The sequence below is a fragment of the Ceratotherium simum genome, chromosome 4, assembly GCF_057802395.1.
Source record: "Ceratotherium simum simum isolate JZ-2026a chromosome 4, ASM5780239v1, whole genome shotgun sequence".
In the NCBI taxonomy this organism is placed as follows: Eukaryota; Metazoa; Chordata; class Mammalia; order Perissodactyla; family Rhinocerotidae; genus Ceratotherium; species Ceratotherium simum.
This window is the reverse complement of record NC_141903.1, coordinates 28,347,890-28,605,075: the sequence shown is the minus strand read 5'-3', so window position 1 is coordinate 28,605,075 and position 257,186 is coordinate 28,347,890. Positions and strand designations below refer to the sequence as shown.

Sequence of the window (257,186 nt, the reverse complement as noted above, 5' to 3'; positions counted from 1 at the left end):
CTTGTTTTTATAATTCTGAGCTGCAAGATGTTCAACTCGCAGAACTCTATACAGCAGAACACTGGGAACAGCAGAACTTCCCCAAATATCGGGTCACCGGGAGATGGCCTTTCTCAAGGAGATAAACTGGCCTGATATGGCAGTGACATATGCAGTACTACAGGGTCAGGGTCAAGAGCAAAAAAAGCTTTAGAGCAACTCCTGTGTTTGAGGGATGGCTTTGCCACTTGCTAGCTGAGTGACCTCAACGAATTGCTTCAACTGAAGGTCTGTGGGAACATTTTATGAACTCTTTCTAAATAAAATATGTAATTATGGTCTTTATGAGGTGTAAGGGGCCTTAGAGATTATCTAGTCCAACCGCTTCATTTACAGGGGATTAATGGAAGCCCAGAGAGGGAAAACTCCTCACTCGTGGTCAAGAACTGATTAAGGCTAGGTGGGACAAGAGTCCAAGTGCCTGATTCCCACTGGGCTGCCTCTGTATTATCAGTGTCCTTAGAAATGCAAGAATGTCAGCCAGTTTTCCTAACACTAAAACAGTGTCAATGATAATCAGTGTCTGTCTTCAAAGTTCCCTCTTCCAAGACTTAAAATTCTTGCTATTACATGAGGAAGAATGTTAGGTACTGCATTCAGTCATCTCTTCATTACCTTGTTTTTAACTCAGCTAACCCCCCTTTTAACTAAAAGAGTGTGTCCTGCTCTCCAGGTTAAAACTGAGATCAGTAAAATGTAGGAAACAAGTTATAGAACATTTTAGATATTTCAAAATAATACCAAACCCCTAACCTCAGCTAAGACTCAAATCTAAACCTGGTTTTTCACTAACTGTACCAAATTATCTAAATAATGCTTAGATCAGCCACTGGAGGCCGCTGCTTTCTAACTTTTGTTTATCTGTCTCACTCACAAGAAACCTTCTGTTAGAAGAAGTAGAAGTACAGCAGGGAGCGCTAAAATCATTCTAAAGATGCCCAGACTGGAACAACTGAAAAACAAACAGAACTTGGAAGATGCCCACTGTAGTAGCATTTGGTGAATGTCCGTGGAATGAAGGGCTGAGCAGTGACTGCCCTTCGGCAGGGGTCATCACACTTTTTCTGTTTAGGGCCAGACAGGAAATATTTCAGGCTCAAGTGTGACAACTACTCAACTCTGCTGCTGGGGCGTGAAAGCTGCCATAGAGGATGCATCAGTGAATGGGCAGGGCCGTGTTACAATAAAACTTTATGGACACACATTTGAATTTCATGTGTCACAAAATATCTTTTATTTTCCAACCACTTAAAAAAGCAAAAACCATTCTTAGTTGACAGGCTGGAGGATTTGGCCCCCAGGCCGTAGTTTGCCCACACTTGCCGTAGAGAACTGAGTTGTCCTGTTTGTCCATTCAATTGTGTGTCCCGTTTGTGGCGCAGCGTCTGCACATTTTTTAAAGGCCTTAAGAAATGTTTCCTTGACGGATTACTGAATTAATGTCACTGTTAGCGAGAGAATCATGTCTCTCTCATAGTGCTGCCAGGTGTGTGAGTCCTAACAGTCTCTCTCAACAATAGCTGGCACCACAGTTCTTATGGGGACTTCACATTTGGAATCAGAAGCACTGGGTTCGGATTCTGACTCCCTCGAACGACTGCTGGGTGACCTGGAGATGGTCGCAACCCCTCCCCTGGAGCCTCAGTTTCTTCATCTATAAAATGGTAACAGTGAATAATATATCCCCCAACAGGGCAGTTGTGAAGGTCCAATGAAAGCCTTCAGTAAACGGGAAAATGCGATGCAAGTGGAGGTAGTATTGCTTCCACTATAATCCCCTTTATTATGAAAGAGATTTTTTGTTTGTTTACTAATCTTTCCATAACCTTTTGTTCCTTAGACCATATCCCAGGATGCTAGAAGCAGAAAGAACTGGTGAGGCCGTTAAGAGGAAATAATGATACTTTGAAAGCATTTTTAAAAGTGTTTAGCAAGTGCTTTCCATACAACCTCATACGGACACTTTAAATTATATCTGATCATTATGTCCCCTACTTTACTGTTGGGGAAATTAGGGTTTAGCAGGTTAAAGATCTTGCTCAAAAACACACATCTAGGTGGTGGTGGAAGCAGGATGCCATCAGTCTGCCTCCAAAGCCTATGCAGCTTGAGCAGAGTCTCAGTCCCTCAAAGGGAGGAAGGAAGCCAGGCGAGGCCCATGTAAGGTGGGTCCTCCCCACAGGGAAGCTGCCCGAGTCCAAGAGGCAGCTGCGGCTTAAACTTGAGACCACTCCAGCTGACCCTAATTGGTTAGCACAGTGCCAGAAGAACAGAGGCTGCTGATTTTCTGCTGCAGGCCTCAAATGCCCCGCTCAGACATGGGAGGCGGCTAGAACATAAAAGAAACAACACTACAAACGATACCACATCTATCAGATGAAACGCACACATGACAACTAAAAAGAATGAGGAAGAATCACATGTTGATGTGAAATGATGTTTAAGGGGTACCGTTGAAAATGGCAAGCTGCAGATTATTATATACAGCCTCATCTTATTTATATATAGGAACAAAACCAAACCATATGTTTTTAGATGTATATTTATGCATATGTAAATACACAGAACACATTCTTGAATTATATAAGCCAGGTGATAAAGGCAATTACTTCTAGGGAGGGGAGTGGGATTGAGTTGGAGTCAAGGATATTTTGCTGTATCTCTATTATCAGAACTTTTTATAACAGGACTGGATTGCATAAACACATTATTTGTATAACCCATTATTTACATATTCTAAAAGTATACAATTTGTATATTTAGAAATAAAATAAATTTAAAGAAGAGGAGGAAGGAAGCACTCTGTTAGAATGGAGAGAACTGAAGTGTCTTCACTCCTGACTTCTGCCCCATATAAGCTCTGCATACTTGGGCAAATCACTTCCCTGACAAAGTCTGTTTCCTTTTCTATAAAATGAACTCAATAATCCCTCCCCACAAGCTGCTGTGAGCGGCTCAGAGATCTTGTTGTGAAAGTGCAGAGAAACTGCAAAGTGCCTGCAGTGGTGAGCTGATGGGACCACCAGGAGCACATCCAAATAGTGTTCCAGGTTCCAACTAAAAAACATGGGGACCTTGAATTGCCTTTCATGGGGACCACTGCTGGTGTGAGCAGCCCCAGCAATGGTCCGAGATACAAAAGACCAATGCTGTCTTTTGGCTCACGCATCTGATGTTCAGGGTCCATTGCTGGTTATTCAGTAACCCCAGGCAGCTGAATGCTGGAAAGACTATGAAAGATCAGTGTAGAAGGGCCTTACCTCCTGATCAGTCCTTTACCCGCATCCCTCCATTGTCTAAAGATGGAAATGCAGGCTCAGCGAGCGGAAGGGAGCAGAAGAAAACAATAGAGCAAGTGAGTGGCAGAGTTTCACGCTGGAATAGGCATGTCCCAACTTCCTCTCCAGGTCCCAAGTGAACGTGGAAGGGCAAGTTTTAGGCGACATGCCCCTTGGCTTGTTCACTGCTCTCTCCTAGCCGAGGGTCCAACACTTGACTGTGAAATAGATTAATTCCGGATCATGAACAGTGCGGCACGTTTAGGACTGTGGGCTTTAGAATCAAGCTGCCTGCGTTTGCATTCCAAATCCCCGCTTCCCAGGTCTGTTACCTTGGGCCAGTCACCAGATCTCAGCTGAGGTTTTCTCATCTGCAAAGCAGCAGAAATTTTGGCACTTAAGGATTTTATGAGGATTACATGAGCTAATCCATGTAAAGCACTTACCACAGTGCCTAGCAGAAAGGAGCCCACTAAATGTTAACTTCTCTTATTACTGCTACATTATCATTATTACTATCTAAGATATGTTCTGAGATGAGCTGGAAAAAAAGGTAAAGGGAAAGGAGAAACCTAATATGAATTGAATAGAACAGTAGTTAAAAATATAAGCAGTTTCACTTCCCTTCTCTCTACATTTCCAAAAAGTGTGGAATGCAGCTTGTCATTAAATCACATTAACTTAGAAAGTTTGGAAGTTCATCTCTGGTAAATTCTCTTTCAACCCCTCCTAGCTTAAAGAGTCCCTTGTGGGAGGTGTGGTGCCCCTAACAGTCTCCAACACCCCCTCGTCTCCCTTTTAAACACAGAAGGATTGGGCAAGCTCTGAGCATTGACTTCCAGTCAGAAATTAATAACCTTGTTGTATTTTCATTTATTTATCTCTATGGCTGCTTTCTATTTATGGCAAGTAATACTGATTTTCTGTTTTGGATACTGATAAAATGTTTCTTTCTAAAATAAATTTATGCAATTGAAAACTTGAATTGACTGATATAAAAATATTAAGTAAATAACAGTAAAGGCAGAACACATACTTGGTAAAAATCCTAACGGTGGCCCTTGGATGATACATGTTGGAGCACTCACAACAATCCTACCAGCCCAGAGAGTCTTTCCATTTTGTAGATGAGATGAGAGAGGCAAGTGCTGGTTAAGGCCCAAAGCAACACAGTGTCCCAAACTTAGGCCTTCAAATCCATCCCTGGTTTGTTTAAATTCAAACCAAATATTCAGCCTTAGTTTTCTAGATTGGGTGGAAAAGAGGTCACAAATTACGGCTGGAAGAGATAAATACCTTAGTCTTTTTTTCCCCCTAGATTAGCTGTTACAGGAAGGACTTTGACCAGAGCAAAGCAAAGTAATAGAGAAAAAGAGCAAAGTAACATTGATCTCCCACCAAGGAGAGAAAAATGGGTAGACAGCACAGCACCAAGGAGACATTATTTTTGTTCTTACTTGAAGACAATATTAAAGGCGATTTAGTTATAGCCACTCCCTGGCCCCTCTCTGGATCCCCTCCCTCATCCATCCCCATGCCCACCCCCCATGCCCTTGCTAGACAGCAGTGTGCTTCAGGACAGAGCAAGCTAGCAGCAAGAAGTGGAAATGTCGGTGAGATGAGAAGGTGAATCTCAGAAAGAACGAGTTTTTCTACAAACACGTACTTGGGTGTCAGTTGAAGACGTTGGTTTTTATCTATTTTGCTTTCTAGCTGCTGATGGTGAGCTGGACAGGGAGTTTCAGGGCTTCCACCCAGACAGCCTGTGGGCTGGAGAGTCAAGTTGAGAAGAAGCACAGGTGAACTCCCTGATCCCAGGCATGGGGCAGTCTGGTTGCAGCATCTACCACCCCAGTGAAGGTCAAGGCTAATCTGGCAGATGTGGCTGGGAGCACATGCCCCTCCTCCTCAGGAGCATCTCTCCTTGACACTGCAGGCTTCCTGGAAGAGGGTGGCCTTCTCAGAGAAGAGGGCAAGACATAGGTCTCCTCCTTCCTTGGACAAGCTCTAAGGCTCCTCCTTCTGAGTCTTCCACACATCTGCTATATTACCTGGATTCCCAGAAGCCAGAGATTTAAGCAATGCCTGGCTAGCAGCTGTCCAGACAGAGCAAGTCTGGTCCTGTCCTGTGAAATTCCACCGTGGGCCTTTGGTGCATCACCCACATCATCCCAGCCCTGGTCCGAAGAGACAGCAAAGTTTGCTCGTGAGGCCCTCTCTGCAAAGGAGACCATCTTCTGGACAATGGCAAGGGTTCCTATTCCTACGATTGCTGTCCTTTCCCTGGTTGAGGTTGCTGGTGACCTCTACAGACACCAAACACAGGCTGGCCCACAGAAGCATGTCCAGAGAGTCCGGAAGATATGGACCCATGGTATGGAAAGTTCTCATTGTCCCACCTATGTTGTAATCTGCGGATCCCTGCTGAACCCAAGTTCCCATTTGATATGGGAGACATGCCACTGAGAAATAATATTTTATATAAGCAGATATGCTTGCTAAGCTCCTGGGCAGAGAAGCATTTCATAAGGAAGAAATTCTACCATATTTATGTGTAAGCATGTATATATTAAATAGTAGATCCTATCGCCTTTGGGGGCATTAAACCAAGTTTACCAGCTGCCTCAAAGCACTAAACATATTTCTCCTAGCTGTGATCTGGTTCTATGACCTCTGTCTTAGTCCTTCGCTAAGAAGTTCTTTGTGCTTCGAGGAGAACAGAGACCACATTCAGACAGCATGTGGAGAGCTCTGGACCCCTAAATTCACTCTTCTCTGCCTTTTCCATGAAAAAGTGAAAAAAAAAGAAATGCAACTCTGAGGAGGCTTATTAATCCTCAGCACAGGGAGGGTCCCATCATTTGGGTGACCAACCAGCCTAGTTCACCTGGGACTAAGAGGTTTCCTGGGTTGTGAGACTTCTGTGCTAAAACCAGGGTGGTTGGTCACCCTAGTCCTATGTGGAGTCTGATCATCTTTCATCATATCTGGGGACAGAGAGAAGAGGAGGCTAATGGGTTCTGGCCTCATAAATGAAATAGGTGATAAGGAGGCAATTGTGGCTTCTGAGATCACTTAGGAAGGAAAGCAAGGTCAACAGACCGAGTGGAAGGGCAAGGAGAACTGGTGAGGTTAGAAACTCCTGGCACATCTTTATCTTTAGTGTGTGTGACATATGCACCCCCCCCCACCACCCACATTGCTGTTCCTTAGGCTTCCTTATAAGGTCCAGCAATCAATCCTTTCAACAGGGTTTTTATCAGGAGCTAAAAGAGAGACAACTGAAAAAAAATTGTCCCCAGAGTCTTGTCCTGGAGGGATAATTCACCTCAAGATAAAATAATTTGTTAGTAGCTTTGCAATCAGGGAAGCATCTCATTAGGAGCTTGGAGGAAGTGAGATGCTGGAAAAGATGTAGAAAAGTGGTAGCTCCAGGAGCTTCTCGGGAGGGGGCCAATGAAGTTTCCCAGGAAAGTAAGTTGATCTGTGGTTATGTTTTTGCCCAAAGGAGCAGGCCACCCTGCCTGAGACAGGCGCTGCCTCAGCACAGGGCCCTAAAAGCCCCTAAGAGGGGTCTTATTGGAGCAACTCAGTTTCCCTCCCGAAATCTGAGTTGTAAGACCCTTCTCAATCAACACTCTCAGTAAAGGTGTAGGTCCTTTTCCCCTTATCATGGAGGGGGAGTGAATCAAGATTCATTCCAAACGACCTCAAAGCCAGTGAGCCAGTGAGAAAATGTCAGCTGTAAACACACATGCACACACATCAGATCAGCTGTAAACACACATGCACACACATCAGATCAGCTGTAAACACACATGCACACACATCAGATCAGCTGTAAACACACATGCACACACATCAGATCAGCTGTAAACACACATGCACACACATCAGATCAGCTGTAAACACACATGCACACACATCAGATCAGCTGTAAACACACATGCACACACATCAGATCAGCTGTAAACACACATGCACACACATCAGATCAGCTGTAAACACACATGCACACACATCAGATCAGCTGTAAAGCTGCTTTTTGGTAATGGATCCAAAACCAAAACCTAAGCAGAGTTTCCCAAGTCTATCCCCGAGAAAAAGGAACGGAAAAATGTTCATATCTATAAACCAAAGAATATTGATGCTTCACTTGTTGGTATGTCAATGCTTCTGGACAGACATCTTGGCATTGATATCAACCTAACTTTCATTAAGGGAGCCTTGATTAATTCAGCCACCAAAGCACGTCCGGAATATGATGGCCAGAAGGGAGCGGAAATTGGAGCTGTTTCGTTTAGAGAGAAGACTTAAAAGGTTGAGTGGGTGGCAGATCATTGTCTTCCAATATCTAAGGGGTCTCAAGGGCAAGAGGGGGCCAACTGCATGGCCCCAGATGGAAGCTGGAGCAGTGACAGATTTGTGTTCCAACAAAGGAAAGAACTTCCTTATAATTAAATCTTCCCCACAATAAAAGAAACTGCATTAGGAGGTAGTGAGCTCCTGTCCCTGGAGGTGTGCAAGCAGAGACTGACCAACTTCCAGGGATGCTATGGAGGATGCTACCCTTGCATCAGGTGGGAGGCTGGATCTGGCGATGTCTGAAGTCCCTTCTCAACTCTGAGATCCTCCATGCTCTGGCCTGGGGTCCTGTCCAACGCTGACCTCCATGTACCTTCCCTGGGCCCTCGGCCCCACTGCCTCATGCCTCACTGGTGGTGATGAGGGTCAGGAGAGATGCCAGGGTGTCCTGTTCATGCAGGCATGAATGGGAATGAATGGCTTAGTTGGGAGCCACGTCCTGAATCAGAAGCATGATTCCAGGGATTCTGGGTCATTATGTATGGGCAGTTTCTCGAGTTCCTGGTGATGTCCACTGTGCAGAACTGTGTACCTAGGGAGGAAGGAAAGAAAGCATGAGAACTCAACAGACATCCTTCAAATGTACCAAAGAGAGCACTCCCACCACTCGTGGCTTCCTTTCTACTGCATGCTTCTGAGAGCATGGCAAGGTGGGGCAGGGCAGGGGTGGTACTGCATCGAAGAGGGAAGTCCAAAGAACTACATCAGAATTGCTCATTTTATAGGTGAGGAACTGAAGGCCTGGAGGAAACAACTGGCCCAGGGTTACACAGGGAGTGAGTGGGAGAGCTGAGACTAGAACGCAGATTTCTTTCCTCCCAACGAAGCCTGGGGCTCTTGTGTCACTCATCAAAATGGACCCTATGTTCCACTGAAAGCTGAACCTGAATACACTAAATTCCCTCTACCAGGGACGGTTCTAGGTTCGGCAATACCAAAGTGCTTACTTTAGAGATTAGTAAACCACTCAGACCCTGAAAGACAACGTAGCTGTATTTGTTCCTTTAATTCCTTTTGGGGACATTTGGAACAGTAAATCAATTAGTTGAATCAAACAGCAAGTTGACTCTAAGCATCTCAGTGCAATATACTACTTGACAAATGTTTATTATTTTTCTGCAGTATCACACAGTTGCACTCAGTATGTTAATTTCGTTTAATCAATCTCAGTTGCAAGTGGGTCGTGTCATCAGTAACCCAGATTCCAACATCTGGCACTCATTCTTGTGAAATTCCTACAGAAGTTAGGAGCACTATCACCACTCGCTTCCCTGAGGCCGGTGTCAAGCCCAGTCAGTAAAACAATTCAACACACACCAGGCAGTTATTTGGCATCATATGTTGACAACTAGCTTGTTGGTGGTTTCTCATGAATTATATTAGTGCTTTGCTTTGAATTATAATAATTTATTGCTGACTTGCATTGATTGGTTGATGTGCTCCAGTACTGGACTAAGCCTTCTCCAAGCATTACCCTATTTAATCTTCACAACAGCCCTGTGAGATAGTATTATGTTCATTTTTCAGTTGAGCAAAATGACACATAGTCAGCTTCGGTGACTTGCCCAAGGGAACGCCGGAAATATGCAACGACACAGCAATTCAAACCCGGTGTGTCAGATGCCAACACCCATGTGCTTAACTGGTTCTCACACAGCCCATGACCAGGTATAAATTTTGAACCGCAGGTCTCAGCAGGGACAATTGGAGGCATTTTTGGTTGTCACGGCAGGGGCGGTACTATTGGCAGCTAGTGGGTAGAGACCAGGGATGCTGCTAACCGTTGTCCACTACACAGCAGTGCCCTGAGATGATCTGAATGCCCTCCTACAACAAAGAATTATCTGGCTCCAAATGTCCATTGTGCCAAGATTGAGAAACCCTCAGCTAGAATAAAAAGTCCTCCTAGCTGGCTAGAAGCAGGTGTTAGCTGAGGAACATGAAGTGAAGGGCACCAGTCTGAGCTCTCCCAGGACTGTCCGCTGCTGCTACTGCTGCTGAGGTAGAGGTGAGCCGAGGGGATTTGACTTGAAGAACCCCAGCACCTGCTAGATGAGTGTTGAGGAGAATTAAGTGGGAAAAGCTCTAGAAAGGGTCAGATCATACACTCTTCACGAGGCTGGTCAAGGAAGTCCCAGTGAGATATGTGAGTAGAGACCTTGGGGAAGTGAGTGTTCTAGCTACTGGATCATAAACTTGCAGCCTCAAAACCACCCTCTTGTGCTTGGCTCTGTGATGCTGCAAACCAAACGAGGGCTTTGTAGGCTGGCTCCTATCAGGATCCTCCAACAGGGGCGCTGGAGGGGGACTGGAAGCCCAGAAGAAGGAGATGGGCCTTGCTCCTCCTGTGAGCTTCCTATCTGCCTGTGGCTCCCGTGGGCCTCACCCCAGCAACGCTTCCTCAGCCCAGAGACCGCGCCTTCCTATCGCGGCAGCTGAGCCCAGTTTACAGTCTTTCCAGCTCTTGCATAATCAGCTTCATGGCAGCCCCTCAGCTCCATCTGGCCAGCGCCTCCCCCTCAAAGGCCTAAGTTTCTCCTCTGTGTGGTCCCTCCTCTACATTTCTAAGTTTTTGTGTTTGTTCCCCTTGGTCTCCCAGCCCTAAAGGGAGTAGTTGTGTCCTGCAGTTGCTACTTCCATGATACCTTAGAGTGTTCTTTTCTACCCTTTCAGTGGTTAACAATTATATGCCTAGTTAACAATTTTTTATGTGAAAATATTGTTTCAATAACTGGCGTGATTTCTGTCTCCTGACCGGATCCCATGATATGCAGTGAGGGGAGGAGGCATGTGCATATCTGGGAAGAAGAACATTCTAGATAGAGGGAACAGCAAATGCAAAGGCCCTGAGGCTAGATCCTGTCTGGAATGTCTGAGGAACAGCAAGGATGCTGGGGGCTGAGGCAGAAAGAGTGAGAGGAGGAGTGGAAGGAATTGAGAGTTGAGGTCAGTAAGGTAGCCAAAGCCAGAGTGGGGGGGTGGGCATGGCTTACAGACCCCCATAAGGCTTTGGCTTTACTACATGTGAAGGGGCCCATGGAGGGGTTTGAGCAGTGCCCCGACAGGATCTGAATGCCCTCCTAGCAGGCTCTCTCTGGTTGTGCTATGGCGAGTAGATGGAATGGAGGTGGGGGTTGGACAGGGAGACCAATTAGAAGGTTACAGCAATAATTGGGTGAGAGAGTAGTTTGCTGTTGTCTTAATTCCACCAGAAAGTTTAGCCTTCACAACTTTTCTCAGACTCTGTCGTGTGTGTCTGTGTTTCCCTTGCCTTGTCTCACCAACTAGAGGCTCTTATGCAGCATAGTGACCTCAAGTGTGACTTGCATCCACCTATCTACCAGCTCTGTGATATTTAGCAAGTTATTTAATCTCTCTATGCCTCACTTCCCTCCTCTGTAACTGAGAGTGATGATAGTACTGGTGTGTGGATTAAATAACATAACGTATGAAAAACATGAGCACGGGGTCTGGCACACACAGTAGAATCTCAATATATTGAAACTAAAATTATTCTATTTACTTCTTTCCCTCAATACCTCCTTTAGTTATGAGTACATAATAATGATGATAATAATATGTGTACAGCAGTTTACTGCTCAAAAATATCTCTATCTTTATTTGTTTGATAGGTAAAACCTAAAAGGACTCAAGATATAGAAGGCTCCCAGATCTTGCCTTTCTCCCTTTTCAGAATCACAAGCCCTCTGTTGGCAAGTATACATACTAAAGCAGTACCACTTGACTTCGTATCCACAGCTCCTTTCATAAGCAGCTCTGCAGGCCAGGCGATAAGACCAATATTATACAGAGAGGGGAAAAGAGAGGCTGGGAGCAGTTGAGTGAGGATCTGAGCATCATGGTAAGCGAATGGCCGGGACCACAGTCAGACTCCTGCCTGTTGCTCTTGTCTCTGAGCAGCACTGCTTAATAACTTAAATACAGGTCTTCAAGAAAGGACTCAGAACCAAACACTCCCGTGAAATGGGGCTGCACTCCAGTATGTGAGGCGCAGGGATATCCCTGAAGCGGATGCATGGGCAGGAGAAACATTCATGATAATAATAAGAAATTGTACACAACTCAATTTATTGAGGAATTAGGATGTGTGCTAGGCACCATTTTTAGTAACCACATACATTGTCTCATTTATACCATATACTTTTCACCACCCTAAGTGGTAGCTACTATACTTAGACCTACTTTACAAATGAGAAAACTGAGGCTCAGAGAAGTTAAGGAATTTATGTCAGGTCACAGTGTCCATGATGCTCGCACTCTTAACGTCAAGACACACTCCTGAGGGCCGGCCCCGTGGCTTAGCGGTTAAGTGCGTGCGCTCCGCTGCTGGCGGCCAGGGGTTCGCATCCCGGGCGGGCACCGACGCACGAACCCCGGGCCGGCACCGACGCACTGCTTCTCCGGCCATGCTGAGGCCGCGTGCCACATACAGCAACTAGAAGGATGTGCAGCTATGACATACAACTATCTACTGGGGCTTTGGGGGAAGAATAAATAAAAAAATCTTTAAAAAAAAATAAGAGACACTCCTGAATCTTTCCCCAGTTCATGGCCAATAAGTCACTTTCACTGGCAATCAATGGCGCCTTCTCCTACACCACGCTCACATGAAAAGGAGCCAAACTGAAGTTTCTGATCACGTAAGAAGATGTGCTGCTATGGAATGCGGGCATGCCTCTACAGCTGCCTTTTACACATCTCTCCTGAGCGTCTACTTCTCGTGTGCTGATGAGTGAGTTGTTCAGGAATAACTAGGAAAGGGGTGTGGAACTGGAGTGGATATTCCAGTGGAGGTTTCCTTATCCCGAGTGCAGCAGAAAGGCAGCAGCTCTCGTTAGAGATGGGGGTGGGCAGATGCGCACGTTTTCTAGTTACAACATTTGGATGGGTGCTCTCACCACGGTATGGTGGTGGTGCACACAGAAAGGAGGAACTAGTCTGGGATTTCCCTGGCAAGAGTCTAGCAGAGGGCGGTGCATCTCAGATGGAGTCTGGCCTGCAGAGGTATTCCCTGGGCTTGGGAATTCCCAAGTCTCTGTGAGATATGTATTTTTAATTAGCTATTTTCACATTCATAGTAAATAACAAGTCATTTGAGCAGATGTGAGATCATCTCACACTGCCTGGTGAATACGGGGCTCGCATTTGCATTCAGGTCTGTTCTGATGCTTCAGTGACAGTGGCTAACTTTACGCAGTGTTTCTCTGCCTAGGATGCATGAACTCCCACCAGTCTATGGGCATAGTCATGGGGATCTCCGCATCTTCAATTTGAGGAATACTGGGGAAAAGAAAGCACGTGATACTGAGAGCAAACAGAATGGCATTCACATCCCGACTCTACCATTTACTAGTTGTGTGACCTCGTCCAGTAGATTAGTCCCACCTACCCCACAGCTTTGCTGTGATGATAAAATTAACATCTCTACAGGGCTCAGCAAAGGGCTAGACAGAGTGGGTGCAGGAATCTTCACTGTTAAGAAAATCAAGGTTCAGAAAATGTGACTTTCCCAGCACCAGAGAAGTAGTTAGCGTAGAAAAAAGGTTAAGAATACAGGCTTTTGAGGCAGAATGCCTGGGTTAAATCCTGGCTCTGGTATTGACTAGCTCTGTGAATTATTCCAAATATTCTGGATTGTTGTGGGCATTAAATGAGATAATGCACATAAAATGCTTATTAGAATAGCGCCAGCCAAGGATTAAGCAACTCCATTAAGGTCAATTAGTACCGTTGCTATTTGATGATCAAGGTAACAGTTGAACCCAGTACTTAATTGCTGATTCAATGAAGAAATCCATTGCTTAGTAATTGATCAGATGTTTGTTCACTTAGCAATTGATCATAGGGCTGAAAGAAAGCTTCAATATGGCTTTACAGATAAAGAAACAGCCCCAGAGAGACAGTGTCATCTGACAGAGTGGCAAAAGTCTCCTGGCTCTGTTTGGTGTAAGATCTTGCAGTCTCACAGCTGCGCTGGAGGAAAGCAGACCCCAGATGTGTGGGTGTACCTGGGCGGTTCCAAGTCCAGAGGAAAAAACTCACGGCTGTTTCCCAAGCAACAGCAAGGCAGGAGGCAGCTCCCCTTGAGCTGGGTTGCTTCCCCCTTTGCCTTAATTTACTCAGACATGACGACAGGAGCCACATTAGCTTTGGTAATTACCTGTGTCTACAATTCATTCACTGAGCAATTAGCACTGCACTTAGAGCAGCCTGGATGCCGTAATTAGTCGCATTATGATAGCCCCTCTGCCTGCCCAGCCCAGCACTATAAGGAAATGATTAGACTTCATTACACATCATCCTGGCCCTCCCCTGCACGGCAGTGCTCACACGGGGTGTTTGCAAGAAGATGTTTTAATTATTAAAATATAAGGTACATGGGTTTGAAGAGAGTCAACCCTAAGGCAGAGTTTCAGGAAAGTTGGAGCCCCATAACCTGGAAGCAAAGATTTCACATTGGGCGTTTTCTCGATGTTCAGGGAGGAATGAGACTTTCAAATCCTAGGCATTTATTCATTCAGCCACTTATTTAAAACATATTTTAGTGCCTACGGCAGTCTAGGCACTGTGCCACGTCCAGGAGTTATCAGGGGGGTGAAGAAAATCTACACAGTCCCTGTGCTTGTGGAGCTCACAAGGCAGTGCGGGAGACCCACGGTTGGATGCAAAATTACAGTCAGGAAAAGTGTGAGGAAGGAGAGGTATGTGGTGGTGCTATGAGAGCATGTCATGGGGGACGTGACCGAGGTTAGTGTGTCAGCGTAGCATGACCGAGGAAGTGATGATGAGAAAGATGGGTAAGGAGTAACCAGGCAAAGGGGAGGAAGATGCCGGCAGAACGACCCGCAAGTGCAAAGGCCCACGGTTGTGGGGGCAGGGGCACTGCGAGAGGGGTACAGGGTGAGCGCCAGTCTACGACGAGGGTGAAGAGTGCTTGGGCTCACTGTGCTATGAACTGCTGTGCTCATCCTAAGAGCAGTGGGAAGCCGGCCAAGGTGGCAAGCAGAGCGGGCTCGTGAGGACTTCATGTTTTAGAAGAAGGTTCTAGCTGCGGTGTGTAGCGTGGACTAGTGTGAGGTTGGAGTGGGAGCCCAGAGGCAAATGAGAAGAGTGTCCAAGTGAGTCTGGGTCTAGCCCGGGCAGCTATGCAGATGCCAATGCCATTAACCATGGGGCCCCCAACCACCCTGAGCCTTCTCTTCTCCAGGAGAAACCCCTCTAGTTCTTCAGTATTCCTCATAGAACAGGGTTTCAATTCTCCCTCAGCTTCTTGGTTGTTCTACTCTGGACTAGCTTACTTTTGTCACTGGAAAACAGACAATCTGAGTGGTTAAGGGATCCTGGCCTCAGGTCCTCTCTTTGGTTATCAGGGGAGCCAGGATAAAAATTCACACCTTATGACCCATTTTTACACGGGCATTTACAACTATTCCAAAACAAGGAATGTTTCCTTCAAGTATGCTCCTTTCCTGGTCCCCCCACCCCATGGCCTCAGGGGCTCACAGTCTCCTAAGTGTGCTTCGTCACTGTGGGATGCATCTGTGGTGGTGTTCTCCAGTCCTGTCTCCCGTAATCTGGGGAGTGATCCCCACCCCTACATCAGGCTTGACCTCCTGGCCCTAGTCCAGCAGGAGACACCAGGCCCAGATTAGAGCACTCCAATTCTGTCTCCAGGGACTATGTGAATGGGTACTGGGGACACTGTCAGTGTCTTAGTGCTTGAACTGAGAACGGGTAGGGCTGCCTGGGGGAGTCAGGTTTGGCCCATGTGTTCATAGAAGCAGAGAAAGGTGGTCCAGAAAGAGAAAAGAGTGAAGTTGATAATGCAAAGCAGGCAAGAGATTATGGCCTCAGAGAGATGGAAAGAGGAATGCTAGTCCCCGAGAGCACCCCTATCCTATTTTAGCCCTAGCAAAGTCCAGTAAACTTGCTGCTCTGGGAATCCATGAGATATCTCTGTATCTTTCCAATAAATCTCCCTTTGTTTTTCTTTAGGAAGCATGAATGGACTTACAACTTGTGGTAAAAGCTGTAAGTTACATACTTGAAAGCATGCACCCACACTCTTCTTTATACTTTCTGGCAAAGCCTATCTCTTAGTAGAGGTGAAAATGTCAGATGCACTGCAGCTGGGGGCTTGGCCCATGATCCTCTCCTGGCCAATGGGACCTGAAGGTCTGCTAGGGAAGTGTGCTGGAAAATGTTTTCCTCCTGAATAAGACATAAGTACAAGAAGAGTCTATCTTGTGTTCTTGCATTTGGCTATAGTTATGTAAAGAGGATGCCACGTTTGGAGCTGTGGCAGCTATTTTGTGACTATGAGAGGATCATCCCAGAATGAAAACTTACTAGGCTGAGAATGGCAGAATGGAAAGATGAAAAGCATCTGGGTCCTCCACAATGTTGTTGAATCACTGAATTAACCAATCTTGAAACTACCAAACTCTGGACTTTCTATGTTGTAAATTGATAAACGACCTTATTGTTTAATTTTAGTACGGGATTATAATGGTGTAGGCCAAAGTGTCCTAAATGACATGCTAATCATGATCCCTGACTTCCATGTCTACAATGACTTCCCACACTCTGCCACATCCAAATCCTACCCAACCTTTAAGACTCAGCTCACTGCCCATCTCTTCCCGAAACCTTCTACAGCATCCATCAGCACTTATTGTCTGTAGGAAAACAAATCACCTGCTAATGTTAGATGTCTGGTTGGGCATACGTCCGGCCTCCTGAAACTCTTGGAAGGCAGAGTCCATATCCTGTTATGTTATAAGATGTAACAATCTTTCAGCCCTCTGTATCAGACTCTGCACTATGTGCTTTTCAATATTACTGCATTTAATGCCTACAATGAGTCTAAGCCGTCAGCACTATTATTTTATATATCACAGATTTCACAGATAAGAAAACTGAAATTAAGGGAGGTTAAAATTTGCCAGAGGTCACTCAGCAAGCAATTGGCAAAGCCAGGATTTGAACTGAGGCATACTAGAATCCAGAGCCCTTTTTGCTATTAGTACTTCCCAACCTTATTTTTTTTTTTAATACTTGCTATATAGCTCACAACACCTCACATAGAGTGTAGAATATCATAGAATCTATAGAAATATTTACTGAGTGGATTACAGAATGAGACAATCCTCCCCCACATTGCCTGGCATCGGTATTGACTACAAAGGATGTTGGCAACTGTTCTCTCATTGATCTTCACAGTAGCCCTGTGCGTTGCACCACTCAGATAATCTCTTCATTTGTGATGTCGCTTTCCATCTTTTATGTTCAATTGCATATTTTCTGGGGAACGAGGGCGAGGAGGCGAAATTCCCTCCACACACCCCTCTTTCGGAAACAGCCCTGCTGTGGGTATTTCTGGTTCTCAGTTCCTCCATGGCATAGAGACTGAGAAAGTCACCCTAGCACAAAAATCACATCATGGGCTGGGGTCATTCCCATGGAAACCCCTTGACAAAGAAGTTGTGAATCTGAGGACGAAAAAGGGATATTTTCCAGCTGGTACAGGATGGAAGGGTGTTAGGGACTGAATGTTTATGTCCCTCCCCAAATTCGTACGTTGAAGCCTTAACCCTCAATATGATGGTATTTGGAGGTGGGGCCTTTGAGGGGTAATTAGGTTTAGATGAGTCATGGGGGTGGGACCCTGATGATGAGATGAGTGTCCTTATAAGAAGAGGAAGAGAGACCAGGGCACTCACTCCCTATCTCTCCCTCCCCCGATTCCTCTCTCTCTCTGCCATGTGAGGACATAATGAGAATGTGTCTATCTGCAAGACAGGAAGAGGATTCTTACCAGGAATTGAATCTGATGGCACTTTGATCTTGGACTTTCCAGCCTCCAAATCTGTGAGAAATAAATGTCTGTCGTTTAAGCCACCCAGTCTGTGGTATTTTGTTATAGCAGCCCAAGCTGACTAACACAGGAGGTCTCAAGGAGTCAAAGAAAGAACGAGTGTGGAGGGAGAAGGAAACACCATTCAGGTTGTGGAGATATGACTTTTTCCCTTTAAGCCATTAATTTAGGAAAATCTGAGGCATCAAGAGAAAATGAACTCCCAGAGGGGCAGGTGTATGTATGTGTTTCTGTGAATCTTTCACTCACAAGACTTCATTTATCCAAGGCTCAGGCATCCAGTGACCTTAACTATCCAGAAACCTGAACTGAGGTTTTTTTTGGTTTGTTTGTCTGTTCTTTTTAAAGGCCTCCGAATCGTCAGAGTAGTTGTTACAAAGGTGTGGACTTTTCTTGTCGTCTTCCTTGGTTTTTCACTCAGAGAATATTTAAACTTAGTTTGCACACAACTCTAGAAGGCTTGGTTTTTTCACACACAGCAGAACAGAGACTGGAAACTGCAAGAGGAAGGGAGATGTGCAATGCTAGTGGTAGATGAAGCGATTATAGGAAGAAATGAGAGCTGACGTGTGCAGAGAGAAAAGAAACATAAGACAGTCAACAAACATCAACACAGAAAAACCAACCAACAAAAACCATTTAGTGCAGAGGAAAATATTTCAAACATCTCTCAAGGCCATTACTGTAGTGTAAGACAATTTAATAATGGAAATTCAAAAAAACGAATTTGAACAAAGTTACTCAAAGTCTGATTTGATACTGGAAGAATCCAAATAAATTCTGTAGTTCAGTTAATAGTATTGAACAAATGCTCATTTTCTGGCTTTGATAAATGTTCCATGGTTGCGTAAAATGTTAGCATCAGGGGAAGCTATGAGAAAGGTATACAGGAACGCTCTGGACTATCTCTGCATTATTCTTCTATAGAAAGAAACGTGTTTCAAAATAAAAGATTTTTAAAAAACTAAAAATAACCAAAAAACAAAAGCCACCCTGATTTAGTCGCAATAATTTGTTTAAGAAATATGAAGGAGTTCACCACTTATAGCCAAGGAGATACGATGAATCGGGGCCTGGGATGACCCAGATGAGAGACCCTCTGAGGATGGTGATCCCACTGGCTGAATTCAGCTCCGTCCAGTGCCCATCTCCCAGAGCACTTGGGAAGGCTGTGCTCCCAGAACAGGGAAGAAGCCCAAAACAACATTCACAAATTAATGAATGGAAAATACAATAAAGCTCCCACACCAAATGAATCTTTGGTCTTCAGATCAATAGCTATCAAGGTCCAGAATGAACCTTGGGTCTAGTGGGTCTCTGCCAACAACTGTGATGTTTCCATGTTATGCGATGTGTCCACCGGACTCAACCTGGTCCAGTGAGGACAGCAGAATAAGCAAAAACCAAGGACATTTTGTAGAAAGAAGTGAATGGGCAGACACAGACAGACTCATAACACAGACAAGGACAGACTTACAGAGCACGTTCAGAGTTAGACAGGAACTGGTCTATTGCAGAAGAGCAGGAGGAAGCTGGAGACAGAGGAACAGCCACTTTTAGGTGAAACAGAAAACAGCCACAGATGAGGGAGAGCCAAGCAGAAGTTGGGAAAGAAAAAAAGAAAGAAAACAGAGGTTAGTGGACAGGTGATCCTAGCCTAAATCAGCATTCTAGTAGCCTCAAAGTGCTTCATACACTGCTGGTGGGAGTGCACACTGGTGCAGTCACTATGGAAAACAGTATGGAAATTCCTCAAAAAATTAAGAATAGAACTACCATATTATCCAGCTATTCCACTGCTGGGTATTTATCCAAAAAACACAAAAACACTAATTTGAAAAGATTTACGCACCCCTACATTCGTTGCAACATTATTCACAATAGCCAAGACTTGGAAACAACTTAAATGCCCATCGACGGATGAATGGATAAAGAAGATGTGGTGTATATATATACAACAGAATACTACTCAGCCATAAAAAGGTGAAATCTTGCCATTTGTGACAACATGGATGGACCTTGAAGGTATTATGCTAAGTGAAATAAGTCAGATGGAGAAAGAGACATCGTATGATTTCACTCATATGTGGAAGATAAAAAAAACAAACACATAGATACAGAGAATAGACTGATGGTTACCAGAGGGGAAGGGAGTGGGGGGAGGGTAAAAGGAGTAAAGTGGCACATACATACGGTGACGGACGAAAAGTAGACTATTGGTGGTGAACACGATGCAGTCTATACAGAAGTCGAAATATAATGATGTACACCTGAAATTTATATAATGTTATAAACCAATGTGACCTCAATAACATTTTTTTTAAATGCCTTTATGGGAAGATAGGGAGGGGAGCATAATTATTGCACAACATGGTTATGCCACACTGTATGTCTAAAAAGCACTTTTACAGCTAGCATCTCATTTGAATCTCACAACAACCTGGGAGGTTCACAGTGCAGGTTCCTACCTTAATTTACCAAGTAAGGAAACAGACACAGAGAGGAAAGCTACCTGTCCAAGGGCACCCAGCTAGTTAGAAGCTAAGGCAGAATGAAAGCCAAGTGTTCTGAGTTTTCATGGTGTTGTGGCCAAGGTATATACGGAAAGACGCCCCCTCCCCTTCCTCTTCCTCATCAGTAGCTGCCATTTATTGAGTACTCAGTGTGTGCCAGGTCCCATCCTGCATTCCTCACATGAATTATCCCGTGTAATATTCATGGCTACCTTGTGAGCTAGGTAGTGTTAACCCCCCATTTTCTGATGAGGAACCTGAGGCTTAGATGCAATGTGACAAAGATAATCTAGTTAGTAAGAAGGAAAACCGTCACTCAACCCCAACGCCCTCTGACTCAGAAGCACACACCTTTACAATCTGAGCATCGTGATTCTCAGAGCCTTGCTTCTAAAAGTTTGAGCTTCCTGTGTCCCCAACCCAGTCAGATTCTGGGCCAGGCAAGCAAGGAGGCTCTTTTGTTCTGGAGTTCTGGGTCCCATTTCAAGAAGGAAGAACTATCCATGGCTCCCTCATGTTTCCTAGAGATACCCCAAACCTTCATATTAGGAAACCCCAAATATCCCCTCTGTGCCTTCAGGGCTCCAGGTTCTAAAAGGTTCTCCTAACTCTGTCTACTTCGTCTCTCATCAAAACACCAAGTTCCACTTCAGATGAGGCAAGAGGACAGGCAGAAAGCCAGGATCCTGGAACTGGAAATTTTAAGGGCAATCTGATTGAAATAATTCACTATAAGGTTAAAAAGCACAGGTCATACCCTCTTCAGCCCTCTTCTCTCCTCTTCAGCTTATCTCCTTTGATATGTCTATGTTGAGGAATCTTTGAAAATATAGTTGGGCATATACGGCCACTTCCTCCATACAGCCGTCTCTGACCATTTCAATATGATAGTCTCTTTCCCCCTTTTAAACAAACACAGCACTTTCTGCTTCTATAATTTATTTGAAAATATAAGCTGCCTGTGACAGTTCTTGATGTAGCTTGTTAAATGCAACTTGTATGTGCACTTAAATAGCATGTTTCCAGATAAATTACAAGTCCCTTGGGGGGAGGAATCATGACGTACTCATCCATCCCAGTTAGGTATTTTGCTGACCATCAGCTAGGCAATGGTGGTTGAGAGTCAAATGTCCGAATTCTCATCTCAGCTCCATTACTTAGTAGCTTTGCAACCTTGAACCTCCCTATGTCCCAATTTCCTCATCAATAACATAGAAACAACAACAGTGCCTCCCTGGGTGAGTTGTGGTATTAACTGAAGCAAATCATGCACATCATAATCTCATCGTGCCTGGCTTGGTGCTCATTGAATATCAGCTAGTACTACTCTAGGCAAACTTGAACTTAACTAAGCGATTAAATGGTGATTTGGACCCCAACTTTGTCTTCCTTCAACTGGTTCTCTCTAGTCCTTCATTAGTCCAATGATATGCCTTAATATACTTCACTAACAAAGCTCTCTAAGGGTTACCATCTGACCACCATGTATATTCTGTGAATATTTCCAATTTCAATAATTCATATGCTGGTGTAAAAATCTAAGAAAGAAACTCAGAAACCTTCAGTGGGCTATAAATAATCAGTTGCAGATTTAAATATCTCAGTATCTGTTTGCATGACAAACTTTCCTAGAAATCAGCCAATCGGGAGCCAGCTACTCTAACACTATCAGCCGTGTTGCATTTTAGGGCAAGAGGAGCTGAAGTCACTCCTTCGCGCTGGGTCTTCTACAGGTCAGCAGTTTCAAGTATTCGTGTGGGTCTGGAATTACACATGGGATAATATGATTATAAACTAATACAAATAACTAATACTTGGCATATATATATGTTGTCTTATTAGACTTTAATAATTATTTAATTAAATATTTAACTACTCTTACATATTTATTTATACATTTCCTTTTAAATGTAAATAACTAGATTGTTTTTCTTGGCTACAACCCTTAGTGAGTCTAATGAGTGAACTTTTGAGAGTACAACGTGTAAGTAAGGTAAAGACATGTCTGAAAGCAGTAAGTAAATTCTGGTACAAAAATCTTTCCTTTTGAAAATCTCAGAAGAGGATATAATTCTTACAAACACTTTTTTGCACTTAAAAATGAGAGATGTGATCAATGTTACACAATGAAGTAATATTAAGAAGAAATTTAAAATATTAATATAAAATAAAAATGTAGATTTTCAGAAATTCTATAATTTGTCTTAAAGACCTTATTGACTGTCCCCTGTCTATGCCAACCTTATTGAATTAAGAGTAGTTTTCCTGTGACCTCTGGCTGTTTGCATTTTCACTGGCTGGAGTGAATATGTAAAACCAATGCCCAGTTGAATCTACGTTTTTATAAACAGAGATTGTTCCTTACATTGGTATTGCAGATCTTCCTAAGCCCTTTGTCATCCATTATTTAATTTTGTACTCGGCACAAACCCATGGGGTTGGTATCATGAAGGTTTGAATGGAAAAGAAGTCACCCATCCCCTTCCCCTGCCCAGACAATGTAGAAGACTTTAAATGCTCACACTAGACCATGCTAACTGGTCAGTCTTACTTTTCCTAAGTTCAAACATGTTCAGTCCAGGCAGGGCCTTAGCCGGGTTGCTTGGTACAGAGCTGAGACACAAAAAGCATACTGTGGGGTGCCTTGGCTGTTGTTTGGATGGCAATGTGACAGGCCAGGGATTGGTTGGTGGTTAGCCAACTATCTGGCAGCAGGTGTTAGGAAAACTCGAAGACAAGGGTTGATGGTAGACAGAGGGCAGAGGCCAGGCAGAGAGCTGGGCTCCCAGAATAATGGCTCAGAGTGCTTCCAACAGCTAGATAGCTCCTGCAACCTGATTTGACATTCTAAGAACACTGGCTTCCCTGACTAACTCCACCCCCATTACTCTTGAAGGAACTCTTTGTTACTTAAAATGGTCTTATCCACAAATATTGAGTTAATATCTTTCATTTGCCATAGGCTCAGAAGAGAAGATATATCTGGCCCAACAAAGGGATCCACAAGAGTGTCTTCCCTGGGCATAGAGGTCATATCATCCTCTTCCTCAGACTGAGACCTCTATGTTCCTGGACAACAGTTAGGGAGCAAGTCGCAGAGCAGTGTGAAAGCAAAGCTTACTGCCATGATCACAGGCAGGTCATTAGCTTCTCCTGGTGTGGCAAATCCTTATTTACAAATGCACTTCCATTTATTCTGCCCTATACATCAGGAGCAATGCTGACGCGTCTTAAGGGTAATTTTCATTATTTTTGCAGCAACAACATCAGGAAACACAACCTTACATACTGCCCAACTCCAGAGTCTACTTGAATCTACTGACTTAAAAAAATGTCTGAGCTAAAGTTGGGTGGAAATGACAGGGACTGCTTTCATAGGGTAACTTTGAAATGTTACCTATTTTTATAGTCACCAGCCCACTCTAATGCCGTGCCACTATGATCTTAATAACTTGCTTTCAACATCACTCTGAGTGCACACTTTGCTCAAATGTGTTTTAGCCTTTGCCCAAAACCAAATAAAATACAGTTCTGATCTGATCACACCAGCTCTGCTGTCAAAAATGTTCTGGCTCCTCGCCTCACACTTCCCTACTCCAGGTACCTCTGCTTGTCCCTAAAGGCAGACTAAGCTCTGGCACATTCTGAAGCCTTCTCTGTCCTGGATAGGAACTCTTAGAAGGATGTTGGCTGCTGTTGATGAATTTCACTCTCTGCAGCATAAACAATGAGGTCCTGCAGGGGGGCTGTGTTTGTTTGGTCAGGGCTTTTTCCATTAGGCTTGGTCATCAGTAGTTGGCTAGTTACATATGCAGTCCTAAGACCGAATAGCTGGAATCCAATTATCCCAGCTTCCTGTCTGCAGAGCCCTGCCAGGGAAGAACACAGTCATGTTTGCCTGCCTTGTCAGGCTCCCAGTCCTCAAAGCATATCATTTGGAGAAAACTAACAAACAACAGATCCTCAAATGTTTTGATGGAGAGGCAACATGGTGGAAAGAGGATGCAATGGCCCAGAACACAAAATTTAGTGCTAATCCATATTCTGCCTCTTCCTGGCTCAGTGTCTATCCCATTACTTCTCTGAGCTTCAGTTTCTCATTTATTAGAGGGAGATCATAACACCAACCTCTGGACTGTTGGGAGCTTCTAATGAGATGATGTATATGGAAGAGCTTTGAAAACTACAATAATGATGGCGATGGTGGTGATGATAACAAGGTGAGCTGGCATTTATTGAGTGCCTACCATGAGAAGGGCACCATACTAGGTGTTCATGAGACACCATCTCATTTAATACTCACAAACATCTTTCGAAGAATTGGTGATGATGGTAATAATGATATTAATAACAATAGCTAACATTTCTTAAGTGTTTACCATATACCAGCCTCCAGTCTCAGCATTTTATATATATTAACATATATAACCCTTACATCATGTGAAATAAGTACTATCATCATCCCTATTTGACATATGAGGAAAATTAGACACAGAAGTGTAGTAATTTGCTCAAGATCATGCTGCTGGTAAGAGGCCACAAGGATGCAAACATAGGCATGCTGATTCTAGAACAGGAATCAGAAAACGTTTTCTATAAAGGCTTGATGTAAGTATTTCAGGATCTGGGGCCACATACAGTCTCTGCTGCAAATTCTTCTTTTTTGTTTTTTGTCAGTTTAGTTTTTTGCTATTGTTGAGTTTTGTTTGTTTTTACACACTTTACAAATGTAAAAACAATTTTTAGCTCAAAGGTCACGCCAAAACAGGTCGATGGCTGGACTTGGCCCACTGTGGTTGCTGACCCTTGCTCTAGAAATAATTTCAGTTTTACAGATAAGGAAACTAAACCTCAAGTGCTTAAGTAACTGAAACCAGGAGTTGAATCCAATTTTGTCTGCTTCCAGAAACTGTGCCAACCCACACTCTATTGCTTGCATGTATTCTGTTAAAATATAAGATGTTATCACTGAGTTAGGGATGCTGTATTTATTCCAGTCAATTTCCAAAGAGAATAGGCTTTTTGCTCTTGCCACAGACTTGGGGACAAGATAGCAGTCTGAGATTTAGTGGACCCAAGGCCTAGTACAGTGCCTGACACATAGTAGGCATGCCATAAATCTCTATTGAGTGAAATAATTCTTATTTCTGATTGGATTCAGTGATTCACCAAGGTCTCAGCCATTTGCTAAAACTCTCAGACTTTGTGTTTGAGTCTGTACATGAAGGCAATGACACATTCCTTTATCTAGGTCATAGGGAATCTGTAACTATGTATGAGATAATTTCCGTAGAGCTATGTGGAGGAAAGAAAGATGTTATGTGAAGAAATATGATCTTTACAACAAAATCATTCTGCTGACAACAATGGCACTTGGAGACTGTATTTATGACTTTGAGATAAATACATCACTAACCAGAGACAGGACAATAGGGATGACTCTGTGATTTATTCAAGTCAATATTGTTGTATCCACAATCTCACATTAAAGCAGGGATTTTTATTTTAACCTTGGGTTTTTACTGCTGGGAATAAATGAACTTCTTGGAAATGCACTAAAAATTCTGTGCATATGTCCAGATTTTTGGAAGAAAGGCCATAGATTTTATCAGACTCTCAAAGAGTTTTATTAATTCCTAAATGTTAGAACTACAATAAAATTGTTGCAGTGTAGTTTACACTTGATGAGGAAAAGAGAAAGATGAAACTTGCTGGTGTGTAGTGATCAGTATTGGGTTTCCAGATGCCCTAGTTGGTATGATGCTTTGTCACACCCTCAAGAGACTCATTTAGGGTCCTAGAGCAACTCACTGGTTTCCCACTGGCACAGGTGTCTGGATCTGCATGTCCGTCCAGAAGATTAACCACCAGTCCAGGCCGGCTGCAGTGACCAGCACTCAGAGGTAAAAGCAGCCACAGAATGCATGCAATAGAGTCTCTACCATTTTACCTTCGGCCCCAAGATCAGGCCCACAGAGACTGCCATAACAAATCCCAAGTTTTTTTTTTTTTTTTACACTATTAGCACCTAGCACAATGCCTGGCATACAGCGAATGTTGAATGAAAGTTTGTCTGAATGAAGATCAGAACAATGATGAAATTGATAACAATTATCCCTTACATTCCTAAGATGACTAATAAGGTTGTTTCATTTTTTTATCTCTTGAGATACCATCTCACGTATACTATTTATATGGACTCATAGGTCTTTGTCAATTGGAGGGTAATTTTACTTTGTACTGTTTGTTGGTAGTGGTGGTTTTATGCTGAGACAGCTAGTTGGGACGTGTCTCTTTTGTCTGTGGGCCTGAGAACATCCTTCCTTGCAGATTATGGTTGTTGCCCCAAGGCATTAGGTCCTGTGGACCTAGACCCAGGTGGGCTGGATTAGGCTTCACAGACAAGGTAGTCCATGAACTAGGCCTTGGCTTTAAGTGGCAAGTGGTGGGAGAAAAGCCGAGTGGGCTGCAGCAGAGCAGGGAGAAGTCACATACGGACCTGAGCGCTGGAAAAGGAAGTGGGACGGGGCCATTTGTCCTCGTTCTACTGAGCTGGGTATTGTGTTGTGGGCGTGGACGACATGTTGAGCAACCAGGAACCACTTTAAGCTTTTGAGTAGAGTTGTTGAATATTGAAAATTTTAGGGGGGTGTTACTTTACTTTTTCTTTTTGTTAGCTGTTGTGTGTATATGTGTGATTTAAAAAAATAGATTAACCTATACAGATATAAAGGGAAAAGAATTAGAAGATAGTGGTAGTTATCTAGTATGAGGTGATGGGGAATGAGCCCTAAGAGGTGGCAGTGAAACTGGAGAGAAAAGACGATACATAAATCTTTTCAAAAGGAGAGAATTTGGAGACTAAATGGAAGAGGCAGAGATAGTAAAGAAATCAGAGGTGACTTCCCACCTGGAGTACTGGACAAACAATAGTAATAATAATACTTTGCATTTGGTGCCCAGTGCTATACATTTTAGAACATTGTGTCTTAACCTCCCGGGCTTACCACTTTTTGCTTGGCTTTCTAGTTTTTGTAACTATGTCTTTTCCCACTTATTAACATGGAAGCCATCAAAGGCAAGTGAACAAAATTGATTTATTTCTCTCTCCTCTAGCAGGGCAAAAACCTTTGTCAAGTGAATAAATAAAATTTTGTGTCTGTGAGATAGGCAAGGGCATTTGTTTCATGAGAAATTTGAAACCCAGAGGGTAAGTGGCTTGCCAGAAGTCACCCAGCTGGTGAGGGCAGAATTCAAGGTGGAATCAGAATCCATGGTTGTTTCCATCATACCGGCTCCCTCAAGTGAAACCGTCAGCTGCAGTAGGAAGGTTTGAATAGCAAATAAATGCCAGGAAATTAGAAAATAAAGAGAGACTGCTCTCCACTGTGAGGGCTACTATTAGATGAGACAGAATTCTGGAATGACTTTGGCCTTTCACTTTTATAAGCTCAATGTTTCCGGAAGGCTCTGTGTTGAGGAAAAGAGACGCAGTAATAAGAGTGACCCTGATAAGACTACTCTTTCCTGGTTCCTTCCATTGACTCACATCCCCTCCACCAACTGCCCACTGTCTGGCCGGCTGGGACAAGAGGTCCCACCAGATATGGTGCCTTGGCTTAGCCAGCCGGGGGCTTTTCAGTTGAAATTATGAAACCCTGGCTCAACTTCCCTTTCACAGAGCCTTAGTAACGGATGACTCACGGTCTCCTCCATGGCAAGTTCCTAAGGATGATAAAGAGAGATTGCTATAAGGCTTTGGAGAAAGAATGTGGGGTGAAGGAGTGTGGTTTGTGTTCTGGCCAAGAATTTCATCATTAAACAGTGGCATATGGGCCCCCATTTGGACCCTGTTGACAGGAAGATCATATACTAATGTTACCATGCTAATTTGGGGACCAGGACTGGAATGAAATGACGTAACCCCCTAATGGCATTCAATACTGAGAAAGACTCAATTGAAATTAAATTATCTGATCTCAGCCAAGTTTTTTAAAAACAGAGATAATGTCTGACCTTTCATCCAAGGCTCCAGACCAATTTAAATGGCTATCCATCCAGGCTAGCAGGATACTCACACATATTACAAAATTTCTTCTAATATCAGAGGGAGTATCTCTTCAAAATTTGATGGCATTGCTTCTGTCTCTTACCTTCTACACAGGCAGAAAAATAGAGTATGGATTCTCAAGATGGGCAAATTATGTTTGTATCCTGGCTCTGCTCGTTATTACTTGCACGACCTTGGTTCAGAAACTCAGTCTTCTTAAGCCTCATTTGACTTATCCATAACATGGGCTTAGTATATAAAATAACAACGAAAATGATAATAAAAACTACCAGTTTTCTGCCTGGTGGTGTTCTAATTGCTACTATATACACAATTTTATTTAAATGATGCAACCTCATAAGTTAGGTAGCATTAACACCTCTATTTTACTCATGAAGAAACTGAGGCTCAGAGAAGTTAATTAACTTGCCCAAGAGCTGGCAAGTTGGGAAGCTAGGATTCAATCCAGCTAATACTTCTTTTAAGGGTTAAATGTTATAAGATAGGTAAAGTGTCAAGGTAGTACTTACATATCTTAGGTGCTCAATAAAGTTGTGTCTCTTTACCCTCTTAGAAGGTGAAATGTGACTATTGCATAGGACACTCATGAACTGGAGAAGGTAGAGAGGATTTTAGGCGTTCCATAACAAGATACTGAATGACAACTAAATGCCATTTCCTACCCATGCTCATCATGTATATCTCCTCTGACTCCGTAACCAAATCCCTTATCATCTCCATCTTCTGAATAGTGTTCATAACTGGTCCCTTTCAGGGTTAGACAGCTGACATGGGAACAGCCACCTTCACCACTTCCCCACCCCTGGTTCCTCAACACCCTTTCCATATGACTCTACATGCAGCTTCAGAATTACAAATGTCATGGAATTCAGAGTAATAATAGTAACAGCTACACTTCAGTGAGCGCTTACGGTACACCAGGGACTAGACTCCACTATTTATGAGCTTCAACCCACTGAAGCCTCACAACAACACTCTGGGGGATGTGCCCTCATTATTCCTGTGCAAAGAAGAAACTGATGCTCAGATAATCAGGAACTTGCCCAAAGTCATACACAATCAGTCATTGGTAGAGCCTGAATCTAAACTCATGTCTATCTAATGACAAAGCCCAGGCACTTATCCACAGAAAGCTTCTCAATTTATAGATGACAAAACTCTAGCCAGAAAGGGGCAGCGACATGTGCGGAGCCATACAGCAAGTTAGTTAGGATGCTAGGGAAAGAGGATACATTTTCTAACATCTCCTGAACATGCTCTCTCACACCCCAGCCTGAGTAACTCTCACTGTGTCCATTCCACATCCATGACCCAGTCCACCCATCATTCACTCCGTGCTCTGTGCTGTCTCAATAAATGCCATTATTGGTGAAATGGTAGCCAACATCCTCTCAGATTATACAATGTCAAGTAACTCACATAACTTCAGTCTGATTCACCGTGGCATTCTATAAATACAAAACGTTAAGCTTAAGTTCTTTTTCAGTAGACAGATAAGAACCAAAAAAGAAAAAAAACACTTGCCATAAATCAGGGAAATAATGGTATTTTAAAACTTTAATCCTTTTGCTACTTGCAAGAAATATGATAAAAATCTTGACTTTATTCAAAACTGTCGCAGAAAGATTTTCCTCTTATCAGAAGGCTGCAGCTTTGGCAGTGGGTGGAGTATTAAATGGCAGAGCAGCAGTGCGATTTGGGGGCTGAAAAAGCTAAGTGGATGGTGCAGTGCGGATGCTGTAAACAGTGAAAAGCTCCAAACTCTTCCAAACAAATAAATTCAACGAATTTATTGGGCAGCTCCAGTGCATAAAATCCTGTGTTGGGCACAAGAAACCAAAAAAAGATGATCTGTAAGAATTGACTACTGCCCTCAAGAAGCTCAGAATGGGCATAATTAATGAACCACACTGAGAAGCTTATTAAAATGTCAGCGGCCAAGAACAAATAGAGTGTTTTGGGGATTGGAATAGGTCAACCTCATGCTCCCCTGGAGGTTGGAAAGACTTCAAGGAGAAGGTGGCATCTGAGATGGACCACGTAAGAGATGTTGGAGATGTGTGCCCAGTGGAAGCAAGACCAACAGCCCGACGGTGAAACACAAAGAGAAAGTGAGTGGACCCAGAGCATACCATTTGCTTTGCAGGGATAAAGAGGCCAAACTGTAAACAGTAGGCTTAGAAAAACTCGGGAGAGCCCAGAATTTGGGAGGCAATGAGGAGTCCTTGAGGGCTTTTGGTCAGGGAAATGGCATGCTCAAAGCTGTACTTTAGAGCCTGATGCCCCAGTCCAGAGGAAGATAATATCAATCGTAGAAGGATGATGTCAGGAAGGATGGAGATAAGGAAATGCATGAGAAAAATCTACTGATTCTATAACCAGATTGAATTTCCTCTTATTTCTGATAAAATGAATAGTTTTAATAGGAAACTACTTTCTGGTCAAAAATTGGTTTTTACTTCCAATTCGATGCTATTTGGAATTAGTTTACTTAAAATTGATGCAGAACCCCTGTATAAGTGCATCTTTATTTGTTTACAGACAGCCAACACTCCATGGAGAAAGAAGGGAAGCAAAAGGGAAAAGATGTACAAGAAGAGAATTCATCTGTTTCAAGGATGGTTCTTGCTGCTAAAGAGAATAGGCCTCAGGTGGATCAAGTCCCCTCAGGAAGTGACATGAGAGAGAACGGCTAGACTTGGCAAGATCTGGGTTCCATTTCCAGCTCCAGGTAGCCTCTGCATCCTTGGGGCAATTCCAGGTTAACTTCTCTGACATGCAGCTCAGTTTCTTTATCAATGTAATGGGAAAATGATACTTACCTTGTAGGGTTTCATATAAAATGCTTTCCACCAAGCCTGGCCCATAGTAAGTAACTGACATATGGTATCTAAAGCTACTGAATTATTATCAACTTTTACTTACTTCTCTGATGCCATCTCCTACCACTTTCTCCACATTCACTGAGTGCCAGCCACACATGCCAAGCTCATTTCTGCCTCAGAGTCTTTGCATTTGCTGTTTCCTTTGCCCGACACATATTCCCCCAGATCAACACATGACTCACCCCTCTACAGCATTCTTGTCCCAGGTCACAGAGCTGAACTCCTCCTTGAAGCTTTCCCTGACTATCCCAAATAACATACACATCCCTACACCATCTCTATTTTTTATGTTCTTTATGGCACTTGTGAGTATCTAAACTTGTCTAATTCATGTATATATGTCTCCTTGCTTATTTTCTGGGTCCTGATGAGAGAGCCGGGCCTTGTCAGTATTATTTATTAATGGACCTCTGGCAACAGACCCCGGCACATAGTAGGTGTTCCAAAAATATCAATTTCTCTGAACATTGTAGTGCGGTTGACAGAATCAAACTATAGAACACAGAGACCACTAGTGGTGAGCACTACATCAATGTTAGTTCCTTTCCCTTGCATGTGTCTGGAGAATGGCTGCTCCAAAGTGAAGGAAGACAATTTAGAGGGAAAGTAAGAGAGGAGGCAGCCGTCCAAGGCTAAGACAGTCGGGTTTCAAAAGTCTAGTTCTCTGCCTGGACACAGCAGATGATTGAAGGCTCAGGCTGTCCTTCTAGGGTGGAAGTTTCAGGAGATGAGGCATTTTCTATATGGAGGAAGGGATTTTGTAAATAGGTGGACAGGGGTGATTCTGAGGAAAGTCATCTGGAGAATAGCTCACAGGAGGCTTACGAATGCCTTAGAAAAACTGAAGAGGGGGAAACCAAGCAGCATCACAGACTTAGAGAGAAGAGTGTCCAGTCCAACTGCTTAGGGTTGCAGGCGGCCAAGAAGGCTCCTTCCAGCGATGGATTATAATGAGCAAGATGGGGGATCCAGATCTACCTGTTCCCCATCCTACTTTGACCTATGTGCAATGGGGTTCCAGGTAAATTTGTACATGAAGAAAAGATTCTGACTTGAAAACCTAATTCTCGTCCACCCACTGCATTTTATATATGAGATGACGGAGGCCTCAAGGGTTAAACAAAAGAGCAGGGATGAGTACCCTGCCCTGACTGCCAATGGGGGTCTTTCCATCGCCCATACTCAGAAGAGTTGGGGCTTGGATTTCATTGACACATACTCTAGGCCTAACATCCCAGGGGCTCCAGGGCGAGGAGGCTGGACTACTGATGGTTCACAACACCAAAAAAAGTTTCAGCAAGGAGGCATATGCTTAATAACCTCAATCCAAAACCTCTGGATATACAGCTATCACACTGCCTTAAATGGCTCCTATGATATGTGCCTGAGATTGGCTGGGCTGGATCCTCCCCCATCCTCTGCTCTTGGGGTGACCAAGTCAGAGAGATCTGTCCTAGTGCTTGAGGCCCTGGTGAAGGTGGCAGATAGACAGACAGGTAGAATCACATTATCTAGGGGTCCTGGGCTTCTGGCTTTACCTTGAGGAGAACCTGATACTGGAGACAGAAAATCCTCAAGCTTTAAATGCCCAAAGCTTCTGAGGGATGGGCTACAGAGGTTACAGAGAAGCTCCACAGAACCGAGGCATGAGATCGACTTTGGTATTTTATTGTGTATTTAAAACTCAATTATTAGTTTTCAGATTTAAGATTTCCCTCAATATATTTTATATAAACATGTACAGAATGCACAAATATAAACAAGTATAATTTATCAATGTTTATCAATAAATAGAGAGAATTTATTAATTAAAAAAACAAGTCTGTGTAGGCTTCTGTTTTTCTCAGAACACATTCCTGGGAACTGCATCAAAAAGTAGATCATTGTAAAACCAAGGGTGCTTTCCAAAGAGACAAATTAGAATTGGGGATCCAGTACATTCAAAGCTTTAGCTTCAAATAAATCATAGGTATAACTAACAATCTCATAAAACCAAAGATACAACCATCATTAAAATTTGCAATCCTTTGAAATCATATGATTAAGTTTCATGTTCTATATAATGGGCACACATGTACTTTATATGTTGATTACACAAGCGGATTCAGCGCATTATAAATTGTAGGAGTGGCCCCACTTGTAATTCTACTTTATCAAAAATGTAAACAAAATTAAGGTGTTAGCTAAATAACATTAAACCATAATTAACAATTATTTACATAGACTATCAGATTAGGAAAAAATCTCAAAATTATCTGGTCCAGTATCTTAGTAGACTCTTTACATAACATTCTTGTCAGCTGATCATTCATAATCTGGTCCATGTTTGAAGTTTTCTTTTTTTTTTTCGTAGAATTTGTATATATATAGAATTTACAGGGGGGGATTAATTTCAGTGACTGAGGTCTTTTTTCTCGAAGTAAATGTTTTCATGGCAAAAAGGCATTTGAATTTATTCCTTGTGACTTTGAAGTTATATGGAAAGTTAGGCTCATTCTTACCAAAATTAGCCTGTAGTCCCCCTCTCTCTCCACCCCCTCCTTTATTTTGAGAACAACAAAATCCCTCCAAATGAGAGTGTTTGCGATGTACACATCTGCAATGTTGGTGTGTGTTGGGCAACTCGAAGTAACTAAATGAGGAGGAGAGGATTTGGAAGAATGGACCCAGAAAAGGTGCCCCCACGGTATTGTTTTTCAACATAGAAATCTCATTCTCTAAATTGGTTCACCTCTTGGTGAAGAAATTCTTAGTCCTTGAGATCTCAGGAGCATCTAAAGTAATCCAAAGTAATAATAAACATACAAAATGGCATTTTATGGTTTACAGAATGTTTTCACAATAATCATCTTATTTATCTCCACAGCAACTTTGTGAAGTAGGCAGCAGAGTTTTTCTCAGAGGACAGAGAGGTTCACACAGTACCTCACCCAGCAGGGTCACACAGGAAGTCAGCAATTGATTCAGTGCATGTACTGCTTCTCGACCACACCCATCTTTCTCCTGTGCTCACGGAGGCTGCGGGCAGCCTGTGCGGTGGCAGTCAGAACAGATAGTTTGGGTCTCATCACTAGGATCAGGGCCTTGGGAATCAGAACGTTGCTGTTCCCTCCTTTGTATTAGAAAAGGACCATCTTCCAAATGGTGGTTGCCTTCTAAGCCCCCATCTAGTAACAGCACAAGAACAGTGACTTGAAAAAACAAAGGGGATTGGTCCAGCCAGAGTCAAGGTGCAAATTAGGACTTAAACTTTCTTCATATTTGATAAGAATAGATCCCCAGTTGAATCTGCTCCACCGATCAGAGAGAGTCTTGGTCTACACACAGAGCATTTCAGCGTGTGGTACAATATTTCTCAACAGCATTCAGGAGTTCTAAGTAACATTCCCCTTTAGAGGCTTTTTCCCTTCCCTAAGGCATGACTTTCTCACCAGTAAAGTAAGCCTTCACAGGACAGAGAATTTCTTTTTGGCATTTTGGACGGTTCTGGGCAATCTTCTCTTCCTCATTCCAAAGTCTCTTTCCTGTCCGATTTGATTCCAGAACTAAAGTAAACATCAACGGAAACAATAACTGACACTTCTTAAGCTGCAAGAACAAAGAGAGTATGATAAAGTCCTGAGATGCGATCAAATCACAGCCAAGAACAGAGTTAAAAGCTCACACGGCTCTGGGATGAGGTGGCATTGACGTCCCTGGGACCTTCATTCTGGGGCAGTGTGCAAGAGCCATGGACTCAGCTTAGAATGAAAGACATCCAGGTTAATCCGAAGGGCAAAGCTGGCAAGGTCAAGGGTCTAGATGGCCCAAATGAGGTGGCTAGTTCCCTTGAAACAAAGTCAACAGTCAGGCAGGCCACGGCTTTTCGAGGTAGCTGACGGCTGTAGCAGCATCCTGTTGTCCTAGAAATGAAGAGGAACCTTAGAGGACCCCTAGGCCAAACTTCAGTTGACAGATGTAGAAAGTGAGGACCAGGGATGGAAGGGGCTGGCTCAAGATCTCACAGCATGTTAGGAGCAGAGCAGCGGGGGAGTTCGGCTCCCCTGACTTCAAATCAAGCACTGTTTTCCCACCCCCAGCCCTACTTGGTCCTGCCCCCTCCACCTGGGGACTACAGTGAGTGACAAGTCTTGGCAGTGTGAGCTTCCAACGGTTCTCTCCTTTGGGAGCAACAGAGCCAGATTCAAGGGTTATAAACTGATACCTTGGGCTTCGCCACAAGCTCACGGGAAAGATTCCAAAGTCTTTTAATAAACACAACGATGCCGCCAGCCCTGCCCAAGGCTTTTCAGAAGATGCTGTTCTAGTCCGAGAGGAAAGCGAGCATCTCAGAGCAGAAGGGCCTGAGGCCACGGCACTGGGGGGAAGCTGTCTGTCTTCGGCTTCCCTCCAAGGTTGCTGTGGAGACCGTTTTCCTCTGAAAGATCTTTGCCCCTGTTTCTTCCATGGTGAACAAATGGAGCATGTCCTGAAGAGAAGGACTGACAGTGGACATAAGGAAGAGCTGGTGCAAGCCTGTGACTGACACAGGGGCTGGCCAGGAGGAAGCACATTTGGACCCAGACACCGGAAGGGAAGTGTATTAGTGTCTGGCACAGAACAGGACGGAGACAAGACAGTGACTAGTTTGAAGATCGTTGTGACGGACGTGAACAAGCAAGGAAGTGTGCTTTTGGAACATGACTCTGACCAGGACAGGCAAAGGCAGGATGTGTTTTGATAATGTCTGTGCGCAGACACAGCAAAGAAGGCATATTTGGAAACATCTATGACTGAGATAGGACACAGTGAGTGATTGTGTTTGGAACATGCGTGAGACAAACCAGGCACAGTAAGGGAACATTGGAGACAATAGAGAGTGTGAGGCAAGGGTGAGATGTGAGGAAGAGGAAGTGCTGGGAAATGATCCCTTCAAGGGGATCTCTGGAGGGGATCTCCCAGTGAACAAGCAGGCAGTCCTCTCCCCTGACTCCCTCGAACGCCACCTGCTGGAATCCCAGAGCAAAAGCCTGGTGGGCACTGGACGCTTGCACCGATGAACGGAATGCTGGGGTGAAGAGGATATCAGGTGCAGTCACGCACAAGCAGCAGCTTAGGACCTAGCCCTCTCTTGGAGGGATGGCTGTCTTCTGAGTCACTGCCCCAGGGGCCTAAGTGTCACTCGGCTGAGCTGCCACCAAAGGAGAAGTTGCTGGGGGGTGGCACTGACTCTCCCATTGGCCACCACACTCCACTGCATCCCTGGAGAGAGGAGAAGATCACAGAACCTCAGAGTTGGAATGGAGGTCACAGACGATCGCGTGAAAGAGCCCACCCAACACTGGAAAGCCCCCTGCACCACGCAGACAGGGGGTTGGTTAGCCCCTACTTAGGAACCTCTAGTGAATGGCCAGGCCATATTATTTTTGAGCAACTTTATCAGAGAAAGCTCATTAATGTTCAGCCAAAATCTGCCCTCCTACAATTTCAACCCAGTGGAACTACTTTGCCCACTGGGCCCACTCAAAATTCTTCCCTCTAATAATTACATCCTCTAAGTTTTCTCTTCTCCAGGCTACACATTCCCATTTTCTGTAATAGTTCATTATATATTGTGGTTTCCAGATTATTGCCCACAATGGTCACTGTCCTCTGAACACAATCCTTCTTATGATTATCTCTCTTGAATTATGGTGCCAGGAAAGAGCACACATCTTCACAGTGAGCCTGACTTACATCATGTACTTTCATCCTCAATTTTGTTTACTTCTATGAATGTGGTTAACATTAAGTTCATTTCTGACAATGGTGATATGCTATTGGCTTCTATTGAGTTTGTTGCCAACTTATATCTTTTTGACACAAACAGCTGTCAGTTCCTGTGAGACTCTATTACATTGGTGCAGTTTAATTAATTATTTAATTAATTAATTAGAGCTGAAATATAGGACATTACATTTGTTTCAGTTAAATTTCATTTTATTGGTTTGGTATCATTTTAGTCAATTGAGATCATTCTAAACCACAACAATTTCAACATTCAAAATATGATTATTTAGCATCAACTCAAACTAGACTTTAAGGATCTTACAAGCACATAGGAAGATCAGATCATCTATTGCTACGTAGATCTTTCAGTTTAGTGTCATCTGCCTTTTAAGTCTTCAGGCAAGGTAAAATACTGTTGATCAGGACAGGGCTAAAACAGAATTGTGGGATACCACCACAGACCACCTTCCCTGCAGACAGGTAACATCCAGTGTGCCTGAGAATGGACCCACCCATGGGAGGCTTTGTCCCATGCCTTGCTGAAATGTCTCTGCCAAGCAGTAAATCTGTCCTAATAGATACTGAGATTAGTTGACATGAATTATTTTTTAATGAAACAACACTGACTCTTGCTCACAAATCATTTGTGTATTAACTGTCTTAGAATTTAGGTAGGGTCTATTTCAAGCTATGAGTCTATAGTTTCTGGAGTCTAGCTTTAGTCTTTCTTTAAGATCTGGGGCAATATTTGCTGGTGTCCAGGCTGCCAGTCCTCAAAAGAACACCAAACAGAGGTTTTATCAACCAGTTCCTTTAATCCCCTGAGCTATAATACATCTTGGCTCAGAGACAGTTAAATGTTTTCCATTAATCCTGGACACCAACTTTCTCCCTTTAATATTCTCTTCTTTCCAGTTGGAAGACTATCCTCATTGCAGCAGAATATGCAAGGTTTCTTCCCTATTGAGATCTAACTATTTCTGGGTTTGCTACTTGCTCTGAACATAGCTTTTGACTCATCCTTGGTTATACATTCCTTCTTCTAGATTTTCAACATGCCATTTTCAAGTATAAGCTCTCTAGATAACTCAAGATGTGGCCTCATGTCTTTACGTACCCCACCCTCCATATTTTTATCTGTCTTATTCATTGAACAGATCTATTAAAAGAAAAAAAGAACAAATAGAAAGGAAAGAGGGAAGGAAAGAAAGAAGGAAGGAAGGGAGGGAGGGAGGGAAGGAAGGAAGGAAGGAAGGGTTTCTCATTTCTCATTAGCCAAATTCCCTTGTATCACTATTATTATCATTATTAGCAATGATAAAAACAACCACCCATTAGGGCAGCACCTGTGTGCCAGGCACTGAGCTAAGTGTATTACATGCATTAATTCATGTATTTTATATTCACTTAACAGACAAGGAAACTGAGTTTCAGTGAGTTTAAATAATTTGCCTAAGTCTACTCAGTTAATAAATGGCAGGATCAGATTTCATGATTTAGGTCATTTTTGATACCAAACTCTGTAATCTTAATTGTTCTGATATATTGTCACTTGTCACTTGTCATCTTGAGAACTACCACTGCTAAGGCCAGTGTTCAGGAGCTGCTGTCTCTAGCATTTCCCTGTCCCACTATGATGAACTCCAGGGTAAAAGGAATATGTTCAGGGGTGAATATTATGTCTGTTCCACCTACGGGAAGCCTACGGTGTGATGCGGCTCCTCCTTTAACTGAAACACAGTGTAACTGGGACGTTAACACAGGACTCTCTCCCGCTGACCCCTCCTGCCCACCAAAGGAGAATCTCTTGTATATTTTCTGTGATGCAGAACTGGGGAGACTAGGTGGAAAAGGAAAAAAACAGCAAAGGCAGGAGGAAAGTAGGGAGGACACAGTCAGAGAAAGGGGCTAGGTGAAAAAACATAACAAAGAATGAGGAGAGAGGATGGAAGACAAGGCAGGCAGACCTGGGCTAAAGAGAGCCACAGAGCTGGGTGTGTGGAAGGCTCCAAAGCAGTTGGAGAGAATGGAGGAGGTTCTTTGAGAAATATTTCCAAAAGATTATATTGGCTCTCTCCTGTAATCCTTCTAGAGATTCAAATAAAGCTTGAGATTACTGCGGAATTGCTATTGGATGCTTGGTGCCATTCCTTTTCATTCAGGCCACATCAATATAGCCTTTGCCAGAGAGGAGCCCTGAGGAAAGGAAAATGGCCCCGCCTCTGACTCCATGGAGGACTCACAGCCAACTCCCTCTTGGCAGAACAAACCAGGACTTGAGAATAATGACACAGTGATCCTGGGTCCCAGCTGGCCTGTGTCAGTCTCAGGTTACACTATCTTACCAACTGTATTGTTAACAGTTAACCATTTAATGTCATCTGCCTTTTAGGTCTACATTCAAGATACAAAATTATGGTGCAATAGGCTGCACCGCAAGAGCAGTGCAATACATCACACTCATTGCACATAGTTTTACCATTTCACTTTCAACTACAAGGCCACCCTACTAACTCAGCAAAGGAAGCAACAGAGTGTAGCAATGTGAGCTGTAAACCAGAAGACAGGGACCCAGGTTCCAATGCCTTTGTAGCCTCCATCCACATGTGCCTCTGATGACTTAGTCCTTTTCCTGTGCCTCAGTTTCCCCACTCATTAAATGAGGAGGAGGATTACCTATAAGATCCTTTGCAGCTCTGACATTCTGATTCTATGAGTAGCAGAGATGGTGGGTGACAGATATAGACCTTCTGATTGGGCACCAGCTGTGTGTGGGACTGTTCTCCAAAGCTGTGGGTAATTGCTTCAAATTTGGCTTTTAATATTCTATTGTTAGTATCTGATACTTTATATTCTGTGTGGAGGGAAGAGGTTTTGCTGGAAACACAGGCAGGGTAATTTTTGGATTTGTATTAAAGAATCTGAAAGACCTCAATTTCTGAATTTGTGAAATTACATTGCAAAGCTGTTAAAAGTATCTGGGCAGGATAAGATAGGGAGGGGCTGAGACGCCACAACTTAAAATGCGGCGAGATCACAACTGTCTCTCCTCAAACATATGCTTGATCAGAAACATTGGCAGAGCCACTCAAAATCCCTGATGCAAAACATCATCAAAAAAGAATTTCCAATATTTTAACAGATGAGTTTTTTTAATGCAGTTTCCTGTTTTAATAGAGCAAAATCCTCTACAATTTATGAAGCATTTTTGTATCTTTTTCCACATTTAATCTTCAACAAAAATCTGTAAGGAAGGAGAGTACTGAGTATTATTTCAATTTTAGAAGAGGAAGAAGGTGCAATGTAGGGGCATGGGCTGATTGTTGGGTAATGGTGGATCCAGTGCTGTAAATCAGGCATTCTGCCTCCCAAGCCAAGAATTCTGTCCTTTGGGAAACATGGAAATCATTTATGTGGTGGGAAGAGTTTTGTAATGAAGTTTAACATTAACATTTGGGGAAAGAGGCTTACAATTCCCTGTGTTCTAGAAGAAGTAGAGGAGGAGGAGGAGGAGGAGGAGGAAGAGAGGGAGGAGAAGCGAAAGAGAAGAAGAATCACTAGCTAAGCCATCTTTTGCAAAGTGGTCCAGAGACTATGTGGATCAGAATTATCTTGAGTACCTATAACAAATACAGATTCCCAGGATCCACCCCTGACCTCCGACAGTGGAGGTGAGAGGGCAGGGATGGAGTGGGAGAGCAGAAATCTGCATTTTTAGAGTGCTATCAGGTGATGCACACGGAGTATGAGATTCCATGAGTAGGTGGATTTCCGGTTATTCTACTCACACCTGAGGCAGAGCTTAGAGCCAGAGACTTAGAGGGCAGCAAAGAGCAAGTTCAGGTGAGTGGGAAGGGCCAGAGCCAGAAGTATGAGGCATTCAGTGATGCTCCACAAAGGATCAGAATGGAAGCACCGAAGTGCCTGCAAACACTGATTTTAGCAAAGTGGACAAGAGGATATTTATTGGTTTTTATGACATTGATGATGAAGAAATGAGAAAAGACTTGGTTATGAATCATGAATACAAGAAGGCCAAAATTGTAAAGAGATGCACAAAGCAATATTTTTTTAGGTGTTCTTTACGTGATGAAAAAATTGAATACTTGGGTACAATTAGCTGATATAAACTAATTGAATTGTCTATAAACAGTGAGCACATAGACTTGTACTAAGCTATCAGTAAGTTGAATTACTCAAAAGGCAATGCCCCAGACCAATGTCTTCATTTGTCTTTAGACTCATTATCAACTAGAACATTGACTCCTGAAGACCCAGTATTTCCCAAACATGGGAGGTGTTCCACAGGTGATATGCCAAACAAGGGGCATAGCATTAAATAATGAGAATCACAGTAGGGGGATTTGATATTTCTTTCACTCATTCAGCTTATTTTAAAGAGAAAGACTCAGTTTGGCCCCATTCTGGCTTTAACAAGTCTAATACCTAACAGATAGAGAGCAGGCTTTAGGCTCAGAGCCTTTGGCAAGCAATGAGATCAAGTTAAATTTCAATAATAATAATTTATTTATTGCATTTATTTTTAAAATCATCTTCTCTATATGGTTTTGCATTTAAGATCATGATACAGAGTTTCCTTTACAAATAGATTTATTTAGATTAAAAATGTACTCGAAAAATAGTAAATAAATAAGAGCATGAATAGAATGCTGATATGGTAAAAATTGTGAAAGTAACAAGCAAGTGACAAAAAATTCTATCAGACAGTTGAGAAAATTGAATTGCAGTGTTTTGTCAAGGACGTAAAGCAACTCATCTGCAGGGCGGAAGCTCTGGGAGTTTGGGCCAGTGTCCTTCCTACGATTTTGTGCTGTTTGCAAAATGGACCCCAAATAGTTGAATTTACAGTCTGGAATACCTAATCTTGTGGCTTCCGGACAGAATGTATTCTCAGGCGCTCTTTAATTCTATCGTCCAGCCTCAGACATGTCCATGTGTCAACATGCCAAAGTGCAAGATCAAATCACTGGGCATGGTTTATTCTAATCCCATTGCACCTCGTTCCCTGCTTCTCAATATGCACATATAACTAAGGTCAAACCAGTCTCCTTGTGAGATTTTTTCCATCATCTACCACTGTTCCTAAATGACAAATAAAAGATTGGAATTTTGTGTCTTTGGGGGATCAGTCTGTCTGCCTGCTTTTTCTGCTGAGCTATTTCGAAATGACAGAACCTAAAATATCTAGAAGAAAATACCTTAAAAGTAGGGATCCATAATAAAAACAGTCAACATTTATTGAGTGTTTATTATGTGCCAATTACTGTGCTAGACAAATCACGGATTATCTCGTATAATTTTCACAACAATCCCATCACATAGGTTTTATTATTTGCAGGCACTAGTCGAGTGGAATGAGACCTAGTAACTTGCCCAAGTCAAACATCTAGGAAGAGGTAGAGCCGCGATCTGAACCAGGCAATCCAACTCAGAGTCTCATTGCACCAGCGTCACTAAATGTACACCTTCACTGAACAGGCACCCTTGACTCCTAGACACTACAAGTAGGAAGATGTCCTATTTTTGAGAAGCGGCACAGATGAGCGGAGAGTGTGTCAGGTGCATTATAGTGCTTAAGATCCCACGGGATGAGCTGAACTTCCAAGAGAAGGAGAAGCAGGTGGCAAGAGAGCCGGGAGGAGGAAGTAATTATGTATTACTTGGAGATTGAGGGGGCGGGGATTAGGGAAGTTTAGAGAGCTCATACTGGGACCGTGCCTTGAGGAATGAGTAGGCTTGTACCAGGCAGGAAAGTGAGAAGAGCATTTGAGGCAGCAGAAATAATCCAGAGGGGGCTGGCCCCGTGGTTTAGCGGTTAAGTGTGCGCGCTCCGATGCTGGTGGCCGGGGTTCGGATCCCGGGCGCGCATCGACACACGGCTTCTCCCGCCATGCTGAGGCCGCATCCCACATACAGCAACTAGAAGGTTGTGCAGCTGTGACATACAACTATCTACTGGGGCTTTGGGGGAAAAAAATAAATAAAAAAAATTATAAGAAAAAAAAATAACCCAGGGGCAGAAGAATTCATTATTTATTTGGGAAAACTGATCAATCTTGCATGCTTATTGCGTATTGTTAGGTTGGGGGAGAGTTGAGGGAAAGGAGCTTGAAAAACAGATTGGATCAGGCAAGAAAGACTTTATAAGCCCTTCACTGTCTGCCCACTGCAAGTCACACTATATTTCTCAAGGTTATTCTATTACAACTCAATCCAACTGGCATTTACAGTTTAAAATCCCACATGCCTGGATGGCCTTTTCATCCTCTTGAATGATACACGTGAAACAGCTTCTTTCTCCATGGTTATATTATACACATAGTGCCAAAGAAAACCAGAGGCAGAAAAAAATAATTTCCAGCACTGTCAAAGAAAGGACACCTAAAATCACCAAAATATGTGAATAGCCTTGAGTCCAATCCTAGAGCCCACCCTTTTGGAAAGCCAATGGACAAACTGGACTGAATGCAGAAGAAGTTGCCTAGGATGGTCTGATTGTGTGTGTGTATGTGTATGTGTGTGTGTGTGTTCCAAGGGCAGAACTCAAACCACCAAAAAAAGTGGGATGGTAAAATCTTGACTATGAGCTCCTTAATGGCAGGGTCTTATCTGTCTAGATCTCTGCTGTATGCCCACTGCCTAGAACAGTGCCTGGACCACATTAGGCACATAATAAAAAGGCAATGCATGAAGCAATAGGTGAGAATTTGGGCTAGGAGTTCTGTGGCTTGGGTTCTGGTCTTTTTTCTTCTTCTAATATAAGCAAACATCTTAAGTCTCTGAGTCTTTTCTTGTCTGTAAAATATTGGGTTCAGCAGTCTATTTCAAGTTATTCTTAATAAGACTTTAACAACCTCATGGAGCGGCCTTAGGAGACATAAGAGGGATGGGATCAATGGTCATGATTCTGTGCATACACACCCCCATATCAACATCTTTTTTGACCAAAGTAGTTCTCGCTCACACTTCCAAGTAAGATTCCATTTGAACAAAAGATTTCCACACCTGAAAGAAAAGTTTAAAAACCACTGGACTGCTTGAGCTCTGTCATCACTTCCAGCTATAAAACTCTAAGCTGTTATGATGTTAAGTACAGGGAAGTAAAATTTGACCAAACTTTGCAACAACTAGGGCTGTTCAAACAACAGAATGCCTTGCCTTTGGTAATAATGAGCTGCCCCTCATTGGAAGGAGAGATAGCCAACTACCTGCCAGATAAGTTGTAGAAAAGATCACTGCCTTGGTTGGCATATCTGACCAGATCATTTCTGAAGCCCTTCCCATGTTTAAGAATCAGAAGTTCTGCATTCTTTCAAGAGTTTTCAATTAACTAGTACAGAGCATAGCTTAGTGGTTAACAGCAAGGGCTCTGAAATCAGATGAACAAACATATGTTAGAATCCTGGCCCTACCGCTTACCAGCTATAGGACACTGGCCAAGTTATTTAATCTCTCTGAGTCTCAATTTCCCCCTTAGTAAAATGGGGATAATAATACCTGCTCCATGGAGAATATTAAAGGTTCAGTGAGATGACATAAGTAATGCACTTAGCTCAATGCCTGGCATATAAACCAGTGCTCAGCAAATGGATGACGCTAAGATGATGATGATGATGAAGATGAAGATGGTGATCTCTGGACCAGGAAACCAAATTATTCCTAAAGCAGCTAGTTATTATACATGACAATCATTCATATATATATATATATGTACACACACATATACACCCACATGTATGTGTACGTGTGTGTACATATGTATATATATGTGTATGTGTGCATGTATATAGATGTACACACACACACACACACTCCTTTCCCCAAAGTCAGAAACTCAAAGCGGGCAATGCCAATTCACAAACAGAGGAAAAAATTACATTATACCAGCTAGCAAAGGAAATAAAAGTCTGAAAAGAATAAAAGGAACATCATCAGGCACCCAATATATTTGTTCATCAGGTTTATCAAAATATAGATTTACCCATTTCTTAGAGAATAAAAAGCTCTCCAAGAACAATTCTAACTGTGAAATGTTTCCGAGACTCTTGTAAAAAGTAACCTCAAAAAGTCATGAAAATGAGAAAAGACAATTTAGAAACCATTTTGTGAAAAGTAGGTTCTTGGCTCCTTGGCTGAACATAACCCAGTGCACACTCAATTGTTTGTTTATGTAACCAGAAGACATTCATTGGGTTTCCTCACTCAAGGGTTGGAGATGACTCCTCAGCATTTCTAGCAGGACAGCAGCTAGAACTTTCTGCATTGCTCCCTTCCCCACACTTCCTCTGTCCTTGCGGTTGAGGTACTTCTCCTTCTGAACTTATTGCTCAGGAATTATCCTGTACCTTATCAGGAGGATATTATGGTGATTTTGACACCAAACCATTTCCCTTCAGACCTTGTTCTGACAATGAACTAGTGTTCCAGAAAGAGGAGCCTTGTCCTACTGACCTGTGTTCCTACCTTTTGGCCTAAAATATGATGACCACGATAATGACAACACAATTTATCAAGAACCTACTTGTTCCAGATTCTGTGTATACAGTATCTCATACGAGCCTCACAACAGTCTGATGAGGCAAGAACCAACTTTACTCCCATTTAGCACGGGAAGAAGCAGAGACACCAAGAGGTCAAGTAACTTGCCCAGGATCACACAGCTTCAAAGGGGCGGGACCTCAAGTCAAACTGAGGTCCATCAAATACCAAGTCCTAGACTTTTAGCCATAACACTAAACTGCTTCACTAGTACTCTGGTTTCTCCTGGATTGGAATCCTGCCTTGTTATTTCCAGAGGCTGAAGTCCTGGTCTTTGCTATCCCTGTATAAAAAAGGAAGAACCTGAAAACTAGACTGAGGAGATGTTTCTTCAATCGCAGCTTAGGGCTCCTTTCTCCCTACAATCTTTAAACAGCAATTCCTGGGCCGGCCCCGTGGCTTGGTGGTTAAGTGAGCGCGCTCCACTGCTGGCGACCCGGGTTCGGATCCCGGGCTCGCACCGACGCACTGCTTCTCCGGCCATGCTGAGGCCGCGTCCCACATACAGCAACTAGAAGGATGTGCAGCTATGACACACAACTATCTACTGGGGCTTTGGGGAAAAATAAATAAATAAAATCTTAAAAAAAAAAAAAAACAGCAATTCCTTTCATATTAAAGCCTCAAAAGAGAGAAATTTATTGTGATGGGTGGATAGGACAACATCTTCCTCAAATGGAACCTCAGGCATCAAATCAGCTGTGCACCACTGAGCATCTAAAAAGCCCAGGTATGGATTTCTGCCTTATGTACGGCTGAATTTCCGGCCACAGATTGCTAGAAGCATCATAAAGGAAAAGAGAATGGCCCCTGAAATTGACAATATCACCTCTGGCACATCTCTTCCCACTGGTAATCTTTCCAGAAGGTCTCCAGCCCCAATCAAACAAAATGGTATGCCAGCTGAAGTAGGTTTTGTTTTCTCTTGTGTTTAACTGCACTGTGGGAGGACTTTCCCGGTTCTGTAACTCACACAATCACGAAGGAAGAGTCTGAGAACATCTCCTTCGACCTCCCATCCCTTCCTCAGCTGACTAATGATCAGTCAATGCTTTCAGTGACTGATGGTCAGTCAACACTTCTAAGTGACTAGTGGTCATCCAATTCTCCTTCTACTTTATTTGGAACCCCGGTAAGGCAGTCCATTCCATTTTGTGCTGAAATACGCACTCTTAAAACTTCAATCCTGTATCCCTACCTCTCTCCCTTGGCACCTTGCAGAACAAGTTGGATCCCCTTTTCCCATAAGAGCTCTTAGATATATAAAAAACAGTGCTATGACCTGAATCTTCTTTAAGCTCTAAGCTCAGCATCCCCGGTTCCTTACATTGTTCTTCATACGTCATGAATTCTGAAAAGAAAATCATGGTGTTTACCCTTTCTGGATACACTCTAGTTTATTGACACCCAGAATAAGATGAAGCTTTACGCCTTCTATGGGCCATAGACCTGCATCATTACACTGTGGACTAAACACACATATACTTGGGGGTATGGTTTTCTGGTGGGTCTCTTAGCGTGCTTTGGAGGCGATTCCTTCCTGAACAGCTGCTCTGACTAAATTGGGAGGGCTGTGTCTCTGCCAAGTACACACTGTAAGAGAACAAGCGCATAGAGCCTGCCTTGTGGAAAGGGCTTATCTGCAAGGTTACTGCTGACATTCTAACCACAGAAATTCAGAGCCCTTCCTCCCAGAAGCAACACCAATTGCTTTCTACAGGGTTTTTTTCCCTAGTCTTGGCTTGGGGATGGATGTGGCTTAAGAGGAGCCAAATGGTGCAGGGGCTGCACTGAACTGAGCAGATAAAAGCACATATACCCCTGGTGTTATTAAAAGACCTCTCCTACTGTCCCCTGGCAGTGGTAAGAAGGTTCTGTGTTGCAAAGTCCAGAAGATTAGTTTAAAGCATAGTTTCTCAACTTCAGCAGTATTTTGAAATTTGGGGCCAGATAATTCTTTGTCGTAAGGGGAAAAGTGTCCCATGCACTGTTGGATGTTTAGTGGCATCCCTGGCCTCTATCCATTGGATGCCAGCAGCATCCACCAGTTGAGAAAACCAAAAATGCCTCCAGACATTGCCAAATGTCCCCTGGTAAACAAAACTGTCCCCAGTTGAGAACTAATAGTTTAAATCCATGCTATCTCAATTGTCTAAGACATGGAGCTAGGCCTAAACGTGAAGCATTCTCTACTTCAACTTCCTCATTTTATTGGTGCTGAGAGAGATGATGGCTGCTTGGTGATCAGTAAGGGATTAGAAGACAGGCCTCCTGCTCTTTCCACTACACCAATGGTTCTCAATCCTGCTGCACATTAAAGCTCCTAAAACATGCATTTCTAGTCCTCAACCAGACTAATCAAAATAGAATCTTTACAAATGGAATCCAGGCTCAGATATTAAGAGCTCCCAGGTGACTCTAGTGAGCAGCCACGGTCAAGGGTCAGAGCACCGCACCACACTGCCTCCATACTTGACCTCGGATAAACCACCTTGGGCATCTCTGGAGCTGGCTGTGGTTTGGGGCCTTGCCCTGCAGGGTTGCATGCACAGTCCATCTTGATTGTGGGCACCAATCTCAGAGGGCTGGTACACAGAATCCTAACACACTAGCAACAAGTGCACTTGCAGAGCAATAGGGGGAAAACAAAGACACACAGAATGTACCCAACTTGTTCGACATGGTTAGCCTTTTATGTTGGGTGAAAGAAATGCCTACAGGTAATTTAAAAGCCAGAAGCCATGTTCAAAATAACAGTCCCAACTGTTCAGCTCAGGGCATGATGTACCCAGGAAACATGTCTTGTCTCATGTTGCTTAAACAATTATTTATAAATCAAACAAGTGTGGTTAATTTAATTTAATTCATTTCTGGCTTTTGTTCTAGCAGAGGGAGCTCTGCTTCCTTGTTTAGAACATAGAGATTTCTATTGACTCATTTCTTCAGCAATGCTTATCAGGAAGCTGAGAAAATAAATGGAGAAGGTTGTTTAACCAAGAGATGAATGATGTTATATATACAATTATAATAACAATTATACCAGCTTCCATTCATTGAACGCTTTCTCTGTAACAGGAGCTGGGCTCAGCTCTGCATATATGTTATCATATTTAACCTTAACAATGGCCCTAGGAGATGAGTTCTAATATTATTCCCATTTTAAAGATGAGGAAACGGAGACCCAGAGATGTTTTGTCGCATGCTAAAGATTACACCAATAGTAAATGACAGATCTATGACAGGACTGAAACACAGGTGTGCCCGACTCCAGCACCTACAGCCACTATGCTACACTGGTGGCATGGCCCTTTGCTTACGTACCAATGTTCACCTTCCTCTAAGTCAGAGGCAGGAAGTTTTCCTTGACAATATGTATCAATGGAGGGGATACATTTAGATCTCAGCACTTAAGCCCAGAAGTGGGCATCCTGGAGGGTAGCTTAAGCCACTGGATCACCAAACTTTTGCAGGTACATTCTGCAAAAAGCACTAACTTTTCTAATCCTAAGTATTTGGTGAAGCAAGCGGAGCTCTTCGGATGTTGTTATTCTCATTGTTTTTCTGGAGTGATCTCAACAAGAACTATGTTTTCTGAGAGGCTGCTTCAGGTTGGGATTGGGGGAGCACTGGGGACAGGGTCAGCTTTATTGTTGTGTGACCAGTGCAGTCACACAGGAGCCCTGAGCTTGGTTTACTGCTCTGCTTGTCGCCATCTTGAAATGCTTAATAACTTTATCTTTGAACTTGTGAATTCTGAAGGGATAATGGAGCATGCACACAAGCAGAGGTGATACGTGCAATATATGAGTACACTGTAGTTCCTTGCTATTCCATTGCATTAGCGATGCCCCAGGAGCACAGAATTCTGGTAGACCCACCATGCATAAAGAGTTTAGCAAGACTCAAAGCAAATACAAGGGAAACACATTATATATATGAAGCATCTTCCTTTCTTCCATCATCTCTCTGTTGGCAGCTTCTATAACACGCTTATCTTGTAATTGCTTTGAGTCTTGCTGAATTCCCATAGATCATGGGTCCACTAGAGTTCTGTGCTCATGTTTCATACCAACACATCTATGACTGAGTAATTGGGAACACTGATGGCCCTGAGAGGCCACGTTTTCCATTTGAACCAGAACTTGCCAAAGGCAGAAAGAAGGTGGTGATGTTCTAAGAAACAAGGAATCCTATCATGTCTTTTCTCACGTGTGTTGCTTCCCTGTATTAGCCAACCACTGATGCTGAAAATGTTGACGTAGAAAGAAAGGAGAAGACAGGGCAAACCATGGCTCTTTTCCCTTTCAGTCCTTCTTTACTCATCAGTAAGCTGAAGAGAGAGTGTGCTAGTAGAATGTGTGTGTATCAAGAAGTGAAATAAAAACAGTTGCGTTAGTTTTGTGCATGTTTGTTAAAAACAGATACATAAGCACATCTTAATTGAAATGTAGGATTAGTGTAATTTTGGAGATTTCACATACAAGTTAAATGTTCTTACGTTTGCATTTAAAACTGGCATTGTACAATATAAAGACGAACAGTAAATTTCATGCTAATAATCTAAAATTATATTTTATTTTTCTACTAGAAAAAAGATAAATAGCAAATAAAATACACCATGACAAGTTGAGAGAAAAACTGTGGATGAAAGAAAAAGTCTTTACATTTTAATACTTTTAACGGCAATTTTTACTTGCCCTTTGAGAACAAGAGGCCCCGCATTTTCATTTAGCGTTGGGCCTACAAATTATGTAGCCAGCTCTGGAGGAGGTTGGGGGAGATAAGGCAAGGTCATCCTCATCCATCTTTGATTCACGCAGATTAAGTATGCTTTGGCTCAAAACAATGAGGTAAATGTTGAATCCAATTGTAACCTCCAAAGTTCAAGGTAAAGGCCATAAAATGGCTTTTAAATGTCAAACAACTTTCCAACCTTAGCAGAAACCTCTAAGGATCCAAAGTAAATCAAACCTAAATTATTTCCTCATCCATGGGTACTCTTCCAATCCACTGTGTGAAAACCTTTATTTTAAAAGGGAATTCTGATGTGTTGAAATTAAAAATTGGCATGTGGTTTCACAGTGAAAAAAGAACTATTCCAGTTAGGGAATTAATAAATATTTTTTAAAGCGGTGAAAACTTGTTTGAGTATACACCATCCAAGTGAACAGTAAGGTCTGATAAGAGCATTCGTTCATTCAACTAATACATATACTAACGGAGCAATGTGCTACACCCTGGGGGAAATTTTGGGAATAACACAGACATGTTACCTGCCCTCATATACTGCCAGTCTGGCTGGAGAGACAGAAAATAAACAAGTAATCAACAAGTAAATACAATCATAAATTCTGATAATTGTTATTTATAAAGGAAACAACAAAGTGCAAGAACCCAGACGAAGTTTTTTCTTCTACTGTCTTTTGTGGGAATCTTGTTCTCTTTGCTTCTTTCTCACTTTCAATTTTTCTCTATCCTCATATTTTCTTCCTCTATTGATTCCATATATAAATCTGAATATACTAATATTGCACATGAGAATGTCAGAGACTTATATAGCACATCCACTAGAATTGGTTTATTTATTAGTGAGCTTTGGTTGATAATAGTTAGTAAGTCTGAGGGAAAGCATGTATTTCCTCCTTCCAGAGAGAAGGATCATATAGCTCTAGAGCTGTTTTGTCCAATAGAACTTTTTACGATGGTGGAAATATTCTACATTTGCACTCTCTAATCCAGTAGCTACTCACAACATGTGGCTACTGAGCTCTTGGAACGTGATTAGTGGTTACCCTATTGGACAGCATAGCTCTAGAGATCTCTAAATCAATGGAAAATCTGTTTATCAGGGGGATTGAGAGTGGATAATGGAGGATGGTAGCCAATAGCCAAGTTAGATAGACAAGAAGTTCTTTGGAAAGTGCCTGCAGAAGTTCTCAGCCTTCTCGGGAAATGGGTGAGCGCCCTAGATTTGAGCAAGGTGTAAACTTGGAGAACGAGGGAAGATAGCTAAGCCTGGCATGCCAGCAGAGAAACTCTGCTAAACTTTGCCTGCAATCTCTGCCTGTCTTAACTAATTTATAAATAGTCTGTGCTTATAACATAATTATCTCTCCCATGAGGGCAGAGCTTTGCAGTTAGCAGCGCAATTTCACATCCATTATCTTCTTTGATTTTTCACAATGAGGGAGTGAGATAGGCAGGTCAGGGATTATTCACCCAGGAAGCCAAATTTGGAATCCTCAACAGATTTCATGTAGAAGAAGTCTCTTTTCTAAGGTTACCATCAGCACTCCAATTCCCTGATTCTGCCTTGGATCATCTGAGCTAATATTTGAGGAGACGGTTAAACAGAAGAGAAGTTAAGCCAGGGGAGAAGGGACAGAAGCACTCCTTCATCCCCTTGTCAAGTCTCACAATGTTCTAGACACTTTACTAGGCTCTGAAGATACAGCAGTGAACAAGACTAGAAAGATCCTTGGCATTTATCCAGTAGACAAAGAACTACAGAATCAAAACACTAAAGAACCACAAATCAAATCAATATGGCTTGTTCCTGTCACCTATCACCCATGTGACTATGTGTCATAGTCTATATTGGTCACACTATACTTCCCAAGTGGGAAGAATCACTTGGCTTGAAGAATGACTAAGCTAAGACAAGCTTCTAAAGGAATTTTCTCCCATTTTTTACTAGTTAAAGTCAGATAAAATTATTATCCTTTAAGAGACTCTAAAAGAACCTAAGAATTATAATATGTGCCATAACCCTGGAGCACAATCAATGCCAGTACACTTTGGACCATTCCAATCCATGAAAGTCTAGGACTGTGGTTCTCAAAGTTTAATACGCATAAGAGTCATCTTGGCAAAAATGTCATTTTCACTAACCTGCCCCAGTTCAGTGAATGGGGCCTAGGAATTAGTGTTTTGACTAAGCTCCCTAGTGATTCTAATGCAAGTAGTCTTCTGACCATACTTTGGAGGAAAAATGATCAAGAAAAATAAAAATAATAGCTGCAAATAAAGAGACATGATTATGTTCTCCAAACCTTCAACAATATTGCATGGACAGTAATGGAAGAAGTTGGGAAATTTAGATTGTAAAAGAAAATCCTCAAAGGGACATGTAACAAAAATATACTGAAAAGCAATATAAAAGATGTAGCCTGGTTTTCCCTTGCTCAAGACAGAACTAGGGCCAGTAGGTAGAAGTCCCTTTAGTTTTAAAGGAAACTTTTAAGTTTCCTTTAAAAGGAAAGTCATAGGGACTTCTACCTTTAAAAGGAAGACCTTGCAAACTCTAAAGCTGCCCAACCATTGAGTAGGCTCATCAAGTAGTAAGATTCTCTCATTGCAGGAATTCAAGTTAAGACTGGATGACCATCATCAGTGACAATGAGGAAAGACTGGAAAGTGATGACCATCATCAGTGATGATGAGGAAAGATTGGAACAGTGGTGACCATCATCAGTGATGACGAGGAAAGACTGGAAGAGTGATGACCAACATCAGTGACGATGAGGAAAGATTGGAACAGTGATGACCTTCATCAATGAAGACAAGGAAACTGAAGGTAGTAATCCTTCAGCTCCCATTAAATCTGTGCACAACTCCAGTGATGTCCACTGTACTGTGATTATTTGCTTATGTGTCTCTTTCCTCAGTTAGGCTGTGAGCTCAGAGAGTCACCAACTCTCGTTCACCTTTATATCTACCACCTCAAACACAGTGCCTGGCACATTAGGTGCTCAGCACACAGTTACTGTGATTCAAACCTCAGAACCTAATGAATCAAGATCCAGAATCTGCAAACCTGGACTTCTGAGGAGTCTCCTGTAACTTCACAAGAAAATTTTGGATTTGACAGCAATCTCTTCTGCTATCAACAGTGAACAAGCAGCAATATTCCTGCTTGTCTCCTTCAGGAAAGTTTTAAAGTTTCCTTCAATAAAGGTCTTACACTTTTATTTTATATTTTTTTAGTAACTTTAGTTATTGCTTCTGTGGATGGTAGTGTTTTTCTTTTTTTTTTTTTTTTAAAGATTTTATTTTTTCTCCCCAAAGCCCCAGTAGATAGTTGTGTGTCATAGCTGCACATCCTTCTAGTTGCTGTATGTGGGACGCGGCCTCAGCATGGCCGGAGAAGCAGCGCGTCGGTGCGAGCCCGGGATCCGAACCCGGGCCGCCAGCAGTGGAGCGCGCTCACTTAACCACCAAGCCACGGGGCCGGCCCGGTAGTGTTTTTCTTAATTCACATTCCAGTTGTTTATTTCTAGTACGTAGGAGTCACTGAATGTCAAGTGTTATCTAGTATCTGGACATCCTTGTGAAATATCTTAATTTTCATAGTGTATTTCATACAGTGGATTTTCCTCGTAGATGACCATATTGTTTATAAATAATGGCAGCTTGGCTCTTTTTTTCCCACTTTTTTACCTCATATTTCTTCCTTCTGTCGTTTGCATTTTGCTGTACAATGTTGAACAGTAGAGGTGACAAGGCATCCTCGTCCAACTCCTGACTTGAGTAGGAATACAGGTTATTTCTTCCCTTCTCTGCCATTATGTTTGATGTGAGTTTCCTGGAGTGGGAAAAGTGACTTCTATAAGACTAAGAGGGGTATTGGTGGATGGGAAAACATAGCTATAGAACCAGGTTAAGGATGCGACAAGGAGAGAGAAGCTGGCTCCAAATTCACTAAGAATCAGTTCACACACATGGTGAACCTCTTAGAACCCATTGTCCACACACTGGTGTTATACTTTTTTCTAATATATACGTGCATACAAATTAAAACTGCCCAAGAAAGCATTTATATGACAATAATTCATGTTTGGAAACTATTTTTTAAGAGGCTATGTAACCTATACATCTAGACAAACTATTTCATCAACCAACCAAATGGTATCTTCACTTCTGTTTTGATTATGGGCTGGATACTCCCAAAAAACATACTTATCCAACAGATAACAACCACACACAACTGCAGACGTCTCTGCTACTGTGTACTCTTGTTACTACAATCTGAGTGATCAAAGTTCTCTAAGAATGTCTTGCAAAAACATATTTTATTTTATTGGTTATCCATCTGCTTGTTCAATAATAAAATGTTATGTAAATCAAAGGGCCACAAGGCTGGGACGAAGATTGGAAGACCTACTATTCTAAACCGTTGAGGCCAGACTGGCCTGTTTTTAATTCAACTGGAAAAGTAAAATTCCATTTTCTCAAAAAGGCTTTAAGAGAAAAAGGCTCCACAATTTCAGAGTATTGTCATGACCTGCCTCTCCTCAATGTGATTCCTGGTTGCAGACTAAGTCTTAGGGAAGATTTAAAAAAAAACAGATAATTTTCAATCTTTAGTATTTTAATCTTTCATAAACCTGAAGACATTTCATTATTAAAAATTTATTATAGATCATTTGATCATCTGCTCTTTTGTAGACACTGTGTGAGGGACTGTATGGTACATAGAGAAGAGAAAGCCATAAGTTCTACCCTCAAGAAATATTTGATCTTACAGAATTTAAATAAAGAATTCTATAATCTAAAGCAACACAAATGCCATGAAAAATAGCACTGTAAGCAGGCCATTGCCACCTAGAGAAAGTAGAAAAGAACAAACGCCCCAGTTGAAAAAATGTAAAAAGGGTGTGTTCTGCAAACTATAGAGGGAAGAGTTCAATATCCATCCTGAGGTGGGCTTCTTTTAAATTGATTATTTCTTTGAGTAGTCATTGGGTACCCAGAGATAGGAGTCAACATGAGATTACTAAGAATAGGCCCATCTGACATAACCTTATTTTCTTTTTAGAAAAGAGACTGAAAAATGCCTGGATTCGAACAAGTTACTAGTCTTCCACAGTTTGGAGACAAGATAGAGAAACATGAGCAGGAAGACAGAGTTGATAGACTGATAAATGGCTCACTATATTTATCCACAGAGTCAAGATAAATGTGAGAAATGATAACCCTAACCCTGACTCTAAGTGGCCTGGACTAGACTGAGCTCTGGGGTCAGGAAGACTTTCGTCTGAAATCTAGCTCCAACATTTACTATTTGTATGACTTTGGATAAATTACTTTCTCTCTCTAAACCTTGGTTTCCTCATCTCTAAAATGACGATAATTATAATACCAATCTCTTTGGTTGTTGTAAAAATTAAATGCAATGATGTATTCAAAGTTCTTAAATACAATAACTGGCACATTCTCTTCTGGAATTATGTTAGGCATCATAATCATAATTATGATTAATAACATGGAAGGAGGTCTCTAGTGACCTATCCAGTACTTTGTCAATGGATGCTTTGGATGAGGAAAATGAAGGCACACTTATCAAATTCCAAATTTTACACATGCAGCTATAAATTCGCTCAGGCATCATCCTACATTTCTGTGATTTATATTTTGCCCCTATGGTTGGATTTTACATTTACTTCTATTTAACTCCATATTTTCAATACCAGCTAACTGGTTTTTCTTTTTTAAATCTTTACATCTGTCTTCTAACGTTAGTTCTTCCTCAGAGCCACAGAAAAGTGTCTAGATTTAGTAACATGGTAGATGACGGTTCCATTTATGGAGACAGGGAAGATTCAGGGAATTTGTGTTTAGGGGGCAGGATACAGAATGATTCTGTTTTAGATGCATTAAATTTGAGATTCCTAAGAGGCACCTATATGGGGTAGTCAAGGAAGAAAATTGGATCTTGTGGTCTGGAGTTCAGAGGACAGCTATGACCTGGAGATATTAATTAAAGAGAAGTCGACAGCATGAAAATAGGTATTTAAAGCTAGGGATAGTTAAATAACATAAAGTAAGAATGTAGTCTGAGAAGAGTATCAAGTACCAAGCCCTGAAGAACTCCAACATTTAGAGGCCAGATAGAGAAGGAAGAACCTGTAAAAAATACTAAGAAAGAGTTGCTGGTGAGTTAGGAGGAAAACCAGGCAAGTATCGTGTTTAGGAAAATTAATGTGGAAACTATTTCAAGAAGGAAGATGGGACAATTGTAAGAGGTCAAATAAGAATAGTGTTTTCAAAATTTGAAACTTCTTTATGACAAAAGTTAACCAAAGTTCAAAAGCAAGCAGAAGATGGGGAGATGTATTTGCAAATTATATGTAACAAAGGACTAATATTCAGAATATAATAAAGAACATCCAGAAATTAATAAGAAAAATACAACAAGGTTGTCACATAAAGCACCAAACATATGAAGATGTAGTTCACCTAAGGAGAAATGTATGTCAATAACTTTTAAATTAGTCAATAATTAATTTAGGGGCTGGCCCTGTGGCTTAGTGGTTAAGTACACACACTCTGCTACCAGCGGCCCGGGGTCAGATCCCCGGCGCACACCGATGCACCGCTTGTCCGGCCATGCTGAGGCGGCGTCCCACATACAGCAACTAGAAGGATGTGCAACTATGACATACAACTATCTACTGGGGCTTTGGGGAGAAAAAGGGAAAAAAAAAAGAAGGAGGAGGATTGGCATGGATGTTAGCTCAGGGCTCATCTTCCTCACACAAAAATAAATAAATAAAATAATTAATTTAAAAGAGGTTTAACCTTCTAAATCATCTGGAAAATGCAAATTAAATGAAAGCGTTTTTTAAATTAGCAAAATAGTAACAGATGTATAATATTCAGTGTTGGTGAGGGGAAGGAGTAGAGGCTACCCTCACACTCTGCTGATGAGAATGATCACTACAGTGTTCTAGGAGTTCGATTTTATGGTAAACATAACATTTTTAAACGCACATACATGTCAATAGAGCAATTTCACTTTAGGTAGCTATTTGAGAGAAATACTGGCATATGCACAAAGAAATGTGTTCAAGAGCATTAAAAACAGTACAGTTTGTCATAGCGAAAGATTGGAAACTCCTACACATCCACTAATGGGAAATAATTAAATACATTTTAATCCATATTTTTGGTATAGAAGATTATTTAGTACAGAACAGTTAAAAAGAATGAGTTAGATCTATATGTTCTGAGGTAGAATGATCTCTAAAATGCATTGTTAAGGGATAAAAAGCAAGGTGCAGAAAAGTACATAGACAATGGCCCCATTTATATAAAGTAAAGGGAGAAAAATCTATGAATCCATAAGTTTTTATGAATGTTTGTAAATGCATTGAAAAGATCACCAGACTAGTGTTAACTGTTGTCTCTGAGGCTAGGGGTAGGATTAGCAGGATAAAAGCTGATTTTACTTCTGATAGTTTGGGTTTTATATTTCTTGAATTCATCTGAATTTGTTGATGTCCTATTTGTGGGATTTTTGAGAAAAATACGAATTTTTTCTTAAGTTGTGTCAAGTTAAAACAATTGATCTGAAGAATTAATTGCATGATTTGTTCATTTATTCAACAAGAGTTTAAGTTCCTACTACACACTGGGCAACATATCGGGTATTCGGTATGTAGCAGTGAATAAAACACGTAGGATTCCTGCCCTTGCAAGGCTTACACCCTAGAGGATTCAGGTTTCAGAGTCCTCTCTCCTCTGTATACGCTGCCCCTACTCTTATGAGATTCCTCACCTCCACAGAAAAATATCTCAGACCAATTTCCTGCGTTTTTCATGACCTCATGAAGAAATGCAAAGAATAAAGTATGGAGAGTATATCCATAAGCCATCTCTAAACTACTATCTCTGCTTTACAATTCCACTGCAGATTTCCAAAAGCAGCAGGGATAAAACAGTACAGTATTAGTAAAACAGGACTTCTTGGGCTGCCCTAGAAACCCTCAAACTCTTTCTATGACTGTTTCTATGGGAAAAGGCCACCCAATTCTAAACAACTGACTTAGCAAATGCTCTGCTGGAGCATATTCTGTTTGTAAGATGTTGACAGCCTGTACTCAGGCAACTGCTAGCTTAAATAGCTAAAAACTCTCTGGCACCCACACAGAAGTTCTTGCACACACACTTTACTTTATGGGTGGGTCCTTTCTATGACACTTGCTAAGGCATAATAGTTAGGAGAGCATGTCAGCCTATAGGAGTATACTTTGAGGCCCTTCTGCCACCTAGAATCTCTACACCATACTGGGCTTTAGCTACAAGTCTGCCCACACGGGTAGCAGAAAACTGAATTCATGCTTCTGAGCAGCCTCTGAGGCAAAGCATTTATATTTCATAGCTATTCCCATTTTCTCTTCTTCTTTTCTTACACATGCAAATGAAAATTCCCCAGTTTTCAGCTGCCAGAACAGATGAATACTGTCATCATCAGAAAAATTAAATGCTTGTCTCAAAGAAGGAATTGCTCTTTAGAAATTCCTGTGTATCTCAGGGCAAAGAAAAAAAATGTTGACAATTCATCTTTGCTACAGGATGAGTGTACTTATGGCACACGGCTTTTCACAGCTGAGAACAATTCTAGCTCAGGGGAGCCAGAAAATTCTCAGGGTTTAGAGAGAGGTATCATGACTAGTCACTGAATATTCAACTCCAAAGTCACTCCTGCTTCCATCAACCTATGTAACCTTGGGTAAATCACTTGACCTGTCCAGGTTCTTTCCTATTCCATTCTGTTCTCTCTGCCTGGAATTCCTTCCTTGATATCTCCTCCAAGTCTCAAATTCTTATAAAATGCTGTTCTGTGAAGCCTTCCCTGATTCCCTGAAGCCAAATCAGCTTCTTTCCTGCTCACATCCCCACTCTATATTGCCCCATAACCGTTACATCACATATCACATGGCATTACTCTTGTACATTTATCATTCTCCTTATTTTAGTCTATCATGCTATTTTATGACCATCTTAGGGTATCAGGCAAGATGCTATTACTACTACTCCTACTAATATTAATAACAGCATTAGTAGTATTGTGAGTGCTTATGGGCCCTATATGGACACATTATCTCTAATTGTCACAAAAACTCTATGAGATGGATATTGTTACCATTATTGTTACCATTTTTTTACAGTTGAGGAAAATAAAACCAAGAGAGATTATACAAATGGTTAGTAGTGGCACTGAGAGTCAAAATAAAATTTATTTTACCTTAAAGCCCATGCTTGTAACCACTACCCTAAAATACTACCTTTAAATAATAGTAGATGATATTTACTAAGTGCTTACTAGGTGTCAGGCTCTGTACTACATGTGCTATGTACATTAACTAATTTGATCCTCACAAAAACCGTGGGATATAGATATAGTGATTATGATCTCAATTAAAAAAAATGAAATTAAGGTTCAGAATGGTTAAAGACTTGCCCAAGGCCATAGAACTATGGAGACTGGATTTCAACGTAGGTCAGTCTTCCCCCAGATCCTGAATCCTCACTCACGACTCTATTCCATGACCAGATGGTAGAATTTTCTTTAATCTTTGCAAACACTGCACAGGTTTTCAAGAATAACCCCTCTGGAAACAGAAAACTGGAGAGTTAACTCTTCTGAGCCATGCAAATGAACAAAATCTCTCAAGCCCCTAAGCACTCACCTTAGTACATGTGTGGATCCATTAATGGTTGTGGTTGAACAGGGGACAGTCTGGCCCAGAATGGAAGGTCTTCGGTAGCGTTCATCATCACAGCACAGGATGATGAGGAAGGCACGTCTAAAAGACTTATTCAAGAAGGCGTAGAGAAAGGGGTTCAACCCAGAATTGATGTAGCCAAGCCAGAGGAAAGCGGTCCACACCTGTCCGGGGACAGTGTAGTCTATGAATGGATCCACAACGTTGGTGACAAAAAATGGAGCCCAGCAGAGGCAGAAGCAACCCATGATGATGCACAGGGTCTTGGCTGCTTTGGTCTCTGTCCTCATGCGATGAGTGCTATGCTGGTCTGCCGGCAGGGGCCTGCCCTCCGAGGGGGCTCCTGCCCGTTGTAACATCTGGATCTGGTGGGCATGCTCCTTAGCTGTGACATATATGCGATAATAGGCCAGCACCATGAGGAGAAACGGGATGTAGAAGGCCACCACAGAGCAGGTGATGGCGTACGGCTTGTTGACCATGAAGATACAGTATGTAGAGTTAGAGTTCTGGTTGAACTTCCTTTTTTCTATCTGAGAGTTGGCGGGAGAGAGGAAGCGAGGAAGGGAGGGAGAAAGGGAAGGAAAAAGTGAAGAGGAAGAAGCAGGAAGGGAACGAGGAAAATTGTAACAAAAGAAAAAGGGATGAAAAAGAAGAAGAGAAAAGGAGGAATTGGAAAGTAGAAAGAAGGGGATGGGGACAGAGAAGGAAGAATAAGCGAAAAGGGGAAAGGAAAGAAAGAAGAAGGTTTATCAGCAAAGTTTTCATTTTCTTATCAGCCTACAGCACATAGAACCATGATGGTAGAAAAGGAATATAACCATATCCCAGGGCTCAGAGGGCTTGTCTGTCCACAAGGGGCTGAGGGCCCCAGCAAAGAGTAGAAATAAAATAGGGACAAAATCATTCTTCACTCTACCTACCCTACCAATAGTGGAGTTAACGTCTCCTCCCTTCCCAGTCTGCTTGCACACACTGTATCTGGTAGTTAAAGTCTTCAAACTGTGGCTCATCTCCTTTAAGACTATATAGGTCTTTAAGATATAGGCCTAGCCGGTTTTGGCTAGGCCTATATCTCAGCATTTCCTCTATAAAATTTAGAATTAGCTCATCAATTTCCATAAGCGTCTTCTAGGATTTTGATTGGAGTTAAAATAGAACAATTGAGGGAGATCCACATCTTTACAACGTTAAATCTTAAGTTCCCTTAAGTCTTTTAAAATTTATTTCAGTAATATTTTATAATTTTTCGTGTAAATGTCTAGCACATCTTTTGTTAGATTTATTCCTAAGTATTTGATTTTCATTCTACTGCAAATGGTATCATGTTAAATTCTTAATCCTGCTTGTTGCTAGTATGTAGAACTCGGTGAAAACTTTTTGTATTAAGAGCATAGACTCTGAAAGTCCAGTAAGCCTGGCCTTAGATATAGTCACTACCACTCCCTACCAATGTGATATCAGCTAATGACTTAACCTCTCTGATCCTCAATTTCCTGAGGACAATAACAGGATTTGCTTCATAGCATTGTTGTGAGGCCTGAGTGAGATAACAATGATTACATTAACCCGGGGCTCAGCACACAGTAAGTGTTCCACAATTGTGGCCATTATTGTTATTATTCTCTTGGTTGTTAGAAACTTGAATTTCATTTCCCCCAAGAATGATAAAACTGAAAGTTTGAAAGAAGAGGGGTAGGATTCAAGAAAACATCCATACAGTCTCCCTTGTCCGGACCCCCTTTTACTTCTCCACTCCTTTGTCCCCAGCATTTCTTTCAGAAGCCCAAGGAACTCTTGTTCTCACATACCACATGCCAATCCTGGCCCAGCCTTGGTTTGGATATCCTTTCCTGGACAAAGAACAAGGCAAGATTAGGGGCTTGGGAATGGGGTGGAGAGAGGAAGGGGCAGCTCCTGCTCTGACTGGTCCCGTTGGGCCAGAGCTCGCTCTCAGTCTCTCCTCTCCATTCCCCTTCTACCTCCACGTGGTCCTGAGATCAGTTTTAAAGTGCCTGCCTGACAGCTTCCTAGGGAACATATATCCCTGCTAACGAATCCAGACCACAGCTTTTGATCTTCCTTACAAGTCCGGTAATACAAACGCAGCATGTCAGAGCTGGACATGTCTGAAAGATCATCGGAAGAGGGGCTGGCAAATGCCTGCCATGTGTGCCACACGCTGTTCTCCTATACCACTGGAAGATACCACTGGAAGATGCTATTCTCCACTGAGGACCAAGGGATCTTCTCATCGCAGCCCTCCAGGAAGTGGGTCAGTGACAGAGCTAGGCTCAGTGCTCAGTTCTCTTGACTCCTGGCCCAGCGCTCCCTTCATTCTCTAGAAGCCTCCACCCACATGTTTTCTGTGGGTCATTGTAAGCCTCATAGACTCTCAGCATGGAATGGGATGAAGGCCTCTTGGGGCACATCACATACCTCAAACTCTGGAGTCTGACTGCTAAGCTGTGAACACCTGTTCTGCTATTCACTAGCTGTGTGACATTGGGCATGTTACTTTACCTTTTTTTAATTTTTTTTTTGTGAGGAGGATCAGCCCTGAGCTAACATCCAATGCCAATCTTCCTCTTTTTTGCTGAGGAAGACCGGCCCCGGGCTAACATCCGTGCCCATCTTCCTCTGCTTTACATGGGACGCTGCCATAGCATGGCTTAACAAGCGGTGCATCGGTGCACGCCCGGGATCCGAACCGGCGAACCCAGGGCCACCACAGTGGAGCGTGCGCACCCAACCGCTTGCGCCACCGGGCCGGCCCTCAACTTCACCTTTTTTGAGCCTGAGTTTTCTCATCTCTGAAATGGGAAAATTTAATTTTCTCAAAAGCACGTTGTCAGGATTATATGTATTTAGTGTACTTTCTGGCATACAGTAAGCTTTCAAAAATGTTAGCCTGCTTTTTTTGCTGTTACTGTTGTTACTCAGATCAGTACCAGAATCTTTCTTAGAATATCCACCCAACGTGATATTGTTTGTTTATGTAGAACCCCAAGCAAACCAAAGTTAATCAGACAGTAAACCAGTGGGGTCTGCGTGGGTACTTACCAAATCAATTATGCCAATGTTATTCCAGCCTTGCATTATAGGGAGAAAAGAGATAAACGTGGGGATGACCCAGCAGCCTCCCAGCATTAATGCGATGCGCAGAGGGGTCATCTTGTTCCTATAGACCAAAGGCTGGCAGCAGATGGCGTAATACCTGGAGACAGAACAGAGGGGTGGGTGCCATGGGAAAGGAGGAATGAGAGGGACGAGGGAGAAAGATGTGATGAGAGGAAGAGGGGAGAAGGAGAGGGATGGAGAAGGGAGAGAGAAGCAAGAAAAGAACAGAGGAAAGAAAAACCACAATTATACAATAAAATGTTATATTGGCCAATGAGTTTCTGCTAATATAAACAGAAACTTGAGATCACATCTGAGAATCACTGCCTGGAGTCAGCCCCACCTCCCTCTTCCTCTCCTAAGGAAGCTCGACACACACCTGAGGGTCTGCTCTTTCTCAGGCACAGTTCCAACACTACCCTCATGCCTGGGCATTTTAGGAGCTTCTGTCCAGCCCTCTGGGCCTCAGTGTCCAGACATCTGTCGCCCTCTTTGATAACAACTTGAGGTGACCCAGGCTTGGCCCTACATCTGAGCTCTGAGAACTGTATCTCAGATGTGTCCCTGTCCTCTTGATCACCTGCCTATACTGAAGAGATGCCCTAAGTCGCTGTGCCTTAAATTGTGGTCCAGGGACTCCACCTTGCTCCTCTGCATCAGACTCACCTGAGGAGGCCTATTTAAAATGCAGATTCCAAGGATCTCCTGAATCAGAGCTTGTTGGGGGGGGCCTGGAGTTTGCATTTTGACAAGTGGAAGTCATTACTGCTGTTTGCTAAGTATGTCCAGTTCCCCTTTCTGGGCACACGTACTTCCTGGCCTCCTTGTGGTTGAGTTAGGCCAAGTGACTGGTCTGGCTAATAAGTCGTGAGCAGAATTGACACGTGTTACTTCTGGGCTGGACCATTTAATTGTTTCTCTGATGCCAAGAATGTAAAATTTCAAACATTTCCTGTTCCATAATTTCCTACCTACTGGTAGAGACCACCTCACCCCGTTTATCATGGTCTGATCTTCCTCAGGGGACCACTGTTCATCCTTTTTTGAGTCCATGTTCTGCCTATTGTACTAGTTTTCTGCTTACCTCCAGATAGAGGTGCAACGTGCCAGACTCAATGATCTAGTCTCTAAGTCCCAGACTGCTCCTTGCATGTTACTCCAGCCTTGGAGATCACCACTTCCATGCCCAGGCAGTTCACGGAATTTGACAACAGGCAAAATATCACAGTAAGTCTCTCAGCTATTTGTCTTTGGAAGAGTCAAAGAATAAACTGCAAAAAGACAGCCTGAAGGCTAAGTCTATTCTTTAAGATTTTATACCATTTAATGACGAGCCACCCCCTTATACTCCTCATTTTATGCAGTTCTCTCTGTTAATTTTTCCCACCTCTTCTTTTCTTTTCTTAATCCAAAGCGTAACTAACATAACAATGGCTATATTCTTTGAAGAGGTGGTGGTAGGATGAATTGGGAGAAAGCGTGGAATGAGGAGAGCCCAGTATTGCAAGCATGAGAAGTGGGTGCCTCAGGGCTGGGAGGGGAGGATACACCCTTCCCTCCAAGGCATCAAGGAGCAGCTGACCACACTGTGCCAGGCAGCTTCCTGTGGCCAGAGAGGCAGTGGGTGTCCTGACCTGCACCAAAGTGCAAGGAACAACAGACCAAAGAATGGGAGAGAGGCTAACTTAGACACTCATTTTCTCTATCTATAAAACTGACATGGTAGCCAAATCTAACTAAAGAGAACTCAGTAATGGAAACAATCATGATTAGCTATAATTCCCTCCGTGTTCTTGACTTTATAAGAAAGGCAAATTCTATCAGAGTGGCAATTTTTTCTCAATGGCTATATTAATAAGCATCAGAAGTTTATTATTAACATAGAGTTAATGATGAATTTGGACTATATGAAAATATACTTTTTTTCATATTTTGCTTCCTTCCTCATTTCCTGCTAGAGGGCCTAGATTAGACATTTGGTTTTGTACATTTAGCATCCTTCCTCCATTCTCTTGGTAATAACATCTCAAATCCTTTGGGAATTATCTCTCCTTTGTTTCTGTAATGTTGTTGGGAAAGCAGATGATGAGACTCTGACTTTTCTGGCCGGGGAGTGACTCAGTCAGACTTTCTCCTGGAACTCTGCATGTCACGCAGAGTGATGCAAATATGGGAAAGTCAGCGGAGGTCCCACAGCAGCCTCCTGGCAGGGTTGAGAGTAGCTCCTGCTCCTTGGATCTTTGGGGCGGCCATGCTCTTACCCCTTCAGATCCTCATTCTTTAGCTCTTCCTTCAATTAAATAAGCCACCTCATATCTTTCCAATAACTTCCCTTTTTGCTTACGGTGGTGTTATAAGTTGGATTGTGTCCCCCCTCTCCCAAAAGATATGTTGAAATCCTAACCCTCAGTACCTTGGAATATGACCATATTTGGAAATAGGATCTTTACAGAGGTAATAAAATTAAAATGAGGCCCTTAGGGTGGGCCCTCATCCAATATGACTAATGTCCTTATAGAAAGGGAAATTTGGAAACACAGACAGATATGCTCAGAGAGAAGATGGCTATGTGAAGATGGATGATTGGAATGATGCATCTATAGGTCAACGAACACCAAGGATTGCCTGAAACTAGAAGAGGCAAGGAAGAATCGTTTTCCTGCAGGTTTCAGAGGGTGCATGACCCTGCTGACACCTTGATTTCAGACTTCCGACCTCTACAACCATGAGAGAATAAATTTCCTCTTGTTCCAAGCCACCCAGTTTGTGTTATAACTTTGTTATAACAGTTCTAGCAAACTAATCAAGTTGGCTAAAGGCCATCTTTGTTACTTGCAACCAAAGTATCCTGCCTCAGTAAAAATGGTTTTAATGCCAGACATGTTCTTCATAGACACTTTGTTCTGAGTAAGAATGTCTTTGTTTTATTCAATATACTTCCAGATCACAGCTCAAGTTACAGCATTCCTTCATCTACCTACAAGGGATAAGTGAAGAATAGATGTTGCCCTATCTTTGCTGTATAATTTATGATTTTTGAGGTTTGGAACAGGTGCCAAAATGTTGATTAAAGACAGGATTTCAGGAATTTTGGTTTGGGTCTCCAATGTCACATAAATCCAAAAGTTCACAAAAACATGGCCAAATTAAATATCTTGCAGGACAAAAGAAAGGTAAGTCTGAGGAACCAGGATGTCTGACCTGAGAAGATTCTTTCAATTTCCATGAGTGGATGTGGACGTTTAGTGAGTTATGTTGGGAAGACAATAAAATTTACAGAAGAGGACTTTAGAATATATGGTTATATTGGTGCTCAGAGCATTTTTATGAAAGCCTTTCTTTCTAAGTCTGGCTTGGCCAGGGTGGTTCCCTGCTTCCCACGGCATGATGAATATCCTGTGGACAATAAGATCTTCCCACGTTCTGCTGTCCAAACGTTCTACGCTTTAATTTGCATTACTCTAGGTTACTAGGAGCTACTGCTACAGGGAAGTAAATAGTGGTGACAGTTTCCTTTTGAAATTCAACTTCAAGGGGGATATTGTGGATGTAATACACATTTTACCAACCCCTTACACATTTTACGTACACAGTCAGCGCCCTGGACAATGAATGGTGGAAATAAAGTTGCTTGCACAGCTCACTCCAAAGGGGGCTAAGTTGGGACACACCCACGGTCTCTTGCACAGACAGGTGTAGAAAGTTACTCTTGCATGATGTGGGGTTGTTGGACAAGCCTGGGAAAAGTCCTTTATCCCCTACTTTAAAAATTGGCAATAACTAAAGGGGAAAAAAAGAATTTTATTTTATTTTAAATAGATTATCTGAATTGTGAGTGATAGATAAAGATGAAGAAGAGAAATACCAAATTGTGTCTAGGTATGTGTTTTACTTCAATCTTCTCTACATCTTCAATCTGGTGTTCTGTCCTACTATAAACATAATTTGATTTTTAAGTGGCATGGAGTAGAGAATATAAGGTTTTTATTTGGAGCTAAAATTATAGTACCCACTTGACTTGTATGGGTTCAAGATTCTTACCAAGGCCTCGGCACTCTTAAGGCAGCTGCCCTACCTAAGCCACCTCGTGTCTTTCTACCGTCTTTCCTTATAACTTTCTAATCTTTGCTTTCTAGCAAAGAATCTAGAAAAACAAACATCCTCTTGAAGGCTGCATACAAAAATCTAAATTAAGTAGGTGAAAATAAACATCACTGAATAAAATGATTAATAAAAATTGAGTTCTAGTGTTAACGGACTAAGGGAGCTTCCTTAAAATTCTAACCTTTGTCTAAAGATCAAGGACCAGATAGAAACGTGATAACTTTATTTTTATCTTTCATGGCTACTTTTTAATTCCTATATTTGGATTATATTACCCCTTCAAATAACAAAAATATTTATCCTATCATGAACTGCCCCCCAACACACGTCCAACACCACTAGACAGAAGTAGCTAGTTAAATTTGCAAGTTCTTTGGAGGTCAGGCAAAGCGCACTGGCTGAGTTAATAATAATAGCTACTATTCATTTACTTACCAAGAGCTCTATCAGTATTGTCTGACTTAGTCCTCACAACTACTTTCAAGACAGGAACTACAAATGCACCATTTTACAGATAAGGAAACGGACACACAGAAGTATCAGGATTTGTCCAGGGTCCCACGGGTGGTAAGAGCTGAGCTGGGATCTAGTCCAGGCAGCCTGACTCAAGGGCCAGGATGTTAACCTCATCGCTGTCCCTTCGCTCTGCTACCTCTCCTAAATCTCCAAGGGATTATTCTAATTCTTTAAAACCCACTTTAGAAACAAAAGGCTGAATCTCAGAACCTGAAGGATCCTCAGAATCCTGAAATTCCCAGATCCCCTCTAAAATGAAATGTACCCAAGCCTGCAAGAACGCACTAGGGACCAGGAATTCACCAAATTCTACTGCAGTACATGCTAAACTTAAGGCTATCCTGAAGTTAAGAAAGTTTCCTCCAAAATTGATTTTCTGTAACTTCTAGTTTTACCCTCTGGCTCAATTTAAAATTTCTATCTCTAATTTTTTTTCTGCATAGTGGTCTTACAGACATCTGAAGAGAGCTGTTACATTCCTCTGAAGTCTTACTTTTGTAAGTAAAAATATTCCCAGTTGTATTCAACCAGGGTTGATTCCGCTCACCAAGGGATATTTGGCAATGTCTGGAGACACTTTTTGTTGTCACATCTGGGAAGGGTGAGGCTATTGGTGTCCAGTGGGTAGAAGTCAGGGATGCTGCTAAATGTCTTACAATGTACAAGTCAGCGCCCCCCACAAGGAAGAATCATCTAATCTACAAGGTCAGCAGTGCTGGGGTTGAGAAACCCTGGTTTAGAGGAGGCAATTTTCACCAATGGCAGGGGCTCCATGTCCTCTGTATGTGCCATTGCCTCTCAAGAGTGGGTGCCACAAGGAGAGAACAACACTCTCGTGCACCCTATACAGACCAGAGAAGACTAGTACATCACCTTCTACCCTGCCCACCCTAACTTAGTATAGCCGGGGGGACACCCAGAAGTACAAGACACCTGCACCACCTCAAAGAGCTGTGACCTAGAACAGGAGGTGAGAAAAGTCTACTCTAACTGACTTATAAGTTTCAGAGACGTTTGCCTTGTTCACCACTGTATCCCGAATGCCTAGTACAATGCTAGATATAGAGTGGATGCTCACAAAATGGATTGAATAAATAATAAACTCTTAATCACCACCAATTAAAATAAATTCCACTAAAATGTGGGACCAAGTTTTTGGGATATGAAAGGTCATATCTAGTAGAGGAATAGGGAAAAGCTTTCTCCAATAAGTGTCTTTTAAGTTGGACTTGAGAGACTGGGTAAGGATGGTGAAGGAGAAAATGTAATCCAGATGCTATAAACAGCATGGACAGAGGCCAGGAGACAGGAATTTTATATACATGAAATACATATCCATAAATACATGTCTACATAGCCATATAAACATAAAAGAGTACAAGTTAGCTGGATCGTAGAGTGTTTGTAAGGAAGTAGAAGGAAATAAGCCTAAAAAGGCTGGCTGAGGGTCAGCAGTGGTTCTCAAACTGTGGCATGCAGCAGAATCACCTGGAGGGTTTGCTGAAACGCAGATGGCTGGTAGATCTGGAATAGGGCCTAAGAATTTGCATTTCTGACATTCTCCCAAGTGCTGCTGCTGCTGCTGCTGGTTTGGAGACCACACTTTAAGAACCACTGTCTTAGAGGTTTCTGAATGCTATGCTAGGAGTCACTAAAAGTTTTTTGAACTGGAAAATGTCCATCACAATTAACACTGTTGCATGCTCTGCCAAAGGAGCTGGATTACAACAAATTCAGGAGAAAGGGTTGTTGGTTCACAAGCTAGGTGGACAATATTCATCAGAAGAAGCAATTCTGTCTCATCTCAGGAATAGATTTACCTGCAAACTCTGTTCTGTAGACTTCCATTGGACAATTCCCATTCTTCTTTAACTAGAAAACTTTTACAAAGTAGTTAAATGAATGTTCAAATGACAAGCGAGATTCCAGATGGCCTGGATTAACTAAGATGTAGCAAGGGTATTTACAAAGCAATTTCTTATGCAAAACATTTCAAAGTATTGCTCATAAAACTCCATTAAAATCCCTCTGGTAGAGCAGCCACCAGCTTCCCTGACCACAGCCATGTGTAAATGTGTGATCAAATTGCTTTTAAATGTCTCTGGGGACACAATTTACTTTGACAACTCTTAGAAGACAGTCATCTATTTTAAGCTCCATGCTAATCTCCTCCTCGCTATTCCTGCAATTAAGGAAAATTCTTCCTCCCCTCCCAACCACAAGGAAGGCAGAGGAGCAAGGAGAACAACTTGGAACCCTAGGCTCTCAGAATTAGAGGAGATTTTAGCAGTCAATTTTATGTCCTCACATCTGGGTACCAACTCTCTCTGCCTTAACCATTTATTAGCTCTGTGGTCTTAGATCAGTTACTTAACCTCTCCAAGACCCAGTTTCCTCATCCATCAAGTGGGGATCATTATGTTCACCTCATTGATTGGCTGTGAGAATTGAAGAAATAATATGTTTAAAACTTAGGAAGTTCCTGGCACACAAAGATTGATAAATAGCAGTTATTATTTTTATTCCCATTCCCTCTGATCTTTTATATATATATATTTGTTTCATATTATTGTAATCATATTCAAATACATTTTGGAAGCAGGGGCTCTAAATTATTTAATAAACAAAATACAAGTCACTTGGTTTAACATCTCTCCCAGTAGCTGATTCTGAGAAAGAATAAGGTGAATGAGTTGGTCCCTAAAGGTGAATGGAAGCATTGAGACCTTATTGGCTTCCTGCAGTGAATTGATGATGTGTGGCAATCTCTCATGGACTTAATCCAGGCCCAGCCCATCTATGTGAGATGGCTGCAGATGGCATCCTGGATGATCACTGAGACCAAATCTCTAATCAAGATCAACTAAAAAAGACATGTCACAGGAGAGAAGAGATGAAGTAGCAGCTGGCTGCTAAGACCTGAGTATTGGCATGAAATTAGGAAAACAGAAACCTTTCAGCACAGATTTTTTCACGATTTCTAATTCACAAAGCACAAGCAAATGGTCTTCAAGACTTACGATGAAGGGGATAAAGAGCTCCACTGAATCAGTAAACTATGAGGTACAAGGGCCTTTTGCCTTTAGAGGAAAATCAGTAAGTTCTAGTCCCAGCTCTTTCACAGGTTTTCCTTGACTTTGGACAAATCGCTTGGTGTCTTTGTGTCTCCATTTTCTTCTGTGTAAAAGGGGGATTAATTACATCTGAGTTTTTGTAAGAGGTTGTAGTTGTGGTGGATTAAAGATGGCCACAAATTCTCTGACACTCCTCCCAGCCAGACGTGGGGAGTCTCCCTCTTCCCTTGGATCTGGGATGCCTTGGGACTGCTTCGACCATTGGAAGTGTTGTATGCCAGTGCCAGGACTAATTTTTAAGAGGGCTCTTGGTTTCTCAGAGCCATGAGCTGTCACATAAGAAATTCAACATGAGATCATGTATAGAAGACCTGGGACCACACGGACAGGGAGAGGGGCCCAGCTGAGCCCAGCCTTCCAGCTGACCCCACCAAGGAGCCCTGTGTGTGATGAACTGCCTTGGACCCTCCAGGAAAGTCCAATCTCCAGCTAAACACCATCAAGTGACTTCAGCCAAGCCCAATTTCCTGATGCACAGAATTGTGAGATCTGATAATAATACATTATTGTTTAAGCCACTAAGTTTGGGGGTAGATGTTATATGGTGACGCACAACCCCTATAAGGGTAAACAGGTAATATAAACTCTAGGGTAATCGTGGGTTCACTGGCTGGGTAGTAGTCTTCCCTCTGGGAGGTGATCCAGCCTAGATCTAGAGAAAGAGACTTATCTTCCTGCTGTTAGTAACTGGTTTTGTTTTAGTTTAGTTCCTCCGGTTCCCCTTTGAGGAGGTAGAGAAGAGAGAAAAGCAGCAGTAGCTGTAAGAAAACACTAAAGACCTTTCCTGCTGGTTCCCAAGGGGCTTGGCAAGCTGCCAGTCACTGGAGCATCAATGAGGAAGAGTCCAGCAGGGATATTCACCAGGATCCAGGGACAGAAAGGGGAGCTGAGAATATAGCCAAGAGCGGAGGTAGAACTCTGGGTTCCAGGAAGGAAAAACTGTAGGGGTGGGGGGACAGGGAGAGACTCTTTTCTGTCAGACACCTGGAGGACATCAAATGGAGCTTTGCAGGAATCATAATCCCATGTGCAATCCGCAGATGTAATGTTTATTGTGTTCCTCTTTGTTAAATATCCTTCTGTATCTTCATGATAAGAAGACTTGCAAGAATGGGGATGTCAGCTGTCTAGGAAAGTGTCTTCCTGAGTTGTTATAGACTAAAGGAAAAAGGATAACCTGCCCAAAATGTCATCTGAAAACATCTTGGCAGGGCTTACTCGGACACACACAAAGGTTACCAAGATATACTTTGCCGCATGTGTGAATGGAGCAGTCTTCCAGCAGACACTGGATGACTGTCCCACTGACCCTTCCAAACGCAGCTCAAGGATCACATCCTCTAGAAAGTTCTTTCTGGCCCCAAAAAACACAGAGAGAGACTCCTGTCTGTCAGAGATATGGATTTGTTCCCACCTCTGCCCTGGTTTTTTACCGTACCTTGTATATATCTGTGACACAGCATTTTTCTAATTGTATTATAATTGTCCACTTTCTTCTCTATTGCTACAACTACTATTCCTACTATACACACCACCCTTTTTTTTGAAGGCATACTATGTGTTAGGAAGTGTATTCTATGCTTTATTTAATTCCTATAGCAACTCTGCAATGCAGGTCTCATCATCCACATTTTAAATATGAGGAAACTGAGGTCCAGAGAATCTAATCCATTTCTCCAACATGATACAGCCAGGATATGGTAGCACTGGGACTTCAACCCACATCTACCAAATATACCCTGGTAATGCTGGTAAATGGGTGAGGCTAGACTAAAACAGCCCTATCTAGGAAGAGGAAGGAGAATAAGCAATGCCCTATAAGCTTTCTGAGCTAAGGACGCAGACAGACAAAAGACATATTTAAAGATGAACTTGACAGATTAGATAACATACAGGAATAATAGCTAAGAAGCTACTGCAGTAATCCAGAAATGGGATGGGGAAAAAGGAATAAAGAGGAGGAAGATGGATTTGAAAGATATTTATGAAAATGTAACTATGATGTGGCATCCCGCTGGTCATGGTAGATAAGTAAAAGATGACCTCAAAGAATTAACGTTTAAATGACTAAAAGATGACTAATAAATGCACCTTTGATGTACAAAGTGGAAGAAGATATTAATTTACAATGTAAATTTCCACTTTGAGCATAATGGGTTTGGGGAAACAGAAAGATACTTAAGGCAAGATATTGAACAGGCAGCTACCTGTTCAACAGAGCCCAGAGGACCCTGGAGCCTGGCATGGGACAAGACTGCAGAAGAGACAAGAGCACAGGTGCAGATGAAGCCACAGGAATGTGTGAGCTCTCCAAAGGAGAGAGGGGAGATACCCAGGGCTGGAAGGCTTGGGTCTAACCTTCAAGGACACTCAGCTATGCAATGGGAAGAAAAACAAAAACTGTCAGTGTCTGGGAAGGCACCACCAAAGCCACCAGGAATTTGCATTTGGAAAGGCAAATGATAATGGAATACTACTTGTGGGTAACATTTATTGTATGCTTACTAGGTGCCATGCACTGGTTTACCTTCTTTGCATGCTCTCAGTAATTTATGCTTCACAAACTCCAAATGGAATATACTGTTATTAACACAATTTTACTGATGAGAAGAGAAAGCCCAGAAAATTTAAGGAACTTCACCAAGATCACACAATTAATAACTAGTCAAGCTGGCATTGAATCCAGGCAGTCTAGCACCCCAGGCTGCATTCTTAACTACTTGCTATATCAAGAGTCCTAAAAGGGTAGAAAAACTAACACCAGAGTTATATCAAACAACTACAAGTCACATCTGCTCAGCTAAACATGCATGGAGCAGCTACTGTGGACCTGTAAGGAGAACACAAGAATAGATGAGATAAAGGATGACTCTCAAGGAGCTAAGAGTCTAGAGTGAGACAGACAAATAGACCAATTATTAAAATGGGTTATAGCTCTTTGCTTATATTTAACGTTCTATGGGAGTTCAGAGGAAGAAACAAGAAATCTTTGGAAATGAAGCCTGGCTGGTCAGTGAAGAAGCTCACAGATTGTATCTCAGTATTGAAGAAGGGTGGATGTTCATGAGGAAAAGAAAAGAAACTCAAGACACAGGCAGCAATATGGAGTTAGGAGGAAACACATCAGACTCAGGAAATGATAACAGATCAGTCATGGGTGGGAGATGAGATAGGAAAGACAGACTAGGACACGTTGGGAAAAGCACTGAAAAATAAGCTAAAAATTCAGCTTATAGTTGATAATGTGTCACTGAAAGACCTCTGGAGCTTTGCACATGCTGTTTTCTGGAACCTCACCCTCTTCCCCTTCACCTACTGGCATCCACATCATCCCCAGATCTCAGCTTCAGTATCACTTCTTCCGAGAGCTTTCCCTGCCCTGGAGGCCACGTGCTCCAACAGCTCCTTTGACTTCTCCTTATTCTATTCTAGTGACCACCAATTTTACTATAATTACCTATTTACTATCTGTATTCTCCACTAGACTAAAATCTCTGTGATTCAGAGCTTTTTTTGATTGTTCACCATGGCACTTCCAGTGTTCTGCTCAGCTTCTGGCAATTAGTAAGTGCTCAATAAATATTTGACAAAATGGATGCAAAAATAAGAGTTGATATCCTCTAGCATGCAATTCAACACAAGAAATATTACTATTATGTACAAAGCATGAACCTGTCCTCAAACAGTATGTGAGAAGGGGAAACTTATAATACACATTCCTTGCAGAAATGCATTTGAATCCTATTGGGGAGGGGCCGGCCCCGTGGCTTAGTGGTTAAGTGCACGCGCTCTGCTACTGGCGGCCCGGGTTCGGATCCCAGGCGCGCACCGACGCACCGCTTCTCCGGCCATGCTAAGGCCGTGTCCCACATACAGGAACTAGACAGATGTGCAACTATGACATACAACTGTCTACTGGGGCTTTGGGGGGAAAAAAAAGGAGAAGGATTGGCAATAGATGTTAGCTCAGACCCGGTCCTCCTCAGCAAAAAAAAGAGGAGGATTAGCACGGATGTTAGCTCAGGGCTGATCTTCCCTACAAAAAAAATTAAATTAAAAAAAAATAAAATCCTATTGGGGAAAGCAATGCAACTGTGTGACACAAGTTCAAAATAACAGATACTTTTCATTTATACATTACAAAATTGAGTTGTGCTCCAGGGAGATCATTAAGAAATGTAGACAGATTTATCTCCAGCACAGGATGAAATATGCAACCTTTGAGTCAGAATTGTATGTTTTACAAGTAAACCTGTTTTAAAAGAAAATCTGTGACTGAGAAACTATTGGAGGATTTTGTAGATAAAACACAAGTTCCATCAAGCTGCCAAGAGGAAGGGTGACAATTCAGTTAGACATATCAAAGAGAAAATCTTGCAATTGCTATAGAGAAGGATATCCTCAATGAGGTGAAATAGATTTTTTTTTAAAGGGAATTGCATTTGATGCCAAATATAGAACAAAGTACAACGTGATCAGAGAGAGGGGATCAGAATGGCTTAAAGTCTGAAAAGTATGGCATGTGAAGCCAGAGGAGGATCTAGCAATTGTTGGCCTAATATAAAGAAGACTTGGGGCTGAAACACCTCTGTCTTGTTGTGGAGGCTCCATAAAGATACCTGTAGGTCCCTTGGCCAGCCTAGGAGAAAGTGATGTCTGCTATTCTTGTCTGCTCAACACCCCTCTTTCCAGTGGGAACTGCCATTCTCCAGTGCCATATGCTTCCAGTAAAGCCGGCAATCATAGTGCCTACCTCTGCCCAGCAACCAGCTGCGTCATCCCCACACCACAATGACTGGGCAAGAGAAGAGTCTTTGACTCAAGCAAAGCCAACCAAAGTTCTTCCATGAGAAATAGCATTTACGTTTCTCTTCCTGTGGACTCATGAATTCAGGATGGTTTAAGACTCATGTTGCCTGTGGCTACTTTTCTGAAGCCAGCCTGAGAATGAATCCAACAGGAAAACAGCATCCCTGAGAGTAAAAGTCCAGTGACTCTAGTGGCCCGTAAGTTCTGTGCAATTGTCCCCCCAACCTCCTACCAGGATACTCTCCTTCCTTCTTGGATCTCATCTTCCCCTCAGATATAAAGATAGGAACAGACATAGAGAAATAGACACAGAGACAGAGAGGGAGACAGACAGAGAGAAAGAGAAGGAAAGACAGAGACAAAGAGGAGAGGGAGACAGAGATGGAGGGAGAGGGCTAGACTAGATGACATTGTTCAAACCCTGTAGAGAGCCATGGCTGAAACCAGATTTTTCAACTAATTGAACCAATCAATTTATTTTCTATCACATGCTGCTGAAAAAGACCTTACTGATATATCTTCTGATAAGCAAGTTGGTAAGAACACCACATTCAGGCAATTCATTAGAATATGTACAGGGAAAGCCTTCTTCAAAGGCTTATTTAAAACATAAATCCATTTGAGTAAACTAAAAATATATTCACTGAACAAGTCTGCTTATTGCATATGAAATGACTGGAATTCACAGGTGGCTACTATTTACAGTCGTTAACTCTAGAGTATACAGCTGTGGAGGCGGAGAAGGCAAATTCGGGACATTTTTATGTTTTACTTGTGAAATGATAGCGTTTTTTTTACAATGCTCAAGTATTGTTCTGATTTTTAAAAACTGTGATGATTAGAAAAGATCTTATTGAAATAGATCAAACAAAAGGTTGTGAACTGGGGTGGGGTCAACGAAGATGAACATGAGGGTCCGCGGGAGGAAGAATCCCCCCACAGGAGATGATGAGGGTTCCTTCAGGGAGAAGATCTAGGACATTTTGCAAGAAGTAGAGAGAACACACTGGGCAGAAAGATTTCCACGCTCCCTGCCGTGCTCCCAACTCAGAGGGAACTCCTAACACTAAAGTCAGAATGTTCTCAGTGAAGAGAGGAATGTGTTGTCCCAGGGGCGCTTTCAGCTAAAAGATTATTGTGGATACTCTTGCATTCGAGAAGTGTCCACTTCTATCAAAGAGAAAATTGAAGTTTAAAACATATATTTCAGAAATTAGTAAAAATGAAGGCTCCCAACCAAAATCCAACTGACCATCCAGTCTAGTCAGCACCACCCTTACTGCCCCCGGACCCCCGCCCCCTATATAACCATTGTTAGTGATTTGGTACAATTTCATCAATATTCTTTTTCTCTCTCTCTCACGCTCCCTCTCGTATACCCAGATACAAACATCTATATATTTATTTTACAAATGTGGAATTATTAAAACATTAAAGTCTGAAACTTGCTTTTTTTTTCACTTAATACACCAGTGATATCTTTCTAGGACAACACACACAGCTATTTCTCATGGTTTTAAATGGCTGCGTTATATTCCACTTTTAAAACCAGTACTCTCTTACAGATACTTGGTTGGTTTTCATTTATCTCAAAACCTTAGATTTAAAATAATCAACTGTACTGTAAAGCTTTAACACAGTTTTTGACCTCTCGTGACCCACACTATATGATGCATGTATTTTAATTATGTTTTGGAAATTATTTTTAAAGAAGCAATAAACTTTCATTAATAGGATTCAATTCTCAAAGCACCAGGAAGCACAGTGGATGGAGATGGAGAATGGCAGATATATTAATGGAGTCCGGCATATTGCTCTGATCCTAGGGGTCTGTCATCTAGATGGAATTAGGAATCACAGTGAGGCACTATGCTATATCAATCACCCCAAAGACTCATGACAGCTCTAGAGAGGAGAACAAGACATCTTGGCAGGAGTCACATGGCAAGCGATGACATCGCACCTCACCGAGACACTCACTCTCTACTTTGGGCCAGCCCAGCCCACCCCAACTGTCATGCTGGGAGAGACACAGCAAAAACAGAAGCTAGATGATAAATAAAATCAGACTCTTCCAGGCTAAAATGTTGCCCTGTAATGTCCAGAGTGGTCTTTCCAGCCCAATGAGAATGTCACTCTTGGGACAAGGAATGCTGGAGATACTTGGCAAGTTTCCCAGGGTCCCAGAGGAAAACAAAACCTTTTGGGTCCTTTTTACTTATGGTATTAGAGTTTTTGATGTCCACTCTCAGAGAAGGAAATGGAATTATTGGCAGCACTGCTCAAAAAGAGAATGTACTGAACACTCCATTTGTTCAGTAGTGTTTACCAAATACCTAAATTAGTATTTATGTAATTACTGGTTATTTGTCAATCTCCCAATTAAAAGGTAAGTTCCATGAGGGTGGGGACCTTGTCCTTATTCACATCCTTGCACTTTCTCCCATTGAGGGGATAGAGACATTTAAGAAAAAATTAAAAAAGAATAATTTTCATTTTAATCACAATTGCACTAGGTTCTCAAAGAAGAAGAATGGATTTGCTCAAGTCAATGAGGGCTTCTGCAAGGAAGAGAAGATTGAGCTAACATCTGAAAGATGGGCAAGAAAGGTGGGGGCAAAGGAGCTTTGCAAGCAGAGGGAGAAGCCAAGGCCCTGAGGTGGCTGAGCACAGAGCTCTGGAAAAAGAAAGAGAAGGCCAAGGCAGCTGCAGCCTAGAGATCGAGGCTGGCGAAGCGCATGAAGTGAGGCTGGGGACGTAGGAAATAGATGCCACAAAATCCTACAGGCCAAAGAGTTTGGTCTTGATCCTCAATGCAATGAATAGGCATTGAAGAGTTTTAAGCAAAAGAGCAACAAGATCAGAGTTGTCTTGTTAAAAGACGCCTACGTGATCTTGTAAGTGGAGAGTGGATTAGAGGGAGTAAAATAGATGCGGAGAGAACAATTAGGAGGTTGTTGCAGTGACTTATCCAATAGATGATATTAGTTTGGACTAGGATGATAGAGATGAGGAAAAACAGACTAGGATCTGTTTAGGAAAAAAATTCAATAGGATTTGTCATTATTTAAATGAAAGGGATAAGGAAAGACCACATTGAGAATAACTACCTGACTTCTGGATGCTGCTAGAGCAGCTATTCACTGAGAAGGAGGTCCAAGTTTGGTAAGAAAGACAACGAGCTGCATGGATAGTTACAAAAAGCTGAAATCAACATCCACTAACATTGAGTGTTGTGCCAAGCTGGGCCAATGCTGTGCCTTAAATGGATTATCTAACTTAAGCCTAACTGCAATCTTATAAAATAGGTACTATTGCCCCCATTTTTAGAAATGAGCAAACTGAGACTCAGAAAGGCTTTGTAACGCATCGCCATTCTTAGAGCTAAAAGTGGCAGAGCTGGAATTTGAACCCGAATCTCTTCAGTTCTAAAGTAGACGGTTCTTAATGACCAACTCATACTGCTTCGTGACAACTCAGGCCTACTCAGCGCAAATTTCATAATTTCAAAATAACTTGATAGTTAATCTGGAACTCTGAAGCTAAGTCTTCCTTGGAAACCTTCAGTACTTCTCTCAGGGCTGCCCAGAGTAAACTCTCCACATCATGAAGATGACTGTACACCTTCCCCCTTTCTTCACTCCCCACTCAGCTTATTTTCTTTCCCTTGCTTTTTGCCCAAACTTCAAGGTTATGTGCAGTTGCCCTGATCTCCTGAGTTTTGCCTTCTCCAAGTTCCTATAACAGTTTTAAGCTCACCACCCATTTTGGCAATGATCACATGCAAGCTACCCTGCAAGATTTCCACATATTTACTACTTCCTTACATTTATTTTCTCTAATGTGAACTTTCATACAGTACATACTATCTTAAAAAATTCTTCCTGTACTGAAGTCAGATTGTTGTAAACAAGCTAATAAACACAACTTTCAAACTCTGACATACTATGGGACTGGCTGCCAACCAAGAGTTCGGTTTTACCAACGTCATTATCTCTAGCTATAGAGTGCAGTCTCATTATACATGCATCTGACTTAAGCACATTCAACTACATGTTCTTGGCAGAGCAGGAGAGAGAGAGAACTGGCGCAATGTAAATACAGCAGGCCCTTACGCCTGCCATTCCGACCAGTAAGCACTCATCCATCCCATGGGACAGGAGATGAATCTGCTGTTCCCTCAGCTGGTTTCAGTCCCTAAGGACCTTTCCCAGTGTAATTCTCTGGGCAGACTCTGATTTCAGTGTTTAAAGGCACATATTTTAGGTATATCACAATCTCTAATTTTAGTCAACTACTTTCCTTTTCCTCAATTAAAGAAACAGTGACCTATCTCAAGACTAGAGGAAAATCTGGGTCTGCTGAACTGCTCAAGAGACAGTAAGACATTATCCCTGGTATCCTGTGATTTGCACACCACACTTTCTTTTGGGAACTACCCCTAAGATATGACCACAGTGATGGCAGCATATGTTCGTGTAATCAGCTGACTTCTCACTTGCATTCTGCCTTTATTATTGAACACGAATGAGCAGGAATTGGAAAAAGAAAAGTGCTGATACAACTAAAAAACATATATCTCCAACAAATGAGGCAAAGATGGAAATCATTAGGCTTCCTGAAGTCAAACAAGAAGAAAAAGAACAAAATTATGCAACAGGAATGAAATGCCATCCTTGGGTCCAAAAAAACAAACAATTATTGGGGATTTTATAATCATCTTTAACTTTCTGGAAGAGTCTCCACAGTCACATGCACATACCTAAATATATGTATACAATTATGATGCGGATACATTTTCAGAAGGTCATGTTCAAATACAGAACACTATCATTCTGAACCACCCCTGCTGCCTGCTGGGCAGATACATTAATTCTTGCCACTCAGCTCCCTCAGATTTTTGTTCATGCCACCAGTATAAAATTTAGAGCTCTACAGTAAACTTGATTGCTGGTACATGTCACTATCCAGATTGTAAACTCTTTGCAGGCAGGTTCTAGGCCTTACTAATCTCTGTCTGCAGGACCTTAGAGGGTACCTCACTACAAAGGCGCCCTCTGCAAAGACTGGAGAGTGAATGAATAAGTCGATAACCAGATTTACCTCTCTGAGGTTCATTTCTTCCAATGAATTAGAGAAGAAAGAAAGAGGGGCCCATAGCTGTCGGGTCGTTGTCTCCAGCATGGATCTCCACTATGCACATTTCTCTGCCCTTACCTATCCAGAGAAATGCAGCACAGGTGAAAAATCGATGCCGTTGTGAGCAGGACGTCTAGAGATGTCCGGACGAGGCAAAACATCTCCCCGTAAATCCAAATGTCTTGAACCAGCTCGATGGCACCAAAGGGCATCACCAGCGCCGAAACCAGCAGATCCGCAAAGGCAAGAGATACAATGAAATAATTGGTTTTTATTTTCCTGTGAGTGAAAGTATAAGGGAGGAGGCAGAGGGGGATGAAGGAAGGAGGTTAGAAAGAAGCAAGAGAGAAAAAAGGAGGAAAAGGAAATAAAGAAAGAAGGAAAGAAGGGAGAGAGAAGAAGGAAAGAAAAGTCAATGTGTAACGGATTCTGCGAGTATCCCCTCTGTATCAAGGCTGGAAAGACACTGCATGGTCCAGCCACTTCTGACTTCTCCAGACCCCCCTTGCACCAAAAGCCCTCTCTTCCTCTCCCCTCTGGCCACGCTGGCCTGATTTGAGCCACGCCCCCTACCCATGCCCTCTGAGGGCTTGGCACAGGGTGCTCTCTCTTCCTACTATTGGCCTAGCTGTGCCCCACTCGCCTTCCGGCCTCCATCTGCTCATTCTCAGGGAACTCTCCCAAGGTACCCCCTCACAAACGATGTCAATTCCACCCTTTTCCTCTCATAGACTGACAAGTGTGCCTCACATTCGTGACACCTGTCAGAACTGCACTTTTACGCTTTCTTTGCATCATCCCTGGATTAGTGCATGTCTTGCTTAGAGAGGAAGGCTGGCGATGAGGACAGACTGCATCTTTTGTCCCTTTTTATGGCCTGGTGGCTCTCAATCCAGGCTGCACGCTAGAATCATCTGGTGGATTTTTATAAATACTGATCAATTAGTTCAGGGATTTTGGGTGATGAACACACCTACCCACCCCCCAGGGTTGCCAGATAAAATACAGGACTGTCAGGTAAATTTGAATTTCAGATAAACAGTGAACAATTATTTACTATAAGTATGTCCCAAATATTGCATAAGACATATACCACACATTAGCAATTTTTCAAAGGTCTTCAGGTGATTCTAATTGCAACCAGGGTTGAGACGGATGAAGTGGAAAGAGCAGAAAACCCAGGTTTAAATTCTAGATCAGCCACTAGTCAGCCACCCCTTCTGTGAACCAACGATAAACTGGGGAGGTTAGATTAGATGTGATCTCAACAATTGTATCTGCAGTCACCACAACTATTAAAAACCAACAAAGCTGAATGTAGGAAAAAAAAGGGATGGAAATACACTTAATGTTTATCCTGGTTATGTTAGAGTTGTGGGATTAGGTGTGATCTTTTTTAACCTGCTCTATTTTCCAAACATTGTCCCCAGGTATTTTTTTCCTTTCATAATTACAAATTATAATGGAAATTATACGTTCAGACCCCAAATCTCCAGGGAGAGCCCAGAATTCCCCCCAGGTTTCCCCTGAGGTCCCCTCATGCCACCCACCTCAGCTGCCTGTCCCTGCACACAGCCACCATCACCAGCAGGTTCCCCAAGATGGCCATCAGGATAACTGCCGAGAGAAACGTGAGCAGCACGACCTTCTCCACTGACCCGAAACCCTCCTTGGAACTGGAAGACACACACACACACACACACACACACACAAACAAAGAAGTGAAGGAAACTCTGAGACATGGGAAAGAAAATTAATCTTTTCCTCATTCATCTTCAGGAAGGAAACTTCACCATCAGCAGCTATAACACACATTTATTGTACACCAATTGTGCCAATGTCTGCACGTGTTACTTTACATGTTATCCTAGTTAACACTCCTACATAATGAGCAGGAGAAGGCTCAGAGAGGTGAATTAACTACCCTGAGAATGCACACTTAATCTCTGTCAGAGAACTTGGAGCTTTCCTTCAGACCACTTCCTCAGCTTGTGCTCAGAAATGTATTTGGTTGATTTCTGTTTTCTGCACCTACCCAGTGAAGTTGTAAGCTCCATGAGGCAGGGACCTCATTAGTTTTATCCATTGATAAATTCAATTTCAATGTGTCAATCACATGTATCAGATGAAGGAAAGGTGGTGTTGGATGAATGAATGATGGTAACCTGAACCAGGGTCTGCGTGAACACAAAAGCCACCCTGTCTTCAGTACCCGATCCCAGCCCTTGAAGAAGCTGCTGTGTACAGGTGGGCTCTCCCGGGACAGCTCATGGCTTGAAGAGCGTTCTTCTATAGCTGACGTGGCCAAATTGGTCTCAGATTCCGTGAAGTCCATTGGAAAGACAGCAGCCAATCAATAAACTTAGGACCTCCTTTCACTGCCCTGAACCACATTTCTTTTGGTGCCCAACATAACAGTTCAAATTTGTGTTCTTTTCAATTTTAGCATCTGATACAATTCTATAAACCCTGCCCTCTTAGTGTAAATCATTTTGTTTTATTAACTTAGAAGCAAGTGTCCCCTGTCAATAAAAGCATATCTGCAGGTTATTCAGAAACTACAGGAAAAAGTTTTATTTTTTTATTAGAGCAATAAAGTGTTCTTTTTAAATGAAGTTTCAAAGGATCTTAAAATTCTCAGACCCAAACCCCACATTTCAATACAGGGAAACTGAGGCCCAGAGAGGAAACGGAGTTGTCAGAGTATATTAATGGCTGGTCTGGGAGAGGCTGCTTGTCCTGTAAGCCCACCCCTGGGAACGCAGGGTCCCAAGAATCAAGAAATATCTGACTTTACTAAGCTCCTCGGACTGAAAACCAAGATGGCTGTCGGCCCCAAATGACACCTGCCCGCCAAGCCCTGGCTCCGGCCTTGTCTGCTTCCATTATGCCTGGCATGAAAGACAAGGTGCCAATTGGAATAAGGAACCAGTATTACAATGGCTGTAAAATCAAAAAGTCCCTTCATTCTGCTGACCGGTATTTTTATTGACTGATTAATTGACTGAAATCTTTATGGCTAGGGATCAGATGAAAAGAAATTCAAGGTATGTGTATTTAAACCACCCTTCCACACCTAAATTCCAGCTATCAACAGTACAAATATAGGACAAGGAAGATTTAATTCAGTGAGGAAAAAGACCTTAATAGGGTAATGTGGCTACCCAAAACTAATTTGGTGTTAGGCCATGTTAATTGAGGTAAAGGGTCTAACAAAGAAGTGACAGTGGTTTTTTCCTTGTCCTTCTCAGAGGCTTCGACTTAAGAGCCCCTCTGAAACTTGTTCACCCCTTAAGCCGTCTGTACTTACTGTACCTTCTTCCTGGAATGCTTCTTCTCATCATTCAGGTCTCAGATTAAAGTCAACCCCTGTTTAATGCCAACAACCAGCCAACAAACAGTGTTCAGTTTCTTTATAGCATTTATTGTTACCAGAAATGACTTCTGTTATTGCTTCTTGTCTGTGCCCCAGCCCCACAGATTTACTTTGGTTATCTTTTTCACCACAGTTTCCAGTGCCATGCATTGTCTAGTCTACTGTATGTGAGTGTACAGGCATGTGTAGTATATAGGAAGTGCTCAATTATTTGCTGATTGAGTGAAAAAAAAGACATATTGTCTTCATAAGGGTGAGGTTTACACTTCCATGTCTTTGAGGACTGGTTGAAGGTACAGAGAAGATTTTACCTAGAGAAGAGAAGACTCTGTATGAGACATAAATGCTATTTTTAACCATCTGAAGGGTTGTCCTTTGAAATAAGAGTAAATTGACACATTCATTCATTCAGCAATAGTTTCTGAGCACCTACGCTGCATTGGGCATTGTTCTATGTCCCAGGAAGCAGAAATACACAAAAGAGAGAGCTGGCGATGAATAAACAAGAAAATATGTAAAGTGTCAGCTGGTAATTCACACTATGGTAAAAAATCTAAGAGGAAAGGGAGGACAGTGCTGCCAGTGGGGGCTGAAGGGCTGTCAGAGGAGGCTCAGTGATAGGGTTCTCACACTTTATGCCCTGCACGTTGCATAACTAGGTGGGACCAGTGAGCATGCTTTAAGCAGTGGTTCTCAACTTTGGCTGCATATTGAAATCACCTGAGGAGCCTTAGAAAATGCTGATGCTAGGACCCTGCTCTCAAAGATGCTGTTAGTCTGGATTGTAGCCTGAATTTTGGAGTTTTTTAAAGCTCCCAAGGGATTCTGATGTGCAACCAAGGAAGAGAATCACTGCTAGAGGGAGGCAAGATTTAGTAATGGATAATAAGAACTTTCTAACAACTAAGGATGATCCGTAATAGCTGCCTGGTATTGTTTTGAGCTCCCTGGCTCAGGACGTGTTTAAGAATACCTAGACATCAGTGAGATACGACTTCACACCCATTAGGATGGTTATTAGCAAGACAAAACAAAAACTAAAAATAACATGTGTTGGTGAGAATGTGGAGAAACTGGAACCTTTGTGCATTACTGGTGGAAATGTAAAACGGTGCAGCTGCTGCAGAAAACAGTTTGGTAGTTTCTCAAAAGGCTAAATATTGAATGACCATATGATCCAGCAATTCTAGTCCTAGGTATATACCCCAAAGAATTGAAATCAGGGACATGAATAGATACACATACACCAATGTTCATAGCAGCATTATTCACAATAGCCCAAAGGTGGAAACAACCCAAGTGTCCACCAACAGCTAAACAGATAAACAGGATGGGGCATATACCAACTGTGGAATTTTATTCAGTCATAAAAATGAATGAAGTTCTAATACTTGCTACAACATGGATAAACCTTGAAAACGTTATGCTACGTGAAATAAACTAGACACAAAAAGACAAATATTGTATGATTCCACTTACATGAGAAGCCTGTAATGGGCAAATTCATAGAGAAAGAAAGCAGAATAGTGGTTACCAGGGGTTGGGGAAGAGGGGAAGGGGAAATTAATTTCTATGAGTAAAGAGTTTCTGTTTGGGGTGACGAAAAATTTCTGGAAGTGGATAGTGGTGATGGTTGCACACCATTGTGAATATACTTATTGTCACTGAATTGTACATTTAAAATGGTTATTTTGTGTATTAACGGTAAATTTTATGTTATGTATATTTTATCACAATAAAAAAAGAACACATGGATGACCATATATCAGGATACTATATAGGGCTCCTGTATTGGAGGCAGGTAGGACTGGCTGATTTTAGGTCCCCTTCTTGTCTGTGGACAATGATCTGAACATATCCTTAGAATGCAGATTGTCCGCCAACCACACCCTCGCCATTAGAGCCGTCTCCCCTGCACTGCCTTTCCTCTCATGGGAGAAAAAAACGATTCACAGTCTGTGCTGAACGTCCCTGGCTCCAGAGAACGTATATTTCAAATCAAGTAGGAATGTCAGGTCAGAGAACCCCAAGTTCAATGTTATGGTTCATTTGTGCCATGCTCATTAGGAGGTAGAAATAGTTAAACTTTAAACCGTGAGTGACAAGCAAAATTTCACCATAGAAGGAGCTTTTTTAATTAGGCAGAATTGTCCACTGAACTAAATATTAAGTCCAGTAATGATAATTAAAGTAAATTAGGAACCACTTTTGCAAAATCCCTGTTAGTTAGATCCTTGGGTCACTTCTGACACTCTCCAAGAATACTGTCAACCACTATCAGACAGTTCGCATCTGGCCAAAGAGCTGTCCACTCCACTAAATCAGTTCTTTGACAGTTATTCTTACGAGAAATTTTACTTTCTCTTCTTTTTTGCTTTTACAATGATCTCTTGATCCATTAATAAAGAAACTCCGCAAACTTGCTGGCTCTGTTTACTATTTTCTCTGTTCTGAAAAGAAAACCTGTGACAATAATTCTGCACAAATTTCTACATAGATTAGTGTATGTGAAGGTGGATCATAAATTACAAAGTATAATATAAATAAGTAATCATTATTAATATGAGAAGCACATACGGAGACAATAGCTAAGGAAGTTTTAGGTTATACTTTGTTATGTCATCCAGAACAATTGGTTTCAAGGTCACACACACACACACACACAATACACTTTCTTAGGAGTCAAGAATACTTTTTTCTTTTTTTGCACTGACCTTGTCAATAACAACTGCGTAACCTCAAAAAAAGTCGCTTGCCTTCTCTGAGCTTAGTTTCTTCAGGGATCAATTGAGGAAGTTAGATTAAATCTCTCATTTATCAAATCTGTATTGATTGCCAACCATACGCCACGAGCTGTGCTCAGTAGTGGGATACAAGAGTCAAGAAGGTAGACACAGCCCCCACCTTCATGAAGTTCACACTGCTGACGGAAACAGACGATAAGCAAGTACACAACTAAAGAAATAAAGAAATACAGTTTGTGATCAGTGCTTCCAAGTCACAGTCTCAAACTTTAATATTCATATGAATCTACTGGGGATATTGTTACAATGCAGAATCTGCTTCTTTTGGTCTGAGGTGGGGTCTGGAGTTCTGCATTTCTCACCAGCCTGTAGGCTCAAGAAGAGCCTCAGTGATGCTCATGCTGCTGGTTCATGAGTCCACTCAAGATAGTAAGACTATCAAGGGCATCCACATGCTGGTGTGATAGAGAACCACTGGGTTAGAGGGAAGCTTTAGGTAATCAGGGAACACTGGAGGTGACATTTAGCTGAATTCTGATATATGTGGAGGATCCATGAGTTAGAGGAACCAGGAGAAGGGCAAGTGCAAAGCCCTGAGACGGGAAAGTCTCTTGCATTCACTATTGGAGGGGAATGAGCAAAGGATAAAGAATCTGAGATGAGCTTCAAAAAGCAGTCAGGTGCCAGATCCTGAGGGTTTTGTCTGCACTGGTGAGAAGTTGTTTTATTCGACAACAAACGATAATACAGTGAAGTGACTTAAGCAGAAAAGTGACATTGGGGATGTAAATGTGAGAGAAAGTAAGTAAACTCAACAGCGGCCCTTGTCAGAGTCCAGGTAAGAGAAGACAGTGGCTTAGAGTAGGGTGGTAGCCCTGGAGATAGAGAGAAGTGAGTGGAATAAAAGTATACTTGGGAAGTAAAGGGATAGGTAAGAAAGACAAATTCTATGGGTGGATAGGAAGAAGCGGAAATGAAAATTATTATTCTGATTTGCTTATCTGAGTAAATGTTGGTACAATTTAATGAGACTGAAAACATGTTAAGTGTGAGATATGGATAAAACATTCAAGTGGAGATGTCAAGCAGGCAATTAGATACTCATGTCTGGAGCTCAGAAAGGATGACTGGGCCAGAGCTACACACTTGGGATTTCCAGCATTTAGATTTAGAACCTTGGGGAGAGAGGCAATCACCCAAGAAGAGGGCCAGGGTCTTGATGAACTCCAATACTGAGATCTGCAGTAGAGACAGAGGAACCAGCAGAAGAGACTGAGAAAGAATGTCCAGGGATGTCTGAAGAACACCAGGTGAGACTGCTGTCGTGGAAGCCAAGAGCATAGAAAATGTCAAGTGAAAAAAAAAAATGTGTTCCTTGATAGTTCCCTGGAAATACCACAGGGCCACTTCTGGGAATGAAGGGAGGCAAGGAGACAGAGCAACTAGAGCAGTTCTTCTTTTTCTTTTTACGTACTGAACTTTGCAATGAAGTTTGCACAAGGTTTGACAAGAGGACTCCATCATTAGACCAATGATCTCTGCGGAACGTGTCTCCTTGCCCACCCATTGTGAGTGCCAACAACACGGCAAAGATCCTTCTTGCAAATACACACGGCATGTCCACAAAGGATCCCAGGCAGTTCAAAATATTCCCTATCCAAGTGCTTCCTTCACCCATCCTGCCCACCACTGCATAGTCCTTTGTAGAATAATTGCATGTAAATTAGAGAAAAAAGTGTTTATTTTCTTAGCAATCAACAGTCGGCACGAAGAATGCAAAGGCACTCTGACTTAAAAGAGAGAGCCTGCCTAAAATTGGATGGTTTTTTCCCAGTGTGAATTTTATTAGCCTCAAGTGTAAGGTCCCTTTTCTGTAACGATAAAAGATTGGACATGGACCAAGACAGCCTTAACTTTCCACTCTGCTTGACTAAACTTTAAACAGACTTCTTCCTGACTCTAGGCTCTGGCCTCCCTTTTCTTAAAGCATTTACTCTAGAAAACTAGTAACTGTAAATTCTTTCTTTGGCCCTTTGGGATGTACATCTTTTTAAAAGCCTCTTGCCAGTTTTACAAGCTAGGACTGTCTTCCTCTAGGACCTGGTAGCCATTCCTTTGAAACGTAATCATCGAGGAAGAAAAAGCCCCTATCTCCCAGTCTCTGTGGGAGGGTAGGAGCCTAATTTAAATATATGCACTTTTTTCTCTAGATTTCTTGAGAGATTAATATACATGGCCAGACCCTATATAACAATAAAACTCTGAGAATCTCTGCAGCAACCAGCCCAGAAAGGTCAGGACTTGTTCAGTGACTGCCAGCTTCCCCTCAGACCTGCTTCCAACTCAAGACCAACCACAGAAAACCAAATATGCCCCCCAAACCAGTTATATAAGATGCCCCACGTTGTATTAGTGCACTTTCTGCTTCTCTATGCCAACCACCACCAGTCAGAGCACAGCTGAAGCCTTGTTTTCTTCACTATAAGCTTTTCTACTCTCCCACCTGACCTTGAGTCTTTGCTAAATGCAAGTGATGAGGGCTGACCCCCTCGCTATAGCAAGCTCTGGATAAATAGCCTCTGTTCTCCTTCTCAAGCCTCTGGTCTTCATTTGTTTCCACATTCTAGATACATTCTAGATGCTACAGTTATCTGGAATCCTATATTTTCAAATTAGGTAGAAGTCTTTTCTGGGGGAGAGAATATTTCTTATTATTTGTCTTATTTACTTTGGCTTCTTGATGATAAGTTTTCAGGTCTCCCAGTTAACTTTTTTTTTTTTACAGTATGCTTTATTTCTTCCAAATGCCTTCTTTTTTTTTTTTTTACAGAAAGACTAAATAAGATAATTCATATGAAACTGTTCCCTAATAAGGGCATCAGAGCATTGGTGGTCCAGAATCTCCAGGGAGCATCATGATCCCCTGGAAGGCTTGGTTAAAACACAGACTTCTGGACCCACTCACACAGTTTCTAATTCAGTACATCTGGGGTGGCACCCAAAACGTGCGTTTCCAACAAGTTCCTAGCTGGTGCTGATGCTGCTGGTCTGGGAACCACACTATGAAGACCAGTTGACCTAAAGCATTGTGAAGGATGCTGTCTAGCCTAACCCTCATTTCTCCAATGCAGATTACTTTCTTTTGCTTCTAGGAACTTCCTCCACGGAAGTGGGAAGATTTTAACATTGATTTATTGAGCACCTACCACACGGCAAACAATGCACTAAGGAAGTTTTTGATGTTGGCTCGTTCCATCTTCACAATTACCGTGGAATCTAATATCCTGATGCCCTTTTTTCAGAAGAGACCAGTGCTCAGCATGGTTAGGAGACCTAAGATCCTATAGCTATAAGTGGTGGACCTCGGATTTGGAACTACATATTCTGATTGCAAGTCCAATGCTTTTCCCACTAAATTTTAAATGTGCTCATTTGAAATTAAATAAATTTCCTTTAAAAAAAAGACATGTAAAAGTTTTACTTTTTGTCTAGAAACTTAGTATCCAAAACGTTGATGATGACAGTTTAAATATGCCTTGTAAAAATATGCTGGCTATAGAAAATGGTAGGGAAAAAAAGAAATCCTTACAGGATGGAAATTATGCAAAATGGAGTTTCTATGCAATTCTAAAGAACTCTTTTTGATTGTTTTTGAAGACCCTATACAGGAGAGTGGGAGGGTAGGGGTGGTGGTTGGTGCACAGATGATGAAAGTTAAGTATTTTTCAAATGCAAATACGTGGAGAAAAATTCTCGTGGCAAGCTCTTAACAGACTTTTCGAAGGCCTCAAATATCACACATACTGGGCATGAGAAAAACTTCAAAGCCTGAAGAGGATCCGTCTGTATAGAGTACAACGGAGTTCAAAGCTGCAAGGAATACAAAGGGTATCAGGATCAAAGACACTGTTCTCTGAGGCCATGGCTGAACTTAAAGCCAAGCCAGAACCGATGCGACTGAATGAGATCTTCATTTAGGAAGATTCTCCCTGCTGCACCGTGTCTTAACTACCAGGGCTGCCATTCTTCTTGGAAATAAAATGCTAAATGATAATGCCAGTAAATTATACCTTAGAGGTAAGTCTCACTTTAAGAAAACCCATTCTTCCAAAATTGGAGCAAACAGTTCCAGAGATAAATTGTTTTTCTTTACAATGTATTTTTTCTTTACATACAGGTTCAGTGTAGGGTCTCTTGTTTGTTTTGCAAACATCTCTTTGCCCACAATTGTTCAGGATACAGAAATGCCCATCAGCTACAGAAACGTCTTCCTTTGGAATAAAACACGTGGCATCCTTTTACTATTTGGCTGGTCATTTCCTTGAAATTATACTTGTGGTTATGAGAAATCCAGCCCAGGGAAAAAATGTGGACTGCAGTCAATCATTTACCCCAAGGATAAGGGCTCAAGCAAAAGAGGCATTTCCCACACTCTGATAACAACCTGCTCCCCATCCCTTTGCTATAGTTGGCCTGTGTCACTGGGTCCAATTGCTAATAGATCCAGCTCTGCATATTTTGCCAGGGCCCAGGCTTGCTATTGCTAAGTATTATGATTTCTCTTCTCACCTTTGCTCTGACAGTGTAAAAATCTTATGCTCAGATGACAGAAGAAACTGTTTAGTGTTGCTCTACTGCAGAGGTAGCCAAACAACGACCAATAGGCCAAACCCAGCCCAGTGTCTGTTTTTATAAATAAAAGTTCACTGGAACACAGTCACACTCAATTGCTCATGTATTTTCTATGGCTGCTTTCCACTACAAAGGCAGAGTTGAGTAATTACGACAGACACTATATGGCCTGCAGAGGCTGAAACTATTTACTCCCACCTTTATGAAACCAGTTTGATGATCCCTGCTCTTCTGGAACCGGAAATAAGTTTGGCCTCAAGAAGAACATGGTATAGTGACACTAAGATCTATAAGAGCCGACTAAAAGGAACCTAGTTAAGTTAATGGGGAGCCCTTCATTCCTCGGGATTTTCTCACTAAGTGGAAAGCAGCATCATTCCAGTTGACCAAGCCAGAAACCAGGCATTTTACTCCATTTCCTCTTCTCCTTTACCTAAGCCATTATCTACTTTGAGTATCTCTTAAATCTCTTCACTTCTCTCCAGTCTGCTGTCAATACCCTAATGGAGGCCTTTCTGTTATCTTTACCTAGACTACTACAGCCACTCATACTCTACTGCCTACTCTGGCTTCAGTTATCAGTCTAGCAGACAGGTTAAATTTAACATGTCTAAAACTGAACTCTTGATTTCCCTCACTTCAACCCTGCTTCCCATCTCAGTAAGCACCAAACCTATTTTTCCAATTGCTCAGGCCAAAAATCTTGGAGTAATTTTTAATAAGCCTCTTTCTCTCATATGTCACATATATCAGCAAATCCTGTTCGCTCTGCCTAAGAAATCTCTCCTGATTCTGACCCTTTCCCTGCTCCTCCACCACTACTACCCTAGTTTAAACCATATCATGCCTCAACTGGCTGACGGCAAAGGCCTCCCAACTGGTGTTCCTGCTTCCACTGTTTTCTATAAACAGTCCACCCTTCACCCGCTTGATAGAATGAGCTTTGTAAAATGTTTAGGTTGGAACATGTCACTTCTCTACTTACCTCCTTGAGATGGTTTTGTCGTCGCACTCAGAGTGATACCCAGAACCTTATCATGGCCTAAGTGGCTCTAGGAAGCTGCTTCTATGATCTCAACTCTTACCACTTTCTCCTTTTCCCGTGCTGCTCCAGCTACGAATGCTTCCTCATCATTCCCAAAAGGAGCCAACCAGGCTCCCACCTCAGGGTCTCTCATTTGATCTCCATCTGGATCTCTCTATCCCAAGGGATCAAAACTACTCACTTCCTCACTTCATTCAAGTCTCTGCTCAGATTCACCTCTGAAGAGAGGGCTTTCCTGACCACCATATTTAAAACAGGACCTCTCCTCTCACTCTCCAGTCCCCATCTTGTATTATTGATTTTCACAGCTGTTACCTAGTATGCCCTCCTTCACACCAGAATGTCTTGAATGTAACCTCAATGAAAGCAGGGACTTGGTCTGTTATGTTTACTGATGTATTTCTGGCACCTAACACAGTGCCTGGCATATACAAGTACTTAAAAAGATGAATGAATTAATGAATGAATGAATGAGGGAGTCACCTCTTAATTGGTCATCTGCCTTGACTCTTCGTCTTCCCAACCATTATCAGCACTGAGTCAAAATGCTTTGTTTTTCTAGAAGGAATTAATTCATATACCCCTACCTGTCCAAAGTCCTGTAATGTCCTCTCATTGCAATTGCAACTTTGGTAAAATACCAAATTTGACCCGCTTTAACCTGGTCCCTACTTAGCAGTGCAGCTCCATTTCTGACACTGCTCCATAACCAACCCTACCACAGAGAAGTACCCAAATGCCCACTCAGGGAGGTGGGACGCACTTGTTAAACCGCACTCCTCCCTCCCCTTCTTTACCCGGCAAGCCTTGCATGTCCTTTATCCTCAGTTAAACATCTTATTCCCTGGGAAGCCATCCTATTCCTGGCTCCGAGAACTTCCTCTTCCTATATATTTTCATAGCACCCTGGAATTATATATCATAGCTTTTATCACACTATATTTTAATTACTCACTTAAATATATGTCACCCCAACCATAGTGTCTTATTCATTTTGGTATCCACAGTGCCTAGCACAACAAACATATATTTAACAAGTAAAAAATTATGTAAGTTAGCCCTTGCCTGAAAGAAGCTTAAGCCCTAGCAATCAACAGAAAGGTTTTTTATTTTCCTTTCTTCAACTCAATTGTTGTATTTAATCCTGTGCCTAAACCACTCTCTGAGTCAGCTATATTGGGGCCACCAGTCAATCTCTTTGAGTTACAACTTATAATTGTCGACATCACATGCAGACTACCAAATAGTTAGCTGGTTTCTCCGGAGAATATCAGAAACCTTTCCCACGTTGCCCTCTGAAGGCTAACAACACTTCTAAACCTATTTTCTAGTCACCTCCTGGATAGTGAAGTCATTGTGAGGACTAATTAAGGAAATATATAAAACACTTAGGATATTGCCTGACATACACAACGTGCTCACAAATGCTAACTATTATTATTCATCTTTTCTGTTCATTTCAAATGTACACAAATGGCATTCACATTTGTCCTGGTCCTCTAGCTCATCGTGTAGCAAGAAGTTCAGTCTGATCGATGACTGATCATTATGACAGCGTGTTGTAATTTGGCTGGAGGCTGCTGAAATAACAAGTAGAAACAGAGTCCACAGAAGAGACAGAGTGAGTAAGAATACACTGGAGTTTTTCCAGACATAACTAATAGATGCAAATGTGATAGAGCAGAGAAGGAAAAAAAAATGTGCTAAAAGTTCATAGGAGTGGAGATGGAGTTTAGAAGGTGGTATACAAATGTAAGGGGCAAGAACTGGGGGCATATCGAGCTGCCATGAGCATAAGGAAAGTGGAGAGTATCCAATATTTTGATGGGACATGAGGGTTTTGAACAGAAAGGCTCTGCATTGAAGTTCACCATCAACACTCACTAACACTACAGACCCTGTCATGCACGCAATCCATAAGAGCAGGCTGGGGAGTGATGGGAATGGAGGAAGGCAGGCAGAGAGTAACTGTGGTATCACCCAAGGTTAGCCAGATTGAAGTTCAGATTCTGTACCTGGATGGTATTAGGCATCCCTAGAGCCTGGGACAGGATCATATAAAGTAAGCTCATTAAAAATGACTGCTGAGGCATTCCAACCTGGTAAACCTAAGAACTGTATTACAGTTCATAAATGCATATCCACACAATGCTTATGACAAATGTAAAAAGAGCTTAAAGATATTCATGCTCCAATAATTCCACTTCTAAGAATTTAACCTAAAAAATAAATTATTAAAGTTGTTCATAAAGACTTATGCACATTTGACTCATAAGCATATTGCTTATAATTGGTAAAATTGGAAACAACCTAAATATTTAAATTTGGATACTGGTTATATAAACAATCTCATATTTATTTAACATTTATACAGCCATTAAAATCCAGGTTTGAAAAGAATATTTAATGAGGGGAAAGTTCTTATAAATATTTTCAAGGTGAAAAGCAGGTATGAAACAAGAAAGCACAAGCTCAATTTTCAACAAAAGTGTGTATTTACATATGGGTCCAGAAAAATAACTATTGAGAGATTAACTTGTGACTTTATTCTTAAAATCACAAAAAGACTAGAAAGAATGAGTGGTTCTCTTCCTCCTCTATCCCAAGAAGATAACTAAGATTTGTGTTTTGAGTTATCGGCCATGTTGGTTATGGGTTTTTCGAGTTGCATGGCTGAATGCAGAAGTTTCTGGCACCAGAACATAATCGCTTGACCTAAAGGTGGAAGCAGCCACCTAAGCAGGGAAGTTTGAAGAGCGATGACTTGGAGAAAGCAGAGGTTTGCAAATTCCAAGAACAGTGAGAAGGAACACCGCGCTCCTGCTCAGCCCCCGCAGAGACCAACCACTAGCATCAAAAACTCCAGTGTAAAGCTTGACCTGGAAGCAGCAGCGCTTCCTGCCTTCCAGGGACCAGGTAGAGGTGAACAACTAGCCTGGTGGTGGTGACCAGCAAGGACGGAAAAGCAAAAGGTTCAGCTTGACCCAGAAAGAGGAAGAGGTCCACAACATGTCTGAGATGAAATTTCCCCTCAATGAGACCCAGATTGAAGGGTTCATGAAAAAGTTAACTAAATGTAGAGATTAAAAGAAATGTGGCATTTCTCACACTTCAGCGTTGTAGAGTAAAATTCAAAGGCAAGTTTGGTATATATATGTGAAATATATACATATATATACATACTTAACATATGTACAGTTAAATGATCCATATTAGGTACCTAACATTTACACATATAATAATATATATTATATGTAACATATATATTAAAATTATATGTAGGCAACATAGCTACCTCTAGATGATGACATTCTAGAAAAACTTGAGTTACTTCTTTATATTTTTCTACTTTTTCTCAATTTTCCACATCAAATGTGTATTACATTCCAAATGCATGAAAGTTATTTTTTCAAAATGCATTGTCTATATTTAGCTTTGCTCATAAAATTGCCTTGATAAGTATATTAAAACTGCAAGTATTGTTTCTCCAAGCAATTATTAATCTTACCAATTGATGTGCTTGATTTAAAAAGAGTTTTTAATTGCAAATGTAGCTGTGAGCCATGGAGCTTAAAGGAATGGATTCTCTCTTAGTGCTTGCCCATCTACCTGAAGCTGCTGTAAAGAAAGAACAACTTGAATACTCTTTAAAATTCTAAATTCTAAAAACTGTAAAATTCTTCTCCCTTTCCATGGATGTTTTGGCATTTCCAACTTCATCTTGAATCTGATGACTTCTTGTCAGTGGCTCTACTAATACTAGTTCAAGCTATCATCATCTCTAAGTCTCTTGCAATAAACTCTTGTCTTCAATCCCCAGCCTTTATGGCCTGTTTTCTATACAAAAGCCAGAGTTACAGCTCTGAAACTTAAGGAAGGCAATGTGTGTTCCTTGCTCAAAATTCTTCAATGGCTTCCCAGCTTATGCAGAATATCTGAAGTTCCTAGCACGACCTCCAAGGGTGTAGGAAATCTGGCATCAGCTGCCCCTTTGACCTCAGTTCCTACCACTTCTTCTCTTTATTCTGCTCCAGTCACAACAGCCTCCTCGCTATTTCTCTAATATGTCAAGTGCACTCTGACCTTTGCACCTGTTGTGTTTTCTTCCCAGAAACTCACTCCCGGTTATCCACTGGCTTCCCTTCTTGCCTTCAATTAGGTCTCTGCTCGAAAGTAACCTCATCAAAGAGGGCTTTCCTGACCATCCTAACTAATGTAGCACATCCTGTCATTCTCAGATTCCTTCTGCTGTTTTATTTTTCTTCATGGTGTTTATCTAACACAACGTATGTTTCTTTATTTTTTGGCATCTATTGACTACCTCCCCTCCAACAGACTGTAAGCACCAAGAAAGCAGAGCCTTTGTCTGTTTTCTTGGCATATAGTAGGTACTCAAGAAATATTTGTTTAAATAAGTTAAGGAATAAATGATGCCATTATAGACTATCTTGGAAGTCATGGTTATGTCACCTGTTACATTAATGTCTTAGTCCACTCAGGCTGCTATAACAAAATACCATAGGCTGGGTGGCTTAAACAACAGAAATTTAGTCTCACAGTTCTGAAGGCTGGAAAATACAAGATCAAGATGCTAGCAGATTTGCTTCCTGGTGAAAGCTAGCTTCCAGGCTTGCAGAAGGTTTTGCCTTCTCTCCGTGTCCTTACACAGTGGAGACAGCAAGCAAGCTCTCTGGTATCTCTTCTTATGAGGGCACTAATCCCATCATGAGGGCCCCACTCTCATGACCTCATCTAAATCTAATTATAATTACCTCCCAAAGGTCTCATCTCCAAATACCATCATACTGGGGGTGGGGGAGTGGGGGGTTTAGGGCTTCAACATATGAATGGGGGAGGGGCAAAATTCAGTTCATAACAATTAATATGTAGTTATTTATCCATTTTAACCAAAGCACTGCTTTCAGATACTTTAATCATTTACTTACAAATTACTTTATCTTTCCCACAAGACTTGACATATTTTAGATCCAACAGAGACTACAATAAGGCCATCCTCTCCAGTCCCATTGCTTTTAAAAACACTCAGTTGAAATTTTTTTTCAAAGTTTAGGGTTCTTAACCACCCTTAGTCCCATTTTTTTCTTCTTCCATAAGTGTTGCAAGACTTATTTTTTTCACTGAATATTTCTACTCAGTGAATTTTTTAAGTATAAATGTGGGTCTGGTAATCAATTAATCAATAAATCAATCAACTAACCAACCAACCAATATTTGTTATGTATCTAATATGCTTGGCCTTGGGGCTAGAGTGGAGAATGAGACAGAAATGGTCCCTGTCCTCATGGAACATGTGGTATAAACTACATATTTTAAAGTCACTCTTTTTTACAAATGGTCTGTGAGCTTGCCTAAAGATGCATACATTACAAGCAGTTAGGAAAATGTAACTTAAAACAATGAGAGATCACTTTCACCCATCAGATTGGAAAAATACGAAATTGGCAATCTTTTGAGTTGATAAGGATGTGCTGAAAGGGGATTCACAGGACTAGCTGTGGGAAGATACATTGGCAAAGCTTTGTGGATATTAATGTGGCAGTATCTCTGAAAATTCTGAATGCACGTTTTCCACATATATACTCTAGGGAAATGCCTGAACACTTGCTTAGGTGTAGAAGGATGCATGTTGCTATATTGTTTGTAAAAATGAACACGTGGAGACAGTATAAATGTCCACCAATCTGGGACTGATAAATTAAATCATAGCACTTTGATATCCTTAAATATTATGCAGATGTTAAAAGGAATGAGAAAGGATCCACATACATGTAATAGAAAGTATAAAGGCATGCACTGGGTTGAAAAACAATGGAACCAGGGGAGTGACTGTGGGGTAGGGGCAGGAAGAGGTAGCTATTTTATCAGGGGACATTTTGACTATATTTGTAATATTTTATATTTTTATATATATATAAATAATAAAATCCTTTTATATATATAAACAATAAAATCATAAAATAATAATCCTAGACACAGGGTTAAATGAAAGCAATCATAGACCAATACACATAATATGATACCATAAGTGTTCGAAGGAAAATAAAAACAGGAAGAGCAGAGATGTGCATGCATATATGCACAGACACGTATGTAAATTCAGGGATGTATGTAAATTCAGGGGTTATGGCCGTTAGAATGCACAGCCAATTGTTAATCGTAAATATTTTGGGCAGGGGAGTGGAAGGTGATGGGAAACTCTTTCATTTGGGTTATTATCGGAATTTTAAACTACAAGAATATGTTTATGTATTACTTGTTCAACTGAAGAACAAGCAAGAACTACTCCCTCTCCTGTCAATTCCATCTTCTCTTGTACTTCTAGAGAATTCATAACCCTTCACACTTCACACTAGAAGGTGAAGGTATTGTTCTTGCCAAACAGGTCATACATGAGAGCATTAATTTCTCTAGGCAGGTGGGTGTGAGCTCTGTTCTAACCAGAAAACAAACTCACTCACTCAACGAGGCTTGGCCAAGGAATGTCAGCTTAGCTTTAGGCATGTTTGTTCACTAGCTCATTCAACCATCCCTTTGTCTACTCAGTCAGCTGTATATGAACTCGACAGAATATCTGAGGATCTACTCCATTTCAGTCACTGAGAAGAGCTAGAAGGCATGTTCCTTCCCTCGGGAGCTCAGAAGTTACCGGAGCAGACAGACATGAATCCAATAACTGCATACATGTGAAATTACAGCTGTTGTGAGGCTATGAGAAGAGGTACACGTGGTGGTGTTGACCCTGATGGGAGATCAGAAAACACATTCCTGAGGGAGTGATAATTGAGCTGTGACTTAAAGGAGGAATAGGAGTTGACTGACAAAAGGCAGGAAAAGTCAAGGGCCTGGGCTGGAAGCAGAGCGTGAGAATGACATGACTTACTCCAGCAGCTGAAAGATCAACATACTTGGAATGCCAGGAACCAGGAAAGGCACCATCAGATGAGGCCAACAAGGGTCAGATCAGGAGGGGATTGGAGTCTGGGTTAAGTATTTAGGTCTTCACCATGACTTCAATGGGGAGTCACAAATTGTTTTAGGAAGGTTGGCATTGGGGGGGTGACATGGTCAGATTTGCATTTTGACGTGTCCAAAGTGGAGAGGAACAACTATGGATTTTTTTTTTTTTGAGGATGGTCTTTGGCCTTAGTAATTTAAAAGCCTTTTCCTTGTTTGCACTGCAGTCAACCTATCTAGAACACAGTCTCAGTAGAAGTGGTACCACTCTCTAGAGACTGTTTGAGATATTTGTGGGGCATTGGGTTGTGGTCATGACTGGAGCACTACAGGCATTTAGCATGAGGATGGATAACAGTACAATATGAGAGACTATCTCATAAAAAGATATATATCATCCCACATTCTCCATGATTTTAGAATGTCCTACCAGCCATTCGCATAAGTGAAAATTTTGTTTATAATTACCTAATCTAGAACTTAACTCCTTTCACATACTAACACAAACAATTTTTTGCATGGTAATTTATATACATTAAATGAAGGGAAGATTATGTTCTCATTTTGTTCAGAACGAGTATTCTCTACATGTCACCAATGATAATGCCACTCACGGTATTGGAGTTGTCAACACAACAGGCCTGTGCTGGACTTTGTATGTAGTTGTCGCATACATGGTGGTTTAACGTACAAGCACACATATCTGACTGCTTTATTATGTTTTCTGCTATAGACGAGTCTGAGCACTTATATAATAAAATATATATTAAGTTAGTGTAAATCACTATTGTTTTATTGCCTTTTTGTATTCCAGTTAAGGCACTCTGTGGATAAATTTTAAATTTACTTAGATAGATTATATTACCCATGAATTTCATTTTAGTATAGTCAAGGGGTATTACAAAATATTTGTTTTAAAAAAGGGCAGAGTAGTGGTTGATCTGATATGATTGAGAATCACTGGTCTAGAAAAGTATAATCACTTTCAAGAGCTTGGCTGTTTTCTTTTCTTGAACTTAGGTATCTTGTCTGAAATGAATGCACTGAAGTGCTCCTGATTTATCAATCCTGGTCATATGCAGTTAAAGGAGATCAGTGAATGTCAAAGGTTGGAAATATTAGAGCAGAGGCAGAGGCAGCATATTACTTCTCTATCAAAAAAATTAGAAAGATCTGGTCTAGCTTCAAGCTTTTCTCATTCACAGCTCTGAAGGATTTTTAACAGCTACAATACACATCTTCCATAAAAAGCTGTATTTCATTATCTGATGAATATCTAATTTGACAATATTTGCAAATCAAATTTGTGGAATTCTGGGGTATGTCTCTGTGTGTATGTGTGTTATTCTTTCTCAGAATAATTTATGGGGTAGAAATGCTTCCATGTGCTAGAAACTGCTGAGATAGAAAAATTAATTTTGCGGTTTGAAAATAAATGCTAGGCTGCAATATGTAATGTAATGTGATTAGGGTATCCCCTTAGGGTTGATTGTAGCAGCTTTCCAATTCTTCAGGCCTCTTTGGCCACTCTGCTTTAGCAATATGGGATAAAGAAGAGTTATTATCATTATCTGAGTGCCACTACGTACCAGTAAGAATGCTGTTTTTCAAGCATTAATTCATTCTCTTGTCACAACAAGCCTTTGGAGATAGCTGTTACTACTGTATCCAATTTACAGATGAGGAAACTGAGGCTCAAAGATTTGAACTGATGTGCCCAAAGTCATGTAACTAGTAAGTAGTAAACTCAAGATTTGAACCTAGGTCTTCTAAACTCCAGAACCTATGATGTACTAGGATGAATGTTTCAAACTGTTACAGAAAATTTAATAATCAGTGGCATAACTTATGGAGATAATCTAAAAGTTAAAGTAGATAATCTGGAATACAGATGAATGCAAATGCTTACCTCTTGAAAAATGTTCTGATAACTCCTTTGAGAACTACAAGTTCCTGAACCTGCTCTCCTCCAAAGAGCTTGTGCACCACACTCCCTCAGTTACTCATGCCAATGTTCAAACCGTGACCTTGTCATCACCAATAGCTGCAACCCCCAACAATCTCAATTTCAAATACCTCACTCTTCAACTATCATTTCCTTTCTCTAGAGCTCATCCCTTTAGCACTCTGACTCCAGCAATTCTTTGACTGTCTGAGAATAGTCAATCCATTGATCCTAACATTTTTTCACTATCCCTCATCCTTTTCACATTAGAACACAACACACCCCAGGCAGATTATGGGATCTTAAAGATAAGAACGCTAAAGTTCCTAGAAGTCTAAGGATATCCTGGGAATTGTCCTGGATAATGATTATCCGGAGATACTCAAAAATATCTAGACAGCGTTAACTAGAATAAGAAGAGGCCTACGAATTATTCCCTGCATCGCAAATTGAACAGTTGAAGAAATGGGGATTTCAGCCTAGAGAACCAAAGGCTCAGGTGTGCTGCGGTAGTGAACTCCAATCTCTGAAACACTGTCATGTAGCTGTAAAGAATGTGACTGAGTCCAGCGAGAGAAAATACTGGAAGGTAGAATTCAACTCCAATGAAGAGAAAATGACAAATATTTTTCCTCTCATATTACAAGTTCAATCCACTTACATAGATGAAATGCTGCTATGTTGAGAAGGTTTCTGAGAATGGGTTCCCTATCATCATTGTATCAGTCAGAAGGAGCTATATTATACTCTGGTAACAAACAACCCCCCATCTTCAGTAGTTAAAAGAACAAAGGTTTGTTTTTCACTCATTTTACATGTCCATTGTGGGTGGTTCTGCTCATCATGTTTACTCAGGCACCCAGAGTGATGGAGTAGCCACCATCTTAAAAGTTGCCAGTTGTCACGCTAGAGGGAAAGAGAACTTGGGGCAGGGGGGTGGTGTGCATGCGTGTCACAAACTGGTAACGAAATGCTCCTGCCTGGAGGTGATTCACATCACTTCCACTCAACAACTCATTGGCCAGAACTAGTCACATGGCCCCACTTGCCATAAAGGAGGTAGGATATTCAGACCTGCCATGTGCCCAGAAGGAGAGAAGAAGAGTGAGTAGCATAATGAACACCACAAGTAGCAGAGTGAGCAGTAGTGTACCTCATGGGTCCAGTTAAGACCTTCTGGTATTTAAGTCTGGTACTTTTCATTCCTGCCCTAATCGTCAGAGCTGCCCTGCAAAGCATCACAATGTAGTGGGCTCCCCAGCACGGGAGGGGTGCGAGAAAAGGTTAGAGGACTCTAGGTCAATGACACCATAAAAGCTATTCCTTCATCTAATAGACTAGAGGAACAATACTCAGAAGCCCACAGTTCTAAGTATCTACGTGGGTCCCTTACCACACTGAAATGAACAGAATTGGGCACTGTGCAACCCTTCACCAAGTGCAGGCAGGTCTTTAGAGAGAAATAACTAGTTCTCAAACCAGCTAAATGGCAAAGCACCAAGGTGAATCTTACTCAACTAAAATGGACCAAAACACGGGCTGACCATTACTATTGTATCATTGCTTCTCTTCTCCACAAGACGGTCAATCACATTACCTCTCTCCCTAAGGAGAGATGATGATCAGAAAAATCAAACAAACCAAAGCAAAGGATTTCCTTTGGGAGAAAACCCTATAGCAAATTTGTAGTGTTACCAATATTTCTTTTAAGAACCAGAACCCAACTAGCAGCCTCCCTCTTCAGCTACAGACAGGACAGCCAACGGTTAGGTGAGAAAATGATCTGTTATTCACCCAAGCCCATTAGCAGCCAGTCAGACTAATCAGCGATGGATAAAACATCTGAGAAAAGGGCAAATACGCATTAAAGTGTGTCACACACACACACACACACACACACACACACACAGAGATGATGGATTTTTTAGGTTAACATCTGAATTCAGCCTTTAGTTGGTAAAAGCTTCCCTGGCTATTCCTGTTTAATCCACATAATTCAGAGAGATTAGGATTATTATTACAATTGATACTGTCAGATAAGGAAACTCTCAAAAAGATTAATTTCACTCATGCTTATCTAAATGAGTCTATACACGTGGTGCACCAGAAAGCACCTGAATGGGTGTGTGCCAAACACTGACTTCCTAATCTGTCCAAGTTGACGTAACGGAGGAAGAACCACCTCTTCACTCTGCCAGCGCTTCCCCATTGCCAGAGCGGGTGATGGAGTGTTAGGCTTGAGGGACCATGAGTCCTGTAATGTATGGCACTTCTTATGTTCACAGGGAAATTATTTATCTTTGACATTCTACATTAAGTCAAATTTCCACCCACCACAGAATTCATTTTCTTTTTCATAAATTGTCAAGTAACATAAAATAACTTCCTCTGGTTTCTGCTGTTAAATGTCCTCATAGTGGAACTGACTATGACATCCCAAGAGGAAGCAAGCACTGTAGGATAACAAGTGGGTATGTCCACTTGAGAGATAACACCAAGAACCCTAGAAAATAAGCCAAATCATCTGTAGATACAATGGCTGACTGGCTGATGGAACCGTGCTCACTGGTCCAGTCAAGAGAAGACCTTCTGGATGCATCTTCTCTCTGTCTTCCTGTCTCTACTTGTCTCTTCTCACCAACTTGGAGCCACTACAGGCTCCTCTCAACCTCCAATTCTGGGGATTGTATTGCCCTTAACAAAAGGAGAAGTAAGCAGCCCCCGGTCAACTACATAGAGGTCTGAACCTCAACTCAGTCTGCCTGTGACTCTATTGTGGCCCTATCCACACACCAAAGTTGCACACTAGTTCAGCAACTGGGTTCCTTTCTTTTCCTGTGCTTGATTTCTTTCTCCTCCTCTCCCTCCACTCTCCTCCCATATCCCCTCCTCTCTTTCTTTCTTTTTTAATTACTTGGGTAAAACACGAACACATTCTTAAGTTAACAAAATTGGATTAGCAATAATTAATATCTGACATGGCCATGTGTTGACAGAGATCTGGAACAATGGGGTTTCTTATGAACTGCAGGTAGGAGAACACCCACGTTGGAGAGGATTTTGGCACTACCTCGTAAAGTTAAGATGTAGACACGCCACATACCACTCCCAGGTACAGAAACTAGAGAAATTCACACAAATATCCAAGGTGACACGATTATTTATGGAATAATTTTCTGTAATTGCAAAACACAAGAAATTATCTAAATGTTCATCAACAGGAGAACCAAAAAATAAATTATAGTCATAAAGTAGCCTACTAAGCAGGAATGAAAAAAATAAACTAGATAAACATGTCAGTAGCGATACATTATGTACATATAATGCTGAATTTAAAAAAAGCAAGTTGTAGAATAATACATACAGTATATTATTTACATAAAGTTAAAAACATGAAACATATCAATATTTTAATGTATTAATATTATTTTGAAATACTTGCTTATGTAGGAAAAAGTATAAAGAAATGCATGGGAACAGTAGATTTCAAATTCTGGGGGCAATTACCTCTGTGGGGGGACATGAGGGGGTGCAAACATGGAGGGGTCAACTGTATTTGTCATGCCTTATTTCCTAAGCTGGATGATGGTACATGGGAATTTGTTCCATTATACTATGTACTATTTCGTTAGTTTGACCTATTTCATAATAAATTGAAAATACTTGTGGAAAAAAATTCAAATATTTCAGATAAACCTAAACCTCACTTTGACTCCTACCCAACACCTAATCCCAGGCACACTCCAGAAGTATCTACTGTTTTAATTATTAGTTCTTTTCTACTCAACATATACCATTGTTCGAACAAGTGTGTCTTTCCTTTTTATCTAAGTGATAATATACCATGTACACTTTCATTTAACTTTATGTCTTGGCCATATAAATGTACCTCCCTCATATCAAAAATACATTTTCCTGGGACTTTAGCATTTTTTCCAGGGAGAAGGGTATAGTAGTTAAGAAAATAGCCTTTGGAGACCTCCCAGTTAATGCTTAATATTTACCTAGGGCAAGTTATTCAAGTTTTCTGTGTTTCAGGCTTTTTGTCTTTAAAACAAAGATAATCAAAAGTACTAACCTCTTAAGATTAGAAGAGGAAATTCATATAAGGCACATATGTGCCATATGTCTGGCACATAATGAACCCTTGATAAATACTATTATTATTGTTATTTGTAGCTACAGTCTATGCCTTATGGGGAAGGGTCCTTATGATGGCATCCTTATGCCATGCTCAAGTCATGGCCACTCCAGAGAAGAATCATGCGGTTCCTTTGCCCGTCTCTGCTAATTGTGCTATCCACTGGAAATCAGTTGCCCTTTGAAACACCGTAGAACCTGTGGCAACGTCCAGTCTTCTGGTTGCTGCACACCAAGTTCTATTTGTTCAAATTCCAGGCATTCCTTTCTTACAGGAGAATTTCTTCAACTCACTCATAGCTGTTAGCTTCTGCCAAGTTAATTTGGCAACTAGAGAAATACACTTAAAGACTTACATTCTTTCTCTAAATTAAGCCTGGGGACATGGCCAACCTTCCAATTTCACATTCATTCTAATAATATTTTATGTTGAGTTACACATAGAATATGTAACTTCAGGCAATTTATTTCCCTCATAGTTCTCAGAGTTTACTCCAAATTCATCACATTATTTATGTGTATTTTATACTCGGACTTGGCAATTTAAAATATCTAAGCCTATTTCTTGCCTAATATAAAATTTGGAATTTGCATAATTCTCCAGTATAAGGGAGATTCAGAACACAAGCTTTGGAGTCAGCCAGGCCTGAGTTCTAATGCTAGCTCTGTGCCCCACGGTGAGTGTATTAGTTTTCTATAGCTAGATAATAAATTACCTCACACTTAATGGCTTAGAACAACAGCCATTCATTAGCTCACAGTTCTGTAGGTAAGAAGTCTGGGCCTGGTGTGACTGAGTTCTCTGCTCAGGATCTCACAGGCTGAAATCAAGCTGTAGGCAGAGCTCACTGCTTATCTCGTCAGGAGCTCAGGGTCCTCTTCTGAGCTCACAGGGCTGTTGGCAGTTGAAGGACTGAGGCCCCCATTCCTTGCTACTTCAGCTGGGGCCACTCTCAGCTCCTATAGAATGTCCACATTCCATGCCTCGTGGCCCTCTCCATCTTCAAAGCCAGCACGGGTTTTCCCTCAATCAAATCCCTCTCACATCTCAAATCTCCAATCTCTCTGCCTCTTACATCTAGACCTAGATTTAGAGGACTTGTGTGATTGGTCAGACCTACCTGGCTAATCTCCCTATTTCAAGGACAGCTGATTTGGGACCTTAGTTACATCTGCAGAATCCCTTCACAGCAGTACCTAAATTCAAGTTTTATAGAATAAGTATGAGAAGGAGTGTGTACTCTAGGGAACAGGAAATCTTGGGGAGTATCTTGGAGTTCTGTCACACACAGTAAGCCACTTTGGCTCCAAGAGCTTCAGACATACAATGGGAACAATGATGCTAACTACATAGAAAAAGTCAACTGGATACACAGAAACAAAGATAAAAGCTTCCAAGTACTGACTATGCTCTCTGTTTTCATTATTTCATTTCATCTTCTGAGCAGCCCTTTTGAAATGAGCCTAGTAAGGAAACTCCTTAGGTGATTAGTGCTGATTATGTTCCTAATAATTATTCATTATATGAAAGAATGAGGCAAAGACTACTATTACCACATTTTATAGATGAAGAAACTGAGGCTTGGAGATAATATCTGTAAGGCAGTTATCACAGGTCTGGCACATGCTGAGCACTGACAAATACTAGCTGCCACCACCACCACCACCACTACTTCCATCATCAACATCACTTTTATATCAGAAAGGAGAACCCTAAAGCCTACAGTAGCACCTACCACACACAGGTCGTGAAAAGACTATGGAGATGTTGAGCACTTTGCAAGGCATTTCTGAGGAGCTGCTGTTCCCTGGGAAGATGCTTGGTCATTTTTTTAGCTGCTTCTTTAGTACCCCAGGGAGAGTAGCTGTTGAACCTCCCGGAATGGAGCATACCAGAATCCAGAAGCTTCCAGTCCCTTAACACCAACTTGATGGTGGAATTTGCATTGCCTAGTGCAAAATGCATCCTTTTTAACATTTACATTTGATCTTTGTTTTCTAGCTAAACTTCCTTTATCTAATTTTACCTGTTATTTATTTTAAAGCTTTTGACCTCATCTTACCCAACTTTCAGTGGAGACAAGTAGTATTCGAAAGCTCTCTCAAATCTTACAATGGCACATAAAACATCTGTGCCTATTAAACTAACACCCTTCATTCTTTTCAAATGTCAATCCAGAATTGACATGAATAAGGTTAGCAAAGGGTGGTACTCAAAGAGGTTTTGGTTTCATCTGGTTCAGACTCTTCATTTTACTGATGGAAAAACCGAGGAGAGGATTTTCTTAAAGTCATGAGGTAGTGGCAGAACCATGACTGGATGGACAACAGGAGCCCACTCACCCCGAGCCACGCCCTTTCCAATTACATGACGACCCCTGGCATCTGGTTATAGTCCCCAAAGCTCTGCTTAGTGATTAGCTTCTTTCATTCTATATGTGTGTGTGTGTTTATATATAAAAACCCAAATAAAGAATTATAAAATGAAAATAGCTCGTCATAGCTTTAAAGTACTACTGAGCAAGCAGAGATTCTCTGTGATGATTCAGTGGCCAGGCTGTTCTACACAGGTACTGTAGACACTCACAACTACCTTCCCAATAGCCACTATCTCCTTCTTCCTGGGTGGCAGAACCTCAATTTTGTTTAGGGGCACCAGTGTGCTCAGCCCCATCAAGCTACTCTCTTTTCCAATCTCCCCTGCTGCCAGGGGTGACAAGATACAATTTTGGCCAATAAGTTGGCTAGCAGGTTGGGGAAGGCTTTTGCTGTCCTGAGCAAAAAGATAGACATTGCTGGCATCATCTTTTCCCTTCTCTTCACCTTGAACTTGAATTTGATGTCTGGAGCAATAGCAGCCATCCATAAGAGACAACAAATGGAAAGTTAGAAGGAGCATGGATCCTTGATATCACTGATCTCCTTCATCAGCCCTGAACTACTTGTATATTTTGTTCAGGACAAGAAACAACAATTCAGAAAGCACTATGTTATAGCGCTTGAAAGCACTGCCTGAGACAGACCTGAGTTTGAGTCCTGGATAACTGCCTGACATCGAGAAAGTTACCTAACTTCTCTGAGTGTCAGTTTTCCCAACTCAAAGGATTGTTTTAAGACTAAATAAAATAATGCATATAAAGTGCTTGTAAGGTGCCAAGCACATTGCAAGCCTCAATGGATGGCAGCCTGGTTAAATCCAGGAATCTCTCTCTGAAATTACTTTATTATTGTCCAACGTATAACCAGAGGATATATGCAGAGTCTACGTAACTGGTCAGCAAACAAATGTATCACACTCACAACTTTATATCTAGATTGGTTGTGGAAGGCACAAATTACCAAAACAAGACTGATGACGACTCATCAAAGATTGCCTCAGAATCCTAGAATGCTAAAGCTAGGAAGACTGCTCGATGTTTATCCAACAAATATTTACTGAGTGTCAGATATACGTTCAGCACCATCCTAGCCATTGTAGATACACCATCAAATAAGTGAAATGAGATCCCTGTTCTCAGAGCACTTGTATTCTGGTGGGGGCAGTCCACAAAGTGCATTTGCTATGACCATCTCATTTTACACAGGAGGAAACTGAAGCCCAGAGAGGTGAAGTGACTTGCAGACTTATCTAGATCACACAACAGTTAGTGGCAGATGTTGGAGTAGAACTCTAGCCTGCCGATTCCTATTGTGTTGATCTCTTGTTTGTATCCAGATGCTCCTGGATTTAAATTTTTGTATTGCATCAGAAGGCATGCCTTGCTGCCCACCATGAGGACTGAAACAAACTCTGTTCCCTGTGTTCCCTTCATTTCTTACCACTCTCGCTCATTCTCTCTATGCTTCATTAATTGTGGTCTTCGCTATATTTCCTCAAACTTGACAAACTTGTTCCTGTTTTAGGACTTCTACACTAACTACCCCCTCTGGTTGCTCATCTTCCCTAGTTTTATTTGGATGGCATTCTTTTCATTATTTAGGTCTCAACTTCAATGCCATTTTTTTGACCGCCCCCTAACAGGTATCATTCCCTACCCCACCATTTTATTTTTAGCACATATAACCAGTTGACATCATCTTAGTAATTTTTTTCTCACATGCGTGTTGCTGGTCTGCATAAGAATAGAAATCATGACTGCCTTGCTAACTGTTGCGTTCCAGGAGCCAGAACAATCCCAGAACCAGAATTGGCACCCATAAATATTTGTCAAATGAACACTGAATAATATTTTCAGCTCTAGAATTCTAGGCTCCTGAGGCAATCTTCATCTGGCAAATAATTGTGAGCTATGCTCGGCAATTTATGTTGAATGAATGAATGAATGAATCCTGAAGCCATTTCACGTTTAGCTTCATAGAATATAAGAAACAGAAGAGATCTTGTAACAAAGCTACTCCACCTCTTTCAGGAGGAAAGTGAAGTCCAGGACTCGCCTCAAGATCCGATTGACTGAATTTAGCTGACGTATATAGGGGGCAAGGTTGGGGGTGAAATCTATCACAGGCTACCTATCTAAAGAGTCAGATGAATGCTGGATGAAACAGCAAATGAAGATGGACTATAATACGCCCTTCACCTTTCCACTCCCTGCTGCCCCCAACCCTCTTAACCCTCCTGTGAGCGATGCTGAAATTCCAACATGGGTTTTCTTTCTCTTTTATCAGGGGCTGCAGACCAGTGGCTCTCGGCCCAAATCCAGCCTCAGAAGATTTTTGTTTGTTCAGCACAGTGTTTATGAAACATTTGCACGTGAATGCCTTTGGGTAAGCAGACACTCTCCAGTTCCCAACACCCATACTACTCCCTATTATCTCACACCTGCCTGCTTCAGAAATTTATGTTACCTCTCTGGTCCCTGAAGACATCTGAGTTTGCCATCTCTGTATTAAAGCTAAAATATAATTTCCCCAGCTGTTAGCAGTAGATCACACTTGACCATGAGCGAAGGATTCAGAGCTAATTTTGTGGCATGGAGAGTAATATGTTAAAGATATTTATAGTTTTAGAGGATATCAGAGGTAGAAGAAATTTAGAAATGGGCTGGTTCCACTTCTTTCATTTGAAAGAATGAAAAGCTTAGAAAAGCTAAGTGCCTTATTTAAGGTCACAGAGCAACACAGTGGCAGATCTGAGATGGGAACTCAAACTTGGTTGTATCACACCAAACTGGTCTGCTACAGGGCAGGGATGCTTTGGGTACTGGAGGTGGGAGGAAGTTGGGTTGTGGGTGGTGGGTTTTCAGAACATCATCAAGATTCTGCCTGGGCTGAGCCCACCTTTTTCAGGCTTTTCCTACAGACAGAACTCCAAAAGGTGGGATGCTGGCTCCTCCCACATAATGATACATTTGTGCCTTCATTCTCCTTCACTAATTTGTATCTGTATCTTCTCTGTCACTTTATATAACTAATTACTGTTTACTCTTTCCCCAAGCAGGTTGTGCGGGGATCCAAACTGTGCGAGAGAATGATGTTCCTTTAACGAAGCCTTTGAAGAAACAAGACAGTCGGGAGCAGAGGGAAACTCAGGCTGCAGAATTCTCTTCTCATTTCTTGCACATCCTCCCACCTGGGCTCCAGGGAAAGTCCTATCAAGAAGTGAGAGTCAGTAACTCAGACTCAGCATCTCTCAGCAGATATCAAAGCTGTGCCCGGAAGGCGTCCAGCTAGTTGCACCGGCAGCGTCTCACCCCTACGCCACTGCTGGCCACGCCTACCTCTGCAGGGGGACAACCACCCTCGGCTTTTCCTGCCTAGTTCCCTTCGCTATCAACCCCTCCCCACTACCCTTCTAACTGGATTTAGGGACTTTTGAAGTAATTTTAACCACATAGGGAAGCAGTGTGATCACGTGGAAGAAATTTAAAAACCAAGACTCATTTAAGACTCTGATCTAGACCTGTTTCTGCCACCAACCAGCTCTGGGTCTTCCCTGCTAAGCCATCAATCAGCTCCGTGATTATAGGACAAATAGACTTTTCTCAGCATCTGTCTGATTTAATTCACTGTACCACTTGCCATTGTTGATTAAGCTCTTCTTTAAAAAATTTGTAAATAATTTCCAATTCTGAAATATTTCAAACATTCCAAAAAGTAGAGAAAACAATACATTGAGCCAAAAAAAAAAAAAACTAGGGACAAGCTGTCAGGTCCAGGAGCAAGTGTGAAGGCAGGGTTCTAGCACAGGTGACTGAAGGTTAAACTCTAGGAGGGTCTTGGACTTGGACGAAGGGGAAAAACCAGGAATAGCGAAAGCCTCCATTCCTTCACCGTCACTCCCCAGGAGTTACTGACACACTAAAAGTGGGTGCATGTCATTCACAGGTATGTGTTAGTCCTTTTATTATATATGTGTATAGACAGAAACAAAATATACTATTTTCTATGTTTTTTTATGTTTTATGTATTTTTTTATGTTTATGTGAATAATGGTATCATGCTGATTGTATCCTTTTTTATTCAGTGTCATGCTTTGGAGACTTATCTGTAATATACATATAGACTGATTAATTAATCTTAATTGGTAGTCCACTATATGAATAAACCACAATCTATTTATCCGTTCTCCTATGAGGGACGGATAATTTATTTCCACCATTTTGCTATTATAAGCAAGCTGCTATAAACATCCTTGTGCACAAGTTCAAGAGTTTCCCCAGGGCAGAAACTTAGAAGGGGAATTGCTAAGTTATTGAGTGTGTGCGCCTTCATTCTACTGTTTTCCAAAAGAGTAATACCAAAATTTTGCAAAATATATGGACGAAAATTTTGCAAAATATATGGACGAAAATTTTGCAAAATGGCTTTTCAAAATAATTATACCATCTAATCCTCTCATGAATAAGAGTTTCTTTTTCTCTACATTCTACCAACTTGGTGTCTTTGATTTATTAATTTTTGCCAATATGATGAGTATCAAATGGTATCTCATTGTGTGATAGCATTTCTCTGCTTTCTTGTGAGATTATATAGCTTTCCATTTATTTATTGGTCATTCAGTTTGTTTCTTCTTTGCATTGCCTTGTGTCTCACTTTCTGGTAGCGTTGCTTATTTTTTCTCTTATTGTTTTGTAGGGACTCTACTTATATTCCGGGTACTAATACTTTGTTGGTTATATGGTTTACAAATAACTTCTCTAGTTTGGCTTTTTTTCCCCTTTGTTTTTGGTATATTTGCCAAACAGAAGCTTTAATTTTAATATAGTCAAACACAGCAATCTTTTATTGTTGGATTATGATTTTTGTGTTTCATTAAAGATTCTTTTCCTACTCTAATACCATACTAGGTCTTTCTAATACCTCTCCAATCTAAAATGCTATTTTCCCCAGGATTTTAGTTCCACCTTGTTTTTATTATCCCAAATCATTAGTATTATTTTTATTTTATTTTTATAGAACAGCAGAACAAATACTTGCTTAGCATTATCCATCTCTTCATCTAAGTCTTTGCTTAATATTGCTTTTTGCATCATATTTCTACTTTCTGGTTCAATTTTCTTCTTCCTAAATTCCAAATTTAATACTTAAGTGAGGGAATGCTATATAATTGCTCTCAGTCTTGTTTGAAAATGTGTTTGTTTCAAAATTGATATTGAAAGATTTTTGACTGGATATAGATGCCTAAATTAATAATTATTTCCTCTCAGCTCTTTGAAGATAATAATGCTGTGTCTTCTGGCCTTTATTGTTGCTGAGAGTTTGCTGTGGCTCTGTAGATAACTTATCCTTCCCTCTGATAGCTTTTAGTCTTCTATGTGTCTTTGATATTGTGCAGTTCCACTGAAATGTGTTTATAAATGGATTCACCTTCATTTATTCTGCTTAGGACTCATTTTGATTCCTATGCATTAATACTCATCTCCCTCATTGGTTCTAGAAAAATTTCAGCCATAATTTCTTTTAATATTCCCTTTCCCTCATTCATCCTGTTTGCTTTTTTGTGTCTCATACTAAATGTATATTAATTTTTCCTCTGCTCTCCATGTCTTTTAAATTTTCAGATATTCTCTACCTCTGTGCTGCAACTCTACTAATTTCCTCATTTCTGTATTTCAGTTCATTAATTTTCTCTTTGGCTGTAGTTTCTCTCACATTTAACCTTCCTTTGAGGATTTTTAATTTCAATTACTGTATTTTTCTTTCCAGAAGTTCTACTTGGTTATTTGGCTTATTCTTTACCATAGTGTCTCATGGTTGTCTTATGGTTTTGATTCCTTTTTTTAAAGCTTTATTGATTTTGAGCAATTATTTTGTAGTTTCTATCAAGATCTACTATCTGAAGTTCTCCAAGTTAAAATCCTGCTGATTTGGGGGTATGCTGACTCTCACTGAAAGCAATTTTTTCTCTCATATATTTTGCAATTTGGGACTGTGAGTTATTCTTTGATGGGACTTTATCTGTGAGAATTCTAGACAACCTAGGTTTAGTATGTGTCTTTCCAGAGGAGTTTTGTATTTTCTTCAGGCAGGAGACCTTCCAGGTCCAACTTTATGATATTTTCTTGGCTTGCCAGTTCCCAGACCACACAAATAGTAGAAATTTGAATCCCACATCTACATTACAAAATAGGACTTTTCATCATTTGTTCCCAAATCTACTCTTCCTTTGCTTATTCCAGTCAACTGACTAAGAAAGTTAACACAACATCACCCTTAATGCCTCATATTTCCTTACTCCCTCATCCAAATATGTGAATCCTATGGCTTCTCTGTTTACTTTTTCTGGAATATATCTACTTCTCCCACCTCTAATGCAACTAATTTAGTTCTTTAATATCATACCTGAAACTCCCTCTGCCATAAGACTCGACCTCCTCTGACTCATTATCTATACTGCAGCCAAACTGACTTTTCTAAAATCAAATCTAATCATGTCACTCTTCTGCTTAAAAATCTTTACTGCCCTTCCACTGCCTTCAAAACAAAATCCAAAATATAAGATGAAATTCAAGGCCATTGACAATTTAATCTCTGTTTTAGACTTTATCTCTTACCAAATTTCCCTCAATGCCTCCAAATGACCAATGCCACAACTATATTAAATTTTCAATCTACTTGAATTCCCCAGTGTATATTTTGAATATGCTAGAAAAATCAGTGAGCTGATCTATTCAGTGCAGGTGCAAGCTTCTCAGCATGAATTATTATCACATCTTTCCTGATGATGAAATTGTTATTCTTCATTATGCTTAGTAGTGAGAGCATATTAAATTGTAGTCAGCAACAGGAGTCTACCTTTTAAATACTGGTGGAATTACATTTATTTATTTATATTCCAGTCACAAAATAATACATATTCTTAATAATAATATATTTTATGTCCTATAAACATATTGTGAATGACAAATATAATAACAGAATCCTCATAAACAGATAAATGCTTGTCTGAAGGCAAGTGAGTCCTTAAAGGAGAACTAGCTTCTTAGATAATATGATTAGAAATTACAAGAGTAAAAAGTTGAGGTTATGGGGGCTGGCCCAGTGGTATAGCAGTTACGTTCTCATGCACTGCTTCTGCGGCCCAGGGTTTGTCAGTGTGGATCCTGGGCGCAGACCTATGCACCACTCATCAAGCCATGCTGAGGCTGGGTCCCACATAGAAGAACTAGGAGGATGTACAATTAAGATATACAACTATGCACTGGGGCTTTGGGGAGAAAAATAAAGGAAAAAAAAGTTGCGGTTAAAAAAGATCTTTCTCTGTTTAAAATTCTTTAATTCTATCTTTTATGTGTGTGTGCGTGTGTGTGTGTAAAGCTACCTAGTATTATAATAGGGGCAATTCAGTGGGAAAAGTAATGAAATCATAGTATACTAGGCCTGAAAGGGACCTTAGAGATAATTTAGTTCTGTGGTTTCTCAGAAACCTGTTACTAGCCAGGAAACTGTTTTTCAAAAAAAAAGGTTGAAATCCAATATGTGAGACAGATAACATGTGCATCTTCTCTGGTTTAATTTAAGGCATAGGACACTGCAGCCCTAGTCATATGTAATCCTTTTCTCCTTTGCCAGAAACACAGAGGCTACAGAGAGCCAAGCTTGAAAGTCACTGATCTACCCCAACCCAGTCACGGTGCAAATGAAAGAATGGAAGCCCAAAGAGGCAATGACGTACTCAAGGTCACACAATTATTCAGAGGCAAAGCTGGCACTGAACCTGATCTTCCAAATCAACATGAAGTGCTGTGGCCATGACTCTTATTTTTTACAATAATTTGAACCCAATCTCAGAAAGTCAATAGGATTTCTCATTTCTCATGTTCCACAAATGAATTAAGGCTACAAAGTAATAAGTTTTCCCATGTATTTACTTCCAGAAGCTTTGACATAAGAAATACTTCCTCATTGTAGAAAATTTCAAAAATAAAGAAAAGCAAACACATAAAAGATTGAAATCTCCAGAAATCCCACCTGGAAGAAACAACCACATTTTTTTTCTATGCAAACATAATTTCTTTTAACCAAATGGGCTCATACAAAGGGTATTAGTCAGCATTTTTAGTTGCAAAGAGAAAAATCCTCTTTAGCTAATTTAGACAGAGAAGACATTTATTAACAGACACTAGGAAGTTCCAGAATCTCTAGGAAGATCAAAGAATCAGGGTTGGAGTGAACCTAACCAGAAAAACATTCAAACAACAGTATGGGACTAGCCGAGAGAAAATTTCAGCACCACTACCACCATTGGGCACGGAAGCCACAGCTCACACACTGGATTCTGGGGTAGACATCAGAGCCAATACCACCTGTACTGTCCCCCAAAAGCCAGATCTTCTGTTGCCTTCCAAAGCCATAAAATGGATTTCTCATGGCATCTGCAACCTCACATTCCTTTCTTCCAAACATTTCACTGAGGCGGATCTGACTGACAGCATCCGGGACACAGGATACACCCTACCCAAAAGGAGCAAAAAATGTCCCAAACACAGGAGAGCTGTTTAAAGATCTTATAATGCAATGACATAACATTGGTAGCAGGAGAAATCTTCTTATATTTTTGTTGCTTGAATTTATACTGACATCAATATATTAATTATTGGCCTGATGAGACTGATACATCAACCATTCTATATGAATCACCCTGCTGAAAGCAATTAATATTGATTCCAAATGTAATGAATAATTCAATTTGTCCTTTCCTATTCCCTTATGTGAGAAATAATTTCTAGATTTCCTATGGCCCCTCCCCTCTCCACCCTCCGGCATTCTCAAAAAATTGTTTTAAAAATCTTTTCCAATTTAAATGATATAAATTCTAAAAATGATGCAACGCATTTATAGGGATGAAAATCCATAAAACTGTGGGCTGTATGAGGCGTTAGAGTAGTGACACACTTATTTACTGCTATGACTAATAATCATTGCAACATTGTGTTTTTATCTCTCTTAAGTTAGTTAAAAATATAGTACAGAAGATCAGTTGGTTCAGACACCAATCAGCAGCCCACACACCTACGATCAAAGTCTGTGGTTACAAATCAATCGCAGCATATCGCATTTATGCTTCTATTACAACCCAGAGCAGCAGCTGAGGACACCGTAATCAAGCAAATGCTAATAAGCAGTCTAACGATCCAAGAATATATGGATAGTAGCTATTTGACACCCATTTTAGTGACAAGCACAGCCTGTGTGAAAATCTGCTTGTAAAAGCCTTAGGATGTGATGATAATGGCCTACTACTAGTCTTTGAATATGTCACAGGAAACTCTTTTTTTTTTTTTTTATCGAAATGTACAATTACCACTAACTCATTAACAAGTAATCCTGACTCAATCTTTCTGAAGCAAACCTCAAATTCAGTCACTCCCCAACTTAAACCCTAGATTGGCTTTCATTGTGTATTGTTCAAAGTCCAGTTCTTACCCAGACATTCAAAGCTCTTGGTTAAAAGTTGTTAAAGGCAAAAGATGGTTCATCTGAGATTATTTAAATAGCCATCATGCTTGAGTAACAGTGAACTCTGGGGGAAAATTCCAAGATTAAGAGGAAACAGCAGGACCAGGAAAAGCATAGGTGGGATAGGAGAGTCAGAAGGAATGAGGAGAAAATGAGGGAAGGATAGATTGGGGCAAGGTGGGAGGGGGGATGAAGAAATGGAACAGGAAGGTGATGCTCAGAAGGCCAGGAGTTGAGATCAGAATAAGTGAAATCAGTGAAGGTTAGGGGTCAGTGAGACCTTCTAGCAAAGTAGCTTAGCATTTTTTAAAGTGCCTTGGCATATAGTAGGTACTAAAAAAACATTTGCTTAATTTGGTCAGAGTGACCAAATCCCCTTCTACTTAAAATAAACCTACTCTTTAGTAGTGTGGCTGACTTTCTTGGGATTGCCTGCCTCGTCTTCCTTCTGGTAACAAAATTCATGTCAAATGGTAGAAGGAATCACAGATAGAATCACTGGTGGGTGATCCAGACACTGCAGTTTTAAGACACAGACTTGGAATAACTGTAATTAATATGTTCAAGAAAATAGGTGACTAAATGGACAGAATTTCACAAGAAATTATTTAAATATTTAAAAAGCTCAAATGGAAATTCCAGAACATTAAAATACAGTTATTGAAATTAAGAATTTAATAGATGGATTTAATAGCAGATTAGATATGGATGAAGAGAGCATTAAAAAACAGGAAGATGGGTAAGTAGAAAACATGCTGACTGAATTGTAGAGGTAAAAATAGAATGGAAAATACAAAATAAAATAGCATGGTAGACAGATAGGACACATTACAAAGGTCTAACGCAAATGCAGTCAATATTCAAGAAAAGCAAAGAGAAGGAAGAAGCGAAGACAGAACTTGAAGAAATTTTTAAAACTGCTGAAACATATCAAATTCCAGATTCAAGAAATACTATGAACCCAACCAAGATAACTACAAAGTAAAAAGCACACATAGGCACACAATAAAAAATAAAAACTGCTTAAAATTCCAATACAAATAGAAAAATTTTAAAGCAGCCAGAAGAGAAAGCAGACACACTCCTTCAAAGGAGCAACAAGACTGACATCTGACTTCTCAACAGTAAGTGTGGAAGTCAAAAGACAATGAAATGATATTTTTGCAATGCTGAAACAAAAAACTGTCAACCTAGAAATTCTGTACCCAGTGAAAATACCCTTAAAGTGAAAGAAAAATAAAAACACTTCCAGGCAAATAAAATGAAGAGAATTTGTCATCATCAGAACTTCACTAAAGGTAATTGCAAGGAGAGTTCTCCTTATGATGGAAAATGACCCCAGAGGAAACATGGGAATGCAGATAGGAAGGAAGAACAATGGGAAGGGTAAATATATGAGTAAACCCAAGTTATTTTTTACTATATAAACAATACATAATGTCTTGTGGTGTTTAAAATATATGTGGACTTCATATGCAAAACATAAAAGAAGGAAATAATGGAGACAGAGTATTTAAGAACTTAGGGTTGTCTGAGACATAGTAAAAGCACAAATTTATATTAAACTCTAATAACACGTGAACGCATATTTTAATCTCTAGAGTAATGACTAAAATGATATATATCTAACAAGGTAATAAAGGAAAAAATATCATAATACAAAATAAATTATAGTCCCAAATAAGGCAGGAAAGCAAAGAAAATGATCATAAAATAGGTGGGACAACTAGAAAATAAAAATTAATATAGTAGACACAACCCAAATAGATTGGAATGTAGTTTAAATATAAAGACACAAGTAAAATATATATATATATACAATATGTATATAATGCAAACCTTAACTAAAAGAAAACTGGTGTAGTTATTGTACTATCAGACCAGATAAACTTAAGGCTAGAAGTATTTCAGAAGTAAAAAGGAATATTTCAAACTGGTAAAAGTTCATCAGGAAGATATATTTATTACAAATTTTATGTATTTAATAACATATCTCCAAAACACATAAAGAAAAAACAGACAAAACGAAAAGGCAAAATAGACATATCCACAAAGTGGGAGACATTAACAGAACTCTCTCATGAACTGACAGAAAAAACAGACCAAAAAAAGTTAATAAGGGTAGAGGATCTGCATTAACAGATGAGGCCTAATTGACACACAGAACACTGTGTCCAACAATGAGAGAATTTTCTTTTTTCAAGTGCACATGGAAATGTACCAAATTTGACCATATGCTGGCCAAAAGTATATCTCAAGAAATTTTTAAAAAATTAAATCATTCAGAGTAATTCACTGACCTCAGTGGAATTAAGCTGGAAATCAGTAACAAAATAACTAGGAAATTTTAAAATCCTTGGAAATTAAGCAGTATACCTCTAAATAAACCATGGGTCACAGAAGGAATCAAAATGGGAATTGAAAGTATTTTGAACTGAGTGATAATTAAAATATGATGTATTAATATTTGTGGGATACAAATAAAGCAGTACTTGAGGTAAATTTATAAACTTAAATGCATATATTGTGAAAAAACATTTATTGAGAATATAATAAAAAAACTTCTTAAATTATTAACATTTATTGAGAATATAATAAAAAAAACTTTTTAAATTATTTAAATATCCACTTAAGAGGTTAAAAGAACAAGAGCAATTTGATCCCAAAGGAAGTAGAATGAAGGAAATAGAAAGGGCTAAAGCAGAAACCCATTAAGTTAAAACAAACAATGCAGAAAACTAACAAACCAAAACTCCTTCTTTGAAAAGACTAATAAAATTGACCCAAGACAGACAGACATTAAAAATTTTTAAAGAGAGAGAGAAGGCACAAATTACCAGTATCAGGAATAACAAATGGAACATACCAGAGATTCTACAAACATTACAAAGGTAATAAAAGGATAATATGAACAACTTAAGGCTAATAAATTTAAAATTTAGATGAAATGGAAAAATTCCTGGAAAATTATAATTTACCAAATTGACTCCATAAGAAATTAAAAAAAAAAATCTGAACATTATCATGTCTATTAAAAAAAAATTGAATCTATAACTGAAAACCTTTCTACAAAACCTCCAGGCCCAGATAACTTCACTGGCGAATTCTTCCAAACATTGAAGAAATGAATAACACTAATCTTACACAAAAACTTTTAGAGAACAAAGGACGGAATCATGTTGGTACCAAAATCTGAAAGGACATTAGAAGAATGATAATTATAGGCCAATTTATCTCATAAATATAAATTCAAAAATCCTAAACAAAATACTAACAAATTGAATGCAAAAATATCCAAAACAACAAATGAGAGTTATTCTAGTAATATGAGGTTAATTTATCATTCAGAAATAAATCAATGTAATTTTCCACATTAATAAAATAAAGGAGAATATTCATATTATCACCTCAGAAAAAGCATTTGAGAAAATTTGACATCCATTCATGATTTTAAAAAAACTCTTAGCAAACTAGGGATAGAGTGAAATTTTCTTGATCTAAAATAATATAAAGATATTGAACACCAAATATCATACTTAATAGGGAAACAGTGACAGCTTTTCCATAACATAAAGGAGGCCAGGATGTCCACTTTCACCATTTCTATTTAACAGTGAGCTGGATGTTCTAGCCAGTGTAATAAGGCAGGAAAATAAAGTACAATGATTGGAATGAAAGAAACAAAACTGTCCTTATTTGCAAAGAAATCTGGTTATATATATATAAAGGAAATCCAAAATAATCTGAAAAGAAACTATTAGAATAAATCAAATAATTTAGCAAATTTGCTGGATATGAGGTCAATTTAAAAATAAAACTTATTTCTACATAACAGCAACAAAATAGTAAACAAAAGTTTTTTTTTTTTAAAGTTTAACCATTTTATTTTATTTTTTTGTGTGAGGAAGATCAGCCCTGAGCTAACATCTGTGCCAGTCCTCCTCTTTTTGCTGAGGAAGAACGGCCCTGAGCTAACATCTATTGCCAATCCTCCTCCTTTTTTCCCTTTTTCTCCCCAAAGCCCCAGTAGATACTTGTATGTCATAGCTGCACATCCTTCTAGTTGCTGTATGTGGGACGCCACCTCAGCATGGCCGGACAATCGGTTCGTTGGTGCGTGCCCAGGATCCGAACCCGGGCCGCCAGTAGCAGAGCACGCAAACTTAACCGCTAAGCCGGCCCCGTAAATAAAATTTTAAATGCTGCTATTTATAGAAGCATAATAATACATCAAATATCTTGAGCTACAGTAATTAAGACAGTGTGGTGTTGGCATAAGAATAGACTAACAAACCAAAAGAACAGAATGGGGTTCAGACACAGACCCCCATATAATCATCACTGACAGAGGATACTGAGTTCAATGGGAAAAAAATGGCTTTTTTAACGAACTGTGCTGGGTCAATTAGATATCTATATTGAAAAAAATTCACCTTAACCCTTACCACATACCATATAAAAACTCAGTCCCAAATGGATTATAAATCTAAATATGAACAATAAAGTAATAAAGTTTCTAGAAGAAAATTTAGGGATATATCTTCTTGAACTTGAGGTAACCAAAGAATTTTTAAATAGGATATTAAAAAATTACTAACCATAAAAGAAGCTATTGGTAAACTGAATTGTATTTTTAAGAACTTCTGTTTAGCAAAGGTCATCTTTGAGAGAGTTGCAGAAGATATTTACAATACATATATCAGCAAAAAAGGGATTTTAATCCAGAATATGGAAAGAGCTCCTAACAATCAACAAGAAAAAAGCATTCAATTCAACAGTAAAATGACAAAAGACTTGAATAAAAACTTTATTAGAAAAGGATATCAGGGGCTGACCCCATGGCATAATGGTTAAGTGCGCACGCTCCGCTGCTGGCAGCCGGGGTTTGGATCCCAGGTGGGCACCGACACACCACTTGTCAGGCCACGCTGTGGTGGTGTCCCACATAAAGTGGAGGAAGATCAGCATGGATGTTAGCTCAGGGCCAGTCTTCCTCAGCAAAAAGAGGAGGATTGGCATGGATGTTAGCTCAGGGCTGATCTTCCTCACAAAAACAAAAAAACAAAAGAAAAGGATATCAAATTTTCTAATACCAACATGGGCAAGGATGTGGAGCAATCAGAACTCTCACAAACTTTTGGTGGAAAACTGATAGCATCTTCTAAGGCTGAACATACTCATATCCTGTCACCTAAGCAATCTCATACTAACTCAATGCTCAATAGAAATGGTTACACATACACACACACACACACACACAATAAATCTGTAGAGCACTAATCATAATAGCCTAAAACTGGAAACAACTCAAAGGCCCAACAATAAAATAAATAAATCAATTATGGTATACTCACACAATGGAATACTTGACAGTCATCAGAATGGACTAACTGCTTCTACAAGCAACGAAATGGATAAATCTCAAAGATATAATGATGAGTGAAAGAGGCCAGACACAAATGTATGATTCCACTTATATGAAATTCAAAACAAATCTATGATGTCAGACATTGGGATAATGGTCACCTTTACTGGAGAAGGGCAGTGACTGGGCATTCTGGTGTTGGCAACATATTTCTTGATCTGGTGTTGGTTACATAAGTCTTCTCAGTTTGAGAAAATTTGTCAAGATGTATCCTTATCTGGGCACGTTTCTAGGTGTATTTTATACTTCAATAAAAAGTTTACTTAAAAATAATTAATTAACCACATTGGTTTTTCTCATCAGGCTCTTCCTCAATCTGTTTTTTCTTATGCAAGTCATTTCCTAGTCCTCCTGATGTCTTCCTTTGACTTTATAATCCAATTTTCATTTGAAGGGATTCTGAAAACACCTTTATCAAAACTGACATCTTAACAAGATAATAATGCCACTTACTGTACGACAGGAAGTTAGAAATACAGAATACTTTATCTTTCCTATTGCTGCAACTGATGTAAAAAGAGTGAAATCACAGGCACAGCTAGTCCAAGAATAACATTTCTTCTATCACTTCCCTGGGCCAGCTGGGTAGGAACACGGAGAAGATGACTGGCCATCTAGTGTATTAAATGAGATGATGGAAGGAAAGCATTTTGAAAACTGTAAACCATTATGTACTATAAGATATCTATTTTCTAGCTCAGGCAATATAGAAACTCACTGAAATATCTCACAGAACCGCAATAAAGGATGTTGGCTCAGCTGGCTTTCAAGGTCAACTAGATTCCCAACCCAGGCAATCTAATGTGGCCATGATATTTGCCTGTGTGTTCTCTTGGGTCTCTGCTTTTCTCCATATGTTTGATTCTTTCTCTGATACTGTAAATCAGATTTTCCTTCATGGGGGAAAACCAGCATCTGACAGCTCCTGATCCTCGTACTCCACGGTACCACTATGAAGAAGAGAGACATACATATTCAAGTCTGCATGTAATGATGGTTAAAAATCAGCTTCTGAGTTATTGTAAATTTTCTTTAAATTTGTGTATGTGATTCTATGCCTCAAATTCATGTAAAAATATTTGGTTATGGGAACCTATCTTTTTTATATATATAAAATAAGTCTATAACTCAGTTCCACCCCTCTGTCGATTGTCATACTGTGGCGGCTGCATGTTGCATGATACTGAAAGCTATGCCACTTGTATTTCAAATACTAGCAGGGTCACCCATGGTGGACAGGTTTCAGCGGAGCTTCCAGACTAAGAGAGACTAGGAAGAAGGACCTGGCCACCCCCTTCTGAAAAAATTGGCCATTAAAACTCTATGAATAGCAGCAGAGGATTGTTTCATATAGCACCAGAAGGTGAGAGGATGGGGCAAAAGGACCAGGCAGGGTTCATCTCTGCTGTACACAGGGTCGCTAGGAGTCGGAATCAGCTCGATGGCACCAACAACAAAAATAACTCAGTTGTCACTTCCATGAATTAGCCTCATATCAAAAATAACAGCATATCAGGAGGCTGCAACATTTGATTGAAGGACTTGGATACTTTGCTATGAAACAGCACTATTTCAAATCCCTGTAGATACAAAGCCTAACGTTTTGATGCCCCTCTAACTTAAGCAACGCTACAGTAAGCCACTTCTGAAGAATAAAGCCCCCCCTTTCCTCAGTTAAACCTTCTCACCGTGGAGTAAAAAGGTATTGTGGGAAAGCACTGGCTTTGGAGTCGGCTTGATCTGGATTAGAGTCTCAATTCTATTCCTTCCTCTTTGTCTTCAAAGAAGTTGCTTAATCTCTCAGGCAACCAATTCCTCGTTTATAAACTGAGATAAAAATACCTATGTTCTTAACACTGTGCCTCAGCACATGATATTTACTTCTTTTCCATGTTCTCAGACCACCACACAAGCACTGTGAAAAAACAGCAGTGGACACAGACTGGACCAGACGACACGAGAGACTTTTCAAGTTCCAACATTGACCTACTTGACCTGGCCTGTCCAATTCTCTGCCATGAGCGGCAATAATGAGTGCTGCACAGAGTCCATGAATTGACTGAAAATAGTTGAAGGAAATAAAATGAGCCATTTTTAGTGGGTCTTTGTTATTTTTATACCCCTTCTCCCCTGCATCCTTTCCCCATTCTTCTCCTAACAGGGCCCTAAATCATCTTTGACAGATCTCTCCCTCCCCACTCATAATCCAAGTGGCCTGGAGGCAGGGGCACCACTTGCTTCCAGAGATGAAGCATGTGACCCAGGCCTGGCCAATCAGAGAACTGAATTTCTCTGGCAACAGTGATTGGTTTATCACTGTGCACATGATCCAAGTTGGTCCAATCATAAGAACAAGGAGACCTGTGTAGGAGCCACCAGAAGAAGATTCTCTTTTCTCTCTTTCCTACTGGGTTGAATAGTTAGAATATGAAACATAATTTAAGTCCCAGGGATTAAGCTCATTTTATTCAATGATTAGAGTTTTTAGGTGAGTTAATGTGGTAATGGAGAAACCATGGAAGTTATTTAGACTTTCAAAGTTAACTTGGCAAAGTTTTATACTGCCAAGTCCCTGATCCCTAGTAGATTCCAGTTAGAATACTGAGGGTGACAGATAAGATTAGGAATGATCCAGAAGCCTAGACCCTTACTCTGGACTGTCTAACTACAACTGGAAACTTAGGTAGTCTGGACCATACCCCAAGATGTCTATCCAAAAATATAGTCTATTTGTCTGGATGAAGAGCTATCTTAACAAGAGGCGACTAAGGCTGTGTTAGAGCCTGAAGTATAAATTTGGCTTTCCTTTGCAATCAACTAATATTTATTGAGCATATACTGTGCTAAGAAATTGTGTAAAACAAGACAGCGTCTGCCTTCATATATCTTTTAAAGTCTTGTAGGGGAAATAAATAAACAGGCAATTATCATATAAAATCATAAGTGCTATAATGAAATATTATAGCGACATCTTGGAGGGGCATCTAATCCAGGCTTGGGTGGTCCACAGAAGCTTCTTGGAGAAAGTGACATCTAAGCTGAGACCTGGAGGATGTGACATAACTAAGCAGGTGAAGAGATGGGGAAGAATGCTCTCAGTAGCAAGAGAATGCAATATATGGAAAGATGGAAGCACTGCGCCAGGAATGAAATGCAAACAGTATAGTGGAGAGTGGTATGACATGACAGAGACAGACTAAGAGCTAAATCACAGAAATCCTTGATAGCCATGTTAAGAAGTTTGGATTTTAATCTGAGAACAATAGGAAACTGCTAAAGGCTTTTAAGCAGGAAAGTGACATAACAAGATTCACATTTTAGAAACATCACTCCAGATGTAGTATGCAGAATGGATTGTAGGGAGATGAGGGGAGAACATTTCCCTCAGTCCCTCAATGTGACCAGTGAGGAGGCTGTTGCAATAACCCAGGTGAGGGATGATAGTATTCCGAAACAAGACGCTGTCAGAGAGATAGAAAAGGATTTCAGAGGGATTAAGGAAGTAGAAGCAGTAGGACTTAATATTTTATTGGTTCTTGAGCTTGCCTGGTCTTCAACCATCAACTCCTAGGTGGCTAATCAAGATGGTATATTCTTTTTTTTTTTTTTTTCTGTGAGGAGATCAGCCCTGTAGTAACATCTGCCAATCCTCCTCTTTTTTTGCTGAGGAAGACTCGCCCTGGGCTAACATCCGTGCCCATCTTCCTCCACTTTATATGGGATGCCGCCACAGCATGGCCTGCCAAGTGGTGCGTTGGTGCGCGCCCGGGATCCAAACCAGCGAACCCCAGGCCGCCGCAGTGGAGTGCGCGCACTTAACCGCCTGCGCCACTGGGCTGGCCCCAAGATGATATATTCTATCAGGGATGTTAATACAGAAGGGATTCTTATGTCAGGTAGGGGACTGGTTCATATCACTCAGGATCCCTTTCAAGTCTGTGTACTTTGGTTCTCTGCTGAAGAGAGGGAATAAGAATGAGTCATTATCTATTCACTGATTCATAACTAATTGAATCAGCGATCCACTTGTTGCCTGAAAATTGGTAAGATATTAGACATAAAAATAAAACACTACTCATAATGGAGTTGTATTGTACACTCATTTTGCAGGCATTCAGCTCCCTGCTCCAATGAATGACCACACACCCCCAAATAGGCATGAGAAGGAAACTGGGCATCAGTTGTGCATTCAGTCAACTCAGCTCCCACTGTCGCCGACTGGGTACAAACCTTGCCTCTCTGCTTGTAATTCTGGTGATCAAAGATACGCGTTTTTGAATTTTCAAACAACATGCCTCTGCAAAATATAAGACAACTACTTTATACAGTTCTCAAGAGAAGTAACAGTGATCTGTTACAAAACTAGAAAAATGGTGATGTGGATTTACTAAAACGGGGCATACTAGTCTCCACTTTCGTAAACTGTACGTTATGCATACAGTTTAAGGAATTTTTTTTCTTTTTTCTTTCTTTATTTTACTTTATTTTTTTTCAAAGGAAGATCAGCCCTAAGCTAACATCCATGCCAATCCACCTCTTTTTTTTCTGAGGAAGACTGGCCCTGGGCTAACATCTGTGCCTATCTTCCTCTACTTTATATGGGACACCACCACAGCATGGCCTGACAAGCAGATCGTTGATGCGTGCCTGGGATCTGAACCTGGGCCGCCAGCAGCGAAGCGCGTGCACTTAACTGCTACACCAGGGGGCGGACCCCTTGCGGAATTTTTAAGGGTGATTTTTTTACCATGTGAAAATACACTTTAGGTACTGGCCTTAGAAACTCTTGAGTGAGATTTGACTCCAGGGAAAAGTAAATTAATGGAATTCACTATCCCAGAAGTTGTAGAAACTAAAAATACAACTTTTATAAGTTCTAGGAGGATTATAAGGGAAACTAGAGGGATTTCAGAGCAATCCTAATATGGTGTTGTCCTTCCAACAAAACATTGCTCATCACAACTATCCAAGAGAAAGAATTGAGTGGGGGCTTTCTTCAGCCCTCGTAGCCATGTACATGGAAGATTCCTGAAGGAATGATTAAGTTCCCAGGACCTCCTTTCTTGCAGACCGCTCAGGTAAAATGCTGACTCAGGACTTTCATTCGTCAATCAATTCCTCAGGTGGGACCAAAAATATTTTTGAAAAATGTTCACTTGCCTAAACTTACTCAGATGCTATGATTTAATTTGCAGCTGGAAGATATAGTCTGGGCATTTTCTTTTTCACTTGTTTTCCATAGTCTTTTTCTCCTTCTCCCCTCTCTATTTTTTGACATAAAATAAAGGACAAGACTTTACAGAGATTAAGAAGCACACATAGCAATTCCACTACTGTTGCTAGGCAACAAGGGCCATGTATGAGCTCAATGAATGGATTCTGAGCATCTGCATGAAGGAGAAATAGAAGTGAGTGAGGTGTCTGATAACCACAGGGGTTAGTACTTTTTGACACACGTGTTCCTGGATTTGCCAGAGAAGGGAAAAAGCACCATTATTTTAAAACTTCCTTGTGGTTTATTTTTCCAAAATGTGTTTAAAATTCTCCTCACTGGAAAGTTGATTTCCCTAGTTCAGGGCTGCATTACCTGTGGTTTGGGCTATTTCAACAGCCTCCAGTCTGGTCTTGGTGTGTTTTCTCCCCCTCCCCAACCAGTTCTTCTCAGCTAGCTGATTAATGACAAGGGCATTTTCTATCTCCTAGTCAGCAACTCCCATCCCCTGTGATCAGCATTTACCCTCTTCAGTTGCTTTGAAAAATATAACATTGTTGACTATAATTAAGTCTGTTTTATTTTGTTCTTATTACAAAGCAAGGCATGATTATTAACAAAAAAGCAGAAAAATACAGACACATAAACGAACATTAACATCCATTATGTTATGTAAGACAAGCAATGTAAACACCTTGGTGCATCTCATTCTAGATTATTTCCTGAGCATACATAAACAGACATTTTTTCCTACAGAATTGCACTACCTGTATACATGAAGTCATAACCTGCCTTATAAACTCAAGAATAGCCAACATAGTTTTTAATAGCTTCTATAATATACCATAATTATTTAACCATTTCCATGGACCTTGGGATAATTAACAGAATAAATGCCCAGTTACAAGATAATTTTATTAATCTTATTGCATCTTCCTGTTTAGTCCCTGAACCTAACCATAGCTAGCTCTATTAATTCCCCAGTCTTATACCATTATTTCCTTTCTATTTCTACTATTATTACTCTAGTTCAAGTCTCTTGCCTGGCCTCTTACAGTAATGCATTAATCAGGACTCTTTTGGTTTTAAATGTGAGAAACCCCAAGACAAAGTGGTTTAAGCAAAAGTGAATGTATGGCTGCATAGCTGAAAGTTTCAGTAGCAGGGACTAACTGAATGCACAGTGGGATCCACGGACTCAAATAAGGGCAGTGGGACTTGGTCTTACTCCCTCTATCTCCCAGCAATTCCATCTTCTGCAATGGCTTCATTCTTGGGCATGCTCTCCCCTAAAGGTGACCAGATGGCTGTCAGCATCTCTAGGCCTCCATGTTCTCAGGAACTCCAGGAGAAAGAGCATTCCTCTGGTTTGGTCCTGGGAGTCACTGATTGTGGGCCCACCAGAACCAATCATGGTGGCCAGGAGTCAGGCACTCCGAGTGGGGCCAGGCCTAGAGAACAGGCCCACCCAAAACAGAAGAACCCAAGAGTCAGGGAGGGGTCATTCCCTAAAGCAAAATCAGGGTGCTGTTACCAGGGAGAGGAGGAACAGATCTGGGCAGTCAGAAACACTAACTATTCGCTACCATTAGCCTGTGTGCTCCATTTGCTCCTTCAGATTCACTTGCCAACCTCCCTTGCCTGGTCTCTGTGCAGGGACCATATCAATCAGCTCCCTCTCCTTCTGGCTTCTGGTTGGGTTTAGTCAACAGGAAGCATCAGCAGGAAAGTGAGGTCAGAGAATTTTTCCATCTCCCCTCTTGCTGAGCTATGGGTGGCAGTAGCTGCGTTCCCATACTGAAGACCACAGCTCCCATTGGGTCAATTTCTACAACTAGCTACAGACCTCTTTGCGTTCCAGTAATACTCTCCCTCCTTGCCCCTTCAGGCACAGGGGTGGTAACAGCTCAGTGCTGTTGTGAGCTCCAGGGTACTCCACCAACCCTTGTTGCTTTAACCCTGCACACACCTTTATCCCATTTGTATGTACCCTCTCTTTCTTGTGGGGTCTTGACAGATGCAGCCTCTCACAGGGTGTTCAGCCTATCAGTCCTCCTTCATATCAACCACAAATCTGGTTAACCATCAAAGTCCTCATTCAAGAAATGGATGTGAACACTGGAAGTTCAAGGCTAAGGGCTACTGTCAATTTAATACAAATTAACAGTCACTATTGCTAGGCTTTAGTGACCACAGAAGTACACTGAAGATTGTAACACACACTAGTGAGTCCAACTGCTTTCATATTTGATTGATTTAGTACGATGTATCTGGAATATACCCTGTGAAAGTTATACTTCAATGCAGTTGATCCAGCTTCCCTAGTAGGAATTGAAAAGAGAAGGCAGGCAGGCAGGCGAGCGGGTAGGCGGGAGGGAGGGAAAGAAGGAAGGAAAGAAGGGAGGAAGGAAGGAAAACAGGGGAAAAAAAAAACATAGGGACAAAGAGTTCTGATCTTGAAGTCAGGAAATCTGGAACCTCAGTCCAACTTTGCCTACAACTCATTGTAGGTGGCCTTGGGACCACTGAGTAACATTGTCCTGATCTGTCAAACACTGGGATTAGACCAGATCATCTTCAAGGTCCCTTCCAGTTTTAACAATCTATTTGTTCTAACGAACTACAATTAATGATGCCTACAAAACAAATGCACTTACAAACACAGTTCAAAGAAAATAAAGGTATTTTACTACGTTGGATAAAAATGTCTCTCTTGACCAAGAAAGCAAACTCTTTTTGAAAACTAGGCAATCCGTTAAGTTAATAATGAAATGGAAACCTAAGGCACTGACCTCGATTCAAACTAAAATTGTCTTTGTTCAGATTCTTGCTGCAGACCAAATTTTATGTACAGAGAATGTGGGGTTATCAATGGGGATCTGCAGTGAAGCCCAAGAAAAGCACTAATGAAGTCAGCAGGAGCCCGCACAGCCTGGCCATGGGTGCAACGCAAGATTAGAAATACAGCTGCAAACCCGCAGAGGAGGGAGTCCCCACACTTCTTTGTGCAGTTTGCCTGGTCCAGCCAAGATCGTGGAAGCTGTAGGAGGAAGATCAAAAAAAGGACAAAGCAGGAAATGAGCTGTAACTTGACAGAGTCACAAAAGAAAACAGAAAAGCATGAGACATATCAGGTCCAAAGAAGGAGCTTGGAAAATGAGACTGTTTACTCAGAAATGAGGCAGTTGATAACATTTAAAAGGATAAAAAAAAAATTTTAAGCTCTGAGGTATCTCATGCTAAAAATATCCATTATAAATAGCCAGGTACAAGAACAGGCAATAGACAAACTAAGTGTGGGAAATTAACCTTTTGGGTATATTGGGGGAAAGAGGGAGAGACTTTGTTCCTGAGGGCCTGATGTTTACTCAGGGCCAGGTAAGGCAAGGACAGACCGCCTGCACCAGGACCCAGTGAGAGCTCGGCAACCTCAAATAAGAAGGTAGACGAATATGGAGGAACAGTCAGAGGCTGAACTACCTGCATTTGCAAAATGGTATTAAATCGCTTGCCAAGTAACTGATTATTTGGCAGCAGCTGCCTCAAACACAGTATTGAGGAGGATGGGGAAGTCACAGAACAAGGACATGGGAAGAAAGAGTGATAGCTTATCATTGTTTGCAATTGGAGTGGAGGATGGAGGTAAAAATGGGGAACGGTGGCCCATTCCAGTAATTTGCTGACTTTGGAACATGTGTTCTAGAACTACAATATCCATTATAGTAGTCACTAGCCACATGTAGTTATCGAACATTTGAATTGTAGATAGTCTGAATTCAGATGTGCTGTTTTGAAATCTAAGTACAAAAAAAAAAAGTAAATCAGGGTCCGGCCCAGTGGCGTAGTGGTTAAGTTCTCACGCTCTTCTTCAGCAGCCTGGGGTTTGCAGGTTTGGATCCTGGGCTTGGACCTATGCACTGCTTATCAAGCCATGCCGTGGCAGGCGTCCCACATATAAAGTAGAGGAAGATGGGCATGGATGTTAGCCCAGGGCCAATCTTCCTCAGCAAAAAGAGGAGGATTGGCAACAGATGGTAGTGCAGGGCTAATCCTCCTCACCAAAAAAAAAAAAAAAAAAGTAAATTATGTCATTAATAATTTTATATTGATTATATGCAGAAGTAATATTTTAGATATGTTGAGTTAAAATAAATTATTAAAATTAATTTCACTTGTCTCTTTTTGCTTATTTTTAGCAGTTCTTAGAAAATTTAAAATCACATATGTGGCTCACATTTGAGGTTTGCATTATATTTCTACTGGACAGAGCTGTTGCGTGAAATCCCTTCCTCTCTCCCCAGGCTTCCACGAGATTATAGTATCAGGGAAGTCTTGACTTAGCTCTCACTGCCTTTCCCATCTCAAGCAGAGCCTAGTTTCAGACTAAGTGAAAGAAAACCACATTGAGACTCAACAGCTGCTGTATCCACACAACTCACACCTACTTGAGAATATATGCTTACTTAGAAGAACAGTCACCACTGCCTCCTCACACGTACACTCACTTACCATATATGTACACAACCACATTTGTATGCATCAGAATAATATCTATAAATAGGGAAGAAATATTAGCAGAATCATTAGTTACAGTGAGATTTACATTTCTACTGTCAACTATAACCATTTGTTTGAACTAAGTAGAGTCATTAGTACTTGTTAATAAGAAGGGGTTCTTTGAAACTCAAAAGAGTGTTTGAACTTCATGTCTTCCATTTCCCAACAAGAAACCAGTTCATTGAGAGGTGATTCTAGCATAAGTTTTCCACCTATAATCAAGAGTTCCAGGGCTGCCATACATTACACAGAGTAAAAACCAAGCTTTTACCCTAGGATGAAAACCTCTAGCGTGATCTACCAACCAGCACCATTGGTTCCCATTCTCCTAGCTGTCTTCTCTGAACATTTGCTCTCTCCAAACCCTAAGAGCCACCCGATCCTTCTAGCTTTGTCAATCCCACTGGAACCTACCACCTGACACACCTGTCCCTCTCAGTACCTGCTAATTGCATAAAACTCCTGGTCCAAACTCTATTTGGTCAGCCCATAGTGACACAATAATTTTATATAATGATACAATTCAGATCTTACTTAAGTGAACAAAGGATTTCCTTTAGCTTCAAACAACTGAACTTCAAAGAACTCTGACTTTTGAGGTTAGATTCTTCTAGGTAAGCATTTCGGCCTTGTATTGGACATCTGCACTTTTAGGCTATCAAGCATTCATCATCCCTTCCTTTGGTAAAAGAACTCCATTTTCCTTGAAGGAACTGTCCCATCCCTACTCTAGTCCATGTGGTTTGGGTGGGGCTGAGCCTATTGTCCTCATCTCATCTCCAGGGACAGAACATAATCTAGGCCTGGCCGATTACCATATTTAATTCCCCTGGAAATTCCAATGGAAATATAATGTAAACCACAATGGTTCAGATATGTTCACACATCGATGCAAACTGGTCCAATGGACTTAATTCTGGGACTTTGTTGGAACTGCTGGGAATAGAGACCTTTGTTTTATCTGCAGTTGATGCTGATAGGATGTAAGCCTGGAACTTCAAGGCATTATTACATGGAAAGACTTTGTTTAAAGGATGGCAGAGTAGAAAGAGAGACCAATTCCAAGGAAATTGTTTGAGGCCCTGGTCCGGCAAGTTGCACTCCTGAACTTTTCAGTTGGGTGAGCTAATAAATTCTCATTTTTGCTTAAACTACTTTGAATTTGCTTGAAACTGGAAGAATCCAGACTAATAGCACTCTTCAAATATTTAGCCATTACAGGCATAATCTATATTTTTCCTATACTTCAAGGGGCAGCTTCTCATGAAGTCTCCCCTGTTGATGTAGGCTCACTCTGAATTTTCCTTTTATTTTGTCATTTTCAATAAATAGTCTGTAAGGCACATTATCATTATTAGAACTTGACTTGGAGACCTGGTCCAACTATTATGAAGAGAATTCAAAGGTCACTTCAATATTTCATGCTGAGTTACTGACAATACTCGACATCAAGTCATCTTTGCTGCCCATTTGGACTATATCCCAGCTCTGGACTCTTGGCTTCTGTATGGATCCTGAGATCCAGCTGCCAATTTGCATTCAAGCTTTGACTGGTATCCAAACACATCCCTAGGTTTCTGACTGCCTCCTGTAATAATTGCTCCAAGCCCCAGTCGCTTCAGCATTAGGGGTCTACCTGACCATTCTAGGTGGGGCCATTCTGACCCACTCTAGGAACTCCAGATGGGTCCCTAGTACATTTTGAGAAACTTCCCTATAGACAACAATTTATATGGTTTAAAATAGTCAACTTCCAGATTCCCTATTGCTGTTGTCTGAATATTATCATTTTCTGGATTGGCCTGATGCCAGCTGCTTGTTATAACATCACTTTAGGGGCTAATCTTTCCATCATGTACCTGTTATGTTTCCCCAAAACCAACCCTATCCTGACGAACTGGTCTTCAGATCTCCGCCACTTCTCACCAAACTTAGTTAACCTTTCCAAATATTTCACCTTAGGCCAAACACCATAAAACCAGCATGCCTCTCTACCTACATTTTAGCATGTTATGACATCACTGTTATCAAACTGATGCCCTTACGATATTCCTGTGTTCACTTACCGCCACATGTACAGTGAAAAAACACTGGACCCAGAATGGAAACATCTGGATTCTAATCTTACTTCCGTCATATACCAGCAGTGTGACTTCAAGCATAAAATATCTCTTTCATAACCTCTCAAATTTTCATTTCCTTTACCTATAAGCTAGTTTAATAATACTTGCCCTATTTTGCTGGATGCTGTGAAAATTAGATAACAACACATGTGAAAGCACATTGTAAACTTTGAAATATCATGTAAACACATTATTAATATGAGGTCTTATCACTAGCCAGAACTGTTATCTCATACTTCCTTTTAACCACAAACAGCCATACCTACTGTAGACAGTTGGTGAACACTTGTCAATTCACAAATACGTACACAAGTACTCCTGAAAATTCATCTGTAAAACAAAAGGGAAATGTTTGCCAATGGACTAAGCGAGAGGTTAAGGGAGATAAAGATGTTGAGAAAAAAGAAGAGGTAGAAAAACACAGGTTGTAAATGAGAGTAGAGTGTCAGGCAGAGTGGAAAGGCAAGAGAGAAGGAACCAGGGGAAGCAAGGCAAGTGGGATGCAGGGTGACATGCCAGTAACACAACGTTCGAGAGGAAGAGGACGAGAGGAAAAGACAGCAGGAACAGGAAAAGGTGACAGAGCAGAAAAGGCATCAGCCATTCTTAAACAAGAGTTGTCTGCTTGGGAAACATCCAGGGATTGAGAGAGAAATGAGCTGCTCCCCAGTGGCTTTCAGTCAGGTAGGAAAGCACTGGCCATTTGAAGTTGTCTTAAGGAAAGCCATCCAGGCCAGCGTGGAGTCAGCGGCTGAAGCTCCTCCCCAGAGGCAGACTCAGACAATGCCTACTCCGTGGGAAGAGACGGCGACAGCAACTGGACAAATGAAAAACTAGGATGCTGAACGACAGCACAGAAAATGAGAGAAAGAGTGAAGGGGCAGAGGGCGAACTTAACAGTCTATAAAATAAGACCTCTTGCCAGACCAGACTATTAAAACATTGCATAATTTGACACAATCTCGCCATGGTTGCTTTTCTTCACTGAAAAACCTAATAATCTGGATTGAATTGATTGTTAAGTCTGATTTAACCAATTACCTGGACATACTTAAAAAGAGGACTGGAATTTTCCAGCAGAAGCAGGTGGCTGCTTTCATGACACGGTATTGGGAATTCTGATACGTGGGAGAGGCTTTGACTCTCCTAAGGCCTCTTAAGGACCATTATTGTGCTAACATTCTAGGTCCCCAGCTGATCTCAGTCACCTCTGAGGATGGAAAAAGAGGACAGAGGTAATGCAGCTAAGAGATTTCTGATTAGAGATGAGGGAGAATTCCTGGAGAATGAGGCAGTCAAAGAGAAACAGAGAGTCTACTGAAAGGGGACTAAGCGCACAGGCTCCTCTCTCTGGGATGACACAGGCTTTCTTTCTCAGAGGGGACTGTCTGAATTGCTGCCTCAGTAATACAAGGCACTGTCGATAAAGCCCTTAGCATAGCATTTGGGATAAAGAAAGTATTAGGAACTCATAGTGTGGTAGTAGAGACAGTAGAAATAAATCATAGAATTAATAGTAATATTGCAGCAGTAGTAGAAGTTGTAGAAGCAAGATGAGTAATGGTGGTGTTAGGACTCAGTGCAATAATACCACAGTATCTGTAACATAGCACAGTGGTACAGGATACGCAGGAAGCTGCAGCATGGCGGTCAGGAGTCAGACCTCCTAGGTTTGGATCCTTGTCCACCATGTATTTGCTGTATGAATTTGGGCACGTTAATTAATCTTTCTGAGTCTCCATGTTACTACCTATAAAATGCAGATGATAAGAGCACCCCATTCATAGAATTGTTATATGGCGTGAATGAGAAAATACTTAGCACAACATCTGCACTACTGACTCTCAGTACCTGTTAGAACTAGCAGGAACGGTGGGGGGCAGGGGTGGCAGCACTGCACAGGAGTCCATCCCAGGAAGGGGATACAAAATAACGGGAGCGCCAACTATGTCACTAGACGTCCCATGCCATGAAATCTGTCAACAGTCCCGCAGGAGAGGCCTTCCCAACTTCACATTGAGAATTGGTGTTCCTTCCATCCTCCCATCTCTTCTCCAAATCCCATAGCCTCAGAATCCATAGCTGCAAGTGAAATTCAGTGTATGGGGGTGGAAGGTAGAGGTGGTGGCTGTTAATATCCATTGGGTGCAAACCTGTCTATGACAGGCCTTCAGTGATGATGAAACCTTGCCTAAAGAGTTGTCAAGTGAAACGTAAAGGCTTTCTCAATTTTATTTAAATTCCTCCAACACTATAATATGTCAGAAAGTATGCTAAATATGGGGCACATGAAGTCCAGCAGATAAAGTAGACATATGAAACAAATAATTACAAACAACTCAGACAAATAATCACAAACAACTCTGACAATTACAAATAATTGATAACAGCAATTTGTTCACAGAGCTCTGGGAGCATAGAGGGGAGGTAGGGAAGGCTTGGGGGTCTGTAGGAGATAATTGAGTTCGGATTTGAAGTATGAGTAGGTAGCTGACAAAAGACAGGGGATGGGCATGATCAGACTTAAGCTATAGAACGATGGCCAGTCTTCTGGCTGCTAAAAGAACTGGGGGTGGGAGAGCCATTGTCAAGGAAGGAGTTTGGCAATGAGTAATCGCTCAGAAAAGAGATGGTGAAGTCTCATGACAGCAGTGACAGGAAGGATACGAGAGAGTGGCAGAGTCAAGGTTACATAATTCTAAATGAAGCAGTGCTAAAATGAAGCTGGTGTAAAAAGGTTACTACTTATTTTTTTTTTCCACAGAGTAAAACCTCATCAGTTCAATATAATTGGATGGAAGCATGTCACAATTAACCAAATATGAATTACAGATTTTTTTAAAAATATGACTAACTGCTTAGGGTTTTTTGACTAGATGAGATATTTTAAACACCCTTCAACTTCCCTGCTCTTAATTAGCAGCATCAATGTTCTTGCAAACAACTTAAGTGAGGTTCTTAGAAGTAAAGTTTTTTTCTGAAATGGACTGAACCATTCTCTCCTCTGATTTTGTTCCCACAAATGTGCCTTCTGGATCCCAAAGCTGATCTCTACCCACAGCCAATTCTTCTTTTCCTAGTGTGAGAAGTCATAACCCTGACCTTGGGCTGACTGCCCAGAGAATTGGTCTGAGAGGCCCATAAAATCTCTCAACATAGAAGACTGGTTGGCTGGTACTTCTCCCTGTCAATTAGGGGAGTCAAACTGGGAGATGCTAGCCCATCGATAACACAACCATAGAAAAGAACGCGTTTGAAGTTACAAACAGAAATCAGCCACAATTTGCCTGATTCTCAGGATTCTTTGGGGTGACTCAATTTGTTTTTCAAAACTTCTGTCAGTGCTGCAATGATAAAATTCAGTTCAATCCCAGGACAAGCCATCAAAACATTCCCTTTTAGGGAGGGGATTTTATCTTATCCTCTACTACGTACTAAATTAATTGAAACCCTTAATTATCATAGCTTGTCTAAAACTCACACTAAATCAACGCACACTATTTATTTTCCAAAGACTTGTACATTTCTTACATCATAACCCTCACGGAGTCATAAAGAATTTATTTACTATGAAATCTATTGATTCTCACAATCTCACTGACAAGAAATGAAAGTACAAAGGAAATAATTCAGTACTTTCAGATTACCTAAAAATGTACAACAGATTGCTTTTTCCTATAAGCTTTCCGAGTTTAGGAGATCACAACGGTCATATTTCTAACTTTTACACACATCCTAATTGTTCAAAACTTCCTTAGTGCTTGCAAGTTAGAGAATGAAATGATACTCAAGAAGGAAGAAGCTTCATATACAGGCAGGCCTCCTTGATGTTAATACTTGGAGAGCTACATGCATCTTTCCCTTGTCTAGAAGATCATTAGAGCTTTTGAGGGTCAATTTCTATTCCATTCAATTCATCATGCAGCAGATGGAATCAGAATTTTCCCCATAACATTTCCCCACTGAGCTCCACACCAATTTATCCCATTTTCTATTAGATGTTTTTCACCACAATGTCTCACAGTTTTCTCCACCTCAACCAGCAACAAATTAAACTCTATTTCCTCATGCACACTACTCCTTCTCCATAGTCACCTTCAAAATGTCTTCCTCTTCTTTCTCATGGAATTGGTCACCTTCTACCATGAATCTACTTCCTAACTTCCTCTAGAATCTGTGTCCTCTTCCTCTATCCCCACTCTCTCAATCTTAGCTCTGGCCCTTATTCTCCTTCCCCTGGACAAGTGTAACAGTCTCCTCACTGAGTCCCTGAGCCCCTAACTCCTGTCATCCACTGTAACTCAGTCTGCACTCAGCCAGTTAACCTACCAAAATACCTGACATGACTTTTCCCTCTTCTATGCAGACTAATCACATTTCTGGACCTTTCATATCTAGTTTTCTTCATTTACTATTACCAACATTTTTCAAATGCTGAGAAGTTCTCTCTTTTTTCATATTTAAAAAACAACTTTCTAGTTTTATATATCTACACATATGCTTTTTCTGGAATTCAACTTTTGAGGGTTTGGATTGCAATAATTATAAATAATGAACAATGGTGACATTTGAGATAAGGTGGGGTAAAAAATGTCAGTTACACTGTTGATAGTGAGACCTTATAATAAATATGCATCTATATCTAATATGCATAAAGACATGATAGTATTGAACATTCAAAGATGAGTACTCTGTATAAAAGCTTTTGCAAGCACTGAAATTAATAAAGCCATTATAAGTTAAGGAGCAAGTGAGTGGGCAGAGGAGAAGGAAAAAAAAGATTATTCTTACAGTTCTTTAGAAATGCAAATAAGATCACTGCCCAAACATCTGATAAAATGGTAATCATTTAACAGGTATTTATTTAGAAATCTGTTCCAATTCGTTAACTGAGAAAAGTTCTTAAATTCAACACAATCCTATTTGTTAAGTGGTAATAAAACAAATTTCCAGGGAGAAAATAGCAACTTTTAAATGTCATAATAGGGTCTATAAAATTGGAGATAATTCTTACCACTGTTTTCACAATGTAAGTGATAAAATAAAAAGCCTTCAAGGGCCTGGCAGGCAGATGGAACTCCCTGACCAACTGGACGCTGTGGCCATGGAAGGCAACGTAATAGTTCAAAATGGCTTCTTTTCAGACAGTAGGAATCATTGTTACTCTAGTAAATTGGAGAGTGCCCAGCCTTCCTCATGGCATTTAAGTCAATTTTAAAAAACGTGGACAGGCCAAACAAATGCATCTACCAAGTCTTCAGCTTGGGAATCCAAGTCTAAAAATGTCTAACGACAGACCCTCTACAACATAGGAAACTTTGCACAAACAAACTGTGAAGCTGAAAGGAAAGACTCTGACATCAAGCAAACTTGGGTGAAACTACTGGCTTCACCTCTTACTAGAACTGTGACTTTGGACAAAAGAACAATCCCTCTCTGCCTCCATCACCTCGTGTGTAATAACAGGCACACTATCAGTAAGTGTCTTAGTCAGTTTGGGCTGCTATAACAAATTACCATAGACTGGTGGCTTTAACAACATTTATTTCTCACAGTTCTGGAGGTTGGGAAGTTCAAGATTAAGGTGCCAGCAGAACTGGCGTCTGATGAGAGCCCACCTCCTGGTGTGCAGACAGCCATTTTCTCACTGTGCCCTCACATGGTGGAGAGGAGCGAGCTCTCTAGGGCCTTTTTATAAGGGCACTAATCTCATTCACAAGGTCTCTGCCCCCTTGATCTAATTACCTCCCAAAGGCCCCATCTCCAAATACCATCACATTGAGGGTTAGGATTTCAACATATAAATTTCAGAAGGACACAAACATTCAGCCCATAACAGTAAGGAACTCACAGAGTTGTCAGGATTAAATGAGATCACATAGGCCATGTGCTTAGAGGAGCACCTGAACCATAGCAAACCATTCTTGTCAAATGCTCAAAGCAGCGAATAACAAGTGATTTAATATTTTCCTAGTATTGTCTAAATCCATTTTTCAGATTTTATGAATGTTTAATTAAGTAAGATTTTAATCTAAATTATATACTCTTTAGGAACTATTGGCTGCCTTTGATTAGTGGGAAAATAATATAAAAAAGCAATAATTTTGGAAGCAAAGACTTGGGTTTGAGTCTCAGATTAATCACTTGTTAGATGTGTGGGCTTAGGAGAAATCACTTAACCTCTCTGAAACCCTGTGTATTTCTTTTGTGTACTGTGCTTTGTGAGACGTCAAGAAGCTACAAGCCCTAGGCAAGGCTCCAGGTCATGGAAAAGAGTTTGGAAAGAATTTCAAATAATTCCCAGCATTGGTTATATGCTTCTTGAATCTCATAACGGCCCATTCTTATAAAGAGGGACAAAACGATCCAGCTTTTCTGGAATCCAGGTGATCCTTCAATACAGACCATGCTCTAAATCTATTAAGTACAGAGGAAATTCTAACTGGAATTAAGCTGGACTGGAGCTGAGAATCAAATAGATCTTGTAAAATTTTTTGTAAAATCAGGCAATACCTCAATCCTCGCCTAGCTAATTGCATCCACCGATTTACACAGGTCCCGAGAAACTATCTAGAAAAATCTTATTGAAATTTGAGATTTAAATAAAGATTGCTGATGACTGGCAGCACTCCAAAAGAACCAAGTGGCAGTGAGGAACGACAGGGTGTCTGTCATAAGGAAAGGAACCAGATACCCCAGGGTTGACGGGGCAAGAGACGCAAAATGACGCATGTGAGTGACACTTCTGAGAATGTGTAACAGTTGATACCAATATTCATCAGGACCCAATCCTTCTGTGCGCCCCTGGAAGAAGATTAGTTCTGAGCATTGGAAACACTGCATCGCTGGCTTCCGAAACACTTCTGTCTCGAGCAATTTCAATGTGGGACGCACTTCGATTAAGTATTACACAGAACGCATATTCTTCTCACTTTACATGTGCAATAATGTGGATTTTCAGTATCAAGAAGCTTCTGTTTTACCAGTCAAGGTGCAAACTTTGAGCCCTGGGAACTGGTCATTCAGCAGAATATGATTCAGATTAGCACCTCAGTGGAACAGTTAGAGCTAGAGGTTGCCAGAGTTCAGCTTGGGAAGTAGAACAAATTCAGGGACACTTACAAGCACCCACTTTCAGTAATAATCAAATGCCAAAAACACTTGGACAAGGTGAACTGGGCAAAAAACAGCTTCCTGCAGTCAAGCAGGTGGAGATTCAGAGACACTGAGATTCAGATGTTTATGTCAATGTGATCACATGTGAGCTCACAGGCTTGTGAAGCCCAATACATCAGGTTCCAGAGCTGTAAGTTCCAGAAGGAACCAAGGTTATAGGGAAGAGGCTGTCTCTGTTATCTGCCCCTCATTTCAGGCACTCATCTCAATAGGAGAGGGTAGAAGCCAGAAAACTACATCTTTCATACTTCCTTGCCCACAGGCTTCTGGTTATGTTTTCCAAATGGGAGGCTCAGGATGGGGAACTGGACTGGGAGAGGGAAAAAAGAAGTGTTTTTCTCCAGTATCTGGAGTATCAGCAGTGAGAGCAGAGGCAAATGGTTCCTTAAGCAGCAAATGCTATGGAGCAGCACTTTCAGCACATCCGTGGCAGGAGTGGGGCTCATGATGCTTCCTGACTTCTGGCTAAGAGCTTCTTCCTCCTACCCTTCCAGGAAGCTTTGTGACCAACTCCCTGCATTAAACCTCCCTTTGCTTGAAATATGTAGAAGAGTCTCCATTTTCCCAACTGGACATTTATAGAAATAGAAGCAGAAAGAAACAAATCAGAGGTGTTTTCCTCTCAACAGAGATCATCGATCAAGGGATGAATTGCATGTAAAGGAGAGCTGGCTGTAATGAATAGAGTACAAAACTAGGAGACAAAAAGACATGGGATTGAATCCTAGATCTTCCAATCCCCAAACAGGAATGTGACCAAATTCATGGAAGCTGCAGCGTAAAGAGAAAACAGTGCTGAATAGGGTGACGAAGAGCAATGGTCTCATCCCACTATGCCACTTATTAGCCCCAATATGGAGGGTCTTCTAGTACCTTTGGAAGCCTCAGTTTCCTCGCCAGAGAAGGGGCACAATCAGGGACACATAGTCAAAAAATTTAACAACTAATTAATAAGATCAGCCAATTAAATGGATACTGAATTTAAGCAAGCAAGAAACTTATAGAGTGCAGTAATTGACTAGCAGTCCTAGGGTTAATAAAAGCCTATATCTCATGATTGTTGTGATGACTAAAGACAAGATTTACTATTTGTTCAATGTGTACTACGTGTGAGTTACTATGTTACGAGTTTTACCTACGTCACTTATAATCCTCACAAAAATCCCATTTTCAGATGCCAAAACTCAGAGATTAAATAATTAATTCAAGGTCATACAGCTAGTAAGTGGGAAAGCCAAGACTTGAACCCACATCTTTCTGTTTCCCAAAACCCCAGTCTTCCACATTCCACAGTGCTGCTAGCTGAAATCATCGTGGTATATGTACTTTGGATGTTGGAGAGTGTGACATGCATGTGAAGGATTGCTAGCTTAGCTCCACAACCAGCAAATTTCACACACTGCAAGAAACCACTGCTTTACAAATGTAAATGTGTCATCATCCCTCTGGTAGTTCTCTAGGTGTCTAGCTAGGCACCCCGCGACCCCAAGAAGCCCAGGGGTTTCCATCACAAAGCGAGCTCCAGTTCATATTCACCATGCTCCCAATCTAATCACAAGACTAACTGAATAATCACCATTTTATCAGTCAAGCAATAAAGTTGAGTATTATTCTCATTTACATTTCTAAAGCAACATAAAAATAACCCCTTTTAAACGGTACCCACTCACTTTCTCCTTATATGCTAACTCGTGTCACAATTTCAAAGCCTGAAGAGAGATTTCCTGCAAAACATTTAGTTCGTGCCTTAAAGGTGCACACGTTCACAGTTCTGATTGCCAGGTTACAAACATGAACTAACTCTGGTTCCAAATCAATTACATATAGATAAGTCTTTAGGGCAGGCAACTGGTATACACTGATTTCAAACTCTATGGATTATTTCAAGGCTTTAGAATACTTAGCATTAAAAATTTCAACTTCATCTTCAGACTTTAGTGAAATATATATATATTGTCACCAGTATTAATAACCAAACCCAAAATCAACCCCCTTATTTAAAAAATTGTTCTTTTTCTCTTTGCTAAAATCGGGTCACTTCAATTAATTCTTATAGTCTCATTGACTTCCAATTAATTTAGTTTCTTGATTTGAAGTAATGAGCTGCAGCTTAGTGCCATGACAGTATTAAAGCAACCAGGTAATTAATTCAAAGCCAGCTACTCAACTTTGTTATGGTTTTTAGCAAATGTTGTCACATGTGTACAGCAGGTGACTGCATTTACATCAAGAGTTTGTATTTATATTTAAAGTATTCAACTTTAGGTATTGATTCAGATTTTCTGTGTTTTATACAAAAGCTTGCCATCTTGATCTTCTGTTCAAAAATGTTTAGTGGCTCCCCAGCACAACGCATCACACCCTAACAAAGGAAGAAGAAAGATTCTCCCTCTGGAAAAATGGTTCCCGCTTGGATTCCTTCCCCTCTTTCTTTCCTCTTTCTGTCCTTCCTTCCTTAAAGTGGCTTACAAAAATAAACAATATGAGATATTGTTAAGAATGCAAAGGAAACAACATGAAGCGACAAAAAGAGTTGGAAAAATAAAGTAAAGGCATGTTGGAACCATAGTAAGTGCCTGGAGATCTTCTATATTTGCTAGTGGTAATTATAAATTTGGCTCTGACTTTCCTAGAAACCCGAGCAAAGGGAAGAAAATGCTACCAGTTATGTGATTCATCATTCCTATAAGATGCTTTTTTGGTTCCTAATGAGAAATATTAACGAGAAAGCACAACAGTTATTCTGCAGAAGAGAAACAGAATCTTAACCCAGGGTGTTCTTGTGAAAGTCCGGCAGCGCAGCAGCAAAGCGTAGAAAGCCCAAAGGGCAAGGAGGTAAGCCAAGGGTAGGAGGAAGCCACCCACTAAAAAGAATCAAGGTGGAAAATAAACTTTTTCCCCACTTTTGAGTGGGGTCTGGGGTCATTATCCTGAGAAATCTTCAAGGAGCAAGTTTGTGTCTATTTGGACTTTCCTCCACTTGCTTACTCATTTATTGCCCAAACTCTGTACTTTCTGGGACTAGAAATTGATGGAAAATATTCTTAGAAAGCAGAAACCTTTTCTTTCTTTTTTTTTTTGCTGAGGAAGATTGGCCTTAAGCTAACATCTGTGCCCATAGTTCTCCTTTTTTTTGTATGTGAGACACCGCCACAGTATGGCTTGACGAGCCGTGCGTTCGTCTACACCCAGGATGGGAACCTGCAAACCCCAGGCTGCCAAAGCAGAGCGCCTTAACTTAACCATTACGCCACAGGGCCAGCCCCAAAGCAGAAGTTTTTTAACTGTAATAAACAGCAGGAAGAAAAGGACGGAGACCTGGATTGCCTTTAGGGATCACGCTTGAGCTGAGGAAACCCACATGTCGGTGGGAAGAATCTGGTAGTTAAAACAAACAAAACAGAATTCTCTGGAGTCAGGCAGTAAGGCCACATTAAGTAGCCTCCTGAGCTTCGGTCTAGCACTAGAATAAGACACCACCAGGCTCACTGCCCAAATGCAGGCCAACGAGGTTCTACAAAGAGTATCTGCTACAAAATCATCAAAGCCACTGTCTCCATTTTCCTTTCTTCAACTCTCCAAGAAGAATGAAGCTGTCTCCTCCAGAGCCCCAACAACAAGCAAACAGACCAAAAAATGACATCAGGTGGGTGTCAGATTGTCTGGAAAAATCTGCCTGCTGACTGCTAAGATTGTGAGGCACTATTTACCAAAGGAGAGGACTCATCAGGAACTTGCCTCTCCAACCAGGGCCTGATTCACTGCAGGCTCTTCATCATGAGTCAATCCATCCTACACCAACTGCTCTCTGCCGTGGATGCCCTTACCGGAAAAATGCTTGTAATGCTTCTTGTATTTCTAAAATCAAGACCTAGTGTTTCTTTTTTTTTAGTCCTAGCTTATAGTTCACAGAGAATATAGCTCATTATCAATCTCACTATTAGGGTTCTTTTGTCATTGTATGAAATTCTATTTGTGTGACTGTCTTCTAGCTAGACCATGAGATCCTTAAGAACAGGCACTTAGGTTACTCTATCTGGCACATAGTTTAGGTGCTTAATTAATGTGTATCAAACAAATGAAGGAATCCTCACATTTTTATTTACATTTGGACCAACATTATTTAAATACCAGATAAATCCAACTGCTATAAAACAAATGGAGTTGGACACTGGTCACATTTTGGCTACCTGACCTCCATTCTGCCTTGATAAAAAGCACCAATTTCTTTGGAGGACTTAACTTTCCTCCATTGCATGTCATCTTCCTGAGCAGTACCTGCCTCCCATTATGAAAGCTGGACAGGAAGTGGCCACATGACTTGGCTTGGCCAATCAGATGTCATCTCCCAGGACTCTGACTCTTGAGTGGCATATAGAAAGAGGAAATGATTGGACATTATCCGTGATGCAGAAATGTACTAACCACTTCTTGTGGCTGGCCACTGTTCCACTTCCTAGTTCTACTAGCACTCCCAAAGTTCTTATTTATTTGCAAGCCTGGTCTTCGAGCATTTTCATGTTAATTCTTTGAGCCTGTACATTGTAGCTTCCCAAAAACTACCTTTGAATATGTTAGCAAGTTAGTTTCTGATGTTGGCAGCCAAGAACACTGATTGATATAAAATAGCAAGGATCAAGCTGAATTAGCAAACTCAGTTAAATAAAACCAAACAAACAAAAAATGAAGTGGCCAGTATGGCCTGACAAAATACTTTAAATACTTAAATGTTATACCCTAAATGTCAACTAGGATCTCTCTGTCCCTTAACATCTGGGAAAAAATGGCTGGAGCCTCTCAATTCTATAGCCCATAGAAGTCGAAAACTTTCTCTCAGATTTCTGAAGTTTCCCCTGGCATTTAGACTCTTCTGCTATCCTGTGCCTTTTGAGTATCCATTCTCACACATGCATTCTCTCTTTCAAATCAAATTTACCCAGACAGGAACGTCAGCCATCACCAACACACACTCACACACGCATACACATGCACCTACACTGTAGAGGCATGTAGGAGGATAGTATAGTAGGAGGCAGTGTGGTTATATGAACCTAAGCAGGTTGCTTAGCTTCTTTCAGCCTTAGTTACGCTACATTGCAAAACAGGGATAATAATGACATGTGCCTCATGGAATTGTTTTAAAAGTTAAATGGGATAATACACGTTAAGTTTACAGCTCACACATAGTAAACATTTAACACTTTTAACGCTCAATTCCTAGCCAAGCTAGAAAGCTTTACTGAAGAACTGAGTCCTGGGAGAGGTCAACACACACACACATCATACACATTTAAAACAAACTAACACCTGAAATTTATACAATGTAAACCAATGTTACTGCAATAAACAAAAAATTAAAAAAAAAAAAAAAGAAATAATAAATAAATAAAGAAATAAAACTAACACATACAGATATGCAACCTAACTCCTCCCAAAGTCCCTGATTGCCACCATGCCACTGGATGTTTCCCCCTTTTCCAAGCGGAGCCCAGCCTCTCCTTCTTCTCTGAATCTTCTCTCTTCTACAACCTTCTGCCTCCTCTGTTCACTCATGTTCCTGTCTTCAGAGCAAGTTAAAAATTCCTCTCCTGTTCCAGGGACCTAGGCCCTTCTGCTCTCACTTCATATAGGCCCTTCACCGAGTGAGGACATTTCCTGACCAAAAAAAGAATTTCTGGTTCCTGTTCTCAAAATGATAAAATTTACTCTACCTAGTAATACCCAGAACATCAATTTCTAGACTCTAGTTGTTTGCATAGTACCCTTGTGATTTTTTTCACATTCAGTTATTAATGAATATTTTTAAATTACATAATACTTTTCTTTAAATAAACTTACTTTTAAATTTTAAATAAATGTCTTTTAAAATGAAATTTTATTTCACTACTGTAAGTGGGAAAACAGTATTACTCACCACAATAAGGTTACCTTAAAATAAATATTTATTTTAAAATAAAAAAGATGTTCATATACCACCCAAAATCGTTACGCATTACTAACGATCCATGCATCACAATTTGGTAATTGTGAGCCTAAAATATGTCCTTTATTTTGGATGCCCAGAGGCTGGACTGGGGGGTGAATGGGTGGCAAGTCTGCAGCATCTGCATGTTACTAATATTGTGGGTAGAGAGGGAGAGTGGGTGAGGATGAGCATATGTTGATGGGATGAGGTTAGAAATCTGACAGAGTGTATGGTCCAGAGACAAGATTCTGGGGAGTGATATCATCTTGTACCCTGCACGATTGTTCCACAGCACCCGAAAGAACGGCTAGTGTTCACTTAATTCAATTGTACTCTGCTGTTAGAATCCAGTGCAGCTATAAATAAATGTTGAAAAGCTAGAAATGTGAGGGATCATAATATCTGAATTATCCAAAAAGAAGTGTATTTTAACCAACTGATGCAGTTTGATACAGTATCTGAACCTTAAAACAATTTCATAACCTATCACCATTGATTTTGCTCACTTGGGCCTGTCAATTAACAAAAATAAAATTGATATTCTCTAGATTCCACTATGCTTTCTCTGTACAAATAATGTCACAAACTTTTAGAGGAAAATTAAACAAATGGCACCAGCCCAAAAATCTGTGTTAAAGTCCTAAGACTCTGCACCATGTCAGTCCGTTGGGCAAATAACAAAGTTCACAATGCTTCTAGTGAGAGTGTATAAAATGTTTTATTGCTAAATATACAGGGCCTCTTTGCATATCTAGGTGTTCCAGAACACAAAACTATTTGAAATATATGTAATAATATCAATGACTGGCTGATCAACAACTCTTTATTAAATACCCACCATATGCCAGGGATTATGTGCGAGATGCATTCTACCCTTAAGGAATTCCGGGTTTGGGGTGATAATACATCTTTGCAACTCGAGTCACATTCCACTAGAGTTTCTGTCAAGATATTTGACAGCTCCCTTTTGTCACAGCTTTCTACCACATCGGACACAGAGGCACAGTGCCCCAGATCTATACCTGAAACCTGCTTTTCTACAGGTCTCGAGTAAAAGAAAAACTGCTCCTGTGATTGCACCAGGAAGGTGTTTTTTTCCAGAATGTCTTCCAGCTGTTGACACCTGTGGCTAATCCTCAGCCTCAAGGGCCAATTCGTAACATTTAAACCTTATGGAATACTAATTTCTTTGTACTATTTGGTTGTGCCAAATAAAATGCAGCGAGCCTTTAAAGAAAAAACTTCCCTAGGAGCCATCCTATTATGTGATCTCCAAGGGTTGCAGGAAATCACAGGAAAACAAAACAAAACCATGTAGCCTTATATAACTATACTATGCAACCATCATGTCATGTAATCTAATGACCTCCTTGAAAAAAGAAATGAGCAAACTAGAACCTGTTATAATAAGCTACCTGAATGTATATCTAAAGTTTAGATATACAGATAGATATTCTTAAACTATTTTTTTACCCATTTAAATACATCTTCTTTTTTCCTATTATAGAGATAAATATCTATTTTCATGTAACAGCTTCTCCCATAATGCAGAATTTTAGTATAGGCATCTGGAAACATTTACAGCCATAGTATATTTATCATTTAAGCAGAAATGAAAAAACACTAATAACTGAACAGTACCACATTTATGATTATATATGAAATGTTGAAGAAAATCCACATCTATTAGCTTTGTAACTATACTACAACAGATTTTTCAGAGGTCTTGTAGTTTAAATGACCATAATTTACAGCACAATATAGACTGAAAGGTAACATACCTCACATTCGCATCAAGTTCGTCCATTACAGGAAATAGGCATGGGTGAGTTGGATTTCAGTGCCCACAGGGTCCTATAATGGGGGAATGAAAAAGAAGTAATGTAGGAAAATAAAAGTCCTAGTTAAAAGAAAACATGCCAAATAATCATTGCTTTCTATTTATTAAGACTTTTATTTTGTAGAGTACCAGAAAAGTATCTAATAAACAATACTACAGCAAAAAGCTATTGATATACTAAGGGATGGCATAGCTGAGTGTTACAAAAAGTTTCTTTACATTTTACTAATCTCCTGGAGCTTAAAACATACAGGTACTTCTTTTCACTTCACCCTAAACAGTTTATTTCTTATTTTTTTTCTCTTCCCAGAAACAAGCTTATTTAGATGATCTGCATTAGGACACTAGCTGGTAAAAATAGGTAACTGCATTGTTATGATTAAAATAGTACATTGCCTAAAATAGTCAGCCATCTTGTTTCCAAGAGGATTGTCAGGGTTTTTTTAAAACACTTTTTGAAAGTGGGTAATCATATATTCCTTTGAGAATCTAGTAAACTCTTGAGAACTCTCTGCCTAGAAAAAAACAGACATCCATGCAATACATACATACTTTCTGAGGAGCCCACCATTCCTTGAGGCCCATCCATGAAGCCCAGGCTAAGAACTCCCAATGGAGGGGAATTAAGTTTCAAACTACCAATGCTCCCCTAGTATAGATTCTCAGAAGACCTTACACCCTTTAATGGACTGGCACTCACTGATCTCCAACAAACTGGGTCTCTTAACTGACTGCACAGTTTCATTTTTCAGAAGAATGCCTACGTTTTTCATCACATTTGTTCTACAATATGGTGAATTAGAGAATGCAGTGCCAGAGCCTGGTCTGTTTCTTCTGGGGTGACCCTACGCATGTCCCTTTTTCCTTCTGAGCTTCATCACCCACTTCTCAATAAACAAGAGAGACTGGAAGAGATGATCTCTGGGTTTACTTTCAGCTCTGATATTCTATAATTCCATCTGCTGGTTTTCTAATCAAATCTTAACAAGAAGAAACCGTAAATATGTTTATCTACATAACAAAACCATGAAATTCAGCCCGGGCCCTTGGATGCTTTGGTCGAGGTGGACCAAACACATATGCCTGGCAGCGCACCAGAGCTGGAAAGGATGGGCATCTCTCTGTGCTTTTCAATGTCTGGTCTTTAGAGCCTCTAAGATTAACATGGGCTCCCATGGGCATTTCTGGGTGTGGGAAAGGCACAGCCTACAGTGCTCTGAACCTCCTATTCTGACCTCAAGAAAAGAAGCTCTGTCCACTTCTACTTCTTTTATGTTCTAAATTTGGAACGACGTCAGCAATGGACCGCATATATGACGGTGGTCCGACAAGATTAGTGCCATATAGCCTAGAGGTGTAGTGGGCTATACCATCCAGGTTTGTGTAAGTACACTCTATGTTGTTCACACAACAACAAAAATGCCTAACGACACATTTTTCAGAACATATCCCTGTCATTAAGTGAAACACGACTGTACTTGAAATATGTTAAGTACAAAGCCCTAACTACTGAAGTGACAGGGCTCCATCCTCTTTCCTCCTGTATCTGAAATCATTCCTGAAGTGATCACATCCATTCCCATGGCTTAAAATATAGCCTATTCACTGAAGATTCCCAAAGCTATAGCTGTAGCCTAGGCCTTTCCCAGACTCGTATCACCTACCTGACATCTCAACTTGAATGATTAAAAAGCATTTCAAATTGAACTCTTCATTTCCCACTCCCAGCACAAAAACCTGCTCCTCCCCTAGTGTTCTCCATCTCAGTAAATGGCTCCACCGTTTGCCTGGATACTTGGACCAAACATCTTCTTTTTCTCACACCCTACAACCAAACTATCAGCAAACTCATTCTCTCAACTTTGAAAATGATTCCTTAATCTGACTTTTTCTCATAACCTCCAAAACCAGCACCCTGGTCCAAGCCACCATCTCCTTTCCGCAGAATACCACCACACCCTCCTAACTGGTCTCCTGCTGGTTCCACTGTCATCTCTTCTCCCCACAGTGCCCAGAAGGATATTTTTAAAACGTAAGTCAGATCATTTTCTGCTTGCATAAAATTCTAGCGGCTTCCTGTCACACTTGGAATAAAATCCAAACTCTTTATCATGGCCAACCAGACCCTCCATCATCTTGCCCCAGCTCCTCTCCAATCTCAATGTTAGCCATGTCCTACCCCCTCACTGCCTTTGAGCTCACTGGTTTTGCTACCTCCCTTGACCATAGAGTGGGCTTCCTTTGGGCCTTTTCACCTACCGTTTCCTCTCCCTAGAATGCTACCATGTAGATCACTTCCTCACTTCCTTAGGGACACTGCTCAAATGTCACTTCCTCAAAGAAGTCTTCCTTGAGCACCTAAATAAAATTTCAGACCTCATTTTCAAAAAGTTTCTATTCCTTTCATCCAATCTATATTTTCTTCCTAGTACATACATTATATATACTCAATTATTTCTTTATTAATGATCTGTATCCCTCACTAGAATATGTTTCAAGAGAGTATAGCTATATCTTGATCACTACTATATCCTCAGTGCCTAGAAAAATGCCTCGCATATTATATTCCCTTCATACATATTTGTTGAGTCAACTAAGTAGTTAGTTTTGCAAATGAGGAAACTGAGGTTTGAGAGTTTGTGACTCTCTCACTGGGAGGTAATATATGGACCATCCCAGAGTACAATATTGTAGCTTTTAAAAGTAGAAAAGAACCATTTTATCTTATTTAGTTACCCTTTACTAAGTGTTAACAAGTGCCAAACATTGGCTTTTTCCTCCTCTTTCAACCTCTGCTTCTTTATCTCTATTGTTAGATGAAGAGACTAAGGTTCAAAGAAGTTAACTGACTCGCCAAGTCACACAGCTGGCACCTGACCAAACTGGGAATAGAAGCCAGGGCTGTGAATTCCAAAACTCAAGCTTTATCTTGCATAGTTTTTGTCATCATATCAGACTTCTTCCCACTAGAGCAAGTGAATCTCCTGATGAAAGTGGATATTTGCTGTAATTTTCTGCTGATCATCCATTCCCTCTTTTTCTGAAAACAGTGACTTGATATTCCTTTGTGGAACCACCCCTCTCCCACATCAATCCCTAGCCCTGATGAGCACATGACCAGGACCAGTGATGGAATTCAGGGCATACCGATTATTTTGAATTAAAGTTACTTAATTTACTTAAGAAACAGCCAGTGCAAGAAGGACACTCTGACTCTCCTTTGTCCCCCTCAAAGCAGGAAATAAATCTCCCACGTGAAATGTACTCTCCCTGCACCAGGAGGTAGAGAGACATCCTTATCATCAGAGATAGGAAATTCAGAGCCCAGAAGGCTGTATAAACAACTCTGCTTGTTTCTTCACTAATTAATATCCAAGCCTAGGTTTTTTTGTCTTGTCAATTCTTCACAAATTTATTGTTTCTTTGTCTAAAAGCTATAAAAAATACCTGCTTTGGTCACTTCTTTGGGCCTCATATTCTTATGGAGCCCCCATACATGTGAAATTAAATTTGATTTTCTCCTGTTAATCTGTCTCATGTCAATTTAACTCTTAGACCAGCCAGAAGAACCTAGAAGGGTAGAGGAAAATTTTTTCCTCCCCAACAGTTGGCACAGCCAGCAGGATTCACTTCACCGGCTGGACACTACTCACTCTGAGGCTGCTGCAGCTGGGAGATCCTGGGACCTCTGACAAAAAGCCAACAGAAGGTAAGAATTCTTACCACATCAGTCTCCTGGATCGGGTCCAATGGAAGCGAAAGTGATGAGAGTCCTTTTCTTTTCTAAATTTAGATTAGCAGGGGAAAATATTTGTGGAACTCATTCTTTGGACATAGCAACTCTGGCAAAGATTTGGTAATGAGTATTCTCAGTTTTTATTGATCCTTTTCCTTCCAGATGGTCACTGTTTTTATTTGTCTGTCTGCTGTGTTATTTGTCATAAGGAGAAACCAGAGGGCAGAATGCAGGTGTAGGCCCTATAAGCCTGCAGTTTGAGCCAGCCTTATAGACTGGTGAGTTCATGGTTCTCACCAGATCAGCATCTATTTAGATAAACTTTTTTATTTTATCATTAATTCTTTTTTTTTTATAATTTTATTTATTTATTTTTTTCCCCCAAAGCCCCAGTAGATAGTTGTATGTCATAGCTGCACATCCTTCTAGTTGCTGTATGTGGGATGCGGCCTCAGCATGGCCGGAGAAGTGGTGAGTCAGTGCATGCCCGGGATCCAAACCCGGGCCGCCAGCAGCGGAGCGCGCGCACTTAACCGCTAAGCCACGGGGCCAGCCCCATTTAGACAAACTTTGACATGACTCTCCTATGTAAAAACGGGATGAGGCTTTTCTTTTTATCTTGTTCTATGTCTTGAGACCCTGGCTTTGTGACCAGTGAGAATATTCTCTCTGGTCTCCACTATCCAAGGGGTGCACTTACCAGGCCAGGGTGCACTGTGGTGGCCAGTTGAATAGACTGGGGTTCTGAGACATGAAGTCACAAGCAGCACTCTCTTTGTCCAGCCATGCCAGCTCTCAGGGGAGTTTGTCATTATGGATCTCAGTCCATAAGGGGACTTTGTTGTCCCAATCTTTGTTGCTTTGTTAGTGATGGAAATATTCCATTTCAGTAGGGCCTACCCGGTATCATAGATTAGCAGGTTTGTGACTAGAGGCATCTCATGTTCCCATGAGAAACCAGAGACATTGTTTTCACTACACCATCCTTACCACCTGGGCAACAAAGGCCTTTACTTTCTTAGATTATATTTAGGAGTAAATTTTCTGGATCTTATGTGGGCTGCACATTTTACACTTTCTTGTGGGATGACTCTTGCATCCTTGGTTAAGCCATAAAAATGTTTATTGGTTTTGGTAGCTATTGAGATTGATATAAGATCTTACTCGTCAATGGCCAGATGATGAATCCTTTGAATTGGCTATATTTGAAAGAAAATAAAATTTTAGAGAGCTCTCATCCTAAACAATTATCTTATTGGTACCTACAAAAGGACCAAATTAAAAAGTAGATACAAAGAGATATAATGGCTAGCCTTCAAGACTCCTTTTAACAAGACAAAAGAACAGAAATTAGACTCAGAACAAAAATTAAAACTCCATATACAATGTAAATTCCTCCTTCTTAAAATCCAAAGAACCTTCTAGCACACTTCTTTATTTTATTTCTAATAATTGCAGCTCCAGAAGCTGTAGATATCTTAAAAAAAAAAAAAAAAAGGAAAGCAACTGTTCTTATCTTACAAATCTTGGCAAAACTAAAAAAAAATGCAGTTCTAGAATCCAAAGTCCACCTATTCCTTTTTGCTATTCCTAAAACCCCCGCCATTTATCTCAAAAGGCTTGTAAATTATTGGCCTTAGGAAACCAAAGTCCTTCTGGGAGGAACTTTCATTCTTTCTCTGTCCTTTAGGTTATAAATCTTATTATGTCTTTGAAATGTAAACACAACCCACAATAGCCCAAGATTGAAGGGGAAAAAAAAGGAAAAGAAGCCTTTTTGAATATATAAACTGCTCCACATCTTCCATAAGATTATTTGTCAAGGGCAAATACAAATCCTAAAAGTCTTCTTTATAAATAGTAGAAAGCTTTAGCCATCTGAGCAGGAAAACTTAACTTATTCCAACTGTTATTTATAAACTAGTCAGTTTTATATTGTTATTCCTGATTCATGGCTAAAATTTTAAAATGAAAGCTATAAGATCTCTGTTTGCGTGTATGTCTATGTATGTATGTTATAGATATGGTATTTTTCTACCTCTGGATGGTATTGCCAAAATTAATTTGTAAAAGAGCTTTAAGTAATTAGCTTAAAAATAAGCTCTTATTAATTAAGTATTTCTAAATCTTAGAAATATAATAGAAACTAACCTAAATATTTTTCAAGGTCATGTGATCTAGGATAGTTTTTGGTAAATAAAATCTAGTTTAAGTTTGTTGGTTTAATTAATACAGACATGTCTTTAGAGTTATCATATTAAATATAATACTTTTAGTCTACCTAGTTTACTAAAAGTCAAAGAAGCTCATGTTATATCTGTTACAAAATCTGTCAGATAAATAAGTAAATAAAAAAATAAATAAAAAAATAAATAAAATCTTGAGTTGAACACAAACTGCTTTAATGTCTCATGAAATTTTCATGAGTAAAGTAAGCATGATTGTTAAGAACAAATGAACTAAATAGATGTAAATGAGATAAGAGTTTTTAGATGAACTTTTTAGCAATGATTGTTTTATGCTATGTCTACTTAAATAGTTTCCCAAATCTCTTTGGCAACTTCCCCTCTAAGAATTTTGTTAAGTTAAATTAAATGATGGGAATTCATCATTTAATGGGAAATGATGTGATCATTTCCAAATAAGATAAAATACTGAAACATTAATTGCTGAACAAGTCTAAGTTACCTAGTTTTGTCTTCTTGTTACGGAGAAACTAAAGATTTTTTTGATCTGTTAGTAAATATGTCTTGTGCCACATTAAAAATTGTGCTATGAGGAAATGTATGCTTCTAGAAATTATGAAATATATTCATAAATTTTCCAGTTTGCTGAATGCTCGTGTAACAGACAATTCACAAATGCTTACTTCTTAGTTTTCACTAGAAATTAAAGTTTCTAAGGGTTAAGAATTCTCATTAACACATGTAATTCAAGATACTAGAAATAGCAAGGGAAACAATTTCGTACACAAGGAAAGTAGAATATATTTTTGGTTAGAAAAGGTATAAAGTATGGAGATACATTTTGTTGAGGAAAATTAAAATGATTTTGTCCTAAAGTAAAGCTAGTTATTTCAAAAGGGAAAAAGAACAAGGGACAAACTAAAATGGACAAAGCTGCAGAAAGTTTATGAAAAAGGAATCTTTGGAAAGGACTTTTTTTTTTTTTTTTTTTTTGCATGGTCAGGGCTGGCTAAGATTGGAGTGAATTTAATTAAGTAATATCAAAAAGTAAGCTGGGGGAGGGTCAGCCCCGTGGCATAGTGGTTAAGTTTGCGTGCTCCACTTTAGCCACCCAGGGTTCTCAGGTTTGGATCCCAGGCACGGACCTATGCACTGCTTGTCAAGTCATGCTATGGCAGGCCTCCCACATATAAAGTAGAGAAAAACGGGCAAGAAAGTTGGCTGAGGGCCAATCTTCCTCAGCAACGAGAGGAGGATTGGCAACAGATGTTAGCTCAGGGCTAATCTTCCTCGCCAAAGAAAACCACAAAAAACAAAAAAAGAGTAAGCTGGTGCAAAATTAAAATTTTGTTTTCTCTTTGTTAAAAGAACCAAGTTTTCTTGGACTATTGGTCTGCTGTTGATAGTAAGAGGTTGTCAAGGGTTTTTGTTTTTTTTGTTTTTTTTTCCTTTAAAGAAATCTGCCTTAAAATAAAAATACTGTTTTATCAAAATAATGTTCTGTGCTTCATGTTGTCTTAATCAAGCCTTTGATTACTTAAGAAAATTGAATTTTTTCAATTAAAAAAGCTAACTTTTGATCAAACTATGTAAACTTCTATATTTGCCTGTGAAGTCTTTAATTGTCACTTTGGTTAAGTAGATAATTAAGTACATTTCATAATGATCTGTGATCCTATTTAGTCAAGTGTCCAAACCTTTTGATATTTTTGACAAACTTCCCAAAATCAAATTCTAAATGAAGTCCTTTTGACCTCTAGCTAACTCTGGAATTTTTCAAGGGCCACTGAAATATCTCAATAGATTTGCTCTCTCTCTTTATTAAAAAAAAAAAAAGTTACACTAATTAGGCTTATTTGATATTTTAAATTACATGGGAAGCATTGGCAAATAAGAAGTAATACTAAGTCTTCTTTATGTTGTGTCTGTATAAGTATATGTTATAAGTGTTCCAGAAATTGTGTAAAATTCCTAGAAATCTGATATGTTCCGGTATAATGTTATCAGTCATAATTCCAGGTATCTTAAAATGTTGTACGTTTCAGAAATAACCAAATTTCTTTGTCAATTTCATTATAATGAACTCTCATCAGATCTTTAATAATGGGCATTTTTAAGTATTTTATTATTTACAAAAAGTTATTGTTTTACTCTGATGCCTTGCAAAAGTGTTCCTGCAAAAGTACTTCATCTTCAAGGAGATTCATGGAAAGGACTTTTGACAACTACAGGTGTTTGAGAACTTTAAGATCATAAAACTAAACTGGGTAAGAGTTTTCAGAACTAATGGAAAAACTGGATTTAAGTAGGACAAGAATTGATTTCATGGGACTCAGTAAACTCAGGAGGATGATTATAATTTTATGACTTTTTGTTTGAAATATTGCTGGTTCTTTTTTGTTTGTTTGTTTGTTTTCCAGATATGAGAAAATCTTTCCTCTTAAGCTAACTTAGAGCAATTTCAGTAAAATATACTTTTGTAAACAAAGATGAAACATTTATCTTTTTCTCCCTCCCTGATCCCTCCAGAATTTGGAAACTTAGTGAGTATTCTTATTGTCCTAGCAATATAGTTATTTGCATAAGTTCAATAAGAATCTGCTCTCCTTATAAAAGGACACAATTGGAAACATTGGTTGTACTGCCAAGGCTTTGGCTGGAATGTCATATTTGAAAATGAGCATAGACTCAGATACGACCAGACAGCTTTAAGGAACTAAGGTTGGCTTTATGGAGCCAGTAAAGCCCCTTATAAAAATCAGCCTGGTACCTTGCTTACAGAGTTCTTATCAGCCTTAACAGGTGAGTAAGGAAGGTCACTTCCTAGCAGGCTCAGGAACTTCAGAATATTTTGGGGACCTCAAAGAGAGGAATTCACCCAAATCTATAGGTATTGCAGGTAAAGTCTGATGGCAAGTATTTGACGTGGCTTCCTAGCTTGAGAGGCTGTTAAAAGTGCAATCTGAAAATTCCTTATGAAAAGTTCCAGCGAAGCAGATATTAAAGAGACTATATGATCAATTGCTATTCTTACTGCACTTATGTAAATAATCAAGCCAAGTTTATTAAAACTAGACTTAATTTACAAACAAATTAGTCTCACTATGGTTATCTTTGGTAGAAGTTGGGGTGATTATAGAGAGAAAAAAATTATGTTTCAGTACATACACACTTATGGATCTTAGATTCTAGTTCTGTTAGTTGTCTTTGAGGTTTGTTTTCTACCTGTAAACTGGACCAGATCCTGAATTCTTTTAATTTCCTCCAGTGTCTGGCTACAACTCTTCAAACTAACGTTTCCAATTTTTCTCTCACCCTTCTGACTTGGAATCATTGAGAACTAAAACTGCCCTTTTCCCTGACGCCTTGCAAACTGAATATGAATGACTTGATATAAACTTCAGAGAAATCACCACAATAATTCATGTTTATTCAATCTTCATACCTGTTACTATGTGGGCCACTCAGAAAATTTGCCTGAACACCTGAAGATATCATCAGAAACATTCAAACTGCAAAAGATGCTTCAACCCTGACATCTAGAAATCTTCTCAACTGGCTACCCTCGGAACTCAGAAACTGATTTATAATTTGTTCCAATCATTAACCATTGTTTTTCTTTTGTTTCCATAGAAATGCCTCATAAACTTACCTGACTGCTTGCACCACAGACCTAACTTTGGGAGCGTACCTGCAACACCACCTCCTGAGACACAACTCTTTAACTGAACTGATTTCTTTTCAAGACTAAAAGATCAATTCTGTGAAATAATGGAGCAATCTACCAGCTCAGCTTTTAATATATAAAACATCCAGGGAAGTTTCAGAGGAGGGAACTGATGAGGTTCAGGGCAGGTTGCCCCAAAATATGCCACTTTGGCATACTGATTATTTTGAATTAAAGTTACTTAAGAAATAGCCAGTGCCAAGAAGGACACTCTGGCTCTCCTTTGTCCGCCTGAAAGCAGGAAATAAATCTCCCATGTGAAAGGTACTCTCCCTGCACCAGGAGGCAGCAAGACATCCTTATCGCCAGAGATAGGGAATTCAGGGCCAAGAAGGCTGTGTAAACAAACTTTGCTTAGTTTATTCACTAATTAGTACCCAAGCCTAAGTATTTTTGCTGTGTCAGTTCTTCACAAATTTATTGTTTCTCCGTCTGAAAGGTATGAAAGCTATCTGCTTTAGTCACTTCGTTGGGCTTCATATTTTTATGGAGCCCCCATATGTATGAAATTAAATTTGATTTTCTCCTGTTAATCTGTCTCATGTCAATATAATTCTGAGACCAGTCAGAAGAACCTAGAAAGGTAGAGGAAAAAATTTTCCTCCCCAGTACTGACCGATCAGAACAGTCCATTCTCTGGCCACGATTCATTAGCTCACCAGCTAGACTAGTGAAAGGTAGCTCTGGGATTTTTGCTATTAAGAGTCTCTCTCTCCCCTGGTGTGGCTAACCCGACAGACTTTCAGTTTGAAGCTATTGGGGCCATCATCGCCACTGTGTGTGGAGAGCCTCTCTGAGAATGAAGCTAACCCAAAGGAAAGCAGAGTTGCAACATACAGAATGCCAGTGACCTGATGACATAATCTGAGGCTTAAAATCCAGCAGTCTTAGACAGTTTTACACTTGAACTTCCCAATTATATGAGCCAACAAATTCCTTTTTTCCTCCATAAGCCAGTTTGAGTTGGGTTGCAGCCATTATTTGCAACCAAAAGAATCCTGAGTAATATATAAGAAAATCAATATTGTATTTGTATATAGATTAGGAGGAAGAAAAACTGGAACTAAGAACCCAGTTAAAAGCTAGCTAAAGTTCATCTCACTGAAACTGCGTTTGAAAATGTTACAAGATTGGGAAAACATATATTTGTAAGCAATATATATTGTTATATTTTCCTCATTGAAACTCAATGAGCAAATTTAACATGATTGCCATTTAACAAGCCAGTGAGACAGCATGCATTCTGTCAGAGAGAAAGGAACAGTAACGAAATAGAAGTTGATGATTAGTACCTATCCTGTTTGGTTAATCAATCAGAGTCCCGTATTTTCTGCCGTGCTCACCAGGGATAACTAACCAGAGCCGTGATTACTAAGACACCTCTTTTTGGGAAGACTGCACAGAGTGAGAGGGGTGTGCAAGGAACCAGTGCTTTTACCTTGCATACTTATATTTCTGGCTCCTTAACAAAACACTACCTAGCTAATTAAAAAAAAATCAACTGTGGGGCCGGCCCAGTGACGCAAGCGGTTAAGTGCACGCGCTCCACTGCGGTGGCCCGGGGTTCGCCAGTTCGGATCCCGGGCGTGCATCGACGCACCGCTTGTCAGGCCGTGCTGTGGCGGCGTCCCATATAAAGTGGAGGAAGATGGGCACAGATGTTAGCCCAGGGCCAGTCTTCCTCAGCAAAAAGAGGAGGACTGGCAGATGTTAGCACAGGACTGATCTCCTCACAAAAAAAAAAAAAAAAAAAAATCAACTGAGAGTATCTCTTATGCTCAGGTATAAGCTATGTCACTCTAAAAGTTCTGCCAATTTGAAATTAAGTTAGACCTGTCTGCCTGTGTATATGTGTGTGTGTGTGTGTGTGTGTGTGTTTTAATGACACTCATGCTGTATCCTTGTCTAAGGGACAAGGAGAGATACCTTCCATGTTGGTCTTCTTCAGAGAAACAGTCTTAGACCATTATAACCAGAAAAAGAACACAGCAAGTGCTGGGAAAGTGGGGAGGAGGGAGTTAAACAAACCCTTCCACCATGTGAAGTACAAGCTAAGGTCTCAGTATTCTCTCAGGGTCAGGACAAGCTAAAGCCACTGGAATTATTCAAAACATTTTGTCACAAAAATAAAGCTACAGCAACATACAACTTGATCAGATTCCTTGGAGCTTCTTTTTCTCGTTGGATACATTGACCTGATCTTTCCTTAAAAAGGGAGGAGAAGGAAGAGGAAGAGAGCATCTGAGTTATGCCACCCACTGCTGATTCCAACCCTTAGTTTTCTGGTTTACAAATTTTAAATAACTAAAGAGCAAACCCAAAAGGTAAGTACACCCCATCTTTATCCTTGTTCTTTTATTCAGAATACTCTGAAAGATTGCCGGGGAACAGTTGTTAATGGTTAACAGAAGGTGTGTAGTTGCATCTCTATTATGAGAAGTGTGAGCACAGGGCTCACCTGTAAACAGTCTGCACCTATTGGAGTGAAATATCGACGTAGTTTGGTACAGGGCCAATATCTGCCAGCCTGGAGCTATGTCCTGACCTCAGCTTGCTTTACTGCACTTTAGGGTTTTCTTCTTTGCTTTTGGCTACATGGGTGGATATTCATGCATAACTGTGCCTGGATTGACCATGTTTCTTTATAGAGTAGGCCTACATGGGTTAAATTTCTATGTCAAAGGGCATATTCCAACACCTCTGTTTTGGAAGAGTGTCAGGAATAAGTAAAACATTATTTATTTTAATAGCCATATTGAGGGTGGGAGCTTGACATAATGGAAGGAGCACTGGACCAGGAGTCACTGGGCCTGGGTTCTCAGCCTGACCCTGCTCCTAACTCACTGTTCCTATTCTTATGCAAATCTATTCACCAGTCTGGGTCTCGATTTCCCCAACTGTAGAATGGAGTGGGCCAGAGGGTGTTGGCCAGGGTGAGCAAGGGAGAAAGTTTCAAGTAATTAGAGCGTCTCAGAAGTTAAAGGAATTTTGAAGAGGTGAGGTACTTGTCATTGGAGGCATTTAGGCAACATGTGAGTAACTGTTTAAGGGTGTCTAAATGAGAACTGTGAGTTTGGTGCCTGATAGGGTTTCTTCCAATGCTAAAATTGTAGGACCGTGATAGCCCATGTTAGTTCTGCCTCTCATTCCCCAGCCAAAGACCAAGCGTTTTGAATCATTTTCCAGTTTTAAAAAAGGATGCACACTCAATTCACATATACTGTCTCAAACAGGCTCCATTTGCTGAGCATGATCACAGACGTTTCTGAGCAGGTGGGACAAAAAGAAGGGCAATGTAATGTGTAATCAAATAAGGCCAGATACCTGATAAGAGTTAGCCGTCAAATGCTGGTTGTTGGCCTCATCACCTCACTGCCCTAACCCACTACCGGCCATATGTACCAAAACACGCAGCCTCACCGGGATCGAACAAATAAGCATTCCCCAATACAGTCTTCTGCATCTCATGGGGATCTGGGGATCATGATGTCCTAGCAAACTTTACAGGGAAAAAAATTCTTGGATCATCTGAAAAATTGCAACTGTGCAATTCTGACTAAATAGAAGAAAAAAATTCCTCTCCTCGGCTATTTACTTGGACTTTGTTTCCTGAAAAATATTTGGAATTTGTAGGATGCTGTCTCAGCAAATTTTTTTTTATCTCAAGCAGTTGATACACACTCTTCAAAAGAACTTCTCTTTGTAAATTAGTCCTGAAAAAAATCATATTAATTGTTTATTTAGACATCTAAATGGTAGTACACAAGTAAAAATGTGTATAAGCCATTAAAAAATAAAAATAGCCTGTGATCCCGGGGCTGGACCTTCATTTGCAAGTGCCTCCTTCTAGGGCTGGTAGTCAAAATGCCATTTGTGCTAAGTCATCTGAAAAGATTTAGTCTTAGATAAAAAGGTGCTAGGCATTTTATTTCCATAGCCGAAAATCCATACAGATGCCAATTCAGTCACACTTAAGGGACGATCATGCTGATATGTAGAATTAGGATGCAAAATGGCTTTTAACTTTTTTCAAAATAACTAAGAAAATATTCTTCCTTGGTAAATAAACATCTTTCAGCTAGGAACTTCAGCCCCTTCGTCAAAAAACTGATATTGAAAAAAGCCCTTAACCCATGAAAGAATATTTAAGGGGCATACTCAATCCACATTTTGGGGAAAAGAATGGATTATAGGAAAAGTAAAGGAAGAACATGAACTTCCACTTCCTGTAGCACAGAACAGAATACATCTAGAGCATTCCTAGAAATTAGACTTTTTAAAGCAAGAGATTTCCACTCCACCAAAGAATGTGACGAGGATAGTGAGGTTACAAGAAACCAGACCCAATTAAATAAAGATCTGGATATTTCATGATGAAAAAAAGATTCAGGGGGCATTTCTTTATATTTACTTTTCTGATCATTTGATTAATGTCTCACTACCAATTTGGCCACAGATTCTATGAGGAAAGAGATACAGTACACGATCAGTTAAGTATTTGTTGAATGAACAGCATGATCTGATATGAAAGTTCTACTTGATAATTAGAGAAGGAATTAGCCTTGTCCTTGTGTCTCCAAAGGAGAGATGGGTGGAAGTCTCAAGGGAAGTTTGAGACTCACTATGAGGTAGATTTTTCCAACATCAGAGCTGTCCAATTATTGACCTGTGTGCCTTGGCAAGCAACAAGGTCCATCTCAGTGGGAGGCTCAAACAGAAGGCAGAAAACCATCAGTCAGTCACGTTTTAGGGGAGGAAGCAAATCTTGGATGACTCTAAATTCTGATGAAATCCAGGAATGCAATGAGAGCGGAACTAAATAAGAGTCTGTTTATTGTAGAGCAGTGGTTCTCAAGTTTAAGCATGCATAAGAATCACCTGGAGGCTTGTTAAAACACAATGGGTGGGCCTCACCCCCAAGTTTCTGATTCAGTAGGTTTAGAGTGGATAATTTGCATTTCTAACAAGTTCCCAGGTATTGTTGATGCTGCTGGTCTGGGGACCACAATTTAAGGTAAAACATCCATTCCCCAAGTGTGGTTCTCATGTCACGGGAGAAAGCACACGATATTAGGCAGTAGGTGGACAGAGCATTTTTGGATGTACTTTTGGATCATATGGTGAAAAATATGTTCTCTTTTTATTTTCTATTTTAATCACTGTTATTTACGTTGACGAAAAGGACTCAAATAAGTGTTAGCTTTTCTTTGAAACCTTCCTGATATTTGGTAATCTCTCTTTTATAACAAAGAAGAACAAGTCCCAGGCTCATAGTCTTTTGCTAGAAACACTATTGTCTTACTAAGTTCCCCCCAGGAAGCAGATCTTAAGGTGAGGATTAAATAAATGCACATAGTAATTTGGCAGGTGCAGGTATACTGGCGGGGAGTGATGATCCAGGAAAGGGGATGAAAGGCAGCCAGTGAAGAATGTGTTATTAAGCCACTGAAGCTTCACAGGAAAGCTCCAAGAAATGGTGTAAAACATATGAAACATATGCCTCAGAATTATCCTGGACAAGTAGGGAGGGAACTGGGGTATTGATACTCCCACACTCACTATTTACTGGTTAAGGGCTGTCCACAGCCCATTTTGCTTTAGGCAGAGTCAATTCCAACTGAGGGCAGCCCTCCAAAAATGTGCAGGTTCATCCTTGGAAGTCAGGATGTCCTACACAGAAATGGTGAGGAGAGCTGCAGGAAAATGGGTGGAACAATGACAGTATTCGCTCCAACTATTTAGCTGAAATCTGATATACTGTTTTGTGTATTGCATTTGTTTTTACAGTCACTTTCTATTTCTTGCAATTGGTCCTGGTTTTCACTTACATTTGTGTTTCTTTGTAAAATAAATATATTTAAGGAAAACTAATTGATCTAAAGAAAAGTGCTACGCAGATAATCTTCCAGATGGCACGAGAAAGTGGCGAGACTCATAAAGGTAATATTCAAATGATTGAAGTTTGGAAAACACTGACATAGTGGTTTAAAGCAGAAGTTGACCCATTTTTTTCTGTAAAGGGCTATTTAGCAAATACTTAGGGTTTTTTGAGCATAAGATCATTATCACAACTGCTCAATTCTGTTGTTGTTGTATGAAAACAGCCATAGACAATACGTAAATGAATGAGCATGGCTGTTTTCCAATAAAATTTATTTATGGACACTGAATTTGAATTTCATATAATTTTCACTTGTCACAAAATAGCATTCTTCTTTTGATTTTTTTCCAAACAATTAAAAAATGTAAAAACCATTCTTAGCTCACAGGCCATAGAAAAACACGCAGCCAGTCAGACAGTTTGCCAGCCCCTGATTCCAAGCACAGCCCTAGAATCTGTCCTAGTTCTATCAATTACCAGTATTGTACCAGTAATTACCAGTACCAATTACTGGTATCAATTACCCTTGGACAAATTATTTACTTCTCTTAGCCTCAGTGGCCTCATCTGTATAACGGGGATAAGCATCATACCAAGCTCACAAGGTTGCTGCAAAAAATAAACGAAAATGAATACTTATAAGGCAGGTGCCCAGTGAGTTCACAATATAACGTTAGGCAGCTGTTGTAACAAGGTGGTCTCCAGCTTGGCAGTGCCCCAGTCATTGGAGGCTAGATGGTTCCTACTCTGCCTCTCCACAAAGGCACCTATGCACCTGGGGGCCGATCTCCTCAACTTTGGGATGTGCTTACAGAAGTTACTCCTCTTCTCTATAGGATAGGGCCCTGAAAGCTGAGCCTGAGGATGCCCAAAGGGTCTTATCACCACTGATATCAAAGCCCTGGAATTAGGAGCAAGTCAAGCCAAAATTTGCATTCCGTCTAAATTAAGTCTTCAAAATTAGTATTTTGGACCTTGCAGAATTATGCTGCTGACAGCAGTGGTTCTCAAACATTAAAATACCTAAAAATCACTTGCAAACTGCAGATTCAGGTGCCTCACTCAAAGCATTTCTGAATCAGGAGGTCCAGGAATTCCATTTTAACAGATTTCCTGGTGATTCTGGTGCAGGTGATTCATGGAGAGCAGTGTGGGAACCACTTCAAGGATGGATCACAATCCACCCGTGTGAGAACACCCCTCTGAAATCCTCATTAATAGTTTTCCCACATCTGTTTAAATGCCTCATGGGCTGAGAAACCAGGATTACAGTATTCGCTGTGTATGCCAAGAGAAAGGTCTCTGCCAGTATATTTACCTCTTCTGTCCTCACTCTTTTCTATTTTTTTGAACCTCCTGGAGTAGAAAAGAGTTTATACCAAACTCTCTACTTCAGATATCATGTGCTGATTATCATATACAATTAAGGATGCCGACACAATCTCAAAGGACATGGGCTATTTAGAGATTAGATGGAAATTCTTGAGCAGAATCTGCATACTTACTGGACCAATAAGATGTTACCTCCCAAAAGGCTGCTGCCCACAGCCTCCTTCCAGTAGTTTCTAAACAAACCCCTCAGGGAAAAGATAAAAGTAGACCCATAGATTTTAGAGGGGCCTGTTCAACAAAGAAGAGGAGACTCCTGGGGAGGAAGCAGGGTAGGAGTAATGACACATTTCTATAACTGATGTCTGTGGAACACACACCAGCTACCAAACCCTTCATATGTGTTGCCTCATTTCATCTCCACAACATGCTATGAAGGAGTACTGCAATTATCCCCATTTCACAGATGAAAAAATGAGGCACAGAAAGGAGATGTTGTCCAAGGCCACACCAGGCCGTGGTCTCAGAGCCCAGACTTTTAACCACTAAGTTATGCCATAAAGGATCCAGATCTCAATAGTCCCCCTTCTCAACTTATCCAGCTCAATTTTACTAACTAGAAATTTATGTAACTCCTCAAAGCCTACAGAATATCTCCTGACACTTAAAAGAGGATAACTTTTTTACCACGGCCCAACATTGCTCTTAGCACCATGTGACTCTTAGTTCCTTGTTTTACTTCTCTAAGCACCAGGTCTCCAGCTATTCAATGTGGTTAAGATATCCAGCCCACCTGTCTCGCAGATCTGTTAATACTGATGAAGTTTAAATAAGATAACATATGTGCAAGTCCTCTGAACATTGTAAAAAGTTATTGAAAATGGTAATTTCCTAGCCTCTCATTTCCACAAACTATTTTTTAAAATGTTGAGAAGGAAGAAAGAGTGTATTAGCCTTGTAAATCATCTGTGTCAAAATCAGATTCTCCAGAGATCTGGAGTAGGTTGTAAAGTACCAAATCTGCAGATTTTTGTGGAGCAGGAGAAACACTACTTCTACTTGGAAAGTAGACTATTTATCATGGCTCAATGTAAAGGAAATTTGAGAGCTTGAGAATCAGATGACTTGGGACCTGCCACTAACTGACCTTGAGTGAGTCTTTCCTTCTCCCCTTCCAGGAGATACAATGCTGCTTGATGGTTAATAACGTGGTTTTGGGAGTCAGACTGCCAATGTTAAATCCATCACCTCCTCATGAGTGACCTTGGCAAGTCACATCACTTGTCTTGATCTCAGTTTCCCAATTATAAAAATGAGAATAAGCAACAGCAGCTTACTTTGCAATCAACCCAAAAATGGAGTGACGAATGGATAGAAGAGTGGATAGAAAGAAATATGATAAAGCAAGTTAGTAAAATGTTAACTGTAGAACCTATGTGGTGAGTATGTGGGTGTTCACTATATAATTCTTCCAACTTTTCTCTTAAACATTTTTTTTACAATAAAATATTGGGAAATTTTTTAAAAAGGCAACAAAAGGGTGATAAGAGTTGGATGAGATATAGAGCTCTCAGCAATGCTCACAGTAAATGCTTAGCATACGTTAGTAATGATTATTTACTGTACAGGTAGAAGATGGGACAAGATGATAGATCCTTTCAACTCTTACAGTCTGTGGGTCAGAGCTGTGCTAGGTGAGCCTGAGACGAGACATGCACCAGCAGCACGAGAAGCCGGGCTACCTGGCATGGAAACCAGACTGACAGAGAGGAGCCAGGATGCAGCTACAGAAGTATCAGAAACCAGGAGGTATGCACAGGTAGAAGCAGCAGGACTCTCTGCAGGGAACACCTAACATGGTGGAACCTTGAAAATAAAGGCAAGTGGCCATGATTACATGCCAAATTAATGTGTTTCTCTATCTACTCTACCCTTCAGTAGGAGAAATGCATTGGATTTGGAGTCAAACCTGAATTTAGATTCTGTCTCTGCCACACTATTTGGGTGACAACAGAAGACATTCATCCAACCATCCACTAGACCACTTATATTGGGAATATCTACCACAACTACAAGAGTGAACCCATGGCAACTACACTTCTGCTATGACCTCTTGGCCATAAATAATTAGGCCAATCAGATTCTTTCTCTTGAGAATTTGAACCAATGGACACACTCATGGGAATGTGTCACATTAATGGCAGAGCAATAGGGAAAAGATTGTGAACTCCTGGAGCTGAGTTCTCCGGAGATGGCCTGGTTCTCATCCTTCCTGGGATCTAGTTCCTTGAATTGATGAGAAAAGCTCCAGTATCCTTCCAATAAATTCCAACTTTTGCTTAATCAAGCCAGTGTTGGCTTTTGTTATGTATAAGCAGAAATATATATGCGTTTTCTTAGTTTCTAGCCCTTGGTTTCCTCATCTGTAAACAAGAGATACACCTCTTCTCTCAGGGGTTGATATAAAAATCAAAAAAGCCTAGGTATATATAACTCCACAGTACATAGTAAATATTCAATAAACATTAGTTAAATTGCATCTGAGTTTCAGAATCACTAAATCTTTCTGAGCAAGTACTTGGAGTCACTTTGTTTAGGTGGAGGATGTGTGGTCGTGGAAAAAGAAACAGATACTGATAGAAAATCTGTCAAGAAGAAGGAAGGAGTTGATTGAATTTGAAATTTAGTTTTCAAAGAAATTTTTTTCTGATTGAGAGTTTTAAAAATTTAATCAGTTATACTTCAAATGTTCTGACTTGAGTTTCTGTTGGGTTTCTTCATCGTGCTAATGCTGATTTGAAAGCGAGAAAAGTACAAAGCAACTACACAGGAAACAAAGCTGGATGCACAGATAACATATCTTTCTTCATCTCAGAAGGACTAGTCAGAATTTATCTGGCAGTAGACGAGATATTAAAGGACTTTTTGTTTGGATTATCCTGCAAATAATGAGGGATTTTATCCTCCCAATTGAAGTAGTGGCAGGGGTGGGTGGAAGTAGGGAACATGAAAAGATCTAAGATCAGAATCAATCCAACCTAGGAGTACCATAGCTGAGAAAAAGCAAAGGATTTTCTGAAATTCAAAATGAGAGGCAAAGCTTAGATGCTTAGTGAGAGATGTCAATTAGTCCCTAGGAGTTATTGTTCTTTCAATCCTGCTTTATCCATTGAATCTCATAAATCCAAATGTTTAGTTATCTTAAAACATCTTTTATTAAAAATTCTCAGCTGGGTGGGTTGTGAGCTTTATTTAGTTATCTAGGTCTTCACCGTGTGGTTCTCAAATTGCGGTCCCTGGACCAGGATCATCAGCATCACCTGGGAACCTGTTAGAAATGAAAATTCTCAGACCTCAACCCAGAAGCACTGAATCAGAAACTCTGGGGGTGGGGATCAACAACCTGTGTGTTGATATAGGGTCTTAGAGGAAACAGTCAAACTTATTAGAGTTTGCCTTGGATCTTCAAGCTTAACAGTAATTGGTAGTCATTCTTATTCTGACTATATTTAAGGTTAGCCCTATCAATAAGCCTGTTCGCTAGCTATTTACATTGCACTTACATTTCTCTCTGTCCAAATGTATGCCACTTTCTACTGCCTCAAAGTATAAAAACAGCATGCAGAATGGAAGAATGAAAGGACAAGCCCAGAAGAATATGGAAGGATGGAGTTGATAAAAATATGGCAACTTGAACTTTGGTGATAGAAGAAATATCTAAAGTTTAGATGATGGTAAGGACTTAATGGAAGAAAAAATGTCTCATCTATTGTTTGCTCCTTTTCATGGTCCTTCCTTTCCCCTGAGTCCCTCTCCTCCAATCTACCCAATCTGGCCAACACCCTCTCACTCTGCATATGCCTTGGAGCTATTTCTGAATAACCTGAAAAACAAAGAGAGAGAAGACCCCAAAAAAGGGAGAAATCACATTATTTCAACTGAACACAACTACCAACTTCACAGTCTCTAGCTTCCTAGAAGCAGACTTAGTTCTACAATTGAACTAGATGCTGTTTAAGGTCATTTCCAACCCGTAACATGAAGAACCCATTCATAGACGGCGGTTTAGTGTGAAGGCTCAGAACACGGACTCTGGAGTCAGACAACACACACTCCAACACCAAGCTCCACCGCCTCACAGCTGAGAGAACTTGAGTACGTTATTCCACTTCTCTAAGTTTGAGTTACCTCATCTCTAAAATGGGGGCACTAAAAGGATCTCTCTCATAGAATTCCTAATGAAGATTAAATGAGATCATCCATGTAAAGCATTTAGAACTGTGCCTGGCACATAACAAGGGCTGGATTAATGTGAGCTATTAGGATTATTATTATATTGTCTCTAAAACACTTCTCAGCTTTCAGCAGCACCTTGAGCATTTCCAGGCATAGCAACAAGGCAGTGAGAAACCAGGAGGGATAAAGGTAAATGTGTGCGGGTGGCTAACATGGAAGCGGGTGGAAAAGCAGCTAGCAACACAGCAGTTCATCTGTTTCAGACAATACTTTGTTGTAGAGTATTTTTGTACAAGGCCACATGACTTGTGTTTGAATTACAACAGTGGTTCTCTCAAGGGCTGGTAGGTGGAGGGGGGGACTTTCCAGGAAGACATTGGTAATGTCTGAAGACATCTTTCGTTGTCATAACTGGCTGTTGCTACTGGCATCTAATGGGTACCAGAGATGCTGCTAAACATCCTATGATGTACAGGACAGTTCCTCACGACAAAAAATTATCTAGCCCCAAATGCCGATAGTACAGAGGTTTGAGAAACTCTGAATTACAACACAGTGTGAAGTTATCTTAATAAGACTTGACACATTTTTTTCAATTTTCAAAAAGGCAATGGCATGGAAGATACTGGCACTTGATGGGAGGTAAGAATGGGTGACCTCTGAGATTCCTTCAACTCTAAGGCTTGATGTATGCAATTGACCCTCAACCACAAACTTATGTCAATAGTGCATTTTCATCCTTTTCCCCTTTGCCTAGTTCCTTTCTCTAAAAATAAATTGAATTTTTTTGAAAAGATGGTTAGATATTGGAAGGTAACCATTAGGGCTAATGTTTCTCACTAAAACAAAGAACATCAATGACAATCAGAGAATTTTAGAGCCGGAAGAAACCTTAGAAATGATCTAGCAACTAGATTCTAGTTGAAATCTTCCAATACATTTCACAGGTGAAGAAACTGAGATTTAGAAAGGCCAAGAGACTTGATCTAGGTCACATAATGCTACAACCATCAGAAGGTCCAGATTCTTCCAAAGAACTTATTTCCCTTATTAGTTAGACAGTGAGAATATCAAGGGTCTCCTTTTGTGCATTTGCTTTGAATTTTTTCAGTGATCACAGTCTATATCTGTTCCTTTCTCTGGAAATCCCTGAATATGGGTCTCACCTGATAAGGTAGTGGCAAGGGGAATTAAAAAAAACACAACAACAAAAATCAGATTCATGAGGTATTGAGGGGAAATGAATAAAACCTGCCTATCGATTAGGCTGTGGCCACTAAGGATGAAGGAAGAAGAGAAATAAAAACGTGACTTCAGTTTCCAGCCAGGTGACTTGGAGGACGATGGTGGTTCAATAACAGATGAGAAAGTCATGATGCAGTTTAGGGTGTCAGGTCGCTTATGTTGGGTCTCAGGTGCTGTTCTTTAGTTGGTGAAGTTAGGGAAGGAGATGAGGAGATGACCAGTATCAGGGAGGTCCAGGAGAACTTGAGTGGAAGAAAACACATTCAATTTGTTGGTTCTGAGGCCACTGTGGCCCCTCGGAGGACCAGCTTCAGGACTGAAATCCAGATAACTCAGAGGAACGAAGAGTATCACTGTCTTCTGGGCCCTGGGACCTCCAACTGCTCAACAAGGGCTGAACTGAACACTTCCCGAAGCTCCTGCTAGCTCTGATGTGCTACAGTTCTCTTGCAGTTTAAATGATGACCCGCTCAACTGTGTAATAATGGTTATACTAAAGATATCTCCCATGGGGGGAAATGATGCAAACACAAGAGAGTCTAGGGTAAGGGTGCGTGGGAAAAATAAACATAACATTACAAAATGACTTGAGAATGCTGCAAACCCTCTTTACTTTTTATTATTTTTTCCACACTCATCATTTCCTAGGTGAGAACTGCTCCTCAGAACTCCACAAGTCTCGTCCCCTGTTCTGACTTTTTCCTTGTTTCTAGGGCACCGCATCCATCATGAGTGTCCTTTTCCTTCACCACCTGTGCTCCTCAGCAGTACGCAGCAACTCCTCCTCCCTCTTCACTGACGCTGAAGGTCCACAGGGCACTAGGCAAACACTGCCTCCCAGGGTTACCCACAGCTTTATGACCTGGGGAGTCCGTCCCAGCAATATCAAGACAAGGAGGGCAAACTTGCCTCAGTGTCTTTCCATCAAAAGCAACCTTTTGTTCGTGCCAAACCTGTATTCTAAGAAACATTTTTTGTTCATTTTAATGGACCAAATGGGAAATCAACCCAACATTTTCTCTTAACATTGAATTCTAGGAAAAGGAGCCCATGACTTCTCCATCTCTGCCTGCCACCACTTCCCTGTATCAACAGCCACTTCTTCCAAAGGCAACTGACAGCACAGTGCCCCACACTGGGTAGCAAGCTGAGGGGAAATGCATCTTACATCAGGAGTGGGATTCTGTGAAAGACAGCTGCAGGAAGCTAGTCCTGGCAGTGACCCTGAAAGCTTCATGCAGCACAGCGTGCCCACACACTCACGCACTTCCACACACAGCCGGCTATACACTCAGGACATGCATATCGTGTCACATACACACACACAGAGTACACGCTCTCGCTGACACATCCAGGACCATCAGTACAGTCCACACACGGATCCGGTTACACACAGCGTTACGGATGCACAGCCTGTGTTGTCTCTTTCCCTCTCTCTCTCATTCTCTCTCTCTCTCTCAAACACACACACACACATCCTTTACACACACAACCTCACATAGTGAACACACAAGCAGTTTCACAAGTACTTAAGAGCAGGGCACTAGCCTTAACCCTACAGGGGTCCCACGCTAGAGACGTGTGCTACACGACCAGCCAGCCCACCTACACCGTGAGCCGCCACGCAGCCCATCCCTGCGGCAAAGCCCGGGCTCCCGAGTCCAGGGCCCCCAAGCCCCTCACCCCGTCGTGCCGCTCCGCCCCCGCCGCGTCCCCACCGGCACACGCGGGCTCCCAGGGTCCTGATCCCGGCGCACTCGCCGCACCTACCCGCTGCCCGAGGCGAGGGAGCCAGCGCCCCGGCAGATTGCAGCGGCCACCCGCAGCCGCGGAGCCGAGCTTCTGCCGCCGCCGCTGCCGCCGCGCTCCCCGCCGCTGCCTGCGCCCTCCCCGCCGCCCCCTCGGGTGCCGGCTCCAGCCCCCGCGCTGGGAGGCCGCCGGCGCGAGGCGCGAGGCGCGGGCCCGAGACTGCGGGCGGCAAGACCCCAGCCCCGGCTCACCTGGGGGCGCCGTGCATCGTCCTCTCCCCGGCCGGCAGAGCCCGGCTCCGCGGGCTCAACAGCCCCCAGCCCGCGCGGTCCCCACGGGCGCCCCCACCGGGCGCCGGGGATGGCGGGGGCGCGGCCGGGCGCACAGGGGAGAGAGCGCAAAGGCGGCTGGAAGGAGCTCACCCCTTCGGGGCTGGCCAGCCGGTGCCTTCCCTGGCGCGAGCGCTGACCATCCGATGGAGGCAGGGGGCGAGCCCTGGGCTCACTGCCGCTCCTGGGTGACCTTGGGCAAGTTGGCTAACGTCTCTGAGTGCCCATTTCCTCTATTGAAAGACAGAGCTTGTGGTGTCCGTGCCAGGGGAAATCCTACCCCTGGATAGCTCACTTCCTTCTCATGCCTCTGACTAGGCGAGGGCAGAGTTAGTGTGGGAGCAGGGCTCAGAGTGAGCTCCATAGTCCTTAGATATACGGCTCCCAAGTTTCCCAGAGGCAATGTTTCGTCTGCCTGAAGTCTTCATAAGTGATCCCACCAATATGTGCTAGTCTACTGTTTGCTTCCACTGATCTGGAGGTAGCCTATTCTCCCAGCTCTGTCCACTTGTGACCTTGAGTATGTGATTAGACTGGAGCTAAGCCTCAGTGCTCCCATCTGTAAAATGGGGACCATAGGCGCACAGTTGTGCGGAGACTTACCAAAGCTCCTACCCGTGTGTCACTTAGTGGGCTGTAATATCTACGAGGAATGGTGACAGAATGCAAAATATTTTTCCTCAACACATCTGACAAAGGCCTCAAATTCCAGGGACAAAACAATTCAAGAGTTAAGGCATGTTGGGAAGGAGAAAGGAGACCCCTCCTTGGGGAGACAGATGAGGGGGCCAAAGGGCCCACTGAGTGGATAATTCAGCCCCACAAGGACCACTGAGGCTGCCCAGAAGCTTGACAAAACAGAGAAACTGTGACGGTAAATAATCTCTGAAAGCAAATAAATCCTCGAAGACAATCTTAAAAATTATTAACTTACCAATGTGAGCACAACCCATGTGAACTGAAAATTTACATTGACCCACATATTCCTGCCAGAAACTCTGAGCTGGTCCCTTTCTCAGCTTATCTCTCTCTGATATTCCTGCCTCTCATTTCCTCCTTCTTTTGCCAAGCACTGTCTGTCTTCCTCATGATCTATATTGTTTCCTCATCATCCTGGTACACTCTTTCTCTCCTTTGTCTCTCTTCCCATTTCCATCTTTCTCAGTCCTGTTATCTCTTCTTTACCTTCTTTGTGCCCTGTCTCTGTCTCAACACTTGTTACTCTCAGCCATTTCCACCCATTACTTTTCTCTCTGGTGTGTATATGTCTTGAATCTTTATTCATCTTATACCCCTCATTCATACTTTGAAAGAGGAGAAGCTATGGTTATTTCTCTAATGGTAATAAGATCCAAACAAATTTACCACCACCCCACTTCCCTAAACCAAATACTTCTGATAAATGATGCCATTATCCTCACACTCATGGGCGCTCAAAGCCTGAATCACCTTTGACAACTCTACCTCTCTTCCCCTTCTCCCCACTCTCCACTCAACCACTTGCCAGTTCCCAGGGAGTCTATCCCCACTCTGCCGCTGGCATCTGTCCTTCCCTCCCTATTCCCACTGGACTGAATCATATCTTTTCTGGAATCACCAAAAAGGTCTTCTAACTGGTCTCTGCCCCCTAGTCCATCCTCCTTCCTGATGTCAGCATACTCTTCCTCAGGCAGATCCCCAGGAGTGTCACTCTTGCTCTGAAACCCTAATGCCCATGGAAGGCAGAAAACGGCTCCCCAAAGATAACCACGTCCTCATCCCAAGAACCTGTGAATATGTTACCTTACATGGCAAAAGAGACTTTGCAGATGTGATTAAGTTAAGGACCTTGAGATGGGAGAGTATCCTGGATTGTACAGGTGGGCCTTAAAAAGGTCCTTAAAAGTAGAAGAGAGAGGCACGAGACGACGTCAGAGTAATGCAGTGTGAGAAAGACTTGAGCCGCTGTTGCTGGCCTTGAAGATGGAAGAGGGGGTTCTCAACCAGGGAATGTGGACAGCCCCTAGAAGCTGGGGAAGGCAAGGAAACCAATTCTCTCCTAAAGTCTCCAGAAAGGAAGGCAGCCCTGCCGACACCTTGATTTTAGCGCAATGAGATTCATATCAGACTTCTGATCTAGAGAGCTGTGCGATAATAAATTTGTGTTGTTTTAAGCCACTAAGTAATTTGTTGCAGCAGCCATAGATAACTAATACGATGCCTCTCTTTTAGTTGTGGAGGCACGCACAAATGCCTTATCTTGTTATTAACAGCAATCCAAGGTAGCCCCTGCTTTCAGCCATCTTGCTAGACCCACAGCTTGTGTTTCAAGCAGTCTGTTCCCTGAAGACCTTCTTTTCTTCTCTCATCCGTACCAGTGCTCACAATGTCCCCTCCAGAATGCCGTCCTCCAGACGCTGCCCACCCTGTGCATCTTCAATGCTCACTGATTCCATGGAGTTGTTCCTGATTTCTCCCTTCTTTGATTCCCCAGAACTTTGTATTTCTCAAGGTATATCCCATTTAAAATGGGCTTTCTAATGGGAGAGAAGGGAACAAGAGAGAGGAGAGGACTCTAATGCACAGGTTGAAACCGCTCCTGGCTGTGTTCATCTCCCTGCTGTAGCTGTTAGCACGACACTGCGCTGTTTGTGAGTTATTTACAGGTCTGTACGGCACTGGATGGTCAGCGCCTCCAAGGTGGAGACCAGGTCCTACCTCCCTCTCTATATCCTAGCCCCTAGAACCATGCCACGCACACAGTAGGAACTCAATGGCTTTTTTTTGAATGAATGCAAGAAGGGGGCAAGTGCCATGTCTGGTTGTGCTGAGCACACAGGGCTATTAATAATATGTGTTGCGCCATCTGTCTCTATTTAGTCGGGCTGGTCAGTTGAAGCACCTCGGTTAATGCAACGTGCTTTGAAATTGGGCTGCTTTGACGCATAGCTTGAACCATAGACTTTTCTAGGTTTTATGTTTGTTTTTGTTTTGCTTTTGCTGAAGAAGAATCCCATAATAAAGGGCTATTCTTTTTTTTTTTGATCAGCTTTATTTAAAAAGGCCTACTATCATAAGTAAAATCATAATAAACATACAAACTCTTTGGTCCAACAATTCTCCTTTTTAAAATGTATCTTAAGGGTAATAAGCCTCTGTACACAAAGATTTACCTAAGAGAATGTTCACTGTGGGATCTTTAATAGGAGTGAATAATTGGAAGTAGCCCAATGTCTAACAATAGGAGATTAGCTACATATATTATTCCTACCATAAGATACCATTTAGATACTAAACATGATTTTGTCAATTGATATTTATTATATAGAAAGACGTTCATTAACATTTTTATATTCTTTTTTATGCTTATCTGTATTTTCTACCTACCATACTATACGCATATATTTAAAAGTTAGGTTCAATTATTTTTATAAAATAGCTTTGCCTCCAAAAGTTAAGTTGTATAAAACTTTGGTATTTTTCCAAGTTCCAAGAAAACACATCTACAGATGAGATTCAACTCTCTGATTATGACAAAAGAAGGGAAAAGTCACAAAAGGCTTGAAATATAATCTGGGCTTATCTTCATTCCGTTAATTCATTCACTCTAGGAACACTTATTGTACCATCTCAGTTAAGGTCTTTGATAGCAAGCAACAGAAAAGGGCTCTAGCTAACTTAAGCAAAAGGGAAATTGTTGGAACAATATTTAGGGGCTTAGAGAATCACTGAGATGCTAGATGCCAGATGCCAGACTTGGAGAAGCAGGTACCAGAAGAGCTCCAGAGAACCAAAACGCAGGCAGTGTAGCAACTGGTTCATAGAGAAACTCCCTCAGGACAGTGTCCTATCCCTCCTGGTACAGTTCTCCATCCTTGGGTCACTCACCCAAGTTCAAAGTCACTGGAGAACACACCAGACTGGCCGAGATTAGCTTTGTGTCTCCTCCTTCCCCCATTCTGAATCAAAGAATGAGGAGGGAAAGGATCTGGTCCCTCCACCAAGACTACATACAGAAGGGGAGATTTTATTTCCCCACTAAATTGGGGGCACTGTTAGGAAGGTAAAATGGAAACTAGCAGCCTGAATATAATAAATGGCCACTGCGAGCCCCTGCAATGTGCTGGGCATCAGGCTACTCTGGCTTCCCAGGGCCAGTTTCTCTTCCAGGAACCCTCTAGTACAGATAGCCCAGTGGAGCTAGCAGGCCAGAGACATCACTCAGAAGAGAGTCTTTGATTCTATTATTTCATTTATAAACTTGAAACATTTGAAGGTTTTCCACTACTAATTTCTTCTAGACTGCAGAAATAAATACTATTTTTCCCTTCTGGTTGTCCACACTCTGCTTGAGTGGTACAAATGTCCTGCTATATACTTACTGCATTACAGCCCGCCACGGCCTGAAGCTCCTTATCAGCACCACGCCGTGGGGGTTATCTTAAAAGTCTCAAAGCTTGTTTTAAGCTTATTTTACTCTGAGTGACTTAGCCGCAGAATGGAACCGTGTGTGTGTGTGTGTGTGTGTGTGTGTGTGTGTGTGTGTAGAAAGAAAGAGAGAGAGAGGAAGTAGATAGAGGACAAACAGGAAGGAACAAAGAAGATGGACGTTAAATTCCAAATCCGAATTGCTAAAATAAATCAATGCTTCCCTTGAAATCACAAATTTGAAGCCTGCATACCTTCCATCCACTTAAGAGCTACTAAAACTTTAAACAGTTGGACAAGAGTTTTAATGCAGCTGCAAAGGAACAGAAACCAAACTGCGAATACCTTTCCTGTAATGAAGCCAAGGTGGCTGGCTTCACTTTAATAAGCTCCACCGAATAACTAAGACCCTAGAACAAGACGCCGCGGCATCCGTGGTCACATGGGTCATTCACAGGACTCCTCAGTTTACCTTACAGACAATCATTCTATGTCAGGAAACAACTTCTAATAAAACATCCTTTAAATGAAGTTGCAAATGGAGAAAGCTTTGCAATTTGTTGTTTCTAAGAGTCAGATCTCCCCTGGAGGACCATGTTTATTCTTATTTTGCTCCACGGCCTGGAGTGTATGAGAAGCTCCCACTCCCCCAAACCCAAATCAAACCCGATGAGCCAGGCTTGTTGCTCAGACTCTTCAATTCAGCCTCGAGGGAGCTCCCATCCCGGACTCTGCTTCCTCTCCCACCCCGGCTCACAGCACTCTCCTTTCCTGCTGTGCTCCAGCCATGCTGGGCGGTGGGTTTCTAGTCACGGACAGCTCTTTCTGGCCTCAGGACTTTTGCATCTGCTGTTTTGTAGACCTCACATGCTTCTCCTCTGCTTCAGCCTAAATATCTCTTTTACAGAGAGGATTCCTCTCAACCACTTATCCCCCATCCCACTAATTTCTGTCCTAGCACTCTGCTTATGTCACTTAGGACCCTCATCTCACTCTGCCACTAATCTTTGATGTATTTTTTACTTGTTTACTCTCTGCCTCCCCCACTAAAACATAAGCTGCTAGAGGTAAGAGACTCTGTGCTTTATAAGGAGACTGGCTTAGAGTGGAAACTCTCTTGGTTAGAGTTGAATGGATGGAAATATGAACCAGACAATTGGATTTGCATTCAGATCTTATGTGCTCTCCAGGGGGTCAGAGTTGCCCAGGAACCATGGGCTCTCAGGGGCCAAAGGAACCCAGATCACGTGGATGAAAGGGTGATCCCTCACTTCTATGAGAGGATGTGGCTTTGGGAGAAATAGACTCGTGTACAGGAGGGATCGTGAAACGGAACAGGTGGTTTAAATGCAGTGACATCATATATCTACAACTGAAAAGTGGATGAGAAGCCAGAAAAGGAGGAGAGAAGCTTCAGGCTGCCTCTAACTAGGAAAGAGATGCCCCAAAGTCAGTCTATTCCAAAGGGAATTAACACGATTGAGCAAAAGAGTAGGAGACCACATGAATTCAAGATAGGGTGTTCTTAGTAACTTGCCATGTGGCAAAGTCTGTAGGAACCTGCTGTTTACACACTGAAAAACCGACTGCCTGAAAGAACAGAGAATAGAGGCAGATAAAGGGCCGCCAAGCAGGGTTATCGCTGTCCAGATAAGAGGCTCCTGGCCCTTTCTTCTGCTTTGCTGTTCTTTGTCCTCTAGTCTTCCCGGTATTGTTGGGTTTAATCTCTTTACATTTGAAAAGGCCATTAACTAATTTATGTTTTATTATCAATAAAAATCAAATAAATGACTATTCAGTCTATTGGGAAGGAAAACTAGAAAATAAAGTCTTCCAGGAACAGCCAAATCAATTAGTGTGACCTGCCAGGCAAAACTCTGGCACAATTGAAATTTTACAGTTTATTTTTAAATGTATATATAGTAAAATTCACTGTTTTTTTGATGTACAGTGCTGTGAGTTTTGACAAATTTAGAGAGTTGTTTAACCACCACCACATTCAGGATATGGCAAAACTGAATTTTAACATGAACAAGGGTGTTTGGGGATAAATTTTATGTTATATATTTAATGGGACATTTTTGACCAGCTTCAGCTAATGTGAACAAATCTCTTCCTCCTCCACGCTGCCCATCTCCTCTGCCGTAGATCAATTTGTCCCATTTGTAAACCTGGAAGCTTTGTCCTGTAACTAGGAGATGAAGCTCTGATGAGAGTTGGAGCCACAGTGGGAAGAAGAGAAAAGAGGGCAGATACGGAATGGCCTCTTGCCACACCAGGTTCCTTGGCCTGGTTTGAGCTGTAGAGAGAAAGGATTAGAAACAAAAATGAATAGGAGTGTTCAGGAAGGATCCATGAGAGGCTGGGCACAAGTCAAGACTCTGTGTTCAGGACCCAACTAATGATGCAGGGCTCAGACCCAGGGAGGAGGCCATGCCTTTGCACCTGGAGAGGCGGGTCTTTAGGTCATTCAGACCCAGAGTCCTTGGCACAGACACTGGTGGTCTCATGATGCACAGAGGCAGCAGTAACCTGTCACCAAGCAGCAGTGCAGGCAATGGAGGTGGTCAGACCAGAGAGGGACAGGGTGAGTATGGCTGACATGTTTGGATTGCGGATGCTTGTGTGGGATCCCTTTTGGCTCTCCTACAAGTAATAAGGGTCACTTACAATAGGATGGTTAGTGGATGATTTAAACTATCATTTCGTGTTTAAAGAAGAGCAAACTGGGTAGCTAGGGGGTTAGCAAATATCTGTCCCACAAATGGCTCACTAGTTTTCTATGTGGCAGACCCTGAGCTCAACCATGGGGGATATGACGAATAAGAAGATAGATCCCTCTTTTCAAAGCCCTCAGAGCCAACCAGAGGGGACAGAGTTGGACACAGATAATTTCAACACCTTGTGAAATTTGGTAACACAAGCATAGGTGGCAAATGGAGTTCATGGCATTTATTCTTGTTGCTGTCATTATTTTATTATTACATAACAAACATTTATTGAGCACATACTATTTGCTAGTCACTGTGCTAAGAAAGGTTAAGGAATTTGGTATTGAGATGACATGACGTCGTTAGAAAGGGTCAGAGCCAAGATTAGAATTCAGGCTTTAAAGCCTTTGCTGTGAGCAACCATGAAATAAAAATAACGATAACAACAACAATGTATAAACAACATTAATAGTTGATGACATTATAGGTATTGGGCACTTAACTATCTCATACTATTTCGAGAGCTACTATGCAGAAGGAAACAATAAAATCAGGCTGGATTTCTGATGCATGAGAAAGCAGAACAAGGGCCAAGATATTATAGAGAAACAACTCGGCTTGGTGTAAGACTGTCTCAACATTTGGAGCCGTCTAGCACTGTAGATATCAAAGCACGGGCTGCACGCCATCTGCCAGGAACGCTGAAGCAAGAACCCCTGTTCCAGGTGCAAATTCAGCATCACCTCTACTGCTCCTCCAACCTATTGATTCTCTGCTGCTGAGATTTGAGAAGCTCGGTCGCTTTCGCCAGCTAACAGTCAAATGTCAAAGCCCTTCCTCTTCTTTCACTCTCTACAGGCCCCCACACTATTTCACCCACAATGCTTGCTTTAATTATCATCTGTATGCTAACAAGTCCCAAATTTTGCACTCCAGCCCAGAATTCTTTTCTGAGCTCCAGATCTGCCTCCTGGATGTAAGATGTCCATGCCACTGGTCTTGGGAGTGCTTGGGCTAATGTGGCCTGGATGACTGTGGAAGAGAGAGCTCCATGGAAGAAAAAACAAAAACAGGTGAATTGGTTTAAATAAGATCTTAGAAAACCTACAGAAATGGTCAAGGTGTTTGATGTTGTTTAAAAACAGAAGCATTCGAACTTGAGAGGCACGGACTTGTTTCTTTGACAGCTTGGAAAGCAAGTGTAATCTAGCATACCATTTGGGCCTTCAGGGATAATACTGATAATGTCATAATGATTTAAATGTTGTTTTCTGTTTTAGACTTCTAGAATCAACCTATGGACGTGTAAGGAGGCTTAACTAGGATAGTCAGAGTGTATATTTCTCAATCTCAGTATTGTACAAATAAAGGTCCAACTGGCAAGGTTTGAGAGGTGAAGTGGGAAAGTGCGATGAATGGATGAAGGAACTTGAATGTCCTCATCATACAACACAGGAGCCAAGAGACATCCATCTCTGTGGTTAATGAAATGACTAATGAAGGTTTGATTGTGCTAGTTAACGTTGCAGAGGTGACCACAGAAGGAAGTGAGAATATGATATTGGGAGGTCAATAAACCATGACAAGTGAAGAAATAGCTGTGTAAGCACGTTACATAGAAAAAGGAAGGTGATTTCCAGAAGAGCTGTAGTGAATGCTAGTTTCTCTATATAAATACACCATTTTCATGACCATAGCCACATCCCCCCATCCAGCCTATGGGGAGTCTATGTTTCTAGCAAAGCTAAACCCATTGCCAGTCCTAGGGATGCCTTTGATTGGCCCAAACCAACCAGCTACCACATACCTAGTCATAATGATTGATCCAGGTATAAGCAAGTGACCCAATTTGGGCCAATGATACACAAAGAGATTTATTAGGGGTCTGGGAAGAAAATATTTTTTCTCTCTGTGAGAGGTCTCAGAAAGAATGTCTCCCTCCTTCTCTGGACAGTGAGGTATAAGGATACAACACTATGAAATGCTACAGCTATCTCTGCCATCCTAGGGAGAGCAGTCTGGGGGTAAAAACAATGCATGAGGAGGATAAGCCAGAGAATCTCTGAGAAATGGAACAAAAGTCTGGATGATGTTGTCATCAGCTGGATCAAACTGTACCTGAAGCCATAGAGAACCCTTGAACTATTCAGTTATGTAAAACAATATAGTTTCTGACTGCCTACCCAATATTCTTCATCCACTTTTATGGGTAGTAAAACCCCAGTTTTATTCAGTGGTGCACTGAGTGACTGAGTTCTGGCTAATGCAATTTAAACAGATGTGCTCTATGGAACTTTCAGAAAGACTCCTTCAAGGGCTTTGATATGGCCAGAGCATGCCATATTTCTTTTGCTCCCTTACTCCTTCCTGCTGTGTGGACCGAGGAGCTCTAGCAGCAGGCATTGTGAAACTTTGAAAACGGAAGCCATGAGGGAGCAGGAAAATATCAGAGCCCGGGTCCCTGATGAATGTGGATTGTATACAGCAAAGAGCATATCTTCAGGTTTCTTTTACCTGAGAAAATAAATGACAAAGTGATTAAGCTACTCTTAATTTGTATTTTCCATTATACTCAGTTAACCTATTCCTAACTACTATAGCTGATTTTTCTGTAATTTGCAAAATTAAACGGTCCTGATAGGTGAACTGAAACAACAAATTCTCTTCTCTGGAGACAACTGATTCTCGGGTGGTGGAAAGGTAGATGATTATCGCTTTTCCTATAAGCACTGCATTATTTGATTTTTTTAAACTTTGATGTAAAAAGCAAAATATGAAGACAATGCAATTAGGCAAGGAGAAGCCACAGAGTAAGGAGTAAAACATCAGACTACATGATTTGTGGGAGCCCTAGAGCTCCTACAAATGGGGATTAATGTTATACAGGAATCCTGGATAGTTGTCAATCTAAGAGAAGTTTTAAATTACGAAAGAAATCACTAGAAAGCATTGTGTACATGTGTATATATACACACACAAACATATCCAAACATGGTCTCATAGACTATTGAGATATGGGAAAATATTCACAAAATATTATTAAGAGAAAAAAAGCAGAGTGTCTAGCAGCACATGTAACAGCATCCCAATTGTAGAAATGCCTGGGGTGCAGGATTAAAAATCTACAAGGAATTTCACAAAGTATTAGCAGTAGTTGTCTCTGCATGGCAGAATCATAGTTCATACTTGCTTTTTTTACTTATATTTTTCAGTATTTGTCAAATTTTCTACCTTGAGTATGTCTTACTTGATAATCAGAAAAAAGCAATTTACTTTCTTTCAAATGTTTTAAAACTGTTTTTTAAATTGAATATCCTGGACATCGATACACAGCTGTTTGGGAACTCTAGCTAGCATCAGCTGTGTTGAGGGAGACTAGAGCAGGGCATGTGACCACAGCTGGGCTCAGAGTGATGGGAAAAGGAGCAGCCTGGCTCCAAAGGCAAACGGGGCTGTCCTCACAGTCGCATGGAGGCCGACACTCTTGGGGCTCAGAGCAGGCTCGGTTTGTGGCTGAGACAAACCTGCTAAGGCAGAGTGTGCGTTCCCCACACTCTAAACAGACCTGCCCATAGGAGCACAGCAACTCACCTCCATGTATGGGCAGCGAGCCCCAGGCAGCCAGGTTTTACTCTGGCTTCTTCCATCCTCTATCCAGGGATGGACCCGGGAAAGCGGAGTGGAGAAAACGGAGGAGCAGGTGACAGGAGCATGAGGTGGCTACGCTCAGGGTGTTCTTCTGCACACTTGGGTGATAACAAAGCCTGGCTTTGTGTGTTTTACAGCTTCCAGTAGCTTTCTGATCCAGAAGGCAGCCTGGGTCATAAAGTACCTTGAGGAGAGAAAACGGAAGAAGGTACAAAGTTAATGTAGATAGAGAGTCTCTGATGTTGGTACCAGTAAATATAATAAACTCCAGATTAAGAAGACAAAGTCAAAGAGGTGCCTTTGAAAATGAGTTAGCCAATTAGCTTTTAAAAACAAAGCAAAAAATATCAGGATCTTAGGGGAAAAATGAAGCAAAATGTTTTTTTAAAGGCAAACATTTACCTGATGAAAAAACTAGAAATTTGATGGCCCTTCTCAGAACTTCATTTTATAGCTTAAAAAATGAGATATCTGGCCAAGATTAATGTTTTTAAACTTTTGGAAAGTTACACAGTGAAATTACCAAGAGAGCAGGCTTCCCATAGCAGAACTAACAGATTGGTTCTTTTCTCTGCGTTTCTCTCAGGCGGTTTAAAACAGGAATGCTTTAAAAGGCAAAAAGTAACAATTTGCCATTCCAGTCTCTCTAACTCTTTTCCATGCAAGTCCTCACAATATCTGTGGCATGCCTTCTCCAAAGCTCAAACATCTTTCTACTCTGTCACGCTGTGTGCTGCAACAAAATCCATAAGGTGCTACAATCTTTGTCCAACATTCCTTTTCCTCCAAGCCTCTGCCTCCTTTTTCTAATAATAACAGTAATGATAATAATGGCAATAAGATAAAATGTAAACTATTCATCTGACCCCTTAAGGACAATACCTATAATGCTTGTAAGCATTTCTTTTTAAAAATGAGCAAACTCTTTAAAACTTCTGTGGGGCTTAAGGATAGGAATGATCTCTTAATTCATGTCTGACTCCTCAGCACCTGGGACAGCGTCTGGCACCCAGAGGGCACTCAGTCACCCTTCTAAGAATAGTGAGTGAACTCAAGAATTCTTCAAGCCCACCGAAGATAAATACTTCACCCTCTGCTGTCACAAAAATCCCCTCCTAGAGGCGTTTCATGCATGATAGACCCATAAGAAGCCAATATTATTTACCAGAGGGCCTGGGAGGTAATATGCATGTTCATTTAACTTGCACAAATTCAATTTTATATGCTTGTCAAAAAATAGCGACAGAAAAACAACACTTTAAATACATAAGGGCAGTTCTGCCCTCCATTCCGTTCAGTGACTGTATGTCCTCGAGTTAGCATGAGATGGGCGGAGTGGATTTCATTTCCCTCACTTGCTCTCACTTTTCATGTTATCTCTCCTGAAATGGACATCTCACTGTGCTAAGAGTGATTTTAGTGTCTAGAGTGATGCACTTTTCATATAACATGTCTTCTAAATACAAACAGAAAACATCATCGGACATTCAACAAACAAAGCAACAATCCATTCTAAGCTGGAGAAGAAATCGGCTGAGTTGGGTTTATTCTGAGAAGGCATGCTCGTTTCCAGTGTTGTCCTTTATAGGGAAATTTATTGACACTAGAATTTTTTCCCATATGCTATTTTCACCTTTCAACTAACTTTGGAGACCAAGACTGAGATGCAACTGTACTGTAAATATCTACAGAGTCTGGGCAGAGTGATTTGCTATATGTGTGAACGTGTGTGTGTGCACGCCTGAGCATGTGTTGCTGTGACAAGATGCAGCTTTAGGCAAAATGGAAACTCACTTTCCATCACACAGCTTCATATTTTGCCACTTTCCTTTGCCTTTGGTAGTTAAGAAAATAAATTTTGCAGTAATTGTAGAGGTCCTTGCTCCAAGGGAATGACCTTTTCCTTTAAATTGGGCATATGTTCTTTTCAAAGAGAAAATGAGATCAAAATTGGGGGCATAGTTGAGGAGTAAGTCCATAGCACAGCGGCTACCAGAGAAAGATGGATTCAGTGAAAGAGAACCACGGAGACACACACACAACATCGATGTCTTGGAAAGTACTTGTGTATTCCATCATTCACAGGAACTGAAGCTGCAGAGCATCTAAGTTGCAAGCTATATAACGCTAGACAAGCTACCTCCCCTTCACAGGCCTCATCTCTAAAATGGGCATAACCAGGGTACCCGCCTCATAGGATTGCAGTAAATATTAAATGAGATAATACATGTAAGTGCCAAGGGACATTATTAGGCATGCAAAACTTACCCAATAATGAGTTATTATTATCACTCTTCACTCATAAAATGAGAGATGGGATTAGACAGTCCCTTCCAGTTTTGATATTTTAGCACAGCACTGTCCAATAGAAATATACAAGCCACATACATAATTTTAAATTTTCTAATAGCCACATTTTAAAAAGTAAAAGGAAACAGGTGAAATTTATTTTAATAATGTGTTTTATTTAATGATATACACACAAAATATCATTTCAGCAGGTAACCAATAGAAAAATTATTAATGAGATATATTGCATTCTTTTTCTTGTGTTCAGTCATGAAGTTGCGTGTGTGTGACACTTACAGCACATCTCAATTTGGACTAGCTGCATTTCGTGTGCCCAATAGCCATATGTGGCTGTTGACCATCATACTGAAGAGCACAGTTCAAGAATAACAATGAGCTCAGTTTTAAACTTACTCAATTTGCTTTGGCTGAAGGACATCTAGCAAGCAATGCCTCCAAAGCACTTGAAAGTTAAGCATTGAGCTCTTGGACCAGAGATTGGCCTAGAAATGGAGATGAAGGAGCTATTCACATTGTCAATGCCACGAGCATGGATGGCCACCACCAAGCCCGAAATCCTTCCTAGGGGGCCATCTGTTGGGTTAAGGCATTATGTCCACAAAGGAATTATAGGAAAATACATTACCTTAAATGAATAGTTGCTACTATTATTTGGATTTCTCCATGGGCCGATGAAAGAATAAGAGAAATTACATTATGCTTGTGTTCCTGATTTAAGCCCAGATATTAAATAGTAACTGTAGTCCTATTTATCTATAACAATAATTTAAAGATAATGGGCAAGCAGAGTTGTAACAATCATTAAAGAATGTAAAGATGTTCTATGTTAGTACTTGAACCAGAAAGACACTGACAATGAATTGTTAAACAAAAGAGGCAAATCATGGTGTGTGTGCTTGTTTGTGTGTGTGTGTGTGAGCATGTGTACGACCAGTGAAGCCACGTGACCTGCTAAGAGAAAGATTTGACTTAACCGTTGATCCAAGAATCCACAAAGATCCTGAGTAGACACACTCTGGAGGAAAGGGAGGAACAAGCAGGTAGAATTGCAGGGCAGGAATTGATAAGATACTGAAGCTGTCACCAGTGGCACTTTGGTGGCTCTACCTCAGCCAGGCTGTCTGAGGAGCCTTCTCACAGCCCATAGGAAAGAGTCCACTGAAATTAAATCCTTTTCAGGGCTCTACCCACAGTGGAAACTGCTCCCTCTTGTTGCGTCCGTCTATGACACCTAGACTGTGGGAATGAGGATATAAAATCACTACACTTTTGAATCTATTTATTTTGTTTTTTGATGAGTAAAATGGAGAGATTAAGAGCTCAAACTTTAATTCTACCATACCTGGCCTTGGATGCTGGCTCTCCCATCTGACCTGGAGCCTAACCTCTCCGAATCTCCACTTACCTGTGAAATGGAAACACAGAGGTACCTCATTTGCAGGAGTGTTGTAAGGCTTAAGTGAGTCAATGCCTGCAAACCGCCAAAGCCAGTGCCAGGCACCTCATTGCTATTATCATTTGTTCTAAACTCTCTCCCTGCAGATTTTACTCTGCTAAAGGCAAGTTTTTAATGTGGCAGATCATAACCAAGAATAAGCATTTGGATGATTCTGTACATTTTGCTCCATATTATCCATTTAATTATTTTCGGTAGTTAGGGGAAAGAATCAATAAAAATGCCAACAATAAAGGCAATTTTTAAAAATGTTATTACCATATTCAAACATAAAAATGAAGAGAAAATTGTATTCTGGCTTCATGAGGAGAATCTTTAAGCTAGCACTGTGATCCCACTGTGACACGATAGGATATTTTGGGGACGGGAATTCAATAGAAGGAAATTAAGTTCTGAGCCTCATTCAAGGGAGTTTAGCTATTAAAATATGGATGTACAGCCTCACTTATCAGATGGTTCCTGGCCCTGAGAAGCTGCTCTGGCCTCCCCTCTATGAATCTAAGATTTCTCATCTACAAAGTGAGAGCCTTATATTAAGAGCCCCGATCTCCTTCTGCTTCTCACATTTTAAGATTCTGTGTCTGTAGTAGAATTGAATTCCACAGATTCCATGAGTATGTGACAAAATTAACTCCCCTCCACCCTGAAGGGAGATCCTCCCTACAGCTCTTGGGATTATAGGATGCAGGATCGAGAGGAAATGATGTGGGTGAAGGTAACAAAAAGGACCTGGGAACTTGCGGGGAGAGAGGGCAGAGAAACTGGAGGGGTGCCCCTGCAGTTTGAGAGATGGCTGGGAGAAAGTGGGAAAGGAGGGGGTTTGAAGGTCCCTAGGGATTACATTTCCCGTTTTATTTCGGCTTCATGAGGAGAATTTGTAAGGAAGCATTGTGATCTTCACAATGTTGAGACATTTACAAAGGATTTGGTTTATTTTTAAACGGCTGTAGCTAGCTGGACGTGTTTTGAGGAAACACAGTCCTAGACCAACCAGTTGGGCCTCGGCATTACCAGCGTTCCTTTTGGTTGCGGAGAGCCCAACAGTCACGTGCTCAGGTTTACTCTCTCAGATTGACGCAGGGCTCCCGCTCCCACGCATACCCTGAGGCAGTCTCTTACAGGAGATTGTTAAATGTATCCCAAAGGTGCCTATGTGAGCCCGTTTATCTGGGAACACCCAAGATGGCAAATGTTTAGGAATTTCCTTTTCTTACATAGTTCACAATTTTCTTTACCTAGACCCACGTCCATCCTTCGCACATGGACAGAAGCAATGGACAGACTGTATTTTTTTACTTTTCTGAGGTTTAATTCCTCTCTCATTTTTTTTCCTTGTGTGTTTCAACTCTTTTTAAAGCTTTTGAAATGAAATAGGAAAACAATTGACAATTGACGAGAGATTTCTTCCCATTCTTCCCTCCCCTCCTTTTTTGGGCTAACTGCAAGACAATTTTCAAACACAATTGAAGCACTGTCTCTCCAGAAGCTTTCTTGACCTGTGTCTCTCACCACATAACACCCTGTGCAAAGCCCAGGCATCACTTATCACACTGTATTGAAATGATTCATGGCCCCCTCTCCCCCCTGGTAAGCACTATAGCTCATTCACCTCCTTTTCCACCGGCACAGTGTCTGGCATTGAGGAAGTCCCAGCCAGTGTTTGTTGTCCTCAACCGCCTGATGAACAGCGAATTTTGAAACAGCTCTTGAAGACTCCTTCATGGTCCATTTTCCTCACGGAAGCCCAAAGGGGTGGGGAAAGTAGGGAGAGTCCCTCTCTAGGTTCCCATGGGAACCTAAATAAATGCAGCAACAATTAGAGGAGAAATGAATACACTAAAAATATCATTTTACAAAGTAAAAGAATGTCACTTCTTTAAGTATTCACATTATACCTGCTGTCCTTTCTTTCCTTTAGGAGAATGTTTAAAACAGCTTAGAAAAGATGGCTCTTTGTTACTTACAAAGCTTACTTCCCCTATCCTAATAATACAATTCATATGCATATTGTTATAGATCAAATGTTTATGTCCCCCCAAAATCCATATGTTGAAAATCCTAACCCCCAACGTTATGGTATTAGGAGATGAGGATAGTATTTGGGAGGGACGGAGGTCATGAGAGTAGAGCCATCATGAAAGGGATTTGTGCCCTTATAGGAATAGACAGAAGAGAGATGATTTTTCTCTCAGCCACGTGAGAATACAATGAGAAGATGGCAGGCTGCAAACCAGGAAGAGGACTCTCACATGGGATCTGCCGGCACCTTGATCTTGGAATTCCAGAATTGTGAGAAATAAATGTTTATTGTTTAAGCCCCCCAGTCTATGATATTCTATTATAGCAGCCCAAGCTGACTAAGAAATATATATATGTCACTCTAGGGTCTGGATCTGGCTATGATCCTCTCTCATCCTTTCATTTATTCATTCAGTCATTTTTTACTGAGTGCCAACAACAATGTGCCAGACACCGTGGTAGGCTCTGGGGACACAATCAATGACTAAGAGAACCAGAGGAGTCTTTCCTCATGGAGTTCACAGTCTAGCAGGAGAAATAGACAACTTAAAAAGCAAGCAAATAAATAAATACATTCTTACAAACTGTGCAGGCTACATGCAGGAACTAGCAAGGTGCTCTGATGGAGCCTAATGGAGGGATAGTGGGGATAGGCGTTTTTCCGGAATAGGCATCTCAGATGAGACCTAAAAAGGGAAGGAACTGGACTATGAAGAGTTGCTGGGAGGACTGTTCCGGGCAGGTACAAAGAGCTAAAGGCAGAGACAGTTGGGGGGTTGAGGAATGGAGAGAAGGCTTATGTGGCCGTAGCAGAGTTGAAACTGACTACACATGGTGGAAAGGAATTTAGATTTTGCTCAAAGTGCAATGGGAAGTCACTGAAGCATTATAAGCAAGAGCGTGCTATAATCCAATATACATGTCAAAGATCACTGTGGTTGCAGCATCGAGAACAGTTTTGACAGAGTGAGTAACAAAATGAAAGCCAGACGTGAGATTTTCAAGAAGTTCGAGAGATGGTGGTTTAGACAAGGATGGTGGCAGTAGAGATGGGAAGATGTGGATGTGCTTAAGGAATATTTTAAAAGTAGACATGTCAAGACTTCTTATGTCATTTCTCTGCTCAAAATCTTTTGAAGGCTCTCCTTATCGCTCAGAGTGTACAAAGGTCCTGTAGAATCTTCTTCCCTCGCCACTCTGACCTCATTCGCTCTGTTCCAACCACATGGACCTCCTTGCTGTTCCTTAAACATACAAGTGATTCTCTCAGCTCTTCAGCTCCCTCTGCCTGAAATATATTTTCCCAAGAGGTTTGGATATTCTCATGGTTCACCCCCTCAACTCTTTCCAACTTTGCTCAAACGTATCTCAACAAAGCCCTCCATGACCAAGTTCTTTAAAATCGCATGCCCCTACTCCAGCAATCCTTATAACCGTTTCTGCGTTATTGTTTTTCTTGACACTTTCTACTTTCTATCATGTTGTGCCATTTCATTTTTTATTTTGTTCATTGTCTGACTCCCTGCACTGGAATGGAGGAGCTCCCATGAGATCCCCAGAATGCGGAACAGAGTCTGCTACTGGTAGGGGCTCACCCAGTGTTGTTTTATGAATATAGGAGGTCAGGGAAGAAATTAAGAATGATTCCTAGGTTTCAGGTATAAATAATTGGTTTGTGTTTTTTAATGAAGTGGGAAAAACAGGGGAAATCATTTTTATTCTATGATAGAATGAAAATAAGTTCAACTCCATTTATTCTATGATAAAGTCAGTGCTTAGAATAAAATGGGGTTGATCATGTTTTTTCAAGAAGGTGGGAAACATTGATTGTGAGAAAACTATGAGAGACCTAGTCAGAACAGCTAAAGGGAGAGTTGGATGCTGGCCCTCTTGTCCTCCCTCCCTTCTCCCGCCAGTCCTCCACCACTTGCTCCCTTCCTGCACACAGCATTGGGCCTTCCTCTCCTGGCACAACCTCCTCCTTTCTCCCTGATGAGCCCTACATCCTATCCCTTCCTCTTGTTGCCTACTAGCATCTCCTGCATTTGCTTATAGCTGTCACTTCCAACCACTCATAATCTGGCTTCTGAGTCCCCCACAAACAAACACAGTGACTTTGTCACAGAAGAAAATCCATCTACTAATTTTCCTTAACTCACCCTTCCAAACCACTCACCCACTTGTAACTACATGAACCATCCCCTGGGCTCATGAACCTAGAGCAAACACCTTCCCCCTCCACCTACTCGTTGTTCAGGTCTTTCCCTCTTTAGTAGGCCCACCTCATTCCTCTCCATTATCCTTTATAATTAAACGTGGGATTTAAGCTGCAGTGACATGGGATAGCTACTGGCTTTCCTTTGGACCAAGAAGACCGCTAGAATGTCTTTGGTGAATAAAATAAACACCACATTTCATTGCAGAGCCATGAACTCATGAAAATGCATTCTTAATTGCTCCCTTAACACTTTCATCCTGATGCTAAGCATTCTGCTCCTTGCTGGCCTGTTAGAAGAGAACTCTTTTAATTTTCTGTTTGAATGACATACTGTTGCAGAGAGGATTAAATGGGTAATACATGCAAAGCAATTAGGACAGTGCCGTGCATCTAACAGATGCTCAATAAATGTTATCTGTTCTGAACTATAAAAGCCCTCTCCTTCTGCTTGTTGTCTGATTGGGGCTCTTCCAAAGAGTAGGCCCCCAAAAAGATCCTCAAAATCAAGGTGAAGCCTTCCCCTCGCTGAAAGAATTTCAATTGCCGTTTCATGCCATACAGCCTGTTAATCGTCTGTTTTCAGCCAGAGACCTGATAAAAAGGGTTGCACTTGTGTTTTTTTTGAACATTGGAAAATTAAGTTTAACAAAACAAGATGGTTATTAAACTAAGAACCTTGGATCTTAGTGTGCACTGTGGTTTCTCAACGACAGACATACAGAGATAAGTGAGAATGTGAAAAGGTAAGAATATGAGCTCTGAAAAAGACCCTAGAGACAACTTATCCAATTTTTTCATTTCGTTTTCTTATAGGAAATTAAGATCCAGAGGGAGAAAAGTAATTTGCCTAGGGCTCTGTAGTGAGTTTGTGGCTGAGCCAGGATGAAATCAAGGTTTCCAACTCGCAGTCCAGTGCCCTTCAGACTTCCTCCCTTCCCTGGCGGGGGATTCTTCACACAGAGTTGCAGCCACGTCTTGTTTTGGGGTCGCATTCCACACAGGGACAGAGAAAGGGCATCCTCAGGCTGTGAAGAATCCGAGACACTGACAGTCCCCCTCACTCATGGTAACGTGTCAGGCACAGAGAAAGGACCGGAAACCAGTGCAAACTTCCTTTTTGGTCACGGGCTCCTTGGATCAATCCAGATTTGACCTAAACCAATTAATTTGCAGAATCAAGAGCAAGCCAAGGATGGGGTACGGCTGGGGAAGGGAAGTGGTATGCATATTGCACATTATGCTTCTTTAAGACAAGGACCATATTTTTGTAATCTTGCATTTCTCAATATTTGTTCAATGAATGAATAAATTCTCAGCCTTCTCTGGCATTACCCTCAAACAATACGTTAAACGTATTCTAAACCCCTGTGAGAGCACCAGGAAGAGTTATATTAGCCTGACAATGCAAGAACTAAACAAAATTAAGAACCAAAAAATAAAGTTGACCAAAAACTGTGTTTCAAATAAACATGCCTAATGGACTCATTTCCCAGCTCATTTATCTTATCTAATGCAATTGCCTAGTTCTATGTTTGTCTTAGAAGTCTTCTTATTTTGACAATTTTTAGACAAAATGTACCTAGTCCCTTCTGTCATGGAGGGAAGACAGACAGCAATCAAATGATCATACAAATAAATGTATAGTTACAATTGCAGTAAGAAATATGAAATAGGAGAAACTATGAGCAACAATAACCTCATTAATAGAGGTTAAGCTTTCAGAATGTGGGAGGTGATGGTCTGAGGCAACTCATACTCTTCTCCACATTTGAATTCTGTGTTCAGTACTAGCTGCCTCCATTTTAAGACTTGGGCAAGAAATTCTACTGTTGCTTCCACAGTTAGTCTGACTTTTCAAGTGCCATTCTTTTAGGGGATCTGCTTCATTTCAGAGCAAGAGCAGAAACAGACAAAAGGAAACTAGATTGCATTTATTCATCAACTATTTATGAAGTCCCTGGTATGTGTCAGGCACTTAGAGAGGGCTTAGGATACAATGGATAGTGAAACACAGCTGGTTTCTGCTCTCCTGACACTTACAGTCTTGTAGGAGAGGCAGATGGTAATCACATGATCGCACAAATAAAGGTATAGGTACAAATTATAAGTGCCAAGAAGTACAGGAACCTATGAGAAAACATAATTTAATTTCAATTAAAGTACTTGAAAGGCTTTTCTAAGGACTGAAATTCATGTTGAGATTTTTTTTAAACCACTTTATTAAGGTATGATTGGCATGGAAAAATCTGTACATATTTAATATATACAACTCAGTGAGTTTGGTGATAACTATATATCCAAGAGACTATCACCACCATCATGACCATAGACAAATCCGTCATCTCCCGTAGTTTCCTCCTGCCCCCTTTACTAGTATTTTTTGTGTTTGTGGTAAGAACATTTAACATAATATCTACCATCTTAGCAAATTTTAAGTATATGATACAGTGTTGTTAGCAATAGGCACTGTGCCATATAGCAGATCTCCAGAACTTATCTTGCATAACTGAAACTTTGTACTGTTTGACCATCACCTCTCCATTTCTCTCTCCCTCCAGCCCCTGGCATTCACCATTCTACTCTCTGCTCCTTTGAGTCTGATTATTTTAGACTCCACATGTAAGTGAGTTTATACAGTATTGTCTTTCTGTTTGGCTTATTTCACTTAGCCTAATGTCTTCCAGGTCCATCCATGTTGTTGTAAATGGCAGGGTTTCCTTCTTCTTTAAGACTAAAAAATAGCCACATGCAAAAGAATGAAACTGGACCACTATCTTACACCATACACAAAAATCAACTCAAAATGGATTAAAGACTTAAACGTAAGACCCGAAACCATAAAACTGCTAGAAGAAAACATACGCAGTAAGCTCCTTGACATCAGTCTTGGCAAAGATTTTTGGGTTTGAGACCAAAAGCACAGGCAACAAAAGCAAAAATAAACAAGTGGGACTACATCAAACTAAAAAGCTTCTGCACAGCAAAGGAAACCATCAAGAATAGGAGAAAATGGAATGGGAAAAGATATTTGCAAATCATATATCTGATAAGAGGTTAATATCCAAAATATATAAAGAACTGAAATAACTCAATAGCAAAAAAACAAATAGCATGATTTAAAAATGGACAAAGGACCTGAACACACATTTCTCCAAAGAAGACAGACAGCCAACAGGTACATGAAAAAGTGCTCACCATGACTAACCATCAGGGAAACGCAAATCAAAACCACAATGAGATACCACCTCACACCTGTTAGAATCGCTGTCATCAAAAAGACAAGAGATAACAAGTGTTGGTGACAGTATAGAGAAAACGGAACCCTTCTGCACTTTTGGTGGGAATGTAATTTGGTACAGACATTATAGAAAGCAGTATGGAGGTTCCTACAAATATTAAGGATAGAACTAACATATTGAGATTTAAAGAATGTGTAGCAGTTAACAAAGCAGAAAGGAGTGATACCCATGTGTAGATACTGGAAAAACACAGCCACCAGGCCAGGTTGTCCCTGGCAAATCATTTGACCTGATGATTTAAACTGTAAATTAGAGGGAATCACATATTCCAGAGTAATGAGCTAAATTGCTAGGGCCAGTGAACCAAATCTGGCCCTGATGCCTGTTTTTGTGCAGCTCGTGAGATAAGACTGGTTTTCACTTTTTAAATGGTTGAAAAAATCAAAAGAAGGAAAATAGTTCATGACACATGAAAATGGTATGAAATGTAAATTTCAGTGTCCACAAATAAAGTTTCATTGCAACACAGCAGCACCCATTCATTTGTATATCATCTATGGCTCCTTTCATGCCACGGCAGCAGATTTGAGTAATTTCGACAGAGACTCTACAGCCAGCAAAGCCTAAAATATTTGCTATCTGGCCCTTCGCAGAAAACCTTTGCCAACCCCTGGATTATAAGAAAGTGTTTATTTTGAGAAGATAAAATTGTCAATATTGAGGTTGCTGCTTGAGGGAAGGATTTAAATGTTTAAAGTAGTGGAATTATATTGGTTCCAGGAAAAGTGCCTTCAACATGTGTAAAAGTGATTGGCCTGCTCTCTGGCCCCAGGTGTCCCTATGAGATAAGTGACTTCAGTCGAAGCCTTCACTTCCATATAGTAAGCCATTTTGCCTCTACTAGGATGAGGCCGTCACTTGCGGGGTGGGGGCATTTGAGTTACAGCTACAGTGGCCCATCTGATTTAAAAAAAAAAAAAAACTGCCCGTAGGACTCGTCATCTCCCATGTCAGAAGCAGACAGCCAGCATCTGGTGACACCAAGTCTGCCAGGGCCTGTGATCCTCATTTCTCTCATCCTGCTACACAGACACGGGCAGAGGGTAAAAAGGAGGCTGCATTATTTGGAGTGCTAACGTTCTCTGTACCCCTCTGTCAGGGTCACCGGCTCTGAGGAGGAGGGTGTGAGCAATGAGAAGCGTACATGCTTGGTTGCCCATTTGCTCCATGCGAATCTGACAGCTTGCAGAAACAGGGCCAAGAAACTTAAAACAGAAAATAATCCTGCTTCCATCCTTCCTTTGGGAGGAACACTGTAAAGAGGGAAAGAGTATTCCCAGCAGAGCAAACAGCATGCTTGAAAGCACCCAAGTGAGAAAGAGCCTGACGTGGCGAAGAACACCATGTCTTCAGGAGGAGGCTGGTACGGCTGGAGCTCAACGAGCAAAGCAGAGAGTGTAGGAGGTGAGGTCAGAGAGCCGCCGGAGTCAGATCATGTGGGGCCATCTGAGGATATTAAGCGTCATCATATGTGCCATCAGAAATCATAGAAGGGTTTTAAGCTCTGGAAATTGATTGACAGTATTGAAAGGTATGGCTCATTATATTTTTCAAAGATGGCCACGGTAAATATTCCATCCCACGTGCTGCTCTTTCAATATGAAGTAGATTCTCCTCCACTGAGAGATGGGGTCTGTTTCCTCCCCTCAGATATGGGCAGGACTGTGACTAGAAGTGACCCCACGGGACTACCTAGGTCATTAAAAAGGGTTGCAACTTTTGCCTGGTCCTTTTGGAACCCAGCCATCATGTCATGTGGAAGCAGGGAGACGACATGGAAAGGCCACATGAGATGTTCCTGCCAACAGCCCCCACTGAGGCCCCAGTGGACAGCCAGCATTTACCTCCAGACATACGAGTGAGCAAGCCTTGAAATGATTCCAGCCCGAAGCAGTTGAGTCACTGCAAGCCTTCTGGTGTTTCCAGCTGCAGTCCCAGACATTGTGAAGCAGAGGCAAGCTTCTCCCGACTTCCTGACCCCCAGAATCCATGAGCATAATAAAATGGTTGGTGGTGTTTTATTCCTCTGGTTTGTAAGGGAGCAGCAAATTAGGCTACACAGCAACAGATAAGAAGAAGCTAAAAATCCTAAGGTCTAGATTTCCTAAAACCTGTTCTTGTCAATTGTCTTCCTTTTTTTTTTTTTCTTTTTTTGTGAGGAAGATCAGCCCTGAGCTAACATCCAATGTCAATCCTCCTCTTTTTTGCTGAGGAAGATTGGCCCTGAGGTAACATCCGTGCTCATCTTCCTCTACTTTATATGGGACGCTGACACAGCATGGCTCGACAAGCAGTGCGTCAGTGCGCGCCTGGGATCCGAACCGGCGAACCCCGGGCCGCAGCAGTGGAGCACGCACACTTAACCGCTTGTGCCACTGGGCCAGCCCAATTGTCTTCCTTTTTTACTTTGTAGAATACCTACTAGTGGTATTTCCCCTTTGTTATTTAACCTAACTACCTAGGACTACATAAGAGTCTTTCCAGGCCTTACCTAAGGTGCCCCCTACAAATTCTGTTGCAATGGCCTCAGCTCACAAGTTCAATTCTTTTATAGAACCTAAAAACTCATAGTATAACCTGAGAGGGCATTTGAAAAAGACATTTTAACAGAATCTGTCATTTTATGCTGCTTCTCCTCAGAGTTATAGCTCCTTTAAGCGGGGAAGAAAACTGGTAAGCCAAAATCACTGTTAGTAGCTACTGCAGATGAAAAGAAATGAATATTATATGCAAATCTAGTTTTACCTAGCTACAGGAAAACTTGGGTGACATGAACACCTGCTCACAAATTGTCACCTTTCTCACAAACCCCAGCACTATTCACTACCCAATCTGCATGCAAATATGATCAGAACTCTGCTTTCTTACTCATCATAGCCTGTTTTCCTGGAAACAGATTCCTCCTGGGATTGCCAGAAGTTTGACACCAACTCTCAGGTTTCCCCAAGTGCTGGCAGGGACTTGCTCCTTGGGTACCTTGTGCCAGCCACAGCCTGTCTTGCCCACTACCTGCCTGTCCATCCTTCTTGCCCTGACACCACAAGGAGGAGACTTCTAGCTAACAGGAAGGAAGAAGAGGGCAACTAACCATCTCTCTGCTCTGGTTCTTGGCCTCCGGCTTTGCAGCCTCTTCATCCACAAAAAGGAACTAGGAGACAGTGGGACCCCTGGTGACTACTGTTTTCCCAACAGAAGGGAGTGATCATCCTCAAAGGGGAGAGCAACTTGCTCTGCTTTTGCCAGGATCTGCTGAGGCTCTTTTAAGCACTGTTTGATTTAAATATAATAGTGAGCCTTCCGGATCAAAGACTATTCATTTCTAAGAGCAGATCAATTCCAATTTACTTCTGAAATTCTACCCTCATAAAATAATCTGTTTTGTGGTCTTATGGGATTCTGACTTTTATAGCAGATCTTATCGAGCTGCTGAAGATGGATGAGGTGTGTATAGGAAAGGTGTGGATTGCAAAGCCTGGAGAGCCACGTTAAAGGAAAAAGAATCCAGTTGACTGTTCCATTAACATTTGTGAGCACTTATCAGATGCAAGGCCACGATGGTAAGCACTGTTCACAAAAGATTTTGTTTAATTCTCCCAATAACCTTATAAGTTGAAAGTGAAACTGTCACCGTTTTACAGATGAGGAAACTGAGGCTGGGAGAGCTTAAGCAACCTTCCCTTGGTCACACAGCTGGTAGAGACAAAGCTGGGATCCAACCCAGGTCAAACAGCTCCAGAGCCAGCACTTATCAGAATCTGTTGTTGACTCTGACGTGGAGCCAAGTTTGAGAACTGATGGGAAAAGTCTTCCAGGTTTCATTCAGTTCTAATCAGGGAGCAGATCAGCCACTCACAACACAGTTTTGCAGGATGTCTGATCTCAGTGGATGAATGATAATCACTGCTCACAATGTTTGTAATTTTTCTTCTTGACTGTTTGGATATGGTTGTTTTTAAAAACCCTTGAAAAAGTACTTAGCACCTAAAAATACCCCCAGTGAGCGATGCAATGTAGTTTCTAATTTGAACTCTCAGAATGGAATGCACAGGAATCATGATATCAAAAGTAGGGGCCATCCAAGATTGGAGCTGGAAGGTCTAGGTTGTGATTCCTGTTGTGCCCAGATTTGCTGGGAAACTTTGGGCAAGCCAGCTCGGGCAATGACAACTGCCCTCACCCCCACTTTGCATGGTCTCAATGGGGGTGTCAGTCTAGGACCCCTAACCTCTCTAGGTTTAGGAGTGGTTCCACGGCTCATATCGGGGCAATCAGATTATCTGGGAAAGTAAGTTTAAAGCGTGGAATTCAAGAACAGAATGAAATTGGAGCATAGAGCAAGAAAAGACTGAAAAGACAGCTTCAGAGTTTTGCCCCTCGGAGGCCCAGACCTGCTCTTTTTCAGGTCTGACATGTCAACTTTCCTTGGAATCTGTGACTTACCCCAGATCCTCTCAATAAATTCCTCATTGGCATACATGAGGCAGAATGGGTTTCTGTTGCTTAAAACCAAATAAACTAGCACAGTGCTTCTTAGAAGAAATAACCAAACCACAGCCTAGATGGTCCCTAAAGTCTCCTCCAATCCTAGCACTTCATGGTTTTCTATTACTATCTTCCTAGGACCTAAAGTTGTTTCTCTATTGTAGCATCCATCCTTCAGATGTAGTCTCAAAAGAAAGAAAAAGAAATTCGGCAATTTGGCATTTTCCCCACAAGTTTCCAAATAGCTAAATAGCTGAAAATCTGGGAAGGTTTGCCTGAAATTTCCAGTCTTTGTATTTACTATAAACTGTGATTGTGTGTAAGTCTGAGGAAATCTGAATGAGCTCTGGGGCTAGAAAGATCAGAATTCAAAATTATTACTGCCACTTACTAGTGCTTAACCTTGTACATGTTGCTTCATCTCTCTGAATCTGTTTCCTTATCTGTAAAATGAGTGTGGCAAAATGATTTATTAAGATATTAAATTGTGTTTTATTCCACTCTATTTTTACCTTCCATAAACCCCTATGCACATGTGCATGTGTACAAATGCATGTGCATTGACACAAATGCATGTGCACAAACCCTCACACATGAATATACACACACACAGAATTCTAAGAACAAGAATTCCAAAAATCCCAGGCCTTTCATGCCTCTTTGACTTACAGCCAAAAGGAGATCCCTGCAAATAAAACCTGCCCCTGGGCCTTGAAATTCTAGAGTGGTTTGTGCTAGGGGAGGGAGTAGTAGAAGAAGGACAGTCCTCAAGACAGGCAAGAGGACATCGGTCTTCGGGTTCCACAAGTAGTGGGAACCTGGGCCCTGATTCCCAGAGCCATCCCCAAGGAGGGACCAGGACCTCACAGGGATCTCTCAGAGGGAAAGCCTAGTCTCAGCCAAGCTTCCCCTCCAAGCTGAGCATATAAGATCCCTTACTGCCCAGTCAAGGGCCCCTGCAAATGTGGACAACATAAGCACCAGTGGCCACCATGAGAGACTGGGACCAGAGGATTTGCATGTGACTTTAGGAAGGGAGCAAAACTTCCCCAAAATCATGAGGATTGAATTTCCCGTCCTCCTGTCCAGATGGGGACTCAGAGTCGGATTTCATTTGATTCAAAGAAAACAATTCGACATTTCTTGTCACATATATAAAGAGAGAGACTCTAGCAATACATATATTTGCTTACAAGAATGAAATTATGCAATATACAACATTTACCACTTCCTTTTTTCAATTAACAATATATTTTGGATACTTCCCATGGCAATACATGTAAACATGTCTAATTATTTTTTCACAGAGGTAGTACGTGCCCTGGTGGTCTAGTGGTTAAGTTCCAGTGCTCTTACCACCACGACCTAGGTTTATTTCCTGGTCAGGGAGCCGCACCACTCATCTGTCGGTTGTCATCCTGTGGCGGCTGATGTTGCTGTGATGCTGAAGACTGTCAGCAGACAGTATTTCAAATACCAGAAGGGTTGCCCACGGTGGACAGGTTTCAGCAGACCTTCCAGAAGAAGGACCTGGCCACCCACTTCTAAAAAATCTGCTCATGAAAACCATATGAAGAGCAGTAGAGCATTATCTGACATAGTGCCAGAAGATGAGAGGATGGGGGCACAAAAACACCAGGCAAGCTTCTGCTCTGCCATACGCAGGGTCACTAGGAGTCTGAATCAACTCAAGGGCAATAACAACAAAGTACATGCTCATGGTTAAACAAATCCCATACATAGAAGCTATAAAATACAAAGTAAAATGTCCCACCTAGTTGTAGAAATAACCACTTATCATTTTATGTGTGTCTATTTGAATATTTCAAGCACATGTGAGCATATCTATGTCTGTTTTTAATTAGTCCTACCCAAGATTGGTTGTTGTGGTCCCAATTTCTTCTTTCCATGTGGCTATCTGAACTGCCTATCACACAGAAGACCCTACAGTCTGATCTCTAAGCCATTCCCTAAACAGAAGAGAGGTTAGAAATAGGGAGTCCAGCAAAAGATTTCTATTTCTAAAAGGGCTAGATATGTTGTCTTCTAAATCTTTTTTTTGAAGCCATAAATAATAGTGATTAAAGCAAGAATATACAGGCTACTAAACGAAACACATATAATTCTAAGCGTGATCTAGCGTTAAAAACAGGCCATAAATGGCTTTCTTCAACAAACCCCACCTACTTATTCTCAATAATGGTGATCCCAAGTCCAATTTCATGCTTACAAATCTGTAAGGGAAAAGACTTTCTAGTCTGTTTATTTAACACATCCCTCATTTATCACATGGCATCTCTTCTAGTCCCAGTTATCCAAGCCAAAAGTAATTCAGGAGCCTAAATAGCTACTACTGACCAATGGAATTTTCAGAAAACACTATTTTAAAAACAATTTTGATTCATAGCCAGTCTTCTCTGTATTCTCTACAACGATTTTTTTGTCTGTGGAGGAATCTTGATCATGTCGAGAGCTTAGCTCAAGGCCACACTACATTAAGCCCCACTTGACACTATAGTTATTTGTTTGGTCCTACAGTTCCTAGTGTTGCCCTTAAAATGAACTCACTCAAATGCCATAAAGAAGAGTGTGTGCTTCTGTAGGCAACAGGGAGCTATCAAGAACTTTCAAGTAAGGAAATGGCACACATTGGTCTGCCTTTTGGAAAGGTGGCTTTATCAGCTTCAGAAAGAGGTATTAAAGCGACTGGAAGCTAGCAGCAATGCCCAAATCCATGGTCCAGGCAAGATATAAAGAAGGCCTGAACCAGGAAAGTCCCAGTGGAAGGAAGTGAGCTAGGCGGATCCAGGAAGATAAAATAAGCAGGATTTTTTGACATTATACTAGGTAGGAGAATGACAAGGGTCAAAATAACCTTGAAGTTTGTAACTTAAGTGGTCCAATAGTGGCATGGAGTTCTAATGCTGAGGGAGGAGCACTCTTAATGGTAAGAATGGGCAACCAGGAGTTCCATTAAGGAAAGTTGAGTTTGGAATGTCTACTAAGTATCCTCCACTTCTGGTATAAAGGGAGGAAGAAAACTAATCCACCCTGGAAACCAAGACTATGGTAGGAGAAGTATTAATAGCAAAGAGCAGGATTATATGAGAGATGTTGTAGAGATATAAAGGGACACATACGGAACTTTCCACAATTTTAGTTCCCAGGTCACAAGACTTGTTTTTACCCAAACTTGTTATCCTCAACAAAGAAGCTGGCAATGGAACCCAAAAGCTGAGCCCAGAGGAACTCCCAGGACTTATGCTACTAAACTTCATCTCCTTATAAGTATCCAAATGATGCCAGGGACAAAGGCTTGCCCTTCCGAAGAAGGAAACCTAAGAGCCAGCTTTCTCCCTCTGCTCCCAGATGGCATGACACATGTCGATTAGAAATGTTCAGGAAGTGCTTTCCTCTTTGTAACCAAGAGAAACATTTTGCTTCTTTGGAGCCTGCTCCCACTTTCTCTCCCTCCTTAAATGGAATCTGATGTGTTTTTTCCCCAAATTATCCATGACCAGTCCCTTGCATTCTTTGCTCTCTTGGTAGATACTCTGCAGTGGGCAGATAAGGATGGGGCTCAGTGACGTACATTTCTCTGTTGGTTTCCTTAGCAATGCCCCAGCAGGCTTCCAGCTCCCCTACAAACCTGCGTCTGAGTCAGCCTGCTTTAGGCTACCGTCCAGGCTCTGCCAAAACATCACTTTTAAAATAATAATAACTCTTTTTCTTTCACAACACTTTGCAGTTTAAAAAGATCTTTCGTAGTCTTTATTTCATTTTACCTCCATAGCACAATCTTACAGAGAAGATATTATTAATATCACCATTTTACAGGTAAAAAAATAGAGGATCACAAAAGTTTAATCACTTGCCTAGATTGCATAGCAATAAGTCAACAGAAGAGGATAAGGCTTGGAAACAGGGCTTGTGGAGTTTGTTCACCGTGGGCAACAGTGGCTACTCAGTCACAGCCAGACTGCCCCATACAGCCTGAAGACCTAGGGGTTATTCCAGCCCAGGATGAAACAGGGGGCATGTCTTCCCTCTGAATTAAGATATGCTCAAGATTTACTGACAAAGTCTAATTCATGAACAGTAATGATAAAAGGCTTCTTAATTCAGTTAGTTACCAGCTTGCACCCCAACCAGCATTAGTGGTCAAAATACAACAGTTTTTATAGCGCTCATCATAAAACAGTTGTACTATGGACTTATCACAGGTTTACTTCTACAGTTGGTCAATGTATACATTTAATTTTGATTTAACTATTGATTCACACTGTTATGACAGAGGTTGTCAGGTATAACACTGAGTTGAATGGTTCATTGAAATAGTGTATAGTTGGTAGAATTTGTTTTGAATAATTGGTACAGCTTAATATCCAGCTGGCACCTAAGAAAAGATGCGTGTTTACTGGCATATGGCTGTGTGTATATAGGAAGGGCTGGAGAGAGCAGTCAAGTGCTCTCCTCAAGGAGCTCCACAGTACTGATGGGTGATCAAGTTAGGCAGTAGGAACTATGGATGCTTCTATAGAATCTCTGAGACACCAGTACATGGGATTAGTATCTCCATTGCCATTATTGCTGACTTGTTTAGAGCTCTTTTGAATCTCTTCACCTCCTGAAGGGAGCTCTAAATTTCTAGTGTTTGAATGTGAGCCACATGCTCAAAAACCTGAGAACTGCTGTCTAACTTCTCTTCCTGGAAAAATCAAAATTAATATTCAAGATATTTGATTTGAAAAAGTCTTTGAAAAGTCATTGGAAAAAATTAAAAAGCCATTGATTTAAACTATCTTTCCAAATTTAGACTCCATCTGCAAAGGGAGATTCCATTTACCCAACCTGAGTCAGGACTCTCACTACCTCACAAGACAGTCTGGTTTTTCCACCTCACACTACACTATTTCTAACAAACCATTCTAATCTCTTTCAGGGTCGGTGCCAGTGGCCTTCAGGTCACAGAATCCTTCTTTTTGTGGACGGAGGATCATAAGCTTCTGTTTGGATTCTTCTAGCAACAACAAGGCCCACCACCTCCTGAAGCAGCACGTTGTTAATATTTTCCTTTATATTAATAGTTTTCTGCCTTCTTATAGCTTCCAAGAGTGGCAGTTAAGCAAAACAGATAAGGTCTCAGGTTTTGAAGTCAGATAAGCTACATTTAACGGCACTTCCAGATTCTGCAACATGGGATGAGTTATTTAGCACTTTAAAGTGGCAGTATCCCAATCTATAAATAAAGGAGAATAAAAATAATACCCATCTCTCATGACTGTGATAAAGATTAACTGAAATAACACATATAATATTCTTATAGCATAGTGCTTGGTACATAGTAGTTATATTTAATTAACCACAGCTGCTATAAATATTCTACACCTTGTTCTTACTTAGCTTGGTCTTATGGAGTCTTGTGAGATAGAGTGGCAAGCTCTAGGGTCACTTTTATAAGGATACTAATCCCATTCATGAGGGTCAATCATACTTCAATAAAAGGTTTAAAAAAAAAAAAAAAGATAACAATGCTCACCGTTGGCATTCCGGAGAATAAGATTTTGCCGCTAAATAGGCCTATAAGAGATTTATAAAGAGGCAACATGATATAGCTGTGGAGAGAATACCCAATCAGGATGCCTGAGAAATGGGTTGTACTTCTCTATGCCCTTGGGCAAGTCATTTGGCTAGTCCAATATCTTCCATTGCAGAAGAGAGAAAATGAGACAAATGTCACAACATTGTCATGGGAATTAAGGAGATACATATGCAAAACTACTATGTGGGAAACAGTGCTCAGCACATAAGAAGCGTTCAACTAGTATTGGTTGATTCTATTTCTAGGCCCCAGACATTTTGACACCCAATGGTATTCTCAGTCTAGATAATTGGCTATAGACATTCAGCTCATGGTTGTGATGACTTCTTTAACTAGTCTCCTTGCTTCTAGTACATCCTGAAAGTCATTTTAACCATATGCTCAGAATCCCGCAGTGGAATATAAAGAGAATAATACTTATGAATCAAAATCTATGGGAAGTGGTCAAAACAGTGTTTAGAGGAAAGCTCATAACTTTACTTGTCTTCATTCTTAAAAAAGTGAAAGAAAATTAAGTTCTCACCTTATTATAGAAAATGAGTAAAAAAAAGAATAGGAAAACTGTAAATATGATAAAATAAACAATAAATTAGTTAAATAATAAAGAAAATGAAAAGAAGTGATTAATATAATCAAAGATTACTTGTAAAAAAAGACTAACCAACAAATAGCAAATCTAATTTAAAAAGTAATAACATTAGAAATGAGGCAGGAAATAGAGAATCTAGGATAATAGGAAAATATGTATCAGGAAACATTTTGCACAGTTAAACACTAATTATTTTAAATTCTCTGTGAAATAAATTATTTTCTCAAATACAAGAGAATTATCACTTACTGGGTACTAACTATGTACTTTGTCACAATACCGAGTGTTTTATGTGCATTCCCTCTTTTTGTCGGTGTGGTAACATCAGGAGATAAATATTTGTCCTCCTTTCACAGACAAGAACTGAAGCTTAGAGATGAAGCTATACATCCAAGCTCACCCAGCTACTAAGATGCAGCTAAAATTCAAATTCAGATCTGCCAACCCTATACTATTTATACTTTTCCACGTTTCCATCCTAAAAATGTAAACCATCAAAATAGTCACAATAAGGAAGAAGAAATTTGATTATCCAGTAACTAAATATGTTGAAAAATTTTTCACAAACCGCACACACATAACTGGATATACTTGTTTAGATCAAAACTTCTTCAAGCTTTCCAATAGCAAATAGTAATCTAACTACCCATTTCATTCCCCCCCCCAGCAAACTACCTAAATTACAGGCATAATTTGTTTTATTGTGCTTCACAGACATTGAGTGGAAGGCAAGACCCTCCATCAGCAAAAAGGTTATGATTTTCTGAAGGCTCAGATGATGGTTACTGCACACTTAATAGACTACAGTATAGTGTAAACATAACTTTTCTATGCACTGGGAAACCAAAAAATTCACGTGACTTGCTTTATTGCAATATTCACTTTATTGCGGTGGTCTGGAACAAACCTGTAATATCTCTGAGGTATGCCTGTACTATAAAAAGAAAAATTTATTTTAACCCCAATTGTGATTATGGTATACACATACACAACTACATATAACCCCCAATGGTGAGTTTTCCCCTCACAGACATGAATTTTTCAATAAAAAATTGAAAAAAATTGAGTAAAGTGGTAAATTATTACATGCTAGAAGATACTAGCAGATTACAGGTGTGCTAGAAGAATACAACAAAAAAGAAATGTATTCTACTTAATATTTTCATTTCAAAAGCTTTTTCACAACAAAATCACATCAATAGAAGCAATAAGCCATTTGACAGACTCTAAGATTCATTCCTGATTTTTACAAAGTTTAAAAATAGTATACAGCAGCATGACAACATGAGGAGCTCCACAGACTTGCTGTCCAATGAAACCAGTGAAAATTATATAAAAACAAAAACAGCCACTTAAAGTCTCTAGAAATGGTCCCAAGGAAATACAGCAAATGAAGAAATTTACTCAAGAAAACCTACTAAAATTTAGTAGGAATAACAAGTCTGATATTTCAACCAAGACATACTCCTGTAGGGGGAAGAGGGAGAATCTCCCTCTGCCCTTTTCCTTAAGGTTCTTATGGCTGGCCAAATAATTAACAAGACAGGTTAGCAGGAGAAAATAATACGAAGTTTAATAACATGTATACATGGGAGAAAGCAGGGACACTGCGTTTCTCAACACAATAGCAGAAATTCTCGTCTTAAATACCATGTTCAGCCAATGACAAAGGAGGATTTTGGGGGTTGGGGGAGTCAGTTACAGGAGATTACCACTAAAGCACAGTAAACAAGAGTAAGGTTTATTATGCAGCCCCAAGGCCTCACCTTCCACATTGATAAGTCACTAGTAATGAGCTCATCCCCCCTCTTCCCAATACAGAAAGGGAGATACCTTTACAAATGGAGACTTCCCTTGTAAATGATTGTCTGGCAACTCCTCGCAGGGCCATCCAAAGAATGTGGCCAGAGAGACAGAACTCCCGATAAGATGGGCTTGTTGGTGCCTTTTCTATTGTAACCTCTATCCTACATTATCTTTATAGCAGTCATGATAGATCTGTTCTAGGAAGGAGCCACCATGTCAAATTCTTTAGGCAGTTAGTGGGGGAGGTCAAATGTCCTTCAGAGAAAACAACCAAGGTAAAGAGATAGATTTCAGGGTGGCCAAATCTTGATCTCCCACACTCCCTTCTTCTCCCTTTGAAATCAATGAGATGGAAGCTCTGCTCCAGACAGATAAGAAGACAGAGCTCCTCAGCTCCCAGTTAGAAAGCTATCTTCCCAGGAGGAGCAGGATGTCAGCACTTTTCATCCTGCCCCCGGCTACTTGTTGGTGAGACTAAATTCCAGGAAAATGCCACTGACAGCAGAGGCTCCCTTCCTCCACCCAGGCTCCACTTGTGGGATGAAGGCTAAACCTTGGGTATGTTGCCGCTTGGGTATGTTGGGTATGTTCCTTGGGTATGTTCCAGAATACTGGAACCCCAATAGCCCCTGCCCTAGCTTGTAAGGTGGTGTTTCCATGCACGAGAGGAGAAGACCGAAGACCAAGAGCTCAGCTCCTGAAGTAGGAGAGTCACTCAGAGGGAAATGGTTCATTTTCCCCACCTCCAGCTCCAGATCCCTCTCAGAGGTTTTGCCTGGGGGAAGAAGCAGGCCATAGAGTAGATAGACCATAATCTCTTCCCAAAGGAACTGACTTCACTTGAATAGAGCATAAAGAAGTTCAAGCCTGAGGACACTCTCAAGAACAGTGGAGGTTGTGGTTAAATGCAACTGGAAGGATATTGGTAGATTTATTGGATTTAAAAGCTAACCTGTAAACTGACTAGTTTGTCCAAGAGAATGAGAGAAAGGCACAGCTCGGAGAAGACATTTGAGATCAGAACAAATCTCAAATGTCTGACCTCAGGATCAAATGACCTCAGGGAATATACCTTCAAAAGAACCTGAATTTGGGTGGTCTAGTCTGTTGAGCAATTTATACCCCAGGATATTTTGTTAAAACAATAGAGTAATCAGCCTGCATTTAGTGAAGTTTAACAGTTGGGTGTGGACAGGGAAAAAGAGAGTCCAAGACAGCCCTGCCAAAACCTCTATCAGCCCAAGATGATTGTCGACATACAGAAGGCTGCACCCACTGAGGAGCAACATCAGAGGCGGAACACTGTGGGGAGAGAAATAGACTTCACGAAAATAAACCAACCCATTACCAAGCAAATAGCAATGAAAAGCAACAAGGGGGGAGGGCAGTACTTAGTTGCTACAATATATTATCTAAAATATCCATTTTCCAACAAAACTGCAAAGAAACAGGAAAGTATGACACATACGCTGGGGGAAAAAGCAAGCAAAATAAACTGTCTGTGAGCAGCCAAATGTCAGATTTAAGAGACAAGTAGTCATCACAAATATGTTCAAAGAACTAAAGAAAACCATGATTAAAGAGGTAAAGGAAAGTATAATGAAAATGTTGTACCAACTAGCGAATATTAGTAAGGAGATAAAAATTATCTCCAAATGGACAACCGAATGGAAATTCTGGAGTTGAAAGTATAATAATGGAAATGAAAAATTCACTAGAGGAGTTCCACAGTAGATTTGAACTGGTAGAAGAAAAAATTAGCATACATGAAGAGAGATCTATAGAGATTATACAGTCCAAGAACAGAGATAAAATAGAATGAATAAAAATGAACAGAGTCAATGGTATTTCTGTACACTTGCAATGAACAATCCTAAAATGAAATTAAGAAAACAATTCCATTTAAAATAGCCTCGGGGGCGGAGTCAAGATGGCGGCGTAGGCAGACTCTGAACTCACCTCCTCCCGTGGACACAGCCAATTTACAACTACTCGTGGAAAAATTACCCCTGAGACAGAACTGAAAACTGGATGAGAGGAACTCCTGCAACGGCGGACAATCCTAACTGGGGTGGAAGAGGCAGAGACTCCCTTCTGGAGAGGAGGAACGCCGCCTTCGCAAGCCGCCAGCTTCGCGGCCGCCGGGAGCAGCTCACAGGTACGCAGCCTCCCTGGAGGCGCGGGGCCCTGAGCCGGGGAGCGCCCCCGCTGTGGGCATTTTGTGGACCCAGCACAATTGACATCAGCGGCATAATATCTGACTTTGCCTGCTACTAAAACATTGGGTAGCACCCCCAGAAAACCAGGTTCACAAAGAAACTAAAACTGGCTCTTAAAGGGCCCGCGCACAAACTCACCCGTTCCAGAAAGCATCCTAAAATCACCAGAAAGAAAGGTGCACAGTGCTTCGGTGACAAGAGACTCACCTAATAGGCCCTGAGTGCATCTCGGTGAGGGGTGAGACCCCTCCAGGGACTGGGACATTGGCGGCAGCCATTGTTGTGGCCTGGTGTGAGCGTGCTGACACAGACGCCATTGGAGTTCTCCCTGAGACCTGCTAGCCCAGGGTCTGCTCCACCCGCTAGAGCACCGATTTAATCCAGCTCAGCCAGGGCAGGCAGCCCACCCTAGAGACTAGCCCCACCCAACAACAAGCCCTCAGGCAACATGTGGGCCTGCATAGATTGGTGACTGGATTCTCTGCAGCCTGGCAACTGAGCTGACTTGAGCAGGGCAGGGTGTGCACAAGGAGCGGGTGGAGAGTGTGGGGCGGTGGCAGAGTGTGTGGGGCTCCCGCCGTGGAGAGACTGGGTCCACTTGGGAGGTCGGGCGCTCACACGGGGCAGGACTGTGTTGACTGTGTGTGTGGACCTGTGGGCGGCAGGGCTTCTCAGCCACAGAAGACTTGTACTTCTCAAAGACCCACATAGGAGGTTTGCTCCACCTTCCAAAACCTGAAACAATTGGGTGCTCCTGTGCCTGAGGCCAGCCCCACCCAGCTGCCATCCTCAGAGAGCTGACAAGAGACCTAATAGGCTAGAGGCTTACAGCAATTGTAAGGCCCTGAGCCTAACAACATGCCACGGTGGGGGCCTACTCACTTAAAAGAAATACTGCAACACAAATGTGGTATTAGAACTTGCAGCCAACTGTGCTGGGGCTCCCCACAGCTGATAAAGAGACTGAAGGGCCCACAACAACTACAAGCAGCTGAGCATTACAACAGCTGGCCAGGAGCATAACTCAGCCTCCCTGGGCGCCTACAGGGAGAGCAAACAGGCCACAGCAGAAGGATACACATAGCCCACATAGGGGTCACCCCTGGAACATTGAGAACTGAGGGAAGCACACTGGAAGCCTCCTAAGCCATCACTTACATAAGGTCACCTATCCAAGAGCAGGAGGCGTGGCTGACCTCCCTCATACGTAGACCCAAGCACAGGGAAAGAGGCAAAATGAAGAGGCAAAAGAATACATTCCAAGTAAGGGAACAGGACAAAACCCCAGAAAAGGAACTTAGTGAAACAGAAATGAGCAACCTACCCGACAGAGAGTTCAAACTAAGAGTGTTAAGGATGCTCACTGATCTGGGGAGAAGAATAGATGGACTCAGTGAGAATGTCAACAAAGAAATGGAAGATATAAGAAAGAACCAATCAGAAATGAAGAATACAATACTGGAAATGAAAAACTCATTAGAGGGACTCAAAAGCAGAGTAGAGGATACAGAAGAACGGATCTGTGAGCTGGAAGAAAGACTAGAAGAAATTACCCAAGGTGAACAGGTAAAAGAGAAAAGAATTAAAAAGAGTGAGGACAGTCTAAGGGACCTCTGGGACAACATCAAGCGCACTAACATTCGTGTTATAGGTGTCCCGGAAGGAGAAGAGCGAGACAAGGGGGCAGAGAATCTATTTCAAGAAATAATAGATGAAAACTTCCCTAACCTAAGGAAGGAAACAGACATCCAGGTACAGGAGGCACAGAGAGCCCCAAACAAGATAAACCCAAAGAGGCCCACACGAAGACACATCATAATCAAAATGTCCAGAATTAAAGATAAAGAGAGAATCCTAAAAGCCGCAAGAGAATGTCAAGTTACATACAAAGGAAACCCCATAAGGCTATCAGCTGACTTCTCAGCAGAAACCTTACAGGCTAGAAGAGAATGGCATGATATATTTAAAGTGCTAAAAGGAAAAAACTTACAGCCAAGAATACTCTACCCAGCAAGGTTATCGTTCAAAATGGAAGGAGAGATCAAAATTTTCCCAGATAAGCAAAAATTAAAGGAGTTTGTCACCAAGAAACCAGTGCTACAAGAAATGTTAAAGGGACTGATTTAAGGGGAAAAGAGAAGACCACAAATAGGAAAAATTATCTATTTCCACGATTAGAACGTAATGGATACAAATGCACAAAAAGAGGTTGGATATGATATCAAAAACATAAAAGGAGGGAGGAGGGTAGTTAAAGAGTACAGCTTTCAGACAGAGGTCAAACTAAAGTGACCATCAATTCTGTATAGAAGAAGTAAGGAACAGAGAAGGACTACTAAAACACTGAGGAAAAAAAAAAAGTTAAAAATGGCAGTAAGTACATACTTATCAATAGCTACTTTAAACGTCAATGGACTAAATGCTCCAATTAAAAGGCATAGGGTGGCTGACTGGATAAAAACAAGACCCATATATATGCTGCATACAAGAGACACACTTCAGACCTAAAGACACTCACAAACTGAAAGTGAAGGGATGGAAAAAGATACTCCACGCAAATGGCAATGAAAAGAAAGCTGGGGTAGCAGTACTCATATCAGACAAAATAGACTTTAAAACAAAAACTGTAAAACGAGACAAAGAAGGGCATTACATAATGATCAAGGGAACAATCCAACAAGAGGATATAACACTTGTAAATATCTACGCACCCAATGTAGGTGCACCTAAATATATAAAGCAATTATTAACAGACATAAAAACAGAAATAGACAGTAACACAATAATAGTAGGGGACTTTAACACTCCACTTACACCAACGGATAGATCATCCAAACAGAAGATCAATAAGGAAACATTGGCCTTAAACGACACACTAGAACAGCTGGACCTAGTAGATATATACAGAGCATTCCATCCAAAAACTGAAGAATACACGTTCTTTTCAAATGCACATGGAACGTTCTCCAGGATTGATCACATATTAGGCCACAAAACAAGTCTCCATAAATTTAAGAAGATTGAAATAATACCAAGCATCTTTTCTGACCACAAAGGTATGAAACTAGAAATCAACTATAGGAAGAAAACCAGAAAAGCCACAAATACATGGAGATTAAACAAAATGCTACTGAACAACGACTGGGTTAATGAAGAAATCAAAGAAGAAATCAAAAAATACCTGGAGACAAATGAAAATGAAAATACGACATGCCAGAATTTATGGGATACAGCAAAAGTGGTTCTAAGAGGGAAGTTTATAGCAATACAGGCCTATCTCAACAAACAAGAAAAATCTCAAATAAACAATCTAACAATGCACCTAAAGGAACTGGAAAAAGAAGAACAAACAAAGCCCAAAATCAGTAGAAGAAGGGAAATAATAAAAATCAGAGCAGAAATAAATGAAATAGAGACCAAAAAAACAATAGAAAAAATTAATAAAACCAAGAGCTGGTTCTTTGAAAAGATCAACAAAATTGACAAACCTTTAGCTAGACTCACCAAGAAAAAAGAGAGAAGGCACAAATAAGTAAAATCAGAAATGAAAGAGGAGAGGTTACAACAGACACCTCAGAAATACAAAAGATTATAAGAGAATACTATGAAAAACTATATGCCAACCAATTCGACAATCTGGAAGAAATGGATAAATTCTTAGAATCATACAACCTTCCAAAACTGGATCAAGAAGAAGTAGAGAATTTGAATAGACCAATCACCAGTAAGGAGATCGAAACAGTAATCAAAAACCTCCCCAAAAATAAAAGTCCAGGACCAGACGGCTTCCCTGGTGAATTCTACCAAACATTCAAAGAAGTCTTAATACCTATCCTTCTCAAACTCTTCCAAAAATTGAGGAGGGGAAGCTCCTAACTCATTCTACGAAGCTGACATTACCCTGATACCAAAACCAGACAAGGACAACACAAAAAAGAAAATTACAGGCCAATATCACTGATGAACATCGATCTGAAAATCCTCAACAAAATACTAGCAAATCGCATACAACAATACGTTAAAAAGATTATACACCATGATCAAGTGGGATTTATTCCAGGTATGCAGGGATGGTTTAACATTCGCAAATCAATCAACGTAATACAGCACATTAATAAAATGAAGAACAAAAATCACATGATCATCTCAATAGATGCAGAGAAAGCATTTGACAAGATACAGCATCCATTTATGATAAAAACTCTGAATAAAATGGGTATAGAAGGAAAGTACCTCAACATAATAAAGACCATATATGAGAAACCCACAGCTAATATCATCCTCAATGGTGAAAAACTGAAAGCTATCCCTCTAAGAACAGGAACCAGACAAGGATGCCCACTGTCACCACTCCTATTTAACATAGTACTGGAAGTCCTAGCCAGAGCAATCAGGCAAGAGAAAGAAATAAAAGGGATCCAAATTGGAAAGGAAGAAGTGAAACTGTCACTATTTGCAGATGACATGATTTTATATATAGAAAACCCTAAAGAATCCACCAGAAAACTTTTAGAAGTAATAAACGAATATGGTAAAGTTGCAGGATACAAAATCAACATACAAAAATCAGTTGCATTTCTGTACACTAACAACGAAGTAGCAGAAAGAGAAATTAAGAATACCATCCCATTTACAATTGCAACAAAGAGAATAAAATACCTAGGAATAAACTTAACCAAAGAGGTGAAAGATCTGTACACCGAAAACTATAAAACATTTCTAAAAGAAATTGAAGAAGACACAAAGAAATGGAAAGATATTCCGTGCTCTTGGATTGGAAGAATTAACATAGTTAAGATGTCCATACTTCCTAAAGCCATCTATAGATTCAATGCAATCCCTATCAAAGTTCCAACAACATTTTTCACAGAAATAGAACAAAGAATCCTAAAATTTATATGGAACAACAAAAGCCCCCGACTAGCTAAAGGAATCCTGAGAAAAAGGAACAAAGCTGGAGGTATCACACTCCCTGATTTCAAAATATACTACAAAGCTATAGTAACCAAAACAGCATGGTACTGGCACAAAAACAGACACACAGATCAATGGAATAGAATCGAAAGCCCAGAAATAAACCCACACATCTATGGACAGCTAATCTTTGACAAAGGAGCCAAGAACATACAATGGGGAAAAGAAAGTCTCTTCAACAAATGGTGTTGGGAAAACTGGATAGCCATATGCAAAAAAATGAAAGTAGACTCTTACCTTACACCATACACAATAATTAACTCCAAATGGATTAAAGACTTGAATGTAAGACCTGAAACTGTGAAAGTTCTAGAAGAAAACATAGGCAGTATGCTCTTCGACATCAGTCTTAGCAACATCTTTTCAAACACCACATCTGACCGGGCAAGAGAAACAATAGAAAGAATAAACAAATGGGACTACATCAAACTAAAAAGCTTCTGCACAGCAAAGGAAACCATCAACAAAACGAAAAGACAACCTAACAATTGGGAGAAGATATTTGCAAACCATACATCTGATAAGGGCTTAATCTCCAAAATATATAAAGAACTCATGCATCTCAACAACAAAAAAACTACCAACCCAATTAAAAAATGGGCAAAAGACCTGAACAGACATTTCTCCAAAGAAGATATACAGATGGCCAACAGACACATGAAAAGATGTTCAAAATCACTATCAGGGAAATGCAAATCAAAACTATAATGAGATATCACCTCACGCATGTCAGAATGGCTATAATTAACAAGACAGGAAACAACATGTGTTGGAGAGGTTGTGGAGAGAAGGGAACTCTCATACACTGCTGGTGGGAGTGCAAACTGGTGCAGCCACTATGGAAAACAGTATGGAGATTCCTCAAAAAATCAACGATAGAACTACCATATGATCCAGCTATTCCACTGTTGGGTATATATCCAAAGAACTTGAAAACACCAATTTGCAAAGGTACATGCACCCCTGTGTTCATTGCAGCCTTATTCACGATAGCCAAGACTTGGAAGCAACCTAAGTGCCCATCAAGGGACGAATGGATAAAAAAGCTGTGGTATATATACACAATGGAATACTACTCAGCCATAAGAAACGATGAAATCCAGCCATTTGTGACAACATGGATGGACATTGAGGGCATGATGCAAAGTGAAATAAGTCAGAGGGAGAAGGTCAAATACCGTATCATTTCCTTCATTAAGTAGTAGATAATAACAACAATAAACAAACACATAGGGACAGAGATTGGATTGGTGGTTACCAGAGGGGAAGGGGGGAGGGAGGAGGGTGAAAGGGATAATTGGGTACATGTGTGTGGTGATGGGTTGTAATTAGTATTTTGGTGGTGAACATGATGTAATCTATGCAGAAATAGAAGTACAATGATGTACACCTGAAATTTTTACAATGTTATAAACCAATGTTACTGCAATAAACAAAAAATTTAAAAAAAAAAAATAAAAAAATAAAATAAAATAAAATAGCCTCAAAAAGAATAAAATACCTAGGAATAAATTTAAGAAAAGACATGTAAACTTATACTCTGAAAACCATAAAACAAGGTTGAAAGAAATTTTAAAAGTTTTAAATGATTGGCAAACATTCCATGTCCATTATCAGAAGACTTAATATTTTAAGATGGCAATACTCCTCAAATTTATCTACAAGTGCAACACAGTCTCTGTCAGAATCCCACCTGGCTTCTTTGTAGAAATTGCCAAACTAATTCTAAAATTCATATGGAAGTGCAATGGACCCAAAATATTCACAACCATATTGAAAAAGAAGAACAAAGTAGAAGGACACACACTTCTCCATTTAAAAATGTACTTCAAACAACGATAATCAAGCCAGTACAGTACTGGTGTAAGGACAGGCGTATAGATCAATGGAATAGAATTGAAAGCCAGAAATAAACTCATGTGTCTGTGGTCAATTGATTTTAGGCAAGGATGTCAAGACCATTCAATGCAGGAAAGAATAATCTTTTTTAATAAACAGTGCTGGGACAACTGAATAGCCACATGCAAAAGAATGAAGTTGGATCCTTACCTCACACCACATACAAAAATTAACTCAAAATATATTAAAGGCCTAAATCTAAGAGCTAAAACTATAAAACTCTTAGAAGAAAACATGGGGGTAAGTCTTTAGACTTACTTCTTTAGAAATGGATTCTTAAATACGACACCAAAGTCACGAGGAACAAAAGAAAAAATAGGTAAGTTGGACTTCATCAAAATTAAAAACTTTTGTGCTGTAAAGGACACAATCAAGAAAGTGAAAAGACAACCCACAGAATTGGAGAAAATATTTGCAAACCATTTTTCTGATTAGGAACTTGTATGTAGAATATATAACAAGTTTTCCAATTCAATAATAACAAGACAAATAACCCAGTTTAAAAATGGCAAAGGACTTGAACAGACATTTCTCCAAGGAAGATACACAAATGGCCAATAAGCACGTGAAAAGATACTTAGCGTTAGTTATCAGGGAAATGCAAATCAAAACCACAATGAGATTTTACTTCACCCCTACTAAAATGGCTACAATCACAAAGTCAGATAACAACAAGTGTTGGTGAGGATGTGGTGAAATCAGAACCCTCATACACTGCTGGTGGGAATGTCAAATGGTGCCAGCCACTTTGGAAAGCAGTCTGGCAGTTCCTCAAACAGTTAATCATATGTTACCTTATGACCCAGCAATTCCCTTCCAGGTCTGTCCCCAAGAGAATGAAAACATATGTTCTCACAAAAGCCTGTACACAAAAGCTTATAGCAGCATTATTCATAATAGCCAAAAGGTAGAAACAACCCAAATATCCATCAACTGGTGAATGGATTAAAAAAAGTAGTATATCCATCCAAAGAATACTATTAGGCCATAAAAAAGAATGAAGTACTGATACATGTTGCAACACGGATGAACCTTGAAAACATTATGCTAAGTCAGTCAATCACAAAATACCACATTATTATCGGGTATCTTTTATATGAAATTTCCAGAATAGGCAAATGTATAGAGATAGAAAGTAGATTAGTGGTTGCCCAGGACTGGGGTGAATGGGAAGGGCAGAAGGTGGTGATAGCTAAAGGGTACGGGGTTCTTTTTGAGGTGATGAAATTGTTCTAAAAGTAACTGTCGTGATGGTTGCACATATTTGTGAATATACTAAAAACCATCTATATTAGTTTGCTAGGGCTGCCATAACAAAATACCACAGACTGGATGACTTAAACAACAGAAATTTATTATCTCATGGTCTAGAGGCTGGAAGTCCACAATCAAGGTGCCAGCAGGGCTGGTTTCCTCTGAGGCCTCTCTCCTTGGCTTGCAGACGGCCAGCCTCTTGCTGTGTTGTCCTCATGTGGTCCTCCCTCTGTGCACATGTACCTCTGGTGTCTCTTCCTCTTTTTTATAAGGCCACCAGCCATATTGGATTAGGACTCCACCTTAACTGCCTCATTTTAACCTAATCACCTCTTTAAAGACCTTGTCTCCATTTTGACATTACATTCTGAGGTACTGTTGGGGCTTCAACATATGAATTTTGGAGAGACACAATTCCACCCATAACACCATCAAATTGCACACTTTAAAGGGGTGAATTGTGTGATCTGTGAATTATATCACACTAAAGCCATTTTTAAAATAGTATAAGAATGCTCTCTTAATATGATGAAAAAAATCTTTTACTGAAAGCCAAAATTAAGCTTATTAGGGAAATATAAGTCACTCTCCTTAAAGAAAAACAAACACTGATATGATAGAACATTTGGAAGGAAGGATATGTGGATAACAGATGGGATAAGAGAACAAAGTAGTTACAGAAAAGTGTGCAAGAAAGGAGATGATCTCACCATGACACTACACCCAGCCCTGCAGTGCGTCACATTCAGTCATCATATTGATTCATTCATTTATCTAATTTTTTGAGCAGCTACTATGCACTAGGCACTCTTCCAGGTGTGTGGCATACGTTAATAAGCAAAACGAAGACCTTGGGCCGGCCCCGTGGCTTAGCGGTTAAGTGCGCGTGCTCTGCTACTGGCGGCCCGGGTTCGGATCCTGGGCGCGCACCGACACACCACTTCTCTGGCCATGCTGAGGCGGCATCCCACATACAGCAACTAGAAGGATGTGCAACTATGCCATACAGCTATCTACTGGGGCTTTGGGGAAAAAAAAGGAGGAGGACTGGCAATAGATGTTAGCTCAGAGCCAGTCTTCCTCAGCAAAAAGAGGAGGATTAGCATGGATGTTAGCTCAGGGTTGATCTTCCTCACAAAAAATTAAAAAATAAAAAAAATAAATAAATAAAACAAAGACCCCTGTGTTCATGGAGCTTACACTCTGGTAGGAGTAGGGATACAGAAAAAAAACTGAGACATAATAAGTAAGTAAATTCAGGAGGTTAGAAAGCAATGTGTTATTGAAAAAATAAAAGGTTTAACAGAATGAAGGGACCTAGTAATGCTGAGGAGGGGCAGGAGAGGCAGGTTGAGAAGGGGGTAAGAGTGTTGGCCATACAAACTTTTAGGAGAAGAGTGTGGCATTCTGATGCAACAGCCCTTGTGAGGCCCCCAGGTGAGAGTGTGTCTGAGGTGCTCAATAAATAACAATAAGACCAACGCAGCTGGGAAGATGTGGGCAAAGGAGAGAGGAGCAAGAGACTAGATCAGAAGGAGGCAAGATCATGCAGGGCCTTGAAGGACCTTGTAAGGACTCGGGCTTTTACTCTGAGTAAGATGAGGAACATTGCCAGGTTGGGAGCAGAGAAGTGACCAGATCTTGCCTTTTAGAAGGAGCCCTCCGGTTGCTATGTTGAGACCAGAATGTAAGGAGGCAAGGGTAGAAACAGAGGGACTTTTAGGGGATATTGCATGCAAAAGTAATGAAGATTAGATATGGATTTTATTTTTAAAACAGTGGTATGTACTGTACATATGGAGAGGGTGAGGGGATAAAGAAGAAGCACGGATGGTAGAGGAGAGTTGAATCACCATCTTCCGTAACTTGGAGTCAAGTACGTAATATCTAAAATTAACAAATAAAGAAAAGCAGTAAAAGCATAGCATTTAGACACATTAAGTTAGTTAAAATAACAGATAGCCAAAAATAGTTTGAAATGATTGCTACTAGAGAGAGAAACGGGGCAAGAGGGACAAAGGACAGCTGTTTCTTCTTAGGAGCCTTCCACTTCATTTTTTAGCCATAGGAACGTATTACTTTGATAAGTCTTTTAGAAAGGACCAGAACCAGGTTGGCATTTGACTTCATTATTAATGTTGGGTTGGGGAATTGTGCAGTTGCGATAAGTTGCAAAGGAAGAAAAGAAGTCTAACTGTTGGGAAAGTCTACGTAAAATATTCTTATTTGCAGACAGCAGAATGCCTGGTTAAAACAAGAGTCAACTAAAATATTTCAGTAAAGTGACCAGATAAAGAGGCATTTTTTAAAACTTACTGGCTAGTATAATGTCTTGTTTAATAAATGTTTTTCTTAAGTGGACTAGAATTGTCTTCACTACTGGAAGTTCAGCACTAAATTCAGCACTCAACTATAGTTAATAACTAACATCCTAGAGACTTGCTGTTTTTAATTTTTAAAAACTAAATGACCATTCAGCTTTATCTATGGTTTAATATTATTTACTGCTCTGAGTTCTTTTGGGCAGAAAAAAAGCTTTGTATTTTTTCCTGCTGGATATTTTTGTTTAGAAGCAATTGCTGAGCATCCAACAAGCAGTCCCGGCACATGCTAGGTTCCGGTCAAAAGCCAAGGGCAGGTCACTGCAGATGGCTTTCCATATTCACTTCCCCTGCTCTGGAAAGAGGAGTAGACAGTGGTTTACACCTGAGTTCAAGTCAACAAATCACACCTTCACCCATCTGTCCGTCTACTCATTCATTCATCCACTCATTCAAATCCTTACTGAGCACGAGTAAGCCAAGCATTGAGATTTAGGGAGAAAGACTTACTCTCAGCTATCAGTGGGCTTATGTGACCAACACATTTAAAGGGCAATTACTGTATTGCAGTAAGGACTAAGAGGTTTGCCCAGGGTCATAGCAGACTCAGAGTTAGCAGGGGTAGAAAGTGTTGAGAAGGGGGAGTGACAGAGAGGCAGGAAAGAAAGTGGGTTGTATTGGCCGAGTAAGAGAGATAGGACAATGGAGCAAATGAAAAGGAGGGAAATGGCAAAGTATAATGCTTTGGGGGAACTATAGGGAGAGAGCGTTGTTCAGTGGTCCTAATCTCAAATGGCCACAGGAGCTAGGCAGGTAACATGAAGGAGTGGAGTGGGCTGGGTCCTAGGAGGGATGAGAGAATAGTGCAGACAGTGGTGAACTGAGGAGAGCATGCTCCACTCTCAGGGGCAAGCCCTCCACAACTCCCACGATCGGTGCTAGGCAGGACCTAGCGTTCGGATATCTTTTGAATTTTCAGCAGAAATCCGGAACTGCGTTGAAGTGTGTGTGTATGAAATTAACTGTTAGTAAAGTCAAATGCCTTAAAATAATAACAATAAAATCTACTGTGTCCTCTTCTCTTCCCCAAAAATCTGTGGCTGATTTCAAGCTGAGAATTATCAGTTTGCTACCTCTGGTATAGTGGTTGAGTTGTTTTGTCATATACTACCTTAAAGAAATCATTTAAGCTATCTTAAGCCTTAGTTTCCGCATCTATAATAACAGTATTTAATCTAATTTATTTAACTTTTTTATTTTTTTTTCCTCAGTGTTTAAGTAGTCCTTCTCTGTTCCTTACTTCTTCTATACAGAATTGATGGTCACTTTAGTTTGACCTCTGTCTGAAAGCTGTACTCTTTAACTACCCTCCTCCCTCCTTTTATGTTTTTGATATCATATCTAACCTCTTTTTTGTGCATTTGTATCCATTACGTTCTAATCGTGGAAATAGATAATTTTTCCTATTTGTGGTCTTCTCTTTTCCCCTTAAATCAGTCCCTTTAACATTTCTTGTAACACTGGTTTCTTGGTGACAAACTCCTTTAATTTTTGCTTATCTGGGAAAATTTTGATCTCTCCTTCCATTTTGAACGATAACCTTGCCGGGTAGAGTATTCTTGGCTGTAAGTTTTTTCCTTTTAGCACTTTAAATATATCATGCCATTCTCTTCTAGCCTGTAAGGTTTCTGCTGAGAAGTCAGCTGATAGCCTTATGGGGTTTCCTTTGTATGTAACTTGACATTCTCTTGCGGCTTTTAGGATTCTCTCTTTATCTTTAATTCTGGACATTCTGATTATGATGTGTCTTGGTGTGGGCCTCTTTGGGTTTATCTTGTTTGGGGCTCTCTGTGTCTCCTGTACCTGGATGTCTGTTTCCTTCCTTAGGTTAGGGAAGTTTTCATCTATTATTTCTTGAAATAGATTCTCTGCCCCCTTGTCTCGCTCTTCTCCTTCTGGGACACCTATAACACGAATGTTAGTGCACTTGATGTTGTCCCAGAGGTCCCTTAGACTGTCCTCACTCTTTTTAATTCTTTTCTCTTTTACCTGTTCACCTTGGGTAATTTCTTCTAGTCTTTCTTCCAGCTCACTGATCCGTTCTTCTGTATCCTCTACTCTGCTTTTGAGTCCCTCTAATGAGTTTTTCATTTCCAGTATTGTATTCTTCATTTCTGATTGGTTCTTTTTTATATCTTCCATTTCTTTGTTGACATTCTCACTGAGTTCATCTATTCTTCTCCCCAGATCAGTGAGCATCCTTAACACTCTTAGTTTGAACTCTCTGTCAGGTAGGTTGCTCATTTCTGTTTCACTTAGTTCCTTTTCTGGGGTTTTGTCCTGTTCCCTTACTTGGAATGTATTCTTTTGCCTCCTCATTTTGCCTCTTTCCCTGTGCTTGTGTCTACGTATTAGGTAGGTCAGCTACGTCTCCTGCTCTTGGATAGGTGACCTTATGTAAGTGATGGCTTAGGAGGCTTCCAGTGTGCTTCCCTCAGTTCTCAATGTTCCAGGGGTGGCCCCTATGTGGGCTACGTGTGTCCTTCTATTGTGGCCTGTTAGCTCTCCCTATAGGCGCCCAGGGAGGCTGAGTTATGCTCCTCGCCAGCTGTTGTAATGCTCAGCTGCTTGTAGTTGTTGTGGGCCCTTCAGTCTCTTTATCAGCTGTGGGGAGCCCCAGCACAGTTGGCTGCAAGTTCTAATACCACATTTGTGTTGCAGTATTTCTTTTAAGTGAGTAGGCCCCCAGTGTGGCAGGTTGTTAGGCTCAGGGCCTTAGAATTGCTGTAAGCCTCTAGCCTATTAGGTCTCTTGTCAGCTCTCTGAGGATGGCAGCTGGGTGGGGCTGGCCTCAGGCACAGGAGCACCCAATTGTTTCAGGCTTTGGAAGGTGGGGCAAACCTCCTATGTGGGTCTTTGAGAAGCACAAGTCTTCTGCAGCTGACAAGCCCTGCCGCCCAGAGGTCCACACACACAGTCAACACAGTCCTGCCCCGTGTGAGCGCCCCGACCTCCCCAAGCGGACCCAGTCTCTCCACAGCGGGAGCCCCACACACTCCGCCACCACCCCACACTCTCCACCCGCTCCTTGTGCACACCCTGCCCCGCTCAAGTCAGCTCAGTTGCCAGGCTGCAGAGAATCCAGTCACCAATCTATGCAGGCCCACATGTTGCCTGAGGGCTTGTTGTTAGGTGGGGCCAGTCTCTAGGGTGGGCTGCCTGCCTTGGCTGAGCTGGATTAAATCGGTGCTCTAGCGGGTGGAGCAGACCCTGGGCTAGCAGGTCTCAGGGAAAACTCCAATGGCGTCTGTGTCAGCACGCTCACACCAGGCCACAACAATGGCTGCCGCCAATGTCCCAGTCCCTGGAGAGGTCTCACCCCTCACCGAGATGCACTCAGGGCCTATTAGGTGAGTCTCTTGTCACCAAAGCAGTGTGCACCTTTCTTTCTGGTGATTTTAGGATGCTTTCTGGAATGGGTGAGTTTGTGCGCGGGCCCTTTAAGAGCCAGTTTTAGTTTCTTTGTGAACCGGGTTTTCTGGGGGTGCTCCCCAATGCTTTAGTAGCAGGCAAGGTCAGACATTATGCCACTGGTGTCGATTGTGCTGGGTCCACAAAATGCCCACAGCGGGGGCGCTCCCGGCTCAGGGACCCGCGCCTCCAGGGAGGCTGCGTACCTGTGGGCTGCTCCCGGCGGCCGGCCATGACGCTGGCGGCTTGTGAAGGCGGCGTTTTTCCTCTCCGGAAGGGAGTCTCTGCCTCTTCCACCCCAGTTAGGATTGTCCGTTGTTGCAGGAATTCCTCTTATCCAGTTTTCAGTTCTGTCTCAGGGGTAATTTTTCCACGAGTAGTTGTAAATTGGCTGTGTCCACGGGAGGAGGTGAGTTCAGAGTCTGCCTACTCCGCCATCTTGACTCCCCATATCTCTAATTTATTTAAATTACAGGATTTTCGTGAGAACTAAATGAGGAAATTATGTACAGCTATACTCTATTTAAAAAGCTCTTTTGTTATAAAGTTGTCTTTGATATATTTTTATTAAGATATACTGCATATACATATAAATCATTACAGTACATTATACATAGTGAATCATTACAATATATTCTGTACACACATATATTTGTTCTCTACCAATGAGAGCTCAAGAACAGGTTGCTTGGAAGGTATTCATCAAGGAGTGTAGTTCACTCTGCTGTTAATTTCCTTCCTGCCATTTATTTTGCATTCTGGCAAGCAGTGTTGACCCATACCAGCTGACCAAGACTGGGCTGGTGACAGTGCTGGACCTCGCTAAGGGTGATAAAGGAGAGGTGTCAATCTGCGTGCTGAAATGCACGTGTCACAACAGCTCCAAGAGGCTTCAAGGAAACGGCTGCCACTCAGAGGATACAGATGGGCGGGCAGTTGGGTTGATTGCAGGCCTGAGGCAGGATGAAGGACATCCCTGCAGCCCAGGAGGATCAACCAGAAACTGAACTAAGGGAAACTGGTAGAAACTGTGATTAAAGAAACATGATGGTGTCAGGGAATTTGAAAAAAATGGAATAGCCATCAGCAACGAACAATGTATATACAAGCATCTATAGGAAGTGTGCCCCACAGATCTTAATTTAATTAGCAATCCCATTTCCAGGAATTTCTACTCTGAGCTAAATGAGGTTTATGTTAAGTGTTTAATATAGATGCTGGCCCCAAAATATGAGATTTAATATTTGCTTGATATGGCTAGATTATAAGGGGACTATTAGAAGGTGGTAAAACATGAGGGTGAAAGGTGGATGGTCAGAGACCAGATCACAAAAGGTCTCAGAGGCTACGTTAGGGAGGTCAGAATTTCTCCAAAGAGTTGGGAATGCACTGAAGGATTTTAAGCAGTGTATTAATCACCTATGTTAAATGCGGTATATAACAAATAGCTTACTACATGAAGCTGAAATATATTTAGAGGAGTTTCGGTTCTCTCCAGTGTGACAATGCATACACAGAGTGCAATCTTTAGAATCTGCCTTTGATTAACAGCATATGTCCCAGGGGAGAAATGAAATTTAGGTTCGATATGCTCTCCCTAAATAATGAACTGCTTCTGAACTTTGCATACTGATGTCTGCTCTAGGACAGCATCAGCAGAAGACAAGGACAAAGAGACCTCACGGGAAAAATGACATCTCCACGTACTTGAACCACAACCTCGTTAGTAGACACCAGAAGTGAACCAAAGGCTGTATTAATTCTGCTTTCTGCTCTCCAAAAACGACAGCTGATGAAGGCAGGACAGGGCAAGAAGTGGGTGGTGGGAGAGAAGGAAGCTGCATTCTGCTGACAGAAATAGCTTCTGGAGAAGGTCTAACCCACAAATACTAGTTGGTCCTAAAAAGATGGTAGAAGACATGTTTTCTAATCCTTGGTATGAAAAAGGTCTCAGCACTTTTGCCTCAGTTTCTCTCATTCTTTCTGGATGATAGCACAAAAATGAGTTGAGATGAAATGCCTTTGTGAGCTGATCACCCTGGCAGTTCCTGAGCTCCCTAGCCCCAGAACCACAAAGGGCCCAGGGAACTAACATTGACTGAGCACCAGGGAACTATCATTGACTGAGCACCTGCTAACGTGCGATCTGCTGGGTGTTTTCCTTAAGTCAAACTCAGAATATTGTCCAGTCTTTCCCTACCTATCTCTTCCCCACACTGATCCCCTCCCTGCAACCATCTGTCATTATCTCTCTAAGGCAGAAAGATTTTGAAAATGGTCCATGGCCAGATAGTTGCACAATGAGTATCTTCTGTTTTGTTGTTGTTGCTCCAAGTCTAGAATCCCGCAATGGCCTCCTCCATCCCCTGTTAGGATGCATTCCAATTGATACCTAACACATTAACAAACTCCCCTTAAAAACACACTGCTGAACACATGGAAAAGACATAAATCCATAAGTCTCCCAGGATCCCAAGAGACCATGACCACCAGAGGGTTTGGTTTTGACAACCTAACATACCATACAAATATTAGTAATTATTACTGAGTTAAGGATTATTATCTAAGACATACTGTCAGGAATGCTAAGTGATAGAAGCTGATAATTGCCTAGTTCTTACCCATCATCACTTCTTCCTTAATAATAGAAACCTGATCTTGTTGATGGCATCAATGTGCCCTGATACAAAACTTTTCCAGCCTCACCTTAAGATAGGAGTAGCCAGGTCACTAGCTCTGGATAAGGCTTTCAGGAGGGGTGTTAAATAAATTAGAGGGCTCTTTTGCCTTTTCCCCTTTCCTCCTTCTTCCTCCCTGGAATATAGATTTGACATCTGGAACTGCAGTGGTCATCTTGTACCTTGAAAGCGGAAGTCACACGCTAATGATGACAAAACAAAAAGATAGAAGCAGCGTAGGACACGGATTGTATCATAGAGCCACTGTAACAACTATAGAAAATCAGCTTCCAGACTGCCCATATATGAGAGAAAAATAAACCTCCATCTTGTTAAACCACATTATTTCAGGTTTCTGTTGTTGGCCCCCAAATGCAGTTCCTAACTGATTCATCTTCTGTGTGATAAAACAAGAAAAGCAGGGCAAAAAAACATGCAATCAAGATGTGAAAAAAAAGAATATAACATTTAAATTCTCTGGTTTTCAGGGCATGGTGCATTATCTGTGGAGAAGAAATTACTACGTGGGGGGCCATGGGATAATGGTGATGTCCAAGTTGACTAGTGGAGTGGGACTTCTTGTAAGAGAAAGCTGTAAGAATCCCGCAGAGTTCACCTGTGGCTTTCAAACACTTTGCCCTTTATGGCGATTATAAGCCTGCATTATTTATCAACATTGGATTTTCCTAGTCTATAGGAGAAATGACTGATCCTTGGAAAGTGTTTCCCTTGTGGGACCTAGGAGACTTCTGAATCTGTTTAATGAAAAATGAAATGAGACAGCATAACAAGTTCAAGTTCATTCAAGTCAACATCAATGCCAGTTTCTCCAGAAGAAGCAGGAAAAGAGACCTCTCTATTACCCAGAGAGGAAGGTAATAAAAAGCTCTTGGCTCTGCTTTCCTAATTACCCCTAATCCACTAAAGAGCTGGAAACATCTTACAAATGCTAATTAATTAAGCCCCCTACCAGTCAAGTGACGAATCCAGGAAGAGGCCTCTCTGTTAAAAGTATAGACTGTGACAGAACAGGGTGGGCTGGAAATGGGTGCCTAGTTAAGCAAGCAGTGTTTGAAGTCCTGTAGGGTCAGCTGAGGCAGTGAGAAGCACTCCCAGGACTGTAAGAACAAGGAGAGTACAGAGTTAGGAACTTCTAGAAATCAGCATGTGTGAAACCAGTGACGATAACTTCTTCATCCCATCCTTCATCCAGTTTTCAACTTCCACCTCACGCTGGAATAACTATATTGCATGCTAATCTCAGAATTCCTTATCTTGTTGAACTCTTCCAAGCGAGCTTCACCTTTGTCCTCTTTCAACCACCATTAGCACATACACTTACCAGAAAGGATCGTCTCATCATACTGTCCTGTTTTCATGCTTCCCAAACTGTGTTCTGCTGAATCATGTTGCGGAAGACATTCAAACGAGCCATGATGTTTCTGGCTGCAAAGAAAAGAAAATTCAACTCAAATTAGCTTAAATTGTAAAGGGAATTTATTGTTTCTGGTTCATTTAACTGAAGAGTTCAAAGGTATGTCAACTTCAGGCATTGATTTAAGATTAGGGCTCTGGCACCACTTCTCTGCAGTTCTCTTGGTGCTATTCTCATCTGTTTGCTCTTTCTTCTGAGTGATTTCTATCAGAGTAACAAAATGCCACAGCAGTTCCTGATGACACAGCTATATATCACAGCATCCAAAGAAAGAGAGTGCCTCTTCTCCCAGATGTAACACAAATGTCTTGAGCTTCATCCCTAATGGATAAAATTAGGTTAGGCACTCACTCTTGAAAAATATTCACTCTGGCCCAAGAAATGGTCTATGAGTCAGCCTAGGCTAAGCTGTGCTGTGGTAACAGATGACTCTAAACCTCAGTGGCTTGAAAAGTAACAAAGGTTTATTTCTCATTCAACTTGCATGTTGGCAGTTGTCAGACAGCTGAGATTTCATCCATGTCCTCTTCATTCTTGTACTAGGACTGAAGGAACAGCCAGTTTCTAGGGCATATTAATCTTGTGGCAGAAGGAAAAGAGTGAGGGAAGAACCACACACTGGCCCTTAAAACTTCCACTTGGAAATGGCATATTAACTTCCACCCACATTTTATATGGCAACGAAAGTCATTGCCTAAGCCTGTTGTCACTAGGATAGGAAGTAAAATCCTTCTGTAGGAAAATCTAGAGGGGATGAGCTTGATATATTTTGAACATAATCCAATCTACTGCAAATGCTGTATGCTGATTGGCTTACACTGGGTTGCTCATCCCTGAACCAACTACCAGGTAAGGGAGATATGGTTATACTTTGGGGTTTATATCAATCAAAGCCTACCCCTCTAAGTGGGAATGAAACCAATCACACCTAGACCATATGGTCTACTTCACCTACCAAAGGATAGGGCAGATTGGATCCTCATGTTACAGATGAGAAAACTAAAGCTTAACGAGATTACACCTGTTTAAGATTATGCAAGCCAGGTCATCTAAGTTGATATTCAATCCTTTCCTTTGCACTAAAGACTTTGAATTCGATACTACTCTATCTAAAAACAACTTCCTTAGCTAACCATTGATTTGATTAACCAACTTAACTAACATGGGCAGGAATCATATTGGAAATTCACTATTCTTCCTAGATAGTCACCATCTATAAAATAATTCACAGGTTCCAAATTTGAAAAACCTCATAATTTGGAGACAAAGTCAGAAAAGGACACATTTCATCAAGGAAAACCGGCATCTTCAAACAATGCAGTTCAGAATATACATTGTGCAAACTTCCAAGAGATCAGATTGATGGTATCTGGCAAAAGCCTTAAAATGTGCATGTAGACTGACCAAGCAATTCCACATGTAGAAACTTACCTCATAGAAATAACCATAATTGAGTGGAAGAGTTAATGAAAATAAAAATAAACTACAAGGGTGTTCAATGCAATAAAGTTTTTAATCTAAAAATCCTAAATATTTAACCTAACTACCCGACAACGTGGGATTTGTTAAGTAAACCAGGGAATATGCATTCAACAAAATACTACATAGCTACTAAAAAAAGAATTTCATGCCTGGATATTTAATTACATAGAATAGAAAGATTTTTTTTTAAAGTGTTGTAGCAAAAACAAATTATCAAATGGTAGATGCAATATGTTTCCTTTTGCATATAGGGAATTATAGAAGATTTGGGTTGTTTCTTTTTATTTATGTTTATATTCAAATTTTCTACATCAAATGTGTATGACTTTTATACTAAGAAAATAAGCAATGAAATTTTCCTTTTTAATGAATCACTCTCCGAAACTAAAGCCAAGAGAAGCCATGCAAGGCAGATGAGATTACCATCTGCAGAAGTAATGAGCTCTAAGAATGTGTTGTTGATTAGACTAGGGTGTCTCCCATATATGATGGAGGAGATTAATATATAACTCAAGCAATATAGCTAATGACATGTAGTTCTGTGATAGCCCAAGAAAATGGGTCTAGAAAAATAAGAAATTCTGATTAATAATGGTCAGTGTGACTCCAGTACTGCCCACTGAAAAGGATTGTAATTTTAACCACACTCATCAGAGAGTGAGGCAGAATTTTACCCAGAGAGAAGATGACAATTCATCCAAACATTCTAGCTTGGTGCTTGTAAATATCAACTTCCTTTCATTTTAATCCTATACTGACCCAGCTACCTCTGTCTGAATTTTCTCTTTTATCAAGAAGCAATGCCCTACGTCAATGACACATGTTACTTTTCCTGACTGGTGGAACTCCCACTGAACATGGTTAGGTAAAAATTCTGGTCTATACTGCCAGTTTTGGGGGGAATTTAATCAGTGCCATTGTGTTTGCCCAGGTTATTTTAACCCGGGGTGAGTTAATCCCATTAAATGGAAGACAACCAACTAGCTTCTTTCTCTTTATTAACCTTTCAACTTTTTTCTCTACCTGCAAAATTCCCAGTACAATCAGATATTTTGGCCAATGTTTCCAAAATTTTATCCATGAGTTCCTTAAAACTTATGTGTAGGTGTTGCCTATGCTCAGTAATTTATTTAAAATATTTGATTTAGCATCATAGAAAGGAAAATTAGAAGTGTGCCTCCTCCATAATCTGTCCATACTTTCACCTACTATTGCAGTCAAGAGCCACTATAGCCAAAGGTCCTGGGCACATCTTACATATCTATGTCATTTGCCTTTGTTTAGACTCTTCCCTAAGTCTTGAACCCTGCCACACCATATGCCCAAATCCTTCTCAACCACCAGCTCCCAGGTGGAAAAAAAATTCTCTTCCCCCAAATTCCTCAATTCATGTTTCTATTAAGTAAGATCCTAATAAGTAAGAATGTAAGCTCTGTAAAAGCAGAGACTTTATTTTGTTCATTTCTATATCTCCATTACTTATTGAAAAGTGTCTTGTGTTAGTACATAATGCAATTGGCATGAATTAGTGTCATTATCTTATTCCTAGCTTCTCCCCTCACCAGACTGAATGTTCATTGGGAGCAGAGAAGAGTAATATTCATCTGAATCTCTCAAGGTATTGCACAACATGCATATTTAACTTTTTATGCTAATAATTTTCAAACATATACCTAAATAGAAATAATAGCTCCAGCCCAGATAACCCGGTTTTTATTCTAACCAGTTTTTCCATATCCAACAATGAGAGTCTTGAGCAATTCAAAAATGCATTCATGCACGAACCAAGGATAGAGTGATTTCAGGGTACAAAATCAAGTTTGTATTCTGAGCACTGCAGTCCTCACTCAAATGCCAAAATTTTCAATGGTTTCAGGTCCAGGTCCTAATTTAATGAATCAATTCAATGATATCTCCCAAAATGTCACTTCGAAGATAGAATTAGCAAGTAACACTTCTCACTGAAGCATAATACAACAGTATCATAAATATAACTTGCACTAGTTTTCAACATTTGTTTCATAAATGCCACATCCTAAGGCTTTCCGTTTTGATAGGTGAGCTTGCTGCATTTTTTTTCAAGAAAAGTGAAAAAATGCAACAGAGAGAAGCACCAAGATTGTGCTAGGTGCCAACACATACTTATCAAGAATTTTTTAAAAGAAAAATGGAGTGAATGAAACAGTAAGTCTACATTTCCAGATATCTCATCATTATTGAGCCTCAAAGAAAATTTTGGCCCAAGACCATCCCTGGTATATCTTTGACATATGTTCCTTTTCTACAACACAGAGACTTATTTTTGAAATTCTAATGCACTTCTGGAGTTCAACAAGGGGTAATGGAATCTCACAGTTGAAAATACCATAAACAATTTGAACTGAGACCAGGAAGACAGGAAATGTGAGGCAAAAACAGTTAACAAAGAGGAGTGTTCTACACTACGTAAGGAATTGGTCCCCCGGAGATGGGCAGCAAGCTTGTAGCTAACTCCATTCAGCCTCAGCAGGCTCGGATACCAGGGTGGCTGATGCAGAGTTGGATGCTGTAGCACGAGTCTATGCACAGGGAATATTCTGCATCAAGTGAATGGTAGCATCACCGTCCCAGGTAGGTTTGAAATAGGACTCCAGTAGGATAAAACAAGCTAAATGAAGGAAGAATCAGTCTTGTGGACAGATTGGAACAACTCACTGACAGGTTTCGGATCTGGCAGGGACACAGTACTAAGTCCAGAAAACTAAGGCACAGGTACAGTCTTGAGGACTTGAAAATCCTGGCCAGGATGAACAAGAAATGCCCATTCACATCACTCCCCTTCTCACAGGGCACCAAAACTACTCTCAACCCAGAGCCATCAGTGGGGATGGAATTCCTGTTACAATGAAGGGCTAGAACTGGGGCAGGAATTGGCAGTCGACACAGTTGTGAGCAGGTCCTGAAAGCAGGGAAAGCCAGGGTAATAATAGCTACTACATGTTAAAGTCTTATTATGAGCCAGACTTTACACTGGATCTTTATATCTATTACCTTTTACTACTAACATTACCATCATTACTCCATGAAACATTTACCGAGCACTTATGTGCCAAGTATTGTTCTACGTGTGTTACGTGGATTATCTTATTTAGTCCTCACAACAATTGTATGTGTTCAATACTTTTTATCCCTATTTCTTGAATAACCGATTGAATAACTTGCCCGCAGGTCACACAGATAGCAAGTGGCAGAGCTGAGGTTATAACCCAGGCTTTCTGAACCTAGAGTCCCAATCACTGCCTCATGATTTCATTTAACTCCTAGGAGTAGCTCTTGCTAAGAGAAATTTACTGTTAATGAAACAGACTCATTTGAGGTTCCCTGATTTGCCAAGGACACGCAGGACCTTCTGTTGTCCTCATTTTACAGGTCCAGAGAGGCCTTGGCTTGGGTCACTCATTAAGCAAATGACAAGGGCACAGTGAAGACACGTATCGCCATCTTGAATGCTGAGGATGGGCTACTCACACCAGGCAGTTGCCCCTCCTACTGCCTAAATCCCCTCGGTCCTTTTCTCTGGTTATTTCTTTCCTTTCCCAGCCATCTCACAAATCTGGAATACATCTTTTTCTGTTATTCTTCCTTTCTTCTCTCTCTTCGTTGCTGAAGAGTGAATCTCATCACAAATAAATCCTTCTCCAGAGAGATACTCCCAGAAACTCGATGAAGTCAGCCACTGGAGTTCTCTGGAAGCCAGTCACGGCAAATGAATCTCTAAATTACTGGTGTTAATCAAATGCCTGCTAGATCTCCTCACGTCACTGCTTTCCCACATGACCACATCCACTCAGAGCCAATTCCTTTCCTTGGCACAGTTCTTGATGCCTGCCTGTCTTAGAGTCGCTTGATCTAAGACATAATAAGTTACTGGTCTGCTGTAGGGGAAGAGGTGGCATTTAACGAGTGGCAGGAACGAGGAACATAGTGAGCCAGAATGAAATCATTAAACCCTTTGGACTCCATGTGGCTGGAGGAAGGCAGGAAGGAAAGAATGCAGAAGGCAGAAGCAAGAGTCACCATAGGCTTCAGGGTGGGTAAATATTAGACCAGCTCCCGAGAATACAGTTGATGACTTTTGTAATTTCTTAGTGTTGGGGCCATCAGGTGCTAGATGAGGCGCAGGTCCCCTACAGGTAGTTCAAGGTACTGCGGTGGAAATAATGCTAGCACCATTTTACAAATACCCTTGCGTGTGCCAGGTGCTGTACCACGCATGACCTCATTTCACCCTCACAGCAGCCCTGCAAGGGAGATTATTTAAGTGCATAATAAACTCACATGGTTCTTAAATAAAAAGATACAAAAAGCTATACACTGAGAAGTACCCCTCTTGTCTTTGTCCCCATCTACCCCATTCACACTCTCACTCCTTATAGGTAATTCTTTTGATTTGTCCCTTGTTTATCTGTCTGAGTTTTTAGTTTTTGAAAATAAAAAAAATGAAAATATGTATTCTTATTTTCACCCAAGGGAGGTATTATTACCCACGCTCCTTACACCAAGGAAACCAAACTTTATAGAAGTTGACTGATTCTTCTCCTGGGCTGACTGTTGGCTGGGCAAGAACCCACCTACTCTCAGGGTCATTGTTGGCTAGAGGATCCAGCGTGAGGGTCAGGGGTCAAAGGACCCAGCTGAGAGTAACCCTAGATTCTGAATTCAGGGTCCCCAGTTGAGTTAGCAGATTTGAAGGTCTGCAAAATGTCGTGCCCTTGTTCTACGGTTCTACGAAATCAAAGACCTATGGTACCACAAATGCCTGGACCTGGAGGTTTTCATGGACCATTCAGTGGATGTCCTTTTGTAAGCTTCCTAGGAGAGAAAGGCTGGGATATGTGTGCTTAGGGTAAGGTTGTCAAAAAAAATACAGGATGCCCAGTTAAACCTGAATTTTGGATAAGCAATGAATAATTTTTTAGTGTAAGTATATCCCACACAATATTTAAATGCATGTTGTGTATTTTATTATTATTATTATTTATTTTATTATTGTTTTTTTTGCTAACTCTGGCAGTCCTAGCATAAAGCAATGTTGCAACTTGGGTCCTTAGGTCTATAAAGGACAATAGGCCTTAGGTTTGAGGGGCTGAAGGGGTTCCTGGAGTTTGGGATGAGCTGGGATGTATCCCTTTATAATAACAAATTCTAAAAGTAGAAGTCTTACGTTCTAGGTTTCATGGATCTCAGGAATAGAGAAGATCACCTTGTTCATTTCTCAATGAACACAGTTTCTCAAGAGTTTCCTCAATCCCAATTAAACTTACACCAACAGGGCGTGAGAATCATAGTTGCACCCTAACCTATCCAGTGCATTATTGGCATTTCTGAATCTTTCATAGACATTAACTTAGCAGGTATAAAATGATACCTTAATATTGCTTTAGTTTTAATTTTCTTGATTATTTTAGAAGTTAACATTCTCTTATGTGTTTCTTTACTATTTGTGTTTTCCTTCATGTAAAAAAAACTCTTTTATCCATTTATGTTAAATTTGAAAGCTCATCACAGATTATTATAGATATTAGACTGTTGTCCATTATATTTGATAAAAACATTTTCTGCCTTGCTTCTTTTCCTTTAATTTTAATTTACGATGTTTTAATATTTATTCAAATGATTCCATCAATGTTTTTTCCTTTGTAGTTGCTTCTATTACTTCAAAGCAATAGAAAGAAAGTTGCCATCCCTCTATGGGTCTCATAAATATTTTGTTTTCTGCTTATCTTCCTATGTTTAAAAATATTAATTAACTCTTAAATCTAACGGTTCCCAAAGAGTGGTTTGAGAATCCCTTGCACCAGATTACCTGTTCTGTTTGTTTGTTTGATTGTTTTAATGCCCATCCCCAATACCCATGACAGATCTAATTAATCAAAATGGTTCTAGAAGGGTCATGGAAATATGTATTTTTTATCACCCTCTGGATGATTCTTCTGCACCTGAAGCTTGAAAATCACTTCCTAAAGCCATGTGAGATTTATTATGCATTTATGTTTGCAGGCAACAGATTGACTTGGAGTAATTTAAGCCCAAGCTAAATTTGTTGGAAAGATTGGGGGGACTTGAGAGAATTGAAGTGAAACCTGATGAGCTTGCCTTGGAGAGGGAATAACCAGGCAGCTCTGGAGATCTTAGCAGGAGAAACCACCCATCAGACATAAAAGGAATATAGCAGCAAAATGAAGGAGCACTCACTGTCCTCTGGCCCTCCCTCACATTTCGCTGGCCCCAGAATGTGAGCTCTATGGGGGCAGGGATCTCTGTCTGGCACATAGTAGGTGCTCAATGAATTTTCCCTCTTCTCGTTGCTCCATTCACAGTCCTTTGAGACATACTCTGCTTGTCCTGACTTGGGTGATAGCCACCCCTTGAGCAGAAAAGGACAAAGAACATTGATTTACAGTCCCACCCACACTGCACACACAGGAAGAGAGGTTGCTCCCTAAAACAAAGTTAAAATTTGTTATCATAGGAAGGCGGAATAGATTCTGGGTGATTTTAAAACAATTCTCCAGTATATCATGGTATAAGATATGGGTCTAAGATAAATTTTTTCCTAAATGGTTCTCCAATTATTCCCAACATCACTTATTTATTCATCAATCTTGCCAATCTTCCTTATATGGATTATTTTACTTAAACATAGGTTATATTCTTATACCCAGCCGTATCCATGTTGAGTGTTGCATTTTATTCCATAGATCTGTAACTCTAAGTTTGTAACACTAAATTTACTGCTATAAGACAAGATTTTCCCATTACCTGCTAGAAACCATAAAGTAATTAAGTAGGTTGCTCCTTGAACTATTTACATGGTTCCATTCTCTGCAAATATGCTTCTAGTTTTAATGATCTTGTTCTTTGCAATGTAAACATCTTGCATTTCCCTCTAGGACTAAACTATATGTTTGCTTAGCAATGAACTCCACTCTGTTTTTCCTTTAGGTATGCTCCAGCCAGAAACCAATCCTAAGATAAAATACATTTTCTTCTTTGAACTTCTCAGTAAAGGTGATCCCAACCTTCTTCGTTTGAGTTTATTTGAGGAGATGTAAAGATGGTTGCCATGAGCAAACAAACAGAAGGCCCTAACAATATGTACCCCGAATTTCTCAAAGTTCTTTAGTGTTCAAGGGAGCCCCTTCTGCTTAATATCCAACTAATTTTGCCTGAACCCCATCCTATATTTTACTTATTTATTATAAAATGTCCACGTTTATTGGGGGATTCCTCCTCCTTATTATTTCTGAGAATCCTCAGGGAATGTTTCCACAATGTAACAAATCCACCTTGACCATCATTTACCATCTCTCACTCTGGACCACCGCTCTTCGCCCCTCTGCCAGTCACCTCTCACCATCTCACAATTGTTTCACAGGCTCTCACTACAAGACTTTCTGAAAGGATACAGCCCCAAGATCATGGCCCCTGTCTTACTACAGCCCGCACCAGGAGAACACAGGCCCTGCCCTAATTCTTCATAGTCCAGCACACGCCAGCTCTGATAGCTGATAAAACACTATTGAAATCTCGAGAATAATGCAAAGAAAAAGGAAATTTTAAACAGGATATTAGATAGCACAACACATAGGATCCATGGGACTGGTTCCCCTCTCCCCTACACACAGCTATAGTTCAAGGGCTGGCTCACCTCCCCCAAGAGAGCTTTAATTATTCTTTTCTTTTGCCCCTTGAATCAAGTGTTTATGGGGCCGGCCCCGTGGCTTGGTGGTTAAGTGAGCGCGCTCCACTGCTGGCGACCCGAGTTCGGATCCCGGGCTCCCACCGGCGCGCTGCTTCTCCGGCCATGCTGAGGCCGCGTCCCACATACAGCAACTAGAAGGATGTGCAGCTATGACACACAGCTATCTACTGGGGCTTTGGGGGGAAAAAATAAATAAATAAAATCTTTAAAAAAAAAAAAAAAAAAAGTGTTTATGCCCTTCACCCCAGAGAAAGGAGCAAGCAAAGCCATCCCTCCTCTAGTCCAAGGCTCAATTCATTTCTTCATCAGGATGAATCACAATAAGAATATACCCTCCCACCATGCTAGAGTCCAAACAAAGCAACTCTGATGGTAGAAAGTATAATTCTCCACATATGTTTATCTAGTTTCAAGAGATGCGAGGGGGGCAATGAACACTTTAATCCACAGAGACCTGAACCACACTGGCTACAGCTCACGTTTACACCTCATCCTGAAGGAAAGATCAGGCCTGCCTGCTGCCTGTTGGGAGGGATCTAGTCTTGTGGTAACATAATGACAATATTTAAGCCAACATATTCCCCACACACACACACAAAACAGTGGTTTTCTGGCACAGTCCAAACAAAATCTACACGAAAAAAATAAAATGCTCTTTTCTGTAAGAACACAGTCTTACAAAGATACTCCAAATTTATGTTACTGACAGAGAACCCAATCTGAAATCTTTGGTAGGCTTTGAGTGATTTTTGGGGGTTCAGAACCTCCCTGAGTACAATGATGAGCAGACATTTGTCTTGCACGTATACGATTAAACATCTTACCAAAAAGTCCAGGCTAAGAATGCAGCCCAAGAAGGAAAAACAAGCCTTCAATTCCTGGTGGAAGAACTTGGTGAGCAATAGGCTGAAGGTTTATGCTGGCAGATGGTACTCTCAGCAGCAAGGCCCCGTCTAAGAAACAAGTGGAACACTATTGCCAACAAAGACAGGTTTCTATCATCTTTGTTGTCAAAAGGCTTATCCTTTGCCCACAAAAGACTCAGGCCAGAGTAATGATTCAGAATGCCATAGGAAGCTGCCAACAACTAGGGCTAGAGGGAGGACTTTGATTTATTTCTTACTGGCATTGGTTCTCTTGTGGCTGCAATCCTGCAAACAAAGTATCAGTAGCAGGAACTTGCTCTGCTGGAGAGGCCTGCAGAAGACCCAGGAGCCCTGAAGGTGATTTCAGGTCTTCGCTATTTATGAGCCTGGTGGCTGTAACTCTGGGAAGGTCATTTCACTTCTCTGTACACCAGCTAGAAAACAACACAGTTGACTGAGGATTGGGGTGTGGTTTAATAGTTTGCAAACATAGACAACTAGGGGAGATTGACAGAAGTGAGCTCATAACTGGGGATGGATACAGATGCCCAGACAAAGAAACACGGGATCTGTCTTACAAATGAGCAGCTCCTTCCTGCCAGATAACCCTAGCTCCATTTCCCTCAGCTTTTCCTTTTCACCCTTTTTACAAAACTTTAAATGAAGTCCAATATGATTCATTTGACAATAGTAACTATTTATTATGGAATTGCTTCAAGTTGTGGCCACCGCCTGCCCTCTAGCGGTTTGAAAACCTCAACGCTTCTTATTATTAAATTGTTTTTGAACTTGACGATAATTTTCAATGGTTGGGCAACCTCTGCTGTCGTATTAGTCATGTCTTAAAATGTGGAACCAAATGGGACTTTAAAATTCATCTAGTCTGTCTCTTTTTATAACTCAATCCTTCCAAAAATGTACCTGACTTCTGCTTCAACACCCAACTTCCACATAAAGAGAACAGAGTAAAATAAAGGCACAGAAACTTCTTCCTACATCTGATGAAATGGTTATTTTTTTAAGGCCAATAATTCACCAGCAGCAACCAGAGAGGAGAGAGATCCTACTTGAATGATAATCTTTTAGGTTTGGCAGCCATGAAGAGAAAGAGATTCTGATGTGACTGAGTTGAATTCCTAAGGCCACCCCCACATCCCCAAAGCAGAGTTAGTCAAATACTAGCTAAAATAAATACTAACTAAAATACTGGGAATTCAAAATGATATTCTCTAAATAAAAAAACGAATACAAAGCTACAGTCAGCTCTCAAACCATACTGTGAAGGAGGGAAGACAAAACGACCCCAGGTAAAGTGGGAAGGGTTTTTAGGAGAATCCATCTACACCATTTCAGAGAAAATATAAACAAAGCCGTTCTCTGTTAAATGTGAGCAAATTGAAAAAAGTAGTATAGAAATTACGTGAATCTACTACAGCAAAAATGAGTAATACATCAGGCAAGAAAGAGGCAAAACAAACAAAAAAAAAAACTCTCAGGAAGAAAATAAAAGCCAAAGGAGAAATGCTGATTTGCTTTGTGTGCTTCATTATAAAGGTGAATTTACTAAGAATATGAATTCAATACAGCAAAACCTCAAAGAAAAATTGTGAAACAATTGACTAAGATGAAAGAAGAGATTATAGAGCTAAGGAAAAATTGAGAAACAAAACAATGTTGTTACAGATCCTAATAAATTATAAATGGCAAAGGAGAGAAAAATGGGGCTGAAAAAGGCAGAGAGAAATGGCTGGGGATAATCATAGAAAATGCAGAATGAAAAGACAATGTGATTAAAGTAAAGAAGAAAGATACAGAGACAAAAAAATTATCCAACATGAGGACAAGTGGCATCCTTAGAGTATAAAGAAAAACAACAAAGAATTTAAAGATATAACCCAGAAAGAATTTCCTGAAAGGAATAACTGTATTCATAGATAAAAAGAGCACACCTTAGGTCAAGAAAAACTGATACAGAATGATCAAAACTGACATATATTTTGGTTAAACTATTAAATGTTAAGAATAAAATAAAATCCTTCAGACATTCAGGGAGACAAAGGCAAGTCAGCCATGTGAGGGTTTTGAAATGTCAGGTGAGTTTCAAGTCTTCTCCACAGCAATTCTAACGTCCAGAGTCAATGGAGCAATGACCACGAACTTGAGAGAAACAGTGTGACCCATCAAGTTAGGGTGTTGTCAAGTATGGAGATAAAAGACAGACATTTTCTGACATGAAGGAGTTCAGGAAATGTAATACTCATGAACTCGTTTTAAAACCACAACAAACAAAACAAAACTGTTTGACAAAGAATCTCAGTTGAACAAGAGTTGAATAATAATAAAGAATTCATGAATGAGAAAACTATGAAAAAAAGAACCAGCGTGAAATACTGCCGTGGTCTAAATGTTTGTGTCCACCCAAAATTCATATGCTGAAATCCACATTTCAAGGTAGTATCACAATCCCCAAGGTGATGGTATTACAAGATGGAGCCTTTGAGAGGTGATGAGGTCATGAGGGCTGTGCTCTCATGAATGAGATTAGGGCCCTTATGAAAGAGGTTCCAGAGTGAGCCCTGGCTCCTTCCACCACGTGAGGACACAGTGCAAAGATGGCCGTCTATGAAGTGAGCCCTCACTAGATACCAAATCTGCTAATGTGTCGATCTTGGACTTTCCAGCCTCCAGAACTGTGAGAAAAAATATTTGTTGTTTATAAGCCACCTAGTTTACGGAATTTTTGTAGTAGCAGCCTGAATGAACTAGATAAACACCAAGTTTATTTAATGTCACAGTGAAGTCTAATCACGTGTGGGCAGGAAGGGAGCATAAAAGGATATACATATCATAAGCCCTAACAAAGTGAAAATAATATAAGCAAAATCTGGAGAAGTGAGGTAGAAGGAAGAGAAGCACACTAATTCTCTTCTCTTTTGTAGTAGGGTCAGCAAACTACAGCCTCGGGCCAAATCCAGCCCACCACCTGGTTTTGTAACTAAAGGTTTATTGGAACACAGCCACTCTCAGTTCATTTACGTAACCTCTCTGGCTGCTTTCTTGCTACAATGGCAAAGCAGAGTAGTTGTGACCAAGATCTTTAGCTCATAAAGGCTAAAATATTTACTTTCTGGTGCTTTATAGAAAACATTTGCTGACCTGTTTTATAACACTAAGAAAATATCCACATATCTAAGTTATGTACATATATACATATATCTAAGATGAAATATGTGGCTTAAAAAATGAGTGTGCCTTTTAAATTGCTTTAGTAATTTTTTTTTAACTGTAGAAAGATCTTTACTGAGGACATTTTTATTCAACCCACGTATGTATATACAGGCACATGTCTAAAATAATGTTCACTGAATGTTAATACTTGTTACTTCTGAGTGGTAAGATATGGAGTAATTTGTTGCTTTTTTATGTTTGTGTATTGCTTGATTTTTTGTAATAAGTATGTATAATTTTTAAAAAACAATAAAGTGATTAAGTACACTGAAAAATAAAAGGGCCAGTTCATTCCAGCTCCAATCCACCATCACTGAGAAGATTGAACCGACTGTTGAGAACTTCCTCAACCCCTTCTTCTCTTCACCTCAAAATGTTGACACATGTCTTTTGGAAATGTGATTGGAGAATTTCTGTACATTCCATAATCCAGAGCTGGGAGATTCCCTTCCTACTTCCTAGAAGACCTGCCTTCAATGAAGGGTTAATGTACATGAAACAGCAGAGGGCGCCCTCCTGCGTGTTTATGGGGAATGTAATGCGACATCCCATCTCCGACTGTACTGCCCAGCCCTGCCCCTTAGAAGCTGTGTGAATGGCAGTCACTGAACACCTCTAGGATGAATTTCTCCACCTCCCGCTCCTGCGCTCTGCCAAGCCATCCTCCACATTGCAGAGCACATCATGCCACTCCCACCAGCAACCCTTCCGTGACTTCCCATTGCTCTCAGAATCAGTCCTAGCCTCCTAAACTACAGCTGACAAGGCCCTGCCTGATCCCGCTCCCGCCATCTCATTCCACACACCACATCACGCCCCTCGACTCCAGCACACTGGCATTTTGTCAATACCTCAAACATATTAAGCTCTTCCCTACCTCTGGGCCTTTGTACTTGCTGGTTCCTCTGCTAAGCTCTTTCTTCTCCCGAGCTCTTTTGCATTAAGGAATACTTGATGTTTAAACCAGGTTAACTGTCACCTCCTCAGAGAGGCCCTCCTTGACGACCCTATCAAAAGTCTCACTCACTTTATTCTCTATCGCAGCACTGTGTGGATGGTCTTACTTGTACTTATCACCCTCTGTAACTATTTTATTTGCTTAATTATTTTTTGCCTGTCTCCCACTAGAGCCTAATTTCCGTGAGAGCAGGGACCTGCCTGTCTTTATGATCCTTATATCTTTAGTAGCTAGGCAGTACTTGGCACTTAGTGAGTATCCGGTAAATACTTGTCTAATTAATGAATGAATGGATTTGCAAAATATATGTACTGGCTGCTCCCTCAAGGCTACTATAAAAATAAAAAGTGTGAAAGCCCTTCTTATGGGCTAAACTGTGTACCCCCTCCCCAAATTCATATGTTGAAGCTCTAACCCCCAGTACCTCAGAATGTGACTATATTTAGAGCTAGGTCCTTTAAAGAAGTGATTTAGTTAAAATGAGGCCATTAGGATGGGCCCTAATCCAATCTGACTAACATCCTTATAAGAAGAGGAAATTTGGGCACGCAGAGAGGCGCCATGGATGCACTCACAGAGGGAAGACCACGTGAGGTCTTCTTGCAAAAGGAGGCCGTCTGCAAGCCAAGGAGAGAGGCCTCAGAAGAAACCAGAACTGCTGACATCTTGATCTTGGCCTTCCAGCCTCCACAACTGTGAGAAAATAAATTTCTGTTCTATCTACCCAGTCTGTGGTACTTTGTTATGGCAGCCCTAGAAAACTAGTATAGCCCTTTATAAATTAGACAGTAGTAAATGAAAGTAACAACTTAATATTTGGAAGAAAAATGGTTAGGCACTAATGGTGGATCAAAATGGCAAGTGTGTTCAAGTTATGCAGTTGAAGCAACAGAATTTGAGAAGCTAAATTCTGAGGCCAGAAAGGTAGGGATGACTTCACAATTTGCAGGGCCCACTGTCAATGAAAATGTGGGGCCCCTTGTTCAAAAAGCAGGGGGAAAAAAGTGCCGTTAAAGATAGCAAAAGGTAAAGCTTTATGTTTCTTCCATGGTCTCTCTCTCTCAACTTGTCATGGTGTTTTTTTTGTTTGTTTTTTTGTTTTTTCTTTATTGATGTTTTAATAGTTTATAACATTGTGAAATTTTGGGTTGTAAATTTTTGTTTGTCCATCACCATATATATGTCTCCCTTCACCCCTTGTGCCCACCCCCCATCCCCATTGCCCCTGGTAACCACAATACAGTTTTCTCTGTCCATTGTCATGGTGTTTTATATTTGCTATTTGATGTCGATCTAAGAAAAATTTAAAGTTAGCATGAATTTTGCCATTCATCTTTATATTGTGCAATGTTAGTTTTAAGGACAAATATAAGAGCATGTAAGGATGGAGAATCACTGAAATTGCACAATTTGTATTTTCTACCTCACACATGTATATGTATTTCCTTCTTACAGAATAGCAGAAATGCCGCAAAAAACCCCAAGTCAACTGTTTTTATTTTGCTTCTTGCTATGCACGTATTCTACCAACATTATTTACCCTCACCTTACTGATGAGTAAGGAGGGACTGAAAGGAAAGAAACTATGGGAAAGGAACACACTTTCCACCTTTGACATAATTTTCAGCCTGAGTGTTGGCTAACACGTGGAAGTAACATGAATAAGAAAAGATATGATGGAGATCCTTGGTCCTTTGTGTTTCCTAGAATGTCAGTGCCTTCTTTCTGTGTTCAAAGCAAGCTCTGATTTGAACAGAAGCATGGCCTCTCAGTGGTGTATGTAACACACTTGCCTTGTACTCACTTTGCATCTCGCTGAACTTCCATGTACCATGGTGCAGCTGAATCCCGTGCACATGGGCACGGTGAACGCTATACGCGAACAGGCACTTGAGGAGCGGTGGTGGACACGTATCCTACATGTATCTCCTCTGCTCATGCGCATGCTCCATTGTCCCATTGGACTTTACCTACAAAACACAATTTCAAAGATAAAATTATTAAGAACTGAAAAATGGCCACAGTAGAGCATTAAGCTAAGCGTGCGTCCCTGTGCAACTACACAGATCAGAAGTCCTTGAAGCCAGCCCTGAAGAAAAGGGAAGCCATCATTCCAGAGCAAAGAAATTAAGTGGGCCCCAGCCTGACTGCAGGCAAATTCCCAAATAATAAGCATCCTGCAGAGGTCCCTAAAGTCTTCCTATAAAGAACTGCAAAGTGAACTTTACATCAGGATGTTTACACCTGAAACTAATAAAATATTATATGTCAATTATATCTCAATCAAAACAAAAAAGAACACCTCCCCAGAGATGATGTTTCATGTAACAAGGGCCATATTCTTTGCTTGCTCTCTATCATATCCTTAGAACTCTGAATAGATAAGATACCCTCAATAGATATTTGATAAATAAATGGATAAATAAATGAAAAAAAAAAAAGAGTAGAGAGGGAAATTAACTATAGCTTGCTACTAATTTTCACTATTGGTGTGTGGTAGATCAGATCCAACAGGCTTTGTGAGCGAGACTGAGAACCTATAAGACACAAAACCATCTTTCTAGGGAAACTGTTCCCGCGTTCTCAAAGACCAACTTGCAAATCTTCTTTGGGAACCCACCCTATTTCTAACATAAAAACTACCTCTGCCTGTGAGAAGAGTTTGCTCTTTAAAAAGGCAGGGTCCAGCTGGGCGCCTTGCTGAGACCATGAAGAGGAGGATGGAGGCAACCAGGTGCGATGGAATCTCTGGGCTGGGAGCCCGTAGACCCAGGTCAGGTGATCAACTCTGATAGTGAGTGACCTTAACTCACTTTCAAACACTGAGTCTCATTTCTCTCTTCTGCAAAACAAGAGAGCTGGATTCGATGATACCCCAAGGGACTGTACCGAGCTAAAAATAACCAGAACCAGCAAAACTTTGTGTAACAGAGAAAGCAGAAAGAAAAGACTGACAGAGTCACATGGAATAACTTGACGGTGAATAATGGACTGGAGACACTTTTAGAAACCACTGTGGGCTGGTCCTAACGGGCTCTTCGCAGGTCTTGAAAGCTCCCTGGCAGCAGATGCTCTGACTTCCGCCAGGCCAAGGGAGCAAGGGCTGGGGCAGCCGTCACAGCAGCGTGCTTGTTTTCTGCCTGCTCACCTGGGCAGTGCCTGTTCCCCTTGTTAGTCTCTTGTCCAACTTTGCCCCATGTGTGAGCCTGGGCCAGAGGAAGATCCTGAAGGACTTCTGACCTCTCTGACCTGTTTTATCCCTCCTATTTTCTTGTTAACCCATTCCTGGCCTCTGACCACCTTACGTCTCTAAGGAACATTGGTGGAAACAAAGCAGTCAAGTGGCAATAAGGTTTGGAAGAAAATAAGGCTGAACACCTGAGCTCTAGCTCTGACGCTGATAAGCTGGGTGACCTCAAAAGGGTGCCTTCTTCCTGTGGTCATTGTTTTTTCCCCTCCCCAGCATCTCTTCTCTGGTGACAGTGCCCTGTTCTTCACTGGTGGATATACTCCTCTTCTATTATGAAATCCTAATGTTTAGGTGGGATTGACCCTTCTCCCAGCTCTATGAGTAGGCTCTTACTGTCCCAATCCAATTAGCACATCCCATCCCTCTGGCCACAGTGATGTGATCAGGGTTAACAACAGGGCCTGATTAGAGACAATGAGAAGACTTGAGACCTGTAATGGGGCTTCTGGGAGAGCAACATTCTTTACCTGTTCACTTTGAAGGCCTGAGCATGTGAGGCTCGGAGCTGCTGCAGCCGTCTTGCTATCATGAAACTGGGCCAGTCTGAGAGTGAAGCCAACAAATGTATGAAGAAAAGCAGAAGGAATAGACAAGTAGAGATGCTGTGTGTCAATGATATTTTCTGAGCCTCTGGATCAAACTGTGCCTGAAACCTCACCACCCCTGGGTCCGAGCCAATACATACCTTTGTTTATTTAAGCTAGTTTAAATTGAGGTTTTGGTCACTTATAAGAATAATAATCCTAACTGCTACACTTCCTCTCTCTGAACCTCAATTTCCTCTACTGTAAAATGGCTATTTTGTGGACAATAATTAGCATGGGACAGCATAGTTGTATTATCTTTTTCAGGAGTGGCCATAATTCCAGGGTGGTAGTAAAGACAATTTTTCAAAATGCCAAGGACAGGTTTCTTCACCCAGCAAGCAAGAGATTTCACTGCATCATGTACATGTTACATGGCAGCCTTTAATATATGTAATGATAATTTTTCCCATATAATACAATTCTGTATTTTTAGCCCAGGTCTCTCTTCTGAGCCTCAGAGACCATATCCAACTGAACACTGGATACGTTCACTGGGATCTATCATCTCAACCCGGCAGATTCCAAACTGAACGTGGATCCTCCAACCCTCCCACCCCCTCCTATGTTCCCAATCAAATTAATGGGACCACCAGTCACCCAGTTGCCCAAGCTTGAAACCTATAAATTGCCCTTTCCTCCCTCTCCCTTTTCCCTCACAGTCCATTCCATCTGCAAGCCTCGTGAAGTCAGTCTTTGAAATAGCTCTCGTATTTTCACCTTTCTCTCCAACTCTCCTGCCAGTTCTATGTTGGAGCCCACCAATATCTTGCCCAACCACTTGAAAAGATTTCTAACTGGTCTGAAGACGGCTTTCTCCTTCTAGGTTCTGGTTTCAGCTCCCTCTTCTCATCCCTTTGGACCTAGAAGTGGTAACAGCTCTGCTGCTACTATCACTGGGTAACTACTTGATTCTTTGTGCTTCCTCTTTGTAAAGAAACCCTCCCTAGATTGCTCTAATGTGAGCATCCGTCTGTTTTCCACTGGGACCCCAGCCCTTACACATCTTCCCATGAGCACTTCCCTTCCCACAAGGCTGACCCCTATGATGACCCTCCTTTCCTCTCCTCCTCTCCTAGACTCTGATATGTAGTCTGGAGAGAAGGGAAGAGGAAACCGAGAGACCCATGGTGGCAGGGGCAGTTTTGATTTTTAGGAAGCTCTGAGGATTAGTGGGGACAGGAGTGTTCTGGCCCTACTCATAGCCAACTCTCTTGAGAATGCGGGACTAGCTCCTCTTTGTCCATAGTTTGGAGTCCTACTTGTCAGTGCTGGAGCAATAGGGAAAATACGACTGACCATCATCTTACAGACGGCCTTCTGGTGCAGGACTTAATTAAGCTTCCAAACACACAGAGGCTTCGTCATCACAGATCTTTCTAATGCTAGTCGATACTTCCTATTTATTAAGTTACTTACTAAAGCTTTGCCTTGAGTGCTGATGGGTGGGGAGTACTCAGGTAGCTAGCGGTCGCTCCTACCTAAAGGCAAGAGGTGAGGGAAGCCGAACAAACACACCCAATCTGATCCGGTTGGTAGCGAATTTTCTGCATCTGAGAATGTTATATTTGTGTCACACGTTACAGTTTAACAAGGGCTTTCATCCCCCAGTGGCTGGCACGTGGCTGAGTAATCAATAAATGTTTCATAAATGATTGAGTAAATCTGTAGTCATTTTCTCCTCTTCAAAATAACTCTGTGAAGTTGGCCGAGCAGGGATTACCATTCCCACTTCACAGAAAAGGAAACTAGGGCCCAAGGTGGTGGGATAAGTTTCCTGAGACCACACAGCTAGCAACTCTAGCAGCTCAAACCAGAACCTAGGTGTGTCCCACACCTAAACCAGGTCATTGGAGAGGATCCTGGCCCACTGTCAGAAGGGGGAAGGGCTTCTGGATGGGTGGGAGGCGGGATCATGTGCCTTCCTCAATAGACACAATAGCAGCATCCTTGGCGGCTGCCATGGGGAGTGCACGGGTAGGCAGAAGTTCAGGCTGCTAACCAGCTGGGAATTGAGCAAAAGGAAAAAGAAAAAGACCTTCCCATGCCAAGACTCCAGGGAAATGTTTGTTGACTTTTTGCTTCGTATCGACCACTTCCAACTAGACTTTGAGGCTAACTTTTTGATATAAGGGCTCCCTAGGGTGGGTGGGGAGTTCACGACCTTGTTGCTGAGGTTCTCCAGGCAACCGCAAACTCACAGCAGCTCCAGGAAGATGCCTGAATTACACAGAAATCGGCGAGGGAACTACGCAGAAAACAGAGAGCGCTCCGGGAAAAGTGGAGACAGAACAACCAGAAATTAACAGGCAAAACAAGAGTGGTTACAGGGGCAGGGCACCAGCCCTCCCCGCTGTGTCTTCGGGATGCCCAAGACGCCTCTGCCAGAGTCCTTCACTACAAAAATGTGCCTTATAAAACTGAAATAGGAGGGGTCAAATGTCAAACGGCAGCCCTAGCTCCCAGCCACATCTCTTACAATGGATTTCCTGGTGGAGGGATCTTCTGAGAACAGTAGATGTGAACGTGCACTCCCCTGCTCATCAGCTCTCCTTGCTCCCCATCCCCCACGGAATGATGTTCGTGCTCCAGGCAGAGCTCACAAGGCGCTAATGAATTTCTCTCTCCACCTCCAACAATTTTGTTGAGTCTGGGCGTTTGAGCAGTTTTCTCCTTCCTTGACTAACTCCTGTTTATCTTGAGGTTTGAGCTTCAATGTTACTTTCTCCAGGGATACCCTCGACCCCATTACCAACCCCATATTAGGTCCCGTGTCCCCATGGCATCGTGGACCTTTTATAAAGGCCACACCCACCGCCAGCTCTGATAGGGGTGTGTGTGTTGCATCCTGGGCTGTATCTCCCACATGAAGCAGAGGTCCTGGCACTTAGAATCGTCCATCAAGTATCTGTTGAACAAACAAGAGGGAGAAATAGTCAACATCTCTAGAAGAACCTTCTCTCTCACCAAACAAAGAGAGAAAGGGAAATAACCAAGCACAGGGATTTGAGCAAAGAGTTTTCTAAAGACCCCAGAGATATAAATGGCCCTTAATCTAGGGGTCATCAAGACGTATATTGTCTCCTTGATAATTGTGCAGTTATAATTGTCTCTACCGGAAAGAGGGGCCTTCTTGGAAAGAAGTATTGAAAAGATTTGGAGATGTCCTTCCTTAAGAATAAAAGTGGAGAATCAGAAAAAAAAAAAAAAATGTAGAATCAGAATCCACCAAATGCCCAGATATATCCCAAAAGAGATCACACTCAAATGAGTGAGTGGACAAGAGATGTGGGTCTCACAGAGTAGCCCTGACTGGAGGGGGAAGCTGCTTCTCAGCTCCAGCCAATTGTTGACAGACGAGAATGTAGGCCACTGTTGCCAGATCTTGTGATTTTCCCAGAGAAGTCAGAAGTCCATGTCAGGGGGAGTGTGTGTTTAAATCTCCCCAACTTGTTTATATTTTTTATAGTTACTGATCAGACCAAAAAAATAACTTGTATGAGGCCCAGAGATGCCAGTATTTGACCTTTACACCAAGAAACCTGACCTCCCATGGCTCTGTTTATCTAAACCTGTTGACACCAAAGCTCCAAACACAGGATTCACCCATAGAAAGTGATGAATACATGGATGACTAAATGAGGACAAAGATTTGTCTGGCTCAATTATTGGGGCACAGTAGGTGGTCAATAAATAGGGGTTGAGTGGGAGAAAGAATAAATGAATGAGTGTATGTCTGCAATTCAAGATTTCTACCACTAGATGGTGAATTTCTGGTGTTTTTCTGTAGATGTAAGAATTGTTTTAGTGGTTATCACAGTGGCCCGGTTTGTTTTCTGATCAGGGAACCTCACCACCTATCTGTCGGTTGTCGTACTGTGGCAGCTGCATGTTGCTGTGACTCTGAAAGACATGCCACCAGTATTTCAAATACCGGCAAGGTCACCCATGGTGGATGGGTTTCAGCAGAGCTTCCAGACTGCACAGACTAGGAGGAAGGACCTGGCCACCCACTTCCAAAAAAATTGGCCATGAAAATCTTGTGAATAGCAGAGGAGCACCGTCTGATATAACACCAGAAGGGGAGAGGATGGTGCAAAAATACCCAGCTGAGTTCCACTCTGCTGTACACAGAGTTGCTAGGAGTCAGAATCGACTGGGCAGTACTAACAACATAAGAATTGTTTTGAAGATTTCGGAGTGGGAGGATTTATCTTGGAACCAAACAGTTCTCTAGAGAAATAAAATCTTTTGTTAAGATAGTTTTATGAGCATGTCTACAAGCCACGCATACTTACCTCGGACACCCCACAAATACCAATAACAGTTTTCACATTGTCTTTGTGATCCCTCTTCACTTTCCTCCCCAGTCAACTCTGGATACAAATAAAGTCATTAGAAGGAGATGGTTTTCCTTGGTGTGAGGAGCATCATGGTTAAAAATAGAGGATGACTGCTAGATGGTGGGAGTGGGGAGGCTGGGTACTCAAGAAACTCACAGTCTTTGTGGGTAAGTGGACCTTTAATCCAGTTACAATACGATGTACTTGATACTACAGTGGTGGTGTATAGATGATGGTTTGTGGGCCCAGAGGAGAGAGTCACTATCCCATCTTGGCTGAGGAGGGTGCAGGAAGTCTTCTCAGAGGAATATCTCATAGGCTGAATGGACCTGGAAGAATGAGAAGGAATTCACCAAGGTACAAAGGCAGGAAGAACATTCACTTATCCATCAGATATCTACTGAGCATCTATGTGTGCTTGACACTCTACTGGCCATAGCGGATGCAGTGGCAAACAGGACAGAAAGGCTCTGTTCTCAAGGGACTGACAGTGCAGTGAGAGAGACATTTAATAATCAAGAGAGGAAATAGATTTTTTAAAATTACAGTTTGTAGGAAGAACTAGGAAGGAAAGAGGTAGGATGCTGTGATAGGAAATAGGAGGCAAGACCTATATCATGTAGGATAGTCCAGGGAGAGATCTCTGAGGAGGGGGCATTGCAGCTGCAACCAAAGGATGAGAAGCACTAGTCATATCAGCAAGATGGGGGAAGAGGAGGGTGAGGTGGAATGGGGGAGATGCTCCTAGCACAGGGAATGACGAATACTCTCCAGGAAGAAGGCCTAGCAACTGTGAAACCATTTGTGAAAGATTGGGAAACCTCCCAGTATATTTGAGGAACAGTAAAAAATTCCTGTTATGTTAGGATGTACAGCAGGAAAGGGGAAAAGAAAATGGTGGGAGCTGAGGCCAAAGAGATGGGCGGTGTCCCATTTGCAGAGGGCCTCAGACTTATCTTAAAATTCAGTCTTTCCCAAACAAGTGTCATATCCATAGCAACCTCACCATTTCTGCCGTATCCTCATTCCAACAGGAGTATTATTATTTCTTTATTTTTCTTTCAATAAGCTTAATATTTTTCTTAAAATATTTTTAGGAAAACTTATTATTACTGTTACTACATATAGAAAAACAGTATCATTTGCCATTCAGAGCAGGTAACCAGAAAAATAAATGCAAAACCAATAAAATTTAAAAATGTCTCACATCTGTTCTAAAATCTTCTCAAGTGGTTCACATCCTATACTGCAGGATGCAGAGGTAGAGGATGTTAGGGATTTTAATTAGAGATCTGAGGAGATGAGACCACATTTCAGAAATCAGAGCTGAAAGCACTATTCTATTTATATCTCCTACAAAAACATGATAATGATCCTGACAGCCATAAAAAGGGATATTCCCGGACAAAAACTTCTCCTCCCAAGGGGCTTTCCGGTGGAGAGTTACATGAGGCCAACTTTGAAAGCCCTGATGGATAGCAGGCTACTACATAAAAATTCAGAGAGAGACTGGAGACGGACGACCTGCTCACTGAAATTCCCAAGTTTAGTATCATTTCCTCCAGCTTGAGGAGGACTGCTTAGCTACTTGGCAGCTGATAAATAAAGAGATTTAGATAAAGCTCCTGAAAATGACGAACTGGTTCATAATTCTTGACTGAGGAAAGCCAAGTTACAAAATCTAATAGACTCTTTTGTTCTTCTTCTAAACTCATATCTGGCAGCTTAGAGAAAGAAGTTCACTTAAGCACTCACCTCCTGGAGCAGTTGAACCTTTCATCTTGCCATTTGTCAAATATTTATGAAGCACCTATAAAAAGTCAGATACTGTGTAGAAATCAAAAGTGTTTAATGGGGTTACAAATTCAGATGCCTAAGAGGTGTCAGGAGAGAAATGTTAATGAAAGAAGCAGCTCGGTGTGAGGTGTTAGGGAGTGGTGGGGACTGTAGTGAACTGGAGCATACAATCCCCATTTGAAAGGGGAAACTGCTGCTCAACTCCAGTCAACAGCAGCAATGCAGGAATGTGAGGCCTGTGCTGACAGAACTTCAGATATTTCAACCGAAAAATCATTGCACAATCGTCATTATATTCAGGGGGAATATTGGGGGTGGGAGAATATCTCCTGCATTTTGAAAGCTGGCAAGTAAATCAAAAAAGTTTTAAATACTCTGTAGGCCAAGTAAAACATATCTACAGACGGGAAGCAATCCAAGGGCCCCAGTGGGTGACCTCTGGGTGTTACAGAGTCTCAGCCTTTTAGCTTGTGTGTTAGGCGATAAGACACGTTCATAAATAGCTGCGACACAGAACATGGTGATAAGTGTTGTGTGAGTAAGACAGAGTGCTAGAGGATTTCAGAGAAGGGAGGAATGACTGAGGAGCGAAGCCTAAGTGGGGAGCAGGGCTTTCTCACAAAGCTATTTCTGGCCACATATGGAGGAACCCGCTGAACTCAGTGAGGAAGGGAAAGAGAGGTATCCAGTGGGCCCCGTAGGTGTTCAAGGAAATAATCAGTGAAGTCAGGACTGAGTATCAGCACCTTCCAGGGAGCATTTTCAAGATGCATGTCTAACTCTTAACCCAGACATCCTAAATAGGAATTTCTTGGGTTGAGAATTATGCACTCAAATTTAAAAATGTCTCTTCAGTTCCTTCTTATTAAGATCTTTCCTTAAGAAAGATCTTAAGGAGGTGCCTGCAAAATACTGACTAAAGTACGACTCTTTTGCCCTTCCAATTCCCCAAAATTCAAACAAACTAGGATTCACAAGTTGTCAAGTTTTCATCCTGGGGGTGTATAGTCTGTGCCTGCACATGGGACTCCAGCAAGGGGGTGTGCTAAGGCCAGCTTTGGTTATTTGAATCACATACATTTGAAAATCAAGGGAGCGTTTAGCATGCAGAAATTGTCATCTTTCTTAAAGTGCCCTCTTCTTTTGAACTACCATGACCATTCTCTTCCATTCTGGATTCCAGTAAAAATGCAAGTTATACGTGCCTTCTAAGCTGTGAAGTGAAAAAGACTGGGTAATGGGAAAGCCTTCCTACTATTAAAATTAATGACTCCATAAAGCTCTCGCAGCTGTCATTAACATAGACATATCTGCATTTTGTGAACTACAGATATTGCCCAAAATAAAATGAAGAGACTATCCTTGAATCTTGCAAGAGGAATTGATCCCAGGAAACTGAAGTTGCAGTCAGCAGGGTGGAAACTGGCCATTCAGCTTGATTATGCTCTTGTGTACTTAACAACGGGCCATGACAAGCCCTTTAAACACTATTGCTTCATGTTGTGTGTATTTTATAGTTTAGAAATGTGTTTACACCCACTGCCTCATTTCATTTTCATGGCAATCTTGAGTGGTGGGCAGAGCAGGATTATTATAATCATTTACAAAGAAACTGGGGCCCAGAGAAAGGATGTGTGGTGGACAAGTGCTGTTGCTGCCAAAAGTCCCTTTACCCTTCTCCTAGTTCTCCTCTGGGGAACATCCTCCCTTGTTCTCAGTCCATGTGCTTCAGGAAGATCTGAAAACATCACTCTCTGGACGGGGCGTGTAAATCAGAGCATCAGACTCTTTAGGTCCCACAAATCATTTCAGGGATGGGCCTCTAGACTCGGCTAGAGTTAATGAGATGCAAGAGGACCTTTATTGGTTGGAGGAGGGATGTGTCCACTTTCCTTCTTACCATCATGTGGTATCTGGAAATGAAGCAGACATAGAGGAGAGTAGAGTCAACAGAAGAAGAGAGACTTGGTTCAGATGAAATGATTGACTTTCCTATCTTGGAGCAATGATATTTCCTTTTTTTGCTTCAACTAACTTCTGCTGGGTTTATTGAGACTTGCAGCGGAAGAGTGATTCAAACGCTATGGTGTACGTTTCCCCATAACTTCACTTTGCTCATGGGCAACAGAGCTCTCCAGCCCCCATTTGGCACCACCTTTCTGCATTCGTTTGTGTTGTCAACTGGCAACTTCCCTCCATATTTTGGGGAGAGAAGTGAGAGGGAGGAAATATAACTAACTCTCTTTTCCCAGTCTGAAAATGTCTGGCCCCAGACCAGCTAGTGGATTGCATACTCTTGGCTCAAGTGCACCCTCCCTTCCTGACCCAACCCACGGTGGCCAGAGGGTGGGGGTGGGGAAATGCTGATGGGCGATAAGGCACAGGATATGGTCACTTAAGCAGCAGAGGCCCAGAAAAGGCAGATCCCTTAGAAAGAGGCTATAGGCCCGGTAAACCTTTCCACAGCACTAGTGCTTCTCAATGGAGTCAGAGATCCACAAATTCTTGGGCATCCTATGGTAATGTTACAAATTTTTTCATCTGACTTTTATGATCATATAAACACTTTTAATACTCGGGTCACCTGCATTACTACCTTATGAGATTTCAGTTCCTACATTTGTTGTGTTTATAAGTAAGTTGGTCCCAAGTAATACCACTTAGTTGTCATGGCTAATGAAAAAAGAAATAGAGGCTGTCTTAATGAATAACTGATGTGTTCACATCAAATGAAAGCCAAATGACATCACAGAACTTCATGGAACAAAAGTTTTGCAACAATGCAAATAGAAAACTTGTGTTGGGAGATCTGAAGCTCCGGGGAGTATAGACCAGCCAAACTCCTAAGGACCTTGTCAGAGTAGGGATGGCAAAGAATTCCTTTCAGCCAAACGGGATTATCCTTCACACTTAATTAATTTTGTCCGTTTAAACTGTAGTTGTTTTGTAATTTTATTTGCATTTAATTTATAACTTTGTTATGGCTGTTTTCATTGTATACAAGCTATAAAATGAGCAACTGATTCCTACTTTCATGTTTGTGTAAATGTAGATAACTTTATGCTAAAAGAAACATGTCAACACTGGGAACCATGGGAAATTTCTTTTTCCTTTAAATGGGTTGGTCAGCGTTTCAAGCTTGAAAACCATCATGATAGTGTCTCTCCCAGGACTATCTGCTTGCTCCTGGCTCCCTCCTTGTGGTTTTAGCCCAACAACAGCCTTCTTCCGGGGCTTCCTGCCTCTGCTCTCTCCACCGCCTAATCCACCCAACACAGAGCTAATCTTCCTTACATACCTTCTTCATGTCATCCTAGACTCAAGAACTTCCAATAACTCCCAAATGGCTATCAAATGTAAGTCTAAACATCTCTTCCTAACATTCAAGTGCTGAGCCTGGCCCATCACACCTGCTTTACCTTCCTCACCCACAGTCTATACTCCGGTCATTTGGGTCCTCTCATTATCTCCCGAGCACATCTGTGCCTTTCTCTCTTCCGTCTTTGCTGGTGCTCTTGACACTGCCTCTCCATTGTTATTTTTCTCTATAAATTCTTCCCAACTACTCCAAGTCCTACTTTCACTGCCAAGTCCCCTATGAAAACCCAGCCAATAGTTCCAGCTCATAGCAATCTCAATTCCATTCGACTCTTCCTAACACTTATTGGGAGTTCTCTATGTTTCCACACTTGACAGGCTTCAAATTGACTGCTAATGTTATCTAATGTTTCAACTGCAAGCTCTGCCCTAAAAAGTCTCAGGAATTTCCTCTTAGGTATTTTATCGATGAGTAAGGTAAGTAGTGATGCCTTGCCTTCAGCTTCGTTGTCCAGATGGAGAGAGTTCTCGAAGGTGCAGGTAACCAAGAATGAAATAATATGTCTTATAGAGTGAGTACCTGTGTGTGTTTGCTAAAATGCCATGACTATTAAAAATGAAATAAATTGCCTTAAGAAGCCAAATGTTTAATAAAATAA

At 41.1% G+C, this 257,186-nt stretch overlaps 1 protein-coding gene across 1 annotated transcript; it reads right to left on the bottom strand.

Moving 5' to 3' along the window:
- Positions 1–35,134: 35,134 nt before the first annotated feature.
- On the bottom strand, positions 35,135–211,378 carry HTR4 (5-hydroxytryptamine receptor 4). The gene is made up of 10 exons (XM_087429591.1): positions 211,133–211,378; positions 190,301–190,487; positions 184,869–185,109; positions 149,683–149,755; positions 82,239–82,364; positions 80,767–80,967; positions 62,930–63,083; positions 61,678–61,719; positions 59,831–60,399; positions 35,135–36,290 (listed from the first exon to the last, which is right to left on the bottom strand). Exons 4-10 carry the CDS (start codon positions 149,706–149,708, stop codon positions 36,200–36,202), a joined length of 1,209 nt encoding a protein of 402 aa, XP_087285717.1. The 5' UTR covers positions 149,709–149,755; positions 184,869–185,109; positions 190,301–190,487; positions 211,133–211,378; the 3' UTR covers positions 35,135–36,199.
- Between the last annotated feature and the right edge of the window lie 45,808 nt (positions 211,379–257,186).

Bases quoted from the DNA above. Each gene is read 5' to 3' on its own strand.
- HTR4 (XM_087429591.1), bottom strand. From the start codon at position 149,708: ATGGACGAACTTGATGCGAATGTGAG. The intron at 80,968-82,238 runs GTGGGTGGCATG...TTTCACTCACAG, and splicing joins TGCAGGGACAGGCAGCTGAG to GAAAATAAAAACCAATTATT. The intron at 60,400-61,677 runs GTATGTGAGAAC...GCCAACTCTCAG, and splicing joins TGGGCCAGGATTGGCATGTG to ATAGAAAAAAGGAAGTTCAA.